Consider the following 288,358-nt stretch of genomic DNA (forward strand, 5'->3'; position numbering starts at 1 on the left):
CTTTAAAAAATCCAGTCTTTCATCAAGAACTGCATACCAATGGCTGGGAATTCTGGAAGTTATAATTTAGCCCATCTGGAACATAGTAAGCTGAAAGAGGCTGACATACAGAACAATAGCCAAGGTTTGAACAAGAATTCCTCTGAGTCCACCGTGCAAAAAGGACTTGGCGGCATAACAATATGTTACAAACTCTATCCTTGTCCAAGCAATTTAAATTATTTCCAGCAAAATTAACAGTCCTAAAGCCAGTTTGAAAAGGATCATAATCAACATATGTTTTAAAAAAATAAAAAATCTGGAGCTGAGGCTGGCCTGTATGATTGGTGACTTTGTTTAAAAAATGAATGGTTGAAAATCTACACAGCCCTGCATTTTTGCTTATTTCACATCCTGCTTTTCCAGGCAAAAAAAATATTCTGTACAGTAGGGAGTATGTCACAGTCCGCAATAGTAGTATCACAATTGTTTTTTCTTTGAATACAAGGATATAATAGCATCACCAAACATCACCAAACATGCCAGCCAAATGTTTTACATGTTATTAGTAAAGTTTGAAGGTCTTTGTAGGCTAGATCTAAAATATAAGAAATTTGAGTAATTATTTTTGTCCAGATGTCAAATATAAAAGGAGGCAGCATTTGATGGATTATGAATACCGAATCTGAAAAGATGAATTATTGTAATGTAATTTAGGATTGATGGTATGTCATTCTGCATATGTGTTTGGAGTGAAAAAATAAAAAAAAAATTTGCTAGAAAAAAAAAGTACTGTGATATTACTGCAGTGGGCTAATAAAACAGGAATAAACAGACAAACCCATGACAACTTTCATGCTTTCAAACAGATTTCCTTACTAGATTCCTCACTACCTGCAACTATGACAGAATTTCTAAGAGATGGAATATGTTCAGAGATACAGGGTGCGTTCTAAAAGTAATGCAATTGAATTTCCCGCGCTGTTCCTATTGGTCGGAGTGGGACTGAAACACTTGGAGTAGGGGGGCGGGGGCTGGCGCTAAGCTTTGCCGTGAAACCAGTCTCATTGTTCTCCAAGCTGTGGAAGCGGCAGGACATCAATTATTGTAAGTCTCTGCGCGCCAAACGTGTCATGAAAAAAATGGAATCAGAAATTTCAAGTGAACTTTTGCAACGTATAGAAATTGAACCTGATTATTTGGACAACGTCATCACTGGTGATGAAACCTGAGTTTTTGAATACGACCCAGAAACTCTGAGTGGCACATCGACCAGTCCCCCAAACCCCAAAAGGCAAGAATGAGCAAATCAAAAGTGAAAACAATGCTCATTGTCTTTTTTGACAGTAAAGGAGTGGTCCATAAGGAGTTTGTTCCTCAAGGACAGACAGTTAACACTGCCTACTATGTGGATGTGCTGGAAAGACTCTGAAAAAGGATCATCAGGACGAGAAAAGACATCTCCGCTACCTGGCAGCTCCATCACAACAACGCGCCTTGCTATAACGCGCTACAAGTCTGCGAGTTCCTGGTCAAACACGAGGTGCCAACGCTGCCCCACACTATAGTCCTGACGTTACCCCAGAAGACTTCTTTTTGTTCCCTCGGATTAAGGCAGCCCTGAAAGGAACCCATTTTTTGTCCATAGAAGAGATCCAATCAGCCGTGATGAAGACCTTGTGAGAGGTCCCCGAAGACACCTTCCAGGGCGCGTACTGGTCATGGCAGAGTCGCTGGAAGAAATGTATAGAGGCCCAAGGACAGTACTTTGAAGAATTTTAAGTGTTTGTGCTAATCTGTTCAATAAATTACTTTAAAAAAATGCATTACCTTGAAAACAGCTCACATTGAACTACTATATATCACTGTCATCAGCACAGGAAATGTTTTATGATGTTTTAGGTTTTTTTGTTATAAACCGTTTTATAACATTTGCCAAAGGGTGAGGGGCGGGGTTATGGTTCCCAGATCTTGGACACATTCTATAAGTCAACCCATTTGAAGTACCTTGGTTCAAAAATTGTTGCCCTGTAATGCATCGTTTCATCCATTTAGAGGTTATGGTGACCAGAGTTTTATTAGTACTGTATATAGATTGAGGACACCAATGTACATACAAGGATGGGATAGGAAGTATTTGGTTAAGCTCACTTGCGAAAATGATCTTCAACCTGAACTGATCACAAACTAAAAGTGAGTCAGTAGTGTGATGTGATTGTAATTGTCAGATAAAATTTAGATATGAATGGGAATATTTGCTTTCCCCCCTTTTTTTCTTTGTTAAAGGGTATCTATCATATAATTAGGGTTAAGATATATACATGAAATTGATATTAAAGATATATGGAGAAGATTGAAGCACCATGGCCTAAATGTATTAGATGTGATTAGAAAGCAGCCTAAAAAGTGTATTAAATTTTTAAATACATATAAGAAATTTGAGTAATTATTTTTGTCCAGAGGTCACATGTAAAAGGAGGCAGCATTTGATAGATTATGAATATCGAATCTAAAAAGATGAATTATTGCAATGTAATTTAGGATTGATGGTATGTCATTCTGCATATGTGTTTAGAGTGAAAAAAATAAATTCTTTGCTAGAAAAAAAAATAGTGTGATGTGACTGCCAAAAAGGCAAAAAATCAAAGAAAATATATCTTTTTTCCCAATGAGAAGGAATAATTTTATCCCATTTTGCACTGCTCATACCCCTCTCTAATACCATGTTTGCCCAAAAATAAGACTCTGTCTTATATTTTTGTGAACCCTGAAATAAGTGCTTGGCCTTATTGCCATGCACTCAAAAGCCCAATTGGGCTTATTTATCAGTGAATGTCTTATTTGGGGGAAAGAGGGTTCTATGTCCAATTCTGCATACTGTATTTCAAGAAAAGCTAAGATGCAAAAAAAAAAAAAGGAAATGGGGCTGCATCAGGGGATTATAAACATGTTTTGTAAAGTGTGGTTCTAAGACCCCCCTGTGGGTCCCCAAAGCTCTCCCAGAGGACCATGAAATCAAAATTATTTGCCAGCCTGTGTTGAGAAATACAGTATTAAAATCAAACAACTGAGAAGCAGTAGCAAATGTGTCAATTTTAATATAGAAATATTGATAAATATAAACCACATAAGCACAAACTCTTTTGTTTTTAAAAGTGGAAAGATGTCCTGAATTTAAAAAACAAACAAACACCATTGGTCTAGAAAATATGGCATAGATTGATAGCATTCTGCAAGTTATTTGAAGGTAGTGCAGTAAACCTCAACTTCCAACAGTTCATTTAGTGACAATTTGAAGTTATGCAGTGGTAGTATTCTACTGATTCAGGAGAATTCTAAGAGTGAAGCAGGAGGCCCTGCCCACCTGGCCAAATGTCATCACAGACACTCTGTGCATGTGCAGAAGGTTCTGGGCATGCACATATCTGAACTGGTAGCAAAGGTTAAGTGAATACCACTACTGAAGTTACAGCACCGAAAAAGTGACTTATGGCATTTTTTTTCAGTGATTTTTGTAGCAGCCCCATGATCATGTGATCAAAATTCAAATGCTTGGCAATTGGTTCATACTAATGACTCTTGCTATGTCCAAAGGCCATATTATCACTTTTTGCAAACTTCTGACAAGCAAAGTCAATTAGGAAGCTAGATACACTTAACAACCAGGTTACTAATTTATCAACTTCAGTGATTCATTTAGCAACTGTAGAAAGAAAGGTTGCTAAACTCAAATGTCTCAATAACATACATTTTGGGCTCCCTTTTGGTCATAAGTCGAGGACGAACTATACAGTACTTGAAAAATGTGTCTACCTGTTCTCTAACATAGGGTCCAGCACACAGAATAGTCACAGAAAGGGCAGATTTATTAAAGATAAAAGCATTCTGACATTAGCATGGGTAGATTAGCTCCCCTTTGCTGAGCAAAAAGGCGATATTTGTAAATTATAATTTAAATTGGATTTCTGCATTAAGCATTGTAAGAGATTAGACAAGCAAATCCTTCCACTATCTCTGTGGATTCCAGTTTGCTCTTTTTAATCCAAGCTTTTTCACTCTGGGACCCTTGGCTGGAAGGCAAGTTGTTATGGGAAATAATAGCCTTTAGAATGAGGGCTATAACTGGTCACTGTATCTTTAGTCTTGTTATATGACAGCAGCCTTTTAGGGCCTAATGAACTTCTGAAAAACTCCAGAGAGCAACACCATGGTTCGCAAGAATACGATAGAATAGAATTCTTTATTGGCTAAGTGTGATTGGACACACAAGGAATTTGTCTTTGGTGCATATGCTCTCAATGTACATAAATGAAAAAGATACATTTGTCAAGAATCATGAGGTACAAGAATCATAAGATCCCTTTTTCACATACAGTATTATCAAGGTTACAGGCAGTGTGGCAGACCAAGGGAATATGATTTGTCTGTAATCCTTCCTGGCTCAAATTTAACTAGCCAGAACAAGGCCCAGAAGCAAAGCTTAATGCCATACAAGCACAGCACATTAGTTGGTCACCTGAGGCTGCAAGAAAAGAAAATAGGTTTTCTCCCTCCCTTCTCAGATCCTGCTCTAACCCCAGTAATTAAAAAAAAGTGGAGATTAATTACCGCAAACTACTAGAAAGCAGGCAATACAAAACATAATGGTAACACTTTAAAACCTCTTATTTGCTTAACGTTCAGGCGGCTCGCAACAGAAAAATGAAAAACCTTTTGAGGGCACCAATTTGGCGGAGCAAAATAGTACAAGATTGGCCCCGAACAAAGCCGCAAATTAGTAGAAGGAAGCACCAGAAGTAATATAGTCTATTGCTTTCCCTTTAGGGTTTTTAAAGAAGCCTTCCAGTTGGCGAATTCCGCGGGCGAAACCGCCGTGGATCTCAAGCGAGATAAATCAGGCTTCATTCTCGGTCTTTTCCTTCATCGTTCTCAGATTTCAGAAAGAATGTTCAAACAATGCCCCGAAATTTTAAACGGACGTTCCAAATTCTGCTGCGCCAATCGCTGCGCGCTCTTCTTTACGGTGCCGGTTAAGCTCGCCTCAGTTTAATCGCTTGATAAGAGAGCACGAAAATCCCCCAATGTAAACCTCTCCGTCCCCCAAATCACCAATAAATACTAATGGGTTAACCCGAGTCTCATTTGCTTCAGTCAGCGGTAGGCAAAGTTGGCTCTCCTATGACATGTGGAACTTCAATTCCCAGAATCCCTGAGGTAGCAGAGTTGGCTCAGGAATTCTGGGAGTTGAAGTCCACTAATCATAGAAGAGCCAACTTCGCCTACCCGATTTTAACTCATCACTCCTGTCTTATTCTTAACAAATTAATAGGACGTCGATTAATTGTCGCAGTCTTCTTCTTCAGCTAATTAAAAGCAATTTCGTTTAAGCCTAAGAATAGTAGTTTTGGGGTTTAGATACTGTGGCAACCCAGATTTGCAGGGTCCCGACTTAGAAAGATGATTTAAATACCAAGAGATTTGGGTTTCTGCTCAAGCCCCTTGAAAGCGAATATGAGTTGCCAACATCGGTTTTCCAAAACTAAAAGGACACCCCCGCCCCCCCTAGCATCGAACGAACGGCGGCGGGGCAACGTCTGCTAATGATTAAGAGGAACGGTTACTGGGGGGGGGGGGAGACAGTGTGGAATGTACCATTGTGATCCACATGGAGGCTAGCCGTCTACCGAATACTTGAAAGTTGTCAAGTACGGCGACTTGAGATTTATTACAAACGGACTGCAGAAAGTCAAAAAGGTTCATCAAAACCCAAAGAAAATATCGACGCTTTTTTAAAAAATTAAGGGGAGATTTCTCACCCCCCCCCACATCTCGGGAAAGTAAGAAGGCTGGGGTCCTACCACATGAAATGAAAGAGGGGGGATATTTTATTGTTCTCGCACGGATTCGTAAAACATTGTATTTCTGGAAATTACTGAAGTTGTTGGCTCCTTTTCCCCCTTCCCTTCTTTAAGTGTTGGGATAGCATTAATGGCGCAATGCCTCCGGCTTTTCTAGTGGCCTTACCCCTGTTAACGGGGAATGGTACGCTCCAAATGGGAGGGGAGAGTTAAGCCCAGCCAGGGGGTTGGCGTTTGGTCAGTCGTAGGGTGGGAGGCGGCTGGGCTGGGGGTGGTTCTTCGGAGCTGGGAGGGAGGAGTCGAGCAGACTCGGGCTTGGGGGGTGACCATGGGTGGTTGAGGGGTGCCGAGTTCAGAGGCGGCCCATGCTGGCCGCCATGGCCGAGGATTACTGGGACTCGCAATAGCAGTAACCGCCGCCAAGGTAAGAGACGATTCTTTACCGGAGAGAGATTTGTGTTGGGAGGGGCGGGGGGAGGATAAGGGGGTCGTGGAATCCAGTAGGACCTTTGATCCCTTGTTCAAAATCTCTCCCCCTCCTCCGAGGGATCATTCCCCCAGGTTTAGGTTGGACCGCCCGTTTTTGATACGACAGATTTGATCGTGCAGGCGGTCCAGTTGACCTTTCTTTAATTCTTCACTGGCCTAAACACCCCCAAATCTCCTAAATAATGTGCTTTATTAATTCCTGAATTTTCGTTAAAAATATTTACTGTCTTTCTCTTTTTCATTAGGGAAAAGTAGGGGGTTAGGATGACTCTTAGGTCGATCTGTTTTTCAGCTGTTTCTTATTCCATATTTATCTCCCAGTCTATTTCTAAACTCTTCCTCGATAGAGCTCCATGAATCAGATCCTGCTCCTCTGGCCCAAAGGCAAGGCTGTTTTAAGCCCAGGAGGTTCAGAGTTTCTTCCTAAATCTTCCTTCTCCTAGTTTCATGTTCTTTCTAAAAAAGCCCTGGGATCCACCCCTTCAGTTAAGGTTTGAAATCTGGAGGATCCTGCATACGTTAGGGCTGGAATTAGGAAAAGTAGAGTTGAACTTAACATGGATCTTGAGTCTTCATCACTTTATGTCCCATCTGTATTATTAGAAACCCCACTCCCCTCTACTTCTCCCAATTAACTGCCAAGCCCTAAAGATTCTCCATTCCTATCCGGCCCTCCTTTTTGTTCAAGTTTTTCATTGTCTTTGGCCTTTTTAAGATTCAGCCCAGATATTTAATATTCATCCTGTGACTGGATGATTCAGGGTTAGATGTCCTTTTTTAAGAGGTGTTTGAACTTGCTGATTGAACCCTTCATTCCTTCTCGGTTTTTAGGGACATCTTGTTCTTCGCTTTATACTGGGATTGATTTCTCAAATTGCCTTTCCCCCCTCTTTCTCTAATCACGATAATGGGTACCTGTAAATTATTCTCTCTTGCAAGTGAGACATCTTTGCCCTTCTGATCTTAAAAGTAGTTATTCGTCCTAAATGGTTAAGTTGCATTTCATCAGTATCCTTATAGCTTGTAGCATTTCTTTTCACAAATGTTGGAGAGGTGGTTAGAATTGGATGTAGGTGTTTCCTAGAGAATTACTGAATCTCCCCCACCCCTCTCCTTTTTACACTTTATATACATGGAAAAGGATTGTGTGCTTTCTCCCCCTTCAAACCATGTGCAAAAATGTGTGTAGAAAGAATGTAATGGGGGCATGCTTTCTGGCTAGGAAATAAGAAAAGAAATTGAATTCCAAAGGCGGACAAACTGATGTGAGCTGATCTGTGTTCTGGAATTCCAGCTGTTCTTGGTCAGGCTGGAATCGAGTTCATTTTCTCACTTCCCACCTCCAAACCTGATGCTATCACCTGCTGCCTCAGTAGTCTGATGATGTAATGGGTTGGGGGGGGGCTTCCATCTCCTCTCTTCACGCAGCGCTGCATCTGCAACTAATAATGTGTGGATAAGTAAATGGTTCTTATGATGATGCTGGAAGGTTGGCATGGATCAGGGTTGTCCTGAGAGAAATTGCTTTGGGGCAGCTGCTGGCCAGATTACTCCTGGTGACATTTGGTGCAGAAGGCTGAAAAAGGGGAGTGGGCCTAGCTGGATCTTTCTAGGTTTAGTTCCCTGTAAGTAACCTAGAATTTATTAGAAGGCCAGATTTCCTTCTTGTCAACCTTTATTTATTTTGTTGGGCCTGACAACTTAGCTGCTGCCATGTCTTTCTTAGTTAGCTTGTCCTCATTTGGCTTCTGAACCTTTGACGAAAATGTTTTTTTTCTGTCTGGCGTGCTCATTAGGGCACTACAGAATTTGTGGGTATTTAGTTCTGTGTTGAGATGGCCTCCCCTTTCCAACTTATTTCTTTCCCTCCCAACTGAAGCATGAATGATTGGTTTTTGGCACTCAGTGGACTTGGCATTTGGGCATCAGGTCTCAGGAATCTGCAGAGAGAACTGCATTGACATTGTCACTGCTTTGTTTTCGGAAGACAAGGGACTTGGGAAGGCTTGGTTGTAATGAGACCTTTCTTTCCCTCTTTTTAATATTTTAGGACTTCTTAGACTCTCAGTGAGTAACTTTCTTTTTGTTTTAATGGCTTTTACTGGTCAGTGGGTTTTAGTTACCCTTGAATGTGGCTTGTTATTGAATAAACTGTAAACAGCATCAGAATGGAGCCATCAGTTATTTCTTGGAGTTGCAATACAGCACTCCAGATATTTTCAATAATATATCAATACAGCTTGTGTTTTGGAACCGGGAGAGCTGTAATTCAAAATGGTACCAGATTGCCAGTCTTTAACTGGTTTAGTTACCCATGCAAGGGAGATCCTAGCACTTGCAGACAAAAACACTGGCAGAAAGGATGTCCACAAGGTACAAGAGCTGTACTTGATGCAGGTAAATAAGCTAACTTGCAATGTTTTGAATGCATAAAATAAAAAACCCCCCACAAGAGAATAGAAAACATTATACTATTGCATCCAGACGTTCATTCACAGAATAAACTGGGGAGTGAGGCTTTATTGAGCCCAATGGGCCTTATTTCTCATTAAATCTGCATAGACTGTATTGATGGATCATCTTTCAGTGGAAGGTTGATTCTGGTCTCTCATGGCGATCTCCACTGTTCAATCCAGTGCTTGCAGTTTCTGTCTCTTACCATTCATTGGTTGTGATGGCATTTACCGTATGTCTTACCCCTTTCCGTACCTATGGGACAACTATTCCTGCATTCAGGTGAAGAACAGTTGATGGGATTCTGCCATTTTCCCATTGGCTGCCCAGTGGCTGGATTTTAAACAAGGTTTAAGCCTGTTTTATATCTACATATCATCCTCTATGCTAATAAAATTTAAAGACATTTTTTCTTCCCTCCCGGCTTAACTCCCATGTTCTTAACTGCTGAACAAAATCTTAACAGAGCCTATCACTGTTCCTTAATTGTCCTGCAAATATGACAGGCTGCAGTTGCTATACATCTGTATCGGGAATAAGTTGTCTTTGAATTGTTAAGATTTACTTAAGGTTAAATGTGCTTAGAAGTGCCCTTTGATCTATGTAGTGGGATTTAAGTATTAAAGCACACAAAGCATACGGATGTACCCCTTTGGACTACACCCAAGTTCATTTGCCTTGTTTTGCTTTTCTGTGGATTTGGTTCCACTTTCAGAAGTATCACATTTAAGATTTCTTAGCATTCCTGCCCCTTCAGTTTTTATTCATCCCTACCCACCATGTCTCCCCCATGAATAGAAAATATGATTTGGTTCTTCCTCCTCCTGCCTTGTGGAGTTAGATTTCAACAATGCCTGAGTAGCACTGAAAAAACGTGGAAGAGAAGGATGCATCTCTTCCTTTTTGCAGTTTGTTGGCCCTCATTTTGGGTAGAATAATAATTTAGGCTAAATAAGCAACTTTTTCTGTCTTTTTCCAATTTCCATAATATAAATACTGTACTTTATTGTCATTGTATGTATGTACACAGTATACCCATACAACGAAATTCACATGTCGCCTAAAGATCAGTCCCAACACACATAACAATCCCAAAAAACATGTCCCACCCACCAAAAATTCCCCACCCTGAACCATCCATACACAACAGACCAAATAATACTGTCCAACAACTCATTGATGGTGCTGATATGTATAGGGCTGAGCCTTTCTTTGCATAAAATTCTGCCAAAGATCAGAATTATGATCCCTTAAAACCAACAACAGGCCAAGCTTTTCCTCTGACAATAAAAAACTTTGTTATGAATACTAATTGCTTGTCTTTTTGCACAGCTCTTGATTGCTTGGGCCCCAAATGACAGCTCTGATAGATTTTTTTTTAAATCCTGTCAAAGCAAAGAACTTGGCACAGTACAAAGCACAACCTAGCTACAGCTCTGTAAAATCTTATAATTATCATTACAGGGGTAGCCATCTTCTCACCATCATAGATGATAGGTTGTGTTGATTTTAACCTTTGTGCTCCTCCCAGAGCCTCTGCTATGAAATGGGTGGTTCTATAAGCCATTTAAATAACAAAATAAAATAAATCTTCCTTATACGGGTCAAGCAGTGCCAGCATTACACCCTCCAGGCACCGTGGATTTCCGCATTAAGAGTGCAGTGCTGCCTTTCTGGTTTAAACACAAAAGGTGTTGTGAGGTGCATGTAACACAAACATGGCACCTGTTTGCAGCTCCTTAAAGCAGCTGCAGTTGCTGTTGGGGTTGCATGAACAACGTCTGTAGCTGTTTCAGAATCCTGGAAGAAGATGAGTTTCAAACAACTGCTAGAACCAGGCCCCAGATCCTCGAAAGAATAGCCCTAGCCCTATATTAGAAACACTGCATAACCTCACTCAAATCAAAGATTTTCTGAAGAGGAATTTTGGCAGCTGTCCATTGCCCTTTGGGAGTTGGCACGAGGCAGTAACGCAGTAAGTGCATCCATGAGCATTGTGAGCAACTATTTGTGTGTGCTACCGGTACATTGGCCAATACATATTGATTATATATGAGTTGGGAGCTGGATATATGCTGTATATCAGGGGTCCCCAACCTTTTTGGTTTTGTGGACCGTCAGTTGTTTTGGTGGTTTTGATAGCTGGGGGGGCCGGGATGGTTTTCTGTGCACAACCTAAATCCCGTGCATGTGCAAATGAAGCTTTGAGTATTTGCCCACTGCTTGCTTGCTTGCTTGCTTGCTTGCTTGCTTGCTTTATTTACTTACTTACTTACTTATTTATGTATTAGATTTGTATGCCGCCCCTCTCCGTAGACTCGGGGCGGCTCACATGAACAACAAAACAATGTACAACAAATCTAATAATTTAAAAAACACTAAAAAACCCATTATTAAAAGCAAACATACACACAACCATACCATGCATAAACTGTATAGGCCCGGAGGAGATGTCTCAATTACCCCATGCCTGACGGCAGAGATGGGTTTTAAGGAGTTTGCGAAAGGCAAGGATGGTGGGGGCAGTTCTAATCTCTGGGGGGAGCTGGTTCCAGAGGGTCGGGGCTGCCACAGAGAAGGCTCTGCCTAAACAACATTGTTTAGTCGACGGGACCCGGAGAAGGCCAACTCTGTGGGACCTAATCGGTTGCTGGGATTCGTGCGGCAGAAGGCGGTCCCGGAGATATTCTGGTCCGATGCCATGAAGGGCTTTATAGGTCATAACCAGTCTGCAGCCTGGGGTTTGGAAACTCCTGCTGTATGTGTATGCTTAGTGGAATAAATTAGAAGACTCTTTTACGTTAGTGCCACCAAAACAAAACACAAAAAAACCTGGACACAATTTGAGAATTTGGTAGAACTTGTGAAGGCCTGTGATTATCACTTGGCTATCTTGGTTCTGTCAGGTGGCCAGAACGGAGGTGGAAGGAGAGGACTTGGCTAGGCATTTATTTCAGCTTGCTTTTTGTCCCTTTCTTGCTCAGGCTGTGTGGGCAGAATTAAAACAATGCCCCATTATATTTACTGTTATTAAATATTGACTCAAAGAAGGTGGCTTTGCCAGTTTTCGCCAAACTATATATATTTGAAATGTACCCTAACTGGCCTGTAAAGAAATAGTTCTTTGGTGAAGGCGTACCATGGAGACTGATGTTTGGCCTATCTTAAGTAGCCATATTTCAATATACAGTATTCAGCTATAGCCTAATAGAAATAGTTAAGCCCAAACTGCTTATAGGCTGTGGCTAATAATATCTGGTTACTGAAGGTACAGAAAAGATTGATAAAATAGGTTTTCATTTGGACATGTTTATAAAAAGCCTTTTAAAAAGACATGAAGCAGTAGGTAATGGCTAAGCTTTTTTATGGTATTGCTTAACTGCTTTATTTACACCAGGGGTAGGCAAAGTTGGCTCTTCTATGATTTGTGGACTTCAACTCCCATAATTCCTGAGCCAATCATGCTAGCTGAAGAATTCTGGGAGTTGAAGTCCACATGTCATAGAAGTGCCAACTTTGCTTACCCCTGGTTTAGACCAACACATAAAGTGTTGACGTTGACTGGGTGCATGGTTGCACAAAGTCATAGTTTAATCATCATTAAACAACAGTGATTGAGTTCATACAATGCGTAAGTGGAAGTTGAACAAACTACTGTACATTATACCATAATGTTTCTAATAGGATTATGCTACAGTACATTGGCATGTTCTTCCTTTTTCTTCTTTTTAATGTAAATAATATTTAATAGTGGCAGTCACCTAATCTGTTGTTCAGATGATGGTCAAGAGCCCAAAGTATCTACCGTATTTTTTGGAGTGTAAGATGCACCATTTTCCATTCTAAAAGGGCAAACATCAGGGTGCATCTTATACACCAAATGTAGCCCTGACCAGCCTCTCAACTGGAGCTTTTGGAGGCTGAAAAAACAGCCTTTCAAATGCAGCTTTGCAAGGCTAAAAACAACCTCTCAAACAGAGCTTTGTAAAGCTGATAAAACAGCCTTTCAAATGCAGCTTTGCAAGGCTAATATACGTATTCCAAGCTGATTGCAAAAGACGCTAGCCAGGTGGATGTTGGTAGGCGGAGGTTTTTTTTTTCTTATTTTCCTCGCCAAAAACTAAGGTGCGTCTTATAGTCTGGTGCGTCTTATAGCCTGAAAAATATGGTATATACCGGTACTACTAGAATTCTTATGTTTTTAATATTTAATTGGATGAAGGCAAAACTTTTTCAACCAAACTACCTCAGGTGGGCTAATTTACACATCCATAATCCAGAACCCGCGGCTCCCATGAGATTGAAATGTAACAAAAGTTATAAAAACTTTTATGACATAAAAGTTATCATAAAACATTTTGAGATTTTGTATTACACCATAAAACATTTCCTCTGGTCAATTCCTAAGGTTTGACTGTGCTCTCTATATGGGCTACTTTCAAGGCAGATACATCTATGATTACAATGCCACCTTGAATTGTTAAGAACTTTTTCAGTACCATTAGAAGCTCTGCTATTGTTGAAGACACCGCGGATCTGGTTAAAAAATATCTCTGAAATGAGTGAGGGGAATGTTTCCTGATTGGTTCACATAGTAGGGCTGACAAGTATCAAAAACCACAGAGAGATCAGGTAGGGCAAGGATGAATGCACAAGTCCCATCCCACCCTCACTAGAGGTCATCCAACAGTGTGACCAGTACTTGCTCTATACCGTACCTGGATCTGAATCCCAACATTGCTATCAGAAATTCAAATAATTCATTTCTTCCAAAGTCTGCTGAAGTTGTTGCACAACTACAGTTTCAACCTCTTTACATTAGATGCTGGATGAAAATTGTCCAGAATAGGGAGCCCAGTGATGTCTTCTTGAGGAGGGGGCAAACCAAACTTCTCCTTAAGAGGTAATGGAACAATTCTCTCATTCAAAAAAGGTAACTTCTGCTAGAACCAACCCATGTGTAAATACCCTGGACCACTTTAGCTAGGAGGTGCATGGATCTAAAAAGCTGAACTCATCGTCCTAATGACCTTGTCCAGCTCTTCAGCCTCAAACTATTGCCAGATAACCAAGCAAGACTTTGATACAAGACTAGAGTCCAACTCCAAGTGAATCCAAGCAACTTTATCCAGCAAATGCTGAACAAATTCCTCTGCATGATCCTGTAAGAGGTTCTCTGAGCCCCCCACCCTAAAAGGGCTCATGTCTTCCGAAAATAGGTGCAGGAAGGGTGGAGAAATACTGATGTTACCTTTACTCAAACCTACGTTTAGTTGTATTCAGCTCTTGTGGATACCAGCGACACATTTCGACATCTCTTGTTTTATTTCCTTCAACTCCTTGATAAAACATGGGGATAATGGGATCCCTGAAGGGGAAGGAGGTTGCATGAGCACAATCAAATCCAAAGGCTCAGCCAGGCCCTTATAGAAACATAGAAGACTGACAGCAGAAAAAGACCCCATGGTCCATCTAGTCGGCCCTTATACTATTTCCTGTATTTTATCTTACAATGGATATATGTTTATCCCAGGCATGTTTAAATTCAGTTACTGTGGATTTACCAACTACGTCTGCTGGAAGTTTGTTCCAAGGATCTACTACTCTTTCAGTGAAATAATATTTTCTCACGTTGCTTTTGATCTTTCCCCCAACTAACTTCAGATTGTGTCCCCTTGTTCTTGTGTTCACTTTCCTATTAAAAACACTTCCCTCCTGAACCTTATTTAACCCTTTATTCCAAACAATGAACACGATTTTGATGGACTGTGTAGTAGATCAGCAAGAACAGCCTTTGCTCCCTCTAAAACCCATTAGCTGTTGGGAACAGACCAATCGATGGTTGGTCCACTTTCCCTGCAGTGGATAGTGGCATTAGAGGACCACAGGGAAATCTGAGTGTAATCTGACCATGACGAGAGAAACACCCAAGAGCTCTGCCCCCGCCCCCACTTCAGATCACATAGCCACTGTTCAAACGGGGAGACTTGATCCAGTGCGTGACCAGTCTCTCATGTCGGGTTCTGAATGATGTGGAATAGCCCCATAACCGTCATGGTTGTCATGAACTCCTGAGCTTCCACATGCTATGCTCCTGCAGAAGGAAGATTGAAATTCCCCCAAGACCTGAGGAACTCCACAGACAACCTAGGAATGGAGTCAAGGAGCTCAGGCAGGGAGGTTGCTGTACAGCAGGGAGGTTAGTTTAAGCAGCAATAGTCCCAACTGATCCCTTGAGCTCAACTTAATGAACAAGGTCCCTCCATCCATGTGTTGACGTGTTGGGGTGGGCCTCTGCTGATGGAAAAGTATAGGGGAGGGATTAAGAGTATTTTCAACAGCTTTGTCCTGCCCTGCAAAGAGCCTGGGAGATGTTTCATTCTGCAAGGACATGGAGGTGGTGGGGAACAGCATGCAACTCTGGTGATCTCTGGTGCAGGGACCATGAAAGCCATGAGATTCCCAGATGACAATTGCCACACTCCCATCCCTGCCGCAGAGTCTTGGTTGATGACACATTCCAAAAGCAACTGGAGATAATCTCCGAAAGGCTTCCTTTCCCCATCTGTCCAGATCCTGCCAGTTTGAACAAAACAAAAATTTGTTTTGTTCAAAGCAAGCTAAGTTTGTCTAGTCACAGGCAACCATTACCTTTCTCCAGGCAAGTGAGTAGATGGACAAAGGAGGAATAGCTCACTCCTTCTCTGCTAACCTTTGCTTCTCAATAACTCTTTTCTCAGTAAGAAAAGTGATTGTAGAAGAAAGTGGACAATCCACCAGTCCTTGGTGCCATCTATTTATCAATAATTTGCACATGTTTATATTGCACTCTTGTCTTTTCTGAGATGCTGACGGGAACATATGTGGCATTCCTCATGTTTATCTTTTGGGGGCTCAGAAACATTGATAATTGGTTTGAAGAAAAGACAGCTTCTTTTGGTTCCACATTGGCGATTTTCATGGATTTTATAAGCCCGTTTTAAACCATGTCTTGCTTAGGGGAAGCTAAAGATTAAATGAAATTGCTTTGACGGAAGCTCCCTGACATTTTTGCCTTAACTCCCTTTTTGATTTCTGGGCTGCATTCAGGAACCTAAGATGCATTTGCTTCAATTGTGGTTTCTTGAATGAAGTTCAGTTAGCCGAGTTCATACCCATAGTTCCCTCTAAGCTGAGCAGTGAGCAATCGCTCACTTAAAAATCATCATCAACTCAGAGTTTTCCAAACCTGCCCAGAAGCCGAGAGGGAAAGAGTGAGAGGGAAGGAGAGAGAGAGGAAGAGAGGAAGAGAGAGAAACAGATAGAAAAAAGAGAGGAAGGAAAAGAGAAAGAAAAAGAATGGGAGTAAGGAAGAGAGAAAGAAAATCAAAATCTAGTTTGAAACTAGCTCAACTATTTAAGTGGCATTTTGATATTGATAGAGTTGCCCTATTATGGGCTCACTGTTATAGACACACAGTACAGTATTTTATTTTGAAATTCTCTGAGGCAAAACAGGGTGGGTTTTTTGTTTGTTTGTTTGTTTGTTTGTTTGTTTGTTTGTTTGTTTGTTTGTTTGTTTATGTATGTATGTATGTATGTATGTATGTATGTATGTATGTATGTATGTATGTATTATTTCTGTGCCGCCCAGTCCGGAAGGGACTGCCGCTCAGACACTATACTTTTCCGCCCCCCCCCAAAAAAAAAATTAGAGGGAACACTGTTCCTACCCCATGCTGAACCATAAATCATAGTTTTAGAAAACAAAGGATAGAGTGAAGAAAAGGAAACCGGTGTTGGCTTAATGCTGTGTGTGAGTGTAGCCATAACTATGCTTAGTCCCTGAATTGTTACCCCTTGTTATTGTATATCAGGCTCCAATCTGAAATGTCCTGGTTCAGCTGCCTTGGCATTTACATTCTTTTGGAGCCTGGTACAGAGAGACAGTCCTCCCTTTCCGAGTCCACTTTAGTGATTGTTGAGAACAGATGTGATGAAGGGAAAACAGCAATTTGGATGAAACATCAAAGTCATATGGGGAATAGATAAGGGTAGATCCAAACAAATCCTTTGGCAGTCTTGGGACAACCCCTCCGCCTCCCCAAATCTTGCAAACATTTCTCTGAATTTGAATTTTCAGTAGTTGTTTCCCCTGTTGTTCATGGAAGAGATAGAAATCTGCATCTTTAAAAGTAAGGTGGTCCTAATTTAAATCCTTGGCATTATCTGTTTTAAATAACAATATACGGAATCTTGCTGACCTGTTGGATTCAATAGACTGGCCTTGATTGAGGGGGAAAGAAGCAATTGAATGTACCAGAAAAACTAAAGAAGTTGATTCCCACTTCTGCTAGTTCCTTTTGTCTGGGTTGATGAGAATTGATGGAGGAATTTTCCTGTTGGGATGGGAAGCTTTCTGGTCTTTTACCTTCATTAAGCCTATCCTTGTGGAGCTCAGGGTTGTGGTTTCTATCACTATTCCTTTCTAGGGGCATGCAATCCTGAGATAACTTCCAGTGCTGCCTTGGATGAGATTAACTTTATCAACAAGTTGTTTTAGGATCCAGCCGGGGCCCCTCAGGTAATACAGCCATGGCTCTTTGCAGTAATGTTTTTGTTGCATTGATACGAGTGCATAACTTGGGTAAGATTTGATTGGATCTATTACCAGGCACAGGGCAAGGTATGCATTAGCTCTGCTTGAATGTCTCTGCTGGTATATACATGTGTCTTGATAAGCCATAACACCATTTATTTATTATGTATTATTATTATTTAGTATATGGCATAGTTAGTTTCATTGCACCATTACAATGGTTTATCAAGGTGCAGCACATGAATTTTACTCATTGTATATTACTTTGCAAGCTTATCTAATGCTTGAAAATTGATAGGACTATCATCATCTGGATATCGTAGACTGCCTCTACTTTTATAAATGTGCCTAAAGCAACAGGCTTGGTCTGTAGTCCAGAAATGCTGTTGTTCAGTTTAATTGGATGAACAATTACAATTTATATTAATATTAATTGTTTCCTGATTGCTTATTTGACCCCTATGACAATCATTAAGTGTTGTACCTCATGATTCTTGAGAAATGTATCTTTTCTTTTATGTACACTGAGAGCATATGCACCAGTGACAAATTCCTTGTGTGTCCAATCACACCTGGCTAATAAAGAATTCTATTCTATTCAATCTGTTTATTGCTGTGGATTCTAGTTGCTTGAACTTCCTTCCATTTCCTCCAGATGGGACACCGTTTCTTGTGTACATTTCTAAGTAGGAGAAAGATTGGCTAGAATGTCTGTTCCTTTATGCTCAGTAAAAGGGAATACGAGATAGCCAATACCATTTTTCTTGATTAAGAAAATAAAAATTTGCAGCAGCAAAATCATGTTCTCATTTGAAAAATCTGAGTTCTGCCCGCTTCTTTGCTGTCAAAATGTTACTGACTCATCCTCCGTTGCCTTTGTGTGCCTCCTCCAAGTTAAAACAAAAAGTGAGCTCTTTAGCTGCTGAGAGATTGCCAGCCCCTGCATTAATTTTTTATTCACGTTAGCTACTGTTTGCTAAACTAAGTCTTGAACAATGCAACCATAGCTTGTTTGGCCAAGTCCTCCCTTCCTGTCCTTTTCTTTGCGAATACTTTTTCCCGGGTAACTGGGTGCAAATCCAAGACAGAAACATGTTAGGACACCCACAGATGCCCACCCCCATTTGCAACTGTAGTTTAGGATGCTGTACATTCATGACAATACACGGGGTTGTGTCACTCCCAATAACTCCCTTTTAGTAGCAAACTTCGGGCTGGCAATAACAGTGTTGGTCATGACCTTTAAAGCCCTACATGGCATTGGACCAGAGTACCTCCGGAACCGTCTGTTACCGCACGAATCCCAGCAACCGATAAGGTCCCACAGAGTTGGCCTTCTCCGGGTCCCGTCGACTAAACAATGTCATCTGGCGGGGCCCAGGGGAAGAGCCTTCTCTGTGGCGGCCCCGGCCCTCTGGAACCAACTCCCCCCGGAGATTAGAACAGCCCCCACCCTCCTTATCTTTACTCAAGACTCACTTATACCGCCAGGCATGGGGGAGGTGAGACACCTTTCCCCCAGGCTTTTTTATACTTTGTTTTATGTTTGGTATGAATGTGCTGTTTGGTTTTTTAAATAATGATAGGGTTTTTAATATAAGATTTATTCCACTACTATATTGTTTTTATTACTGTTGTGAGCCGCCCCGAGTCTTCGGAGAGGGGCGGCATACAAATCTAATAAATAATAATAATAGTAATAGTAATAATAATAATAATAATCCTCCGAAGTGAGCTATGAGTCCTTCCTAGCCCCCACCCCCAATTACCTTTCTTAGACTATATCTTGATGTGAAACAGGGAGAGAATGGTGCTTTTTTCGAAGCTCTGCATTGTCCAATGCAGTCTTCTCGCCAGACAGTCTGTTAACTGAGTCTAAAAAAACCCAAACAGCTCGTCTCTTCTTCGTTGTGGAAGAGAAACCTCTTTTAAATGATTCCTCTCTTAATTTCCAACGGTCTGGAAGGGAGAGGTAGACCGCAGTTTTGAGAAAAGCTCAAAGCTCAACAAATGATCAATATTGAAAAGGAGCTTAATTCTGGCTGAGATAGCAATTGTTACCTGCAAGAACCAAATATTTCAGGATGTATTAGATCAGTGGTCCCCAACCTTTTGGGCAACAGGGGCTTGTTCAGTGGAGATGGATTTTTTCCCTGGACCGGAGGTGGCATGGTTTCATGTGCCGCCTGCACCACACTTCACTTGTTTGCACAGCCTGGTTTCTGGCATGCCGTAAACCGGTGCCAGGCCACAAATTGGAGGGTGGGGGAGGGTGGGGATCCTTGTATTAGATCCCTGGGTGTTGTTTTTCCTTAAGCATAGGATCCATCTCAAATTCTGTAACGGGACTCCCAAATCTCTATTTGGATAAAGTGAAAGCTTAATAAGGGATTGCTCATTTTTTATTGTCTAGCTTTATTTGGGCTTGAGGTTAAAAAAAAAAATCCATCCCTTGAATGGAATCATTCACAGTGCTTGTTCCCTCTCATTAGCAATTAGCTGTTAGAGGTCCTGGGACCCAGATGTATGTCCTGCAGGGAGAATGCCAACAATTCCCTCAGTTGTCAGGTTTTTGGGGGTGGGGGGAAGTGTGTCTGTACTTGAAGTAGTGAGAGTGGATTTACTGACAAGCTTGTAGAAATAGAAGTATGATCTTTTGGAATGGAGATGAGCAGTGTGTAGCACCAGAGCCACATGCAACCATCAGATCTCTCTTTATTTGAAGCCCGTGGATTTTTTGTGTGTGTGCATCCAAAGATCATTGTGTGATTTTCCGCAGTTTATTAAGGGTAAGGGGAGATAAGAATATATACATATTGTAGTATAATCTCTAAAATAGGCTTGATATAATGGACACCCCTCCGATTTTTTAAAAAAAGGGGGGGGAAATTTTATCCCCATCCAAAGCATCTTAAAACCATTTTGTGTCATCGTCCAGCTCTTTGTTGGTCATCGCTGTCTATCCCCATCAATGTTAGACCTTCTCTCGTGCTGCTTCAGAAGGGGCCCTCCAGTAAAACTAGTTCTTGGTATGAAATAGCAAACTCCACCCTCCAAAGAGGATGCAGCCATTGTTTATACATTCTCTTAATCCAGGATGAAGTTTGGGGAGCTGAATGAAGTGTTACTAATGTTGATAATCTGATTCACCTCTTTGGTTTTTTAGTAAACCCAGCCCATCCATGTGTTGACGTGTTGGGGTGGGCCTCTGTTGATGGAAAAGTATAGGGGAGGGATTAAGAGTATTTTCAACAGTTTTGTCCTGCCCTGCAAAGAGCCTGGGAGATGTTTCATTCTGCAAGGACATGGAGGTGGTGGGCAACAGCATGCAACTCTGGAGGCCACCGATGAAGGGAGTTGGGTTTGAATTATGTATCCTAGATAGATTAGTACAGGGAGTCCTCGACTTAGCGACCACAATCGAGGCCAGGATTTCTGTTACTAAGTGAGACAGGTGGATCAGATGCCTCTTCCTCCCCCCCTCCAAATATGTCATTTTACTTTTCCCCAGCAAACGCCAGTCAAATCCAAACACTCCTCAACCCATACAGAATGCAGCCATTATAATCAGCTATCAGCCTCATCTTCCACTCTCTGGCCTAATTCCGTTTCGAAAGTTATCATTGCTTACATGTGGCAGCAGATTCTATAAATTTGTAATATATCGAATAATGATTTTCATTAGATGACTTCGGGTGGGTGAGCATTATAAAAAAGGTGGATCATGTATTATCTTACCCAAGTGGCCCATGTTAACCTCATCTTTTTTCTTAAGAAGCCCAACATTTCTGTTGTTAGGCGAGACATTTGTTAAATGAGTTTTGTCCCATTTTATGATCTTTCTGGGCACGGTTGTTAAGTCAATCGCTGCACTCGTTAATCAAGTGACATGGTTATTAAGTGAATCGGGTTCCCCCACTGACTTTGCTCGTCGGAAGGTCGCAATATGGGGATCACATAGACCCCGGGACATTGCAGCTGTTATAAATGTGAGCTGAATTTTGAATACATGATCACAGGGATGCTACAACAGGTATAGGTATAGCTATGTCACTTTTTCAGTAACATAACATCAAACGGTTGCTAAATGAACCATTGTAAGTGAAGGACTAGGACCTACTTTACAAATCGCCTGGCTTTCCCTTGGGTGTTTCCCTCCCGCCCCCACCCCACCCCCAGAAACCATTTTAATGGCTCTCTTGTTTTCTGCTTGCTTCCGCTATGGAGCTGGGAACTTATGCATGAGGGACCACCAAAAATGTTGCCTGGTTTCTTTTATTTTTTTCCCCTTTGTAAAACATTTCATTTGCATTTATATAATTCGGAGCGTTCAAGGGAGCAGTGAGTTGGGAGCTTAACTCGGTCTCAGTTGTCTTGCAATGGAAAAAAATACATTTCGTACTGCATCTGTGATGAGAACCTGATCCACACTTTCCAGTAGGTCTTAATCTGATTGTTAGTTTTCCGATTAGTTGGTACGATTTGCAGAGGTTTATTAGCTATGACTTACGACTTTAACCGTGGCTCCGCATGATTTGTGAGCCTAACCTCAGTGGAAACTATTGAGAAATGAGCCAACTCCAGTTCATAACTGCTCTGCAATAGGCTTCGATGTTTAAACATGCTAGTTTTAAAATAACAGTCTCTGGGCTAACATATCTTAGAGACCATCTTACAGACATTGGTCTTGTAATTTCTAAAATTTTCCAGGCTAATAAATTACTCAGGATTTCCTTTTTAGTGCCTCTAGTACGGGGGTATCAAACTCAATTTCATTGAGAGCCGCATCAGGGTTGTATTGACTTTTTTGGGGGGGGGGTGAGCGTGACTGGCTCAACATCTCAAATGTTGAGCTGCCCTATGGTGGCTCCGAATATTCTGCCAGCAAAATCTGGCTCCCGAGCTCCATTTTCAGCTGTGATGGCCTCCTGCAATCTTCTAGCAGAAAAAAATGGAGCTCAGGAGGACCACCCAGAGCCCTCTTGAACTTCATTTTTGTCTGTGACAGGCTCCTGCAACGCTCTGCCAGTGAAAAGAGAGCTTCGGGTTTTTTGCTGGCAGAGGCACCGCGGGCTGGTCCATGTCACACCAACACTCCGCAGTCTGCATTGGTTGCCGATCAGTTTCCGGTCACAATTCAAAGTGTTGGTTATGACCTATAAAGCCCTTCATGGCACCGGACCAGATTATCTCAGGGACCGTCTTCTGCCGCACGAATCCCAGCGACCAGTTAGGTCCCACAGAGTGGGTGTTCTCTGGGTCCCGTCAACCAAACAATGCCGCTTGGCGGGACCCAGGGGAAGAGCCTTCTCTGTGGCGGCCCCGGCCCTCTGGAACCAACTCCCCCCAGATATTAGAATTGCCCCCAACCTCCTTGCCTTTCGCAAGCTACTTAAAACCCACCTCTGCTGTGAGGCATGGGGGAATTAAGATTCCTTCTCCCCCTAGGCCTTTACAATTGTATGTATGGTATGTTTGTATGTATGTTTGGTTTTTTATATTAAGGGGTTTTTAATTCGCTTTTAGTATTGGATTATTATTGTATACTGTTTATGATTGCTGTTAGCCGCCCCGAGTTTTCGGAGAGGGGCGGCATTTAATCCAATAAAACTAAACTAAACTTTGCTGTTTCCAGGGCAGCCCCACGGGCTGGATTCGGCCCCTGGGCCTTGAGTTTGACACCCCTCCTCTCTAGATTGCTGGGTCCTTGGTGCTAGACTATGAAGACATGAAGTGTTTTCTTCCTGGGTTAGCATCTCTTGATTATTTTTCAGCACTCCCAGTCTTTCTAACCTTATCTTCTATCAAAAAGAACCTTTTTTCATCCGCCTGCTAGGAGTCAGAATAGAAGTTTAGCACATAACATCTATTCTATGCCTTATGAACTTGTTCCTTTCTTTGCATTTTACTTGTAAGTTATTTCTCTTGACTGAGAAGTGGGATAAGACAATCAGCATGTTTGTGAGTTATACGGCAGCGTTGTCTGGAAAAGATTTCCACTGATCAGCCCAAGTGTATCCGCTGTTTTAAATTGCGTCATATCTGGTCTTGCCCATACTCTGCGATTCATGTTTGCAGAGTCCTTTGTTGGGCCAAAGCCAAGTGCCATTTAATTGATTGGATTGCAAGGAGACCCATTGAAAATAATTCACTCCTGCTCTCCCCTACAGCCTTCCCTGAGTTGAGACAATCCTTGGCTGTTTGCCCTGGACTCAGCAGGCTTGCTTCCCCGCCACTTCATTGGGCAAATTATTCCCAGGGGTATTAATAGAATGATGAGTGTAGCCCCTTGCATACTCAATGGAGCTGGTGGCTTCTGGCTCTGAACCTCTTGGTGAGGTAGGGTCCCATTTCTGCCTTGAATCTGTCCCTTTAAGACACAGGGAGGGCACTGGCTGCTTGGAGAGCTGTGCTGAGTTGGGAAGACTTTTAAGAGTCGTCTTGCCTTGTCTGGCCAGCCCTGCTGTCAAACGCACGTCAGCATGTCTTTCCCCAGCTTTTATTTAGAGAGCTAACTTTGGGTGTTGTGGCTTTCCTGCTTAGAGGGCTATATCTTTCCTGTTTTGCTTATACTTGCCAACATTTGAGGAATAGACCACAGTGCCACGGTGGAGGAGACAGTATGATCAAATCCACCTAGGTCTGAATATAATGATTATAATTCACTAACGGGGAAGGTTAATTCCAGCTTGGGTGACCTCACCTATTGTTGAGAAAAGCTGAGATAGATAAAGCATTTATGACTCCAGCAAGCATTCCGAGCGAATTCCTGTCCTTTATTACAGATCTTTTTTTTTTCCCATTTGTTTTCTGGGAAGGGTTTGATTTTCTTGCCTTGGATCAAAGGGATTGGGAGGAAGATAACTGGTGTTCCCGAAGCTTGCATCAAATACAAAGTGCAGAGTGAGGCTTCGTATCAGATCTGTCCTCAGAGTTGCAGCCCATTCCTTGGGTGCAGATTGAAATAATGTGTTTTTCTGAGCGTTCACCATCCCCCCCGCCTAGGAGTTAAATTCTGAGATGGGCTTCTCTATACCTCCTTTACCTAGGAAGAAAATTTGACAATTGTACCTTTCTATCTGTGCTGCTGGCTTTGGAAGCTGTCGTCGCAGCTTGATCTGGAAGAAAGCTGCAGTGACAGCACCCCGAGACGCAATGCATGTTATAACAGAAACTTCTTTTTCCTGTCTGCGATTGGTTTTTTTTTCTCCCTCTGCAGGTTATTAACAGCTGAATGTATGCCAGTTCTAAAAACTATTGTCTGCTTTTTTTAATACTCCATTTAGAAGGATTTTTTTAAAAAAAAATTAAGTATTTATTCTGAATTTCAAGCAGGATTTTCTCTGTTTCAAATTTATTTTCTATCCCACTTTCACTTAAATAGCATAGTTGGAAAAGCTTGGGCCCTGCACATGTTTAATTGGCTGAAGCCACAGAGAGACAGAGAGACAGAGAGACAGAGAGACAAGAGAAATCTGGGCAGCTTCCAGCAAGTAAACACAATTTTTAAAAACAGCATTAAAAACATTCATTAAAAACCCTAATAAACATTCATTCACACATGGCCGGATCGAGGCATTATCTCATTCGATCAACAGCCCCGGGCCTACCGAAAGTACAGCTTTGCAGAAGGCCGGTAAGGTGGTGAGGATATGAATCTCTGGAGGCAGTTGGTTCCATAGAGCCAGAGCCGCCACAGGGAAGGCCCTTCACTGTAGTCCTGCCAGGCAACATTGTTTGGTTGACAGGACCCGGAGAAGGCCAACTCTGTGGGCTCTTATAAGTCACTGGGAGGTATGCGGCAGAAATCAGTCCTGAACATAATCTAGCCCTGAGCTATGCAGGGCTTTATAGGTGGTAACCAACACCTTGAATTGCATTCGGAGACCGATTGGAAGCCAGTGCAGCTTGCGGAGTATCGGTGTTATTTGGGTGTACCTAAGCAGACTCACAATATTTATTTATTTATTTATTTATTTATTTATTTATTTATTTATTTATTCTTACTTACTTACTTACTTACTTACTTACGTACGTACGTACGTACGTACGTACGTACATACAGACATACTATGCATAAAATTGTAAAGGCCTAGGGGGAAAGAGTATCTCAGTTCCCCCATGCCTGGCGGCAGAGGTGGGTTTTAAGAAGCTTACGAAAGGCAAGGAGGGTGGGGGCAATTCTAATCTCTGGGGGGAGTTGGTTCCAGAGGGCCGGGGCCGCCACAGAGAAGGCTCTTCCCCTGGGTCCCGCCAAGCGACATTGTTTAGTTGACGGGACCCGGAGAAGACCCACTCTGTGGGACCTAACTGGTTGCTGGGATTCGTGCAGCAGAAGGCGGTCCCTGAGATAATCTGGTCCTGTGCCATGAAGGGCTTTATAGGTCATAACCAACACTTTGAATTGTGACCGGAAACTGATCGGCAACCAATGCAGACTGCGGAGTGTTGGTGTAACATGGGCATATTTAGGAAAGCCCATGATTGCTCTCGAACACTTTTCAAAGGTAGCCCCATGTAGAGAGCGTTACAGTAGTCGAGCCTCGAGGTGATGAGGGCATGAGTGACTGTGAGCAGTGACTCCCGGTCCAAATAGGGCCGCAACTGATGCACCAGGTGAACCTGGGCAAATGCCCTCCTCGCCACAGCTGAGAGATGTTTCTCTAATGTGAGCTGTGGATTGAGGAGGACGCCCAAGTTGCTCACGAGGCTGCGTTCTGTACCAATTGAAGTCTCAGAACGCTTTTCAAGGGTAGCCTCATGTAGAGCACATTACAGTAGTCGAGTCGAGAGGTGATAAGGGCATGAGTGACCATGCGAAGAGCTTCCTGGTCCAGATAGGGCCGCAACTGGTGCACAAGGCAAACCTGTGCAAAGGTCCCCCTAGCCACAGCTGAGAGATGTTGATCGAGTCTCAGCTGTGGATCTAGGAGGACGCCCAGATTGCGAGCCCAATCTGAGGTTATTATCCCCCCCCGGACCAAAGACGGACAGTTAATATATATATATTAATATATTTATATAAACTATAGGATTGTGGGATTAAAAATTAGGTGCCATAGCTAAAACATTGCCAGACCTTTTTTTTCCTAGCTTCCATTGGCTCTTTCTCTCCTGCTTTGCTAGCCCCTTCAGTTTCTCCTCTTCAGCTCAAGGATGTGAGCAACTCAAAAGCTGGCAGGCGGAGAAACTTGAAAATGTCAACCTGATGGGTAGCAATTGTGGGGGTGGGGAAGGATGGGAAAGAAAACTCTATTCCTGGAATGATTAACCAAGGGATAGAAAATAAACACTGCTATCACAATGCCTTTAGGGGGGGGGGGAATCTCTTTACGGCCATACTTGGAATATAGCACTGAAATTAATGGCTGCCTTTTAAATGTGTGTTAAAGAATTGGAGGAAGAGTAAACACAGTAATGGTGGTGGTGGAGTAGATGGAAAACCGCTTTCCTTGGAGGAAAGGTCAAACCACAGGTAGACCTCAACTTACAACAGTCATTTTAGTGACTGTTCAAAGTTACAAGGGCACTGAAGCATGGGGTGACTTTTTTCCCCAGTTATGACCTTTGCACTTTCACAGGATCATGTGATCAAAATTCAATAACTTGGCAACCTGTTCACATTTATGACTGTTGGTCAGTATTGGGTTCCTTACTGGCAGTGTTCCCTCTAATTTTTTGGGGGGGTGGGCGGAAAAGTATAGTGTCTGAGCTGGGCGGCACAAAAATAAATAAACAAACAAACAAACAAGCAAACAAGCAAACAAACAAATAAAAAAAACCACCCTGTTTTGCCTCAGAGAATTTCAAAATAAAATACTGTACTGTGTGTCTATAACAGTGAGCTCATAATAGGGCAACTCTATCAATATCAAAATGCCACTTAAATAGTTGAGCTAGTTTCAAACTAGATTTTGATTTTCTTTCTCTCTTCCTTACTCCCATTCTTCTTCTTTCTCTTTTCCTTCCTCTCTTTCTTCTATCTGTTTCTTTCTCTTCCTCTCTTCCTCTCTCTCTCCTTCCCTCTCACTCTTTCCCTCTCGGCTTCTGGGCAGGTTTGGAAAACTCTGAGTTGATGATGATTTTTAAGTGAGCGATTGCTCACTGCTCAGCTTAGAGGGAACTATGCTTACCGGTACGATTCACACTGCACACCGGTAGTAAAAATGTCAATGCACGTGAAGCTCTGAGTAACCGGGGTGGTGGTGGTGGTGAGATTTTGCTTCTGAGTGCCTTCTGTCCCCTGTCCTAATGTTTCTCTCTTATTAGTATCATGTATATAGACATTGTTATATCTTTGTATACCACCAATAGGTACTTGACAAAATAAATAAACAAGCAAATAAATAAATAAAATTCCACATCATATATTAACTGCTCTTGGAACAACAAAGCCTCTGGCTGTTTTCCTCATGGACATAACCTTTTCTTCCACGTTTAACTGGTTTAAATTAAGTTTTCTAGCACATGTGTTAAATAGCTTACCAGTGCCAGGTTGTTTAGGAAAATTCTTGATGAATGATTATTTTAATCTTGTTACATTCGGGTAAATGTGCAATTACTTTGATCTTTTATTTAATCATCCTCTGACAGAGTTGCAAAGGGTTACAAATGTGCACATTTATGTACACTCTCTTTTTCTCTCACCCAGACCCAAAAGTCAATTGAGGATATGCTTCATTTATTTGAAGCCAGTTCACAAAAATGTGTATAGTCTAATAATTGAGCCCAAGGTACCGTTTAGTATTTGCAGGAGTAGATTAACACGGGCATCTCTTTAGAACTTGTTCACTTGAAGTAGGTATGCGTGTTTTAATTTAATTGATGATATGTACAGTAACTGGTTGACAGAGCTACAGTTTTGGCTTATTCATAGATCTTGCTTGCACAATACAGCAGCTTTTGCCTATTATTATTATTATTATTATTATTATTATTATTATTATTATTATTATTAATTAGATTTGTATGCCGCCCCTCTCCATAGACTCGGGGCAGCTCACAACAGTGATAAAAACAATACATGGTAACAAATCTAATAATTAAAATCTAAAATAACAGTTTTACATTAAAAAGTCTAAAAAAAAAAGGAAAAAAACCCCAATAGATAAAATACATACACACTGTCATATCATGCACAAAATTACATAGGCAAGGGGGGGATGTCTCAGTTCCCCCAAGCCTGACGACAGGCTTGTGGCCAAAGACACACAAAATTACATGCTTGTGGCCAAAGACACATAAAATTACATTTGCTTAGATACAAATGATACAAGTCATACAAATGATTCAAGGGATTTGACATATCTTCCATAGAACAAAATAGCACTTGATCTTGAGTAAGCATGACTTCAAGAATTCAGAGTTTCCTATAAAGGAAGAAGAATCTTTTTCAAGTCAACCTTGGCTTCCATTCACTTCATGGATATGTCTGGGTAATTTTCTTGGGGAAAAAAGTTTAATTCTCAGAATTTTGCTTTCCACTGAGATTAAGTTTAAGTTTTAAAACCTTTATTACAGTCAAAGACCATCAGTATAATAAAGACAGAACATCCAAGAACCGTTTCAGATTCATAGAATCAAAACATTTTAACATCTCTTTGATCCTAGTAGCAGATTCTTGGGTGATAAACGTTGTCCTTGTCTTACAGCAGTTCGTTGACCATCCATAGTTATAACCATCACCAAATTGGTCGTCAACCAAGTCAACAAAAACATGCTAGGTGTTGAGGTTCTTGGACATCTGGAGACAAATGACTTACAGGATTCATGAGTTTTGGCTGACCAACCAAAATTGACCCATTGTAACTATACAAAAGATATACTGTACATATCTCGCTATGATGAAGGCACATATTTGCGAGATTGAAATACATATTCTTCTCTGTGCCTCTTTATTCAGCTTCATGATGATACTTACAGTAGGTCTATTTCCCACATGAAAATAAAAACTGTAAAAGCTAAAGGTAATTCATAATTAATTTATTCTCTTAGCTGCTTGACCAAAAATAGGAATGTAGAAACCTGCAGCTCAGCCACATAATGCTAAAAATTTAGCATGTGGCTGAGCTGCAAGTTTTTACATTCCTACTTTTGGTCAAGCAGCTAAGAGAATAAATTAATTATGAATTACCTTTAGCTTCTACAGTTTTTATTTTTTCAGTTCCGGGAACTGTAGTCACAATCTTGTTAGTAAAAGAAGCCGTTGTTTAAAGTTGGCTTATTTGTTATATCAGGCAAATGTTTGTTTCAATGATAACTATTACCCCATATCTAATGATAGGAAGAAAGGAATACTGAATCCTTGTTAAGTGTTATCATAGTGATTTATTATGGAGCCCCTTAGGTTAGGAGCCCCTATAAATCCAAGGCTGCGCTTAAGCTTATAAAGGTTCATTTCAGGTGGAATTGAACTATGTGGAGCATCGATGATTTAAGACCAGAATAAAATTTAATTATTTAAGTCATCTCCAACCACATCTATCTTTTAGCACTGACAATGGTACCTATTTGGGTAATGAAAGATCTGCAAGAAAAACTCAGCATCATGGACCCCAGAATTTTACCCCAAGCCAAAAATATTCTCTTTTATCAGTCTTTTATCATTTCTGCCTGTGTCCCCTGACATAATTAATCTCATATTCACTTCTTGGCTAGAAAATTGCTTTCCACTATACAGGTAGTCAGTCCTTGATTTATGACCATTTGGGTAATAACTATTCAAAATTACAATGGTGCTGGACATAGTGACTTATAACCAGTGCTCACACTTGTAACCGTCACAGCATTCCCATGGTCATGTGATTGTCACTTGCAACCTTTCCAGCTGGCTTCCCAAGTGGGAAGCTGGCAGGGATTGTTGCCACTTGCCATCATGTGAGGATTCATTTAACAGTCGCACTGTTAATGATGAATTATTTTGTCCCAATTGTGGTCATAAGTTGAGGACTGTCTGTTTCTCAGCGGGAGCACAATGTGAGATCTGTATCTGGAAGGGTACTCTTATTTTTAGGACGATAAAACAAGAATCCTAGATCACCTTACTAAGTTTTTTGGATAGGTCTGGAAGTCTTAATGTAGACATTTCCCAATTTTTATAGGATAGGTTCAGTAATACAATCTATATTTGACAGAACTCAATCTTTATGTAACTGGTCAAAGCATGCCTGGTGAAAAGTATAGCTTATTTATTTTGGTAAAAATTACTTTTCCCAAACAAACAAATATACTGGTAATTTGCAATGTCACATTGAGTATCATGTTTGCCATAAAGAACCAAACTTTTCTGTATGGTGCTTTCATAATAATGCAATGTCTGTGATTCAGGATTTTTTTAAAAAATGTATGATTTAAATGCACTATGTACTATGTCGTCAGGCATGGGGGAATTGAAATTTCCCTTCCCCCTAGGCTTATAGAATTTATACATGGTATGCTTGTATGTATGAGTGGTTCTTTAAATTGGGGGTTTTTAAGATTATTTTTAATATTAGATTTGTTCACATTGTCTTTTTATATTCTTGTTAGCCGCCCCGAGTCTTCGGAGAGGGGCGGCATACAAATCTAATAAATAAATAAATATAAATATAAGTATAAGTATAAGTATAAGTATAAATATAAATATAAATATAAATATAAATATAAATATAAATATAAATATAAATATAAATATAAATGTGTGATGAAATCTTCTGCATCGGCTGCCAATTTTCTTCTGGGTACAATTCCAAGTGCTGCTTGTCACCTTGAAAGCCCTACCTAGAGTGGGACCAGTTATTTGAAGGGCAGTCTTTTCCCAGCCACATCTACTTGACTCGCCAGAGTAGGGAGGCAGGGAATGTTGCAGGCACCCTCTCCTAATGAGGTACATCTGGTGGGACCCAGAAAACTTGTCCCTGGTGGCTTCCTTCCTTTGGAACATCAACCCTGCAGAGATTAGACTAACCCCCCACTTTTTGGCAAGGCCCTGAAGACCGTTTTTTACCAATAGGCCTATCTGATTGACTGATTGTGCTGCCAGAAAGGTTGGGAGTGTTTATTATTTTTATTGTTTATATATTGCATACAAATGTAATAAATTGAATTAAATTAAATTAAATTGGGTTTGTAAAATGCCCAAAGTCACAGAGAATGAGTGGGCGGCCATATACGTTTTCATAAACAAATGAACCAACAGATAAATAAATTTGTATGGATATTAAAAAAAAAAAGGTTTTCATTCTCCGTACTGAAGGAGCGGGTCCAGCAGTCACATGGGTTGCTCATGTCCAATCCGGTGGAACTGAGCCTAGTGTTAAAAAAGCTTGCTGGATCCGCCCCTTCCCCAGAATTCGCTCAGTTCTCGCATCCTGCGGTAGTATTGTGATTAGCTCGTTCAACATTCTAACACCTTCCCTTCGATCTTTCCTTCAAAATTAGTAAGATATTATTATACTTATTTGGTTACTTGCCTAATTAGCGCCAGCCGTTTGCGGCTCGGCTTTTCTATCGGGAGAAGTAGCGGTTTCGTTTTCCCGCGGCTTTTTTTGCCGTTTACGATTCCCGCTGCCGCTTGTGGATTCTTTCAATCCTTCGGCCCGGAGGTCCTTGTGCAAGTATTTATATATTTATATATTTATAGTTCTATTGTTAAAGGGCTCGAGAAATACCTCCTGCGGTGCGAGACGCTTTTTCTAGTCTCCTGGACTTAGTCGATCGCTTCCCCTTTAAAATAACTGTTACGAAGCGATTTTTTCTGCGCGAAGGCCTTCGCGCCTTTTTAATTTAGGCCTCTCGTGTTGGCCTTCTGCCAGCCGCGTGTGCCTTAGTCCACCGCTCGGATCCTGGAGTGGGCTTTGAGACGCTCAGGCTTAATTCTCCACCGGCTAAGCCTCCAACCAGAGTGCCTTGGTTACTTTAGTTAAAGTTTAGGGAGGCTGGCCACGCTGTATTTGGGGACACGAACTCTGGGTTTGCCCAGATTGCCCTCAAGTCTCAGCAGCTCCGAGGCCTAGGAGCAGGATCCCTTCCTCTTGGGAAAGCCTTGAAATTCTTCTCCCTAATAATCCAGTTTATTTGGCTCAGCCTTGTCTTCTGTTAATTGTCAGACTATGGCTTCCTTTCCCAAGAGAGGCACCACTCAAGGTCCCAGAGAGGCCAGGCCTACAGGCGATGAGATTACCAGTATCCCCCAGGCCTCGACCTCCTCTTCTTCAGGGGCCCGCCCCTTGACCAAAGTCACCAGGGCTGAGAAGAGAAGGGACCAAGCCCTACAAAAAATCCATGATAAATCAGCAAAGCGATTGAAAGTACAGGCCCAAGTGCTCAGTAGCCATGACCCCCCAGAGGCTCCTAATCTGCCTTCTTCTGGGGTCACTGTGTTATCTCTGGATGAGCCAAACCTAGACAGACCCCAACCTAACCTATGGGGATTAGGTCCAGAGGAACCAGATATTATTGAAGATTCCCCCCAGCCAGGATCCTCTCAGGCTTTCAGGGATTCTTCTGCCATTCCTGCTGATATTTCTAGTTTACCTCCAGAATTCCAATCTATTTTTTCTGTGTTATCCAAGGCCATTGATGCCAAACTTTCTGCCATCAATGCGCCCTCCTTACCTCATCCACCTCCTCGTCCCTCCCGTCCCTTGGGTTCTCCCCCAACGGTTAGAGCTCCAATTCAGGACGAATCAGATTCCTCTCAGGATGAATATGAGGATATGGAAGAGGATGAGGATCCATTTCAGGGCCTCTCAGACGATGAGGAATCCCAAATAAAGGTTCCCTCTCCAGTTACTATTTTTCCCTCTCAATTGTTCAAATCTCTCCTCCTCAAAGCTAGAATTTCCACAGGATTAGCGGCCCAAGAGAAGCAGGCCACCACATCCACTGACCCTCCGGAGGAGAATTTACCCTACTTCACAGAGGAACAGGAGGATAACGAGGTAATCCCTATGCCTAAATTGTTTAAAGATGCCTTACTTAAGCAGTGGGATTTTCCAGCTTCTGGGCTTAATCCCTCTACCAAGGACAAAAAGTTGTATAAACTCTCTTCTTCCTATGAGGATCTCCTATCCTTTCCCAAACCGGATGAACCTGTCAAAATCCTTCACTCGGCGGCTGCCGTGCCAGGCGAAGCAGAGGAGGTCCTCCGTCCAGAGGACAAGCGGATTGAACAGATGCTCAAAAGAGGGTTCACCGCAGACTCCTGGGCTATTAAAAGTTCCGCAGCGGCTTCCTTTCTCTCCAGAGCCATGCTTCTGTGGCTTCGCCAACTTCAACAGCATATTCCTCCCGATGATTTAAGAGGTCAACAGGACTTCAACAAGGTATTTGCAGCTGCTCAGTACGTGGCTGATGCCACGTTACAGTCCACCAGATTCGCAGCCAAGTCTATTGCGGCCTCCACAACGGCCAGAAGACTCCTATGGCTTCGCCCCTGGCAAGCAGGAGTACGTCAGAAGTGGCAGTTATCTCTGGGACCATTGAAGCGCGATCTGCTTTTCGGAGATCTTCTGGATCCACTCCTCACGGAAACCACGGACAAGAAGAAAGTATTGGGTCCAACCACCAAAAAGGCCACCAAAACGCAGTCCTTTCGCCGCCCAGGGCGTCAACAAGATCAGGCGGCTACCTATCAGAGAAACCCAGGTCAGTATTCCCCCCGCTTTCGTTCCCAAGGAAGGAACTCCAGGGGCAGAGGTTTTCGCTACCAAAGAGGAGCGTCCTCTAACAGGGCTTCTAAAAAACCTAGATGGTAGTTCTTCCTCGATTCCCATAGGTGGCCGCCTAGCCTATTTCTCCTCTAGCTGGCGTCTCACTTCCAAGGATCCCTGGGTTATTGATACTGTTCAAAAGGGTCTTCTTTTAGAATTTACTTCTCCTCCCCCTAAACGTTTTATTTCCTGCCCTTCTCCCAGGTCCGCCTCAGATCGTAACCGTATGGAGGAGGCCATTTCCCACTTATTGTCCATCAGAGCCATTCAACCGGTTCCCCCCGGTCAGAAAGGCCGAGGTTTTTACTCCATCCTCTTTATGGTTCCTAAGTCCTCCGGAGGTTGGAGAGCTATATTGGATTTAAAGAAGCTGAACCTATTCATCAAATATAGAAAGTTTAAGATGCACTCCTTACCATCCATTTTAGCCGCCATCCACCCGGGGGATTTCATGGTTTCATTAGACCTCACTGAGGCATACCTCCATATTCCTATTGCCAAATGCCACAGAAAATTCTTGCGTTTCTCCTTCCAGGGCAGGCATTTCCAGTATAGGGCGATGCCATTTGGCCTTTCCTCGGCCCCTAGGGTCTTTACAAAGCTCTTGGGGTCGCTGGCGGTCTATATCCGGGCTTCGCCCATCCACATTTTATGTTACCTAGATGACATTTTGGTTCATGGGAACTCCCTAGAGAAAGTGAAAGTAGATCTTTCTGTCACCATGTCAGTTCTACAGGACCATGGTTTTTCCATCAACTTTGACAAAAGTCACCTCCAGCCTTCCACCTCCATTTTGCACCTGGGATCCATTATTAATTCAGAATCCTCCCAGGTCTTCCTCTCTCCTGAGAGAAAAAACAATATAGGGGAGTTGATTTCACGCATTTTACCTCAACCGTCAGTTTCCATAGTAACCCTGTCTTCCCTTTTGGGGAAGATGGTGTCATGCATAGGCATCATTCCCTGGGCTCGCCTTCACGCTAGGGAACTACAGTGGCTTCTATTACCCTTTCAGAGATCGGGGCACAGCAACTCAAGTCGTCGCATTGTCATCCCACCGATTGTTCGCAGATCTCTCAAGTGGTGGATGTCTCCGGCCATGGACAAAGGATCCCCTTTCAGGTGCCCGGAACAATTCGTCATCACCACAGATGCCAGTCTATCAGGATGGGGCGCCCATGCCCAGGGGATGATAGCCCAGGGCACGTGGTCCCCGGAGGAAGCCTCCAAGCCAATCAATTGGCTAGAGTTAAGAGCCGTATCCCTGGCTCTGAAACAATTCATTTCTCGCATCCCCAACCGGCACGTTCTCATTCTCACCGACAACATAGCCACAAAAAGCCACATCTGCAGACAGGGGGGCACGAGATCCAAGGCCCTCATGAGGGAGGCCCTCAAGTTAGGCCTTTGGGCAGAAAAACACCTTCAGTCGCTCCTAGCCGATCACATCTCGGGGAGCCTCAACGTCCAGGCGGATTGGCTCTCTCGAGCAACGATAGACCCAGGAGAGTGGAATCTCCATCAAGACCTGTTCCATCAAATCAGCCTCAAATTCGGCCTACCAGTACTGGACCTTTTTGCGACCGAAGCGAACGCCCAACTCCCTCGCTTTTTTTCCAGATTTCCATCCCCGGGAGCAGAAGCGATCAATGCTCTCAGGAGCCCCTGGCCTCCAGGACTCCTGTACGCATTTCCTCCAATCCCAATTCTCCCGGACGTGATTCACAAGGTCCTCAGCGAGAGGGCTCGAGTAATCCTAATCGCCCCTCATTGGCCCCGCCGGCCCTGGTTCGCGGATCTACAACAGCTGTCCGTCCAGGACCCCTGGCGACTCCCCGTTTCGGGGGATATGCTACGGCAGGGGGCCTCATTCCATCCAGACCCGGAGTGGTTCCACCTCACCGCCTGGCTGTTATCAGGAGAGACTTAGAACTGCGTGGACACGACCCCGACACAGTGGAGGTCATTTTAAAGGCCAGAAGAGGTTCGACCAATCGAATCTACGACCATACATGGCCAAGTTCCACCAGTGGTGTCTACTGGAAGGGTTTTCTCCCCTGTGCATCCCCATACACAGGATCATTTCCTTCCTTATGCAAGGTTTCCATCAAGGCCTTTCCACCAGCACCCTCCGGCGTCATCTGGCGGCCATTTCCTCTGTCCTAGCGGGGGCCCGCAGACAGCCTCTCCGTTCCTTTCCAGAAGTTCAGGAATTCCTCAAAGGTATAGCCAACCTCAGACCTTCCAAGGTCCACAGATATCCTTCCTGGGATCTGCCACGGGTTCTCCATTCCCTCACACAGGCACCCTACGAACCCCTAAAATCTGCGTCCCTAAGGTACCTATCTTTTAAGGTAGCATTCCTGGTGGCTATTACCTCTGCCCGACGCATTTCGGAGTTGGCAGCCCTTTCAATCAGGCAGGACCTCTGCCAATTTCATCAGGACAAGGTAGTCTTACGGCTGGACCCCACCTTCTTACCCAAGGTCAGTTCCATGTTCCACAGAACCCAAGATATTGCCTTACCTTCCTTCTGTCTCCAACGGGACCATCCTTTGGCTATTAGATGGCACACTCTGGATCTCATTAGAGCGCTTAGGATCTATATCCAACGCACAGGACCCTTTCGGAGGTCGGAAGCACTTTTCGTAGCCTATCATCCCAGAGTCATGGGTACCAAAGTGTCTTCAACAGTGATAGGCCGTTGGATCAGAGGGACTATCTCTAAGGCCTACGAGTCGGCTTCCCTCTCAGTTCCAAGGAACATCACAGCGCATTCCACCAGGAGCGCGGCCACTTCGGCCGCTTGGGCGACTCAAGCCCCGTTGGAGGAGGTCTGCAAAGCAGCCACTTGGGCCTCGCCAAATTCCTTCATCAGGCACTACAAGATTGATTCTTACGCCTCAGCGGACGCTTCCTTCGGCAGAAGGGTACTCCAATCCGTTATCTCTCACGATAGCAATTTAATCCCGCCCTAGGGACCAATCTATTGGGTATGTCCCATGTGACTGCTGGACCCGCTCCTTCAGTACGGAGAATAGGCGTTGATTGCTTACCTGAACGCCTCTTCTCGTACGGTGAGCGGGTACAGCAGTCACTTCCCGCCCTTGTTTGTGTCTTCTCTATCTTCTATCTTCTGTAACCTTCTTTCCTCTAACTATGAGAGTTGAACACTAAAGAGCTTCACATCTGAGCCTAGTCTACGGATTCGTGAATTCTGGGGAAGGGGCGGATCCAGCAAGCTTTTTTAACACTAGGCTCAGTTCCACCGGATTGGACATGAGCAACCCATGTGACTGCTGTACCCGCTCACCGTACGAGAAGAGGCGTTCAGGTAAGCAATCAACGCCTATTCTCTTCCCTTTCTGATGCATATATTCTATTGCATTGTATTACATTATTCTATTACATTGCAGGAGAAGTCAGCATTTATTTAAAGTCAGTGCTTGTTTAAAGAATTTCCATGTGGTTTTTGCTTCCTGCCGTGTATGAAAAGGTATATTTTGCTGTGTATGAAATATAAAAGAAGGCAGATGGCAGCTAGGGTGGTCAGCGGGGGGGGGCATGGGGTGGCACCCTGCTTTGTACTGTTTAATATGCACATACTGAAAAATAATGTCTCTATCTTCCATTTCAAAGGGATCTCTCTGAAACTAATGCACCCTTGGTACTGTCAGTTTCCAGTACAAACAAACCTCTTACCTTTTTGGCCCATCTTATATAAATGCATTTTTAAAACATTGTTAATTCAAGGAAGGAATTCCTTGAAGGAATTCAGTATAAACAATGTTTTAAAATACATTGCTCAAAAAAATAAACAGAACACAATATGACTCCAAGTAAATCAAACTTCTGTGAAATCAAACTGTCCACTTAGGAATCAACACTGTTTGACAATCAATTTCACATGCTGTTGTGTACATTTAATTGTGTACAGAACAAAGTGTTCAATGAGAATATTTCATTCAATCAGATCAGGATGTGTTATTTGAGTGTTCCCTTTATTTTTGTGAGCAGTATATATTACTTCAAGGGCTGAGTGTTCTGTAATGGAGAGTAGAATTTAACTCAATTTGTGATTATGCTTCCTTCATGTTAGGGAAACGCTGAGAATATCTCACAACATCTAATTTAAGGCAAAAGATGCAAGCTTGAATGTCACCTCTATGAAAATGAATCATAAAGCTGTCAGTTTTTTCCAGGAGCTTGTGAGTGCTGCAGGATGGCCTTCCTGATCAGCTGTAGCTCTAGAGGTTTGCCCTTATTTTAGATTCCTGACAGAGAAATAGAAGTTTGCAAAATTGAAGTACAGTACTGTATTTTAAAAAGCTTCCTTTCAAAACCAGGTTGCTTTCGGCTTATCAGATTTCTAAGGAAAGCTGCTCTGAAATGTTCCCCAAAAAGATAATTCCAGAATCTTCCTTTTCCATAGTGAGCTAGGGTTTCAGTGACAAAAGAGCTCTTTTTCTTAAGATTAAAGCAAGAGCTGCAACCTGGACACTTTATGAAGATTGTTAAAGGACCTTCTCAATTGTTACTGGTGTTTTTTGTGGCATTATTTAGAGCAGAACTATAAAGGGTTGCGATGATTTTTCAGCAGCCTTTTTAAACTCTGCATTTGCTAGTGTTAATACTGTATATTGGTTAGCCAAATTGAGGCTTGTTTAGCCGAAATCTCAATCCCAACTAGGGTTATTAAGTGAGATTACCTGTAATGAAAGCCACGTATACAGTTCATAAACCAGTGATGGCGAAACTTTGGCACGGGTGCCACAGATGACACGCAAAGCCATATCTGCTGGCCCACCAGAAGTTGGAAAACAGGCTGTTTCTGGCCTTCAGAGGGCCTTGAGGGGGACAGGGGAGGCAATCTTCACCCTCCCCAGGCATCGAATTATGGGTGTGGGCACTCGCACAGACACAATACTGTGTGCACACGTGCTTTTGGAACCAGAGGGAAAAAAGGTTCACACAATCTGAAGTTAGTTGGGGGAAAGATCAAAAGCAACATGAGAAAATATTATTTTACTGAAAGAGTAGTAGATCCTTGGAACAAACTTCCAGCAGACGTGGTTGGTAAATCCACAGTAACTGAATTTAAACATGCCTGGGATAAGCATAGATCCATCCTAAGATAAAATACAAAAAATAGTATAAGGGCAGACTAGATGGATCATGAGGTCTTTTTCTGCCGTCAGTCTTCTATGTTTCTATCATTGTCATAAGCAATTGTTCATTGTTTAGGACTGCCTTTTGTTGTAAGCATCACACAGACCTGTTGGGGATGCACCCTTCAGAATTGTTGGCTGGAATTCTAGGTCCCAATATATTTGAAGGGCACATGGCATGGGAGAACTATTCTTCACAAAGGATTGGGTGGGAATGCCTGTATTGTATATGCATGGTTCAGATATATTATCCAGCTATATAGCATAAATAAGGAACACCAATGTGTTCTTCTGATGCACTGGTGTTTGTTGGGAAAAATAGTAGGAAATAGTGTTAGTTATGAACGTTGCCCTGAGTTATTTACAAATAATAAAAGCGGGATTTAAAAAATACCAGTATACTCCATCATCGTGTTGTTTTGAACTACAGTAGTTCTTTCAATTGAGTGAAACATTAGCTTTTTTTGTAAATACATTGAAGTCTTCTGAGCTTGGTGTTTCTAAATGTGATGTTCTTTGAAATGAAACTGTTCTAATGAGGCCTTCTTAAATCCAGCTAACTAAAGTGCCCTATTGCAGATTATGGAATGAGATTGGGAAGCCTATAAGAGGCAAACTACTCAATGTTTACTCTTAAATTCCATAGATGGTCTAAAAATGTGACATATGTCTAATAGGTAATTGTGTGTTATTTATTCATATACTACAAAAACACTTATTTTTGTAATCTTTATCTGAGTGAACTGGTGCATCACGGGGCAGCCTTTTTTCAATCAAGGTACGTCAAATAACCTAATTTACAGAATATGTCCAAAATCTGGAATCCGCACGGAATGGAAACTTGGGCAAATTTTACAAAATGTTTTATGGCATAAACATTACTATAAACAATTTATGATCCAATAACAAATATCATAAAGTACTTCCTGCATTGATGTTTGACTGTGCTCTACAGTTCCACATGAGCTCTTTTCAAGGCTCTTCATGTATCCCAACTTCTCCAGTAAAGAAAGTACATTAGCACGTAGATTTATGTACCGCTTCACAGTCCTAAGCAGTTTACAGAGTCGACATATTGCCCCCAACAATCTGGGTCCTCATTTTATTGACCTCGCAAGAATGGATAGCTGAATCAACCTTGAGCTGGTGATAATCTAACTGCTGGCAGTGGGCAGAGTTAGCCTGCAATACTGCATTCTAACCACTGCACTATCTTCAGAAGTTCTCTTGTTGTGGAAGGCACTGAGGAAACTGGTGAGAAAATGAAAGAAGATCCAAGAGGTCATGTATTTTCTAATTATTTATATTACCATTCAGCATGTAGAGCTTTGAATCTCCACAACTAAAATTTTAAGTAGCCAATTCATCACTGCTGTGTTAGATTTCCTAATATATAGCAAAACAAAAGCTATTTTATTATGGAAAAGGAATTCATACTTGATGATGTTTTGTATTAATCCTTTACAAAGTACTAGTGACCTCCAAATGTTTGGGGATTACAGCTGCTGGGACCAATGGCACATTTTGATCGGTGTCGGTAATAAAGATATATCTGACTGTATGACAAATGGTCAGAATGCTCTCTTGCAAAACATACCAGGTTAAGGCAGGTGGTTATAAGAAGGGGATTCCCATTGACTTGAGGGTCAACATGCTTTGAGGAAAGGAGACTGGGCAATTCCTAAATGTGTGGCATTATTTCCAAATGACAGTGTGTTCATATCGGGCTTCTCCCTTCAATTACGCTATCCCATATATTCAAAGACCAGCACTATTTACAGAAGAACAGCAAAGTATTTGCAAAGACCCTTTGCCTCTGCTAATTGCAGAAGACCACTAGAAACTCCAGTGCTAAAATTCCTGCCACTTAATCTTTTGCAAACAGTTTTGCATACTGACTTGTAGACTTAGGTCGTAGTTATAAAATTAGGCTTCTGAAGCAGAGCTGATTTTGGGAGTGGTGGTGGTTTTTTTTAATAAATTGGAAACAGGAGAGACCTGAATAGTCTCCAGTTTATCCAGCGTCCCCCCCCCCCCCCCAAATTTATCCAGGATTTCCCCCCTACACACATTTCATTTTTCTGTCAAAAAACAAAGTGGCAATCAAACTTTTCAAGGAAATCTGTATTTGCAAAGAAACAAAACTCTCAGACTTGTTTATCTAATCAGCATTTCTAGGCAGGGGCTGCCTGCATGTCAAATATTGAATCAGGAAACCTGCTTAAAACCCCCTTTTTGTGGTGATGACTCAGAATGGCTGTCTCTAAGACAGACAGGTCTGGCCCTGGATAATTAATAATGAAGTCCTAGAAGATAATACAAAATGTACAAAAAAAGAGGAAGTTTGTTATTTATAATCATTAACTATATTAATATATTTATGTGCAGCCCAAGACAATTGCTCTTCACTTAGTGTGGCCCAGGCGAGCCAGAAGATTGGACAACCATGCTTTAAGCTGAAAGAAGAATTGCACAGTTCAGTCCTTTCCTAAAGCTTTTGCCTTGTCCTCAGTGCTTACCAACCAAAGCCTCTTTCACTATTCCCCCCAAATCCAAACTCTCACATTTGCTTTGGTCATCTTATTTCTGATTTAAAACACCAGAAAAACATGGGGTTTGTTATTTGTGGGCAAGTGGCATCTTCTGCAAATTTTCTGCACGCAGAAAATTGTTTGCAAAAGATCATGAGTGGTTGCAGGGGACATCAAAGGCTCCTTCATAAAAGTGAAACAAGTACATTTTTCCAAGTTTCTCTCACCATCAAAAATATGGCTCTGAAAATACCGTTTCTTGCATGTGGCTACTGCATGTTGCAGCTTCGAGAATGCTGCTGGAACTGACATCAGCATTCAGTTGTATACCCATATATAATGAAGTGTGTGTGTGTGTGTTTAATTAGGTCTTCCTACAGCCTAATTAGTTTTTCTAGCTGGGAAAAGTTTGATGGCAAACCTTTGTCTGATGAACCTGAATTCTATAGAGATTAATGTGAATAAGATCTGGCCAAATGAAGTTCAAGACACAGAATAAATAATATTTTTAAAAAAACAAGTTGACTACCATATGTTGCAACAGATTGACTTTTTAATCCCATAGAGAGTGACTGCATTGTACCATATAAACATGGGTAGGGGGGCATGCCATGTTGAACGCTCAATTGTGTAAATCATTGGTGGGGAATCTACAGTCTCCCAAATGTTAATGAGCTGTTTCCCCACAGTCCTCCCTGCTGGTCAGATGGTGGTTGGGACGGAGTTTTATTTTCTTCAGCTGTGACTTGATGGTGGGGAGTAGAAGGATTTATATTCCTTGCAGACAGCTGATCATTTGCATTCTTTTTAGAGAGTCTTTATGGCTACTTGGAGGTTTATCTGTGTCCAGAGTAATGCAAATAGGTGTGGAGCCTTCTTGACTACACTTGACTGCAGGATATTTTCTAACCTGTCTTCCTTCACTGTTGAAGACGAGCGCAGGCTTTTGGGTCTGTATCTCAAACTGAAGTGCAAATGGTTTCTGTAGATTGCAATTTTTTCTGAAAATACCTTCATACTCCCAACACTATTCGAAGGATGTTCATCCCTAATTGCATAGGTATATTGTTTATGGAGATCCTCAACTATCCAGGTCATGATTGTCCCAAAGCTGCTTTTTCAGGAGGCAACTAAACTTTCTTGTTTTTCTTTGAAGATGGTTTCATTTCTCATCAACGAAGCTTCTTCAGCTCTGCTTCTCTCTGTTTTTCTGAATGGATTTCCTCAACAACTCTCTAAAATAATGAAATGATCATCTTTATTTATAATCCCTGCATTCCCCATCATCCAGGCAGAGCTGAAGAAGCTTCAGCCTTCACAGAAAAACAAGAAAGTCCAGTTGCCTCCTCAAAAAACACCTTTGGGACGTTGATGGGAATGGTGAGTCAGCAACATTGATAGGCTGAGTCTGTCCCAATCTTGACCTTAGGATTCATTCATGCCACAGTTTAATAGTCATTCACTCTCCTCCAGCTAATTTTGGGAGTTATACTTTAATGAATGCATAGTTGTCTCTCTCTATATATATATATACACACACACAGTATTAGAACATTATTCTCAGTAAAATATCAACCCCAGAATTATTTAAGAACATAAGAAGAGCCATGCTGGATCAGGCCAAAGCCCATCGAGTCCAGCATTCTGTGTCATACAGTGGTTCACCAATTGTACATGGGGACCATGAGCAGAAAGAGAAGGCAACACCCTCCCTTTCCCCTGACCCACAACAAATTGTACTCAAGGGAATCCTGCCTGCCTCAAGCAACATAAGGCGGCACATGGACATCCGTTTCAATAACCATGATGCACTTGGCATCCATGAATCTGTCTAATCCTGCCTTGAAGCTATCAAGGCTGACAGCTATCATGACCTCTTTTGGAAGTGAATTCCATAAACCAATGACCCTCTGGGTGAAGAAATATTTCCCTTTATTTGTCTTCGCTTTCTTACCTATGAGCTTTAGGGAGTGCCCCCTCGTCTTAGTATTGTGTGATAGAGAAAATAAGTTTTCTCTATCCACCTTTTGAGAAGGTGAATACTTTGAGAAGGATTCAAAGAAGACACTTCAGCTAGTGACATCTAACATTGGCTGACTTCAAAATCTAAACAGAGTTAGCTCTCACTAGTGCTTTGATGATGAACCATCCAGAAATCTGAAGCTGACAAGATTTAAAAAAAACAACCAAACTGAAATAAGAAAATAATATCACTGTTGACAGCCAAGAACACTGCGTAGATGTAATCTCTCAAGAGTCAAGTTTGACTTAAGGGCATGTTTGCTCTTTTTTTTTTTGGTAAAGCGAAGATAGACCTATTGTGGGTTTATAGTATAGGCGTACAAAATCTTTAAAATATATTTAAAAGTAGGAAATCTTGATATAGTTAGAGGTACAATACTATATCATGTTCCATTGGTCATTATTATTATAAACCTTTATAAGTCATACCATTCTACTGTCCTATTTTTTTTTTAATTGGCAGAGTGGTGAGCATTAACAATGCTATAAGCAGCACATTGTCAGAGTTATGTGACCACATTCTGCTGCATATGTAAATGAATCTACATAGAGTTTTAAAAATAGACATGCTTGTAGATGTTGATGGAGAGTATACTGCAGCATGAGTGAAATAGGCCTGTATTGTACAAGTAGTCTTCAATTTTATGACCACAGTTGGGACCAGAATTTCTGTCATAAACCAGTGTGATTGTAAATGGAGTCAGCATGTGACAGACTCAATTTTACAACCATTTTTATCATGGCCCCTAAGAAAAATCACTGCGGTTGTTAAGTGAATTATGTGGCTATTAAGTGAACCCATGTTCCCTAACTGACTTTATGGATAGGAAGGTTGCAAATTGCAATCATGTGACTGCAAGATGCTGCAGTTGTGGTTGTAAATGTGAACTGATTGCCGAGTGATGGATTTGCAGTAATGAAAATTAGGACGATTCAATGATCGTAATGTCGAGTACTGGTCAGAAAGTACTTTTATAACGTTGAAACATCACTAAGCAAACCATTTTACAGTATGTTGAGGACTTTTTTTAATATAAAGTACAGTGATACCTCAAGATACGAACTTAATTGGTGCCGGGAGGAGGTTCGTAAGGTGAAAAGTTCGTAAGGTGAAACATTATTTCCCATAGGAATCAATGGAAAAGCAATTAATGCGTGAAAGCCCAAAACTGAGAAACCGGGAAGCCGGCCGCCACCACCAAAGGAGGCTTGAGCCTCCCTTTGCCCCACGCTGCTTCGCCCTGCCTGTTGTCCTGGGTGAAGTGCTGGGGGGAGGGAGTCAGGAAGGTCCTCCTGCTCCCCTCCCCAGCCAAAAACACAAAGACAGGCAGGGCGGAGCAGCGTGGAGCAAAGGGAGGCTGAAACCGCGGGCGACTTCAGCTTCCCATTGCTCCGCGGGAGCGGCAGACCACCTTTATATTTTTGGCTGGGGGGGGGGGGGAAGCAGGAGGCGCAGGATCGGGCTGGCGGTGGGCGCGCCGTGAGGTAGCAGGTCAGCATCCTGGGCGGCTGGGCGGAGGGCGAGGAGGCGCGGCCGAGCGGACCTGGCTCCGGCTAGACCTCCAGCGAGAATGGGGCTGGTAGTGGGCGCGGCGGCAGCGGTAGCGGCGAGGTTGCGTCCGATTCGGGGCTGGCGGCCCCCAACGCAATGGGGAACATCGGCGCGGGAGGCAGGAGAGGACCGGGCGACTGGAGCAGCAGCGCGGCTTCTTTTTGCCTGGGAGGGAAGGTGAAATGCCGGTGGCTCTAGCAGCTGCTACGAGCGGCATTTCACCTTCCCTCCCAGGCAAAAAGATGCCGGGGAGAGGGGCACGCCTTCCGCCTGGGAAGTCCGGCCCCATCATCCCAGAATGCCGGCAACTTTTTGCCTGGGAGAGAAAGTGAAATGCCGCTCGTAGCAGCTGCTATGAGCGGCATTTCACCTTCTCTCCCAGGCAAAAAGATGCCGGGGAGAGGGGCACGCCTTCCGCCTGGGAAATCCGGCCCCATCATCCCAGAATGCCGGCAACTTTTTGCCTGGGAGAGAAAGTGAAATGCCGCTCCTAGCAGCTGCTACGAGCGGCATTTCACCTTCTCTCCCAGGCAAAAAGATGCCGGGGAGAGGGGCACGCCTTCCGCCTGGGAAGTCCGGCCCCATCATCCCAGAATGCCGGCAACTTTTTGCCTGGGAGAGAAAGTGAAATGCCGCTCCTAGCAGCTGCTACGGCCCGCAGCCGAGACTGATCGTGGGCTCCTTCGCAACCTCGGAGAGCTTCCAGGGCATGAAAGCTCACGAAAACCAGGAAGCTCTCCGAGGTCGGGAAGGAGCCCACGGTCAGTCGGCTGCGGGCGGGAGGAAAGTGAATGCCACGGGGCTGGGCTCGGCTCCCCCCTCGGCTCCCCCCCTTACCCGTTTGAGCGGCCGGCGGTCTCCATTCAGGGAACAGAATGGAGCCTTCCGCGGCGAGGCTGGTAAGGGGGGGAGCCGAGGGGGAGCCGAGCCCAGCCCCGTGGCATTCCCTTTCCTCCCGCCAGCCCCTCAAGTTGGATGCAGCCTCGCTGGCCCGCTCGGCCGCGCCTCCTCGCCCGCCGCCCGCCCAGGATGCAGACCTGCTGCCTCGCCCCACGCCCGCCGATCCTGCGCCTCCTGCTTCCCCCCCCCCAGCCAAATATACAAAGGCTGTCAGCCGCCGCCCGCAGAGCAATGGGAAGCTGAAGCCGCCGGTGGTTTCAGACTCCCTTTGCTCCAGGCTGCTCTTCCCTGCCTATCAGACCGTCTCTGTGTTTTTCGCTGGGGGGGGGGAGAGCAGGAGGACCTTCCAGACTCCCTCCCCCAGCGCCGGACCTCCTGCCCTCTCTCCCAGACAAAACCCCAAAGTGGCCTCCCGAACCCGGAAAGAAGCCCCGCCGCCGGCTGTCACCTTTTAAAACACCCGGGCGGCTTTCCAGCAGCCTCCGAACGCTGAACCCGGAACTTCGGGTTTGGCGTTCGTAACACGAAAAAAGTTCGTAGGAAGAGGCAAATTTTTCCTGAACCCCGGGTTTGTATCACGAGTTGTTCGTAAGACGAGGGGTTCGTATCTTGAGGTGTATATACTTTCTCTGCCACTCACGTATGTGTTTATGTGAGGAACAAATACAAGAAGAGATGGTTATTATCATTGGGCCTTGTTGTCACTTTCAGATATAGTATGCTGAAGTACTCAATCATGGAGGGAGACAGCAAGATAAATGCTGTATTGATATGTTTTTAAAAGTGGTTTGAATTCTTCTCCACTTTTTGTTCTTCTATTATCTGGGCCCTGTGTTTATTATATACCCATGAGAACTAGAGTTACATATTAGATCAGACTTCAGTGCCAAAGCTAAAAACAAAGGCCAGGATTTGAGCCACAGTGGTGCAGTAATTAGAGTGCAGGCTACTTCTGCTGACTACTGGCTGCCTGCAATTTGGCAGTTCTAATCTCACCAGGCTCAAGTTTGACTCAGCCTTCCATCCTTCCGAGGTGGGTAAAATGAGGACCCAGATTGTTGTGGGCAATAGGCTGACTCTGTAAACGGCTTAGAGAGGGCTGTAAAAGCACTATGAAGCAGTATATAAATCTAAGTGTGGTTGCTATTGTTGGAGGCAGATATCCAGATACTTGCCCTTGTAATCACCTGGTTATTGTGACAAATTGTGATTTGATTAACCATGGTCTCCTGAATCATGCAAACAGATTTAGGGGAAAAAAATACATATGGTTTCAACAGTGTGTAAATCCAACTTCTCTCCCCCCCCCCCCCCCCCGAATCCATTTAGCACTTCGGAGATGTGTTCCTGTGGTCTACTTCCAGTATATGTTAAAGATTGTTGTGTTGCTAGGATTTTTTTTTTTTCAAGTGGTGGACACCATGGCTTGACATTAAGAGATATTATGCGTAGTTCCTAAATTAATGAAATTATATTGCATTGGAATAATTGAGACTGATACACGCTGTTGTCATTCCAGGGACGGGTAATGTGAATTCCCTCTATGAAGACCACTGTTGGTTTTCTGTCCCTCTTGATCTTTTGCTCTACGAGCTGAGCTTGCCAAAACATCAAAAATTGCAATTTTTACATTTATTCTCTCTCCTGGACCCCTCTAAAACCAAGGGTCAAGGACTGGATCTGCTTATCAGAGCCCTAGGCTGACCAGATTATTTTTTCTGATAAAAGAGGGAAGGAATGCTGGTCTCACCTGAGACAAAGACCTCTGGAACTTTCGGTTGCATCACTCTGCAATTTTGTTTTGGAAGAGCTTCAGGTAAACATGGTTAAAAAACCATGGATTAATGTGATGTACAAATCCCAACATAACTGTGACCCAGAGCCTGGGTGGCACAGCAGGTAGGGTGCTGTACTGTAGGCCACTGTAGATCTGTAGGTCAGCGGTTCAAATCTCACCACCGGCTCAAGGTTGACTCAGCCTTCCATCCTTCTGAGGTGGGTAACATGAGGACCCGGATTGTGGGGGCAATATGCTGGCTCTGTTAAAAAGTGCTATTGCTAACACGTTGTAAGCCACCCTGAGTCTAAGGAAAAGAGCGGCATAAAAATCGAATAAATAAAACAAATAATAAATAAAATAAATATACAGTGGTACCTCTACCTAAGAATGCCTCTATTTACAAACTTTTCTAGATAAGAACCATATGTTCAAGATTCTTTTGCCACTTCTCAAAAACCATTTTCCACTTTTAAACCTGAGCCTCTGAAACTGTAACCGGAAAAGGCAAGGAGAAGCCTTCGTGGGGCCTCTCTAGGAATCTCCTGGGAGGAAACAGGGCTGGAAAAGGTGGTGAGAAGCCTCCGTGGGGCCTCTCTAGGAAACTTTTGGGAGGAAAGAGGGCCTCTACCCTCCCTGTGGTTTCCCCAATCACACACGCTATTTGCTTTTACATTGATTCCTATGAGAAAAATTCCTTTTTCCCCCCAAACTTTCTACTTAAGAACCTGGCCACAGAACAAATTAAGTTCGTAAGTAGAGGTACCACTGTATTAGTTGTGACATTCATGGACCAGAAATGTTGAAGAGTAGACCCTTGTTGATATATAATTGTTAGACTACAAGAGGGCTGTAGTTTAACATAACTTGTTAATCGTTTTATTGACAAAGGATATAAAACAGTTATGAAGCCTTGCAAAAATCATATGGTGCTGGCAAAAACCTCTGTCTGAAATTTCAGAGAGCCGCTCTTCGTTCTGTAGGACAGGGGTTCCCAATTCCCGGACTGTTGGGAACCAGGATTATGCAAGGGGCGGGCAAATGCGCAAAGCTTTATTTGCGCATGTGTTGGGTTAGGTGGTACCCTCACAACCATCCCCTTCCCCATCCTACTGCCACCACTGCCAATCTGTGGACCCAAAAAAGTTGGGGACTGCTGCTGTAGACTAATGGTGGACAACCCAAAGGAGGACTGGAAATTTTGGACACCCCTCATTGGATAACATCACTGCTATATTTCCTGTATACATTTTCTGGTGGGGGTGCTGGTGGCAATAGCTCTACATCCTAAAATTATCCCAAGCTAATGAGGGATTCTTCTGCTCTTTCTTAACATGAAGTGACAAACTGAGGTGAAGGATGTCATCTTTACTTATAGCCTGTCTACTGTTTACTGTCTGTCTCATAATCCTGGGCTCCCAGGTTGTCGTATCTTTTTGACTCAAGGATGTCGGGCCATGTCAAGCCTGGTAGGAACATAGCTGAGGTAGGTAATTGGAAAAACATGGGTAGTAGAGGTCCCACGTTTTCCCACCCGGAGCTGGCTGGAGAAGATGCATTGCAGAAGTGGGGAGCACAAATTTATGAAATAGTGCTTTCTAACCAGAAGCTAGCATTAATTTCCAACTGTTATCATTCAGCAAAATCAAGCTGTCTTCCTCTGATCCTGAGCATTACCCTTAAAGATACGGATTTATCAGATATCCTGCCCTTCGTTCAGGAGCTCAAGGTTAGATGGTACAAAACCTTAATGTATCTAATGCTTAAGCCATTCAATATTGCAACTTGTATCCTTAATGTTCAAGCTGTCTTTTCAAATTCCACTCAAAATAGGAGTGCTATTTATACATACGGTAGTTTTTTGGATTGTGCTGAGTTTTGTTTATGCCAAAAATACATACTTAAAATTCAAAATATGCTTTATTTGCTCTATTGGATTTCTAATAACCATGCAGATCTAGAGTTGGAGCTGAAATATTAGAAATATACAGGGCTCAGGTTGTGGAAATTGTGTATCATGATGCATTGGTTGCCGATCAGTTTCCGGTCACAATTCAAAGTGTTGGTTATGACCTATAAAGCCCTTCATGGCACCGGACCAGATTATCTCAGTGACCGCCTTCTGCTGCACGAATCCCAGCGACCAGTTAGGTCCCACAGAGTGGGTCTTCTCCAGGTCCCGTCAATTAAACAATGTCGCTTGGCAGGACCCAGGGGAAGAGCCTTCTCTGTGGCGGCCCCGGCCCTCTGGAACCAACTCCCCCCAGAGATTAGAATTGCTCCCACCCTCCTTGCCTTTCGTAAGCTGCTTAAAACCCACCTCTGCCGCCAGGCATGGGGGAATTGAGATACTCTTTCCCCCTAGGCCTTTACAATTTTATGCATGGTATGTCTGTATGCATGTTTGGTTTTTATAATAATGGGTTTTTAACTTTTTTTAGTATTGGATTATTATTATATGCTGTTTTGTTATTGCTGTTAGCCGCCCCGAGTCTCCGGAGAGGGGCGGCATACAAATCCAATAAATAAATAAAATAAATAAATAAATGATCTGGTTTAGGTTAGGTTTAGGTTTATTGGATTTATATGCCGCCCCTCTCCGCAAACTCGGGGCGGCTCACAACAATAATAAAAAACAGTACAGTACACAATACCAAATCCAATGCCCACCCATCCAGTTCCAATTTAAATTAATAATCTCATAAAAAACAGTATATTTAAAAAACAGGCACACAGTCAATCAATCAACAAAACAACATGGGCAAGGGGGAGGTGTTTTAGTTCCCCCATGCCTGACGGCAAAGGTGGGTCTTAAGGAGTTTACGAAAGGCAGGGAGGGTGGGGGCAATCCTAATCTCAGGGGGGAGCTGGTTCCAGAGGGTCGGGGCCCCCACAGAGAAGGCTCTTCCCCTGGGTCCCGCCAGACGACATTGTTTAGTCGACGGGACCCGGAGAAGGCCAACTCTGTGGGACCTAACCGGTCGCTGGGATTCGTGCGGCAGGAGGCGGTCCCGAAGATATTCTGGTCCGGTGCCATGAAGGGCTTTATAGGTCATAACCAACACTTTGAATTGTGACCGGAAACTGATCGGCAGCCAATGCAGACTGCGGAGTGTTGGAGTGATATGGGCATACTTGGAGAAGCCCATAATTGCTCTTGCAGCTGCATTCTGCACGATCTGAAGTTTCCGAACACTTTTCAAAGGTAGCCCCATGTAGAGAGCGTTACAGTAGTCGAGCCTCGAGGTGATGAGGGCATGAGTGACTGTGAGCAATGACTCCCGGTCCAAATAGGGCCGCAACTGGCGCACCAGGCGAACCTGGGCAAACGCCCCCCTCGCCACAGCTGAAAGGTGTTTTTCTAATGTGAGTTGTGGATCGAGGAGGACGCCCAAGTTGCGGACCCTCTCTGAGGGGGTCAATAATTCCCCCCCCAGGGTAATGGACGGACAGATAGAATTGTCCTTGGGAGGCAAAACCCACAGCCACTCCGTCTTGTCTGGGTTGAATTTGAGTTTGTTGACACCCATCCAGGCCCCAACAGCCTCCAGGCACCGGCACATCACTTCCACTGCTTCGTTGATCTGAGATGTCTATTGAACTGAGTGACTGGAAATTGTGGTTTCAACACCTCCCTTTTATCATTCAGTGTATACAACTGAAAAATTTGCTTTACTGAATGTTTACCAATGACAGTGTCCTCTACCAATATAGACAGATAATGCACTGATAATCCCAAATAAAGAATTTTTTAAAAAGTAAAAATGTGCAAAAAGTTTGAATTCCCTTTTCACGCTTGCAGGGAATTCACACCTGAACTTAAATCAGAAGATGGTGAGCGTGAGCCGTTTTGAATTTGAAATGTTTTGCACACCCCTTGCCGCTACCGTTTTAACAGCCGACATAAATATGCAATCACGTTTATTTCCTTGCTGTGAGAAGCTTCCCCTGCTGATTGCTACTCAGTCAATGTACAAGTTTGGGCCAGGCTGGTCTGATGGCTACCTAGGCTGCAGTGGAGTATATAAATGAATCTGGTGGGAGGGTTTTCTTTTTTTGCTGTTGTCTGCCTGCGGTAATGAAACATGGGGAGGCATTTGAATAAATCATTAGCCACTGTACGTGGCTGATGGTCTGTGCTTGTCTGGATAGCTTGAAGCGTTTTGCAAAGTCTGCATGTAGGAAAGACAGTAAATACACAAGAGTATTAAGTGGGGGGGGGGGAGTCATTTGTTCTGTTTACAAGCAGATGTAGCATTTTGAATATGCAATAAGTGGCTAGTACCAGCAATGTCACGGCCACCTTGCAGCAAAAACGTGGCTTTTTGATGCTAGACTTGTCCAAGTTATATGTAGGCCCAGTTGTGAAGAGGGAAAAGCTTATTGCACTTTTGATAAATTATCTAACTGAATCTTCAGCAGATTCAGTCCCTGTGCTTGCTAGCTGGGCATCGGTGAATTGCATGGCTAGACCTGGCAGATTCCTTATTCTCTACCATTCTTTGTGCTTAAATTTCACAAATGCTCCAGAAGTAGATGAGAGCAAGAAAGCCTCCAAATTTAGTTTGTGGCCAAAGATAGCTTGTTCAGGCCTCAGATGACGTCATCCTTCTTTTCCCCAGGAATGTCACAGATGGGGAAAGGAGGCTTTCTGCAGGGACTCACACCCTTTCGGAATTACGTGCTTAGCATCAATTATGCTAATTGTGTTGTCAGCCACAAATCACCCAGGGCAGAACATTTTCCCAGATCCCAATTTTGATGATAGGTATGACATAAAAAGCCAGTCTGTTTTTTTTTTTTACTTTTTAAAGATTTATTTTCCCCTTCTCTTTGACGTGTGCAGAAAGTTACACCAAATGCATATTCCTCTTTCCCCTTCTCCTTGACGTGTGCAGAAAATTCACCAAAGGCATATTCCTCTTACGATGGCTCGGAATGGTGGAGTCTTAATCCTACTGCTGTTGAGAAAACGCCCTTCTCCTCCGAGTTGTTAATTTAGAAATTTGCTACATAAACTCTGCCTGTCCCATCTCCCCCCCCTGCCCCCCCGTCCCCCCAAGCTGCAGATTTGGCGTACCTCTTGGGTCTCATTTGTCTAGGCCAGTGTTTCTCAACCTTGGCCGTTTGAAGATGTGCGGACTTCAATTCCATCTGCTGTCCATTACCCTGGGAGGGGAACTACTGACCCCCTCAGAGAGGGTTCGCAGCTTGGGCGTCCTCCTCGATCCACAGCTGACATTGGAACATCATCTTTTGGCTGTGGCGAGGAGGGCGTTTGCCCAGGTTTGCCTGGTGCACCAGTTGCGGCCCTGTTTGGACAGGGAGTCATTGCTCACAGTCACTCATGCCCTCATCACCCCGAGGTTCGATTACTGCAACGCCCTCTACATGGGGCTACCTCTGAAAAGTGTTCGGAAACTTCAGATCGTGCAGAACGCAGCTGCGAGAGCCATCGTGGGGCTTCCAAGATTCGCCCACGTTTCTTCAACACTCCGTGGCTTGCATTGGCTACCGATCAGTTTCCAGTCACAATTCAAAGTGTTGGTCATGACCTTTAAAGCCCTACATGGCAATGGACCAGATTACCTCCGGAACCACCTGCTACCGCACGAATCCCAGCGACCGATAAGGTCCCACAGAGTTGGCCTTCTCCGGGTCCCGTCGACTAAACAATGTTGTTTGGCAGGCCCCAGGGGAAGAGCCTTCTCTGTGGCAGCCCCGGTCCTCTGGAACCAACTCCCCCCGGAGATTAGAACTGCCCCCACCCTCCCTGTCTTTCGTAAACTACTCAAGACTCATTTGAGATAGCTCTTCCCCCTAGGCCATTACAAGTTATGCATGGTATGTTTGTGTGTATGTTTGGTTTTATAATAGGGGTTTTTAGTTGTTTTTATTATTGGATTGTACATGTTGTGTTTGTTATTGTTGTGAGCCGCCCCGAGTCTGCGGAGAGGGGCGGCATACAAATCCAATAAATTATTATTATTATTATCTCCCAGAATTCCCCAGCCAGCATTGCTGGCTGGGGAATTCTGGGAGTTGAAGTCCACATATCTTCAAATGGCCAAGGTTGAGAAACACTGGTCTAGGCCCAGTTCCACACACAGAGAAGCTGGCTATACCACATTCCTCTTTGGTGCCTGAGGGCAACTGGCTAATTGGGTTGCAGGGCAGGTGACAAAGGACATAAGAGCTCTTTTTCTTTCCATGCTTCGCTTACCATCCCAGGTCTCCGCCTAGCTCTGCCCTCTGAGGAAGTTGCCTTTCCCTTTTTTTGTAGAGACAGCCCTGTGTGTCATCCCACTTGTGAATTGAGACTAGACCTTTGAGGCATGCCTTGTTTTTTCCCTTCATCACTGAATAATTAGCTCTGAGAGCAGAAGCTTGGAGGGGAAGGGATGGCCAATCTTTTGATGTGTCTGGCAGGTATCCCAGGAATTAGTTCTGTCCTCAGGCCATTGGCTGTTTTATCTGTTTAAGCGGTTCTGTTCTCTACGCTGTCCAGATGATGGTTCATAATGCCTTTATACCCTGATATCCATTGGGGTTATCCCATTTAGGTGGAAATATAAACAGTGTTGCTTATCATTTTTTCCTTCCCCCCTCCAAAGGAGAATTACGATAAGATTGCCGTCTGGCAAGCTTTACTTGAATGAATTATCTTACGGGGAAAGTATGTTTGTTCTTCAGTCCATTCTACCCCCCTGCCGTTTTGCGACTTCATCAGGGTGGATTTGATTTAAATCAAGTCGATTTAAATCATGCTTTAAATCTTTGGTAAAAAGGCCTTGATTGAATTAGCTCTGATTTGATTTGATTTAAATCATAATTTTTAAAGAGCAACGGTCATCTCTGTCCCGCAGCGGCTCCTCCTCTGACCCGCTGTTGACTTACCGACAGTCCCAGTATTGTAGAATATATAGCCTCAATGCTGCAAAACTGAGCTCCATTTCATGCTGAATAAATTCAATTATTAATGTGGCTTAAATAGAAAATCATCTTTAGATGGTTTTTCCCCCAAAAGCATTTTATTAAAATAAATTTAACTAAAAAAATCTGATTTAAATAAAAATATCTAGGTAGGCTTGTTTTGGCTTTCTCAGTTCTTTCCTGTTGGAGGTCAGACTAGTGGTTAAGAACAGATCCTTCACTGGATTCGGGTGAAAAGGGCAGCACAGTGGGAGATTTCTCAATTTCATTGGGTTTTGACTGACTTTTTAGAGATAGTAAAGGAGAGAATGTTTGGTGTGAAACTACAGTATTAGCTTAAAAAACAAACAAACACCTGGAAGAGGAACATTGTCTCACTTTTGTGGAAGCCAGTACTGTATAAGAAACATAGAAGACTGACGGCAGAAAAAGACCTCATGGTCCATCTAGTCTGCCCTTATACTATTTCCTGTATTTTATCTTACAATGGATATATGTTTATCCCAGGCATGTTTAAATTCAAGTAACTGTGGATTTACCAACCACATCTGCTGGAAGTTTGTTCCAAGGATCTACTACTCTTTCAGTGAAATAATATTTTCTCATGTTGCTTTTGATCTTTCCCCCAACTAATTTCAGATTGTGTCCCCTTGTTCTTGTGTTCACTTTCCTATTAAAAACACTTCCCTCCTGAACCTTATTTAACCCTTTAACATATTTAAATGTTTCGATCATGTCCCCGCTTTTCCTTCTGTCCTCCAGACTATACAGATTGAGTTCATGAAGTCTTTCCTGATGCGTTTTATGCTTAAGACCTTCCACCATTCTTGCGCCCCGTCTTTGGACCCCTTCAATTTTGTCAATATCTTTTTGTAGGTGAGGTCTCCAGAACTGAACATAGTATTCCAAATGTGGTCTCACCAGCGCTCTATAAGTTCAAGGAATCTTGCTGATCAGAGAAAGCACAGTACAGATAATCCTCAACTTATAAGATTTCTTTCAGCGACTGTTCAAAGTTACAACAGCACTGAAAAAAGTGACTTTCACACTTCACGACCGTTGCAGCATCCCCAGGGTCACGTGATCAAAAAATTGGATGCTTGGCAACAGGTTCACATTTATGAAAGTCGCTGGGTCATGTGATCGCTTTTTGTGACTTTTCTAACAAGTCCGATTCACTTAAACCAGGTTACTAACTTATAAACAACGACAGTGATTGAAGTAGCAACCATGGTGGGAAAGGTCGTAAAATGCGGCAAAATTCACTTCAAATTTCTTGCTTGGCAAAATCGATTTGGGGATTAATTGTGGTTGTAAGTTGAGGACAAAAGTAGGAAGTAGGGGCTGCCTGACTACGAAGAGTAAATTCTGCTGCTTCTGCCATCCGCTGGCTTGTTCAAGCAAGAGGGTCACCATAACATAGGGGGGAAAAGGGTGGTGGTGGTTGTGTTCCTGGGTTTTCAGATGTTGTTTTTTGGGTAGTAGGGAAAATACAACAAAATGACAAAGGCCACTTAGGCAATGCACTCTGTCCCCCACAGATGGTAAGTAACCGGATGCTTTCAGGAACCCCTTAAACATCATACAAGTTTAATAGAGTTCCCTCTCTTTCCCCCAAGGAGCAGTTATTGAGATACCAGCTTCTGTACTGGAGGTAATAGCTACTATCAGTTGTATTGTTTACGAAGCTACTAACCCCAGTGTCGATAGCTGTAACAATGGCGAATTTCATTGTGTCATTGTGTAGGAAGTTTGCTGCGCTCTGCCCTAGTTTCATTTAATAAACAGCATGCTCTTGGTTATGTGAGCGATTCCCCTGCCATTCATATCTGCACTGACCTTCAGTAATGCAGAAACAGAATTTATTTTGCTCTTGCATCTCCCTAAAAAAAATTAAAATCATATATTTATTTGCATCACCACATGGTAATGGCGCTGGGGAATTTATGGCAGTTGATGCTTCTCTGGTTTCTGTCGGTGATTGGCTGTCATGCTTTATTTTCCCAGAAGAACAAATGGCCGGAACAGCTGGTCAAAGCCTAGAAGGGGAAGGAGCAGGTAGACCTTGGGATGGAATGATGGAAAAAGGAGGAGTAAGGTGAAACTAGGGAAACCAAGGAATACAGGTTGTGGATTAGGAAATGGTGGTTGAGAGGTGAAAATGGAAGTTCTCCAGAGGGGTGAATAGAAAGAACAAATACAATGGTACCTCATGATACGAACCCCTCGTCTTACGAACAACCCGAGATACGAACCCGGGGTTCAGAAATTTTTTGCCTCTTCTTACGAACTTTTTCCTTCTTACGAACCTGCTGCCGCCGCCGCCGAGAAGCCCCGCTGCCCGGCTGTCGCTTTTTTAAACAGCCAGGGGGCTTCTCAGCGTCCTCCTGAACCCGAACGCCAAACCCGAATTTCCGGGTTCGGCATTCGGGAGGCCGCTGAGAAGTCCTGCCGCCCAGCTGTCACCTTTTAAAACAGCCTGGGGGCTTCTCGGCGGCCTCCCGAACACGGAAGTTCAGGTTTGGCGTTTGGGTTCAGGAGAACGCTGAGAAGCCCCCCGGCTGTTTCAAAAGGTGACAGCCGGGTGGCGGCGTTTTTTTGCGGTTTTTTTTCATTGCACGGATTAATTGATTTTACATTGTTTCCTATTGGAAACAATGTTTCGTCTTACAAACTTTTCGTCTTACTAACCTCCCCCTGGAACCAATTAGGTTCGTAAGACGAGGTATGACTGTACATGGAAGATGAAACATGAAAAGATACAGAGCAGTTTTGGCACCTTTGGTCAAGGTGGATGGAGCTGTTGGAACCATAGGTTGCTTTTTCTTTGAACTATTCAACCTGGGGATCAAGTCAAGTAAGAGATTTGATGTTGGTTTGAAATCTTCAGTCAAATCTTTGTCTGTAACCTTCTGGATGTTAGACAACGCTGTCTTGTACAGATGTACAGTATTCCATGTATCTAAAAATATTGTTTAAAAATCATATGTCGAGAACATACAAAAGTCTTAAGAGACTTTTGTATGTTATCGACATATGACTTTTAAAGAATATTTTGTTTAAATATTGAAGAGGTCTGTGAATTTTGGAGGAACTTTGATGAATCACTTTGGGTTTTTAAAAAAAATCATTTTAATTGACGGCATTCATTTGAAGTTTTTACCAGCCACTGTTTGTCCAAGAACCTGAGTCTAATGCTGCATTAGTTTTACTGCATCTGACAAATAAAATTGCTTGTTTAACAATCTGAATAACATCCTCATCCCATACCTTCAGCAGTGACTCCAGCCCCTTCCCCATCATGGATCGGATGAAGAAGATCAAGAGGCAGCTGTCCATGACTCTGCGGGGGAGCCGAACTGTAGAGAAAAACCTCAATGAACCCATTAATATAGAGGAAAACAACAGCAGCGATAACGGTGAGTTCCCTCCTTGATCTTCACTTCCTTGGAGGGAGAATTGCAGCAGTTTTTTCTCCCCTGATTTATTTACAATACCTTTCCTTGGCTGTTGTACCCTTAACAGAACATTATTCTAAAAAGCCCTCAAAGGAGAGCGGCTATAGCAGAAAAATCATAGGGTGTTTGGCAAAGCTTCTTTAATGATAAGCTTTTTATTAATTCACTTGAGGGTAGCACGCATTGCTGCCTGTCGAAACGTCTGATGTGAAACTTTTATGCACTGACAAATGGACCAAGAAGATTTTCTAGTGTAAACCTTATTAAATAGTTGGATTTATAGATTGACAAAATAGCCAGACAGAGAGGATTTATAGGGATGGGATTAGTCTTTTGGATAGTCAAACCTCCAGGTATTCGGAAATTAAGATAGCATCTGGGATTAGGAATGAACACTTCTGGACAACCAGGAGAAGGTACAAAATTGAAGGAATGTTTTCTGATCTCCTGGCCTTGTTCAAACTCTGAGCAGGGGCTCTTCTTATTCGCTGAAGCTTTTGGACTGTCTCTGGAGATAGGCTCCATCACCGCGTCCCAAAGTAGGCTGAGTAATGGTGTTGAAAGGAGTCAAGAATGCATTTTGGGGTGGGACATCCCCTACAGAATGTGATGGTTGGCTTTTGTCCTGAAAATATTTTTCAACAAGCACATTTCTAATGCTAAAGTTTAGACAGCTTGCATGCACATTCTCTTTCTTCCCCCCTTTCTCTCCCTCCCTCACCCCCCCTCTCTCATATGGAAGTGTCAAGACAGTTTATTAAGGCCAACGAGTTACAAGTCTGAGTAGAATTCCAAAATGCTTTTCAAAAAGGGCCAAAAAGAAAAAAAAAACCCCAGTATATTTGTCAGACTGATTTTAACTATTTTTTGGGGAAAGGGGGGGGGGGGGGATATTTTCAGTTTGAAGGATGGGAACTGAAATTTGGAGACATCTGGATGTAAACTATTCACATTCTCACCTTTAACTTCCTTACCAGAAAAACAACTCAGTGGCAATGTGGAAGCTGCTTTCAAACTAGCATTTGGAAATTTAAGCAGAGTTTATTGGTTCCCCCTCCCCCCCCCTGCGAGGCTTCCATTTCTACCATTGAACATCGCCCCCCTCTCCCAGTTCTAAAAATGGACAAATTCCTGAAGCCCTCTGGAAGATAAGGAGGCAGAATTGTGGCTCCTGACTTCTTGAACATTGCCAAACCCTGGCTTAAGTAGGGCTGTTCTGGGTTAAAACGACATTCTGTAGAATCAGCACAGTCAGCAGAATACTTTTCAGAGAGTTTTAGCAACTTTCTTTGCAAATGGTCAGATAATTCCCTGCAACCTGGAGGCCCTTTTACCCAGCTGTGAAACTAGTTTATCTAAAGAATTGAGTTGCCTAGGCTGCAGTAATGAGCAGCTTTAGAGGTGAAAAATGATGGTAATAAAAGTGAAGGGAAAGAGGATGCATCCTGTTTCTCTCTCTGTATGCCAGCATGAGAACCTATTTCCACCATCCTAAACTCATAAATAGCAGAAAATAAAGGATGTGTTGGATGGAGACAGAATAGCAGAGTATGACATAAGGTGTTTCTGTTGCACTAAAAAAAATAAAAATAACCAGAGGCCTACTCAAGGCTTATAGACACCTGGAAATTCATTGTGGACTACTCAGTCTATCTTGCCTTTGCTGGGTCAGGCCTACTGGTGTAATAGTGAGGACTGGAATATTGACATTTTCCTTTTAAGAATGCTGCTGAGATTCTGTAGAATTTGCTAAACTCATGAAAAGCTACACTAGAAAAGTCGAAACAGTGCAGCAAACCAACATTATTGTTATACTATAAATATTCCAATCTCAAATATATTTGAGGGGTGGGGGTGGGGTCTCCAGTTATTAAAGTGGTAGGGAGAAGGCTGTCTCACTCAGGTAAGTCCTGTCTGTCCGTTATATCCCTAATCCCCTGCCCCTTGGCTGAGGGCTGTCTTTTGAGTTTGATTTCTGTTCTACTTTGATTTGTGTTTTATTTTTCCTTCCTTCATATTTCTCTTTTTTTCCTCCTCTTTTTTTTTCCTTCCATTTTTTCTGTTTATATTGGCCTCCCTTCTTCTGTGGCGGCATCAATCCCTTCGCTTATGTGGTGGCCACCGTCTGTCTTCTGTGCTTTTGGCTCTTCGTTGTGGGCTGCTTGCTCGACCCCTCTTCTTTTCCTTCCCTGCCTTCCGTGTGTCCATCTTTTCCATATCACTCCCTTTGGGATGTTGCTTGGGGTTCCCCGTTGTTTCCCCTGGACTCTCCCTCCCCCTGTTTGTACTTCCACCGTTTTGTGGTGGGTGGAGATGATGATTCTTCTTCTGCTGCTGTTCCATTTTCTGGGATCCCACCGTCTCTTCCCCTCTGTTGCTGCTACTTCTGCTTCTCACTGGTGTTTCCCCTCCTACCGCTCCCCTTCTCTCCTTCTGCTGATGTTCTCTTCTTCACCGTCCCGACACCCCATTCCCCGGCCACCTGTGTCCCCCTCCATGTTTCCTGCATCCCCCATATCCTTCCCTCCCACCTGTCTGTCTGTGGGCTTTCCTCCCCCCCTCCCTCTCCTGCCCCCCAGGCCCCACAGTGAAGAGTGTGCATCCCAGCACCTCCCGCAGCGTTCACGCCTTCCTGCACCACTGCGCAGGCTCCTTCCGCAGGCCCCGCCTGGCCATCAGCCGCAGCCTGAGCTCTCACCTCAGCCGCACCACACGATTAGGTGACTATCGCACCTCCCACTGCCGCTGCCAGTAAGGGCTCCCCATTGTGGCTTGAGGCCACAAGTCAAGACAGTCTGACTTCAAGAGAGGCATTTCAGAGTCCTGGATAACTAATTTATGCACCTTATGAGCCTCTTATTTCAAGCTGAGGTTCATCATTTCCTTGAGTAAAGAGTCTGGGGGACCCAGCGTCTTGCATACTGCTCCAGGATGAGGTTGGTAAGGACGTTGCTGGGGCTCATTCGAAGAGAAATTAATTAACCATGGCCTTATCCAGTGCATCAGTCTGAATCTCTGCGTTTTATTTTATTTATTTATTTATTTATTCATTCATTCATTCATTCATTCATTCATTCATTCATTCATTCATTTAGTCCAATACATAATTTTATTTTTATTTATTTATTTTATTTATTAGATTTGTATGCCGCCCCTTTCTGTAGACTCGGGGCAGCTCACAACATAATAAAACAATTCATAACAAATCTAATAATTTACAATTTAAAGTAGTTAAGAAAACCCCATTTTTAAGCAGACATACCTACAAACATACCATACATAAATTATATAGGCCCGGGGGAGATATCTCAATTCCCCCATACCTGACGACAAAGGTGTGTTTTGAGGAGTTTACGAAAGGCAAGGAGGGTAGGGGCAGTTCTAATCTCTGGGGGGAGCTGGTTCCAGAGAGTCGGGGCCGCCACAGAGAAGGCTCTTCCCCTGGGACCCGCCAACCGACATTGTTTAGTTGACGGGACCCGGAGAAGGCTGACTCTGTGGGACCTAATCGGTCGCTGGGATTTGTGCAGCAGAAGGCGGTCTCGAAGATATTCTGGTCCGGTACACATAGTATAGTCTGGAGGACAGAAGGAAAAGGGGGGACATGATCGAAACATTTAAATATGTCAAAGGGTTAAATAAGGTCCAGGAGGGAAGTGTTTTTAATAGGAAAGTGAACACAAGAACAAGGGGGCACAATCTGAAGTTAGTTTGGGGAAAGATCAAAAGCAACATGAGAAAATATTATTTTACTGAAAGAGTAGTAGATCCTTGGAACAAACTTCCAGCAGACGTGGTAAATAAATCCACAGTAACTGAATTTAAACATGCCTGGGATAAACACATATCCATCCTAAGATAAAATTCAGAAAAGAGTATAAGGGCAGACTAGATGGACCATGAGGTCTTTTTCTGCCGTCAGTCTTCTAGGTTTCTATGAAGAGAATAGATATGTAGTAATATAAATAAAGAAAAGAATAGAAGAAAAGATATAAAAGTATAGGTGAACAAATTTGAAAGGAAGAAAAGATAAATGAGATAAGGAGAGACAATTGGACAGGGGATGGAAGGCACACTGGGGCACTTATGCACGCCCCTTTTTTTATTCTGGCTGGTCTCACTATGCTAATGCGTAGTATGATTTGTTGTCCCTAAAGCTAAAGGTGGATTCCCCCCCCCCCCCAAAGTAATTATGGTCCAAAATCCTGGCTTAGCATAATGTGTGACCCCAGCCATGATGTCACATTTACTTTTTATTACTTTTCCGGGGCTGTTCTAAATGCCCTCCACATGTCTAGTTTATGCCAGACACATCTTCTGTATAAGATGATTTTGAGCAGAAATTGATAAGCACAATCTTCTGTGAGAGACGAAAGATTGAGGTGCTTTAGGAATAAAGTGGGAAATCTTTTCATGAGACCATCCTGATGTTACTCTCTAGAGAGTGTTGAGCAGCTGGACCAGTGGCCTTACTCAATATGAAGTGATTTGCTGTCCTTTTAAATCAACCTTTCCCAAGCAGGTAACTTCCATCCAGAGGTATTGAGTTATAATTTAATTCAGTTTAATTTACTGGGACTTGAAACTTCCTGATTCCCAAAAATACACTTTTGCCTTATGGCATATAGCAATGGCTATGGAGGCTGGGAATTTGAGCAGTTAAAAGCATTAGATCAGAAAATACTGCTTTGGGTTCCTGAGAGTATCACTGACATGAATTCAACATATGGCTATTAAAAAAAAGATACTGAAGCAGATCTCAAGGTTCATGTTGTCTTTAAAAAGATGCACAGAATCAGAGAGCCAGTGTAATCCCATTCCCAGAGCACGTTTCTTAAATCTGGTGCTCTTTAGATGTGCTGGGCTAGAATTTCCAGTGCCTAATGCTGTCTGGGGAAGATGGGTGATTCTGTTATTTCTTGAGGGCATCATGTTGAGGAAGGCTGGCCCACACTGGTATATACTTTTGAGTGTTACATACTTAAATATGATACCGAACATTTAGAGAACTTTTTACGTGAGATTGTGGAACCAACATAATTATAAGTAACACAACTAATCAAACTATGTTAGCAGAAATGATTAATATATCAGGGGATAATTGGGCATATATTTATACTGGATGATTTTAATGTTTTTTATGCCCAGAATTGTTCTGAAATCTAAATTTAACGAACAAAGAAATTGGATGGAAGGAGATCAGAATATGTTATCCCGTTTTCTGATCTTAACTATACCCCCTGTAGCTGAGCAAGATACCAAAATTTTCAGAGTATAGGACGCACCAGAGTATAGGAAGCATCTTTGTTTTGGGAGAGGAAAACAAGGGAATCTGCCTCTGCCTCCCAGCAATTTTAAATGGCAAACAGTACATATGATATATACTGTTTGCTGTTTATTTCTGTGCGTGTGTGCCTGATCCATAGAAGAGCAAAGAATCTGAGAAATGTACATTATGGCAGTATATTAATGCCAGAAAGGTTTCTTAAATGTAGTCACCCAAACTCCTCCCAATTATTCAAATAGATCTGCTCTAAACATGACTAAGTCAGGATTTAACTCAGCTGCCTTATCTTAATACTAAACATGACACTGTTACATTTCAGATTATACTGGCACAGATGCTGTTAAAATTGATGTAAAATTGAAGTATACATTACCCTCTGCTATTTAAAAGAAGATACAATAGCACTGAGCCTCTTCAGATCAAGCATTTATTTTAAAAAGCTTCTTCATTTTGTTGTCTAAAACAACAATAAAGCAGTCTTTAAAAAATAAGTCTAATGATTTGAACATTCTACAGACATTTAAAGTTGTTGACTTACCTCCTTGCACCCAGTTTCAGCAGTCGGATTAGCACAAGAAAATAAAATTCTGCCTGTCCTTCAGCTTGCTTCCTTGCAGCTTTAATTTCATTTTCATTTTAGCACTTGCAGCTTCAATCAGCTGCTGGTCGGGAGGCGGATAATCATTTGCTTGCCCTAATCAGTAGTGTTGGGGGAACCGAACTTGCAAACTTTTTTAAAAGTTCGGGTTTGGCGTTCGCTCGAACACCGCGAAGCTCCGCCGGCAGGAGGAGAATGGGGAATCCCATCGTGGGATTCCCCACCTCCTTTTGCTTGTGACGCTGCAAGCAAAAGGAGGTGAGGAATCCCACGATGGGATTCCGGGGGCGGGGCTTTGACGTCACAGAGACTCCTTCCTGGCCAGCTGAAACGGGGAGGAAGGAATCTCTGTGATGTCCCCGGAATCCCATCATGGGATTCCCCACCTCCTTGTTTATTTTTATAGAAAAGGATGCCACAGTGGGGCTGCTGCTGTTCGGGTTCGGCGAACTTACCTGAATTTCATGGCAAAGTTTGGCGGAACTCGCCGAACCAGAACTTCATTGGGTTCGCCCAACATTACTAATCAGGCTTTGTTGTTTGCTTCAAGGAGGTAAATTGCTGGGAAGCAGAGGCCAAAGAGTGGGGGTGGCTGGGTGGGGCTATATTCGGTATATAAAACACACCCAAGTTTTCACCCTCTTTTGGGGAGTAAGAAGATGTGTCTTATACTCCGAAAAATATGGTAGCTGAGTGTAAGAGGATGTAGAACTTAAGATTCTGCTAATATAGAACAATTACATGGCAGAAAGTTGAACAAAGGCTCTTAAATGACATGGTAGCTTTTATATGCAGGGAACCTCTTCAGTCTAAAAAAGTGAAGTCCAGTCTATCATCTATAGCAGTGATTTTCAACCTTTTTTGAGCCGCGGCACATTTTTTACATTTACAAAACCATGGGGCACATTGAGTGAGGGGGGGGGGGGGCTAAAATATTGGACAAAAAAATTCTCTCTCTTCCTCCCTTTCACTCTATTTCTCTCTCCCTCTTTCTCTCCCTTCCTCTTTTTTTCTCTCTCCATCCCTCTTTCTTTCTCTCTTCCTTCTTTCCTCTTTTTTGCTCTCTTTCTCCCTCCCTCCCTCTCTCCCTCTATGTCTTTCTCCCACCTTCCCTCCCTCTCTTTCTCTCTCTCTCTCTCTTGCTTTCTTTCTCTCTCTCTTTCTTTCTCTCTCTTGCTTGCTTTCTCTCTTGTTTGCTTTCTCTTTCTCTCTCTTTCTCTCTCTCTCTCTCTCTTGTTTCTTTCTCTGAGCTTCGCGGCACACCTGACCATGTCTCGCAGCACACTGGTTGAAAAACACTGATCTATAGCCATGTAGCTTTACTTTTCTTTGGGGAGGTACCCCTAGTGGCAACATGTTTAAACTTTCTGGAGAGATGGAATTGAGATTACAAAAGTAATAATAAATAAATAAATAAAAATTCAGTGTTGGGTTGCTATATGTGGAACATTCATAAGATGGTTTCAAACTGAAAGAAGGGCATGTATTTAAAACATTTATGACTTTACATAAAACATTATGCTTAGGGGTGAATAGCAGCCACTTCCCAACTAGTGCCCACCAATTAATTGTAATGGGATTGCAGTTCTAGAGGTTTCAATAAGCATAGCCCATGGAATGATGAGAGTTCTAGTTTCAGCACATTGGGCTGATCCGTTGCTTCCTCCTACAGCCCAGCGTTGCAAATATTGGAGGGAATGGGGTGAGTCCTCTCTGCCCACCGTGTCTTCATCTGCATTTCTCCTTGGTGCAGAAATTGTTCATGAGGACCTCAAAATGGGTTCGGATGGTGAGAGTGATCAGGCATCAGGAACATCATCAGATGAGGTGCAGTCTCCAGTCCGAGTACGCATGCGGAACAACCCGGCGCGCAAGATTTCCACTGAGGTATGTGGAAAGGTATGATGATGGAGGGGCAGCTTAAGGTGAGAACAAAGAGTTCTCTGTCTCCCCACTATAATTGGCTATTTTTTTTATGGAGAGAAGTGAAAGGAATAAAGACGTCTTGCTTCTCAAGTTACATTCTCTTCTTTTACTCCCCAAAATTAACTTCAGAGGTTAGGGAACTCAAAATCTACTCCAAATAGCCTCAGATAAAGTAAGACAAGTGATAAATACAGTGGTACCTCATGATACGAACCCCTCGTCTTACGAACAACCCGAGATACGAACCTGGGGTTCAGAAAATTTTTGCCTCTTCTTACGAACTTTTTTCTTCTTACGAACCCGCCGCCGAGAAGCCCCGCCGCCCGGCTGTCGCTTTTTGAAACAGCCGGGGGGGGGGGCCTTCCCAGCGGCCTCCCGAACGCAGAACCCGGAAGTTTGGGTTTGGCGTTCGGGTTCGGGAGCCCCGCCACCCGGCTGTCACCTTTTAAAACAGCCGGGGGGGGGGGGCTTCCCAGCGGCCTCCCGAACCCGAACGCCAAACCCGAACTTCCGGGTTCGGTGTTCGGGAGGCCGCCGAGAAGCCGCCCGGCTGTTTTAAAAGGTGACAGCCGGGCGGCGGGGCTTCCCAGCTGCCTCCAGAACCCGAACTTTTGCCGAACTTTTGGCGGTTTTTTGCGGGGGGGGGGGGGTTTGTTGCACGGATTAATTGATTTTACATTGTTTCCTATGGGAAACAATGTTTCATCTTACGAACTTTTCGTCTTACAAACCTTCCCCTGGAACCAATTAGGTTCGTAAGACGAGGTATTACTGTACATGGATTTCGCACAGAATTCCTCACCCGGTTTGCATTGCATGCTAGACTAAATTAAACTGGGGTTGATTTGTTAGTGGCTTATTTACGTCTACTGTTTGTTAATGAGTTTAAAATATTGCAAGTCTAACCGTTCAGTAAAATTTGTGACTTCTTGGTATTCCCATATATGGGTTTGTGAGATTGCACAGGAAACTCCTACCAAGATTTCTAGATCACCCCCAAATGTTCTGAAGAATCCAAAAGTTATTGATGCTCTTCTCAGGACACACCTAGTCTCAGATTCTATACTGGTTAAAGGAGTGGTTGTATTAGACTAGTGCAGGAGAAACTGGAAACTCTGCTTTCTCCACTTCTAGCATGTGCATTTACTTTTACTATCTGTCAGTCCGTCCATCCATCCATCCATCCATCCATCCATCCATCCATCCATCCATCCATCCATCCATCCAGGCTTCTAATTTTGGGAGGCTTTAATAAAAAAAAGCTGACTAATTTCTCCTTGCTTCCCAGGATATTAACAAGCGCCTGTCACTCCCAGCTGACATCCGTCTGCCTGAAGGCTACCTGGAGAAACTGACCCTCAACAGTCCTCTCTTTGACAAGCCCTTGAGCAGGCGGTTACGCAGAGTCTCTCTGGTAAATAGGAATCGTCTGTCCCTCCTTCCTACTTCTCAGTGTTTTCCCCCCTTCACTGTTGCAGGACCAGTACTAAGTACTGCAGGTCAGCAAGTGCAGCTGTTGCTGACTCCCTAAGCACCCCTGGTCGAAAAGGGTAGATCCATTATACTTTGTTCCTTGGTCTTTTTTCATTTAGTCGGAGATTGGCTTTGGGAAGCTGGAGACATACGTGAAGTTGGACAAATTGGGAGAGGTGAGTGTTGTGAACTGGCCCTTTTCAGACCGGTCAAAGGTAAGGGCTGGGTTTTGGTTCACTTGACAAATGGTTTCTTTTAACATGCATTGGGTTGGCTCAGGGTGATTTACGCTTCCATCTTTTTATCTTCCTGCTTGGTCTTGAATCTTGCCAGTTTTTTAGTGGAGAACAGAATCGTACAGTGGGTTGGTATTTTTAACAAACCTTCCCGGCTTCAATCTTCTTCTGTTTTCTGTTTTTGGACATGGCTTCTAACTGCACTATTACTTTAACCATCCTCATATAGCACCTGAACAAATTGGCCTATATATTTTATTTGATCTTTTATTCTAATAGATTTTTTAAAAAACCCTACCTTCTTGGTAGCCACCTTTAGGATTGATTTGGGAGGGTCAAATGTAGTCAGAACCCTACTTGTTTCCCTTCCATTCCCTTCCCCCAAGAAAGAAGCACATTCACTTGGAATTTTATATTTCTAATATCCAGAGTTCAGATTTACCCCATTTCATCTTTGAGGGTTTGTTAAGTGGCTTATAATGACCCACGTCAGGGTTTTAAGGGATAAATAAGAAAAACATTACTTGTTTTGAAGTTATAAAGTCAGGAACAAAATATTCCCATCTATTCCTGGTTAGAGAGTCTCCCGTCCTGATAAAACTAAGACTGGTTAGAGGTATCTTTTTGCCAGTATATGCACTTAGTGTTCTGGCTTATTTCTAGTTGTCCAAAGAATCCTGAGAGGGGCTTGCAAACCCAAGTATGGAGTCACACATTTCCTGGAAATTGTACATAATCACTGTGGCTGTGAAGAGTATAAATATGATGTCTATTGTGGCCCGCCAAGTAGCTAGCAGAGCTGGTGGCAGACTCAGACAGTGAGGAGGTTGGGGAGGAACAAGGGCCAGTCCTGGAGTCTGGGGAAGGCTCCGATGAATGGTAGCAAAGACGTTTGGTGAACAGGAAAGACTTAATGAACTCAATCTGTATAGTCTGGAGGACAGAAGGAAAAGGGGGGACATGATCGAAACATTTAAATATGTTAAAGGGTTAAATAAGGTTCAGGAGGGAAGCATTTTAAATAGGAAAGTGAACACAAGAACAAAGGGCCACAATCTGAAGTTAGTTGGGGGAAAGATCAGAAGCAACATGAGAAAATATTATTCTCCGTACTGAAGGAGTGGGTCCAGCAGTCACATGGGTTGCTCCTGTCCAATCCGTTGGAACTGAGCCTAGTATTAAAAAAGACTGCTGGATCCGCCCCTTCCCCAGAATTCGCTCAGTTCGCATCCTCGGATGTGTGTGAATGCTCGTTCCTCTCGATAAAACACCTTCCCTTCGATCTCCCTTCAATAGCAAGTAAGATTTTTCCATTACTCAGCTTGCCGGCAGTTTTTTTCTCAGCCCTACAGGGCTTTGAGTCGGGGGAGAAGTTAGCGGCTCAGCCATTTGCGGTTTTTCCCTTCGTGCTGTAGCCGCGGCCGGTTTGTTAATTCCGGCCTTGGAGGTCCTGCCGTGAGCAAGCTTTATTTTTTTCAACTAATTAAGGGCTATTTACCTCCCGCGGTGTGGGACTTGTTTTGTCTCCCGGGCTTAGTCGCTCCTATTGCAAATAACGGAGCAGTTATTTTGGCGCCAAGGCTCTGACGCCCAGTAAGTTGCACTTTCGGTTCTGCCCTAAGGGGTCGGCCATTAGTGCCTACAGCCCGCCGCCTGACCCTGGAGTCGTCGCTTTGAGTTCCCTCGGGCCTATTCTCCACGGAAGTGGCCTCCAACCAGTGTGCCTTGGTTTTTCTTAAAGTTAAGTTAGTGAGGCCTGCCACGCTGCACTTAAGGACAAGAACTCTTGGTATCGCCCAGGATTGCCTCTTAAGGCGCAGCTGCTCCTGGGCCTAGGAGCAGGGTCACCTATCCTCTTGGGAATTCCACAAAATAATTCTTCTCTCCCCTATTTTTTGGCTCAAGCCTTGTCTTCTGTAATTGCTCAGACTATGGCTTCCCTTCCCAAGAGAGGCACTACCAAAGGTTCCAAAGAGGTTAGGCCTACTGGTAATCCTTCTGAGCTTCCCCAGGCCTCTTCCTCCTCTTCCTCAGGCTCTCAGTCTTTAGCCAAGCCCACTAGGGCTGAGAAGAGAAGGGACCTAGCCCTACAAAAAAATACATGATAAATCAGCCAAACGTTTTAAGGTGCAGGCCCAAGTGCATATCAACCCTACCCCCCCGGAGGCGTCTAACCTGCCTCCCTCTGGGGTACCTGTGCTATCCCTGGATGAGCCAAACCTAAATCCACCCCAACCTAACCTATGGGGTTTAGGTCCAGAGGAGCCAGATATTACCGAGGATTTCCCCCAGCCAGAACCTGTTCAGGGCCTCAGGGATCCTCAGGCTTTTCCGGCTGATATTTCTTCCTTGCCACCGGAGTTTCAGTCTATCTTGACTATTCTGACTAACACTATTGATGCTAGACTCTCATCTTTAAATGTACCTCCTCTGTCTCATCCTCCCCCTCGCTCCTCCCGTCCCGTGAGTTCTTCTCCTTCCTACAGAGCCCCAGTCATGGAGGCCTCTGACTCCTCTCAGGAAGAGGATGAGGACGTGGATGCAGAAGAGGATGATGACCCCTTTCAGCGTCTGTCGGAGGATGAGGAATCTCAGATTAAGATTCCAGCCCCAGCTGCTATTTTCCCTTCGCAGCTTTTCAAATCTCTCCTGCTAAAAGCTAGAGTATCTACGGGGCTAGCCGGGCAAGAGAAGCAAGCTACTCCTTCCACAGACCCCCCAGAGGAAAATCTTCCTTACTTCATGGAGGAACAGGAAGACAATGAGGTAATTCCTATGCCCAAGTTGTTTAAGGATGCCTTGCTTAAACAGTGGGACCACCCAACCATAGGCTTCACTCCCACTCCCAAGGACAAGAAGCTCTACAAGCTCTCCCCCTCCTATGAGGAACTCCTAACATGTCCCAGGCCAGATGAACCAGTGAAGACGCTCCACTCAACGGCTGCCATGCCTGGCGAGGCAGAGGAGGTCCTCCGGCCAGAGGACAAACGACTTGAACAAATGCTCAAAAGAAGTCTCCTTGCAGACTCATGGGCCATTAAGAGTGCTGCAGCGGCATCCTTCTTTTCCAGAGCTATGCTCTTATGGCTTCGTCAGCTCCAACCACACCTGCCTCCAGATGACTTACGGGGCCAACAGGATTTCAACAAAATTTTCGCAGCTGCCCAATATATAGCAGATGCTACTCTCCAATCTTCCAGATTTGCAGCCAGATCAGTAGCAGCCTCCACAACGGCCAGAAGGCTTCTATGGCTCCGCCCTTGGCAGGCGGGGGTAAGACAGAAATGGCAGTTAGCTATGGGTCCACTGAAACGTAACCTCCTCTTCGGAGATCTTCTGGACCCTCTCCTTACGGAAAACGCAGACAAGAAAAAGGTCTTGGGACCTACCACCAAGAAGGCCCCGAAACCGCAGTCCTTTCGGCGCACCGGGCGTCAGCAGGATCAAAGCTTCGCATTTCACAAGAGCCCAGGTCAGTATTCCCCTCGCTTTCGATCCCAAGCTAGAACCACCAGGGGCAGAGGGTCCCGCTATCAGAGAGGATCCTCTACTACCAGAACTTCCAAAAGAACCAGATGGTAAGTTTTCTCACCTGCCTATAGGCGGTCGCCTAGCCTGGTTCTCTTCCGCCTGGCACCGCTCTTGTAAGGACCCCTGGGTCATTGACACAGTGGAAAGGGGCCTAAGGTTAGAGTTTATTTCTTCTCCCCCTAACCGTTTTATTTCTTGTCCCTCTCCCAGTTCCTCTCCATCTCGTATTCGAATGGAGGAGGCTATTTCTCATTTGTTGACTATTAGAGCTATTCAACCGGTCCCCTCTCTCCAGAGAGGTTTAGGCTTCTATTCCATCCTCTTCATGGTCCCTAAGACTTCTGGAGGCTGGAGAGCCATCTTGGACCTAAAGAAATTAAACCGCTTCATTAAATATAGAAAATTCAAAATGCACTCCCTATCTTCCATTTTATCAGCTCTTCATCGAGGAGACTTTATGGTGTCTCTAGATCTCACTGAGGCCTACCTCCATATCCCCATTGCCAAGGTCCATAGGAGATTTCTGCGCTTTGCCTTTCAAGGCAGGCATTTTCAGTATAGGGCTATGCCTTTTGGGCTCTCCTCAGCTCCCAGGGTTTTCACTAAACTCTTGGGATCCTTGGCGGCTCATATCCGGGCCTCTCCCATTCATATTTTATGTTATTTAGATGACATTTTAATTCATGGTAATTCCAGAGCTGGTGTAGCTGCAGACCTCTCCTCTACCATGTCGGTTCTACAGAACCATGGTTTTTCCATAAACCTTAACAAGAGTCATCTTGATCCATCCACTTCCATCCTGCATCTGGGGACTATCATTAATTCCGAAATATCCCAGGTTTTTCTCTCCAATGAGAGAAAACGCAGCATTTTGGATCTCATTGCTCGCATCCTGCCCCAGCAATCGGCCTCCATTGTCACCCTATCCTCCCTTTTGGGTAAGATGGTGTCATGTATTGGTATTGTTCCCTGGGCCCGCCTTCACGCCAGGGAACTTCAATGGCTACTATTACCATTTCAGAGATCAGGCCACAGCAACTCGAACCGACGCATCACCATCCCACCGACGGTTCGCAGATCCCTCAAGTGGTGGACTTCTCCAGCCCTAGACAAGGGATCCCCCTTCCGGTGTCCCGACCAGTTTGTAGTCACCACAGATGCCAGCCTCTCGGGCTGGGGAGCCCACGCCCAAGGTCTTTTAGCTCAGGGCACATGGTCACCGGAGGAGGCTTCCAAGCCCATCAATTGGCTAGAATTAAGAGCCGTGTCTCTAGCTCTAAAGCAATTCCAACCTCACATATCCAACCAACATGTGCTGATTCTCACCGACAATATAGCCACCAAAAGCCATATTTGCAGACAGGGAGGCACAAGATCCAAGGCCCTCATGAGGGAGGCCCTGAAGTTGGGTCTTTGGGCAGAGAAAAATCTCCAATCGCTTCTAGCCGATCACATCTCGGGGAGCCTCAACGTCCAAGCGGACTGGCTCTCACGAGCCACCATAGATCCAGGCGAGTGGAATCTCCATCAGTCACTGTTCCACCAAATCTGCCTCAGGTTCGGCCATCCAGTGTTGGATCTATTCGCGACCAGAGACAATACCCAGCTTCCCCGCTTCATCTCCAGGTTCCCGTCTCCGGGAGCGGAGGCAGTCAATGCCCTCAGGAGTCCTTGGCCTCCAGGCCTACTGTATGCCTTCCCTCCAATTCCAATTCTGCCAGACGTGATCAACAAAATCCTCCTGGAGAAAGCACGTGTAATCCTGATTGCCCCTCACTGGCCTCGCAGGCCCTGGTTCGCGGACCTTCAACAACTGTCCGTCCAGGACCCCTGGCGACTCCCCGCTTCGGAGGATATGTTGCGGCAGGGGGCCTCCTTCCATCCGGATCCAGAGTGGTTCCACCTCACCGCCTGGCTGTTATCCGGAGGGACTTAGACCTGCGAGGGTATGACCCAGACACAGTGGAAATCATTCTGAAATCTAGAAGGGGGTCTACCAATCGGATCTACGACCATACTTGGTCCAAATTTCATCAGTGGTGCTCGCAGGAGGGCTTATCCCCCCTGTGTCTTCCCATACACAGGATAATCGCCTTCCTTATGAAAGGTTTCCACCAAGGTCTCTCTACCAGCACCATCCGCCGCCATCTGGCCGCTATCTCTTCCGTCTTGGCGGGGCCTCGCAGGCAGCCCCTACGCTCCCTTCCAGAAATCCAAGAATTTCTAAGAGGAGTGGCCAATCTCAGGCCTTCTAAAATCCACAGATATCCAACCTGGGACTTGCCACGGGTTCTCCACTCTCTTACTCAAGCACCTTACGAACCCCTGAACTCTGCGTCCCTCAGGTACCTATCCTTCAAGGTAGCATTCCTGGTGGCGATTACTTCCGCCCGACGCATATCTGAGTTGGCAGCCCTTTCTATCAGACAGGACCTCTGTCAGTTTCATCAGGATAAGGTGGTTCTGCGGCTGGACCCCACCTTTCTACCCAAGGTCAGTTCCATGTTCCACAGATCTCAGGATATCGTTTTACCTTCTTTCTGTCTCCAACGAGAGCATCCCCTGGCGATTAGATGGCACACTCTAGATCTCACTAGAGCGCTAAAGATTTATATCCAACGCACAAGATCCATCCGGAGATCTGAAGCACTCTTCATAGCCTACCATCCCAGATCCTTGGGATCCAGAGTGTCTTCCACAGTAATAGGTCGTTGGATCAGAGGGGCCATCTCAAAGGCCTACGAGACAGCTTCCCTCTCCATTCCAAGGAATATTACAGCGCATTCCACCAGAAGTGCTGCCACATCTGCCGCTTGGGCGACTCAGGCTCCGTTGGAAGAAGTCTGCAAAGCAGCCACTTGGGCCTCGCCAAATTCCTTTATAAAACACTACAAGATTGATTCGTACGCATCAGCAGACGCTGCCTTCGGAAGAAGAGTACTCCAATCCGTTATCTCTCACGATAGCAATGTACTCCAACCCTAGGGACCTATCTCTTGGGTATGTCCCATGTGACTGCTGGACCCACTCCTTCAGTATGGAGAATAGGCGTTGATTGCTTACCTGAACGCCTCTTCTCGTACGGTGAGTGGGTACAGCAGTCACTTCCCTCCCTTGTGTGGTCTTCTTTACCTTCTATTCTAATTTCTTATAACACATGAGAGTTGAACATTAAAGAGCTTCACTACTGAGCCTAGTCTACGGATTCGCGAATTCTGGGGAAGGGGCGGATCCAGCAGTCTTTTTTAATACTAGGCTCAGTTCCAACGGATTGGACAGGAGCAACCCATGTGACTGCTGTACCCACTCACCGTACGAGAAGAGGCGTTCAGGTAAGCAATCAACGCCTATTTTACTGAAAGAGTAGTAGATGCTTGGAACAAACTTCCAGCAGACGTGGTTGGTAAATCCACAGTAACTGAATTTAAACATGCCTGGGAAAAACATATATCCATCCTAAGATAAAACACAGGAAATAGTATAAGGGCAGACTAGATGGACCGTGAGGTCTTTTTCTGCTGTCAATCGTCTATGTTTCTTCTATGTTTCTATGAACAGTTGATACAGTAGGGATTGTTCTCATTGAAATGACAAGTTTTTCTGATCGGTACAACTTCAGAGATAGTTTTTTCTGCTTTAGGGAAGTTTAGGCCCATGAAGATAGAATTTATGAGGAGAAGGAACATCAGGGTTGGATGAGAAAAGGGAATGAGAGACAATGAAAGAAGATATACATTGAAATAATTCTCCGGTTGAAACTGTAGTTTTGTATCTTAAGCGTGGGTGAAAGGACTGAGGAATGAGCTGATGCTTACAGAAGATGACAGGATGTTTACTTACGTCAAAAATTATTTAAATCAAATTTGTAAACCGGCCATCTCACTGTCTTAAGAGACTGGCCAGTTTACAAGTACCACGTTGGGTGTTAACCTCTGCGTCTTTCTCCATCAGGGAACCTATGCCACTGTCTACAAAGGAAAGAGTAAACTCACGGACAACTTGGTGGCCTTGAAGGAGATCCGTCTTGAGCATGAAGAGGGCGCCCCTTGCACAGCCATCCGGGAAGGTATTAAACCTGCCGCCATTTCTTCAAGGGCTTTGAAAAAGAACTCTTGCATTTTTTTGTCTTTTAGCAGAAACGGGAAGGTATTATTTGAAAGAAAAGAATCCTGTAAACTGATATAGAACTGCACCACTTGTAAGCAGCCTTGAGAACTCCATGTAGCTCTAAAGTAATGGGAGGTTAGAAGAGTCTGTAGACCTTGAAAGCGAAGAAAAGCATAGCATCCATTTGAGCCAAACAGCCATGACTGTACATAGAGGAATCATTTACGAAACGTTTAGTTCTGCCTTTCCTAATCCCATATTCTTCCGATACGGTCCTGCTGGCGTGGAACCCTGAGCAATTTAGAGCGTGTCAAAGCAGGGAAGGCTGCCGTAGAGAGGCACTGGACTTGAATTTTTTTTTTTAAAAGAAATCATAGCAAGAAATGCAGTGGAATTCAGTCAAGGCCTGGATGAGTTAGATGTCTAGAGAGACAGATCTACAAGTGACGTTTTCATTTTTCCACCTCCGAACCACAAGGGCTGAATGAAAAATAATGAGCATTGTGACTTGCCAGCGGACGACAATGCAGGCAGTCCTCAACTTATGACCACAATCGAGCCCAAAATTTCTGATATTAAGTTAGATATTTATTAAGTGAGTTTTGTCCTATTTTGCAACCTTTCTTGCCACAGTTGTTAAGTGAATCACTAAAGTTGTTATGTTAGTAACCCAGTTGTTAAGTAAATCTGATGTTCCCACTGACTTGCCAGAAGATCACAAAAGTGGATTTATATGACTTTAGGACACAGCAACAGTCTTAAATATGAAACAATTGCCAAGCATCTGAATTTTGATTTGGATGGTGGGGCTGCTGCAAAGGTCACAACTATGAAAAATGGTTGTAAGTCCCTTTTTTCAGCCCCGTTGAATGGTCACTAACTGAACTATTGTAGGTCGAGGACTACCAGTACTGATAGTCCTCAACTTATAACAGTTCTGCACACACTGCACTGCACAGCACACCAGGACAACTAGACACAAGAACAGTTTTTCCCCGAACGCCATCACTCTACTAAATAAATAATTCCCTCAAAACTGTCAGACTTTTTACTAAATCTGCACTTCTATTTCTACTAGTTTTTCTCATCATTCCTATCATCCTTTTCCTCCCACTTAGGACTGTATGACTGTAATTTGTTGTTGTATCCTAAGATTTTTATTATTACTGATTGTTTCTTCATTGCTTATTTGATCCCTGTGACAATCATTAAGTGATGCATCACATGATTCTTGACAAATGTATCTTTTTCTTTTATGTACGCTGAGAGCATATGCAGCAAGACAAATTCCTTGTGTGTCTAATCACACTTGACCAATAAAATTCTATTCTATTCTATTCATTTAGTGACCTTTCGAAGTTATGTCACTGAAAAAAAGTAACTTATGATCAATTTTCACACTTGCGACCATTGCAGCATCGGATGTCTGACAACTGACTCACACTTATGACGGTTGCAACCTTCTGACAAGCAAAGTCAGTGGGAAAACTGGATTCACTTAAGCACCATGTTACTAATTTAAGAACTGCAGTGATTCACTTAACAAATATGGCAAGAAAAGATGTAAAATGGAACAGAAGTTTCTTAACAAATTTCTCACTTAGCAACATAAATGTTGGGCTCAGTTGTGATCATAAGTTGAGGACTACCTGTTCTAGAAGCTCTGGTGTGTCTGTTCTTTCATTTCATTGGGGGAAAGTTGCTGTTTGTGAAATAGAAGCCTGCAGTGTAGTATTTGCATTGCTGAATGTAGGTTACTCATGGTGATGAACTCATTGACATGCATATTGTGATGAAAAAAATTGTAAAGAAAGTGAATTGGGGAAATGCTGATTTGTATGATCAAAATAAAGCAGACCTGTGACAACCAACAAATTTTACAAAAAAGTCTATGAACTTTCATGAATAGGGACAATTGGCAGATTACCCAAAGGGAAATTTCAATCAGTCTTAGCATTACATGTGGTTCAGTTCATCGATGTTCTTCAGTACAGGAAGCCCTTGATTTATAACCATAATTGAAGCTAAAATTTCTGCTGCTAAGCAAGGCAGTTATTAAGTGAATTGCACCTCCTTTTACAATCTTTTTTGCCGCAGTTGTCTGTCAGCAGTTGCCCAAAGACAACACAGCAAAAGCTTGTTTACGCCTAGTGGACAGAATCTTGCCAGACCAAAGTAATAACTCACGAACCTTACCTCTTCCTCCCACCTTCATCCAGCTCGGGATTGTATAGTTTCTTAATTTGAGCTTCTTCTGGAACACTCTTCTGGGCTCACAGGAACCTTGAATATTTTTATTTTATGTTCAAATAATTCTGTCAAAGCGACGTATTTAGAAATGCATTGGAAGTGTTTGTGATGCAGATCTCATGTCTCCCATCCCTCTTTCTCTTACAGTTTCACTTCTAAAAGATTTGAAACATGCCAATATAGTGACCCTGCATGATATCATCCATACAGAGAAATCCCTGACTCTTGTCTTCGAGTATTTAGTGAGTATATGGAGGAGAGGAGGGAACACACTAAATTGGAACACAACTTTCTTTTATGTCTGAAAATCCAGTTTCTCACTAAGATCTAGAAAATTAAGAGTCGCCACCCTATTTGCCTTATATGCAAGCTGACACTGGTTTGAAAAACTATGTTCTATGTCCAGGCAGTAGAGACATCCTGCTAAATTGTAGTTTTCTGGGAGAATTCAAGTACTTTTGAGAGAATTCTCTGCTTGTTTTTGGAACATTCAATTCAGCAGCAAGTTTTGTAGCTTGGAAAGAACCTACCATAGTTCTCAACCGTTATGTTCCAAAAGCTTAATAAATGACACAATAACCTCTTCCTCCTAAGAAGGTAAAGTGTTTCATATATTTGACCTCTAAATAAAATTATTATTATTATTATTTATTAAATTTGTATGCCGCCCCTCTCCGTAGACTCGGGGCGGCTCACAACAATAGTGGCAAAACAATGTACAGTAATACAAATCTAATAATTTAAACTAAAAACCCATAAACAATATAGGCCTGGGGAAGTTATTTCAGTTTCCCCATGCCTGACGGCAGAGGTGGGTTTTAAGGAGTTTACGAAAGGCAAGGAGGGTGGGGGCAATTCTAATCTCAGGGGGGAGCTGGTTCCAGAGGGTCGGGGCCGCCACAGAGAAGGCTCTTCCCCTGGGTCCCCCAGACGACATTGTTTAGTCACCGGGACCCGGAGAAGGCCAACTCTGTGGGACCTAATCGGTCGCTGGGATTCGTGCGGCAGAAGGCGGTCCCGGAGATATTCTGGTCCGATGCCATGAAGGGCTTTATAGGTCATAACCAACACTTTGAATTGTGACCGGAAATTGATCGGCAACCAATGCACACTGTGGAGTGTTGGTGTAACATGGGCATACTTTGGAAAGCCCATGATTGCTCTCGCAGCTGCATTCTGCACGATCTGAAGTTTCCGAACACTTTTCAAAGGTAGCCCCACGTAGAGAACATTACAGTAGTCGAAAATATATATCACATATATACGTTCCAAAAGCTTAATAAATGACACAATAACCTCTTCCTCCTAAGAAGGTAAAGTGTTTCATATATTTGACCTCTAAATGAAATATATATCACAGATCTCTACAGTTGCTTTCTTGCTTCACATGGGAAGTTTCTGGGGCTGAATGATAAGTGGCTTGTAATGCCTTGGTCAATGCTTCTTGGTGGAGCTTTGAATAGAGAATTGGATCAGGGACTGGCTTCCGTCAGCTCCCATGCTTCATTTTCCTAATTTAAATGTCTGAATCTATAGGGGGATCACCATAGTGCCCAATTAGTCTCATTCTACTCATTGCACATGCCTTCATTAAGATGAATCAGCCTGGGAACCAGCTGGCATGGAATATCCGATGTAACCCTCCCTTTTACTTCAAGTTACTCAAGCCGGAATACTGTTGAGGCAGAGGTGGAGGCTTCGGGTACCACTGTTTCTCAGATTGCTATATTGGCCCATTATATCTTCTAGCTGTAAAGCTGGGTCTGCCAGTCTTATGTTTGCTCCCTCAGTATTAAGACCTTCTGATTTAATTGTTGAACAATATTATCTTGTTGAAACAATGAACGTATCAAAGATAAGATCCTGTCCTTTTCTTTCACAGGATAAAGACCTCAAACAGTATCTAGATGATTGTGGGAACGTAATAAATATGCACAATGTGAAGGTAAGAGTCAATTCATTGTATGGCTTATCCTTTCTTTCCAGCTATTGCTTTCAGCTTCTTCAATGATAGAAGGATAGCTTACAGTGCCAGCAAAGATTCAGATTACAGGAACTGTTGTAAATCAAGGATTACCTGTAGTTGCAGATTTCGTTGGGGGAAGCTGATGTGTTTCAACAGGCAGGACTGTGGATTTCTTGTTCTCCCTATAGGAAGAGGGGGGGGGGGAGGCAGAGAGGGAGGGAGGGAGAGAGAGAGACAGAGAGAGAGACCAACTTGAGCAACTTTCAATCTTAAAGTGGCCAAGGTTAGAGACCCCTGTTTTAGAGGACCTAGTGTTCACATCTCTGCAAAGGGACTCGCAAATAGCAATGATAGCAACAGTGATTTTATGGTAATTGTTCTGTCGGGCTGTCTGGTAGACTCCTCCCAAAAATTCACAGGTAGAAATTTCAGACACACACACGTTTGAAAATTCAAAACAATGTTCTTTATAAGGAAAATTCACTTAAACCAAGCCCTCTTTTGGCATAGCAAAGAGCACTCGTCTCCAACCAAACTGGTAATTTGTACAAGTCCCTTATCAGTTCTGTGATACTTAGCTTGCAGCTGTGAGGCAATTCACAGTCCTTCTTCTTTCAAAAAGTGAAACACACTTTGCTCTGGTTTAGTTTCAAAGCGGGGAAAAATCAGCACACAAAAAGTCAAAGTCAGTAAAGCAGTCATGAAACACAACGATCAGATAATCCTCCACAATGGCCAAACCCACAGGCTGCTATTTATAGCAACCTCACTAATTACCACAGCCCCACCCAACCACAGGTGGCCTCATTTTCTTTGATAATAATCTCTCAGTTGTTGCTGCCTATGCATCGCTCTCCGCATGTGTGGCTGTATCATTAACTCTTGTTCTGAATTCAAGGAGGAGCTAGATAATTGATCTCCTGCCCCACTCTCCTCCTCCCTGTCACTCATGTCTTCTTGGTCAGAGGAGCCTTCATCAGCAGATTCCACCGGGGCCCGTCCGGAAAACAGGCCTGCAGCATGTGGATGTCTCCCCCACATCCACAGTCCTTGGGGCAGGAGCTGGGCCAGAGCTAACCACAACAGTAATGCTCGTCAAAGACAGGCTTCATTGGATCACAACATCAGTCCCTTGAATTCTTGGCACATGCATTGGAGATATTTCATCATGTTCCAAATTATTCTGCGTGATTCCTTCATTTCTTTCCTCAGGTTTGAAATCAGGAGGGCTGCCAAATACTAGGTGTGGTGATAGGTCTTTTTCTGGCCATCAAGGCCACTGAACCATTTCCACCTGCTGAAAGAGCCTCAAGTGCTACTTTATACATAAGTTGTGGTTTCCTGGAAGAAGAGATCAGGAGGAGAAAAAAATACTAGACTTGAAATGGGGGAATAGAATAATCTTTTTTTTTTTTTAATTGGCCAAGCGTGATTGGACACACAAGGAATTTGTTTTGGTCATGTACTGTCAGTATACATAAAAGAAAAGACACATTCGTTAAGAATCATAAAGTACAACTCTTAATGATAGTCCGAGTACAAATAAGCAATAACAGTCAGCACATAGAATACTACAGGCTTTATTTGGAGTCATTCATTCATTCATTCATTTATTAAATTTGTATGTCGCCCCTCTCCGCAGACTTGGGGCGGCTCACAACAGCAACAGAAAACAATATATAATACAAATTCAATAATTAGAAAGCTAAAAACCCATAATTTAAAAAACATACACACAACATACCATACATAAACAGTATAGGCCTGGGGAAGATATTTCAGTTCCCCCATGCCTGACGGCAGAGGTGGGTTTTAAGGAGTTTGCGGAAGGCAAGGAGGGTGGGGGCAGTTCTAATCTCATCGGGGAGCTGGTTCCAGAGGGTCAGGGCCGCCACAGAGAAGGCTCTTCTCCTGGGACCCGCCAATTGTTTAGTTGATGGGACCCGGAGAAGGCCAACTCATGGGATTCCATCATGGAATGTCTCAAAGGCTGAAATGTTCTTCCCTGGATCTTCAGGAGGCCAGTCTACATATTTTGATCTACCCCCTCCCACCACCAGATCCTCTGGTTAAAATATTTGGAAAACTGTTTTCAAGATATTTTCTCCTTCAGCTTGATGTTGATTCCTAAAACATTGACTCCTTTACATTGGTGATGTTTCCATGGGATTGGAGAATTCGTGTTTATCTTTACCTAGATTATTTTTTAATGGGGTCTGTTTTAGCATCTGCTGAGTGAGACAGTGACTTAATGTCTGATCAGTCTGGGGATTGGAGGCAACCTAGAAAGACACAGCTTTTTCCTACTCATTCTGTACAGTATTAAAAATTTAACTGCAGCCTGTATTTCAAAGAACAGGAGATAAAGAACCGTGTCGGATTTCTCTTACACGTGCTAACACTAGCTCATCTCTAGGATGTCAGACATAGGTGAAGGGTCATTCTTGTGTATTCCTCTTGTGAGGTCATGGAGTCACTGCCTGGCTGCCTTTTTTAAAGCAATCATCACCATGATTTCAACAGGGAAAAACTTTATTATCATGCGCTCCTCCAACAGCAGTAACCAGCTAGATCAGCTGTCAGTGGCTTTATTTGTGCTGCGCTGCAAAGCTGATGTCTATTGCTTTTTTTTATCACCTTCCTGGAGTTCAAGGCCATTCATCTGGCTCTGCTTAGCTTCAGCCATCTTCTATCCCAGGGGTGTCCAATTCACATCCTCACAGTGTTGTCATGTGATGTATTGAGACTTTCCTCCCCACTTCACTGAACCGGGCATGGACGTGGCCAGCGTGTGATGCATCTGGCCTATTGGCCAGGAGTTTGATAACCCTGTTCTATACTATTATTACATGCTCCTGATGGAAAACTCCACAACCTACATGCGTAACTGACCTGAATGAAGTAGTAAGTGTAGGGAAGACCTCCAAATTATCATATCAATGGTTGTATCTGATATATCTTTTGGTGGGATACATCCAAAGTCTTCCACTGATGGCTGATTGCTTGATTGTCCAAATGATTTTAAGTAAGAATCACTACGAAGCTTGGGAAAACCTTTCTTCATGTCGCCAACTGAAAACTGAATTATTTCTTCTGATTCTCCACACAGGCAGTTGTTAGCCTGTGTGTTACATCAGGGCTTTTTATTCTGTCTTCTTCCTAATCTTGGAATTCTCATGTTGTTTGATATTTCCATTGGTAGGCTTGGAGATTACTCTCTCTGTATACAGAGACATCAAAGAATATTTGTTCCTGTCTTATGGAGTGAATGGGAGAAGCAATTATGGATAACCTCCTCCATTGTAGAAAAAAAGACGATCACACTAAGTCAAATGTTCCATATATATTATTAATGTATTACTGAAAAGTAAAAGATGAACTGTACCAGAATTTCCCATGCTCTTTCCATGATCCCATCTTGATTCTCTCTTTCTCTCTTCTTAATGGTATTAAAGGAACAGAGCTTCTAAGTCCCACATGTTCAGGGCCTAAAATATTTGTAGGTATATGTCCAGGCAATTACTATCCCCAAAAATATGTCATGGGATCCTATGTGATATGTGAGAAGAATTGAACATTTCCCAAGATAAGCTAACCTTTATTGTCACTTTTTCTGTGAACACACTGGCATACCTTTAAAAATGAAATTCTGATGCCTACTCTCAAAAGTTTGTGGGTGTGACTGTGTACAAGGGGTAAAATCGAGCAGGTTCTGACAGGTTCTGGAGAACCAGTAGCGGAAATTTTTAGTTGTTTGGAAAATGAACAAATACCACCTCTGGCTGGACTCAGAATGGGGTGGGAATGGAGATTTTGCAATATTCTTCCCCTGCCACACCCACCAAGCTCCGCCCACCAAGCCATCCTAGGCCTACCGAGCCACGCCCACATAACCAGTAGTAAAAAAAAAAATGGATTTCACCATTGGTGTGTACATATATACACCCCCCACCCCTTCAGACCATTTAGAATACATAGCAGAAAACAGAGTCTTGAGATTTAACAAGGTTGATACTATATGGTATGAAGTTATTACAGAATCTCATGGTTCTGCTTCGGATACTGCAAAGCCTCATCCCAGAAGGTAACAACAACAACAACAAAAATACACAGTCAGGGAGAGGATGTGTAGCATCTCAGACAATACTGCATATCCTGATAAAATATTGCTTATATGCCATGTCCTGGATAGAAGAGAATGAACTTCTATTAATCTTTTATGCCACTCTCTGCACAGCCTTCTTGTCCATGGTGCAAATTTTGGACTCAAGTGTAACTGCTGTTAGACATTCCTACATTACTAAATGTGATTTTGGAGATTGATATTCCCCAAGTGATCATAAGCAGTGATGCCAAGCAAAGATATATTTTAAAAATTCTTTAACTATATATAGGAAATCCCCAATTTAAGAATGCTTCAGTTTAAAGATGACCCATAGTTTAAGTACAGAGCCTATTGTAGCAAATTCAAGTTAAATACACAATTTTTGCAAGTTCATTAGACAATACTAATTACACAGTATTATGCAGAATTCAACTGAAGAGCAAATCTTCAGAACAGAACTGGGGACTACCTGTATTTTCCTTTTGTGCTATGTTGGTTATAGATGTAACAGATGGCACTGCTGTGTGATTTAAAAATACTGTATATTGTATTAGGAAAGTAAAGCAATATACAGATCAATTACTGTATATAAATGTCTGTATAAAAGATGTGCAGTATGAACTATTCTGTGAATGGTAGGAAATTGTATTTGCCTAGAAAAATTCACTTAGATGGCTTTGTTCTCTCTTCTAGTTGTTTCTGTTCCAGCTGCTACGTGGCCTAGCCTACTGTCACCGTCAGAAGGTGCTGCATCGAGACTTGAAGCCCCAGAATTTGCTTATTAATGAGAGAGGAGAGCTCAAACTGGCAGATTTTGGTGAGTAATTGTCAAATTCTTTTTTGATCTATATCCCAGCAACCTTTGGGTAATTGATTGCCTTGAGGGTAGGAGCGATATGAGGATTGTTGCGGTGAGCCGCCCCGAGTCTGCGGAGTGGAGCGGCATACAAATCTAATTAATAATAATAATAATAATAATAATAATAATTATTATTATTATTATTATTATTATTATAGCAGATTTTTTGTTCCCATCATACTCCAAAATTTGGCAATATATTACAAATTTTCACTGATACAGTTCTATCAGCTGTAACATAGTTTTAAAACAGGAGCAGGAAGAGGAGGAACCCACCAAATCTTATTTTCTGCTCTTTGGAAGGTTTTGCAAATAACATTTCTGTGTTTTACAGGATTAGCCCGGGCAAAATCTATCCCCACCAAGACCTACTCCAACGAGGTGGTAACACTTTGGTACCGACCGCCTGATATTCTGCTAGGCTCGACAGAATATTCCACCCAGATTGACATGTGGTACGGATGGTCTTTTTTAAAACAGTTCCCTAGGGTAGCTTATTCATTTGCCACACAATGGGGCTCTCAATCCAATGATATCCAAGTTCAAAAAAGTATTCCTACGTTTTAAAAACTGCACAAAACAATTTAAATAATTGTAAGTTTTCAAAAAATAGATTTTGTATTTCCCCCCCCCATCATCTTTGAAAAGGTTCAGGCTTTTTTTCTTCCTGGCCTGTATGGAGAACTGAGGCTCTGTGCCTTGTTTGTTAATAAAGACACACTCCAGACCACTTAAGAGTTCAGGAAGGAAATCGTTGTAGAACAGAAAAAGAGGATTGAAGCTAGAGTGAAGTGCTAAATGCTGATTTCCTAAAGCAGTTAACTTCAGTTTGTGTCTTCCCAATTCCAGTCAACTCTTCCTGCAATAGAGTACAAGTGGTCCTCACTCAGTGACTGCAAAATTATGATGAACAATAATAGTTGGCAGTTATGACTGGTCTTTATGTGGGTCACTGTGTCTTTGCGATCTGGGTGCTTCGTTGCTCAGGTTGCAGTGTCCCGCGGTCACATAAATTTGTGACCCTTTTTGCCAGCGGAGAAGCCAGTAAGTGGTTGCAAATGGCAGCCAATGTGTTAGCCTCGCCTAACAACTCGCAGCGAAGTGTCAGAATTTCTGTCTCTAAGCAGTGCATTCACATGATGTTGCTCTTTGTGACCACACTGCTTAGTAACAGAAATTCCCATCTCAGTTCCCATAGTTAGATGAGGGCTACCTCTAGTAGTTTTCAAACTGCAGTGTGGGGCTTTCAGGAAACATGACATCAGTTCTATAAAGCAGAGGCTCTTACTGGCAGACAAGTCAACTTATTCACCTGAATTGATATGGTAATATACAGTGGTACCTCTAGATACGAGCTGCTCCACATACGAGTATTCCAAGTTATGAGCGAGCGAGCGAAATTTCTGTTCGACACCCGAGCTCAAATTTGGGATACGAACCGAGCTTCCGCTAGGTGGCGCAAGAATGTCCTTGCTTCTGGTTATCTTGGTGCGAAAAACAAAGTCTAAAGGCATTCGTTCGAGATGCGAGTTGATCGACTTACGAGCTCGGGTCTGGAACGAATTAAACTCGTATGTCGAGGTACCACTGTATAGATGATAATATTTTGTCTCCTGAGTAGGAAAATAATTTGAGGCTCGCTGGTTCCGTCAACATGGTCTTTACTGGTGAGCAGTGCATACATGCCTAGAATGCCTCTCCTGCATTCCTCAAGGGACACGGATTGACTTTGTATAGATGAATTCAGTGCTCTGTTTAAAATCCTAAGTATATTTTGGGATATTTTCAAACTTCCGCATATTTTTTTCCCACGACTAAAGGATTTGCCGGTGGCATCACTGTTGCCCAGAGGATGCCCAATTGGGGATTCCTTTCATGTGAAGTTGCCTACCAAAATGATACCTATTAATCTACTCACAGTTGCCCACATTCATACTCCTGGGTCTTCAGGAGTGGAGTGTATGGTGGGAGCTCACCCATGAGACAACGGATCTCAAACATGAGACTGCCGATTTGTCAGCCTACTATTCTAACCTTGTGAGTCGTTAGAATATGGGTCATTAGAAACATTAATTGCTCCTTTATTTTAAGGAGAATGTACAAATAGATTTAACCCCACCCCATCCCATTTTGATGCATGATAAACTTCTTAAAACCCACCTCTGCCGTCAGGCATGGGGGAACTGAGATATTCTTTCCCCCTAGGCCTTTACAATTTACGCATGGTATGTCTGTATGTATGTTTGCTTTTTATAATAAGGGTTTTTTTTAGTTATTTTAGTATTGGATTGGATTGTTACATGCTGCTTTTATCATTGTTGTTAGCCGCCCCGAGTCTACGGAGAGGGGCGGCATACAAATCCAATAAGTAAATAAAATAAATAAATAAATAAATATTTTAAGGCAGATTTTTAAAAGATAAGTTTCAAATGTCAAAATCATTGGCTAAACAGCAAAATCCGGTCATAGAAATGTTTTCTCAGTTGACAGGTGATTTTATTCAATCGCCACCACAGAGATAAGATATAAATAGCTAGGCGCTGCAATTGATAGTGCAAAGTTACAGTCTCCTTCCTAGTTTCTTGGTGCTGATATTGAAATCTGCCTGCCTTTCTCCACAGGGGCGTGGGCTGCATTTTCTATGAGATGTCCACGGGGCGGCCACTCTTCCCAGGCTCCACAGTTGAGGAGCAGCTGCATTTCATTTTTCGGATATTGGGTAAATATCATCTGCCAAGGTTGCATTGCTGACAAATTAGTGAAGACATGGGAGGCGGAGGAACAGAAGACCATCAGACAGGTTGATCTATAATTTCATAATTGGATGTTATCAATTAAAACACACCGCAAGGTGGTCAAAGACAAAGTACATTTTAAAAACACCCCCAGATCAGCCTGTCTGTCACTTAAACAAAAAAAAATGTCTCTGACCTCACTTGGAATTTGAAAGACACAATTCAGAAGAAGAAAAGGAGCTTGGAATAAAAAAAAAAAAGGGGGGGGATCATAGAAACATAGAAGACTGACGGCAGAAAAAGACCTCATGGTCCATCTAGTCTGCCCTTATACTATTTTCTGTATTTTATCTTAGGATGGAAATATGTTTATCCCAGGCATGTTTAAATTCAGTTACTGTGGATTTATCTACCACATCTGCTGGAAGTTTGTTCCAAGGATCTACTACTCTTTCAGTAAAATAATATTTTCTCATGTTGCTTTTGATCTTTCCCCCAACTAACTTCAGATTGTGTCCCCTTGTTCTTGTGTTCACTTTCCTATTAAAAACACTTCCCTCCTGGACCTTATTTAACCCTTTAACATATTTAAATGTTTCGATCATGTCCCCCCTTTTCCTTCTGTCCTCCAGACTATACAGATTGAGTTCATTAAGTCTTTCCTGATACGTTTTATGCTTAAGACCTTCCACCATTCTTGTAGCCCGTCTTTGGACCCGTTCAATTTTGTCAATATCTTTTTGTAGGTGAGATCTCCAGAACTGAACACAGTATTCCAAATGTGGTCTCACCAGCGCTCTATATAAGGGGATCATAATCTCCCTCTTCCTGTTTGTTATACCTCTAGCTATGCAGCCAAGCATCCTACTTGCTTTCCCTACCGCCTGACTGCACTGTTCACCCATTTTGAGAAATCACTACCCCTAAATCCTTCTCTTCTGAAGTTTTTGCTAACACAGAACTGCCAATACAGTACTCAGATTGAGGATTCCTTTTCCCCATCCCTATCATCCCTATCAGCTGAAGTGAAAACTATCCAGGAGAAGGAAAATCCCATATTTTGGCCATGCTGCTGAAATGATCTTGTTTCTCATCTTTTTTCGAGTCTTCGGAGAGGGGCGGCATACAAATCTAATAAATTATTTTTGTTATTGTTATTATTATTATTAATTATTAGTGTGATATAAAAATTGGAACTCCCTTTTTTAAGAACTCTGCTGCTTCTTCCTGTTTCCAGGGACACCCAACGAAGAGACGTGGCCTGGAATCCTGTCCAATGAAGAATTCCGAGCGTATAACTATCCCAAATACCGTTCCGAGGCCCTGATCAACCACGCCCCAAGGTGAGTGGTCAGCCTGTAGTTCAGGTGTGGTAGCTTTTGATGGGGTGACAAGCTGCTGTGAAAGTCATCTCGTAACAAGAGAAGGAAAAAGATGCCTGCATCCTCAGAAGGGTTGGGAGAGGACATTCTGAGCGGACAAATTTCATGTAATCCCAAGTTTCATGTAGGCTTCTTTAAGAAGAAGAAGAAAAGAGACATATGGGCTCGTTGTGCAGCCATAGGTAGATTTTCTTGCTTTCTCCTTCTCTCAGTGTGGAAAGATAGCCCATGGGTCAGATCCTCCAAGGGCCTTATACTGAAGGTACTAAAGAGCCTCGGGGCTTGATTACTACAATGCTCTATACATGGGGCTACCTTTAAAGAACATTCAGAGACTGCAGTTAGTCCAAAACGCAGCTGCGCAAGCCAAGATATGCCCATATATCAACATCACTCCATGAGCTGCATTGGCTACCGATTGGTCTCCGAATGCAATTTAAAGTGTTGGTTATTACCTATAAAGCCCTACATGGCTTAAGACCAGATTATTTATGGGACTGTCTCCTGCTTCATGTATCCCAGCAGCCGCTCAGGTCCCACAGAGTTGGCCTTCTCCAGGTTTCGTCAGCCAAGCAATGTTGACTAGCGGGGCTGAGGGGAAGGGCCTTTTCTGTGGCAGCTCCGATTCTCTGGAATCAACTCCCCCCAGAGATTTGCACTGTCCCCGCCTTCCTCGTCTTTCAAAAGATTTTAAAAACACACATTTGCTGGTAGGACTGGGACCACTGAGCGTTGATATTCTGCTCCGGCTGATAGTATGTTTATGAGATTGGATAAATCTGGATGAATGGATTTTAATGTTTGGGGTTTTAGATCGGGGTTTTTTTTTTATGTCTGGGGTTTTATGATTTTTGTATCTTGTATCTGTTTTATTTTGTACACTGCCCTGAGTCCACCGGAGAAGGGCGGCCTAGAAATTTAAATAAATAAATAAAAATTTCCTGCTCAATTGCTCTTTTATTCAGCACAGATGCAGGCAAGGGGTTTGGCTGGAGGACCTTCTCTGTTGAAATCCGGGCAAGACGCAAATACATGGGTATATTGATGCCAGGATGCATCAATGAGCATTTATTTATTTTATTTTATTTTATTTATTTTATTTATTCAATTTTTTTTATGCCGCCCTTCTCCTTAGACTCAGGGCGGCTTACAACATGTTAGCAATAGCACTTTTAAACAGAGCCAGTGTATTGCCCCCACAATCTGGGTCCTCATTTTACCCACCTTGGAAGGATGGAAGGCTGAGTCAATCTTGAGCCGGGGATGAGATTTGGTTAAAATCTTTGTGCTTTATTGGGAAGAAAAGGGGATTAACAAGATCTTTCTTTGGGTCTTGGCTCCCAAGGGTGGAAGACACATTTGATGACCTTTTGGTGCAGTTCCAAATGAATACTTGACAGGGACATGAACTATTTTACATCTTCAGGTGTTGGATAGGCATTAGCAGCATCAGTGTCAGAGAATAACAATCCCAGGAAGCAAACCCACCGTTCTCCTTGGGAAATTAATGAATCTAACCTTTCTTTTCTCTCCTAATTGTACAGGTTGGACAATGATGGGGTTGACCTTTTAGGAAAGCTGCTGCAGGTAAGCAGTTGTGGGGTGGTTTTAAAAAAAATTATTATTATTATTATTATTATTATTATTATTATTATTATTATTATTATTATTATTATTTGAGATCTCTGACCTTTTCTTCTAGAAATCCTAAACTTGCTACATTCCATTCCATTCCATCCCTAAGTAGTGGAAAAATCTTCCCTGCCATGGCAAGGAACTGCCTGCGGGAGCTACATTGGCTGCCAATTTGCTTCCGGGTGCTATTCAAGGTGCTAGTTGTCACCTTTAAAGCCCTTCATGGCTTGGGACCAGGTTATCTGAGAGATCAACTCTTGCCAGTCACATCTACCTGACCCATCAGAGTGGGGAGGCATGGAATGCTGTGTGTCCCATCCCCGAGGGAGATACACTTAGTGGGACCTAGAACAGGGGCCTTCTCCGTGGTGGCTCCATCTCTCTGGAGCATCATTTCCCCAGAGATTAGAACAGCCCCCACTCTAATATTCTTCCGGAAGACACTGAAAACCTGGTTCTGCCAGTGGGCCCGGGGAACCCAGAGCGAGATGGAGTCCATTAAATGGCTTATGTGATCTGTTACTGCTAGCGGGAGGTGGGGATGGTTTTGTTATATTGTACTATATTAATTTATTTTATTCTTTTTGTTAGTTTCTATTGTTCTAAATGTGATTTTATATTCTGAAAGCAGCCTTGAAGTCTCCATGGGTGAATAGGTGGCAATATAAATTAAATTAAATTAAATTAAAAAATTAAATTAAAAAATTAAATTAAAAAATTCAATTCAATTCAATTCAATTCAATTCAATTTAATTAAAAATTCCCAGTATCCTTGTAACTGAAGATAGCTAAAATTCTTGGGCCTTCCCATCTTGTTTGGTCTACTTGTTAAGACTAAAAAATAGGAGACTGATTTCAAGTCCCTTAGCTGTGAAAACCAACTGGGTGACCTTGGGCCACTCTTGTCAGCTTTATTCACCTCACACGATTATTGTGGAGAAAATAGGAGGTAGAAAGTGTTTCAAATTATGTCCACCACCTTGATCTATTTGTAAAAATAATAAATGTGGGATATAGATCAAAATAACGTAGTTTGCCCATTCCTTGCATTTTGGGTCAGCACTTCAGTTTGTTCTGAGATTTCTCTTGTCATAAGCATTTGGGAGCCGAGGAGATAGAAGTATCTCAGTCATTGTGTTTTGATATTATGGGGGAACTTTTAATACTATTTCCTTTTTGGAGATTTGGGGCACAATTTAACCTGTGATTCCAACAACGTAGCAACTTTTTTTTGGGTGGGGGGAGGGAATGCTTTTGTATTAGGAGAAAAAAAGCTGGATGCTATTAGCGGCCTTCATCTAATCACTAGGATTGATCTCTTTTCTGTTCTCTTTTTCTCTCCCCAAATGCAGTTTGAGGGCAGGAAGCGGATCTCTGCAGATGAGGCCATGCGTCACCTGTTCTTCCACAGTCTGGGAGAGCGGGTCCTCAAACTTCCGGACAGTAGGTGCAAGCTGAAGAGGGAGGGAGAGCGGGAGGGAGGCCAAAGATGTCAAGTAGTGGTTGAGTGAATGAGAACAAGGTTAAGAGAAGGGCGTGTGATGAAAACAGGAAATGGATGATAAAAGGACCATGAATTCATTTTGCATGCTATGCTCAACTCTTGCAATTTCTCTCAATCCTCTCCATTAACTGTTTTTTTAACTTCTCACTTCCATTTGTTATGATGTAGTAGCGGGTTAACTGGAGAGGGTGTTTTAATTCAGTGGTTCTCAGCCTTTCTAATGCCCGTGACCCCTTAATACAGTTCCCCATGTTGTGGTGACCCCCAACCATAAGTCTAGCACCAATTCTCCCAACAGAGCTTTAAGCTGATTGGCAGGAAGGTCAGAGGGACACCCCACACTGTAAACGCCTGATTGGCCAGATTGTAAAAGTATATTCTAGAAGCTTTAGTTCCTAACACCATGGGAAATTTATCTTTTCCTATGGACTTAGGCGACCCCTGTGAAATGGTCATTTGACCCCCAAAGGGGTCCTAACTCCCAGGTTGAGAACCACTGTTTTAATTGATGGGCTAAGAGTTTAAGGGCACCCATGCTCTTTTTTCAGTTTTTATTACTCAGCTAATCCAGTGAGTTAGTGTAAGTAAAGGCTGGAGGGCAAATCTGATCAGTTACTTCAGCATGTGAGAGCTGTCTTCATAATTCCTATCAATTGGGAGTTCTCCTACCCCCCTCCCCATCTCCTCCTCCATCTTCATTTTCGTCTTTGTCCCCTACTACCCAAGACATGAAAAGCAGAGGAAAGAAGTAGATGAGTCCAGAAGTAACAAATCTATGAGATTGGAAATCTGGTAGCCAAAGTACCATCCTTCTAGAAGCCATGAGACAGAAGGACAGAAAGCACTTTTATTTCCATTTCTCTTCCCCCGCCCTGCCACTTGTCCTTCCTAGGCTTCTAAGTTGCAGGGAACTAACTGCAGAGTTACTTCTACTCCAGGGCCCTTCGCTTGGGGAAGGAAAGCAGGGAAAGGGGCTCTTTTGGCACCAAAAAGCCACTTTCCCTTTTCTGATTGTTTTTCCCATCATCTGTGATTTGGCAAAAGAGGTGGGAAAGTTTGGGGGTTTTGCCACGGAGGAGATCCCATGTTCTCCCTTCTATAAATTTCTCCCACCACAAAAATCAGTGACTAATGGCTGGTGTGGCATAGGTGACTTGCCCCTAACTTTATCTTGGTACACCCCCCCCCCTTTCTAGTTTACGTTGGAAGAAACTGGCAAACATCGCTTTAAAAACTAGATCAGGAAGATGAGTTTAGGCTGCCTTCTGGGTAGGTCTGCTGAGGTCAGCCCAACATTATCTGGACTAGCCTTCTATATCCATTTAAAAATAGATTTCCATCTGTGGTTAGATTGCGGGGAAGAATAGGACTTATTTGAAGTTTTTGTTCCCATAACCTAAATGCTGATAGTCTTGAATTTTAAATACAATGATACCTCGTCTTACAAACCTCTCGTCATACATACTTTTCAAGGTACAAACCCGGGGTTTAAGATTTTTTTGCCTCTTCTTCCAAACTATTTTCACCTTAGAAACCCAAGCCGCCGCCACTGGGATGCCCCGCCTCCGGACTTCTGTTGCCAGTGAAGCGCTCATTTTTGCGCTGCTGGGTTTCCTCTGAAGCTCCCCTCCATGGGAAACACCACCTCCGGACTTCCGTGTTTTTGCGATGCTGTAGGGGAATCCCAGCAGCGCAAAAATGGGTGCTTTGCTGGCAACGGAAGTCTGGAGGTGGGGTTTCCCAGCGAGGGGAGCCTCAGCGAAATTGCAGCATCACAAAAACATGGAAGTCCGGAGGTGGGGTTTCCCATGGAGGTCAGCCTCAGGGGAATTCCTGCAGTGCAAAACGGGCGCTTCGGCTGGCAAAAGGGGTGAGTTTTGGGCTTGCAGCATTAATCGCTTTTCCATTGATTCCTATGGGAAACATTGTTTCGTCTTACAAACTTTTTACCTTACAAACCTCGTCCCGGAACCAATTAAGTTTGTAAGATGAGGTGTCACTGTACTTGTTGAGAATTCATAGCATCAGATTAAATGAAACTTCACCTTCACATGTTTCACACAATCTATTGTGACAACATTTTTGTTGTCATACTTTCCTTTAATGTATTACTTTATATACCACTGCTCTAAGGGTTTCAAATGGGCCAATAACTCAGACCCGGGTAATATGCAATATTTATTTCATCGCATGCCATAATGGAACCACTACATTCATTAACTGATCGATAACTTTCGTTTTCCATACATCAAAGCTCAATGAAAAATGCATGTCTTGAATGTAAACAGATTGGTATAGTCGTTAAGGCATCAGGCTAGACACTAGGAGGCGATTAAACTCTCTTGCTGCTTTAGGCGCAAAAGCCAGTTGAGAGGACATAAGTCGGTCACTTTCTCTCAGCCCTAGTTAAAAGGCAATGGCAAACCACGTCTGAAAATTTGCTACAAAAATAGCAGGGCCTTGTCTAGAGTCTAGACAGTCTTTGAGGATCAATATGATTGATCAGAAGGAAACCAGTATCTACTACTTCCCTTAATGGGATAAAATTCATAAAAATGGATTCAAACATTTGCCAATATGTACTCTCTCTCTCTCTTTCTTTCTCTCCCCCCCCCCTCACAAAATAATGTTACTCTTTTATCAGTGGACATGCTAGCATGCTAGAATTGCAGATCTAGTAATTGGGGTTTATTTATTATTTATTTATTTATCAGATTTGTATGCCGCCCCTCTCCGCAGACTCGGGGCGGCTAACAGCAATAATAATACAATGTAAACAAATCTAATATTTAAGTTAATTTAAAAAACCCCAATTTAGAAACCAATCATACATACTGACATACCATGCATAAATTTTATAAGCCTAGGGGGAGGGAAAGTCTCAATTCTCCCATGCCTGACGACAGAGGTGGGTTTTAAGGAGCTTACAAAAGGCAAGGTGGGGGCAACTCTGATATCTGGGGGGAGTTGGTTCCAAAGGGTCGGGGCCGCCACAGAAAAGGCTCTTACCCTGGGTCCCGCCAAACGACACTGTTTAGTTGACGGGACCCGGAGAAGACCAACTCTGTGGGACCTAACTGGTCGCTGGGATTCGTGCGGCAGAAGGCGGTCCCGGAGATATTCTGGTCCGGTGCCATGAAGGGCTATCTCACTGGCTTTGTGTCTTTTCTTTTCTTCTCCTGTAGCAACATCAATATTTGCACTAAAGGAGATTCAGTTACAGAAAGAGACTGGGCTGAGATCTGCTTCCCTGCCTGAATCAGGTGAGAAGTGGTTGTCGAGCAATTCTGTCAACAACAATCCCTCCGCTTTTTCCTCAGCCCTCAGCTTTGAATAAAAGTCTCTTCCTCCCCCTGAGTGGATGGCCCACTTTTATTGGTAATGAAAGGGCACCTTGATATAGTCCCTTCCTATCTCCAAAAACTGCTTTCTTGGAGAAGTAGTCTTTTCCCCTCTCCCTGCTTAACCCTACATCTGTGTGTGTGGTTGTGCAGTAATTACTCTCACCCCCCTCCCATAAGTAGCAACCATGTTGGGTAGGGAAAGCAAGTAGGATGCTTGGCTGCATAGCTAGATGTATAACAAGCAGGAAGAGGGAGATTATGATCCCACTGTATAGAGCGCTGGTGAGGCCACATTTGAAATACTGTATTCAGTTCTGGAGACCTCACCTACAAAAAGATATTGACAAAATTGAACGGGTCCAAAGACGGGCTACAAGAATGGTGGAAGGTCTTAAGCATAAAACGTATCAGGAAAGACTTAATGAACTCAATCTGTATAGTCTGGAGGACAGAAGGAAAAGGGGGGACATGATCGAAACATTTAAATATATTAAAGGGTTAAATAAGGTTCAGGAGGGAAGTGTTTTTAATAGGAAAGTGAACACAAGAACAAGGGGACACAATCTGAAGTTAGTTGGGGGAAAGATCAAAGGCAACGAGAAAATATTTTACTGAAAGAGTAGTAGATCCTTGGAACAAACTTCCAGAAGACGTGGTAGATAAATCCACAGTAACTGAATTTAAACATGCCTGGGATAAACATATATCCATCCTAAGATAAAATACAGAAAATAGTATAAGGGCAGACTAGATGGACCATGAGGTCTTTTTCTGCCGTCAGACTTCTATGTTTCTATGTTTCTATGTTGCAGTTAGTGGGCACTGAACTATAGCCACCAGGCCAGATATCTGTGCCCCACTCACTTTCATTCACACCGTCCCCTCTCTCAGTCACCCTGACTAGCGTCCTCCTGGCACCTCTTGTTTCAAGTCTTCTTAGCTCATTGCATCCCCAATTCCAAAAGTGGAACAAAACGACGGAGCAAGTGGGGAAGGAACCAGGAGGCAAAAACCATGTGGCATTGGAACCTCATGATCTTGAGAGTGAGTTGCAATTGGATGGAAATGCCCTTGTTCAAAACCCAACTTCGTGATGCTTTCATTCAGGTGGTATTAGGCAAGCTGCACTTTGTAGCCCAAAGTTCTTCCAATCCATAAAATGTGGTTAAAAATACAGTGTTCCCTCGATTTTCGCGGGGGATGCGTTCCGAGACCGCCCGTGAAAGTCGAATTTCCGCAAAGTAGAGATGCGGAAGTAAATACACCATTTTTGGCTATGAACAGTATCACAAGCCTTCCCTTAACACTTGAAACCCCTAAATTACCATTTCCCATTCCCTTAGCAACCATTTAGATTATTACTCACCATGTTTATTTATTAAAGTTTATTAAAAAAAATATTTATTAAAGGCGGACGAAAGTTTGGCGATGATATATGATGTCATCAGGTGGGAAAAACTGTGGTACAGGGGAAAAAAACCGCAAAGAATTTTTAAATTAATATTTTTGAAAAACCGTGGTACAGTGGTACCTCGACATACGAGTTTAATTTGTGCCAGAGCCGACCTCGTATGTCGATCATCTCGTATCTCGAACAAATGCATTTAGATTTGGCTTTTTGCGCTGAGATAACTGGAAAAAAATGGAATTCTTGCGCCACCTAGTGGACGCTCGGCTCGTATAACGAATTTGAACTCGGGTGTCGAACAGAAATTTTGCTTGTGTCGCAGCTCGTAACTTGAATTACTCGCATGTGGAGCAGCTCGTATCTAGAGGTACTACTGTATAGACTTTTCGCGAAGTTTGAACCTGCGAAAATCGAGGGAACACTGTCGTCTAATGTGGCTGCTTCATCAGATTGCTGAGAGAATGTGAAAATTGCATCCATGTTACACAGAAAAATGTAGTTCCAGATCGCTCAAAGCATCATGACAAGGCTGAGTGTTACTTTGAGTCAGGGAGACGCTACCAGGATGAGGAGGAAACATTAGAAGGAAGCTGGGGGGATGTTAATGGCATCACATCTTCTAAAACAGCATTTTTCAAACTTGGCAACTTTTAAGATGTGTGTATTTCAACTCCCAGAATTTTTAAAATTAATCAAGTTTGAAAAATGCCGATCTAGAAGTTGGGGTAAGATGCAAACTGCATTCTATCCATAACACTTTTGCTGTTTCCCTACAGTGAATGGTCAGAATGGACGACCAAGCCTGCTGCTTTGAAGCCTACAGTTCTGGCTTGGCAAGGGTAGAAAGAAGCCAGGTTTCTCTCCCACCTCCACCCCACGGGCTGTCTCCACTGGTGGCTTCTTGGTATTGAACTGTGGCATGAGAACCTGTGCTGGGAATTTGCTGGGGCAAGGCTGGGGGCCCCTGGAACTGAGGAGAAAATGGCCGCTCCTGGCACCAACAAGACTCTGTGCTGCTGGGACGCACTCCCCCTCCCTCCCTCCCTCTCACACACATGGAGTTTCATTTTATTTTTTACGTTTTATTTTTTCAATGCAATATTATAAATATTATATTTACAAATATCTATACAGAGAGAGAGAGACACACACACACACACCCCACCCCCAACCCTAGCCTCTCCAGTACAGTATTAACTACGAGGGAGCCAATCCCCTCCCTATCTCATCCCAGTAGTGGGCCAGATGGAGGGAGGGAGAAAACTGGGGCCAGAGTAGTTCCATCCTTTGCACTCCATAATCTAAGAATTGATGGGATTGGGGAGGTTGTTAGTATTTAGGAGGTATGAGCGGACTCCCAGCTATAATCACTTTCTTTGGACGTGGTGGGGGCTCTGTTTTCTTGTGTATTTTGGAGTCCAGGGGAGGACCAGGCAACCAGGTGTCCTCTCAAAATTCTCCAAATTTTTGGAAAGATGGTCCTTCTTTTCCTATCTTCTTTCTTACTGGGACTTCCTTGCTGCAAGGGTGCCCTCTTTCCAAACCCCTTTTTTGCTCAGCTTTGGAGCTGCTTCCATTTCCTTCAGAAATGAAAGTGGAGTCTCCTTTTTGATCCCTCGGGTCTTGACTGGTGCCTCGCCTGGGCTTGTGCTTGGTTAGTGCTCTCAATTGTAGCTTACTCATCTGTTATGGCTCTTATATTACTTGCTTGGTACTCAGGGTTTGCATTTCTTCCATTGCCTTTCCAGACACAGTCCACTGATTTCTAGTCCAGACATAAGCATCAGATACTCTAGTACAGTGTTTCCCAACCTTGGCAACTTGAAGATATCTGGACTTCAACTCCCAGAATTCCCCAGCCAGCATTCGCTGGCTGGGGAATTCTGGGAGTTGAAGTCCAAATACCTTCAAGTTGCCAAGGTTGGGAAACACTGCTCTAGTAGGACTTGTGTAGGATGGTGGATCCAATTCCCAGTGGATTGTGCCTTGTTCTCTCTCACCCTTGTTCTTTGTTTTTTATGTACACTACAGTTCCTAGGTGATCATGATTTTGTAGCTTGTCTTAACATCTCTAATGTCCAAACAACTATGTTGGAATGGACCCATCGACATCTTTCTCCGATGCTGTGTTTATTTTGGTATGAAAACTGTGGCACTTTCCAGAAATTTTGGACAACACTGCCCCTCATCCTCAGTCAGCAGGATCAGCAGTTTAGGAACATGGGAGTAATTATCCAAAACACACGTAGGGCTATAAAATGCCAACCTTTATTTGGTCTTTGTGCAGATCATTTGCCTTGTCTCAGTGCTGCTTAGATTTTCACATCAGTCCTTACAATTTTCACCCCGTGGTTATCATTGTAGTTTCTTAGTCCTTAGTTATGCAGGTTACATAATTCCCATTAATTCTCATTCTGTTTTTGAATCCAAAGTAAACCAGAACAGTACAACTGTTCTGCAGTTAGACACTCCAATTACCTCTTCTACCATTGGGAATCCGAGATACTTAAGAGGCAATGGGCCCTTTCCACAGCTATGACTTCACTGGTTTCAAAGATTGATCAACTCCTGTCTGTGCTGCTTCGGGAGGAACTAGCCCCCTTTGCTTTAACCAACGTCCCTCCAAAACTCTCTGCTTTTTGGATTGACTCTTTGGTCTTGACTCAGATGACTCTGGTGCCCTTTCCTTCTGCTCTGTGTATTGCAGTCTTTAGAGATTCAGCTTCGTATGCCGGAGCCTTCAATATTTAGAGGGGGAAAAAAATCTCCTTGGGACCTGCCTGTGCATTTTCAGTGTTTGGGCTCCCTCTGCTTCCAATCCTCCTACAACTAGGAGAGCTGATTTACAGGAAGAGGGAAATGCCCAACGACAGTATCAACAGTTCCCCAGGCCAAGACTGTTCCTTTAAGCTCAGGGCACAGAAACTTGGGTGCATAGAACTGACAGGGGGGAGGTGGGGAGAAGATCCATCTCTTAGAGTTTGTACTCCAGGGTATTAGATAAGGTGGTACCAATTGTTGCTGTTTGATCACAGCCTATATATATGTATGCGTGCGTGCGTATGTCTGTGTATGTATATATATGTACATATGTAACCATTTTTATATGCAGCATGAAGCGCTTGTAAGGTTCCAAGATCTTCCCTTGATGAGAGCCATACGATGAACTGTTCTAGTTACTGTTACAACGCTCAGGCAACTTAAAAGGATTTCTGAAAATGCCTACAGAGGAGAGAGACGTAGCCCACCTTGTGCCCTGGGATGGCATTCAGATGCTGCTGTCCATGCAATAGGGACATCTGGGGGGAGAAAAAAAAATCTAGGCTACACTACACTAGACCCAGCATTAGCCTCTGTGCATAGGTTGAAAATAACCAGTGCTCAGCTCAGGGGATAAGAAGGTTGTGTTTACATAGGCATCCTAACAGGCAGGAAGGACCAGCCTCTTTCCTTCAACCTAGTGATCCACAGGTCCTTTTTAGCCCACTTAACCTGCTTGCATGTTCCTTCCCTTAGTTACTGCCTCCTGGGTTTTTGACTATGGCCTCCCAGGTCTTTTCTTTGATCTCCCCTTCCAACTGCACCTTAGAATCAGAAACCTGTAGTTGAAGGGATCATTTTCTTGTCCCTTCTGATCAGAGGTCTCGCCTTCCTCCCTGGGATATGTCTCTGATGCGCTCTGGACCTAGTGGTTCAAAAAGTTTTCTCTGCCTCAAAAGTGACCTATCCTTAGTAGAGTCTGAAATGAAGTCATACTTCCAGCAGGAACTCAACAATCATAACAATACGTATGTTTTGTTACTTCCATCCTTGCAAACATAATTTGTCAATACGATATGGCACTAGACTGTCAAAATCTTAATTGTAGAAGTACAGTGGGTGTATAGTTGAAGTTGCTCAATTTAAAATCCTGCGCTTAGAGAACATATGAGGAGTCATCAGAAAAAAAATTGGGGAGATCAGGAGACAGTTTAACTAAGGTTTACTCAATGCAGTGTTGAATCATAGGTAATACAAACTTTGGATCCAGGATCCCACTTGCGATCATAGTTTTGAGGGCTGATTTGCTGCATTCTTTATCCATTGTTAATCCGAACAGACCTCTTAACCCTAGTGAAGGACCACAAACTATAGCTGATTAAGTATTGAATCTATATGGGACTGGCAGCAACTCATATTACGCTGTGGTTTTGAATAAATTAACGGAGAAATATGGCCAAGATATACAGGGCTACCTTTGTGGAAGGGATCCAGAATCTAATCTGGATTAGTTCATGGAATTCCCATTTTCTATCTTTGCTGAAAGAGAAGAAATGAGATTCCAGGATATGGAAAAATAGCCAGGATGTGATACATGAGGTATTCTCCAAACACAAATGACTTTTCAGGAATTTGGGGAAGTGTGAGTTCAGAATAATGCTGAGAATTTGGGAGCAGTTTAGGTCGTAAACTGAGGAGTCACAATTCTCAGAAAAGGGGGCAGGAACAAATGCCACCCACGATGGCTAAACCAGTTTGCTTAGAGTATGGATGTATTCTTAATACAATCCATTGTGAGAGCTTTTATGTGAGAAGAAAACTGAAGGTGGCCTGTTGGATAATGAATGTACAGAGGATTTGGATGTTGCTTTTGAGGAGGGTGGAGAAGGGCAGAAAGAAGCTCACAATTTGTTTCTAGATTGGAGACAAGCAACCAACCTCTTCTTGCAGGAAACAGAAACCCAGGAATGGATAATCATTAACATTATGGACTGTCTCCATGGGCCTCCCCCACCTCAATCCTGCTTCCCTCCACATTAGTGGAGTAGATACCGAGTTTCAGCTCTCCTAGTATGGAAGAAGAAACTCTATTGTTGTACATAACTTGAATGGGGGGGACGGACTTTCTGTTTCAAAGATCAAAGCTTACCATTTATAGAAGAAAAAGTCCCTAAGGAACAAAATGAACAATCATTTCTCTTCCCCTCTCATGCTCTGTCCACCTTCTTTGGGGTTAATTAATGCACCATATCCAAATGTATGGAACTGATTAAAAGTCTCCAACAATTTTTGGTTTATGCGTTGTTATATTTAATCTTGATTTTGGATTAAGGATTAAATGATATTTTTGTTCAGTAGAAGAGGAAAACCTTTGACTGCCTTTTAGGTATTTTCTGCTGTTGCTATTTCCAGATGAACAGTTCATATCAGTAGGCACTGCAAAGCACCATCAGACTTCTCAGAGGCAAACTATGGAAATGACATGCTGACTCACAAACAAATTTACCATTGATGGTGCTCTGGGAAATCCTCCAAAGTCAGGATTTTGGAGTGCCAGCCAGTCAATGGAGAAAGACTTATCTTCCATGAAGAATACCATATTACCAGTGTACAGTGATCCCTCTATTATCGCGAGGGTTCCGTTCCAAGACCCCTCGCGATAATCGATTTTTCGCGATGTAGGGTTGCGGAAGTAAAAACACCATCTGCGCATGCGCGCCCTTTTTTTCTATGGCCGCGCATGCGTAGATGGTGGAGTTTGCGTTCCCCGCCGCCCACGCAAAGGGGAAACCCCGATTCGGCTCCTCGCTGCTGCTGCGCTACCGAGCAGATCAGTTGCTGGGCGGCCGAAGGAACCTTCCCTGGGCCTTCCCCCTCTTGCTGGCGGGCGGGCGAGCGGCGGGCATCAGCGAGGAGCCGGGGTTTCCCCTTTGCGTGGGCGGCCGGGAAGACCCAGGTTGGGGTTTCGGGGTGGGTGGGTGCTGGGAAGCCCCCCCAGGCCGGCTGCGACCTTTTAAAACAGCCGCGCCGCTTCCCAGCTGAGTCCTGAAGCCAAACACGGAAGTTCGCCTTTGGCGTTTGGCTTCAGGACTCAGCTGGGAAGCGGCGCGGCTGTTTTAAAAGGTCGCAGCCAGCCTGGGGGGCTTCCTAGCACCCCCCCCGAACCCGGGTTGGGGGTTCGGGGGGGTGCTGGGAAGCCCCCCAGGCCGGCTGCGACCTTTTAAAACAGCCGCGCCGCTTCCCAGCTGAGTCCCGAAGCCAAACCCGGAAGTGGTTTTTTTTTTAATTAATATTTTTTTAAAAATCGCAATATAGCGTTTCGTGAAGATCGAGATCGCGAAACTCGAGGGATCACTGTACCTCAATAGATCCACTGGAAAGAAGCCTGTACTATGGGAAAACATAATTTCTGTTCATCACATGCTATGATGGGACATCTGGGAAAATCAGTCATTTTGAAGTGAATGTAGTTTTCTGTGACCCAACATGGCTTAATGACGGATAGTCATGCAGCATGCCAACATTTTCGGGTTGATGTTTGGAATTTTGAGAAAACGGGTCTGCTGGATAAAAATGTTACTTTATTTTACAAAAAGAACTACCACAAATTTATCAGTCCCTTAAAAAGTAAGATGGATTTAGTGCTACCAACAAATGCAGTCATTCCTATATTCCCTGTTTATTTTGTCTTGCATTTGTGCAGGTGTTTTTATTTTCTGAAAAATGAGGCTAGTGGGTGCCAAGGAAGATACGGGTAGGCATGCTATAGCGTTTAGACTTATATACTGCTTCACAGTGCTTTACAGCCCTCTTTAAACGGTTTACAGAGAGTAAGCATATTTCCCCCAACAATCTGGGTCCTCATTTTACCAAACTTGGAAGGATGGAAGGCTGAGTCAACCTTGACTGAGATTTGATCTGTCAAACTGCTGGCAGCTGGTGATTAGCAGAAGCAGCTTGCAGTACTGCACTCTAACCAGTGCACCACCAAAGTTTGAGGGGATTACTGCTAAACTGCTTCTTCCAGGCCTCATTTGCTAATAGTTTAGGAAATGATTGCCATGTTTGGCCCACTGAAATAGAAATAACAATTTAGAAATTGCACTTAAGAGTTTGTAATAATGTTGGACGGGGCAGACTAGTAAAATTGTTTTCTCCGCCACAGAATTTGCTTTATTATTGCAATGATCCACACACAGTTAAATGCTATAAAAGTTGAAAGTATTCTTTGAAGTTTCATCCATAGTTCTAAACTTGGGATATTTTTAAGTGATGTGTACATTCAGGTTGTCCTGCAGGACTGTCTCACGTATGGGAAGGGTAGTTTGGAAAAATCAAAAGGAGCCAACTATTGTTGCATCACCTTTAACTGACAAAAGAAAAAGGCGTACAGCAGTGGTGGGTTGCTCCCAGTTGACTGGTTCCCAGTTGACTGGTTCAGTCTCCCTTAAGATTTCTATTTCTCTTAGGGGAAAAATAATATTCTGCCTTTTTAATATTCCCTAAAATATTTCACTCTTCTAGGAGAGGGATGGATGCTAACTTTCTACGTGGATTTTGCCAAGCCTTGGTTTGCCTTTCTCACAATTTTTTGAATAAAGTGGTCACTGGGCTACATTTCAGGAAGGTCTACTTCTGCCCATTCTATAGTATTGGGCATTCCAAAATCTATTAAATCTGGACTCTCAATAATTGACGCTATTCTACAGATTATGCTTTTATTCTAAGTCAAAATAGCTTTCTCAACACAAAATACCACGCTCGAATTAAGCTTATGCAAATTTGCATAGGAACTTAAAAACAATCGTGAGACCCTCTGGTTAGAAAGTGTGGCGTCAAATGCGTAAATGACTTAAAAAACGGAGTTTTTGGTAGCTTTCAAAACGCAATTTAAAGATATTTCGACTCGACTCTATATGCTATTTCGACTCTGCTTTCTCCCCGGTTTGTTCAAACGGACAAGCGCCAAAATTCATCCCGACGGGCGAAGTGGAGAGCTGCGTTAGCCTAGGAAGCATTTGAAAACTTTGCCCTTAGTAAAAATGGCGACCGCAAGCCTCGCGCACGGCATCTTTCCTGGTATTGGGTTACTTCAGTCGCAAGAATTCTGACGCCAGCGCGGGGGCGAAGGTCAGTAATGCCGGAAGCAGATCGATACATGAAACAAGCGTCCTCTTTTTTAAAAAATGATTTTGCTTTAGTTAAAAGAGAAAAAAAGAATCTCGTCGCCTCTCGTTTTTGCCCGGCGACAGAGTGTTCATCCAATTAAAAGCACGCCGCTCTGATCTGCCCCGCCCCACGCCCGTTCAATTTCCCGCGCCGCAGCACCCCACCAATCGGGCAGGGCGTATATAGCGCGGCCTTTGCGTCATGACGCCCTTCGGCCGTAGGGGGCCGCAATTTCAACATGGTGCCGGGTCCGCTCTCTTCCGTCTCGTTTGCCACACCTATCCGGCCGGTCGGAAGCGGGTGGGCGGGGCCATGAAGAAGGAGCCGAGAGAGGGAAATAAGGTGTCTCCCTTTCTCGTTTCCGGGCTGGCGGAGGAGCGGCGGCGGAGGTGGTGTGGGTGGAGATGGCGGAGAGGGGGCTGCCCGGGCTGGAGGCCCAGCTGCAGCAGGTAGAGGGAGAGGGGCCGGGCCAGGCAGGGAGGAAGAGACCTCTGGGAGCGGGAGAGAAGTGGTAAGTGCAAATGAGGGGGGGGGGGGGGGTTGCGCAGGGAGTGTCCCGGGTGGAGAGAGGTCGCTCGGGCTTTGGGGGGGGGGGTGTCTTTGGGGCGTGGTATCGAGCCTTGAGCGTACCCCGCTTCGTTCGCTCCCCACCGGGTTCACCTGCTGCCAGCCTCGGAACAAACCTTGATTCGGGGTTTGCGGACGCCCCCTCCTTGGGAGCCCCCCCTCCCCACGAGATAGGCACCGCTATCTTGGCTTGCTGCAGGTTATATATTCGGGTGGTCTTCGCGATGTACGCCTTTCACGCCCAAGGCTGTGGGAGTATATAGTGTAAAAGCGCTTTTTTTAAACTTTAACTGGGTTTATCACCATTGTGGTTTATGAAAAAAATGCAAAACTGCTGAATGTAATGGGATTTTTCTTTAAACTCCTCGAGGTTTCGGCTAATTAGCCTAGTAGCTTTATATGCACTTTCAATTTACAGCGCTGAGGCAAACAAGGAATGATGTTTTACTTTAGGATGAATTAGGTACCGTTTTTTCCTTGGCCCTTTTTGCGCGCTTTCCCCCCACCCCTCCCGCATCTCCTCAAAAATCACCTTATTTAGATTTGTTCCCTTTTCTTATATGTCTAATGCTTTCCCTATACTGCTCCTTGTTGGATTGGTTAAGGGAGGTGCTCAGCATGTCATATATTCTCAATTTACCGTAGGTGTAAGAAGGGTGGCTCTAAGTCAGTGTTTCCCAACCTTGGCAACTTGAAGATATTTGGACTTCAACTCCCAGAATTCCCCAGCCATCGAATGCTGGCTGGGGAATTCTGGGAGTTGAAGTCCAGATATTTCCAAGGTTGAGAAACACTGCTCTAAGTAACCTGAACTGTTGTGAACTGGATAACTTTTCTGAAGGCGTGTTTTCCTGAATTAGCCGAGTTTGGTTATTTATCTCCTTTTCTATTTGGTTCAATAGCATCATGAGGGGTAGGTACTTTTTAATTAGATCTTCTGAGTACTTTTGAAAATAGATTTCCTCTTCATAATCATCAAATGTTTGTCCCTTATTTTACCAGTCAAGGAAGAAATCTGAAACAGAATGAAAAACCAGCTTGTTCCTATAAAGGAGGCTAGTTTTTTTCTATACAGGAGGATTTGAATTTTTTTATGACCACTTCCTCTTTCTTCTCCTAGGAATCTTGTACTTTTTTACCGTTGTAACTAGCAGAATTTTAGTGCATGGCAGACCTGATTTTAAAAAAAACAAATATATATATATATATATATATATATATATGTTTGTTTGTTTGTTTGTTTATCATTTATATTGCCTCCTATTCACCCATGGTGATTCAAGGTGGCTTACAGCAGGGGTCCCCAACCACCGGGCCGCGGACCAGTACCGGGCCGCGGGGCATGTTGCACCGGTCCGTGGAGTCAGCAGCTGCCGGCCCTCATGCCGCCACCCCCTCCCTCCAGCGCTTCGCCTCCCGCCGGGCAAGAGGCCTCGGGAGGCAGGTTCTGCCGGCCACAGGACGATGGATGGGACAGAGGGGCGGGAAGGACCGAGAGGCTCAAGCCTCTTTTGGCTTCTGCCGCGGGGCACTTTTGCGTTTTTGGCTGGGGGGAGGCAGGAGGGCCAGCCTGACCCCCTCTCTCCAGCGCTTAGCTCCCGCTGGGCAAGAGGGCTTGGGAGGCAGGTTCTGCCGGCCACAGGACGATGGCGGGAAAGAGGGGCGGGGAGGACCAGCACCCCCATGCTTAATCCCGCCCCCAACCACGCCCCTTTCCACCCCCACTGGGCCATAGAAAAATTGTCTTGCTGAAACTGGTCCCTGGTGGAAAAAACGTTGGGGACCACTGGCTTACAGAATATAAAACCACATTTAAAAAAATAAAAATAATAACAAATAAATTAATATGGTGTAATATAAAATACCCCCCCCGCCCCCTGCTCTGGCGACAGCAGGTCACATGAGCAATTTAATGGGCTCCATCCCTCTCTGGGTTCCCCAGGCTTGTTGGCAGAACCAGGTCTTCAGTGCCTTCCGGAAGAGTATTAGAGTGTGGCCCATTCTAATCTCTGGGAGAATGATATTCCAGTGAGAGGAAGCCACCATGGAGAAGGCCCTTCTTCTGGGACCCACAAGGTGTATCTCCCTCAGGGATGAGCCCCGCAGCATTCCATGCCTTCCTGCTCTGATGGGTTGGATAGATGTGACCGGCAAAAGACGGTTCCTCGGATAACTTAGTCCCAAGCCATAAAGGGCTTTAAAGGTGACGACCAGCACCTTGAATTGTACCCGGAAGAAAATTTGCAACTCCCTCTGGAGAGGTGATAAATGTACACACCAGGGTCTACACAAAACTATGGGCTGCTGCATTTTGCATCAACTGCAGCTTTTGGATGCTCTTCAAGGGCAGCCCGATGTTGAGCGTGTTGCAATAGTCAAGATGGGAAGTGACTAGGGCATGAGTGACTGAGTAGGGATTGTTAGTCCAGGAAAAGGCGTAACTGGTGCACAACTCACAGTTGCGCAAAGGCCCCCTGGGCCACAACAGCCACCTGCCACCTAAATTATGCACAGGGTCTGTTTGGGGTACAGTAGTCCCTCGCTATACCACGCTTCACCTACTGCGGCTTCACTTCATCGCGGGTTTCTGAGGAAGCTGATCGGCAGATTTAAACAGCCCGCCGAACTCAATCGGCAGGTTTAAAAAAAAAATAAAAAATCTAAAATTGTAAATACTGTATTTAAATACTGTATCTAAAATAAATACTGTGTGGGAAGGGTTTATAAACACTTAAAACAATGAAAACTTACCAATTACAATATAAATACTTAAATAAGTACTATCAGTCAATAAATTCCCCATCGCGGATTTCACCTATCGCGGTCAGGTCTGGAACGTAACACCAGCGATAGGTGAGGGACTACTGTAGTTCCACCCCATCCAAGACAGATCTTCCTGATATTCTTTCTTGAGATGGCTAGATTCATTTTTGGCAGGACTATGATGCTAACAAGCCCTGCCATATAGGGCTTTGTAGGTGACTAGTAGCACCTCGAATTGGGTGTAGAAGGCTACTGGAATTCAGCACAAGGCCTGCCTGTTTCAGAGAATGAATTGTCATGGGCATGCTCTATGGCAGTGATTTTCAACCTTTTTTGAGCCGCGGCACATTTTTTACATTTACGAAACCCTGGGGCACATTGAGCGGGGTGGGGGGGGAGCTAAAAAAAGTTTGGAGAAAAAAATTCTCTCTCACTCACTTCCTTCCTCTTTCTTTCTCTCTCTCCATCCCTCTTTCTTTCTCTTCCTTCCTTCCTCTCTTTTTTGCTCTCTTTCTCTCCCCCCTTACCTCCCTCTGTCTTTTTCTCTCCTTTCCTCCCTCTCTCTCTCTTGCTCTCTCTCTCTCTCTTGCTCTCTCTCTTGTTCTCTCTCTTGCTTTCTTTCTCTTGTTCTGTTTCTCTCTCTCTTGTTCTGTTTCTCGCTCACTCGCTCTTTCTCTCTCTTGCTTTCTTTTTCTTTCTCTTTTTTCTCTCTCTCTTGCTTTCTCTCTCTCTCTGAGCTTCGTGGCACACCTGACCATGTCTCGCGGCACACTAGTGTGCCACGGCACACTGGTTGAAAAACACTGCTCTATGGCTCCTGTGTTCAATTATTTGCTTATGTGTCTTTTTGAGAATATTGCACCTTAATGGAAAAACCCTTGCTTTGCCTGCTGAGGTAAAGGTTATAATTGATATACCTACGTACTAACAATATAAAGTGAAGGCCTATGTTTCTAAACGAAGTTTGTTTCACTTGGGATCTCATTTTGGAGGCAAAACTTCATGCCAGTTCTGCTTTCTTTATCCTTTATTTTAAATAGTCAGATGACCTACTTGTAACTGTCCTTTAATAGTTCTTGTCTAAGAAAGTGACTTTGGTTTCACTCATCATCAGCTACCAGACTTCCTATTTTATGAAGCAAGTTGAGCTCACAATAGGGATTATTTCAATTGTTCTTTTATCCCGATGGATGGGCTTTAGAGAGATGTTGTTTGAGTCTTCTCTTACACACTGACTTGCTTGCTGCTATGTTTGGAATGAGACAAACAGGAAACAGCAGAATAGGAATCTCCTCTGTTGTGTTATTACAAAAGAAACTATCTTACACATTTATATCTTTTATAATGAGATTGCAGGCTCAGCCTATGTATATATTATACAACTTAGAAAGCACTCCCCCTAAATTCCATGAATCTTGCTTCTAGATAAATGTTTGTAGATTATAGCCTGCTGGAAAAAAAAACAATGCAGGAAGAAAAACAAAGGAGAGGTAATAAGTAACAAATGCATTTTTGAGAACGCTAGTTTGATGTTGTGGTTAAGGCACCAGGATAGAAACTTTATGCACAAAGCTGGGTAACTTTGAGCCAGTCATTCTCTCAACAGGCAATAGTAAGCCTTGACTGAAATCTTCCAAAGAACTGCAGGGAGTTGTCCATACAGTTGCCACGAGTCATCACTGACTTGAAAATGCGCACACACATGGCACTTTCAACATCAGCTTCAGCCTTAAGGCTTTTAGTTTTTAACCTTTGTGGTCATGTTGGGCCCCAGGGGAAGAGCCTTCTCTGTGGCGGCCCCGGCCCTCTGGAATCAACTCCCCCCGGAGATTAGAACTGCTCCCACCCTCCTTGTCTTCTGTAAACTACTTAAGACCTACCTATACCGCCAGGCATGGGGGATTTGAGACACCTTTCCCCCAGGCTTATTATAATTTATGTTTGGTATGTATGTGCTGTTTGGTTTTTAATTATGATAGGGTTTTTAGTTGTTTTTTTTTAAAATTAGATTTATGCCAGTATAATATTGTTTTTATCATTGTTGTGAGCCACCCCGAGTCTTCGGAGAGGGGCGGCATACAAATCTAATAAATTATTATTAATTAAAATTATTATGTACTCAATAATAATTAGTTATCCCCACTTTTTGTTTGTACAACTCAAGGGAACAAACATGCTTAATATTCCTTGTTTCCCCACATCACTCATCCTATGAGGAGGCTTAGGCTGAGAGAGGCATTGCACAAAAATCACCTACCTGGCTTTCATAGCCAAGGCAGGACTCAAACTTGTCACAAATTTCTAGATTTTAGCCATTAATGCCCATGTTTTCACCACCACTCCGCAGTCTGCATTGGCTACCGATCAGTTTCCGGTCACAATTCAAAGTGTTGGTTATGACCTATAAAGCCCTTCATGGCATCGGACCAGAATATCTCCGGGACCGCCTTCTGCCGCACGAATCCCAGTGACCGGTTAGGTCCCACAGAGTTGGCCTTCTCCGGGACCCGTTGACTAAACAATGTCATTTGGCGGGACCCAGGGGAAGAGCCTTCTCTGTGGCGGCCCCGGCCCTCTGGAACCAACTCCCCCCAGAGATCAGAATTGCCCCCACCCTCCTTGCCTTTCGTAAACTTCTCAAAACCCACCTCTGCCCTCAGGCATGGGGGAATTGAAATATCTTCCCCAGGCCTATATAATTTATGTATGGTGTGTTGTGTGCATGTTTTTTAAATTATGGGTTTTTAACTTTGTATTATTAGATTTGTATTGTACATTGCTTCTATCACTGCTGTGAGCCGCCCCGAGTCTATGGAGAGGGGCGGCATACAAATTTAATTAATAAATAAATAAATAAATAAATAAATAAATAAATAAATACATACATACATACATACATACATACATACATGCATACCAAACTGGGGTGCCTTAAGATACTATGGCCCTCTAGGTAGGGGTGAAATCCAGCAAGTTCTTACAGGCTCTGGAGAACTGGCAGCGGAAATTTTGAGTAGTCTGGAGAACAGATGATTACCATCTCTGTCTGGCCCAGAATGGAGAGGGAATGGAGATTTTGCAATATCCTTCCCCCAGGAAAGGGGAGGGAATGGGAATTTTGCAGTATCCCTCCCCTGCCATGCCCATCAAGCCACACAACGCCCACAGAACAAGTAGCAAAAAAAAAAAATTGTCTCCAGGTGTTTGCAGTATTCCTGGAATATTAGCAGCTGCTAGGAGCAATGCCTCTATACATGGTCATCTTTTGTTTCAATGCCTGTCCATACTAAATCAAGCTAGGTAGACCTTGACTTACAACTATACATCCAATATTGTATTTACTGCAGACAAATAGATTTGATACAAAAAGCTATTTACCAACCAGTTTTACACCATGCTTCCTTTTAAATTAAATCTACATTACTTGGTATGCCAATCAGTGTTCCCTCTAATTTTTTTGGGGGGTGGGCAGAAAAGAATAGTGTCTGAGCGGCAGTCCCTTCGGGACTGGGCGGCACAGAAATAATAATAAAATTTCCCTCTCAGCTTCTGGGCAGGTTTGGAAAACTCTGAGTTGATGATGATTTTTAAGTGAGCAATTGCTCACTGCTCAGCTTAGAGGGAACTATGATGCCAATAGGACTCTGTTAAGCTACTTGAAAAGAAGCAGATGGATTTGATAGATTTCTCTTTGCCTTTCAGTGTAGCCAATGGTAGCAGCTTACACTGAGATTGCCTATTTTTTTTACAGATGTTGGAGGTTGTTACTCTACTTTCCTGAGTCAAACCAAGGGAAAGTTCTTTTTGCAGCCTGCCTGACCTGATTTGTTCACGTTGTGGCATAGTGACACACTACAATATTAATTGTGTTGAGAATGGAATGCTTTTTCCTTTTAGTGGAGTACTCAACAGTTGGGAAAAATGAGGATTATGGTTTGCTGCTGAGCAGAAAATTCAAACTGACTTGTCTAAACATTTGACATTGGGAAGTAAAAAATAAGCAGATAACTAAGAAGGCCAGATTTTAGCCATTTATAAATGGAAGGTTCTCCAAGGATTCCCAAGTGTTTCATACACATTTGTCTGCGCTTCTATCTGTTGTGGCCAACTGAAGGGTTAGTAAACTATGGTACAAGGACAGTGACTGGTTTGGTAAATTCACAGCTAATAGTAAAAATTTGAATTAGGAATAACTGGCGGTACAAATTTCAGTTCGGAGGATTTGAGATTTAGAAACAACATGACTTTATATTACCCCCTGTTCACCCAATTAATTAAATCCTGATCCTAATTAAATATCATGGAAAAGAACTAGAGATGTCAGCAGCAACTATGTCATGTAAGATGTTACAGGGAATGGAACAAATTGTCATGTTGTGGGTCTAGGAATCCCTTGAAAAGTTTTTTGACTTTTGTAAATTTATGTCTGTTGTCTTAAGGATCAGAAACTTTGGGAAATATTTAGGATTCTTGGAGATTTGCCTATAAGGACTGCAAACAAAATTTTACTGTTCTTTAGCATAACCAGATGCATATAGATGTTTCAATCTGAGGCCTGGATTTCTTATAATCCTGTTTATGATTGGAAATGAAAGGAGAAGAATTGCTACCAGTAACAGCTCCATATTGTATATTAGATTGTGGTTTTGATTTGGATTTGAGCTATCTGCTTTTTTGCCTCAGGTATTTGCTCGAAAATCATTGGTACAAGCAGTGGAAAGCTTATGTGGAATCTGGAGATCAGAACTCAAATGCTTTCCCTGGACGGATCAACAATGCCGAACTCTTTGAAGGTATGGTTTCCTGCCTTATTTCTTTTATTTGAGGCTTCTTCTCTGCCTTTCATGTAAATTGCTTAATCAGGGGGATATGAATTATTTCTATTTTTCTTTTTCTTCCTCTAGAATGTTCCAGATTGCATACATTTGATCATTCTAATAAACCAATAAAATATGTTGTGTTAATGAAAAGTTATATTGGGTTTTCTCACTGCCCTTCAGCAGAGATTACCTAATATGGTTTGCTGAATAAGACACAAATGAGCGCTGGTGAGACCACATTTGGAATACTGTGTTCAGTTCTGGAGACCTCACCTACAAAAAGATATTGACAAAATTGAACGGGTCCAAAGACGGGCTACAAGAATGGTGGAAGGTCTTAAGCATAAAACGTATCAGGAAAGACTTCATGAACTCCATCTGTATAGTCTGGAGGACAGAAGGAAAAGGGGGGACATGATCGAAACATTTAAATATATTAAAGGGTTAAATAAGGTTCAGGAGGGAAGTGTTTTTAATAGGAAAGTGAACACAAGAACAAGGGGACACAATCTGAAGTTAGTTGGGGGAAAGATCAGAAGCAACATGAGAAAATATTATTTTACTGAAAGAGTAGTAGATCCTTGGAACAAATTTCCAGCAGACGTGGTTGGTAAATCCACAGTAACTGAATTTAAACATGCCTGGGATAAACATATATCCATTGTAAGATAAAATACAGGAAATAGTATAAGGGCAGACTAGATGGACCATGAGGTCTTTTTCTGCCGCCAGTCTTCTATGTTTCTATGTTTCTATATAGCATGCTAAAAACAGCATAAGGTAGATAAAATAATTAGCCCAATATGTGAATTTCAAAAATTATAGACCCAACTTCACATAGTTTATTTCCCAGGTCACTTACATTTTGAATCTGGCTTTCTGCACTATTTCAGCAGTAATTGCTATACCGTACTGGTTTTATGAGAAGGGGCCTTCTACAGAAGCTGAAAAACTATTTCCATGTTAAGCACTTACTAAGCAGTTACTAAGAAGCTTGGCTCCTTTTCATGAATGTCAAAATTGGTGGGGCCTCCTCAATTGCTCTTAAGCTATTGGCTTCTTTAAAGAGGGTGAGTCCTCCATGACTTCAGCCTGTCTTCTTTCTCCCTCCAGATTTGGAGTCGTATCGTTTGAAGGATAGGCTGGTAGAACATGAAGAGTACATTCTGTTGCCAGAGGAAGTGTGGGACAAGTTGGTGAGCTGGTATGGCATTGAACATGGCCAGCCAGCCATTGAACGAAAGGTGAGAAATTCGGAGTTGAAAACCACAGGTTTTCTTTGGAATTTGCATGCCCTGCAGCATTTTCCATTGCAATTATTAGAAAAGGTGGCCAGAGAATGAAAACTCAACTCCCTATGTAAGTGGAAGACTTGCTAGCGATAGAATTCAATACTTAACTTATATGCTACCTTTTAAAAAGTAATTTCCCCCCCAGCATTATCTAGCTCTTGCTATTGGTAAATTGTAGGGGTTGAGAAAATGGGGAATAGCTTATAATATGTAATGAAAATAAACATATGGGGGATTATCAATTCATAGATTTCATTCTTGCCGTGAATGCTCCTTTTACAGCCCATATAGTGATGGATATCCTGCTAGGTTCTGGCTAGTGTTAACAACTTTTGTTTCTTTTCACATATTTTCCCATTGAAGAAAATATGGATGGGGTTGGCTTTCCTCTTCTGAGTCTCTATTCAGAGAGGACTGAGCAATACGTATCTACCATTACTGATTCCCCCAATTTCTCTTAATGTTATTTTGTCCCTTGTTTGATTACTCATTTTGAGTCTTCCTTCCCAGGTGGTAGACCTTCCTAGCATGCAGAAGGTGGAGGTTTACTTAGTGGAGCTGTACCTCTGTCAGCACAATGATGTGGACAGCCACGTGGTCACGCAATTTAGCCGGATGGATACCATTGGTAAGGTCTCAGGAATTCTGAATTCAGCTGAGAGGGGAAAATGGAGGGGAAAACAAATGGGTGTTTGTCCCAAGAAGTCATCTTCTCCTTGTCCTCTTGTCTCCTGCCCCTTAGATACAGTGCTAAAAGAGGCCCGGAATCAGTTTTCCGTTCCAGCAGAAGATGAATCAAGACTCTGGGTGAAAAATGCTGATGGCTCCTATGAGAGGTTACGAAACTTGCAGATGACTGTGCTGGATGCCTGCCTAAGTTCAGGGCAGGTAACGCTGCTGTCACCAGGTTGAGGCTGGCTTGTATACAAAAAGAGGCAGAATTGGTATTGTGCCAAGATTTGTCTCTGGCATATTTATATGAATTGGTTTTCCACAGCCTGTTGCTCCTCAACTTGTGTTTGATTGTTACAATCAACGTTGAGCAGACTGGCTGAAGGTGGAGCCATCTGGAAGATAGCAGTTTGAACTGGATTTGAGATTATCAGTTCCAAAGACTGGATTTGAGATAATCAGACAGACAGAATCCCTGAACTTCAAGTTTAGACTACAGTGGAGTACAGTTATCTAAATAGAAAAGCTGATTTAAGATTTAGCAGCAGTTTTACTGGATAGAAACCACTCTTTACATCTCTTACTGAACTGGCCTACTTGGATCTGGATCCAATAATTATTTTTTGGAAAAAAACAAAAACAACTCCCCCTTCTCCCTTGAACACTAGGTTAATTTTAGTTAAGGAGGCCTATTGTATGATTAGGTCTCCTTCCTGAAATCTCTTTCGGAAGGTCTCAAGACACTTGTGCTGAAGGAGTATATTGGAAGACATGCAGAATGCTTTTCCCCCTTAGGATACTTTTATGACCTCTCAGACACGCATCTTAACACGGGAAAGAACTTCTGGGCACCTAGTTTGATTTTAAACCTTCTGTATTCCTTGAAATCACACATTCAAACATTCCTCCAAAACCGTTTCTGTCTCAGATCTCTGCTTGCTTTTAAGATTGAAAAAAATGTATGATCACAGTCCTATTTGGAAAGTGAGAGAGGGGAGCTCTTTGGCCACAATTAGGTGTTTATGAATGCTCCAGTACCATAAGAGAGTGTGTGTGCTCTTCTTAGAGATTATGATAAAATCCTCCTTTTATTGGAAACAGCTGTGTCTTGCATTATAATTTCTCCAGAGAAACTATTTACCAATGGCTTCAAAATGTTTGATTTCCATGGAAGTCAGCATGTCAAAATAGAAACACATAAGATAAACAAGATGGAAAAATAGATGGAATGAAATGTGTGTGTGTGTGTGTGTGTGTATCTAGGTTCACATAACAGGATTTTTTCTGGTTGCTTAATAGTAATCTTTTGGGGGTTCACATAAAGTATTAAGCAATAAATGATTTACTGTAAGTAGTCTGGGTTCCCACAAAATATTAAACAAAAACAGCAAAGCAAAATTAACCATACTTAGCATTTGTGGCATTCTCCTGTGAAATGTTTAGCTGACCTCGTTAAACTTTATGGGAGTTGCCTTGCAGTAGGAGAGAAAATGAAATAGGTTTGTATGTTTGACAAATCATAGGAATGCCTCTGCTGCCCTTGAGCTATGCGCTACTTTGATATGCAAAACAATGGCCTCAAAATAATGTTGCTTTGACTCTCTTGTTGGGCTTGCAAGTAATAGTGATAGGTGATAAGAGCAAGGAGATAGTGCTGTAAAAACAATAAAAAGATATAATTGCTTTCAGCTAGACAGTAGTATAGCACGTTTGCTTTCTGTGGGTTTTAAAAATGTCTTTGAGTAGCTTGAGCAACTCCAGAATAATATAGATGCTGTGCTTTTTATTAGCCAGTAATTTTGACTGAATAAATGATCATTCAGGTTGGAAGTCATGGAAATTGATAGAAGAGATTACATATAGTTCAGGGTTGAAATGAGGCCTCCTTGGTGCTCTCTTGAGTGTGGCTGTTTTCTTGCAGACATTTCATTACCAAACTAGGTCACATCATCAGTGCTGAAAATGCTAACTAGCTTTGTAATGAAACAACCAAACTCTGAGAAGCCCAAGGACAGCTTGGTCATGGACAGCTGCCCAGCCATATACTAGTTTATGTAGTCCATTTTTTGTTATTTTTATTGTGCCTCTCTTGACTTTTTCCTACTTGGCACCTGTTCCCTTTAGATTGTGATCATGGAAACCAGGAGTAAAGATGGTACTTGGCCCAGTTCCAAACCACATATCATGTGAGTATTTATAGTATTTATATTGCAATCTCCACAGTTTTGAGGTGTACCTGCATTGCCTGTCTAGGGTGGATTGTACTTTAAAAATTGGGTAGCATTCCAGTTCAGAGCTTGTCTTAGATTTGGGAAGTGTGGCTGTCTTCTGATCTCCAACAGGAACAAGTCTGGGTTTCACCTCATTTTCACAGTCTACCTACATTTTTCAGGAAGAATTCCATTGATGAGGAAGAGCGGTACCGGGGCCAGCCAGGGATTTGTGGCCTTACCAACCTGGGGAACACATGCTTCATGAACTCTGCTTTGCAAGTAAGAAATATGAGTGATGTTTTGGTGCCAAACTTTGGGTACTGCGATGACTTGCCACCAAGCAGAACGAAAATTTGGCTCACATTCTACTAGTATATTGGGTGCATTGCCAGTGTTGTTACATGTCTGCCCACATGTACTAATGGGTTTTGTATTTTGGCATTGTCTGCTTGAATGTCTATTTAGAGTAGCTGTTACATTGTAGGGGAATTATCCTATCTTGGCTGATTGTTTCTTAACACTCACCAATTCCTGCATGCTTCCCAGGGGGAAAAAAAGCTCACTCTTTTCAGAGAAGGGCTCTTATAGACACTGCTCAAAAAATAAAGGGAACACTTAAAAAACACAATATAAGTAAATCAAATGTCTGTGAAATCAAACTGTCCACTTAGGAAGCAACAATCTTGCTGTTGTGCAAATGGAATAGTTGTGCAAATTCAATGAGAATATTTCATTCATTCAGATCTAAGATGTGTTATTTGAGTGTTTATTTATTTATTTATTTATTCATTCATTCATTCATTCATTCATTCATTCATTCATTCATTCATTCATTTAATTTGTATGCCGCTCCTCTCCATAGACTCGGGGCGGCTCAACAGTAGTAGAAAAACAATGTACAATACAAATCTAATAATTAAAACTAAAAACCCATAATTTTAAAAACATGCACACAATATACCATACATTTTTTGAGTAGTATATTTATCCGTGTTACATGTTATGGCAAATGTCAGTCTTGTAAAAAGTACAATATTGACAATAGTTCTTGCTTGACTTGCAAACCATAAAATTGAGAATTCAATCATCTGGAAAGGTATGATGATATCACCAGCTACCTCTTAGTGATAAGCCTCTGATTGCATTTAATTGTCCAGCATCCCAGTCAAAAGAAAACAGTGAGGTATGATGTCTTTCCCACCCTTTACAGCAAGGAAGCTATAGGTTTTTCATGCCCACTGCAGAAACATTGGATCAACAAAACCAACTGTCTCAGCAAAGATCACTCGAAGTTCCTGCTTCTCTCCCACGCATGGATTTGGATGAGGAAATTACAACCCCATCCAGGATCTTTTGTACCACCAGCAGCATGCTTACCAGCAATGAAATCTACCTTCCCTACCAATTCAGAAGTGTGCTTTCCGCATTGCATAGTTTGGAGAACTGGTAGGGGCGGCAGCGCACTACTCTGCCTACCCACCTGGATATTGCCATTTTCTTTTTTTAACCCTCTGCACATGTGCAGAAGGTTAAAAAAAGAAAAGAAAATGGTGTAAAAAAAACAGAAAATGGTGACATCTGGGCGGGTGGGTGGAGCTGTATGCTGTCGCTGCTACCAGTTCTTTGAACCATGGGTGGCTGCCGCTACTGGTACACACAAACCGGTAGCACTTCACCCCGATGCTTACCATCCGTGGAACAATTTTGGATTTGCTAGATCAAGGAATTTTGATTACAGCATCTTTATAATGACTTGGAATGATTGATAAATTAAAGATTGCTCTCTTTTCTGTTTTCTGGAAAAAACCTGCCTACCAGATATTCATCTGGCTAGCATCCTTAGTCTGGCCAGCTTCAGCACATTATTTTATCCCCTGGCTAGGGTTTTTAAAAAAACCTTATTCAGAGAGAGTAACAATGAAAGAGCCTGCAAGCTGGTAAAAGTTGGGAACATTGTTAGCACCTGGTTAGGGCTGCAAATAACCATATTTGGAGCAAGTAAAGCAATGAAAAAAACCTGCAAAGGCTTAGGGCTTGGAAAACATTCTTTGCAGAGAGTATCAAGGTAAGAGCTGGGAAGATTGTTAGCACCTAGTTAGGGCTGGGGAAGAAAAAGCTACATTCAGGTTATTTATTTATTCGATTTTTATGCCGCCCTTCTCCTTAGACTCAGGGCGGCTTACAACATGTTAGCAATAGCACTTTTTAACAGAGCCAGCATATTGCCCCCACAATCTGGGCCCTCATTTTACCCACCTCAGAAGGATTATTAAGACGCACCTAAATTTTCAGCCTCTTTTACGGAGGAAAAAGCTATGTTTTATACTCCGAAAAATATGGCAGATTGTAATAATACAGTCAAACATTTATTTTACCAATGGGAAAAGGAACAGATATTTGGCTATTTGAAACAAAAAGAACCCCAATCCTGAATTACACCTACCTGTTCCTTAGTAATGAGAGTTTGTGTTACATTATAAGTCTGCATGAATGTCGCAGCTACATTTGTCCTTCGTGTACATTATTTTTGTTTGTATGAAAAATGGATACTGGCAAAGTTCTCCACTTCTGAATCAATATCAGTTTGCTTAACCTTACTTTTAATTTCATTTCACAAAGAAAAGATTCTGCGTCACGTTTCCCCCCCTAGAGCTGCATTCTGACAGATGAACTCAAAATGGGTGAGCAGTGTGGTCGGGCAGTAGGAAAGGCAAGTAGGATGCTTGGCTGCATAGCTAGAGGTATAACATGCAGGAAGAGGGAGATTGTGATCCCCTTATATAGAGCGCTGGTGAGACCACATTTGGAGTACTGTGTTCAGTTCTGGAGACCTCACCTACAAAAAGATATTGACAAAATTGAACGGGTCCAAAGACGGGCTACAAGAATGGTGGAAGGTCTGAAGTATAAAACGTATCAGGAAAGACTTAATGAACTCAATCTGTATAGTCTGGAAGACAGAAGGAAAAGGGGGGACATGATTGAAACATTTAAATATGTTAAAGGGTTAAATAGGGTTCAGGAGGGAAGTGTTTTTAACAGGAAAGTGAACACAAGAACAAGGGGACACAATCTGAAGTTAGTTGGGGGAAAGATCAAAGGCAACATGAGAAAGTATTATTTTACTGAAAGAGTAGTAGATCCTTGGAACAAACTTCCAGCAGACGTGGTTGGTAAATCCACAGTAACCGAATTTAAACATGCCTGGGATAAACATATATCCATTGTAAGATAAAATACAGGAAATAGTAAAAGGGCAGACTAGATGGACCATGGGGTCTTTTTCTGCCGTCAGTCTTCTATGTTTCTATGTTTCTAACTACCAGCTAACACTACATATGACACACTTTCATTCTTTCTTCCAGTGTCTCAGCAATGTGCCTCCTCTGACAGAATACTTCCTCAATAATAATTACCTGGACGAACTAAACTTCAGCAACCCTCTTGGCATGAAAGGCGAAATTGCTGAAGCCTATGCGGATCTCATTAAACAGAAGTGGTCTGGCCACCACCGCTCCATCGTGCCCCGAATGTTCAAGGTCAGTTGGGTTCTTGTCTTACTGTTTTTTAGTCTGTATTTAGCGCCTTGTTGGTCTCAGAGGGCCATGTTTTTGCCTCCCATTCAGACCAAAGTGGGCCACTTTGCCTCTCAGTTCCTTGGCTATCAGCAGCACGATTCCCAGGAGCTTCTCTCCTTCCTCCTTGATGGTCTACATGAGGACCTCAACCGTGTCAAGAAGAAAGAGTACATTGAATTAAAGGATGCAGCGGGGAGACCCGATGAGGTGAGCATGTACTATAGGAGAAATAGCGGAGACTCCAAATTGGATTGTAGCCAGCAGTGATAGGACATGTTGGTAATGACCTTTAAAGCCCTACACGGCATTGGGCCAGAATACATCTGGAACCGCCTTCTACTGCACGAATCCCAGCGGCCGATAAGGTCCCACAGAGTTGGCCTTCTCCGGGTCCCGTTGACCAAACAATATCGTTTGGCGGGCCCCAGGGGAAGAGCCTTCTCTGTGACGGCCCCGGCCCTCTGGAACCAACTCCCCCCAGAGACTAGAACGGCCCCCACCCTCCTTGTCTTTCGCAAATTACTTAAGACCCACCTTTGTCGCCAGGCATGGGGGAGTTGAGTTATCCTTTCTCCCTTTTCAAGTTATGCATGGTATGTTTGTGTGTATGTTTGGTTTTTTTATAATAAGGGTTTTTTAGTTGTTTTTATTAATTGGATTGTTCATGTTGTTTTACCACTGTTGTTAGCCGCCCCGAGTTTGCGGAGAGGGGCAGCATACAAATCCAATAAATAAAATAATAAATAAATAAATGTATGTTTGTAGAAGGAATAAACTTGGAAGCTTCTGACTGGAGATCTTATCCGTTGAATTTCCATTGTGATCTTTACATCAGAGGTGGGTTGTGGATCTTTTTGCTGCCGGTTCACTTAGGATCACACCGCGCGCGCGCGCACACACACACACACACACACACACACACACCAGCAATAAAAAAATAGCTTTTGTGCATGTGTAGGAGCACAATCCAAGATGGCGGCGCCCACGGACTGGTACCAACAGAACTGGCAGTTCTAAATAACCGTCTAGAACCAATAGGAACCCACTTTGGCTTTACATGTGTTCTTCTGGTCCATTTCAATTTTTATATCACTATATGGAAAAAACGGTACTTGAAGGAAGGTCTTTGAACAGTCACACCTACCTGTTACATCTAGCTGGGTGTGATGTGGGTTCATAAAGGAATATCAGTCTGATTGGGGCCCAAGTGGCGAGCCTTTTCCGCCATGGTACCTGCCCTTTGGCACATCATCAGACTGGCCCTGACCTTGTTGGCTTTCTGGAAAGGCTTCAAGACATGGCTTTGTCATCTGGCCTCATAGCTGGTAGTGGTGCTAGAAAAAAATTATGATGTTTTATGACAGATTATGGGGGTTTGGTGTGGTTTTTTTTTTAACGGTTTCTAATGACTCTTGTTACTGTATGGGTTTCTTTTTTCTGTGGGATGCTTAGCTTTATAAGCTGACCAGAGTCACAGAGATAAGGTGCAAGTGACTAAGCAAATCAGTCTTTTACTCCCAGTGCTGAGGAATTCATATTATTTCCCCAATTACAAAGTTCAGTGAACTGTAAAGGTTATTGGTTTAATATAAATTTAACGAGGGGAGGTTTTTCTTGAAACCTTAACATGCATATAGAAATAAAAAACAAATCTTTGTTCTCTTTGAGGAGGAGCAGGGCAGGGCAGTGATAAAAGGGGGACTTCCAAAGGCTGTATAGTAATCAGATAGAGATTTGGAAGTAAAAAAGAAAGGAAGCTGGATGTAATTTGATGAAGGCTTGGAGTCTACTGAAATGAGGCATAAATAAATGGACCGTAAGAACCACTCCCTTACTGCAGTGAACTGAGAATTAATTCCTTCCTTCCTTCCTTCCTTCCTTCCTTCCTTCCTTCCTTCCTTCCTTCCTTCCTTCCTTCCTTCCTTCCTTCCTTCCTTCCCTCCCTCCCTCCTTCCTTCCTTCCTTCCTCCCTCCCTCCCTCCCTTCCTTCCAAGATGTCCTTTCACTAGAGGTTGAGTGCTCTGGGAGTTGCAAAATATTCATTCCTGACCTCAGAACAGGCTCTCTGTGCTTGTTGCAAGAGTCTTAGATGTTGTACAACTTCAGGAAAACTCAGAATAGACTATTTCAAGATTGGCAGGACTGAAGCATTTTGGAAAAGTATAGTGTTGATGCATCAGCTATTCCTTTCTGTGAGATCCTTGCTCCGTCTATAATGCTTATACAGTCTCTGAGGTTTTCCATCACAAATGCTATGCATTAATTGGTGGTGATATCATAGACCTCCTCTATCTGTCCCCCTTTATCCCCTTGCAGTTTCCCCCCAGCAGCAGATGAAGACTAGCATAAATGATTACTTTAAAGATAAAGGTAGCAGGGGGAAATTAAAACGTCCTCTGGAGGTGGTTGAGATTTGTCTGTTAATTCTGAGATATTTGTTGCCAAACTTGATGGTAAAATTCTAAGGTAAACATTTCAGCTTGTAAGCATCTAGGAAGAGATAGGAAACTTGCCTTTGACCTCAAGGTGTGGTTAACATTGCTTGAGCTGATATATTTAGTAAGAGATTTGCAATTCAGAAAAAATGGGTTTGCATGGGAAGAGAGAGGCTGTAGCTTTTCAGACTATTCATTCTACCTCTTCCTGTTCAGGAAGTAGCAGAAGAAGCGTGGTGCAACCACAAACGTCGCAACAATTCCATCATTGTTGATATCTTCCATGGACTCTTCAAATCAACATTGGTTTGCCCTGAATGTAAAAAAATTTCAGTGACCTTTGACCCCTTCTGCTACCTCAGTGCTCCTCTGCCAATCAGCAAAGACCGAGTGATGGAGGTTTTCTTTGTATCCATGGATCCCTGTAAGAAACCTGAACAGGTACCAACAAGCTGTCTGGAAGATACCTTACTGTGGTAAAAAAAGTTGTGACATATCTTTGAGAATTCTGGTGGGGAAACGGCTCTAGAGCCTTTGTCATATATGTAGAAATTTTCACACTTGATACTAGAGGTAGGGGGAAAAGGTTCACATCTGAAATCCAGGAAAGAGATATTTGGAGAACAGTTGTCCAAATGGAACCAAAATATGACTGGTTCTATTTATAGCTTCAACTTATTTTTATGATTTGTACTGAAATGTAGAGAGTGCAAATAGTTTAAATCTGACTGTGGACTTTGCACTTAATTGAGACCTATAGGTTTATCCCCAGATCAGTTTCTATCCTGGAGATGGATTCAGCCTAGAGGGGAATTTGACATGGGTTTGAGGGTTTGGTTTTCAATTGACTTTCTTTTTTAAATTTTTATTTATTTATTTGTTTTTTTCAAATATAAGATACAAAAAAGAAAAAACATACATAAAGACACACACATACAACATTTGGGAAATGAAAGTTTCCCCACTTTTTATGTGTTTGATCAGAGAATTTTGCTTCTTTCACATAGTGTTAATTTTTCAATTCTTTTATTCGACGTGTTGCTTTGCGTAGATTTTTATTTATTTCTTTGTTGCTCTTTTCTTTAGCCACTCATAAAATTTTGCCCATATTTTATAGTAATCTGATTCTTCTTTTCCCTCTAATCTTTTAGATAACCTGTCCATCTCTGCACAGTCTAGTATCTTTTTAATTATTATATTTTCTTCCGGTAGTTTGTCTATTTTCCATTGTTGGGCATATACTATTCTGGCAGCTGTTAGTATATGTATAACTAGGTATCTTACCTCTTTTCAATTGACTTTCTTACTAGTCTGGACCTGGCCTCTTTTGTTGTTGTTCTTACAGCATAGGTTGATTGTCCCGAAAGCTGGGAATGTGGCAGACCTCTGTCATGCTTTATCAGAGCACACAGATGTGCCTGCTGATCGGGTAAGTTTGCCAGGAGGGTGAAAGGAGAGATGCCTCAATTGACTGTAGAAGCCGGTTCTGTGTCTTCCCTTTCTCACGGCTGTTCCTTTGCTTCCTCTCCAGATGATGGTGGCCGATGTGTTCAGTCACCGCTTCTACAAGATCTATCAGAGGGAAGAATCTCTCAGCTGTATCCTGGAGCGGGATGACATCTTCATGTGAGTTTGGGGAGGGGATAATAATGCAAGGCCGGGCAGTTGGTACCCTGATGCCCTTCCAGTGCAATAGGCTATAACTTTTATTATTCTACTCAGCACAGTTGATATACCTAAAAAGCCCAGATTGGAAACCCCCCCAAATAAAATAGCACTAGAACTTAGCACTTATATACCACTTCACAGTGCTTTTTACAGCCCTCTCTAAGCCGTTTATAAAGTCGGCATATTGCCCCCCAACAATCTGGGTCTTTATTTTACTCATCTCAGAAGGATGGAAGGCTGAGTCAACCTTGAGCTGGTGAGATTTGAACTGACAAACAGCTGGCAGCCTGTAGTACTGCATTCTAACAACTGTGCCACTGCTGCTCTTAAGAGACTCTTACCTTTAAATAAGGTAAATGAATGAGAGCTAGTAAATCATACAATTACAGAATTGGAAGGGATCTTGGGGGTCAGGTAGTCAATTTTCTTCTCACTATAGGATTCAGTGGAACATTTTTCAGTACAATGAGTCTGAATAATAAGATGGACCTGTAATTCTGTTGGAGTTTTCAGCAACCCAACCATCACAAAAGTAAATAATTCAACAGGATTCATTTATATAAGAAACTTCTTTATATACAATACCATACAGCAGAAGCCAGAACCAGGAGTCAAAATCCAAAAGTACAGAATCAATAATCACAGAAAGCTATATTCACAGAAGCAATGTAACACAGAGGCAACATTGCAAGGCAAAGCAACTCTTACATACAAATCAGTCAAGCTAAGCCACGCCCAGGCCCCGAGCTTTCTGAGTCACCAAACAGTCCCCATTGGCTGACCTGTTATCATATCTATTCCAATTCATGAACTCCCATACACTGACAAATTCAGACTAGCATTTTCCTATAGTGAGTAGCCTGTTTCACAGCAAACAGGTAGGTCAATCGTGATAGCAGAAGCAGCAATGAGCACAAGAGGTAAATATGTGTTTGCTCAATGGGTTGGCATGGGCGGAGCATGACATGCATCGAGTCCTGTTACTTTATCCCAGCAGTACGCAGAGAAGGAAGATCTTGGGATGGTGCTTAAGGTGGACACTCTTAGAGTTTAGGGGACATTTTCTCAGTGTCAGAAGCAAGTTGGAAATGTCATTATACTGGGAAAATTGGAAGCTGCCCACTTAAGGGTCTATCTGCTTTTTGACGCTCAAAGTTGCTTTTCTGAGCACCTTCCTTTCTTTAAGAAAATTTGATTGGGGCCACCATTGTAGTGTTACAAGTAGTCCTTGACTTATGGCCACAATTGAGCCCAGAATTTATGTTGAGAAATTTGTGGAGTGAGTTTTGCCCCATTTTGCAACTTTTCTCGCCCCAGTTGTTAAGTGAATCACTGCAGTTGTTAAACTAGTAAGACAGTTGTTAAATGAATCTGGCTTCCTCGTTGACTTTTCTCGTCAGAAGGTCTGAAAAGATGATCACATCACCCTGGAATACGGCAGCCATCATAAATCTGGACCAGTTTGTCAAGCATCTGAATGTAACTCACGTGACCATGGGGATGCTGCAATAGTCATAAATGTGGAAAGTGGTCATCAGTCACTTTTTTCCGGTGCTGTTGTAACTTTGAAGCGTCACTAAGTGAACTGTTGTAAGCTGAGGGCTACCCTTGTAGCCAACAAGTTGAGGCCTTTGTATTTGTCTTCCAATGGTAAATGTAACCGACAGTTTCCCTTGTACTGTTTAGTGGCTCATTGCCTCTCAGTTTGAGGGCATTAAGTGTTTCATTTTTACTGGGATTATAGAATGTTCTCTGTGTTGTGCATTTCTGGTGCTGCTTATTACCTTGGAATGGCATTTAAATGGAGGCTAGTTTGAGAAATGAAACATTATAAACAAGCAAGTGGTCTCCTCCCTGCTCCTCCTCCTACCATGTCTCTCCATCTCCCTCCAGATACGAGGTTTCTGTGTCCTGTCTGGAAGACCCGGCCTCAGCAGACGCGGTGGTCCTGCCAATCTACCTTCGGGAGCGTACCCAGGGCCGGGACTACGGCAACAGCTACTATGGAGTCATGCTTTTTGGCCACCCCCTTCTGGTATCTGTGCCTCGGGATCAGCTCTCCTCAGATGCCTTGTACCAGCTCCTGCTGCATCGGCTCTCGTGAGTGCTTTCAGTCTCTCAGATAGCTTAGCTCAGCTCCTTCACAGCTGAGGTACGAAGGGAGAGATGTAAGAGAATACTTCCCCAAAACTGCTTTCTCCAATTTGGATGCCTCCCCCTAAAAGTCTTGAATTCCTAGGGTTCCCCAGCCAATGGGGCCATTGCTGAGCAGTCTGGGAATTGAAATCCACATAGCAATAGTACTTAAACTTATATTTCAGTGGTTTACAGAGCCAGCCTATTGCCCCCAACAACCTGGGTCCTCATTTTACCAACCTGGGAAGGGGGGAAGGCCAAGTCAACTTTGAGCCTGTTGGGATTTGAACTGCCAAATTGCAGGCTGCTGGCAGTCAGCAGAAATAGGCTGTAGTACTGCACTCTTAACTACTGAGCTACCGCGGCTCTTGGTGGGATGGCTAGATTGGGAAAACAATGCTTCGTGGAAGAATAGAATAGAATTCTTTATTGGCCAAGTGTGACTGGACACACAAGGAATTTGTCTTTGGTGCATATACTTTCAGTGTACATGAAAGAAAAGATACATTTGTCAAGGATCATGAGGTACAACACTTAATGATTGTCATAGAGGTCAAATAAGCAATGAGAAAGTCTATACTCAGTGCTATTCCAGTAATTAAGAGTGAATCCACTTCTATTTTATACCATTACAACCGATGCTTTGATTTGGTTTAAAGGATCCAAGCTCTGATTTTGGCCCAAAAAGTATTTTTGTGACCCTAATTTGGAGCTGACTTCCTGATTTTAGTTATGGCAAGAAAATAAATAAATAAAACCCAACCCAAAACAAAGCAGAGAGGTGGCCAGGAAGATGGATTTTCTTAGCTAGCTATTGGGAAAAGGCAGTCCTGAGAGGAGAATTGGACTTTGTAGCTATGACAAGTGCAAGGACTGGCAGGTGCCCATATGGTGTATGGTTATGTGACATTTTTGCATAGTCCCAGTCCTGGAACTTCCTTTGCATAACCAAATGATAGTCTGCCATTTAATCTCAGCCGCCTTCCTTCTGGTCAAATAGAAAATTCCGGATAGCAGGTCAATTAAGCAGAGAGGGTAGTGTTTTGCTTCCCAGAAATGGTGGCTCTGACATATTTGGATGGGGTAGCATTTCCCTGTTTCATGAAGGGTATGCAATCTGGGAGTCTTTCTGGACTCAACAGCTGCTACCAGGAAGGCCCTTGCACAACTTCATCTGAGGCACCAGTTGTGTCCCTTCTTAGATCGGGAGGCCCTTCAAACAGACACTTGCACCCTTTGTGCCTCATGGCTTGATTACTGAAACTCCCACTTCACGGGTTGAAGACCACCCAGAAACTTCAACGGAGCCAGAATGCAGCAGTCTAGACAGTGTTGTGCATGCCTTGCTGTGCCGTACTTCTGCTTTATGAATTGCATTGGTTGCCAGTTTGCTTCCAGGTGTGATTCAAAGCCCTTTAAAGCCCCACAGGGCCTTGCTTCTTGTTTCCCATCATATCTGCCTGGCTGATTCAATCCAGCAAGGTGGTACGCTGCGGGTTTAATTAAATTATGTCCACCTGTCAGGATCCCCTAACTCTGCCTTCTCTCATAATGCCTTGCCCTCTGAAATAAGATTTCCCTGTCATTTGGATGGCCCTTTCCCTATTGGTGTTTTGGAGGGCCTTCAGAATTGGATTCTTTGATGAGAGTGGATGAAACTCCTTTAACTGATGTGGGTTTCTCCTTTTTATCTGATTGCTGTCTTTTATTACTGTCCTTATATCTATTATTATATTGATTTATTCCTTTTAATGTTATTCTTGGGTTGTTCTAAATAATAGAAATTGCTTAGCCTAAGATTCTGGAGATGGCTGAAAACAAACTCCACAGTCCTTAAGAGTAATTCTATAACAGAAGTCTGACTATATTGTAAGGGTTTTCTTTTTAGTGAATGAATTATTGACAGACATTTGACCTCATAATATCTCCCCCTATCTCCCGGAACCTGTCCATCCCTGATTCTACAACTGTTCCTTTTGTTGGGTTGTGGTCACTGGGGCAGGAGTGGTCTCCCTGTGTCAGGCAGAGGATGTGATCTGCTTTTCTCTTTGACAGCCGCTATGTGACATGGCCAGACTCTGAAGAAGAACAGAGTGAGGAGGAAGAGGAGGAGGAGGAGGAAGACGAAGACGAGGAAGAAGAGGATCTCTACAATAAAAGATCCAATGGGCTGAGTGAAGGTGAGGAAGACCGGTGAGATAACAAGAGTGTTGAATAGGAAGGGAGGGAAAAATTGTTGCACTGTTGTAAGCCGCTCTGAGTCCTCAAGGAGAACGGCGGCCTATACATTCAATAAATAAATACAGTAGTACCTTGTCTTAGCCTCATCTAACGAACATTTCACGATACAAACCCGGGTTTAAGATTTTTTTGCCTCTTCTTCCGAACTATTTTCACCTTACGAACCCAAGCCGCCAGTGGGATGCCCCGCCTCCGGACTTCCGTTGCCAGCCGAAGGCTCCCCTCGCTGGGCCCAGTGAGGGGAGCCTCAGGGAAATCGCAGCATCACAAAAACAGGGAAGTCCAGAGGTGGGGTTTCCCAGGGAGGGGAGGCTCAGGGGAATCCCAGCAGCGCAAAAACAGGCGCTTCGCTGGCAACGGAAGTCCAGAGGCGGAGATTCCCAGTGGCGTAAGGCAAAAGGGGTGAGTTTTGGGCTTGCACGCATTATTCGCTTTTACATTGATTCCTATGGGAAACATTGTTTCATCTTACGAACTTTTCACCTTACGAACCTCGTCACGGAACGAATTAAGTTCGTAAGACGAGGTACCACTGTAATAGATAAAATTAGACGTTCCTTCTAATTCACACCTGCTTTCTCTACCTGTAATTTGCAGGGGAGGATGAGGAGGAAGACGAAACCGCAGCGGAAGGCTTTGCCAATCAGGACCCGAGCTCAGGGACAGAGGAAACCCCTTCAGACACATCAGCGGGGGAGGAAGGCGCTAGTGGGGAGGAGAGGCGGAGCCCCAACACGTCTCCCCCGCAGCCTCCCAAGTCTCCCCGTGAGCCCTCTTCCAGTCCCAGTCCTCCCACAGCCAACCAGGCGAAGCGCAAATGCTGCCTGCCCCAGAAGCGGCCAAAATTGCTTTTTACACTCCGACCTGTCAGCTCTAATGGCACCAGTGACTGGTTGGCCGGCCAAGAGGAAGGCAATCCTGTCTCCTTCAACTGTAAGTCCCTTCGGTAGAATCACTTCCAGTTTGTGGTAACAAAATCTTCCGCTAAGGAAATATTGGGTGTTGGTAGAAGGGGTGGGGAATCTGAGGGTTGGTTGCCGAATTGGGAATGTTGAGGAAACATCATTGGCACGGTCTCAAAAGGGCGACTATCTGTAGCCCCCTCACAGAAGTGGGGGGGGGGAGGGGCTACAGCTGGCTCAAGAGTTCTGGGAGTTGAAGTCCACAGGTTGTAAAATGACCATAGTTCCCTACCCGTGCTTTACTTCATCTCACTTGTTCCCATTGCATCAGATCATAGCCGCCCCGAGTCTCCGGAGAGGGGCGGCATACAAATCCAATAAATAAATAAATCATTCAGACCCCTCCATTAATCTCAGTGGTCTCTTACTGGGAGGATGTATTGCAGTGATGGCGAACCTATGGCACGGGTACCACAGGTGGCACAGAGATCCATATCTGCCATTGCCCAAGCTCAGCTCCAACGGGCATGTGTTTGCCAGCCAGCTGAGTTTTGGCTCACACAGAGGCTCTGGGAGGGTGGTTTATGGCTTCCAGATAGCCTCTGAGGGATGGGGGAAGATGTTTTTACACTCCCCTGGCTCCAGGGAAGCCTTTAGAGCCCGGGGAGGGTGAAACACGAGCCTCCTGGGCCCACCAGAAGTTGGGAAACAGGCCATTTCCAGCCTCTAGATGGCCTCTGGGGGGCAGGGAAAGCTGTTTTTGCCCTCCCCAGGCATTGAATTATGGGTGGGGGTACTCATGCATGTGTGATAGCGCATGCCCATGGTCTTTTGGCACCCGAGAAAAAAAGGTCCGCCATCACTGACCTAGTGTCTCTTGGCCCTTTGGTCCTGGGATTTTATAGGTGAGCCCAAACATCCACAGAAACAGCTACTGTATGGTGCATTAAGGACTGGAAAGATGAATGCTATCTTGATTGCTCTCAGTATGCGCTGGGGGGGAAAGTCAAGGCAACAGAGCACTCATGCCTGGGCCTAGTCTGCTCGCTGAACCTATGTAGTATATAACATGCAGCATTCTTGGATTTCTGACTCAATTTCTCATCCTTTGCTTCAGCCCAACCGTATGTTGCTCTGGACTTCGATTCCGAAATGAAGAAGCGCTACTACAATGAGATCGAGGCCGAAGTAAGTGTGCAGCTTTCTACATTTCTGTTTTTCCTGTAGTAGTGTGCTCAAGTTCTGCCACCCAGACCACTGTGCTGAAATCTAGCTTCAAATGTAGACTCAATACAGATCTCACCGGGGAAGTCTTAGGCTAGTCACTCTTTTATCAGTCTTTAACAGAGTTGTGCGGATAGTAAAGCCACATCTAATGTATGACACCATGGACACTCAAAACTTTTTCTCAGATATAAATGTGAAAACGACCTCGCTCTTCCTTTCTGCCTTGGAGGAGAAGTTAGCCCCGGCTCACTTTATCATAGAAACATAGAAACATAGAAGACTGACGACATAAAAAGACCTCACGGTCCATCTAGTCTGCCCTTATACTATTTCCTGTATTTTATCTTACAATGGATATATGTTTATCCCAGGCATGTTTAAATTCAGTTACTGTGGATTTACCAACCATGTCTGCTGGAAGTTTGTTCCAAGGATCTACTACTCTTTTCAGTGAAATAATATTTTCTCACGTTGCTTTTGATCTTTCCTCCAACTAACTTCAGATGGTGTCCCCTTGTTCTTGTGTTCACTTTCCTATTAAAAACACTTCCCTCCTGGACCTTATTTAACCCTTTAACATATTTAAATGTTTCGATCATGTCCCCTCTTTCCCTTCTGTCCTTCAGACTATACAGATTGAGTTCCTTAAGTCTTTCCTGATACGTTTTATGCTTAAGACCTTCCACCATTCTTGTGGCCCGTCTTTGGACCCGTTCAATTTTGTCAATATCTTTTTGTAGGTGAGGTCTCCAGAACTGAACACAGTACTCCAAATGTGGTCTCACTAGCGTTCTATATAAGGGGATCACAATCTCCCTCTTCCTGCTTGTTATACCTCTAGCTATGCAGCCAAGCATCCTACTTGCTTTTCCTACTTGCTTATCCGTCATGTATGGATGTTCTTCCCTTTAGGGCTACGTCAAGCATGACTGTATGGGCTACACGCTGAAGAAGAACCCCGTTAAGCTGCAGGAGTGCATCGAGTTGTTCACTACCATGGAAACTCTGGAGGAGGAAAACCCCTGGTGAGAATTTGAAAACCTGCATTGAGATAGCAGGGAAGGGGTGTGAGGTGATTGGATGCTGACTCCGTGGTAGTCAACATTTCAAAATTCAGTAGGTAAAGGTAACAAAACAAGAATGCTGCATGAGGAAGTAGGAAGGAAGGGAAGGGAAGAAGGGAAGGGGGAGAGAAGGAGTAAAAAGGTAGATAGGGGAAGTAGATGGAGAGTGGGGAGTGTGAAGAAAAAGAAAAACTGATTAGCAACAGCAAGACTAGGTGTAAAATAGGTTGTTGAACTTTGATTGATTTGAAAATGTATATATACTGCTCAAAAATAAATACATAAAGGGAACACTCAAAAAAACACATCCCAGATCTGAATGAATGAAATATTCTCACTGAATACTTTGTTCTGTACAAAGTTGAATGTGCACAACAGCATGTGAAATTGACTGTCAGTCAGTGTTGTTTCCTAAGTGGACAGTTTGATTTCAGGGAAGTTTGATTTACTTTGAGTTATATTGTGTGTTGTTTAAGTGTTCCCTTTATTTTTTTGAGCAGTGTACTATTGATTTAAGGTAGATGTATTGATGCATATATGGAAATTGGAGGGAAAAAAAAACCTTTAAAAAAAAAGAATGCTGCATGAGCTAAATAAATCCATGTAGATCTTGTTTCATAATCCAAATTAAATAGAAAATCCAATAGATTTTGGAATATAAAATAAGCTTTCATCGGATTATCCCATGCTAAAACTCCTCTCTCAAGATTGGGAAGAGGGAAAGGAGGCGATTTTGTGGAATGCGAATTCTCTTGAAGGAAAAGGTGTCAGGCTTACGGGTTTGTCTTGTTACAGGTATTGTCCCACCTGCAAAAAACACCAACTTGCCACCAAGAAGCTGGATTTATGGTCACTACCGGAGATTCTGATTATTCACCTCAAGCGTTTCTCTTATACCAAATTCTCCCGGGAGAAACTTGACACCCTCGTGGAATTCCCTGTCCAGTAAGCTGGGGGATCTAGTCATTAATTTTTGTTACCAGGAGCAAAATGGGTGGGTGCTGTAGCTGCCTTCGGATAGCCCTACATGGCATCAGACCAGACTACTTATGGGACCGTTTTCTGCCTCATGTATCCCAGCGGCTGGTCAGGTCAGAAACATCTCGAACTGAAGATGTGGAAGGCTGCATCAGTGTAAAGTTATTGTGGCAGCTGGGAGCATACATTAATAGCAATTCCTTTGTGTACACCCATGACTTTTCTCCAAAGGGGTTACTGTCGGGGTATCCTTACTCAACCGTTAGGGGAAAACCCCCCCCCCCCCCAAAGTGGCTTTGTAATTTCTCTCTTACAGAGGCCTGGACTTCTCTGATTTCATCATCAAACCCCAGAAAGAAACTGACACTTCTCTGTACAAATACGACCTCATTGCTGTGTCCAACCACTACGGGGGCCTCCGGGATGGGCATTGTATGTATCCTGACACTAGAGGACATAGATTTTTTTTTTAAAAAGGGGGATAAATTTGGGGCTGCAAAGAAGAATAAATGAAGTATAATCCAATAAAAATACACTGCTCTTAGTAGCATCTGGAGGTCACAAGCTGCCTGCCACTTATCTGATGGATGAGGATTGTTTGTCCTTACTGTAGTCCTTACTGTAGTTGCAAAGTAATAGAAACATAGAAGATTGACGGCAGAAAAAGACCTCACGGTCCATCTAGTCTGCCCTTATACTATTTCTTGGATATATGTTTATCCCAGGCATGCTTAAATTCAGTTACTGTGGATTTACCGACCACGTCTGCTGGAAGTTTGTTCCAAGCATCTATTACTCTTTCAGTAAAATAATATTTTCTCACATTACTTCTAATCTTTCCCCCAACCAACCTCAGATTGTGCCCCCTTCTTCTTGTGTAGCTGAAAATTTGCTCTAATTGTTTTGTTGACAGGGGTACAGTTACTTAATTAACTTTAAGGAAAGAATCTTGTTTTTTCTTCCTGTTTTAGGAAGAAGAGTAAAATCATTCTTTTTTTTTAAGTTCCTGACCACTGACTGGATTAGTCCCTGCAGTTTTGGGGGGCAATATTTTCAGAAGTGCTGTGCCATTGCCTGCTTCCCAGGGCTAAGAGTGAATGGCCCAAGGTCACCCAGCTGGCTTTGTGCCTGAAGCAGGACTAGACACCATTTCTAGTCCGATGCCTCAACCACTAGATTGAATTGGCTGTCACTCTATCCAAGCCCAACATGATCAGAAAGCAAAAACAATGAGGAAAAAAGAGGAGAGCTTAGCCCAGGGGGGATATTCACTTGAACTGTAAAGAAACAGACGTAAAACACAACTCTGCTGAATTCCTTTGTGATAAGACCGCGTTTGTTTTTCTTACGGAATGATCTGACTCGTCGCTTGTACTCTCTAGACACCACTTTTGCCCGGAACAAGGACACTGGGACGTGGTTTTATTTTGATGACAGCAGCGTGTCTGAGGTTGCAAACAACGAGATTGAGGTAAGGCATTACATATTTGGATGGGTTTGTCGTTTCAGGACTTTGCTGGCGAATGCCTTGCTGCACAAATCAGAGCACTGTTCTCTGTACCTTTTTGCTAATAAGGATTGTTGGATCTTGTAACAGAACATATTGTTTGACTTGTATTTGTTTTTATAGGTAAATTTTGAATGGGACCTTGGAAACTGCATGTTTCAAAGCAGGCTGGGCTATTTTGGGGGGGGGGGTTTGAAATAAATTACCTATACTTGCTAAGAAATGGGACACATTCTGGTGTCTCTAAAGCTTTGATGGCGAGCCTGTGGGATGCGGAGCCATATCTGAGGGCATGTGAGATGTTGCCCTATGCCAGTTGACTTTTGGCCTTCCAGAGGGAGGGGAGAGGTCATTTTCACCTTCCCCAGGCTTCAGGAAAGCCCCCTGAAGCCTGTGGAGGGTGAAAAACGGACCCAACAGGACTACCAGAAGTTTGAAAATGAACTTCCGGTTGGGCCTTTGGGCCATTTTTCACCCCAGGCTTCAGGGGGCTTTCCTGAAGCTTGTGGAGGGTGAAAAATCATCCAATGGCTGTTTCTAAATTTCCAGTAAGCCTCCTGGGTCCGTCTTTTGGTATCCACAGGCTCCAGAGGCTTCAGTGAGCCCTGTGTGGGGGGGAGTGCAAGGCGGATTGTGCACACATGCGCAAAGGGCATTGAATTATGGGTGTGGGCATGTGGATGCACACTCACACGTGCGCACACTGTTTTGGCACCCAAGCAAAAAAAGGTTTGCCATCACTGTCCTCTACGGAGAATAGAAGTAGAATAGAATAGAATAGAATTTTATTGGCCAAGTGTGATTGGACACACAAGGAATTTGTCTTGGTGCATATCTAAATAATAATAATAATAATAATAATAATAATAATAATAATAATAATAATAATAATAATAATAATAATAATAATGAGTCATTTTGTATAACTACACGGGAGAAAAGAGGCTTATTTGCCCCGGATTGTTTCCTTAGTCTTGCCGTCAACTTAGGGCATTGTAAGCTGGAGGACTGCTATGTAAGAGGCGTGCTGCATTTGCAATGGGAGTAAAAGTGCAGAATGTGACTCTAGCTTTTTGAGAATGTCTTTTGTTGACTATTTAAACCCAGCTTTTGATGCCTTGGTATGCTTTAAGATAGTATTGCCCCCAGATTTTCCAGTTATCGTTCTTTTGGGCTGCAGATTTTAGAGGAGTCAGTTTCACTACATCCTAGTAGAGTGGTACTTCTACCTAAGAATGCCTCTACTTATGAACTTTTCTAGATAAGGACCGGGTGTTCAAGATTTTTTTGCCTCTTCTCAAGAACCATTTTCCACTTACAAACCCGAGCCTCCAAAACTGTAACTGGAAAAGGCAGGGAGTAGCCTCTGTGGGGCCTCTCTAGGAATCTCCTGGGAGGAAACTGGGCCTCCACCCTCCCTGTGATTTCCCCAATTGCATGCAATATTTGCTTTTACATTGATTCCTATGGGAAAAATTGCTTCTTCTTACAAACGTTTCTACTTAAGAACCTGGTCACAGAACGAATTAAGTTCGTAAGTAGAGGTACCACTGTATCAGATAAAAGAGCCATGGATTAAATTTTAAGACTGAAGTGGGACCTGCTCTGATGTTTCAGAATTTTCCTTCTTTCAATGGTGGCCAAGCTGAAATAAAACAATGAAAATGCAAAGCTTTACCTCCTCTGGTGGCTCTTATATTAAAGTAATGCAAAATTTTATAAATAAGACCAGGGTTTTTTTTGAACCTGTATTGTCTTTCCATGGCCAGTTTGATACCCTGGTTCCTCCCAAATAAGACATCCTCTGATAATAAGCCCAATTTGGCTTTTGAGTGCATGGCAGTAAGGCCAAGCACTTATTTCAGGGTTTTAAAAAAAAAGATAAGACAGGGTCTTATTTTTGGGAAAACATGAATTTCAGGCAATTTACGCACATGGGAAACCATTGTCAATTCAACGGTTCCCTTTTCTTTGACCTGGAAGCTGTGTTGCTCTTTGTCATTTATTAATTTATTAACGGGTTTTTTTTAATGTTTTTTAAAAAATATTTTTAAATTATTAGATTTGTCTTGTCTTGAATTGCTTTATTGTTGTTGTGATCCGCCCCGAGTCTACGGAGAGGGGCGGCATACAAATTAATAAATAAATAAGCAAACAAACTTTTCCCTGTTTTCTTCTTGCCAGTCCAAAGCTGCCTATGTCCTCTTCTATCAACGCCAGGACAAAGTCTGCCATCCAACTCCCCTTGCTGCATCCATGAGCACCAAGCCCGCTTGCGGGAATGAGGAGGACGGTGCTGCCTGCTGTGATTCTCGCCCTCAACCGCTAGCGAATCGGGACTTCATGGATGTGGACTGACCTTCACCTCGCTTCCCTTCTCCATTTGCGACAGGCGGAGAGCCACCTATGTTCCCTTCCTTGAACTGAAGGGGCAGCTGGATTTCAGGCCTTGGAATAAGGGCAGGGCAGGGATGTAGGAGACGACAGAGAGCCCCTTACCAGCACAAGCAGGCCTACCATCTTCCTGTGTCCCAAAGTGTGCAAGGTTCTTTGCTTAGCACATAGTTCCCCACTGTGGAGGGGGAAGATTGACTACCCTTTAAAGGCTTGTGCCTTACATCAACACAATAAGATGGCTGGGGGGAAGATAGGCTTCCTCAATTGTCTCCTCCATTCCCTTATTTTTTTTAACGTCTCAAAATTGAGATGCTTTTATTAGTGCTAGGTTTCCTATGTGGAAGGAAACTTGAATGCATCATTTTTTTATGCTGGCTGTGCACTCCCCTCACCCCCATCCCCAAATCTCCCGCAGTATTAGGCCACTCTCTAATCAGGGTATCTGCCCTTATTTTGCTGCTCGGGACTTCACGTCTTCACCTCCATTGCTGGTTCCTGTGCTTTGGAAGGAGTTTGCAGAAATACTAATTCCTGTGTAGTCTGTGGCTAATTCTTGCTATTGCCCTACGTGTGACTTTGAATAGGTCTTTCCTGTCATTTACCTTCCAAGTGCCTCCTTTTAACTTCCCAATTAAGCAATAATTCTAATATTGTCCTTCCTATCTTCCAGGATCTGGTAGAAATCTGAAACTTGCATGCATGTTTCTGAATCTGCATTATTCCTCATTTCCGAAGCATCCCTCCAGTTATTAAGGTGACTGAGCCACTGAGCCCTAAAATCCTACTTTTTACTCTTGCATCCAAACCTGTTTGGGAAGACAGCCATTTTCAGTCTGTACTGTGTTACGGTTCCCTTAAGCCTAAGGACTGTAGGAGAAACTTAACTACCAGCTCTTGAAGTTTCTTCTCAGTTGGCCCGATACCTACCAGGTGTATCCCCGTTCGAACAAAACTTTGGACTTCTTCCCCTTACTGAGTCTGCTGCCACTGCTGTTGTTACTTCTAGGCTCAGGGATTGCACTAGTTTGTAAATAGGTTTGTGTGCGCAATGCAGTGGATGGAATACAGCAGGAAGCAGTGTTGATCAAGCACAGGACACTCACTGTTGGCAGGAGCACATAGTGCATTTAATTACTTAAAGAGTTTGGAAGATTATTCCTTCACTTAACTCTTTGAGCTTTTATTTCTCTTGAAGTTATCTTGCAGAAGAAAATATTTTTGGCATGTGTACATAAAGTAACTTCTTTTAAAAGGCATACGGACTCTCTTTTCCCTTGGTATTACCTCTTACAGGATACACACTCAGTACATTTTTGCCTTGCTTTATTTCCCTTTAGCTTTGAACCAAGGTCTGTAGAGTTTTATCTTTTTTATATTTTGCTTCGGTCAGTACAAACCAAGAATAGCCACCTCTGATAGCTTCTCGGCTGACATCAGACAACTGTAGCTCCTAGGAGTTGCAATCTAGATCTCCTTTTTACTGGAGATACTCTGTAGTGCCCATAAGTTATTTCAGGGCTGTGTTAAAAGTATTTAAACTCGGGGTCTGTTTAGCACCTGTTATAATCTGTCCCTGAACAAATAACAATTGATCAGGAAGAGTTGTAGCTATCTTGGTTTATTACACAGTATACTGCAATACCACATACATTAAATTTCTACCTGAAGCCTCCAAATACATTTATCACATTTTTTCCCTCTTACTGAACACCAGGAAATAACAGCAGACACCATTCCATGCTTCAGCTCTTCAAAAGGTTTCTGAAACCATTTCCTAATCAGACTGTTGATCATTGATTTTCAGCGCTGTCAATACCTTTTGCCATTTAAATCACGTCTTTAGCACACCATGCACAATTGGTGGTCCTTGGCCACCAATTCATAGTGACGAACAGAGTGTCCCTGGGCCCTGCTGTCCCCTAGGACTGTACTCCAGAGTAGACAGAGCTTAATCTGGCCTGGACATCCCAGTCAACTGGAGGTCCTGTGATATCAGCTGTTCCTCAACATCCTGAAGTGCCCAGTGGTGAGAGACCAATTCCAAGGCTTCCCACTCAGCCTGAAAGGAAAAGAAAGGGTTTGTTGGTAATTTGCGAATCCATGCTGTAACTCTCAAGTACTATTACGTCCACCAACGCACTACCAGCTACAAGAATGGCAGAATCAAAGCTCAGGCTTTTAAATTAAATGACTTTCACTAAATTTAATTTTCACATAAAGAAAAAATGCACATCTGGGAAGAATTTTTTAAATAAATAAATAAATGCTGAGTGGGAAGTGCCCAATTGTCCAGAAAGGGGGGGGGGGGGAAGGAGGTTTAAACTGTTATTTGGGAGCATCTGTTTTTATAGCGTGAGTAACAACACCTGTTTGCAACCTACTTGAAAGGGTGTTTTGCGATAGCCATGTCTGGCTTGGAAGGCATTTTATGAAGATATTTGCTCATGCTTTCAAAATCCCGTCTGCCCAGGATTACCTGTTCCTGTTCTATATTAATCCAAAATAATTTCCTTTTTTTAAACTGTAATTTTGTTTTATATGAAATATGTTTGTTTTCCCGTCCATTTCCTGACAGAGCGTATTCTGATCTACAGGAAATTTTGACAATCATAATTAAACTGAAGTTCCAACAGTAAATTGAAAACCTAAGATCCTCTACGACGTTTATAGAAGCCTGGTCAATATAAATAATGGTGAGGGATCTTGGAAGTTGCAGTTTGGCAATAGCTGGTTCCCTGTACCTGTCTTATGCTGTGCAGTAGAATTATTCAGTAGAATAAAGAACCTTACTTTGAAGGCCTTGTTGGGATCTGGTGGAGCAGGAATATCTGGGCCCATGAACTGAACTTCGAGAAATAGCTGACTTGGCTCTGCGGTGAAGGAAAGGAAGTTAAGTGTGTATATCTGAGAATGAAAACCTATTTAGGCTAATTGGTAAGCAAATATTCTGCCAGAGACAGAATGGAAGCCAACATCAAGACACTCAGCAGACCACATTTTATTATGTAAGTTCTATACATTATAAAAGAGTTACGTTTATTAGAACAAGTTAAGTCGGAACATATGAAAACTATAATTGCCTGTGGTAGAGAGATTTGTGTTCCATGAATCTGAGACTAAAGAATATTAGAAAGGTTTCTCCCACTATAACAGACTGATACAAGCTATCCTTGAAAACATTTCCCTGTAATTATAAGGACAAAACTGATAAAGTGCACATTCATAACTAGATAAGATGTACTTATCAGGAAAGACTTGATGAACTCAATCTGTATAGTCTTGAGGACAGAAGGGAAAGGGGACATGATTGTAACAATTAAATATGTTAAGGGGTTAAATATGTGCAGGAGGGAAGTGTTTTTAATAGGAAAATGAACACAAGAACAAGGAGACACAATCTGAGGTTAGTTGAGGGAAAGATCAGAAGCAATGTGAGGAAATATTTTACTGAAAGAGTAGTAGATGCTTGGAACAAACTTCCAGCAGACGTTGTTGGTAAATCCACCGTAAATGAATTCAAACATGCCTGGGATAAATATATATCCACCCTAAGATAAAATACAGGAAATAGTACAAGGGCAGACTAGATGGACCATGAGATCTTTTTCTGCCGTTGCTCTTCTATGTTTCTACTCAAGAAAATTGGAGTGAAGATATTACTGAATGCTGGCTGGATATTTTCTTTCGGGAAAATCGGTCAAAATCTTGAAATATTGAATCTTGCTTGAAAAGTTAATTGAGACTAGACTGAAAGTTGAAATAAATAAACTTATTCAGTTTATATACTGTAGTGTACAGTACTCATAAGATGGTTTACTTAACCCAATTGCTAGATTCACATGACACACTGAACCATAAGATAATCGTGCAAACTAAATTCATAAATAACCCAGGCTGTGCTAAAATGTGGGCGACTAGTTTTTGATTAAATGCATCAAGGGAGCTTTTATTATTTATTTGTCAAACAAGTACAGTATTATAGTACATATTAACATAAGTAGAACGTAGTAATAGGACAATAAGACAGTAGGACAGGGACATTAGGCACAACAGTGCACTTATGCACGGCCCCTTTATACCACAAAGGAAGGTGGCAGATGCTGTTCTGCATATAGGACTTGTAGGAGGTACAGCATCCTAGTTCTGTAACCATTTACAAAGTTAGATTTGAAAGCCAGATCTGACAACGTGGTTAAGTTGGGAAAAAATTAAACTCCATTTAAGGCTACATTGTCCCCCTCTAGCACTCAACTCTACTGTTTTACGGAATGCTTTCTTCCTGTTTTCAACGCAGTCATGAAGTTGGGAGTAGCAAGTGTATCCTGGTCTCTAAGGTTAGCTTGCTCACTTGAAAGACTACTAAGCCCATACATGATCCCTTCCCTTGAACAATTTCTCACCATGGTCCTCTCTCAGAACGTGTTTGTACATTTTGCGGAGTCCAAAGACGTTGAGGAAATACCAGGAGGCCGAACTCACCCTGGGAAAAGGAAGAGTTTTCAGTAACTATCCTGAACAGCCTTCTTGCTCACCAGTCCACAGCTAATGTCCTCTTCCCATCCTGCCACCCAAAGGACTCTCTAGGCCCGGGGGCAGGTGTTAGCTTACCACGAGGGATCCATGGAAGGCAGGTTAATTCCACGCTGCAACATGGGCTTGAATCGCAGGGTCAAGGGGAAGGGAACCTTAGCTAGAAGGTTGGGAAGGGAAAGGGATTAGAGTTGCACCTCTCTCCAAATTCTACTCTCACCACTCAATCCCCAGCTCCCCCAACCTTTCCAAACTGCTGCTCCTTGTTGCTTTACATATAAGACCATCTCCAGATCAGAGGAAAATCACTAAGAACATAAGGAGAGCCATGCTGAATCAGGCCAAAGGCCATCACGTCCAGCATTCTGTGTCACAGTGGCACATGGGGATCTTGAGCAGAAAGATAAGGCAAGACCCTCCCTTTCCCTTGACCCCCAGCAGATGGTACTCAAGGGAATCCTGCCTGCCTCAACCAACAGAGGCGGCACATGGACATCTGTTTCAACAACCACCTATACACTTGGCATCCATGAATCTGTCTAATCCTGCCTTGAAGCTATCAAGGCTGACAGCTGTCACGACCTCTTCTGGAAGTGAATTCCATAAACCAATGACCCTCTGGGTGAAGAAATATTTCCCTTGATTTGTCCTCACTTTCTTTCTTATGAACTTTAGGGAGAGCCCCCTTGTCCTAGTATTGTGTGATAGAGAAAATAATTTTTCCCTATCCACCTTTTCTATCCCATGCATGATTTTATACACTTCGATCAAGTCACCCCTTAAACACCGTCTTTCAAGGCAACCTAGTTTCATATGGGAGATGCTCTATTCCCTTGATCATTCTTCTTGTCCTTTTTTGCATCTTTTCCATATCCTTGAGGTGCAGTGACCAGAACTGTTCACAGTACTCCAAGTGTGGTCTCACTAAAACTGCTGGACCATGTAGTCCAGTGATGGCAAACCTATGGCACACATGCAACAGGTGGCACGTGGAGCCATATCGGAGGGCACCCAAGGTATTTCCCTATGTCAGCTCCAGCGCGCCAGTTGGTTTTCAGCTTTGGGGAAGGCTGTTTCGCCCTCTGGAGGCTTCAGGAAAGCTTCACGAAGCCTTGAGTGCGAAAAAACAGTACAACAGACAAGCTAGAAGTCCGTTTTCCCAGACTTCCCGTTTGCCTGTTGGGCCATTTTCTCACCATCCCAGGCTTCAGTGAGGCCTGCACAGGGGTGGGAGTGTTGTACGTATACGCAGAGGGAAGTGTGGGTGGGTGTAGATACATGGGAAGGGAATGGGTGTGGCCATGTGCGTGTGTGCTAGCGCACTTACAGACTCCCTTTTGGCACGCAAACCAAAAAAGGCTCGACATCACTGATGTAGTCCTGGCTGCTTTTGTTTCCCAAGGCATTCGAAACCTGACCATTACATTTCTACAGTGGTCATGCTGCATTCTCCTTCCTGTATTATAAATTAACATGGGGCGGTTTAGGGCTAACCTAAAACTCAAGGTAGAAGCAAACAAAGTGAAACTCCTGGTTCGTGCTTCAGATGCGATAGGAGCAATTCCCAGGCTGTGCCTGTCAGTTGTGCTGAGCTAGCTCGCTGGCTGAATAGTCCTGGGATATGGGGTCTCGGGATATCTTGAGGGCATCAAGCAACCAATTACCTGCATTTCTACATTTGTAACGATATAAAACTAGCTCTAACTCACGGACCAGCTAAGCTAAGAACTGTAAACCATATTGTACATTAGCAAAGTTATTGGTGCAGTCGCCTTGCTCCCCTCATCACTTTCACTATTTTAGTTGAAATGGTGCTACGTCAATTGTCATTCTTCAAATATTGCAGGCTGCAATAATTTTGAGTCAATATTCACAAGCCTGAAGATCATTGGAGACACTGAATAACAGAAAATATCAAATAAATAGGGAACTAAACCCAAAATGATTCCCCCTCATTGATTCCCCTCCACTCACTAGCCACAAAGCCAGAGAAGGCCCAGTTGATCCAGCCTCCAATGAGAATCATGGGCAGAACATCGATAAGGTTGCCCTTCATCATCTCTGTCACCACTGTGGGATCTAAAGGAAAGGGAAAAGAATTGTTAAACCAGAGCCCTAACCATGCAGTGTAACATGTTTAACAGGATAGAAAAACTGCAGAATATTAGTCAACTTACACTGAGTCCTACTTTTAAAAGTTTTGATCTGTGGTGGTTGTATTTAGGTAATCCCTACTGCACTTAAATATTACAATACAGGAATGGCAGGGGCAAGTGTGAACCATAGCTCTCTTCTGCTTAGAAGCATCTGATCAAACACAAATGTATTTAATTAGCCTAATACACCAAAGTCTGTTAGTTGCAGAGTATTGGCTAGCATAGTTCCCTCTAAGCTGAGCAGTGAGCAATCGCTCACTTAAAAATCATCATCAACTCAGAGTTTTCCAAACCTGCCCAGAAGCCGAGAGGGAAAGAGTGAGAGGGAAGGAGAGAGAGAGGAAGAGAGAGAAACAAATCAAAATCTAGTTTGAAACTAGCTCAACTATTTAAGTGGCATTTTGATATTGATAGAGTTGCCCTATTATGAGCTCACTGTTATAGACACACAGTACAGTATTTTATTTTGAAATTCCCTGAGGCAAAACAAGGTGGGTTTTTTATTTGTTTGTTTGTTTGTTCATTCATTCATTCAATTATTTATTTATTTATTTTTTTTGTGCCGCCCAGTCCCAAAGGGACTGCCGCTCAGACACTATACTTTTCCGCCCACCCCCCCAAAAAATTAGAGGGAACACTGTTGGCTAGGTTTGCAGAGTTAAGCGTAAGTCCCTACACTGAAGCAGTGCTCACCAACTGGTGGTCCGCGGACCACTGGTGGTCCGCGAGAAAATTTTGATGGTCCGCAGAAAAATTATTTGCATTTTTATACTGCACTAAATCGGGATTCCTCAAACTACAGCCCCTGGGCTGGATACTTGCAATCAACACTTGTATTGCTGGAGAAAGTCTTCTCCTTCAGGGTTCTATTGGGCAGGCTAAAGGGGGCAGAAATTCCAACTTGGTGTCTGCTTCAGTTTCCTGGTGTGGGGGTTTGGGCCAGCAGCGGCACTTCCCTTTGCCCAAAATCCCACACCAGAAGGCTGAAGCAGACCGCAAGTTGAAATTTCTGCCCCCCTTCAACCCATACAAAAAGACCCCAAAGTCTGCAGCAGTGGTCCCCAAACTACGGCCCGCGGGCCGGATGCGGCCCAACGAGGTCTTTTAACCGGCCCGCGGCAGCTCACGAGATTTTACTGGTCGATAAAATAAGCTCCCGAATCTCCTGTTCACTCACCGCGGTCGGCTGCTGAGCGAGGAGAAGGTGGAGAGGCAAGGGGGCGGGGAGGAAAGCAGGCCTGCAATTGGCCCATTCCTTTGCCGCCTTTAGGGAGAGAAACTGTTGCTGCCCTATGGCAGAGCAGCAAGTTCCTCTCCGTAAAGGCGAGAAAGAAATTGTCCAATTGCAGGCCCGCTTTCCTCCCCACCCCCTTGCCTCTCCACCTCCTCCTCCACTCCTCCTCCGCGGCGAAATTCATGAAAAGGCGATTGGCAATTGAAAAACTGTCCACTGAAAGTCACAGCTAAGTGCACCATGGCTAAGTGTGTGTGTGTGGGGGGGAGGCGACTGCTTGAAAACCCCTGACCTCCATCGCCTCCCCCCCACGGCACAAGGCGAGCACACCTCGCCGCTGACACAGGCGGCGGGGACTGTCCTGTCTCCCTGTCCCCCCTGCGCAAAGCTATGCAGCCCCAGATCACTCGCTTCTCCAGCCAGCAAAGCCGACTGCCCGGCTTTGCTGGCTGATGCAGGAAAGCGTTGCATTTAAAAAGCACGCCACTTTCCCGGGCAGCCGGCTTTGCTGGCCGTAGAAGTGAGCAATCTGGGACTGCGGCGCCGTGGTGGCCTTCAAGCGCGGCCCTTCGCGGCGCCACACCACCTGTTCCTGCAGGAAGAAATCGGGCGCTTTACCGGGAGGCGGAGGCGGCCAGACGCTGGGTGCCGGGGAGGGCGAAGGAGTGGACGTGCCTCTCAGCTGCAGAGCCGAACGGGGGTGGAGGCAGGCGCTGGGGCCATGCAGGGCCGCTCATCCAGGGGGGCATGGACCGGCAAGCTGCCCTCCGCTCTCTCTCTTTCTCTCTCATGCACCACACCGGCAGCAGAGAGAGAAAGAGAGAGGTAGAGATCGTGCGCGTTACCGGGTGGTGGAGGTGGTGTGGGGCCAGACGCTGGGTGCCGGGGAAGCGGGGGGAGGGCGAAGGGGTGGACGTGGCTGCTGCTTCTCAGCTGCAGAGCCGAACGGGGGCGGAGATCAGCGGCGGAGTCCGGCGCTGGCGCCATGCGGGGCCGCTCATCCAGGGGGGCGTGGACCGGCATGCCGCCCTCCGCTCTCTCTTTCTCTCTCTGTTGCTGGCGTGGTGTATGAGAGAGAAAGAGAGAGCGGAGGGCGGCTTGCCGGTCCATGCCCCCCTGGATGAGCGGCCCCGCATGGTGCCAGTGCCGGACTCCGCCGCTGATCTCCGCCCCCGTTTGGCTCTGCAGCTGAGAAGCAGCAGCCACGTCCACCCCTTCGCCCTCCCCCCGCGTCCCGGCACCCAGCGTCTGGCCCCACACCGCCTCCACCACCCGGTAACGCGCACGATCTCTACCTCTCTCTTTCTCTCTCTGCTGCCGGTGTGGTGCATGAGAGAGAAAGAGAGAGAGAGAAAAAAGAAGGAAGAGAGAAAGAGAGAGAAAGGAAGAGGAGAGATAGAAAGGGGGAGAGAGAAAGAGGGAGAGATAGAGAGAAGAGAGAGAGAAAGAGAGAGATACAAAGAGAGAGATAGAAAGAGTGAGTGAGAGAAGGAGAGATAAGAGAGAGAAAGAAAGAGAGGGACAGAGAGAAAGAAAGAGGGACAGAGAGAAAGGGAGATAGAGAAAGAGAAAGAAAGGTAGAGAGAAAGAGGGAGAGATAGAAAGAGGGAGAGAAAGAAAGAGGGGGGAGAGAAAGAGGGAAAGATAGAGAGGGAGAGAGAAAGGAAGAAGAGAGAGAGAAAGGGAGAGAGAGAGAGAAAGGAGGAGACAGAGAGAGGGAGAGAGAAAGAGGGAGAGATACAAAGAGAGTGAGTGAGAGAAAGAGAGGAGAGAGAAAGAAAGAAAGAGAGAGAGAGAACTAGAAAGACAGAAGGACAGAGAGAAAGGGAGAGAGAGAGAAAGAGGAAGAATAAATATTAAATATTGTATTTGTTCCCATTTTGTTTTTTACTTTAAATAAGGTATGTGCAGTGTGCATAGGGATTTGTTCGCACGTTTTTTTAATAGTCCGGCCCTCCAACAGTCTGAGGGACAGTGAACTGGCCCCCTGTGTAAAAAGTTTGGGGACCCCTGCTCTGCAGCAACACAAAAATTCATTGCATGTATCCGGCCCAGGTACAATGATAAAAAATGCAAAAAAATTTTCTGCGGACCACCAAAATTTTATCATGGACCACCAATTGGGAAACGCTGCTACAGCATACTATTTTGTATTATTTTTTTGTGTTACCTATTGATGTGGTTCCCTCAAAAAAGGAAAGGGTAATGGGTGTGTCTATCTAATAGGACTTCAAATATATAATCCTATTGGTATGTTAAAGGAGACTGCAGTATGATTTCTGTATTAGGAATGGGTACTGGGAGCAAACTGGAAACAGCAATTTTCCTATTTACCTACTGGATTAAAAGCAAAGGGAAATCTGAACCAACTACTTGCTAGATTTCTCATTCTCTAAATCATGGCAAAATTAGTGTTGGAAGGATGGAAGGCTAATGGAGAATATACTCTCAAATGGATGCCCCTACAAATCCTGGAGTATAATACTTGTGAACTTTCTTTTATTTATTTATTTATTTATTATTTGGATTTGTATGCCGCCCCTCTCCGAAGACTCGGGGCGGCTCACAACAAGTGAAAAACAATCCAATACAATCCAATTAATTAAAATATTATAAATTTAAGAAAATCCCCTATACTAACATACACACATACAAGCATACCATATATAACTTCAACGTGCCCAGGGGGAGATGTTTAGTTTCCCCATGCCTGACGGCAAAGGTGGGTTTTGAGGAGTTTACGGAAGGCAGGAAGAGTAGGGGCAGTTCTGATCTCCGGGGGGAGTTGGTTCCAGAGGGCCGGTGCCGCCACAGAGAAGGCTCTCCCCCTGGGGCCCGCCAACCGGCATTGTTTAGTTGACGGGACCCGGAGGAGGCCCACTCTGTGGGACCGAATCGGTCGCTGGGATTCGTGCGGCAGAAGGCGGTCTCGGAGATATTCTAGTCCAGTGCCATGAAGGGCTTTAAAGGTCATAACCAACACTTTGAATTGTGACCGGAAACTGATCGGCAGCCAATGCAGACTGCGGAGTGATGGTGAAACATGGGCATACCTGGGTAAGCCAATGACTGCTCTTGCAGCTGCATTCTGCACGATCTGAAGTTTCCGAACACTTTTCAAAGGTAGCCCCATGTAGAGAGCATTACAGTAGTCGAACCTCGAGGTGATGAGGGCATGAGTGACTGTGAGTAATGAGTCCCGGTCCAGATAGGGCCGCAACTGGTGCACCAGGCGAACCTGGGCAAACGCCCCCCTCGCCACAGCTGAAAGGTGGTTCTCTAATGTGAGCTGTGGATCGAGGAGGACGCCCAAGTTGCGGACCCTCTCTGAGGGGGTCAATGATCCCCCCCCCAGGGTAATGGACGGACAGATGGGATTGTCCTTGGGAGGCAAAACCCACAGCCACTCCGTCTTATCCGGGTTGAGCTTGAGTCTGTTGACACCCATCCAGGCCCCAACAGCCTCCAGGCACTGGCACATCACTTCCACCGCTTCGTTGACTGGGCATGGGGTGGAGATGTAAGCTGGGTATCATCGGCATATTGATGATACCTCACCCCATGTCCTTGGATGATCTCACCCAGTGGTTTCATGTAGATGTTAAATAGCAAGGGGGAGAGGACCGACCCCTGGGGTACTCCACAAGGGAGAGACCTCGGAGTCGACCTCTGACCCCCCACTAACACCGACTGCGACCGGCCAGAGAGGTAGGAGGAGAACCACTGAAGCACAGTGCCTCCCACCCCCAACCCCTCCAACCGGTGCAGAAGGATACCATGGTCGATGGTATCGAAAGCCGCTGAGAGATCGAGGAGCACCAGGACAGAGGATAAACCCCTGTCCCGGGCCCGCCAGAGATCATCCATCAACGCGACCAAAGCGGTTTCCGTGCTGTAACCGGGCCTGTAGCCCGACTGCTGGGGACCTAGATAATCGGCTTCTTCCAAGGACCGCTGGAGCTGGAGTGCCACCACCTTCTCGACAACCTTCCCCATGAAGGGAAGGTTGGAGACTGGACGATAGTTGTTAAGTACTGCTGGGTCCAGGGAAGGCTTCTTGAGGAGGGGGCACACAAGCGCTTCTTTATAGAGTGATGGAAAAACTCCCCTCCCCAAGGAAGCGTTGGTAATCTCCTGGGCCCAGCTCCGTGTCACCTCCCTGCTGGCCGAGACCAACCAGGAGGGACACGGATCCAGTAAACAGGTGGCGGAACTCACAGCTCCAATGGCCTTCTTGACAGCCTTCTGCCACACACAGAAGCAACACAGAAATATTTTCCATTACAGAATCTACAAGAGATTCTTTAGACAACATTGTCCAAGACCACATATTTTAAAGTTGCCTATTTTGAAAAACAATGATATACATCAAAATCTTTAGAGTCACTATTGATGCCCAAAACTGAAACTCTATAGAAAACAATCTTTTCAACTAGGGCAGAAAATGGCAAAAAACTGGCTTGAGTCTCCTTCAGGTGCCACTGCTACCTCCTCTGCGTACAAACCAATCATCCTTGTTACCTGTCAGTGGATTTCGGGACTGCAGTTTGCGTTTAGTTTTGCGAAAGAAGCCATTCTCAGAATTATTGAAGTAATGCTTGCGCATAAGAAATCCCTGGAAAAAAACATAAAAAAGATGGCAAAGGTTAAAATGAAATTTGGGCTGTTCAGAAAAGAAAAATGCACACAGTTCATGTTGAATCTCCTTTTTGGGTGCTTACAGTATGTCTCTGGCATCCTATTTAAAATCTTTACCATACCTTACTGATAGGTAGAGGACTATTATAGGCTTGCCTTCAATTCATCTAGTCTCTTAAAGTTCAATCCTATCCATCGAGATGTAGAAAGCAAGCACACTACACAAGCACACAACAGATACAAACTCAATGAATCGCTCCAAACTTGACTGTAGAAAATATGACTTTAGCAACAGAGTGGTTAATGTCTGGAACTCACTACCTGACTCTGTGGTTTTAGAAATATAGAAGACTGACGGCAGAAAAACACCTCATGGTCCATCTAGTCTGCCCTTATACTATTTTCTGTATTTTATCTTAGGATGGATATACCGGTATGTTTATCCCAGGCATGTTTAAATTCAGTTACTGTGGATTTACCAACCACGTCTGCTGGAAGTTTGTTCCAAGGATCTACTACTCTTTCAGTAAAATAATATTTTCTCACGTTGCTTTTGATCTTTCCTCCAACTAACTTCAGATTGTGTACCCTTGTTCTTGTGTTCACTTTCCTATTAAAAACACTTCCCTCCTGGATCTTATTTAACCCTTTAACATATTTAAATGTTTTGATCATGTCCCCCCTTTTCCTTCTGTCCTCCAGACTATACAGATTGAGTTCATTAAGTCTTTCCTGATACGTTTTATGCTTAAGACCTTCCACCATTCTTGTAGCCAGTCTTTGGACCCGTTCAATTTTGTCAATATATTTTTGTAGGTGAGGTCTCCAGAACTGAACACAGTATTCCAAATGTGGTCTCACCAGCACTCTATATAGCGGGATCATAATATCCCTCTTCCTACTTGTTATACCTCTAGCTATACAGCCAAGCATCCTACTTGCTTTCCCTACTGCCTGACTGCACTGTTCACCCATTTTGAGACTGTCAGAAATCACTACCCCTAAATCCTTCTCTTCTGAAGTTTTTGTTAACACAGAACTGCCAATACAATATTCAGATTGAGGATTCCTTTTCCCCAAGTGCATTATTTTACATTTGGAAACATTAAACTGCAGTTTCCATTGCTTTGACCATTTATCTAGTAAAGCTAAATCATTTACCATATTACAGACACCTCCACTGTGCACTGTTGACCACACCCGATTCTTAAGACGTTGGTAAGGGGCGCTCATAAGTACACCAGCGGGTCTAATGTCCCTGTCCTAACGTTCCCTCTTATCAGTACCCATCTTATGTATATAAACTATGTTATATCTATGTATGTTACCAATACGTACTTGACAAATAAAACAAACAAACACTGATCAGCCAACTTTAATTCCAAACAAGCACATGTTCACATAGTCTGTAGTGCCATATTATGATGGATGTCATTTTGATTTGGGTGGATGGGGAGATGCATAGGCAAAAATCAAATACTAATATAGCTAGGCTGATTAAAATAACAGTATTAGCAGAGCCATTTACAAAACAAGAACCACCTTGAATAAAACCAGCAATAAGTCCACTAATTCTAGAATTCTGGAAGACAGTAACAAAAAAGAAGTTAAAATAAAGTTCAATGAAAAAGTCATCCAAAAAGTTTTGGTCCAGGAAGAGTTGTTATCCAAAAGAACCTGAGGTTAAGTATCACAAAACATCAGAGCAACAGCAAAACCCACTTTGGTTATATTTGTTAGTTCATTTTACATCCTTAGCAAAATTTCGGTTTTGATAGGAACAAGCACATGCAGCTTGAAATGCTGTGAGATATCTCCATGCCAAAAAGCTTCTGATGGGGAATCTGCCAAAATTTGTCTAAGGAAGAGGCTGACTTCATTCTCTCACCTGTTGAGTTAAGAACCGTCCATTTTCTCTCAAGAGGCGGCTGCGAGTCAGAATTTGCCTGACAGATAGAGCACTCAGTTCAGTTGTAGTACTAATAAAGTTTGTTAGCCTAAGAGATTATCTGATGTACAAATCCAGATATATTGTCAAACCACACTCTGTTCCCTCACACAATCCACACAATCACCCTCCCCAGGCTCCAAAGGCTTCCCTGAAGTCAGGGGGGGGGGTAATAACGCCCTCTCCCATCCCTCTGGAGGCTCTCTGGAAGCCGAAAACACGCTCCCAAGAGCCTCTGTGCGAGCCAAAAATCAGCTGGCCGGCACATACATGCACATTGGAGCTGAGCTAGGGCAATGGCTCGTGTGCCAGCAGATATGGCTCCGCGTGCCACCTGTGGCACCCGTGCTATACGTTCACCATTACTGGTATAGTGTGTGGGGATGTCTGGGGATTGTCAGCAGGAACGGTCGGTAGGCGGTCAGCGACCTCTATGTTTAGCCTGGTGGCAACTCACACTCTATTCCCTCACACAATCCACCTGTATAGTTGTTTAAGGCAGCATTTTAAAGGCACTGATGAAGTCGTCTATGAAATTTAGTCATAATTGGTCCCTTAGAATCCCATGCAATGTTATAGACATTGTAGGAGAAAAGCTTTGTTGGTATCAAAAAATGAGACATCCTTTTAATGAAACGTGGCAGTTTTAAAAGGTGCTACAAGACTCTTTGATTTTTTACAATATTATGGGAATAGTTGCATGATTACTGTGTCTTCCGCCTGTATATTTTTGCAACTGATAGTTGATATGGTTCAAATATAGTTAACATGACACTGGAAATAGGCAATTAATAAACAGGGTTGGTATACAAGTCTTCTTTGCCTCCAGGATTCCTCATGATCAGGAAAGTAATTCTACTCAAGAAGTATATTTTACAACAGGTTCGTATAGGTGTCATTATGAAATCAGCATCCTATGCCTTTATATGGGGTGTCATTGTAAGCCTCTTGGGGAATTGCAGAGTTGTATTATGGAGACATGGTATTGTAAGTGATTTTAAAAATACAATGGGATTGCCTTGGATCTTCACAATAGTATATGATATATAGGTGAAAATATCTATATGTTTCTGAAACTTTTCAAAAAGTTTCAAAATATATATCCCCAAATATTTAATCGGGAGTACAATACTTGTGTTTCTTTTTTTTAAAAAAGGAGAAGGGAAATGCAAATGATATTGAAATAAAAATATGTTCATAGTCTTCATTTTCTTTTATATTTAATGCACCAATTATAAATCATTAATACAAGCTTGTATTTTTTCTTACATCTGGAATGAGAACTATTTTTAAAAAAGAATGAGCATAATGTTCTTGATGTTTTTTGACCTTGATTGTAGCCTGCTGAAAATCTACTTTTCACAAAGAGATTACGAAGAAAAAGGTAATATGTTCTTTAGTGCTTCTGAGAAAGTTTGTGGAAGACAGTTTAAGAAAACAGGTTTATGGTGTTATCTTGAAGTTTACTATTTGCTTATTCTTAGCTGAGAACTATCAAAATGAAAAAGGCTATTGCTCCCTAATTATGGATTTTTTTAAAAAAAATGTCTTTTTTTCCTTTACCCCTTTTCAGGAAAGATGAAAAATATTCTTATTTCAGAAGGGGCAGGCTGTGAGTCTGCTCCATTGTTACATTTATTGCTGTTGGTGGGTATTTTGATTTTATATTATCACCAGATTTAAATTAAACTTGAGTTAGGCTTGGAGTACAGGTAGTCCTCAATTTACGACCATAACCTATGTTATTAAGCAAGACATTGAGTTTTGTCCCATTTACAACCTCTCTTGCCATAGTTAAATCAATCCCTGCTGTTGATAAGTTAGTAACCCAGTAGGTAAGTAAATCTGGTTTTCCCATTGACTTGGCTAGTCAAAAAGTTGCAAAAGGTGACCACATGACCTTGGAGCTCAGCAATGGTCATAAATATGAACCTGGTGCCAGACCCCTGGATTTTGATCACATGATCATGGGAATGCCACCAAGGTTGTAAACCAGGGGTCTTCAAGCTTGGCAACTTTAAGAGTGGTAGTCTTCAACTCCCAGAATTCTCCAGCTAGCATAGCATTGCATAGCTGGCTGGAGAATTCTGGGAGTTGAAGTCCACCACTCTTAAAGTTGCCAAGTTTGAAGACCTCTGTTTTAAACTGTGAAAAATGGTTGCAAGTCACTTTTTTAGTGCCTTGTAACTTTCAGGGTCAATGGCACACTGGCTGGGGAATTCTGGGACTTGGAGTCCACACGTCTGAAAGTTGCCCAGTTTGAAACAAAACAGAGCAAGAGAAAAGTAGCAAACCTGCCAAGAATTGGCATAGGATTCTTGGTGGAGTTGCTACTTATTTCTTGCCCGGTTGTTTTCAAACTGGGGAACTTTCACACGTGTGGACTTCAACTCCCAGAATTCCCCACTTAGCTTTGCTTGTGGACTCCAACTCCCAGAGTTCCTTAGGGAGTTGGAGTCCACAAAGTCTTTCGCCAAGGCTGGGGACCCACTGCTGTAAAGCCCTTCGGACCGTCGCCGCGTTCTTCGAAGCCCTCCCCGCGACTCACGTATCTTGCCGTTGCTCAGGCCAGGCCGGCCGGCGGTCGCCGCGCAGCAACTTCGCCACGCGCAGGCGCAGAATCCCCATAGCCAGCGCGATCCAGGCCACGGGCAGCAAAATCCAGAAGCGAATCGAAGGGTCCAGCCGCAGATCCGGCACCGCCATCGCGCGTGCGCCCGGAAGAACGCTCGCTGAATCAAAGAAAGAGCCTCCTTAGAATAATCGAGCCGAGCCGGACGGCAACGAGACGGAAGCGGCGGGAGCATCTACCAACCGGAAGCACCGTTTCCTTCCGGTGTCATGTTTATGTACCTTGCCGCCTTGGGGACCCGAATGAAAACTGGAGGGAGACTCGGGTAAAGGAGGAATGGCCGTCCGCATGTTGCTGTCAAAAGCCATAGCGATTATCTCCTCTGCCCGCCCTGAAAACATAGCAACCGGATAGTTCCCCTTAATTGGTGCCCCCTCTTCCTATTGCCAGCCTCTATTGGAAACTAAGCGCCGTCGCATCTGGAAGTTGAGCAGGTCGGGCGAGACTGCCCCATAAATAAAACGGGGGAATGAAACCACTTCTCCTCAGGCGCCGAGTCCAACCGCCTCCTGTCTTAGAGCAGGAAAAGAATAGCGTTGATTTAATTTTTCTGGGCGGCTTTGGGGCGGGACGGCAAAAGTTGCTCCCTTCCTTTCTGATGTACTTGGTTCAGTCCGAGGAGAGACTTCATCTCGCTTTTAAAGTCGTACAACCCCGAATGTAGAAAAGGGATGGGGCTCCCTGGTGCTGCTTCTCGTAGAGCCACCCGTCAGAGCTGCTTTGGCCTCTTTGCGTTTTCGATAAAGCACTAGGAATTCTGCCCTGTCCTTATTTGTACTTCTGGGTTTCATGGGCTGACCTGGTTTATGTGGGGTAAATGTTCAGATAATTATAAAAAAATTGCTGTAAGAGGAAATGATGGGGAGAAAAAAAGGGGTATTTTTTGCCTACATCTTTTTTGTAGGCAATACAAAATATCATTTGCAAAAGCAGGTGGGGTAGACTACCTTTTCAAAATCTGTTTTTTCTCCTCCTTTCCTAGTTATAGATTATTTTTTCAATTAATTTTATTATTTTCCACTTCAGGATCTATTTATTATTACTTTTTGTGGAAGTCTCATGGTGATGCTTAGTGAACAGCAGCTACAAGAGAAGGTGTTTCAGTATGAAGCATTTATCAGTGATGTTTTGCAGAGAGATCTCAAGTGAGTGATTTTAAAAAATACCTTCCAAGTCCTTTTAACTACCTCACTGCAGGTTAACCTGCCATATGTCATTCTTTCTACATCTCTCAGTCATTGATATGGATATTTCAGACATTGATATTTCCCTACAGGAAAGTGTTGGAGCAGCGAGATGAGATTTATGAAAAGATTGCCCAATATTTGCAACTCAAAAACATTATTGAACGTTTACAGGTAATACAATACTCTTTCTAGGTACTTTGGTACTTTGGAACTTTGGAAAGATTTATGAAATATATTGTTTATACTACTTTGCAGTCATGTGACCTAATACTCTGTTGTAGTAGACACCTAGGACATGAGAATTAAGAGCTGCTCTGCCCCAGATAAATTGGTTATTTTCTTTTAGGAAACAGGAAACCAGGAGTTGAAAACCCAAGTGGATCTAGGCTGCCATTTTTATGTCAATGCAGAAGTGTGAGTAGCTCACTGATCATGCATGCATTCAATGTCATATAACTTCCTAGTCTTTTCTGTTTTTTAATATGTTCTGCAGCTTTTGAGAAATTCAGTTAAAATATTATTTTATGCCTTTCATAAGAATCAGCTGGTAAAAGTTGAAAGGAGACAGAGGGCTATTTAGCCCAGTTCTCTTTTGCAAGAGAAGTGCCTTTGTGTATCTACTAGAAGTTTAGTTTGTTGTAGTGGCAGTCAGATCAATTGTGACAATTTATTCATTGATTATTTAATTGTCTTCAGGATTGAGAAGAAGGCTATACTTCTTCAATGACTGCCAATCATACAAATGCCAAAATCTGAAGGATTTAATGAAGAGGAATGATAATATTTTTGGAGTGAGTTAGATATACGAAGCACTTTAAAAAATTTAAGTGGTTATTAATGGTGATGATTATTCTTCATAAAACTAATTTGATATGCCTGTGTGTGTGTGAGTGATAGATTTGAAGGGTTTCAGCTAATAAAGTATCTGGTATAGGATAAACGAATTGCATGCTGTAGTAATATTTATCTGGACTGGCATCCTGTTTTTCACAGTGATTGACTATGAAGTCAGTGAAAAGAACAAAAACACTATACCTTTTTGTATTATCCTTCCTTGGCTGATATGATTTTATTTATGACCAAAAGGTCCAAAAGCAAGTTATAAATATAAATAATTTAGAATGAGATAAAACAATTTGATTAGAACGGAACCCCTTTATTAGAACAGCTGTCAACAGGACAAAGCAGTAACCGGCAGAGGTAAGCCTTTGTCAGGCTGCTATTTATATGGTAGCTGTTAAAACTGGTAGCCAATAGCAGGGCTGTAATTTTCCAGATGCTGAGCTGTCAACGAACAGCTAATAGGAAAATAACTCTTAGCTGCTAACCGGTTGGTTCATGTGTAGTCCTGGAGATACGCTGGGTGCCTGCACTGTCTCGTTGAACGCTGCGGCTCTATAGGCATGGTCAGGTCAGGAGCTTCTAGATCTGCAACTGGCAATGGGGGTGTTTTGTCAGGTATCTTGGACTCTGGAGCAAAATTTAAGGAGGCAGGTGAGTCAGGTACCGGGATTGTATAGTCCAGTGATGGCGAACCTTTTTTTTCTTGGCTGAGGAAAGAGTATGTGCGTGTGCTATCGTGCATGTGCGAGTGCCCACACCCATAATTCAGTGCCTGGGGAAGGGAGAAATAGAGGCCGGAAATGGCCTGTTTCCCAACTTCTGGTGGGCTCAGTAGGCTTGTGTTTTGCCCTCCTCAGGCTCCAACGGCTTCCCTGAAATCAGGGGAGGGTAATAACGCACTCTCCCATCCCTCCGGAGGCTCTAAGTAAGCCGAAAACACCCTCCCAAGAACCCCGGCGTGAGCCAAAAATCAGCTGGCCGGCACACACATGCACATTGGAAGTAGTAGCAGTAGTAGTAGTAGTAGTATTAGTAGTAGTAATAATAATAATAATAATAATAATAATAATAATAATAATAATAATAATTTATTAGAGTTGTATGCCGCCCGTCTCCGGAGGCTAAGCTAGGGCAATGGCTCACATGCCAGCAGATATGGCTTCGCGTGCCCCCTGTGGCACCAGTGCCATAGGTTCGCCATCCCTGCTATAGTCTGTGGGGACATTGGGGGATTGTCAGCAGGAGCGGATCGGTAGGTGGTCCACGACCTCTATGTTTGGCCTGGTGGCAGCAGGGACTGGTGTGGAAGCAATGGGTCATCCTCTAAGCTGGTCAACATGATGCCGCCATAGCCTCCCGTCCTCTAGGCCTATTCTCTATGAATAGGGGCCTGTTGCTGCAAGAACCCATGCTGGGAGTCACCGGAGCTTGCCACCATAATTTCTGGCATAGATTGAATCCCCCACAGAAAAGGTCCTGATCTTGCTTGTCAAATCTATTGGGGTGTCAGGCACATAATTAAGGTGCAGCCTATCCAATGTGGTTCTGAAGTGGGAGCCCATGAGTAATTCTGCTGGGCTGTGGTTGGAGACTGGGCTTGGAGTAGTGTGCTGGGCTATAAGATATTTATTTATGTTCTCTTGCCAGTTCCCTGGCCCTAATCTGGACAATGCCTCCTTGGCTGACCTCACAGCTCTTTCAGTCAAACCATTGCTAGAAGGGTGAAAAAAGGCAACCTACGCATGGCGGATGCCTAACCCAGCCAGAAATACCTGGAATGAGCCAGAGGTAAACTGAGGCCCATTCTCTGGGACTACAACGTCAGGGAGCCCGTGGGTAGTAAATAACCTACATAAGACCCTGCTGATAGCCTCAGAGGTAGTGGATGGCATGAGGACTAAGTCCACCCACTTGGAAAAAGCATCCATTACCACTAAAAATGTCTGCCCTTGCATTGGGTCCTGCCAGGTCAATGTGGATTCTTGATCCCGGACCCTGGGAATTTCCCATTCCCTAGAAGGTGCTTTGGGGAGGACTGGCCTGGACTGTTGGCATCTCTGACAAGACCCAAACATTCAGCGATGGTGGTGTCCATAGTTCCCTTTAAGCTGAGCAGTGAGCAATCGCTCACTTAAAAATCATCATCAACTCAGAGTTTTCCAAACCTGCCCAGAAGCCGAGAGGGAAGGAGTGAGAGGGAAGGAGAGAGAGAGGAAGAGAGGAAGAGAGAGAAACAGGAAAAAGAGAGGAAGGAAAAGAGAAAGAAAAAGAATGGGAGTAAGGAAGAGAGAAAGAAAATCAAAATCTAGTTTGAAACTAGCTCAACTATTTAAGTGGCATTTTGATATTGATAGAGTTGCCCTATTATGAGCTCACTGTTATAGACACACAGTACAGTATTTTATTTTGAAATTCTCTGAGGCAAAACAGGGTGGGTTTTTTGTTTGTTTGTTTGTTTATTTATTATTTCTGTGCCGCCCAGTCCCGAATGGACTGCCGCTCAGACACTATACTTTTCCGCCCACCCCCCAAAAAAATTAGAGGGAACACTGGTGGTGTCCAGCTTAGGTCACCAGACATAACTGTGGCCCAACGCCTTTATCCTGGCAACCTCTTGGTGTTCCTCATGTAGGCTGTGCAGTCCTGCAGTCCTTAAGGCTGGTGGGACCAGTACCCAGCTATCCCACAACAGACACCCCCTCAATACATACAGCTCATGTTGCCTCAGCTTGAATGGCCCAAAGGCCTATGAAAGCTGTTCCCTTAGCCACCCCCTACGTACCCAGTCGTGGACTTGAAAAATAATCCGATCTTTGGAGGAGTTGAAACCTATATCAGCTGAGGTCAAGGACGTGGTGATCTCAATCAACAAAACTGAGAAGGCAGGGACCGGGTCTTGGATTGATTGAGGAAGTGGGCATCTTCTGAGGCCATCCGTACTCCCGGGGTGATAAACCAACTGCTAATTATAAGCTGATAGAAAAACTGGCCAGCAAGACATACGAAGGGACAGAATTTGGGGTGTTTGTCTGTCACAGCCAAGATATCCAGAAGGGATTTGTTATCCATAATGAGTTGAAAAAAATGGTCATAAACATAATCATGGAATCGCTTTACAACAGTGATAGCAGCTAGGGCTTCCTCTTTTAACTGGCTGTAATTACGTTGGGTAGAGGAAAGTGTCCTAGGAAAAGAAGCAATAAGTGCCTCCAGCCCTTGGAAAATCTATGGCTAAGAACAGCCCCAATACCATAGGGAGAAGACCAGGGGGAGGTTATCATGGTACTGCACAAGGACAGCATCTGAGGTAAGCAGGTCTTTGACAGCTGCAAAAGCAGCAGATTGGGCCTTACCCCTCACCCAAGGAGCCTTGTTATCTAGCAACCTGTGGAGAGGTTCGGCTACAGATGCTTTATGAGGGAGAAATACACTATAAAAGTTTAAAAGGCCTAAGAAGGCCTGCAACTCTGCCTTGCATGTGGGAGTGGGGGCCTCCACCTTGAAGATTGTGGGGTGAATGCCTTGGGTATGAACCAAAATCCCCTAAAACTTTGCCTTAGGTAATCCAATCTTGCACTTTGATTATTTAAGTTTTAGGTCTGCCTGTTGCAGGCTAGTGAGTGCCAGCCGCAGGTGATCAAAGAGCTGAGTGCAAGAACTGTCTGATATCAGGATGTCTTCAAAGTAGGGGATGACACCTGGGATGCCATGCAGGAGGAGTTCCATGAGGCTCTGAAAAATACCGGGAGCCACATTTATGCCAAACTGGAGGCGATGGCATTTAAAAGTGCACCTATAGGTTACTATTGTTTGGGCAGCAATGGCTTAATCCACAGGGAGCTGCTGATAGGCCTGGGCCATATCCAATTTTGCAAAAATCATGCCAAAGGAATGGAGAAGATGATGTATCGCTGGCACAGGGTAGGGATGAACTTGTAAGGCATAGTTTACCGTGCACTTGAAATCACCACAGATGTGAACAGATCTGTCGGCTTTGATAGGAACCACAATGTGATTGTCATTAAAATGGAACCCCTTTGTTAGAATAGCTGTCAAAGGGACAAAGCAGTAACCAGCACAAGCAGGCCTCTGTCAGGCTGCTATTTATATGGTGGCTGTCAAAACTGGTAGCCAATAGCAGGGCTGTAATTTTCCCACTGGCTGAGCTGTCAATGGACAGCCAATAGGAAAATAGCTCTTAGCTGCTAGGTAGATTTTGAGTGGGGAGATGCAGCACATGTGATAATCTACTGCAACATTTTAACAAACAAAACCAATGGGGAAGCCAGATTCACTTAACAGCCATGCTAACCTATCAACTGCAGTGATTCATTTAACAACTGGCAAAGAAGGTAGTAAAATGGGGCAAAGCTCACTTAACAAATTTCTCAATACAAATTTTGAGCTCAGTTGTGGTCGTAAGTCAAGGGCTATCTGTACTCAGAATAGCTTGTCTTGGTTTGGATTTTAAAATAGGTCAGGTAACTTCCTGCCATTCTTAAAAATATTTTTTAAAATATTCACAATAGAATAGGTATCAGATTTTTATACGTGTAATAATTAATAACCACTGATAATTTCAGTCTTCACAGATTTATCTATTTCTTAAAACTATTTTTCTGTCTTGACTCCCACACCATTGGATGCCTCTATATTCTAGTATTATATAACCTGATTTATAATATAACAAGGAATGTATATATCTTCTCATGGTCCAATCTTATTTTCTTAATCTGAAACACTTCTCAAAAGGTTGAAATACATTTCATTAGGGGGAAAAAACAAAAAAATTAAATTCTGTTCTTTAAATGTAAGGAAAGAATAGCACAATAGGGTTCTCAAACATTTGAAAGTAATCTCTGCTAAGTTCTTGTAAATGGTTTCCTTTTTGGTTAGGGTATCATAGGACGGCTGTAAAGGTTGATATTTATTTAGAGAGCACCATTTATATACTGTATGCTGTAATTTGCAGGCTAATCCCCAAAGAAAACATCCAGCTCTTTTCTAAAGCCATAATTTTCTTGTTGTATTGCATGAGAAAGCTCTAAGTGAAGTGTGAAAAATGATTTAATCAAAGATTCTTGTTGGACTAATGGGTAAATCTGCTGAAGAGATTGCCTACAATTTCTCTGTATGATTTGGACTTTTAGTTCTTCATCCCCTCAATCAGGAAACATGCTCAGAATGATGAGTCATGCACTCAGGCTATTCTTAGAGGTAAAACATTCTGGAGAAAACTCTTTGGGCTGCACAATAAAATGTTTTTGGGTTCAGGATTTTTTAAAAATACAGTATTTATTGTATTTATATGCTGCCCATCTTGCTGTCTGAGGCCACTCTGCTAGTTTAGGAAGCATTGTTTTTAACAAATGGTATTAGAAATGAAAAGAAGATGGAACACTGAAAAAAAGGCAAAGTCAGAAGAGAGACAAGCAGTGAAAGTCTTGTCTCCTGACTCCTCCCACCCCATCTGTCAGAATATGTCTCTGAAAGGAGTTAACTCTTTTAACGAAATGTCCCTATAAATAAAAAAATATTAAAATTTCGTTGTGCAGGCTGAGCTGGGAAAATCTATTATCTTTATCTTAATCTTATCTTAATTTTATATTTATCCTATCCAAATAAAAAAGGCTTTATGTATGTATGTATGTTCTAGCATAACTCTGGAACGCCTCAAGAAATTTCAATCAAACTTACTATCTAGCGACAAATATTATGGGGGTGGCTTTTCAGAACAATGGCTGTGTTCTGTACACTGAGCCTAGCTCAGCGTTTTTCTGAAGAGGCGTAAGCCTCCCTCACAGAGTAGGCCTACAAAGCGAAGGGAGCCTGATTAGGCCAGTACAGAGGGCTTTGAATGCGCCACAGCCTAAGCGGATCGTCCATCCCCAGCTCACCACGGCGGCCCAATCTCACAGGGAGCAGTTTGTGTTCCCAGGATCATCCTTCGCCCCAACTCAGGCCTAGGCCTCCTCACACAGTAGGCCTACGAAGTGAAGGGAGCCTGATAAGGCCAGTACAAAGGCCTTTGATTGAGCACGCTACAGCCTAAGCTCATTGTCCACCCCTACCTCATAGCTTTGGCCCGCGTTCCCAGGATCGTCCTTGGCCCCAACTTGTCACGCGAAGGATGGGACCACCCCAATCGATGCAAAACAGTTATGGAGGCCAGAGAGGAGACCCAGCCCATTTCAGCAGGGATGGAGGAAGCGCAGCATGGGCCAGCTCGGGTTTATGTTCCAGGCCCAGGCCCAGTTTGAGGAAATGTAAAACGGGTGATGGTGGAGGCAGGGGGTGGCGCTTCTAAATCCCCATGTTGCCTACAGGTTACATAGCTGGGATTTGACCATTTACACTCTTTTATTTCTCTGGAAGTAAAATTGCTTTGATTTGATACTATAGCTATAATTCATTCCTTTTCCTGTCTAATACAAGATTGGGATAAATAAATACCTGGGCAACACTGGGTCATCAGCTAGTATGACATTAAAATGTTCCCAGCTTTTCCCTAAATGTTAGTGTTATAAAATCTACAAATTCATTATAAATGGATGATTATGATTTTTGGATATTTTATCCCCAGATGAACCCATTTTTAGTTAAGAACAAAAGGTGTGTTGAAAGATAATGTGCAGAACGAGAGCCAAATTTAGGCTGCTTTCCCACTAGCATTGCCCAGTATAAAGACAGGTGGCTTAGTGTGAAGTAACGCTTCTTTCTTTCCCCTTCCTAATAGCAGAGGGCCGAGGATAGTGTGAACACATATTAACTGTAAGCAGAAAGAGATTGCGTTTGCCAAACAAAAACACAATCATGAAGAAATTGGCATCGCGTATAAGAATGAAAGATATTTAACAACAACAAAGATAGTTGTTGATGAATAGGATAATCTCTCTTAAAAATTGATTAATTAGTATAAATTGTCTTTAAAACAAGTTAACTCTATTTCTGAACTTACAAGTAGTGCTCGATTTAATAGCAACAATTTGGACAGGAATTTCTATCAGAGCAGATGTTAAAGTCAGTTGTGGGTTTAAATTTATATTTACCTATTTTAGGTAAAAAATAAAGTACCATTTTAGTTAAGCAAATCCAGCTTCCCTAATTGACATTTTTGTCAAAAACCAGTTGGGAAGATCACAAATTGTGATCACATGACTGGAGGATGCTGTGACAGTCACGTGAAAGGACAAATTGTAAATCATTTTTTTCAAAGGCTATCGTAACTTTGAACCATCATTAAATGATTGTAAGCCAAAGATTACCTGTAATTGCTAACTTCAAATATAACCCATGCACATGAGCATGCTTTTCCTTCCACACGAAGAGGGAAAATGTAAAATAATGCACTTGGGGGAAAGGAATCCTCAATCTGAGTATTGTATTGGCAGTTCTGTGTTAGCAAATACTTCAAAGGAAAAGGATTTAGGGGTAGTGATTTCTGACAGTCTCAAAATGGGTGAACAGTGCAGTCAGGCGGTAGGGAAAGCAAGTAGGATGCTTGGCTGCATAGCTAGAGGTATAACAAGCAGGAAGAGGGAGATTATGATCCCGCTATATAGAATGCTGGTGAGACCACATTTGGAATACTGTGTTCAGTTCTGTAGACCTCACCTACAAAAAGATATTGACAAAATTGAACGGGTCCAAAGACGGGCTACAAGAATGGTGGAAGGTCTTAAGCATAAAGCGTATCAGGAAAGACTTAATGAACTCAATCTGTATAGTCTGGAGGACAGAAGGAAAAGGGGGGACATGATCGAAACATTTAAATATATTAAAGGGTTAAATAAGGTCCAGGAGGGAAGTGTTTTTAATAGGAAAGTGAACACAAGAACAAGGGGACACAATCTGAAGTTAGTTGGGGGAAAGATCAAAAGCAACATGAGAAAATATTATTTTACTGAAAGAGTACTAGATCCTTGGGACAAACTTCCAGCAGACGTGGTAGATAAATCCACAGTAACTGAATTTAAACATGCCTGGGATAAACATATATCCATCCTAGGATAAAATACAGAAAATAGTATAAGGGCAGACTAGATGGACCATGAGGTCTTTTTCTGCCGTCAGACTTCTATGTTTCTATGTTTCTATGAATATGGAGCTGCCCGGGGTAGGAGAGAGGAAAGAAAGAAAGAAGATGAAAACTGGATAAAGATAAGACAAGGGAAGAAGTAGCTGGGAAGAACAGAAAACAAATGAACCCTGTTAAAACATTATAAAAATCCTTCTATTCCTACCATCCAGTCAGAGCTGAAGCAGTTTGTTGGATGAGAAGTAATTAAGTCTTCAAAGAACAACAAGAAAGTCCAATTGCCTCTTGAAAAAGAACCTTTGGGATTATAAAAAGGACTAAATTCCCAGGCAGATTATTATTATTTTTTGGGGCTGTATTTATTTATTTTATTTTATTTTATTTTATTTTATTTGTCAAACAAGTATAGTATTATACTACATATTAACATAACATAACAAAAGTAGAACATAGTACAGTGTTCCCTCGATTTCCGCGGCGGATGCGTTCTGAGACCGCCCGCGAAAGTTGAATTTCCGCGAAGTAGAGATGTGGAAGAAAATACACCATTTTTGGCTATGGACAGTATCACAAGCCATCCCTTAACACTTTAAACCCCTAAATTGCCATTTCCCATTCCCTTAACAACCATTTACTCACCATTATTACTGGTACTCACCATTGAATAAGACACTTAGTGATCCTGATATTTATAAACATAATTATTTATTAACAATAATTATTTTTTTTGTTATTTATTTGCAAAAATTATTAGTTTGGCGATGACATATGACGTCATTGGGTGGGAAAAACTGTGGTATAGGAAAAAAAGCCGCAAAGTATTTTTTAATTACTATTTTTTGAAAAACCGTGGTATAGGCTATTCGCGAAGTTCGAACCTGCGAAAATCGAGGGAACACTGTAATAGAAAGGATAATAAGACAGGGACATTAGGCACATAAGTGCACTTATGCACGCCCTTTACAGGCCTCTTAGAAAAGGGGAGAGGTCAATTGTAGATAATGTAAGGTTTAAGATTTTTGGGTCGGGGGAAGCAACAACAGAGTCAGGTAATGAGTTCCAGGCGGTGACCACTCTATTGCTGGAATCATATTTTCTGCAGTCAAGTTTGGAGCGATTTACATTCAATTTGTATCTACAGTGATCCCCCGGGTATTGCGATCCCGATCATTGCAAAACGGCTATATGGCGATTTTTCAACCCGGAAGTCAAAACATCTGTGCATGCGCGCCCTTTTTTTCTATGGCCACGCATGCGTAGATGGTGCCGGGCAGATCAGCTGCTGGGTGGCTTCCCTGGGTCTTCCCCCTCTTGCTGGCGGGAGGGCGAGCGGCGAGTATCAGCGAGGAGTTTCCCCACCGCCCACGCAAACTCCTCGCTGCTGCCGCGCCCGCCGCTTGTCTTGTCCGCCCGCCGCTTGTCCGCCGCCTGCCTGCCCGCTCGCCCGCCCTTCGCCCGCCCACGCCGTTCGCTCGCGCCGCTTCCCAGCTGAGTCCTGAAGCCAATTGGCTTCAGGACTCAGCTGGGAAGCGGCGTGAGCGAGCGGCGCGAGCGAACGGCTTGTCCGCCGCCTGCCTGCCCGCGCACCCGCCGCTCGCCTGCCCTTCGCCCGCCCACGCCGTTCGCTCGCGCCGCTTCCCAGCTGAGTCCTGAAGCGAATTGGCTTCAGGACTCAGCTGGGATGCGGCGCGAGCGAACGGCGTGGGCGGGCAAAGGGCGGGCGAGCGGCAGCGAGGAGTTTGTGTGGGCGGTGGGGAAACCCCAATCTTCAGCTCCTCGCTGCTGCGGTGTTTTTACTTCCGTAGCGCTACTTCGCGAAAAACCGATCATTGCGAGGGGTCCTGGAACGGAACCCTCGCAATGATCGGGGGACCACTGTATTATGTGCTCTTGTGTTGTTATTGTTAAAGGTGAAGTAGTCACTGACAGCGAGTACATTATGATGTATGATTTTATGAACAACAGTTAAATCAGTTTGGAGACAACGTAGTTGTAAATTTTCTAGATTTAGTATTTGAAGTCTGGAGGAGTAGGGTAATTTGTTACGTGAGGAGGAGTGAAGGACTCTTCTTGTGAAGTATTTCTGGACTCCTTCGATTGTATTAATATCTGATATGCAGTGTGGATTCCGCACAGGTGAACTATATTCTAGAATAGGTCTGATGAATGTTTTGTATGCTCTGGTTAATAAATCAGTGTTTCTAGAGAAGAAGCTACGTAAGATTAGGTTTACAATTCTTAATGCTTTTTTGGCAATGCTGTTACAGTGGGCTCTAGCACCTAGGTCATTGGAAATGAGTACTCCAAGGTTTTTGACTGAGTGAGCGTCCGCTGTTAGTTCAGTTTTACCAACTATGTATTTAGTGTTCGGATTCTTTTTACCAATGTGTAGGACGGAGCATTTGTTGGTAGAGATTTGAAGTTGCTAGTTGTTAGACCATTCAGCTACATGGTCAAGGTCCTTTTGAAGGGTAGAAGTATTGTCAGTGGTATTAAATAGTTTAACATCATCAGCAAAGAGAACACAATTGCTTGTCATGTTGTCACAGAGATCATTTATGTAGAGTATAAAGAGAGTAGGTCCTAAATCACTGCCTTGTGGGACACCACTGTTAACTGGAGCAGGATTATTATTGCACTCTATTGTATGTTTGCCTATTTTCAGCTGATTTTTCTTTTATCATCTATGAATGTTGGTTGATGCATCCTTAAAAGTTATAGGTGATTTAATGGACAGCATGGTGCTCTCTCTCTATGTCATCCTACAGTGATACAAATGTAATATATTGGAAAGCTAACTTTACATGTACTGTGTATATATGTATGTATGTATGTATGTCTGTCTGTCTGTCTGTCTGTCTGTCTGTCTGTCTGTCTGTCTCTGGGTAGGGAAGTACAAAAGTTTATAGAAAACAGTGCACATAATCAACTCTTTTTTCCACTTCACTTTCCTGCACTTCTATTTTTTTACTTTCCGTTATACTGCTGTTACCTAAGTCAGTGTTTCCCAACCTTTTTTGAGCCGCGGCACATTATTCATATTTTCAAAATCCTGGGGAACATTGAGGGGGGGGGGGGGCTAAAGAAAAGTTTGGACAAAAAAAATCTGTCCCTTCCTCCCTTTCGCTCTATTTCTCCCTATTTCTCTCTCTTCCTTCCCTTCTTTCTCTCCACCCCTCTTTCTTTCTTCCTCTCTTTTTTGGTCTCTTTATCTCTCCCTCCTTCCCTTCCTCTATGTCTTTCTCTCTCCCTTGCTCTCTCTCTCTCTTGCTATCTCTTGCTCTCTCTCTCTCTTTCACTGTCTCTTGCTATATGTCTCATTCTTTCTGTCTCTCTGCCATTCTTGCTATCTCTCTTTCTTTCTATCTCTCTTTCTCTGTCTCTCTTTCTTTCTCTCTCTCTGCCTCTCTTGCTATGTCTTTCTCTCTTTCTGTCTCTCTTTCTCTGTCTCTCTTGCTAAGTCTCTCTCACTCTCTGCCTCTCTTGCTATGTCTCTCTCTGCCTCTTGCTATGTCTCTCTTTCTGTCTCTCTTTCTCTCTGTCTCTCTTGCTATGTCTCTCTTTCTTTCTCTCTCTCTCTGCCTCTCTTGCTATGTCTCTCTCTCTCTGCCTCTTGCTATGTCTCTCTTTCTCTCTCTCTCTTGCTATGTCTCTCTCTCTTTCTGTCTCTCTTTCTCTCTGTGTCTCTTTTGCTATGTCTCTCTTTCTTTCTCTCTCTCTCTGCCTCTCTTGCTATGTCTCTCTTTCTCTCTTTCTCTGTCTCTCTTGCTATGTCTCTCTTTCTTTCTTCCTTTCTTTCTTTCTTTCTTTCTTTCTTTCTCTCTCTCTCTCTCTCTCTCGGCTGACTGTGAGCGGGAGCCCTGACGGCAGCTGGACATGCTGCTGGACGCCGTATATGCCAGCCCCACAGCGCCAACATGTACGGCGTCCAGCAGCACGTCCAACTGCCACCGTCGGTGCCTCCACCCTGGAGCTCCCTCTTGTTGCCCCCATCTCCCCGCGACCGCCTGGGGCCGCTGCAGCCGGCACCCTCCTGCTCCCACCGCCAGTGCCCTCCCGCCGGGCCCCAAAGGACACTTGCCGCCGACGCCAGGGAACTCCAGCTGGGCGGGGCGCTGCCGGTGCCTCCGAGCTTCCACTCGCAGCTGTCCACCGGCTCCTGCCCGATGCCGCGGTTTCTGGCGCTCTCCTGCTGGGCCCCAAAGAAGGAAGGCAGGAAAAAGGAGAGCTTCATTCTTCGCGCCTCCTTTTTCCTGCCTTCCTTCTTTGGGGCCCAGCAGGAGAGCGCCAGAAACCGCGGCAATGGGCAGGAGCCGGGGGACAGCTGCGAGTGGGAGCTCCAGGTCGGAGGCACCGGCAGCGCCCCGCCCAGCTGGAGCTTTCCTAGGAGCTTCGCGGCACACCTGACCGTGTCTTGCGGCACACTAGTGTGCCGCGGCACACCGGTTGGGAAACGCTGACCTAAGTATTTCAAAACTGGAAAAAGAAACACTTGATGCACAGCAGGTGGCAGCATTTATCTGGCTTTGACTAATCCAAAAAATGCTAAATAGGAACAAATCTGGATAGTTTTGGATAGGAGACAACCAGGAAATCCTGGATCTGGAAGCTTGAAAGAAGTCCCAGATAAAGACAATGGCAAACTATTTTCATTTTGCTTCCAATAGAGCTAATATTCATGATCAACCGAGAGGTTGATCTCAACTGAAGAAAATCTTCACTATACATAGTACGCTTTGTTTACTCAATTTTTTTTCTTGGTTCATTAACTTCAGTATATACTATTTCACCCTGTATATTTTATGTTTTAAATCTTCCTAGTGTCTGCCGGTTTAATTTTCATGAAGAAAATAAGAAAGGTGGCACATTTTCTCTGAGATTTATTTGCAAAATTTTAAAATAATATAAATTGTGATTGGATTTACATAACATGCAACCATGGTTTCCTTAGTCTTTATTAAAGAAATAATAATTGGCTAGATCTATTCAGTTCAAAATGAAACAAACTCATGTAATTTAGCAGAACATGTGACCTGAGCTTTTATACTCAGCAAACAGAATCCCAGTTTCTATTTCTGTTATCTCTGTGGCTACATTAAATGCCAAGGGTACTCAGTTTCCTTTTCCTGTCTATAGGCCTGATACAGCCACTATATTTGTAGCTGTGGGTTATGGGTTCTTTGTGGAGCTGACTCTATCAGAAGCGCTAACCTTCATTGAGAAGAAGACGAAATTGCTTAATGAGTGAGTAGAAGAATTTATATTTTCTGTTCCCACCTCATTACTGAAAGATGCTTTGCCCTGTTGTTCCCTATTCAATAAAACCTAGGATTAGTATTCTTCTCTAGCTGTTCTTTAGTAGCATATTTTCTGGCTACTATAAGCAGAACAGGTTTCTTGAATGTATGTATGAGAGTAGAATATAGTATATAGCCAATTTTTAAAATAAATATTTGATTCTTTTAGAACATGTACATATTACTGACTTAACATGGTTAATAATCCCGCTGGCATAGAAAAATCTGCAGTTTGTATTGCTGTGCATGAGGCTAGGGAATCTGACAGACATTGGCCATCACAAAAATACATTCACAGGGTTTGGAAAGAATGTCATCTCATGTAAATTAATGTTAACTCAGTGCATTTTTATGGTATTGATATAAATTTCATGCAGCTATCTACATTAGTCATTGCTACAACTTTACAAAGTAGTACCATATAAAGTGGTAAGTTATAATTAGAAGCAAGATTGGCTCCTAAAATGATTTTCAGTGCAGTTTCTGAATCTGGAACTTATGGAGTATAATCTTGCTAATTGGACTACTGTATATCCTTAAATACTAGCCATTAGTGGGAATACTTTTTCTAAATTCCTGTTCAGATCATGCTTCCAGTCAGCGACTCACAATATAACTTACATTAATGCAGTTATCCACTGTATTTAAAAAGTGCCTTTCTATAAGGCAATTTCCAACCACAGATGATGGAAAATAGATCATTTGTGAAAGAGGAATGGTAACTGAATTGTAATGACAACCAAACTAAATTAAAATTAAACCACAATTAAAGTGACTTCTTCACAGTGTAGAATTGGAAATGGGCAGTGAACTGATATCAATAACTTTTGATACTTTTGAAAATGCAAGAGCCAATTCTGTGGAGGGGTGAACCTGAATTGTGGGCAACTATACTGTACATCATAGCTGGACGTGTCCTCTTTTTACTTCAATAGGCTCCAGCAAACTAAAATATAAAACTATGAAACATTGAACCAAGCAAGCATAGATGAAGTCTCTTATGCAGACACAAATATGTCCTCCTTTTCTTTTGTGCACCTTAATTCATGGGTTCATATAGGATTGCATTCTTATTCCTGTTCAGATAAATTTTCCAGCATGCACTATAAAAACAGGTTTTCCCTGTATGCCATATTCATCTATGGGTAGTCAAGAGCCATTATGGTTTACTAGGCCAACCCTTCTCCATAATCTCATGTGGATTTTTTTTCTTTTTTTAACAGGCTCAGTGAAACTCTTACTAAAGATTCTGCCAAAATAAAAGCCAATATCCGGATGGTTTTAGAGGTAATGGGATGTGGCCAGCAAAGTTTTTACTGTTGGAGCAGAAATGGGGGGATGTGACAGATGGCATTCATTCTTCTGGGAGGCAGAGCAAAAAACGATGGTGGGTTGGAACTAGACTTGAAGGAAAGAATAACTGCACAGAATTAGCAAGAACTGTACTTTCCTAGACAACTGTTCTATGACTGACTTCCCCAAACTGCAATGTTGGCAGATATGTTGGATGGCTATTTCTATCTTCCATAACTAGTATGATCATGTGCCATACAGGCTAAAGAGGTTAGGTGTTTTGGTCCCGCACAAGATCAAGAAAGTTCCTTTTATGGGACAAACAGGATATGTTTCTTTCCAATATAGTTTTGGATCGTGATTATGTTGTAAAAGAAAATAAAAGGAAACCTGACTCTCATCTTTCTTTTCTTTCTTAAGGGATTACGTGAACTGCAAGGTTTCAAAGATCTGTCTGAGGAGAACAGAAGCGATGTTTTCCTCTAGGTATTCATCTTCTATGATCCACAGGGAAGTAATTTTGGTTTTCTAGAAGAAAATGTGATTGAGGATTTTTTGCTGCAGTAGGAGCTCCATGTGTGAGGAGAAACTGGTGAATCAGAGATACTGACATGAAGTAGTGATGGGGAAGAAAAGCTCCACTTTTAGTGAGGGTGTTAGGCTATTTGAACTTCCTCCCATGTCTGATTCCAATTTTAATGTTTCATTTTGAAAATAATTGTATTAATAAAAGATTCTGGTTTTGTACTGGACTCTTGTCTCTTATCTTCCTTCCATTTTCAGTATCCATTTCATTCAGTTGTGCTTCAATTTATAAGAGTAACCTCTGCTTTTACTTGTGCAAAGTTGATATCCTTATTTTTTCCCCTTGTTTATTTTATGTTTATAAGTTTTATTCCTATCAATATTAATAAAATACAAAAGTAAAAATAAGATACATTTGTATAATTTATAGATAGATTTCATGAACTTTTTTGATATTCAATAGAACTAAACAATCTTGGTAATGGAATTATTTATTTTTAATAAAGAAATTTTAACATAGAAGAGAGGTCCTCCCTTTCAAAATGTAACTGCCATTAATCATACACCTCAGTTGTATTCTTTCAAGTTAACACCTTGGAGAACAAACTGCAGTTCAATGCTCTTATACAAATCAGTGATCCCACTGCATCTGGAATATTGTGAACACTTCTGGTTACCACATTTGATAAAGGATAAGTCCAGGCTGGAAGTACAATGCCTCCAAATACCTCTTGCAGAAGAATGGGGGATGGTGAATGAGGGGTATGTCTCCATCTTCATCTTGCAAATATTCCAAAGGTGTCTGACTGGCTACTGGGAGAAACAGAAGAGCTGATAAAATTGGCCTTGACCATATCCAGCAAAGCTTCTCTTATCTTAAAAGGAATTTTTCCTGTCCTGATTATAAAATACTGATTCCCATGTATAAATCAGAAATAGAGATACAGTGTTCCCTCGATTTTCGCGGGTTCAAACTTTGCGAAAAGTCTATACCATGTTTTTTCAAAAATATTAAAAAATATTTCGCAGGTTTTTTCCCTATACCACAGTTTTTCCCACCCGATGACGTCATGTGTCATTGCCAAACTTTCGTCTGCCTTTAATAAATATTTTTTTTCATAAACTTTAATAAATAAACATGGTGAGTAATAATCTAAATAGTTTCTAAGGGAATGGGAAATTGCAATTTAGGGGTTTAAAGTGTTAAGGGAAGGCTTGTGATACTGTTCAGAGCCAAAAATAATGTATTTACTTCCGCATGTCTACTTCACGGAAATTCGACTTTCGCGAAAAGCGAGGGAACACTGTAATCGGGAAGAAGTTATGAGTTAGGGCTGATTTACCTGCTTACTCTAGTGACTCAGCGTCCTTTCACATAACACTTCACCTGATTGAGGTAGCCCATTTTCTAGATGGACCATCCCCTTCTTTTTATCACAATTTTCATAGCCCAATTTGACTAACATTAAACCATGCATCAGTTGTTCAAATATGCTGGATTACACAATACATGTATTTGAAGCTACACTCAGAAAACAAAATTTAATACAGTAAAAATTATTGCCAAGTTTAATATGCAAATGCACCTGTTCAGTATTTAGCTGAGCTGCTGAAATGTAGTTTCTGAATAAACCCATGCATAGACTTGTAGCTTGCATGGTTGTTACTGGTAGTGAAAGGTAAGTAAGATGGAGAGCTATATGGATGCATGGTGGCTAAGGTGATAGATGTATGGGGAGGTATGTACTGTATTATTAAATTCAAGAGAGGCAGTAGGAAGGCACTGTGACCATTTGCGCTGCTCAACAAGCTAGATGTTAGCCCTTTGAAGTAGTCCGTGAAGCACAGCAATGAATATTAGATTTATTTTTTTTTAAAAAAAGATTTTATTAGATATATACATTAAAAACATATAACAAAAAAAAGAACGACATGGTGACAATATATACATATAAGAAAGAGGGGAAAAAAGGGAAAAGAAAAAGAAAAGAGAAGAAGAAAAAGGAATAAAGCATCTTGCTTTATACATAACATATTTGGTATCATTATTTAAGATTGCACTACCTAAAGGGGTAGTGTAATTGGCAATGCAGCTTATGTCTAATATACAAAGGAAAATCTTCCTTTTAATAATTGTTACATATTTAATACGTAAATACAACCTTATAATTTTCTTGTTATTATATCAATCATGTATCATTTTTACAATGGTATAATAGTGCTTTGATTTATTAATATTTGTTGATATTAGTTAAGCTTTTTTCTCTAAATTTGGGTTTAGGGTTCCTAATTTCCTTTCATTTTAAATTAACATACGGTATGAACTACAGGACAAGGACATGGAGGACTTCCACAAAAGTTGGGACAGATGGTATATCTGGATTGCAAAAAACAATTTAGAATATTAGTTTTTAAGGTTACATTAACAAATTCTTGCAAGTCTGAAACTATTTCTCTCCTTTACTTTTACTCACTGGAAAACCATTTGAAACATTTTCCACACCTCTCTTTTTCTGAGAACTGAGACACAATTTGCATGATGGATGTCATTATTCAAAGCTCCCTTAAAATCTGAAGCTAGCTCTAGTCTTCCCTTTACAGCAAGTTAGAAATCTCTTCATGACTCATCTGCAGGGACTCTTGAGATTCCTCTGGTTATTCAATGCTTATATGTAATTGTGGGATGAAGTTACCATGCTTAGGAATCCTGGGCAGGGGGCAATAATGCTACTGGTTGGAGCAGGCGTCCCCAAACTATTTACACGGGGGGCCAGTTCACTGTCCCTTGGACTGTTGGAGGGCCGGACTAAAAACTATGAACAAATCCCTATGCACACTGCACATGCCTTGTTTTAAAGTAAAAAACAAAATGGGAATGTACTATTTAGAGGGGGGAGAAAATCTGAAATTCATATATGTTTATGTTTTGTTTTTAATTTTCTTTTGTTAACATCTGATTGGCTATACAAGGTTTTCTTGGCTTATAGAAAAATGTATAAAGAACGAAGGAAGCACTTTGGCATAATGGCTAATAAGTTAGAAATATAATTGGTGTTGCACTTTTTGAAGGAACATTAAGGAGGGAATTTAATTAAAAGAAAATGAATGTAACTGGATGACAAAATTAGAAAAAAAACCCTTTTGCAACATTTTTGATGATTGATACTAGTTACTAACAAAATACAGCATTTTATTCATGGAAAATTAGATGGTACACTGTGTTGTTTGAATGTATGTCGAGAAAAATTAAAAAAAAAATACCCCCCCAAAAAACAGTCCTTCCTTCCTGTCCCTCTATTCATTTCATTCTTCCTTCCTTGTTCCCATTTCTCCTTCTTTCTTTCTTTCTTTCTTTCTTTCCTTCCTTCTTTCCTTCCCTCCTTCCTTCCTCTCCAATTCTCCTTCCCTCCCTCTCTTTCCCTTTTCTTTCTTTCTCTTTCTTTTCCCTGTGCTCTTGTCACTCACTGGCGGGCCGGATAAATGGCCTCAGTGGGCCGCCTGTGGCCCATGGGCCATAGTTTGGGGACCACTGGGTTGGAGAATCAGAATAAAGTCCAAAGTTTGTAAAAGTTGATTAGATGAAAGATTTTGCAAACACAAGTGCACCGAATAATAATTCCCAAGATGATGATTCTTTAAATGGCAATCCAGAGTCAAGAATGCTGAAATCTGTGATGATTTGTTTTAGGTTATGCAAAATGTCTCAATTTCAGCCATTTTGCATGCAAAATGCCTTTTCAGTGCAACCTACATGAAAACCATTTCTAATCATTTTGTAATATCCTTAGCTGGATAACCTTTTTAAACCATTACTTTTTCTTAAACATGATATAAAAAACCAATTATTGTGTGTCATGTTTTTTAGTTTGCTTTTGCAAGCAGATTTATGTCAACGTTTTAATGTTTTTATGTTAATTTTAACTCTTTTGGAAATTATTTTTATTTATTTATTTATTTTTATTTTCTCCATTTTTTTCATATACAAATGTATATGTATATACCTTCCAATATTACAAACAACATACAGTTACAGATTTTAACCATTGTTCAGAAATCCACATCTTATTCTACCACTCTGCTGCTCTTGTTTTTTCTTGCATTCCCCCCTCTCTCCATCTCCTACCTTACTCCTTCGCTCCTCCTCTACCTCTCTCCTTCTCATCCTCCCACTCTACTTCCTCTTCAACCCTCTAACCTTTCCAAGAATGTCTTCCATCCTAACTCACCTCGTAATTAGCAGACTATATATTCAAATTTAAAAACTACCAATGGCACCTCCAAAAATTCATATTGTTTATTAACAGTTACTCATAAAAGAAAAGAAAGAAAAGAAAAACTCATTGTTCTAGGTATATATCGCCAAAAGAAAAATTTTGGCATTTCCTCTGGCAATTCTATTGAATGTCTAACAAATACTGTATATATAAATAAAGCCAATGGGATTAAATTGCTAAAGTGAAAGCCTGCCTAGATCACTTAAGATTTAGGATGTTACTGAATTCAGTGACATAGCAACCTCCTTTAATTTCTATTGAAAAGTAGGATTTCCTGTTCCTAAGATTAGTATAAGATAGCGCACTGAAATGAACTCCAGCTAAAACAATTCAAATATTTTACCTTAATAATAGTGGCAAGCACCCCAAAATTTGTTTATAATCACTGTGCTGTACTGATGAGCTGCTTCTGTGATAGGTAGTCTCCTTATGACTGACTGCAGAAAAAATGAACTATGACCTTGCTGTTCCTCCTGATTCTGATGGGGAAAAAAATGCCCCCCTCATATTACGAAAAGATGCCTCCTAAGAGGCCAAAGGTCATCACCCCTCCTTCAATCCCATTCCCCGACCCTGAGAAACTTTCCTTTAGGGAAGGAATGGAGCTTTCTGAACGGATCCTATCCTTCTGGGGCCAGAGGTTACCATGGCAGCATCTTATTTTTCTCCCCCCTTCCCCCCCATCTTTGTCTCCGCTGTCATGGTGGCTTTCCGTCGCCATGGTAACCGCGGGGCAAGTAAGGATCAGGCGAAGGGGGCGAGAAGGTCGTGGGCTGGCTGCCACGAAGGCAAGATCTACCCCCTCCGCAAGGTGGACCGAGGGGGCGGCGGCGCGGAGGAGTGGACATCCCCCTCCCCCCAATCTCACTTCTGGGCCCTAACTTTCTCCAAACAAGTGTCCTCATGGCGCCTGGGAATGGTGGGAATGTTAATCCTAACACAGTTGAAGGAGTTCCGTCCCTCTCCGCAATTTTGCAAGAGCCCCGCGGCCTTCCTGGCGCAAAGGTTAAAGCCTAGGCGTCCCGGAATCTCTCCTGCCGCGCTTGACATCCAACAGGTCGAAAAGCCCGGGAGCACAAAGCAAGGATCCTCTCGCTCCCATCTTCAACCCAGGCAGTTCTGGACCCGCCCGGTCCAGAGCGATCAGCCCAGCCTGAGATTCTGTGCTCCGCGCTTTAGGAAAGGATCCCACCACAAGCGTGGTGGTTTCAATAGATCTCCCGCCTCGGCCTGAGCGAAGAGATCCAGAGACCCAGACGCCCTCCCTTTCTCCCAGGAGGGATCGGTCCCATGCTAGTCTTCCGCGGGGTTCGGACTCCGCCTGAAGCGCTTCTTCTACCCGCGGACCCTGTGCAAACCCCGGGCCGAGAGGAGACGGAACACAAGGCGTCCGCTCCGCCTTTCTCTCCATGTGACAGCCGCCGTCACCGCTGCATCCTTGGCACTGCAACCAGCGGCCTGCACGGCTCGTCGGAGGCAGGAAGAAGAGCGGATCCGCCCCCTCTCCCCCCCTCCCCGCACCTTCTCTCCTCCCTCCCCCCGCCATTCACCCTCCCCGGCACATCCCAGAGCACCCACGCCGAGCGGCGAGGCGGTCCGGCGACGTCAAGGTCTTTGCGGGGGACACTCGCCGCCTTCCTTCCCCACGCGCGCCAGAGAGCCCTCCCGACGGCCATCCATCCCAGCGGAGAGAACCCTGAACTTGAGACCGGCCGGCCGGCCGGCAGCCTCAAGTGGGACCACCAGCGGAGGTGGTGGGGAAGAGCAACAGGGCCAGCGGACGAACCGAGAAGCCAAGTGGGGAACTGAAGGGACCGAGAGGGGTCATTCTCGCCTGGGAAACAGCAAGCGGACTGGCAAGCTACCCACCTCCCCGGCGGCAGAGCTGGGCCCCCCTACCCAGCCCATGGAGCCGCCGGGATCTGGGTTGGGGGGCGCTGCCATGCTCACTGGTGAGTAGTAGAGGATGAAGGGAGAAGGAGACACCTCCAAGAGATCCAGAAGGTAACGATCTCCCCCCCCCCCCCCAGTTGCCAGCTGGTTTTGGGTCAGGCAGCCTGGGAAAAGATGGGCACAGCATTTTGGGCAAGTGACACCCACTCCCACTGCCAGGGCTGGGAAGTGACAGAAACAAGGCACACATTTCCCTGTTTGCTCTACCAAATCATTTTCAGATTATTGTGAACCCATCCTTTTTAAAACCTGGGAAAAGAGAGAGAGAAAGAGACAGGCTTGGTGTATAAACATGGTGGAACTGTGTGTGTTTATTTGCAGGTCCTCTTTGCTGGGCATTTGAGATGTGGACTCCTGGTAGACAAAGAGGAGATTTCTGTCACATATTTATTTCTTTTATTTTTTTATTTATTTGGATTTATATGCCACCCTATTCCCAAAGGACTCTGGGAGGCTTGCAGCCAAATAGACATGAAATGTAATATAAAACTCTATTAAAAACAGTATAAAACAATTTAAAACCCATAATTAACAACCAAACAGCTAAAAAAACAGACATGTCTTTCCTGGTTGGATATGCTTCATTACCTTAAACCATATGCTTCTTTACCTTAAAATAATTTTGTTTTCACTTGGAAAGGAGAGATGGAGCACCATATCTCTCCTGTTCATGGCACTTTCATCCCATTGATTTCCTACAAAAACATCTTGAACACACTAGCTATTTTTATTAGGATCTCCTGTTCAAGCACTCCCTGTTATGTGTTTGTTTGTTTGTATGTATGTGTATATATACACAAGCAAGACATGTTTGGATCAAGACATCCAACATAAAATAGAATAAAATAAAATCCCATGATGCATAGATTACCAAAATGCTCTTACCATCAAACCCATGTCAGTTAGATTCAAAAACAATTCTGGGTTTTTCTCACCTCTCTTCTAAGTATTTACTTGTGCCTCCATCTCTTCTGGTGAGGCCTGTAGTCTTTCCCAGCTTTCCCTATAGCCTTCACTACATTAAATGCTGGATTACAGCATTTGATGAGATATTTTTGAAATCCAGCCCTAAAATCCTTTCTTTAGGCCAAATCCAGATAGGCATTTTCAAGTGGAACAGAGGAAGCAGGAGGGAGAAGAATGAGTGGGTGCAAAAGCCTTTACTCTGTGTGACTCTTCTTTCAGACCTGTTATATACTTTTCCTCCAAAATCAGAAACAACAAACTGGGTATTTTGTGTGCTTGGCAAAATGAAAGAGGTGAACACAAGTTAATTCTTTTTTCTAATGGATGCCTAGAAGGTCTCTCATTATGACACTGCATAGAAATCACATGCATATACAGTATATGACAGAGAAAATAGACTATAGTTGCTCAGAAAGGAATTGGGTTTTATCTCTGTTGTGGTTCAGGATTTAGATTTGGGAAGCACCCAGGTAGATACAGCCTCCTGAAACTTCTTGGGGCTTATGTAGTGTGCATTTTGTTCCCTCTGAATACCCCCAACTCTTTAATGTACATTTGGGCTGAAGAATTTCTTTTCAGAACAGATCTCTGTGATTCCATTTTAGAAATTAATGATTGCTGCTTGAAGCATTAAGGTATGGTTGCATGAATTACAATGGTTTAAAATCAAGCTGATATATATTGCAAATGCCATTAAACAGCCACTTACATATTTCTGTTAAATATCTGTTGCTTACAATGTACCTGTGGCTATGTCCTATTCTCTGCATATAGTCTTCTATTTTCTTTCTTCCTCACAGTCTTGTTTCACAACACATTTCCCTTGGTTTTGTGTGAATGAGACAGAGGGTAGGACAGGAGCATTCAGATGTACTGTAGGATCAATTCATCCTTCATTTTACCTGATGGCTGAAATGGATAGTTATTAGCAATGTAATTTTTTAATATTAGCATAAATAACTGACAGAATAGAAGTGATTACAATACTAAAGACTACAGGAATTAGACAACTGCCTTTTTCTTGCTTGTTTATTCCTTCTAGACATCTATATAGGGTGTCATCACTTCCTTTAAATTCCTTTTTGAAACTTACTTGGCTTAAGCCCCCATTGCATAAACTGGCTCTAAATCATCTAACTTAATGATCTTTAAGCGTGAATCCTTAGCTCTTCTTCTCCCTTTTTTTTGAAAAATTAGAATTAACTCTGTTTTTTAAAAAATGTTGCATTCTATAGCAAGAATATATAACCAGCAGCACACAGGTTGTTTAGGTCCTTAATAGTCTTGGATATCCCAAGGACCTTCCCAAAACTTGCTATTAAATTAGAATAATTAATGTGAGAGAAAGGAGAAATTTTACTACAGGGAAATGAATTTTCCTTAATTAAACACATTTTAATTTAGTTTGCATTTATATAAAATGTGAAACAAAAGTGGCTTTTGATCTTGTTTACATCCATTTTCATCTGTTGTCAAGAGAGGTGGATTCTAATTTACCTTGCCGCCAGTTTGCTTCCTCCCATGCCTCATGGCTGCGTAGGCGCATGCGCAGTGCCAAAAACTCAGGTTCTGCACAGACATCAAAGCAAAAACGAGCATTTTTTTTTAAAAAAAAGAAGTCCGAAAAAAAGATGGCGGCGCATGTGCAGTGTCAAAACCTCAGCTTCTGTTCATGTGCAGAAGCAAAAACAAGCACAAAAAACAAACCCCCCATATCCCCCAAAAAGGTGGCAGCATTCACAGAGCGGCACCATCAAAACCAGCTCTGTGATGTCACCACTGGTTTACTACAGGTTCTATAGAACCAGTGCAAACCAGGAGGAACCCACCTCTAGTTCTCACCTACTTTTGGGGGCCTTGCCCATGACATGCTGCACAGAGGTTCAATATGGGCTTCAGCAACCCCATTGTAAAACATGGTGGACCTTGCTGTCATATTCCCTTTCTCCTTGGATGTATGAAGTCTTGTTCAGGTGACTATATGATATTTTAAGCCTTTCCAAAGGGAGGAGGAAAAAAAAGGAAAAAATGCCAAATGCTCTTCAGGAATGACCTGGATCTAAAGTAAAGGATGACTATGTGTTTGCGGTGTTGAATAGGACTGCTGGCTCTCCATGAATTAATTTTGCTTCAGGGCATTTGGAACAATTCCCATGGCTAATTTTGGGAGGAAGCCATGTTTGTTTGAGTATTACTCAGGTTCCAGACATTTTGTGAGGTAAAACTGTGTTTTCATTTATTTATTTATTAATTAATTAGATTTGTATGCCGCCCCTCTCCATAGACTCGGGGCGGCTAACAACAGTAAAAAGACAATATGAACAAATCTAATATTAAAAGTAATGTAAAAAACCCCAATTTAAGAAACCAATCATACATATAGACATACCATGCATAAATTTTATAAGCCATGCCTGATGACAGAGGTGGGTTTTAAGGAGCTTATGAAAGGCAAGGAGGGTGGGGGCAACTGATATCTGGGGGGAGTTGGTTCCAGAGGGTCGGGGCCGCCACAGAGAAGGCTCTTCTCCTGGATCCCACCAAACGACATTGTTTAGTTGACGGGACCCGGAGAAGGCCAACTCTGTGGGACCTAACCGGTCGCTGGGATTCGTGCGGCAGAAGATATTCTGGTCCAATGCCATGAAGGGCTTTATAGGTCATAACCAACACTTTGAATTGTTTTTAACCCATTCTCAGTTGTGTACATATATGCATGGGTAGTTGCACTGGCATCCTTCAGTCTCGAAAGACCATGGTATGGGTAGTATTGCAACGCCTATTATAATAGCTCTTTTGAGAGGTGGAATGGTGTCTGCTCTGTTGTTACATATTGTTCTGTTTTAATAGTTATGTCCCAGCACACGTAGCATTATTTTTAAAAATTGGGATAATCAAGATTAACTTTGTAGTCCTTGATGAAAGAAACTGATGAAAGGATGCCACATGCAGAGTAGAGTGGAATAGAATAGGATAGGATAGGATAGAATACAATAGGATAGAACAGAATAGAATAGAATAGAATAGAATTCTTTATTGGCCAAGTGTGATTGGACACACAAGGAATTGTCATTAGTGCATAAGTTCTCAAGATACATTTGTCAAGAATCATGAGGTATAACACTTAATGATTGCCATAGGGTACAAATAAACAATCAGGAAATAATGTTAATATAAATCGTAAGGAGAAAGTTAAAGTCATACAGGAAATGGGTGATAGGAATGATGAGAAGACTAATAATAATAATAATAATAATAATAATAATAATAATAATAATAATAATGCAGCCCTACTGAATAGTTTGACAGTGGTGAGGACATTATTTGTTTAGCAGAGTGATGGCGTTCGGGAAAGAATTACCATATTCCTATGTCTAATTGTCTTGGTGTACAATGCTCTATAGGATCATTTTGAGGGTAAGAGTAATTGATGATAGAGATCCCCCCCCTCGAGGATTATATCTGGCAAAATAATGATAATCAACGTTTTACATGAGATGCTTGTATAATTTCCAGTGATAAAGGAACAGCATCACACAAATAATCATTTACAGCTATAGAAGTTATATTTAAACCCTGCAAGGGAGTGACTTCATAGCCATAGCCAGTTCTCTTTGGTCTCACTTCTCATTATTTGAGTACTGTGTGTGCTATTGTATCAATAATCTCCAATCAGTGCTCCCAGAGTTACACATTATCCCCAAAACATATTCAAAAACTGCTGCTGAACTGTAGGTTTGAGGTGACATAAAAGGAGATTAATAAAAGCACAGGGAGTAACTGGGTAAATTCCATGCATTTAAAATTTAATTATTTGAAAAGAAATATCTTTTTGGCTCTGGTTCTACTTCTTTAACTTGGGCCATGCTCACTATTTGAGTACATTTCTCACTCAGTCTTGTGTAGCTCATAGACCAAAGAAAGAATCCATTCTGTTGTTTGAAAACTGATGAAACACCCTCCAGGAAGGCTGGGGACTGCAGTTCTTTTAAGTCTGTGGATCTTGGACAAAAGATTACTGTTATCTTCAGTTTCCCCTATAAAAATGTCTTTGAGGAAAGCCATGAAGCAATAGCTTGTTTAAACATTAGGCATCAGGATTCTCAAGCCGCCAAAAGAGTTGATGTTCATGGGTTTTGTGGAATGTTTTTTTCCATCCTAGGCTACTCTTCGCTTCCCAGCTCAATGGACTGGACACAGCCTTACAAAGCACATCTGGAAGTGTTCACCAAGCTGGTTTTAGCCAAATCAAAGTTTAAAAAAAACTTTATCTCTCCATCATGGTACATGTGTGAGTGTTTGGGGAGGCTAAAATAACAGGTTGCTTTGCAATGAACCCATCCCCGCCCCTATCTCCTTGCATGTAGAAGGCAAGTATGTCAAAGAATGATTCAGCTCAATCTTTTCCTTGATACTATTTTTTCTTGCTGTGAATGAAGTTCTCCATCACCCACATTTTCTAGTCAATCTCAACCGTAGCCCTTATGACTGGATTCTTCTAATTTGCAAATGTTATTTGTTACCTGTCAAGGGCTGTGTCCTTCAATGATCCGTATCTCTCAATTGGCTGTCCTTTTGCTCTTCCATCTTTCCTTTAGTCATGGATCCTTCAGTCACTCTCTGGCAGTTTCTTCTGCAATTGCTGGAACAGCAGAGCAACGGGCATTTGATCGCGTGGACATCCAATGATGGGGAGTTCAAGCTGGTGGATGCAGAAGAGGTTGCACGACTCTGGGGCCTGCGGAAGAACAAGACCAACATGAATTATGACAAGCTGAGCCGGGCCCTGCGTTACTACTATGACAAAGTGAGAGACCACTTTGTAAATTCAAGATGAATCTGCCAGTTCCTGCTTTGCTTTCCATTTCAGCCCAGCCTTAATTAAGGAGAGCACAGCGGAAACCTAAAAGAATATTTGGGTAGATGAACTTTTCTTACAGATCAATAGGGAAGAATGGTGCATAGGCTTTGTTTTGAGAATCTCTGCAAGAATGAAATGCTAGATCAGTGATGGCGAACCTGTGGCACAGGTGGCACACAGAGACATATCTTCTGGCACATGAGCCATTGCCCTTGCTCCATTCCAATGTGCATGTGTGTGCTGCCCAGCTGATTTTTGGCTCATACAGAGGCTCTGGGAGGGAATTTTTGGCTTCCAGAGAGCCTCTGGGAGGATTGGCAAGGGCGTTTTTACCCTTCCCCATCTCTAGGAAAGCCTTTGGAGCTTGGGAAAGGTGAAACACGAGCCTACTGGGGCCACCAGAAGTTGGGAAACATGCTGTTTCCGGCCCCCAGAGGGCCTCCAGAGGGCAAGGGAAGTTGTTTTCACTTTTCTCAAGCATTGAATTATGGGTGTGGGCACTTGCGCGTATGTGATAGCGCACACCCACGCTCTTTCGGCCTGCACGAAAAAAAGGTTCGCCATCACTGTGCTAGATGTATATATATCTTCTGAGACTCATACGTTTCTTTTCTTCTGCCCCTCTCCTTTTTTTTGGTGGGGGGTTTGATCGTGGTGGTCTTCTTATGCCTGCAAAGATAAGCTTGAAGTCATTTGAAATCTTTGAAAATTGTTTGGTAGTTCGGTACATTATTTGTAGGTAAACAAAGTAGATTGAGAAACATTTAGCAACTGAAATATACCTGTTTTGTTATATGTACTCCACTTTTCAGAGCAGTGACCTGATTTTTTCCCCCCTTGGAAGAAAGCCCATTGAGGTTTACATATATGAGACCAAAGCCCATTCTCTGTCATTCTGAATGCAGGAAATAAAATACAATAGAAACCAGAATTCAACTGAAGGTTAGGTAATGCTTCTGAATAGCAAGAACAGTGGAATTATATTAACACAGAAGGGTGGCGTTTTCTTGTATTTGTTCCAACGGATGGGATGCTAAATTAGGATTCCTGCATCAAACAGGAACAAATCCTGATGGCCTCAACAGCTCCTTCCAACTTTGTTAGGAATATATAAATGGAAATAAACATCTGCTGGCCCTCGGTTTTTGCTAATCTACCAGTAGCTCCAGTTGATATTGCCAGTCATTATCAAATGCTGGAAATTCAACAACAATTAATATGAGCTTCAAATTCCTTATGATGTCAGATTTTATAAAAAGAGAGATTGTTATCCCATGTATCTTCATTCTCTGCTTCTATAAATCTATGCTTACCTACTTTATTGAACAAGATCATCTCAAGGTTACCAAACAGTAATCCATCCGCACATTATTGTGTGAAGGCTTCAATGCTACTCTCCTTTAACAGATACACACATGTGCACTTTATCCATAATTGTCCCAAAAGCCGAATAAAACAGAATTATTTATTTATTAATTGGACTTGTATGCCGCCCCACTCTGTGGACTCAGGGCAGCTCACAACATATCAATAGAAAACACAATATATAAATACATTTAAATCCAATTAACATAAATAATTAGTTTAAAATACTGTATTCTAAAAAGTTAAACATTTAAAAATCATTCATTCAAGTGCACACTGCAACTATCTCAGGGACCGCCTTCTGCTGCACGAATCCCAGCAACCAGTTAGGTCCCACAGAGTGGGTCTTCTCCGGGTCCCGTCAACTAAACAATGTCGCTTGGTGGGACCCAGGGGAAGAGCCTTCTCTGTGGCGGCCCCAGCCCTCTGGAACCAACTCCCCCCAGAGATTAGAATTGCCCCCACCCTCCTTGCTTTTCATAGGCTTCTTAAAACCCACCTCTGCCGCCAGGCATGGGGGAAATGAGATACTCTTTCCCCCTAGGCCTTTACAATTTTATGCATGGTATGTCTGTATGTATGTTTGGTTTTATATTAAGGTTTTTTTTAACTGTTTTAATATTGGATTGTTATATGCTGTTTTTATTACTGTTGTTAGCCGCCCCGAGTCTGCGGAGAGGGGCGGCATACAAATCCAATAAATAAATAAATCCTACAGATTCAATGGCTGGGGTCTAGTAACCTCAAGCCTGGTGGCATAAATAGGTTTTCAGATTTTTACGAAAGGCAAGGAGGGTGGGGGCAGTACAAATCTCCAGGGGGAGCTGATTCCAGAGGGCCAGGGCCCCCACAGAAAAGGCTCTTTCCCTAGGACCCGGCAAGTGAAATTGTCTAGTTGATGGGACCTAGAGAAAGCTGACTCTGTGGGACCTAACCAGACGCTGGGATTCATGCGGCAGAAGGCGGTCCCGTAAATAATCTGGTCCCATGCCTTATAGGGCTTTACAGGTCATAACCAACACTTTGAATCAGGTCCAGAAACTAATTGGCAGCCAGTGCAGTCCGCAGAGTGCTGGAGAAACATGGGCATACCTTGCTCACGCGACTGCATTCTGCACAATTTGTAGTTTCCAAACACTTTTCAGAGGTAGCCCCATGTAGAGAGCATTGCAGTAGTTGAATCTCGAGGCGATAAGGGCATGAGTGACTGTGAGTAGAGACTCACAGGGCCGCAACTGGTGTACTAGGCGAACCTGGGCAAACGCTCCCCTCGCCACAGCCAAAAGGTGATGGTCTAAAGTCAGCTGTGGATTGAGGAGGATGCCCAAGTTGCGGACCCACACTGAGGGGGTCAGAAGTCCCCCCCCCAGGGTAATGGATGGATAGATGGAGCTGTCATTGAAACATAGAAACATAGAAGACTGACGGCAGAAAAAGACCTCATGGTCCATCTAGTCTGCCCTTATACTATTTCCTGTATTTTTATCTTAGGATGGATATATGTTTATCCCGGGCATGTTTAAATTCAGTTACTGTGAATTTACCAACCACGTCTGCTGGAAGTTTGTTCCAAGGATCTACTACTCTTTCAGTAAAATAATATTTTCTGATGTTGCTTTTGATTTCCCCCCCAACTAACTTCGGATGGTGTCCCCTTGTTCTTGTGCTCACTTTCCTGATAAAAATACTTCCCTCCTGAGCCTTATTTAACCCTTTGACATATTTAAATGTTTCGATCATGTCCCCCTTTTCCTGTCCTTGGGAGGCAGAACCCACAGCCACTCCTTCTTGTCAGGATTGAGCTTGAGCCTGTTAGCACCCATCCAGACCCTAACAGCCTCCAGACACCGGCACATCATTTTCACTGCATCACTAATTGGACAAATAGCTCATATTTTTTAAAGTCAGAAAGTATCAACTGCAATCCAGCTCATTTCAGAATACAGTGTTCCCTCGATTTCCGCGGGGGATGCGTTCCGAGACTGCCCGTGAAAGTCGAATTTCCGTGAAGTAGAGATGCGGAAGTAAATACACCATTTTTGGCTATGGACAGTATCACAAGCCTTCCCTTAACACTTTAAACCCCTGAATTACCATTTCCCATTCCCTTAACAGCCATTTACTCACCATTATTACTGGTACTCACCATTGAATAAGACACTTAGTGATCCTGATATTTATAAACATAATTATTTATTAACACTAATTTTTTTTTGTTATTTATTTGCAAAAATTATTAGCTTGGTGATGACATATGATGTCATTGGGTGGGAAAAACCGTGGTATAGGGAAAAAACCGCAAATATTAATATTTTTTGAAAAACCGTGGTATAGGCTATCCGCGAAATTTGAACCCACGGAAATCGAGGGAACACTGTACACTGGATTTTTAAATTCAAATATCTTTCCAGAAAAAGTTATCAATAGAACGTTGTCTTATGAAAAAACGTAGCTGGATTACTTTGTCTCTGCTGCAAGGCCATTGGAGTTGTGAGTTCCGCCACCTGTTTACTGGATCCGTGTCCCTCTTGGCTGGTTTCGGCCAGTCGAGGGGTGACACGGAGCTGGGTCCAGGAGATTGTCAACGCCTCCTTGGGGAGGGGGTCCTTTCCGCCACTTTATAAGGAGGCGGTTGTGCGCCACCTCCTCAAGAAGCCTTCCCTGGACCCAGCCGTGCTTAATAACTACCGTCCAGTCTCCAACCTTCCCTTCATGGGGAAGGTTGTCGAGAAGGTGGTGGCACTTCAACTCCAGCGGTCCTTGGATGAAGCCGATTATCTAGGTCCTCAGCAGTCTGGATTCAGGCCCGGCTACAGCACGGAAACTGCTTTGGTCACGTTGATGGATGATCTCTGGCGGGCCCGGGACAGGGGCTTGTCCTCTGTCCTGGTGCTCCTTGACCTCTCAGCGGCTTTCGATACCATCGACCATGGTATCCTTCTGCGCCGGCTGGAGGGGTTGGGAGTGGGAGGCACTGTTCTTCAGTGGTTCTCCTCCTACCTCTCCGGTCGGTCGCAGTCGGTGTTAGTGGGGGGTCAGAGGTCGACCCCGAGGTTTCTCCCTTGTGGGGTGCCTCAGGGGTCGGTCCTCTCCCCCCTGCTATTTAATATGTACATGAAACCGCTGGGTGAGATCATCCAAGGGCATGGGGTGAGGTATCATCAATATGCCGATGATACCCAGTTGTACATCTCCACCCCATGTCCATGTCCAGTCAACGAAGCAGTGGAAGTGATGTGCTGGTGCCTGGAGGCTGTTGGGGCCTGGATGGGTGTCAACAAACTCAAACTCAACCCAGACAAGACGGAGTGGCTGTGGGTTTTGCCTCCCAAGGACAATTCTATCTGTCCGTCCATTACCCTGGGGGGGGAATTATTGACCCGCTCAGAGAGGGTCCGCAACTTGGGCGTCCTCCTCGATCCACAGCTCACATTAGAAAAACACCTTTCAGCTGTGGCGAGGGGGGCGTTTGCCCAGGTTCGCCTGGTGCGCCAGTTGCGGCCCTATTTGGACCGGGAGTCATTGCTCACAGTCACTCATGCCCTCATCACCTCAAGGCTCGACTACTGTAACGCTCTCTACATGGGGCTACCTTTGAAAAGTGTTCGGAAACTTCAGATCGTGCAGAATGCAGCTGCGAGAGCAATTATGGGCTTCTCCAAGTATGCCCATATCACTCCAACACTCCGCAGTCTGCATTGGCTGCCGATCAGTTTCCGGTCACAATTCAAAGTGTTGGTTATGACCTATAAAGCCCTTCATGGCACCGGACCAGAATATCTTCGGGACCGCCTCCTGCCGCACGAATCCCAGCGACCGGTTAGATCCCACAGAGTTGGCCTTCTCCGGGTCCCGTCGACTAAACAATGTCGTCTGGCGGGACCCAGGGGAAGAGCCTTCTCTGTGGGGGCCCCGACCCTCTGGAACCAGCTCCCCCCTGAGATTAGGATTTCCCCCACCCTCCCTGCCTTTCGTAAACTCCTTAAGACCCACCTTTGCCGTCAGGCATGGGGGAACTAAAACACCTCCCCCTTGCCCATGTTGTTTTGTTGATTGATTGACTGTGTGCCTGTTTTTTATATATACTGTTTTTTTATGAGATTATTAATTTAAAATGGAACTGGATGGGTGGGCATTGGATTTGGTATTGTGTACTGTACTGTTTTTTATTATTGTTGTGAGCCGCCCCGAGTTTGCGGAGAGGGGCGGCATATAAATCCAATAAACCTAAACCTAAACCTAAACCTAATTCAGCCATCCTTTCTGTCCATTCCAGAATATCATCCGTAAAGTCAGTGGTCAGAAATTTGTCTACAAGTTTGTCTCTTACCCAGAACTTTCGAGCTTGGAAGGCATGAAGGATGAGGCAGGTACCAAAAAACCTGAGCAGGTCCCAGGTGAGGCCAAAGGGGGTGAAGGAGCATTTGGTACCTCCAAAGCGTTACGAGGAGGCGGAGGTGCCCCACGTAGCAGTCGAAATGAATACATGCGTTCCGGACTGTACTCCACTTTCACCATTCAGTCACTACAGAACCCTTCACCCGTTGGACGGCCCTCACGCCAGGAGACCGAGGTCTTGCCTGTGGTGCCTCCTCTTGCTGCTGCACCCGAGCAAATGGCCCCCTTTTCCATGGCCACAGTGGAGGACCTCCCACAACTACATATAAGCATTGAAGAACCAGAGGAGTCTCAAGAATCGCTGCAGGTGAGTCACGAAAAGAGATTTTTAAGGTGGTTTTGAATAAGGTCTCAGCAGATCGCTCCCTGCATGGATTTGCCTCTTCTTTCGTAGTGTTATTGCTGTTCGTTTGTTTCTTTACCCTCACTCTCTCCATATCAGTGATGGCGAACCTTTTTGTCTCTTGGGTGCCGAAAGAGCATGTGCGTGCACTATTGTGCATGCGCAGGTGCCCACACACATAATTCAATGCCTGGGGAGAGCGAAAACAACTTCCCCTGCCCTCCAGAGGCCCTCTGGTGGCCGGAAACTGTTCTGGATTCTGGTTAGAACTTTGGTTAAATTGGAAATAACGCTTACTGAATGCAGGATTTCATAAACAAAAACTCCATTTTTATTTCTGCTCTCCTCTGTATTCAAAATGCATTACAGGCATTCACATTCCTTCCTCTCTTATCTTTAGCAATTAGAGCACACAAACACATTCCTCCAAGCCTCCTCCCTTAGCTTAAGATTTATGTCTATGCAGCATAGTTCAAAGCACTAAGAACATCTGTGAAATAGCAAAGAATGAACTAACTTACTTCGGGCATGATGGATTTACAACATTGACAACTCCGCCCTTCTTCCCCGCTGGTGTAATTAACCCATTCCTCCCCTTAATATCTCTTCCCTAACACTTGTTCCCTGCGCCTTTGAACCCTTCTGAAATGAGGGTTTAATCAGCGATTATCTGTCTCTTCTTCACTGGAGTCTGGACTCATAGCAACATCCTGTGGCTGGCCTCCCACCTGTTCTGATACCTGTAACCCAGGACCTGCCACTAATTCATAAACACTATCTGTATCAAAGTCATCAAGCTCTTCACCATCCTCCAACTGACCAGAAGTATATACAACACAAATGGCTTGCTTCCCAACTTCTGGTGGGCCCAGTAGGCTCGTATTTCACCCTCTCCAGGCTCCAAATTCTTCCCTAGAGCCAGGGGAGAATAGAAACCCTCTCCCCCATCCCTCTGGAGGCTCTCTGGAAGTCAAAAACACCCTCCCAGAGCCTCTGTGCGAGCCAAAAATCAGCTAGCTGGCACAGACATGCCAGTTGGAGCTGAGATTGGCAAAGGCCTCATGTGCCAGCAGATATGGCTCCACATGCCACCTGTAGCACCCGTGCCATAGGTTCGCCATCACTGCTCTCTCTATATAGGCCGTCTTCAATTTATGACCTCGAGGCCCCCATATTTTCTGTTGCTAAGTGAGATGTGTGTTAAGTGAGCTGTGCCTCATTTTACAACCTTCCTCGCCACAGCTGTTCAGTGAATCACTGCAACGGTTTCAATCATTAACCCAGTCATGAAGTTAATCGCTTCCCTATTGACGTCGCTTGTCTGGAAGTTCGCCAAAGGTGATCACATGACCCTGGGACACTGCAGTCGTCATAAGTATGAGTCAGTTGCCAAGCGTTTTGAATTTTGATCATGTGGCCAGAGGGATGCTGCCATGGTCATAAGTGTGAAAAACGGTCATAATAAGTCACTTTTTTCAGTGCCGTTGTAACTTTGAACGGGCACTAAACAAACTCATGTAAGTCAAGGACTACCTGTATTGGATTAAAATACCCAAGGATATGGCAAAGCAATTAAAAGCCCCTGCTTTTTTCTTCATTCTTCTTCATTCTTCACCCTTCATTCTTTTGAAGAAAAATACTGATATTTTAGTCAGGGCAGAAAAAGGAATAAGGCTAGCAAAGAACAGCAGGAGAAGGAACCAGCCAGAGATGGGTTCCTGCCGGTTCGGACCAGTTCTATAGAACCTGTGATAACTTAGCAGCCTGGATCGCTAGAACCAGCAGCAGCTTAGGCCTGCCACACCCCTGAACCGGCACTCTCGGAAGTGCCATATGCGGCGCCATCTTGTTTTTTGCTTCTGTGCATGCGCAGAAGTCGGGTTTTTAGAATATAATATAATATAATTCTTTATTGGGCAAGTGTGATTGGACACACAAGGAATTTATCTTGGTGCATTTGCTCTCAGTGTACATAAAAGAAAATATAGATTTGTCAAGAATCATGTGGTACAACTGCAACTGCGCAATGTGAAGGAGCAAACCGGCAGTGAAGAAAAGAAGAACCTACCTCTGAAACCAGCTTCTGGAGACAGATAGCCATCTCCAGCAGGAAAGAAGGTTTTAGTAGGGTCAGCAGTGCTGACTGAACTATATAACGCACATGCTTGGCAGTCATGGGAACCTTGTGTGTAAAGGTACAGTGTTCCCTCAATTTTTGCGAGGGATGCGTTCCGAGACCGCCCGCAAAAGTTGAATTTCCGCGAAGTACAGATGCGGAAGTAAATACACTATTTTTGGCTATGAACAGTATCACAAGCCTTCCCTTAACACTTTAAACCCCTAAATTACAATTTCCCATTCCCTTAGCAACCATTTAGATTATTACTCACCATGTTTATTTATTAAAGTTTATTAAAAATAATATTTATTAAAGGCGGACAAAAGTTTGGCGATGACATATGACGTCATCGGGCGGGAAAAAACCTGCAAAGTATTTTTTAATTAATATTTTTGAAGAACCGTGGTATAGACTTTTCGCGAAGTTCGAACCCGCGAAAATCGAGAGAACACTGTAGTCCTCGGCTTACAACAGTTCATTTAGTGACTGTTTGAAGTTACTGTGTGGTCCGGGGCAGATTTCCCATTCTGCTGCTACCAGTGAGCTACGAGCGCAGCTTTGCTTCTGTGGGCGCGCGGGTGCGTCCCAGAGGGATTTTGCTTCTGTGCATGCGCAGGAAGCAAAATTTTGTAAGGAAACGTGCGTACACGTAAGATTTCAGTGATTAGCTTCCGTGTATGCGCAGATGCAAAAATTGACTAAAATCTCACTCTCACGCACGTCCCTTCATGAGATTTTGCTTCCCGCGCATGCAGCAGAAGCAAAATCTCGCTGGGACGCACCCGCGTGCCCGCAGAAACAAACCGTGCATGCAGCTCAATTTTCACTACCAATATGACGTCCTTATCCATACTGGTAGCAACCCGATACTGATGCTGTCACATGATTTACATTTGAATGTTTGACAACCGACTTTATTTATTTATTTATTTATTTATTTATTGATTGATTGATTGATTGGATTTATATGCCACCCCTCTCCGAAGACTCGGGGCGGCTAACAGCAATCATAAAAACAGTGTACAATAGTAATCCAATACTAAAAACGCCTTAATATAAAAACCATACAAACTTTATTTATTTATTTATTTATTTATTTATTCATTCATTCATTCATTCATTCATTCATTCATTCATTCATTCATTCATTCATTCATTCATTTATTTATTTATTCGATTTTTATGCCGCCCTTCTCCTTAGACTCAGGGGGGGTTAAAACATGTTAGCAATAGCACTTTTTTAACAGAGCCAGGCTATTGCTCCCACAATCCGGGTCCTCATTTTACTCACCTCGGAAGGATGAAAGGCTGAGTCAACCTTGAGCCGGTGATGAGATTTGAACTGCTGACCTTCAGATCTACAAGTCAGATCTACAAGTCAGCTTCAGTGGCCTGCAGTACAGCACTCTACCTGCTGCGCCACCCCGGCTCATTTAACTCACTTAACATTTATGGCAGTTGCAGTGTCCTATGATCACCTTTTGCAGCTTTCTGACAAGCAAAGTCATTGGGGAAGCCGGATTCACCTGGCAACCGGGGTACTAATTTAACACCTGCAGTAATTCAGCTAACAAATACGACAAGAAAAGTCATAAAGTGGTTAAGTTCACTGAACAAATTTCTCAGTTAGCTACATAAAATGTTAGGCTCAATTGTGGTTGTTAGTCAGGGACTACCTGTACACTGTTGGGGTTGGGGTTGCCATTTTGTTTCTGGGTTTTTTTCTTTATGCCTTTAATTATTTTACGTTTGTGGCAGCAGGACTAAGCCTGCAAGATGAAAGGTTGGCAGTCTCAGCTCTTCTCCCCTTCTGGGTCTACACACCCTCGCTCCACCTCCTGCTTTGGTATGCAGTTTGTTAATTCTTGCTGGGAATGCTTTCCCTAGCACAGAGGTCTTCAAACTTGGCAACTTTAAGACTTGTGGACTTCTACTCCCAGAATTCTCCAGCCACCTATGCTGACTGGAGAATTCTGGGAGTTGCCAAATTTGAAGACCTCTGCCCTAGCATCTTCTCCACTAATTCTGGCATGCAAGCAGGATACACTTTTCACATCTGTCACTTTCCAGCAATTTAAAATAAATAAAACAGAGAGATGAATAAATAAAATAAATTCTGTAGCACCATCATGTAGCACTACATATAGTCCATGTTGAATTGAAGTTTGTTTGATTATGGAAAATAGCCCATTCTTCCCTCTCCCCTTTTGGGGAGCTAGATCAGTTTCACAAGAGGCAAATAAAATAAAACCTCATTTAAAAACAAAGGGGAGAATGTAAAAATTATTTTTGGGTTTAAATAAGCAAAATATTCAAAGGCAAAGCAAATTTAAAAAACAACAACAGTTGCTGAATCTCAGCTAGCATTTTAAAAGGATCTTCTTTAAGAAAATAGAAAGGTTTGGCTAACTAGAGATTATGCTGGCCTGCTCCTATTTAGAACCAAATCTATTGTAAAGGAGTTTCAGTCTGTCAGAAGACAAAGTCACTGAGTTTGCATTAGACAATACATATCAGTAGTAATAAATTAGACTAAAAAAGCAGAGTTTCAAAATAGAAGTAATTGCCATGCAGTCTTTCTAGCTCAACTTGCCTACGATAAGTTTCCTATGATAATCTAATGACTGAAGCCAGAGTTCCCTTTCTCGCTTTGGGCCTTTTCCCAGCTTTATGTAGATTATAATCTTTCTTTCAGAGGTTCAGGGAGGCTCTGTACTGAGCTTGTTTTTCATTCTCTCAGAGAACTTTGTGTCGTTTTCAGAAGAATAGAAGTTGTTCTACCTGGAGTGGTTCTGGGAATGGCTTCTTTTGTGACATGCTAAAAGACTCAGAAACATAGGCATTCCTTCTCCAAGAAGCACTTTTTATTTTTGTGAATGCTGGATGATATCATAGCATTGTATTCAGGATGAGGTCCTCCCGGTTCGGACTGATTTGCCAGAACCAGTAGCGACCCTCTGGTGACGTCACGATGATGTCACGGACGTGGTTTGATCCATGCTGGTCCGTGGGCACTGCCATCATTTTTATTTTTTATTTTTTTATTTTTTTAAATATTTTGTATTGTTTTGCTCTACAGTACATCCATCCATCCATACTTATTTATTTATAATTTATTAATTAGATTTCTATGCCGCCCTTCTCGAGATGACTCAGGGCGGGTTACAACATTATAAATGCAACAATATATATAAAGAAATCTAAATTACTTTTAAAAGAATATTACTAAAAATATTTGAAATACCTTAGTTCTTAACAAAATGCACAGTTATACATTTCTACTTAATAGTACATGAACCAATATCTTAATTTGCACCTTTTATACCTTTATTCCCTGCCTGTTTTTCCCTTTAAATCATATCACTCCCCTCCCTCTGTCTTCCTCTCCTCCCTCTACCTTCTTTCTCCTTCTCTCCCACATTCCTCCTCTCCCCTTCTTCCCTTCCTTCTCTACTTACTCTTCTCCCTCTTAACCCTTTCCTGAGTGTATCTATTCACAATATATCCTATAGTTAACAGACAGGTAACTCTTGTCCCTAATCCTTTAATTATTGGTGCATCTCTTAAATGTATTTTCCCCCCAGTATCCATATCTATGCATAATCCTTATATTTTCCTAGGTATATTAACTACTAACTTAATGCTGCCTCTTCAACTGCCTAGTTTTGTCACCTGGATCTACCACCTTCAATTTTTTATTTTCCTCCAGTTAAATCACTATTATTTCCATATATATTCATTTCCTAACCAATCATAGAATTTTCTCCATACATTACAGTATTCAGAATCTTCCTTATCTTTAATTTTCATTGTCAATCTATTCATTTCCGCACAATCCAATATTTTTTTTAATTACTTCCTTTTCAGAAGGGGCTTTTGTTGCTATCCAGTTTTGCACAAATGCAATTCTAGCTGCTGTGATTGTATGAATAATTAAATATATATTTTCTTTACTGAATTTCCCTGGTAATATACCCAACAGGAATATCTCTGGTTTCAATTCTATAACGTTGTTTCACTAGGCTTTCTTTCTTTTAGAAATCTCTTTTAATCCTGTCTTTTGAAATATTTTGACAAGTTTAGCAGTGAGTGACCCTTGAAACTGTGAAACTTTTTACATTTTTGCTCCTTCCCTCTATTGATCACATGACATATTTCTATGCCAGTTCTTTTGGCTTTCATCCTTCATCCAAGGACAGTTCAAACACTCCATTATATTGAGCAAAATTGTCAAATGTTTCCAGGAAAAAAGCACCTTTTCTTATATAAAATGCCCCACAATTTGAAGCAGTATAATACAGTTTTTTTCCTACTTGACTTACAATTCTATTTTAGAAAAAGTATGCTTAAGCATGCACACATACACACTCCATAATGGTGATAGCATTGGAATGAATAGGCCCTAAATTTATGTCTTTCAGAAAGTCAATATTTAATCATCTTAAGAGGCAACGTTTTTCAAACTTTACTACTTTAAGATGCTGGCTGAGGAATCCTGGGAGTTGAAGTTCACACAGTTGCCAAGTTCAAAAAATATTGTTCTAAAGCTTAATACTTGATAGCTTAAATTGTAAAAAGAAAAAGTACAACTGAATATTAACATTTTTATTACTCAATGTCAGTGGCATAATTATGAGGAGAGTTTGACATCATGTCGCTTGTGGTTTCCCAGACCAATCTTAAAGCTCTGTAACACATTCCCCCAATAAGAAAGATGAGAGTTTTGTAATCTCTGAAGAGACTTGTAACAGCAAAATTATGGAAAATTCTCCAAGATTGCTTAAATTAGGATTTATATTTGGATTAGGAATAAGTGAGTGAGTGGATGTTCTTTAGATTTTTTTAGTAGAAACATTTAGTGGTAATGGCTACTTTTATTTGTGTTTTATTGTATGTGCAAATGAATAAATAAAGTGTCTGAAGGAAGGTCAGTTTAATTTGGGTGGAAGAACAGAGGAAAGGTTTTCATTTAAACTTTAAAATAGACAGATTATTGTTTGGAAGGAAAATAGAGCAAAAAGGGGGGGGGGGAGGAAATATGGCATCCTGGTGCTAATCTGCCTGCCCCCCTAGATGGACATAATGACCTGGATCCAGGAGGATTGGTGTCTTTCTTCTGAAGAGTACATTGGTAGTAGCTTTAAAGGAGGTTGTTGTGTGAACCCAATCCATGAGATACCCTCCTTGGATCCTGCAGTGTTTTGAGAATTATAACCCAGCCTTGGGTTTAGGACATTTAGCCTCCGCCAGTTGGATGAAGCTCTTTCCTCCGCAGCAGCTGATCGGCCGCTGCCTTCACTCCCTCGCCCAAAGGCCCCTAGCTCTTGGCCCCAGCCCTTTGGCCACAAAAATCCAAATTCAGCCACAGCCTTTTGGCCACATGGGACACTCCAATCAGAATGGTTGTTACAAAATGCTACTTTTGGAAGGAAAGAATGGGACAGTTTGCTCTTTCATACACAAACACACACATTGAATGTTAGAGAGGGAAGGGACCTCGGTGGCCCATTCTTGGTGAAGGCAGCGGCCGATCAGCTGCTGCGGAGGAAAGAGCGTCATCCAACTGGCGGAGGCAAAAAGTCCCATTCCCCCCAGCCTTCTGTCTTACCATCTTACAGAATTGCATTGAATGCATGGTGGAGATTCAACTGCACATCATAGAAAGTAAATTATCTGTACCTCTTTCAGGGAGAGTTCAAGCTTGGGCACGAGGCATAGGCAATGGTGTGCTACTAAATGTTTTAAGGACTGGCTCTGCCCACTCCATTACTGCTGCTATGCTATGTGTCTAATCATAGAACAGCTGATTGGCACGCTAGTCTCACCTCTGCTGTCAACCGGCTTGCAGTATTAAAAAATATTAATAATAATTGGTTCTTATGAGCCAGTGTGAGCTGACTCTAGCACATTACTGGGCATGCGGCTTCTGGTATTATTAACTATAGAATCTTCCTAGATTTCCCGTGGAGGTAGGGGACCAAGGGCATTGTTTTGCAGTGGTTCTGTTGCTAGCTCAGTGGGCAGTTCCAATCAGTGATAGGGAAGGAGATATCTGCCCGGTGGTCACTTCCTTGTGGGATGCTGGAGGAGTCAGTCTACTCCTCTTACTATTTAATATGTGTGTGAAACTGCTGGGGGAGGTCCTTCCATGATAAACTTATGATACCCAGATTTATAGTGCCTAGACCACATTGGAGATCCCGAATAAAATTTCTCCCACTGTTTGAAGGCTATTGGGATCTCGATGGAATGAAACAGGTGGAAATTGAGCCCTAGCAAGGCAAGTGAAGTAACGTAGCAATATGTACAGTAGTTGTACTATATTGTTCTCTGTCAGTCTCCAGAACTCACACCTATCACTGGATAGATTGTTGGCTTTTGTGGCCAGGAGGGTGATTGGTGAGCCAATTATGGCCCTTGTGCAGTGGAAAAACCTACCAGTGATTCATTCCCTTTTTACCACAAGGTTATAAACTTCTGCAATGTGTTTTACATGGAGCTACCTTTGAAAATCACTGAGAAAATACAGATGGTTCACAATGCAGTAGCCTTTTGCTGACTAGCATACAGTTGTTGCTATGATTCCATCTATCTGACATGTTATGAGTAAGTTGCTGCCGTGTTTCCCTGAAAATAAGACCCTGTCTTATATTTCTTTGAAACTTGAAATAAGGGCTTGGCCTTATTGCCATACACTCAAAAACCCGATTGGGCTTATGATTTGGGGATGTCTTATTTTGGGGGAATCACGGTAGTAGATTTCTTGGTGCCATTCAAAGTTCTACTTTGACTTATATAATACATCTCCGGGGCCACCTTTTCCTATCAAATGTAGAATCCCAGTGTAGTGAGGGAGGGGAGTTGATGCCAGAAAATGCTGTTTCTCAATCATGGCACCAGTGTTTAACATTCCCTCTCCCCACTTCTCTCTAGAAACTAGGCTGGCCACTTTGGTGACAATGCTTCGGAAGTAAATGAAGACCAATTTTTTTCAAGGTGGCTTTGGGGAATGTTTGCTTGACATCTATAGCTGAATATTATTTATGCTACATTTGTTGTTTTTATTTTGCTTTTATGATACTCTATGTGGTTATGGATTAATTCTGCTTCTTTATTTTGTACCTTTTTTGGATTTTGGTGTCTTGCTGTTAGCTGCATGAGTCTGGAAAGATTTGGCAACATGCAATTATTAATTGTTATGTATGAGTAATCTGCAGTTAGATTCACAGTCTAACTGGTAGAAACTTAATAATTCAGGTCCTAACTATGGACCTAAGAGTTATTAAGATAGTATCTAAGAATATATTATAAACAGTTCCAGGGAAGGTTATTTAGATCTGATAAATTCAATATTTCCAGATATGAAGGAAGTCCTTTAGATAGCATTTCAAGTGCTCCAGTCACAATTGGCATAACCACAGATTTCCTTTTCCGTAAGTCTTCAACGTCAAATTGCAAGTTGAAGTACAGTATTTCATAACTTTTTTCTAATTGTTTTTCCTTAATCCTAACATCATCCAGAATAGCAACATCAGTGAATCATACTTTTGCTTCTTTAATAATTGTTGTATCAAGCGGAACAGGGTGACTGTCTGTTTGGATTTTAAAGTTAAGTTCTTATTTTATCTCATTTTCCAAAACCTTCTCAACTTCATGGCCCTGGTAGTTTTTACTCCATTCATTTCAAATCCAAGCCTTTGGCAAAATTTCTAATCAATAATTCTGGCAACTTGGTCATGAGTTACCTTTTAGTGCTTGTAGTTAGTTTGTTAAAATTTCCTGCAGCCATTGATCAGATGGTCAATTGTTTCATCTTTTTTTTTAACCACACAGATGACATTTTCTGTTGTTTGTTGTTTGTTACATGTTGAAATTTTACCTTTATGCAGTTAGTTGTCAAAACTTGTGCATGAGCCACTAAAATAAAGCCTTTAGTTTCTCTAACACCCTGTTCTTATCCAACTATATATGGGTTTTTTAAATCAGCTTTTCCTTCTACATCCTTTAAGCATTGCCCATGCATTGACTTGTTCTTACAATTCTGTATTTTTATCGATGTTCAGCCTTCACTTTTATTGTTTTAAGAGCTTTCCTTGAATGACTATGTTCATTTAATTTCTTTGCTTTCTTAATTTAATCATTTAGGCCATGCTTTTCTTCCTCCATAATTTGTTTCTCCTATAGAAGTTCTCTGCCTCTTTAGCCCTTTGAAAATATAGTCAATAAATATCATTTTTGGGAGCAAAATATGGTGTCTTGTAATTAATTTTCCTGTCTTCCAATCCAAATTATCAAATTTCTTTGACTTGATTCTGTAATAAATTCTCAAATTTATAAATTTGAGAATTTATAAATTCTCAAAAAATTCTTAGAGGTCAGTAAGGGACGTGCATAAGTGCACCAGCTTGCTTTCTGTCCCCTGTCCTATTTTATCTCTCCTACGCATCTTATATACCTCTTATTCCTTACCTATATCTTTTCTTCTACTCCCTCACCATATATTATATTCCTATATATTTCCCTCAATCCTTCATATATTTCCCTCTAACCCTTCTACTATGAATATATCCTCTGTAACCTTTATCATGTTTTGGACATATAAGATACTAAGGTAAAACTCACATTGTGTTTTAGGTTGATGTGGTATGCTAGCAAAGGGGCTTCTAATTAAAATTGTAAATAGCCTACTAATAGGTTTATTTTCTTGCTGAGAATCCAAGTTTCTTTTTTTTAAAAAACAGGAGCTTTTTCTGAACCCAGTGCCCGCCAGTTGTATTGAAATTGCAATTTTCAAAATCCCCAGCCTCTATAGACAGCCACTATCCTGGCTTGGAATTTTAGGAACTTTATTTCTGGCACATATGAAGGACACCAGATTGGGAGAAATGTTTTTGTAGAGACAATATGTTTCCGAATGCCTCAGGAGAGGATGTTTCATGACTATGGATATGACCATGAGAGAGCAGTTTCATGACCGTCTTGAAATAATTGGAAAGTGTTTTGAAGGAAAGAGAACGTATGACCAGGGGTGGGCTGCTGGCCGGATGGAGGGGGGCAGCGAAAATGGAGCTCCACCCCATAGCACCCAATTTGCACTGAAAGATGTTGAAAGAAAATGCATAAGCCATGCCACAGTGTGGTAGTAAAAATTTTGGTAGCCCTTCACTGTGTATGACCAACCTTCAAGATATATTTTATGAAAGCTCAGTTTTAAGCAAAATAGAGCTAACAAATTAGTCCCATATCAATAGACCAAGTACTGATTTTTTTTTTTACAATAGGACTAGTTTATTAGCAGAGAACTCTGGAAGAAAATTGAGCTGTGCCTATGGGGTCTTTTAAATCTTTAAACATTTTAAAAACTGTTGGATTATTTATGATTTGTTGTTACATGTTGTGAGCCGCCCCGAGTCTTCGGAGAGGGGCGGCATACAAATCGAATAAATAATAATAATAATAATAACTACAGTACCAAATGAATCATTTGAGCAAAGTTCGGCTCTGGGGTTTATTTTTGGGATTTATCCTGTAAACCAAGGGTGGGCAATTAATTTTGCCATGGGGCCGCATGAGATATTGGGAGGGTTTTAGAGGGCCGGACTAATATAATTAACTCAGTTCTACCCAATACTGTAAAGACCCAGAACCTGGCTTGACCTAAACACCCAGACCCACTCTACAGACCCCTAAATGTTTGCTTTATGGCAACACGGTGCACCACAGTCACTGCACTGGAGTGTTTGTGTGGTTTCTGTGCTCGGACACTTTCGGTAGGAGGTCGGAATCCTCTCCCGTGCGAGGATGAAAGAGCTCACTGCGTCTGCCAGGACTCCTCCAGTTCCTGCTTTCCTCACGATTCATCAGGAAAGCAGGAACCAGAGGAGTTCCGTCAGATGTGGTGAGCTCTTTCATCCTCGCACTGGAGCGGACTCCGACCTCCATGGGCCAGTCACAGCGGGCGGGCCGGATGTGGTCCACGGGCCGCCCCTTGCCCAGGTCTGCTGTAAACAATAATTAACTGCTAAACCAAGTAAACTGGTTCTGCTTTGTTTAGGGGACTCTCTTTGATCTCCCAAATCTTCTCCTGGTAGCATCACTTTGATCACCTCCGTTTTCTCTCCCCATCCAGGTCATAGTGGAGCCCATTCCTTTGGAGACTCCTGTCCTTGATGAGAAGGTGCTAGTGAAAGTGGAGGAGAACCTGGACCTTGACGAAGAAGCTGCTGCTCTGATGGTTTTAATAAATGGCGGAGTGAAGGAAGAGATAGCTCCTCCTGAGAAGTCTTCTCCGGAGAAGGAATCTGTGGAGGCCGACCTGCAACAAGACGGAGAGAGGGTACTGAAGAAGGAAGCTCAGTTATCTCCCAGCCTGGTGTCTGCTTCTCCTGAGGGACAGCCCCAGAAGGGCAAGAAGCCTAAAGTCTTGGAGCTTCCTTCATTGCCAACTCAAGAGAAAGTGAATGCCGCTGTTAACAGCCTCCTGGCTCCAGGCGGGACAGGAAGCACCTTGACACCAACCACGGTTATTTCCTCCCATGCACTGGTGAGACCATATTCTTCAGCAGGTCTTCCCGGATTGTGATTTGTTCCCATGAGCTAGGGGTGCAACTAGTGATCCCTTTACAAAGTTAAAGGGATCTGGTTTTTGTTGTGGATGCTTCGAATTTGAACGGGATGCTTACTGTGGTTCCTGGAAGTGCCAGGCAGAAAAACGTGAAGACCTGTTTCTTGAGGTTGGGTGGAGATTAATCTTAGTGTTTAAGTCACAGAAAATAAATGTGAAGTAATGTAAGTCAGGAGGTAACAGAGAAGAAAAGAACATATAACTTGTTCTATTATATTCACGTTTGGGTGGGGGGATGCTTTCGAGCTAGCGCAGACTCCTGGCAACAGCCTGAACATGTCCTCCAGTATTCTTGGCAAGATTTCAGATGTGGATTTGCCTTTGACTTTCTCCTAGAGTTGAGAGAGAGCCCAAGGTCACCCAACTGGCTTTTTTGTCTAAGGCAGGATTAAAACTCACAGTCTCATGTTTTCTACCCCAATAACTACTGCACCAAACTCCTCCACCCATTCAATACACCTCTTCCTACTCTTCCTTCCTTACAGTCTATCTTTGCTTCCACCACATCCATGCCCTGATTTGTACATTGTCTTTGGTTTTTTAAACTTCTCTTTCTGAGAACTTCATCAGTTCCATATCACCCAAAATCTCAGATTTCCCTTTCCTCTTGACCCAGTCACTCTTTTTGGACACATCTTTCTTAATCCCATCTGACTATCAAAATGCCTCACCTTCCCCTACTGCAGTACTTCTCAATTATTTTCTATTACGCCCCCTCCCCGGAAGAAGTAAATCTTTCATGCCCCCCCCAACTCTCCACTAGAATGATTGTTTGCAATATTTGGCACGTTTTTGCTGAAAAAACTCAGGTTTTTTTCACAAACACAAGTGAAATGTGTTTAAGTGATGCCTTAATTTATTTTTGCTTCATGCTGTCTGCTGCCAACATTTTTAAACATGGTAAACATACCGATCTTTCCTTGTCTCCCACCATAGTCACAGTGAAGCCAAGCGCTACATTGTCATATTTTCCTCGTCTTAGCTTTGTCTCATTTTCTCCATCTCATTATCTCCATCTCTCTCCAGCTTTCTTTTCATCCCTGTTCAATATTTTTCCATGGTATCTTTTAAGGGTTATCTGTACTTCCTATTTCCTGCTCTGTGCTGTTGTTCAGTGCAAAAAACTCCTACTCCCCACAGCAAAACCCCGACATTCCCCAGGGTTACACGCCGCCCCTGGCATTGCTCCGTGCCCCCCTAGGGGGAGCCGTCCGACTATTTGAGATGCACTGCCCTACTGTAATGTTCTGTTCACAAGTCTATGGTTTCTTTTTCCTATCATCGCCACCATATATATAGCTGTCTGTCTACTACCCACTTCATGGCTAGTGCTTGATGTTTAATGTGCGATTTGGCTTGATTATTTAAATTACTTGACTACTTAGAGAGGCATGCCAAACTGAGGAAGATGTGTTTTTCTATTGAAATTGCAATGAGAATATTGGTCTCTTCTCAGAAATTAAAAGAGTGTTATTCCTATGGCAAATTTAAAAAAAAAAACATTACATGAATTCCATTTCCCATAATAAGAGAAAAAAATCACCATGGCAAGCTGGTGATTCAGTTTGCCATGGTAAACACTCAGTGAACATGTAGAAATAATACAAACAATAGAAATGAATACCGTTTCCTACCTTATCCTGTTACATGTTGAGAAAAGGGATGGATGGTTGGCTGTACCATTGATAGACAATACTGGGTGGGTGGAGAAAGGTAGCAGGGAACCTACCAATCATTGCCCTAAAATAGCCTCACATTAAACTGCAGGTAGGCTTTGAAGGAAACATGTCAACATACTTCCAATTCAAGAATGGTAGGAAAGCACATTAATATAGCCGATTCAGACTCTCTATGTGAGCATAACACCTCATTGTATTTCTTTGACACGGCCACTTAACGTTTGCATTCCTCATATATCCTTTCATCACTCATTCATTCCCAACCATACCTCTTTGTACACTTGCACACTTCTTATGTATCTTTTTTTTGCACTGCACTCAAAATACTATTATTATTTCTTCTGATATTTCCAACATTCATACAATAGAGCAGTGTTTCCCAACCTTGGCAACTTGAAGATATCTGGACTTCAACTCCCAGAATTCCCCAGCCAGCATTCGCTGGCTGGGGAATTCTGGGAGTTGAAGTCCAGATATCTTCAAGTTGCCAAGGTTGGGAAACACTGCAATAGAGTATACAAAATCATGCTTTTGTACATAGTCATGTTCACTTCTTTTGGTAAACTTTCATTTCTTGCAGCTGACCACATATTTCCCATTACTTTTCCAACAGGATGGGCATATCTTAAAATTGTCCATCTAATTTCCCATATTGATAAGATTTCACTAAATGTATGGATTTATCTCATGCTCTTTTTGCCCTTTATGTATGAATTGCATATGTTCATTCCTTGTTCCTATATCATAGACCATGTAACATAATTGCAAATTGTTCAGGTTTTCAGCCAGTAAATGGAATTATCTGCATACAAAAGGTTATGCATATTCCTCTCTGATTAGCACAGCTCTCACATTCACTTTCCCTATTTATTAACTGATTATATTTCTGACCCACTTTCCCTCCTAACCCCTGCCAGTGGCTCCAGGTACAACATCAGATATTCATGTGATTCAGGAATAATTCAATATATTTTACTTGTACGCCACCCCTGTTGCATTCCGCAACATTCCTTCATCGCCACATTCATGGAAAATATTCCACACTTGGCACTTGTTAATCTTACATTTCCCCCCTCAGTTAATACATTTGAATTAGACTTTCTCATGTTCATAAATTTATCAGGGATCTGCCCAACAGCAAAAACCTGAATCCTCATGTTTAATGTGCATTCCTCCTAAATTAGCAAAGAGTATGTTGACAAAATTGCACTCTTGGAACAGCATGTTGACAAAATTGCATTTGGCGCCAGCAAGTGGTGCTGTCCTTACAGCTTTAAAGGCATCAATTGATCCATTCTCTGGTTTTGTTTTTCCTTCTAGTAGCCAGCATTACGTTACCTGGAGGGAGGTGGCGGGAGCGGGGAAACTACAATCGCTTTCCTTAAGGTGTGCATTGGTTGGTTGCTTGAATTACTTTTCAAGTTCCGTAAGTGGGAACTTGCTGCTGTAGTGTGGATCATGTGTGAAGCGAATTCTGGACACATTTCTAAGGGTCTTCTAGAATAGCAAAACAACCGTAGCCCCTAGTCAAAAAAGAAAAAAGAATGCCAAGGAAACAGGTTGCATGTGAGTTCAGGCTGAATCCTAGGCATGTTGGAACAGTTTTCTCTGGGTTTATCTCGTGCAGCCTGTCAGTTGGACTGGTTTGTTTTTTTTAAAAAAACCAAGCTTTTAATTTATGCAATTATCTTTTATTCTCTCTGCATGTTATCCTCCATACATCTTTATTTCATCCCCATTTTTGCCACAATAATTCTCTGAACAATTTCTCTTTCCCAGCGTCTTTCAATTCATAACTCCACCAAGCATCTTTTATTTATTAGATTAGATTTAGATTAGATTTGTATGCCGCCCCTCTCCGAAGACTTGAAGAATCTTTTTTTTTCATACTTTCTCTTCTATACACTTTGTAATGCAAGTTTCTCTCTCTCTCTCTCTCTCTCTCTCTTCCAAGCAGTTTTTATGCCCTCTTTCCTCATGTACCCTTTCCATTTGTTCCATTGGGAGGCTAAGTTAATATTTTTCACACATTTATTTTTCTATTGCTTACTTTTCCCCAAGATCTACTCTTAATAATAGTCGCTATCTTAGTCTTTTATCAGGTTTTTTAAATTTATTCTTTTTCCATGGTAATTATAATACTGCATACGCCTTTTAAACAGATACTCACCATTTATCTTTCTTATTTATTCCTGGGTCGCCTAACAGCCCCATCACATTTTGTATTTTCATTTTATTTCCATCTATCCACACATCCACGTCCCTCTCAGAATAATTTCACCTATCTATCACATCCATTCAGAATGTTGCACAATTTCTCCCCAAACTCATCCCTGATTCTTTTTATCATTTATCGCAAGTAAATTCCGTCAGGTCAGTTTGGGGTGAACTGTCATAATACCCTATTTAGAGCTCAGTGGATTGGATTGGTGTAAAAAACTTACAAATTAGAACATTTTTAAAAAGGTGATTCCTACATGAATGCAAAAGTATTGCCCTCTGCCACTAATCAAGGCATTCACACAATACTTCTTAGTAAGATACTGTACTGCACCTGGGTCCTGGACCACCCATAATATTGTCTGCTGAAAGAAAAGTTTGGCAATAGTTTAACTAGTATACCACATGTGCAGCCAAAACCCATTTTTATCCCCAGAAATGTTCATGTTCTTCTCTGCAACCTTGGCAGCCAGCATACATGATAATTCTATACAGTGTGACATTCTGTTCTCCAAACCTGGGATAGAACCTGGAGGTGCTTTCCAAACTACAAGAAGCAAACCTGATTTGAATAGATTGCTTAAAATTTCTTTGAATAGTATTGTTGTTGTTGGTGGTGGTGTTATTTTATCATCATTATCATGAATATCCAAAAGCTAAACCCATACAGTAGGACAACTAGGGCTTTTAGGTTCAGCTCTGCTGCCTGTATACTAGTAATTCTTTTTTTTTTCACTTACTGGTCCAGACACAAGAGAAATCTGCAGAGATATTTTGGATATAAGAAAAGAATCTTCGATAGTCTAAGTGAAAATTTATAGTTTTAAAAAAAAATATATAGTTATTAAATTTTTCCATTTTTAAAAAAACAGTACATAATAATTTATAGTTTTATGGCGTGATACTTACTGGGGAAGTCCTTTCACTGATGCTTTAAAAATGGCCAACTTCATTTAGTATAGCTGACATTTGAAAGTTGATGTCTACTGATAATTGTGCATACCTTTACCTACTGAGGTGGAGATTGGAAAAATAGTTTGCCAAGTTCCAAAAATAGCTTGCAGCTGAGTAATAAGCCTAGGTTTTGCAAGTGGTTATGTCTGTCAAATAATAATGCATAATTTTTAAAAGGTATGTCTCTTCAATAATAATTTGATTTTATTTTCATACATAGAATAGAATAGAATTTTTATTGGCCAAGTGTGATTGGACACACAAGGAATTTGTCTTGGTGCATATGCTCTCAGCGTACATAAAATAAAATATACATTTGTCAAGAATCATGTTGTACAACACTTAATGATTGTCATAGGGGTCAAATAAGCAATGAAGAAGCAATATTAATAAAACTCTTAGGATATAAGCAACAAGTTACAGTCATACAGTCAACATGGGAGGAAATGGGTGAAAGGAATGATGAGAAAAACTAGTAGAATAGAAGTGCAGATTTAGTAGAAAGTCTGACAGTGTTGAAGGAATTATTTGTTTAGTAGAGTGATGGCGTTCGGAAAAAAACTGTTCTTGTGTCTAGTTGTCTTGGTGTGCAGTGCTCTGTAGCGACGTTTTGAGGGTAGGAGCTGAAACAATTTGTGTCCAGGATGTGAGGGGTCAGTAAATATTTAATCCCCCCCCCCTCTTTTTGACTCGTGCAGTATACAGGTCCTCAATGGAAGGCAGGTTGGCAGCAATTGTTTTTTCTGCAGTTCTGATTATCCTCTGAAGTCTGTGTCGATCCTGTTGGGTTGCAGCACCAAACCAGACTGTTATAGAGGTGCAGATGACAGACTCAATAATTCCTCTGTAGAACTGTATATACATATAACCATATTGAAGTAGAAAGCTTTATAAGATTGTCCCCAGCACTGATGCTTCTTTGTATAGAAAGAAGGAAAATGTCTCTTTAATACCTGTGGAAAAATCGGAATATTCACAAGGGAAGAGTGCCAATTCTCTCCTTCAAAATTTTTCCTTGACTTCTTCATGAGAACTAAACTTGGCCAATGCAATAAGCGGACAGTTTAAAGAATTGGAATGTTGCTATTTTTACCTTTAAAAAAAATAAATGTTTTATTCTGATCTTTTTTTGCAGACTCCAGTACTGCTCACCCCAAGTTCCTTGCCACCCACCATCCATTTCTGGAGTACCCTGAGCCCAATTGCACCACGGAGCCCAGCCAAGCTTTCCTTCCAGGTATGATTTGAAATCTACATCATCTGTGAGGGGAGAGAAAGGATGTCTGTGAGGGGAAGGTGAGAAACGTGAGATTGGGGTCACTAATAGTGGATGGATTTAAAGTCACAATTTCCTGAGAGAGTGGAAGAATAGTCAAGCTTAGCTCAAAAAAGGAACACCCCAAAGCTGTATGTGTTTGGGATGTTTGCAGGCCTCGTTAGCAAATGTGGAATGAAGAATTAGTTTGGATTGGGAATGAATGTGGCTAAGTTTTTTGTATAAGGCATATTTTACCAGATACCTATACCGTACATATATAAACATTTACATAAGCACTTCAGTAAAATAAAGTCATATTTCACTATAATCATCCATAGCTGATCTTTGTCAAGATGTGATATGTTCATAAGTTACTAACAATATCAGTTTTGCTAACCCGAGTCTTCAGAAAAGGGCGGCATACAAATCTAATAAATAATAATAATAACCAGTTGAGTAGTTGGAGCTCTTATCTTTCCAGTGCTGAATTATTCTTACAGCTATAAGTAAGACACAGGCAATCCACTTTTTTGGGTCCAGATTTCAGCTTCCATGCAATTGGAAGATAATTCGTGAAGATACAAACATCCTAAAATAAGTTTGATGGACCTCTCTGTATGTTATTTTAATTGAGTCAAGTGCGGACCTGATGTACAATACAAACTTGACAATCTGTTCAACAGTGAGGTTACACAATATTGTTTGTTTGTTTGTTTGTTTGTTTGTCTGTCTGTCTGTCTGTCTGTCTGTCTATCTATCTATCTATCTATCTATCTATCTATCTATCTATCTATCTATTTTTATATTTTTATATTTTTATATACTTATAAACTTATATACTTATATTTATTTATTTATTTATTTATTTATTTATTTATTTATTTATTTATTTATTTATTTATTTATTTATTTATTTATTTATTTATTTATTTATTTATTTATTTATTTTGTGTGCCACACTTCTCGGTAGACTCGGGGCGGCTCACAGCAGTAATAGAAAAACAATATACAATACAAATCTAATAATTAAAACTAAAACCCCATAATTTAAAAAACATGCACACAACATACCATACATAAACAATATAGGCCTGGGGAAGTTAGTTTCAGCCCCCCAATAGCTCTAACTTTGTTTTGAATTAATTTAATTTAATTTAATAAATTAATTCAGCACTATCCAGTTACAAATTACTCTGGGCATCTCACAATACTATAAAAATTTTAAAAACTATTTACAAAAAATAACCAGCAAGAGATAAAGTAGATAAAAGAAAAATGTAGGATGTCAAATCTAGCCAACAACAAAACTCAGAAGGGCTTCCAGTCATCCTAATTTCAAGTCTGAAAGAACCACCAGGTTTTCAAGGCTACTGCTTTTTCAAAATTATTTTTAAGAATGGCTTTTGTTGAAAAGCCAATGTTTGTGTATGTGGTCTGCATGTGTGGAGATTTGGAATAAGGAAAGGAGAAGATGGAGCATTTCAACACTCATGCTTCAAATCATGTCCTTTCAAAATTGTCTTTTTCATAGGCTGCACAATCATTAGGCAGATCCTAAGCTTTTCCCTCTTTCTCTCTTTTCAGTTTCCCAGTAATTCTAGCTCACAGGTCCACATCCCGTCACTCAGTGTGGATGGACTCTCCACTCCTGTAGTCCTTTCTCCTGGTCCCCAGAAGCCATAATCTTTCCTCTGCATCATCATAATCTCTACTCCTGCCAAAGAACTGGCTTGAGTCTCTTTTCAAGCACTTGGGCCTACTACAGCTAGACAGCTATGTGTCCCTACATTAACTGGAAGAACCCTTTGATGATTCAGGCCACGTCAGCTTGAAGAACGAGAATGGCATAGCAAGCAGATTCATCCATTAATCGTTGATCTGCCAGAATTTTTTTCTTTGAAACCAAATGGTGTTTTGCTGGTATCAAGCACTTGATGTGTCGCACTTGCTTCTTGTTGCAAAATTCAGGCAGCCCTCAAATTGTGAGGGCAACGAGAGTTATAAGCTTTATTTGGTCTCCTCTCCAAGAGGCTGCCCTTATTTGACACTGTTGTGGCAATATGGCTTTCTTTATCTGTCTCCTATGGTGGTAGTAACTTTTAATAACAGTTCATCTGATGGTCCAAGGTCAAGAAGGCTACCAATCTTCATCCACTTTGCAAGATAAATCAAGTATCTCACTTCATCTCTATCTTTTTTTGTTTCTGGCTAACTTTTAGCTTAGTTATTATTAGAGGAGTAAGTAGATCCTGCTAGCCAGGTTCATTTTAGGAGTATACAAAGAAACCAGTGCCAGTCCTATTTGTTTTTTTGTCTATATATGGACAAGACATCGATATGCAAGCCATTTATGTTTTCGCAGAATATACATAAGGAATTTTGGTCAGCTTTGATCTTGGATGGATAGGTATGGGAGTGCCATAGCAGCCCACATTGGTTGGAGGTGAACAAAGTAGAGAAGAGGAAGCACTGTTGATCATGTTTCTTCCAAGAATACTGATAAGTCATTATTGTATTTAATTTGGTTTCATGGGGGGACGACTATGTGTTTGCTGTGCAACACAGTAGAAATAAACTGTCAGCCATCTTCTATTTGACCAGCAAAAGCAACAGCATCAGTTGCATTTAGTTTAAACTCAATTAATTGTGATTTTTTTTTAAACTCACTGAAGTTGGAATGTTTCTGGTATTTTTGGGGGAGAAAAATTCTCCATCTGACACCAAGATTATAGCTGGGAGGGTTTTGATCATTTCCCCCCATTGGTCAAAAGTCACCGATTCGTCAACGTGGAGACCAGAATGAAGTCCGAATTACTGAATTCAAGCAGGATGGTTTCCTTAATTTATTTACTGGCGATCAGAAGTCATGACAGAAATGGCCACAGGGGAGGTCTTAACCCTCTCTATTTTTGACTGCTTTTTGGGGGAGTTTTTGTTTCTGTTCTCATAGAAGAAATATCAAGCATCAGCTATTATGGTGGAAAATGTTCATTACAGATTGATCCTGATCTCACATACCTCTCCAGTTTTCTTTCAACTCTTGAGTTATCCTGGAAACAGCAATGGCCAATCCACCATCTTACAATCTCTTCAATTCCTGGAGCCAAAAAAGCTTTTTTAAAAAATGGAAACAGTGGAAATGGTATATTTCTATAGTTCCACATTTTATTTCAAATGCATCATAAAGGGACTCTGCAAAAGGCTGTGTCTCTTTGTCAGTGGGTTTATTAGAACTCATATATTCAGATGACAAAAATTTCATCATTAGTTTATTGTGGGGGGGTTTTTGGAGGTTATCCATAGGTATTTGTTTAATGCTACAAAAGATATGCTATTTCAGAGGTATCAGCCAATTCTTAATCAGAGTTCCTGGCACCTTCTATTTTTTCACAGAGTATCTATATCTATATATCACAATTTTATCTATTATCAAGAGAGTTGTATTAAGAGAAAAGGAGATGGTTCAGATCTATATTTATCTTTTTGTCTGTCCATTTTGATAGCTATTTTTTAAACCACAGGATGGGAATGAGAGAAGATTCTTTTAAAGTGTAGTTGGAAAGCATTTGGCTCTCTAATTGTTTGTATGTACCTGTGTACAAATTTTGAAGTGAAAAGAAGATAAGGGCATAGTGTGGAGAAATGTGGTTTTGAAATGATTCCCGGTAGAATTTGCAATGGAACTTCAACGATGATGGACCAGGTTCTCTATGAGAGCAGTTTCCAACTGATGGTTGAAAATCTCAAGTCTTAGTCCAAACTATTAAGAAGATACTATAGACACTATCTTGCCTTGCCTGCAACGTCCTTGGAATCCTTGGTATCATTCCGGGAATACTAACAGTTACTGAGCAGTTCCTTAAAATATGGATAATGAAAGTGGGCTCTGTAAGAGCAAATCAACACATTAAAACCAATAAAAAGAACCAAAGCAAACATTTGATTAGAAAGTCAGGCCAGACTCCGAACTTGGGTATTAGAAAATCTATCATTGGAGAATGATATCACTAATATTAGTGATCACTGGGATTTAGATTAGAATGTCAGAAAATGTGTGGGTTAAAATCTCGCATATGAATCAGTCATGATGAAAATGGGCATCAGAGTAAGGGACCCAGCTAAGAAAGCAAAAGAGGAATGTGCCTGAATTTTTTGCAACTAACAGGCTTACCTCTTCACAATTTGTACTGTACTCTCAAGTGATTTTTCTATGCTCTAGAAGATGTCTCATTCAGTATGTAAAACTTTACTTAAATTACCTGGGAAATTGACTGCAAAGAAGTGAACTAGGAGCAGGATTTCACCATCTAGATGCCAACTTACCGGTACTTTTAACTCACTCCTTGCTCCAACTTTCTATGTGATTGCTGTAGAAGTGAGTTTAAAAGATATGCTACATTTATGCCCAATGGAGCGCTGTTGTAATTTTGAAGTGTTGGGATAGAATCCGATTTCATAGGGAATTAAGCAAGTCTACCTGAATTTATTCTGGCAAGAAAGTGATGAAACTAGTAAGAGATTCAAGGTTTAATCAATATTTTAGATACGGGATTTGGGAAGGCTTCAAAAACAAACGTTTATAACCAGAAAAATATGGTTTATTTTTAATCATCCTATTCTGTAGCATTAATAATAATGATGATTATATTTTTGTTGCACTTCCATATTGCCTCCTCCTGGGAGAAATCTAAGTGCTTTATAAGAGGTGGTTTACAGTTTTATTTAATAAATTAGGCACTTTGTGTAATCAGCAATCTGCAAAACAATCAGGTACAATTCATGGGTGTTACCATTCAAATCATGTGTAAATCATACGTGATTTGTGTATAAGTAAACTGTGCTTTAGAGTAAACCGTGAGCACAGCAAGCATGTGTGTGGATGTGGGTATGCACGTGGGTGTATGTACACACAACACACACATACATATACACACATGCTTGCTGTTCTCATATTTTCAGCAAACAGATGGAAAGGAAGACTATATTGTGTGGCTGAGCACAAAGCATTGAAGCTGATGTGTAAAAAAAAGAGTTATTTTGTGGCACATTTATGTAATGCCACTAGTACATCAGGATGCATCGTAATGAATCTGCAGTGTACTTTCATACAATAACCTTCAGTTTTATTTTAGCCTTCCTACGTGCAAGCCATGGGTAAACCATGAGTAGCCATCGGTAAAATTGCAAACATTGTTTCTTGTAAACTGTAAGTGAAATGTGGTTATATTTTGAGTACACCATATGCAAACAATGAATAAGTCATGTAAGCCATTATTGACCTCTGGTCAAGCCATGTGGAAGCCGATACAAATGTTTAAACCCTTTTGGGGTATGGTTGCTTTCTTAAGTCATTGGCTTTCCACATTAAACCTCTGTTTTTTGTCATGCAGGTGCCATTGGGCTTGCCCAGTTTTATTGAGAGCACCCAGCAAAGTAGCTTTACAAGTATCTCGTCTAGGACCAATGGCTACTTTGGCACTCTCCATCCTGAAGCTTGGTCTTCAGGGTTAATTGCTTTAAAGTCCCATTAGGGCTTAGGAGGGTGTGGCTCCCAGAGCCAAACAGTAGCATTGCGGTCCTAGGCTTCTTTCCTCACTTCAACTTGTGCAGCTTTAAGAAACTTTGTGCTAGAGTAAGACAATATTTTGTAGCCATATATTATTGCTGACACATACAACAAAGATATCCCTGCTATGGCGGCATGTTCAAGGGGCAATTGCAAAAGGACTATTAAAGAAGATTGCAAACATTTTACACAGAGAGAAAAGTACATAGGCATACAGGGAGATATATAATAAAGTTACCCTGTTTTCCCCAAAACAAGACATCCCCTAATAATAAATCCAATTGGGCTTTTAAATGCATGGCAATAAGACCAAGCTATTATTTCAGAGTTAAAAAATAAATAAATAAGACAAGATCTTATTTTTGGGGAAACACAGTATATATATATATTCAGAATAAAGACATATAGGTATATATTTATATTCCTTCCATAAATAATAATAATAATAATAAATTTATTGTCAAAACAACGAATTGTCATTGGCAATGAAATTTGTGTGACACCCAGAGACCAGTCCCACCATACATAAAATTAGAATAGGTAAATTTAAAAATAGAATAAAGAATAGAATAAAAAAATAGAATAAAATGTCCCACCCACTACAAATTCCCCACCCTAAACCACTCAACCATCTCCATGACAAACCGAGTAATATTGTCCAACATATAACACTTCAGGATTCATAGGGCTATGGATTCCTTTATCTTCAAAAAAGGGAAAACAGATAATTTAGATAATTTACTCTGAAAGTGCTTAATATCTTTCAAATAACAGTAATAAAAATAATTGTAAGTTGATAGTATTCTAACCACAAAAGTAAATTAAATGGGGATCTTTCACGATTTACATTTTTAAGTCCACTGAAATCCATGGATTTGCTTCCAAAAGTTTTAACTGAACTGGGTGAAGGCAGTAGATGTGAATCCTTTTGTGCCTTCCTCATGGTGAAAAGTACCTTAGTGGACTGCATATCTGCTTGGCAAAATGTTAAATGAGAGAGAAGCAGCAGTAGCTTTTAAATACTCCTCCAGTTTCAATCAGGAGATGTCCTTCTAAATCAGATGAGCATGAAAGTACATCTTCTCTCCATTCCAGTAAAATCTTAAAATGCACAATACATAGCATTCCTCACACTTCTCAAACAATTGAATTTGAGAGTGTGTTTCTTTGACAATATTTTTTACAGCCATGAAATAGTGCACTTTGTCCTCCTCTTACAAGATGACATTTAAAAGGAGGTGGCTTTTGATGTAGAAGAGAAAAAAGTTACCTGTGAGAAATTTGTATTTCCACATAATGGCTAAAAACTGCAAAAGTTCTGGTTGCCAGCTGACCAACTTTTTGAAATGAGTAAGTTTAATAGGAAAAATTGCCACTATTTTTATAGATATATAAAAGCCTAGCTCTGTTTAAAAAGTGCTATTGCTTAACATGTTGTAAGCTGCCCTGAGTCTAAGGAGAAGGGCGGCATAAAAATTGAATGAATGAATGAATGAATGATTGATTGATTGAATGAATGAATGATTGATTGATTAATTAAAATAAAATAAAATAAAAGGCAGGAATTCTTTGACAGTGCACAAAAGGCAGGAATGAGCAGGTGTCATTGTCAATAGGATGTTGAGCAGCCTTACTTGCCCTGAAATTGTTAACAGACATGTATTTGTTTAATACTGTTCATGATGACAGTCCTAAAAGACAGCCATCCAGCTTGCAAACTTAAGACCTTGGAGAAAAAGAAACTGGAAAATAAGGCAAGACTCAATCTCATATGTATGGCTACTCAATTTCAGAATACTGTAATCCCTTTGTTTAACATTGAAGTCTGACCTCTTCCATCAAAGATCCAGGTCTCTGCAATAAAACAATTAAGTGGATACAAAATTATGGATCAAATCATTTCACTTGACAAGTAAAAGTCCCTAGTCTCTATCAGGAATTGCAAAGCACCATAAAATCTTATTATTAATTGGAATGGAATGGAATACAATACAACACAACACAATACAATAGAATAACAGAATTGGAAGGGACCTTTGAGGTCTTCTAGTCCAGTGTTTCCCAACCTTGGCAACTTGAAGATATCTGGACTTCAACTCCCAGAATTCCCCAGCCAGCATTCCCCAGCTGGCATATCTTCAAGTTGCCAAGGTTGGGAAACACTGTTCTAGTCGAACCCCTTGCTTAGGCTGGAAACCCTATGGCACTTCAGACAAATGGTTATCCAACATCTCAAAATCTTCCAGTGTTGGAACATTCACAACTTCTGGAGGCAAGTTGTTCCCCTAATTAATTATTCTAACTGTCAGGAAATTTCTCCTTAGTTCTAAGTTGCTTCTCTCCTTGATTAGTTTCCACCCATTGTTTCTTATCCTACCCTCAGATGCTTTGGAGAATAGCTTGATTTCCCCTTCCTTGTGGCAAGCTCTGAGATATTGGAATCAGTGTTCCCTCTAATTTTTTTTTTGGGGTGGGCGGAAAAGTATAGTGTCTGAGCGGCAGTCCCTTTGGGACTGGGCGGCACAGAAATAATAAATAAATAAATAGATAAATACTGTGTGTCTATAACAGTGAGCTCATAATAGGGCAACTCTATCAATATCAAAATTCCACTTAAATAGTTGAGCTAGTTTCAAACTAGATTTTGATTTTCTTTCTCTCTTCCTTACTCCCATTCTTTCTCTTTCTCTTTTCCTTCCTCTCTTTTTTCTATCTGTTTCTCTCTCTTCTTCTTTCCTCTCTCTCTCCTTCCCTCTCACTCTTTCCCTCTCGGCTTCTGGGCAGGTTTGGAAAACTCTGAGTTGATGATGATTTTTAAGTGAGCGATTGCTCACTGCTCAGCTTAGAGGGAACTATGATTGGAATATTGTTATAATGACTCCCCTAGTCCTGTAGTAGCCCCTTGTGGACTAGGGCATCAAATTTAAGGTCAATAAACTTCCATCCCAAAGAGCTAATACCACAGTATCATTAATTTTAAAGACCCATTGAGGTTTGTATTTCCTCAGGAAATAATTTGGTGTATCATTTTTTTTTCTTGGAATGTACACTGGTTTGCGACTGTTGAGTACATTTTGCTCCCATTATAAAGTGGATTTTTCTGCAATGCCCAACTGGTACATCAGTTGTTTATTCTTTAATGAAATCAAAGTGGTGATGGTAGAGAATTGGACATGGTGGAGCATTGCTCTGTAGCAAGGGTACAATCCAAGAAAAAATATTATTTGCCAGTTCTGTGGCTTATATAAAGCACCATGACTTTATTTCATTCCAATTCACAGGCTGTCCACTTTTGGCTTGCATTTGGTCTTATATTTTCAAGAGGCTGCTTTTAGATGATTTTGAAAAGATGGGTTTAAGAAGATAGGATGATCTCCGACCCCCATAGGACTTGAAAGTTGGAGCCAACCTGCATTAATTTGGCCTGGCCATTCCTGACGAAAAGGGCTAAGAGCTTGATCTGTCATTCTGCAAGGCTTTGATGGGAATGTGTATCCACATCTTTTGGGATTTATGTTTGATCATAGAAATACAACTGTAGCCTCCAAATTTAATTGGGAGAATGTCAGGGGGGAATGATAATTCCATCCTAATTGCATCATCGAGAACATTTAATTTATAGCTAGAGAGTGTACCTAACACATACTAAAAACCGGGAGTGTCTTTTTTTGCCTTTCTCACTTGAACATGCTGAGTCTATGATATTCAGAATTTATTTCTTTCTCAGTAGCACTCTGAGTTGCTAAGAGTGTTGGTGTAGCAGGGATTGGTGAGATAATGTGAAAAGAACAGGGCAAAAATCCAGGGATTTAACATTTTTGGTTGAAGTAGATATTTTGCTGGGATTCTTTTCCCATGGAGGAAGTCCTACAAGATGGTCTGGGAAATTATTTCTTTTCCCTGTTTCTCTTCATTGTTGAACTGGTCTTGGTCCCTGAGCCAGAGGTGATAGGGATCTGTCCCTCTCTAGTTACCTCTGCACTGGGGTTTGGATCCTGTTTATTTTTATGATGAAACTCTTTGGGATCCTGCCCTGTAAATAAATTTATTTTTCAACAAAACTCATTCATTGCTGATTTCTTTTTATGTTTCTTTCCTGTTTCCTCTACTACACTCCAGTTCTATGTTCCCCTCTCCTGGTCCATGTGATTAATTAAATCTGTAGCATATTTACTTTTCTGAGGGAACAGCATCTGCCTGTTGAACCAAAATGCAAACAATGCTTTCCCTGGATTTCCTAGTGCATATGCTCCAACATAATGTAAAAAAAAATAACTCCATAATGGGTTGCTTTTGCCATTGTATAGAGAAAAATTCAGAAAGGACAGACCCTCAGATAACCACAATCTTACCTTACATTTTCATCGGACTGATAAATTTGTTTCCATACCACAAATTCCACTTCCACTTTAGCGGTGTATATAATGCTACATTCTGCTAGGGCAAGAAGGACAAAGTAAGTATTTTCTTTTGTCTCTCGCACTGAGGAGGGGTAAGCGTGCTCCAGTCAATGGTCAAGAAAGAAGGAGAAAATATAATTCTGGGAGAAGAGCTGTTGGGGTGCAAAACAGCCAGTGCAGCTCTAACTCACCAGATCACAAGAAGGCAGTTCCAATCATAGAAACATAGATGTTTGATGGCAGAAAAAGACCTCATGGTCCATCCACTCTGCCTTTATACTATTTCTTGTATTTTATTTTAGGATGGATATATGTTTACCCCAGGCATGTTTAAATTCAGTTCCTGTGGATTTACCAACCACGTCTGCTGGGAGTTTGTTCCAAGCATCTACTACTCTTTCAGTAAAATAATATTTTCTCACGTTACTTCCAATCTTTCCCTCAACTAACCTCAGATTGTGCCCCTCCCCTTATTCCAGATTGTGGTATAAGCTCTACGGTTGTGAAACTGGTGCTCTATGCAGAGCTTCCCTGATCTGCCTTCATGACACTACGCCTCTCTTGAGAAGGAAGGAATCCATTTTATCAGAAACTGGTTGGTATCCTCCAGTAAAGGGCTGCAAAAATTTTTACTACCACACTGAGTGTGGCTTATTTTGTGGGTGTGGCTTGCCGGCCACCTGACCAGGTGGGAGTGGCTTGACAAATATGTGACCGGGGAGTGGCTTAAAGGTCATGTGATTGGCTTAAAGGTGGCCAATTTGACGTCACTCACATCAAGAGTTTGGGTTGGGGTTAGGGTGCCTGGCCTCTCCTTGCCTCAAAGAGATACAATTTCCCAATCTATTTACTATTACTGAACATCCAAAATATACTATTTAATTCTATGTATATACAGTATGCCATATGTGTTCATACATATTACACACAGACACAAAAATATACCTTATCTACTATATAAACTGTGTGTGTACACACACACACATGCACACACACACAACTCTTCTAAAATTATACACATTCAACTTCATTTACTGTGATAGGAAAAACATACCCAGAGCCCAGAAGGGAAAAAAAAAATAGGAACAGGAAAATTGGTATGGATAAAAACACTTAGTATACAAAGGTGGAAGATAGTAAATGTGTTAATTAATTAAAATATATATTTACTCAATAGCAACCATTTAATATTAAGGTGATAGAACTATAATACACCATAAATGAGAATGTAACCATGCTAACCGATATGAATAACTGCATAAAATATTTTTTGAAAAGTATAGATATAAGTAAGAACTAGAAAGCCAAGAGAGAAAGGGAGCTTTCTCTCCTATTTTTAAATATGTTAATTTTTGTATGCTTTTGTATTTTCTTTTCTTTTTTCCTTCACTTGTTGTTATGCTGTTCTCTTTAAAAGTATACACATTCAACCTCATTTACTGTGATAGGAAAAACATACCCAGAGCCCAGAAGGGGAAAAAAGAAAAAAAAATCAAATTTTTTCTACTGGTTCTGCATACCTGACCGTACCTGTAGGAGCCCATCACTGGTATCCTCCCTTTTGCAACAGAATACATAGCTTAGGAGACCAGGCCACAGCAGGCCAATACAAGGTGTTTCTGCCATACCTGAAGCAGTGGGAAATTCAAAACCTTATTTTATGAAACTACTATGACCAAGGCCTATGGAGATTCGCAATCACGTAGGTCTCTGATGGTGAAACTATAGCACATGTGCCGGAAGTGGCACACAGAACAATCTCTCCAGGCATGTGAGCTATTGCCTGTTACTCTTCTGGATTCTGGTGTGCTGGCCAGCTGGTCTTGATGTGTGTGGGAGCACCGGAAACTGGAAGAGCAGGCACCTGGCAGGCATGCACCTCTCTTATTCAAGCACCCCCCTTATGAAACCAGGTTGCAACCCCTTGGTCTCTTCAGCCTTGAAAGACGGCGTTTAAGGGGTGACTTGATCGAAGTGTATAAAATCATGCATGGGATAGAAGAGTTGGATAGAGAAAAATTCTCTTCTCTATCACACAATACTAGGACAAGAGGGCACTCTCTAAAGCTCATAGGTAAGAAAGTGAGGACAAATAAAGGGAAACATTTCTTCACCCAGAGGGTCATTGGTTTATGGAATTCACTTCCAGAAGAGGTCGTGACAGCTGTCAGCCTTGATAGCTTCAAGGCAGGATTAGACAGATTCATGGATGCCAAGTGTAACGGTGATTATTGAAACGGATGTCCTTGTGTGTGGCCTCCCCTTCTGGCATGCGATAGCTCTCCCAGGTTTTGCTCTCCCCAGGCTTCAGAGGTTTTCTAGGAGCCTGGGGACGGTGAAAATGGTCTTCCCCACCCCATGAGAGACTCTCCAGAAGCTAGAAATGACCTGTTTCAAGTTGGGAAATGGGCCATTTCTGGTCTTCGGAGGGCCTCCGGCCGGATGGGAATACCATTTTCACTGCCCCAGGCTACTAGAAAGGTTCTGAAGCCTAGGGCTCTGAACATCCTGCACTGCCACCTAGGGGTCCTCCGTGTAGCCTAAGAAAGACAGTGAGGCTCTTCTGGAGGACAAGGCAATCGCCCTGGTCTTGCCTGACTCCACTGGACACAAGGGATCCTCCCCAGCCCTGCCTGAACCACTATGGGTGCCCCCAACACAAGTGACATCAAGCTAGCCAGGCTCACCCTGATCACACTTACCCAGCCCCTGATGTGGCCCTCAATGAAATCGAGTTTGATACCCCTGATGTAGACAATTCTTTTTAATCTGTTATAGATGATTGTTATATAATCAGGCAATTCATGCATACGTTCCAACTGTTACCCAGTTGTTTCCCATTAATAGGCAGTTTTAAGTCTGTACACTTCATACAGTCCCATTATTTTTATATCTGGCCTAGATCCATAGCCCTTTCAGTTGTATGGGCAAGCTGGGGCACTTGTACAATTCCTAGCATCCTTTACCACCGACCAGCATAGAGTTGAAAGTTCAACATCATAATCGCCTTCCAATATATGAATGTCTGTAAAGGAATGTGAGCCACATATTCCTAGCTTTCCAAAGGAATCTCAGAAGATAAGAAATGTTAGAGCACTGCCATCTTGGCTTTGTGCCTCATGTGATTATACTATTTGCATATAGAGTGGTACCCCAATACTCATGGTTAATTGGTTCGCGGAGCTGCAATGAGTAACAAAAACAATGAGTACCAAACCAATTTTTCCCGTAAGGAATAATGTAGTGAGCCACAAGGCAGCTGACACCGATAGGTTCTAGCTTGTGTGTTGAGTACCAAACAAACAACGAGTACTGGGACAAAATTGTCACATCCAATGCATTGACTACCAAATTGGATGAGTTTCAAAGCAGTTGAGTACCAATCAGTAGTGGGTTCTAAAACCCTTTACTACCAGTTTGTGTGCTCACGACGCTTTTGAGCGTGCGCTGAAGTGTCCTGGGCGGGTGAGTGGAGCTTCCCGCTGCCAGCGCTACCGGTTCTTAGAACGGGGCCAAACTGGGAGCAACCCACCGCTAGTACCAATGTACTATTGTAGAGCTGGTTCTATTTTCATTACTTTGTGGATTGTTTAGTACGTATGAGAAAGATCTATTTATGTAACACAAAGCTTGTTTGTCAAAGCACCAATAGATTTCCTTTAAGAAAAGTGAAGGAGGGGAGCATAGAAAGTTTTTGCACAGATCCTTCAGGTAGTCATTCTGAAATTTAGAAGCAATCACCATAAATACTCATAGAATGTCTTTTTATGTGTTATCTTTATATGCACTTCTAGATTCAAATGCTTTTTTCACACAATTTCCCTGACGTACAACATGACAGATTTAGCGCCTTCCTGGGAGTCTAAGCTTGTTTATCAGTCTGCCCTTTCCTCTATCTCTCTCCTGAACTTTAATTTCTTCTTTCTTGATTTAAGGAGTCCTGGGTCTCCACCTTCCTTCCCTGGCACAGCTTCTGTGTCTTTAAGCTCTCCAAATAACAGGCATTCAGCTGGTTGAACTTTGCCTGGGGAGACAGCCCTATGTAAAAGAAATTTAGCCTGTCACACTGCTGTTAAAAATATGGGGAGCCCTGCGAGGAGGTAATAGAAAAGTTGGCAGCTTTAAGCCTAATGAGTGGGTGAATCACTTGCTCCACCTTTTCATTCCCCCTGGCGCTTATTAGCTGTTCATTTTAAATGTACCTACTGTACCTGGTCTCTTTGTTCTTTAATTCATGCCAGTATAGTTCTAATCTACTGCAATGTGGGTGGATGCCAAATTTGGCTTTGGAGATCAAGGTCGCTATTCTCCTGGGCTTTGTCTTCCATCCAGATCCACTGTGCCACCTGGCCACCCTTGGCTGTGGCTGCTTTGCTTCAAGCCAAGATTTTTTTTTTAACAAAAGAGGAGAAGTTGATGTTTCTTATAGCTTTTGTGGCATTGGGGGTTGGAAACAGCTCTTCCATTAAAGGCTCTTCACTGAAACCTTACCACCACTAGACATTGGTTAGGAAACATTAGCAGAGCTGCAACTTTTTCTATCTCAGGCCTTCATTGGCACGATACAGGAGGGTGATAAAAACTCTGACCCAATTTATAGTGTTGTGGCAGAGTGGGGGAGTGTTGCAAAAACCACCAGAAATCGTTATATAACTGCTAATAATTTTATTAAGCCTTTGGCACATTGCAAATTCACAGAACACGAATCTATAGTTAAACTGAACGATGGTTTAGCGATTCATCAATGTACAGATTGGAACAACTCTCTGAACCATAGATCAAGTATCCTGGCTGGTTATGACTAAAACTGGTAAGTAAATTTTAGCCTGGTAGTGTGTTGAAGAAATCCAACTGGTATAATTGTTATATTAGTCCTCCTTTTTTGGCTAGAACCATTCTGGATCTTTTTAATCATGCTGTCCCTGGTTCTGTGGTTTACCAAGTCCCACAATGGTTAATTTCACCATGGTACTCTCTTCAGTAATAATAATAATAATAATAATAATAATAATAATAATAATAATAATAATAATTTATTAGATTTGTATGCCGCCCCTCTCCGAAGACTCGGGGCGGCTCACAACAACGATAAAAACAATATTATGCTGACACAAATCTAATATTAAAAAAAACTAAAAACCCTATCATAATTAAAAACCAAACAGCACATACATACCAAATATAAATTATAATAAGCCTGGGGGAAAGGTGTCTCAAATCCCCCATGCCTGGCAGTATAGGTGGGTCTTAAGTAGTTTACGAATGACAAGGAGGGTGGGAGCAGTTCTAATCACCGGGGGGAGTTGATTCCAGAGGGCCGGGGCCACCACAGAGAAGGCTTTTCCCCTGGGGCCCGCCAGATGACATTGTTTAGTCAACGGGACCCGGAGAAGGCCAACTCTGTGGGACCTGATCGGCCGCTGGGATTCGTGCGGTAGCAGGCGGTTCCGGAGGTACTCTGGTCCAATGCCATGTAGGGCTTTAAAGGTCATGACCAACACTTTGAATTGTGACCGGAAACTAACTTGCAGATCACTTGTATCCAGAACCTATAAACAGCTAGTGATGATCATCTATACCAGTGTTGGTGAACCTTTTTTCCCTCGGGTGTCGAAAGCGTGAGTACACACACTATTGCACCTGCATGAGTACCCACACCCATAATTCAATGCCTGGGGAGGGTGAAAATTGTCTCCCCACCCCACTGGAGGCCCTCTGGAGGCCAGGAACAGCCCATTTCCAAAGTTCTGGTGGCCCTGGTAGGCTGGTTTTTCACCCTCTCCCATTCCCCTGGAGGCCCTCCAGAAGCCAAAAATGCCCTCCCAGAGCCTCTATGCAAGCCAAAAATCAGCTGGCCAGCGTGCACATGCATGCTGGAGCTGAGCTAGGGCAATGGCTTGTGCACCAGCAGATATGGCTCTGTGTGGCACCTGTGCCATAGGTTCGCCATCACTGATCTATACCTTCCACCCAGTTAATATATTTGTGTGTGTGTGAATGTTGCTAGGGTTAGCTTTTTCCCCCCTATCACAGCTTTACTTAGGAACAAACAATATAATAGCAAAATGATGTTTGTGATTATACAAACTGTCATTTCTTCACCAGGAATCTTATATGCACAATTGGTTGCTCTAAGATGGGGGTTGTCAAACTGGATTTCTTTGAGGGGCAGATCAGCGTTGTAGTGCTCTGTGGGCCGGCCGGTGGGTAAGGGGGAGACAGGACGATACCTGTTGCAGCATTTTGCCCCCCTGCGCCCCATTTTGGCTGGCAGAGGCGATGTTTTGGCTGCCAGAGGCACTGCAGGCCCGATTTGTATTTCTAGGCAGGCCCTGCAGGCCCGATTTAAGTACCCTGTAGGCCAGATCTGGGCCTTGAGTTTTACACCCTTATTCTAAGGCTACTGAGCCATTTGCAAGCTACCAAAATTTGACTTCCCCTTAAGATAGAGAATTGGATGATTAGGTAAAATTACTTCCCCTCATCTTCTTGATCCTCAGGTTGCCATCTAGATCAGTGTTTCCCAACCTTGGCAACTTGAAGATATTTGGACTTCAACTCCCAGAATTCCCCAGCCAGCGAATGCTGGCTGGGGAATTCTGGGAGTTGAAGTCCAGATATCTTCTAGTTGCCAAGGTTGGGAAACACTGATCTAGATCACATTGATCTGTCAACATCAAATGATAAAAGTGGTAGAATTTCCATCCTATGCAATGCTGACTTGTACAGCAGTAGTATCCCTGACAACCAACATCTTCTTCTATACTTTTGCCTTGCAAAGTGACTTCCTTTCCGGCAATATTACAGAGCCCTTCTTATTATAAGCTATGTAAGCTATTTATACTTCTTGACTCCCAGACGTCCCGAAGGTTTCTGTACCTGTCACGTTTGTAGTCTCAACCAAATAACAAATTGCCATTACTTCAAAAAAAACAACAACCCCCAGACTGGCCACACTGACCATACAAATACACATGGAAGGATTTTGACCTTGTGCACTGTTGCGCCAGGTAAGCCAATCTTCAGAGGTTTCGATGAAGCACGCACAATAACAGGTGCAAATCTTTATAATGCAACACAGAAGGTCATTTGGAATATGCACTGTGCCTTTCCAGGCTTGCCTTCAAGGTTTGTGGGGTTCTAAAAGCAGAAGATTGTCCAAAAAAAGTGTTAATATTCAGGACTCAAAGTCCAGATTCATTTTAGAAACCGAGTACAGTGGTACCTCTATGCCTCTGCTTAAGAACTTTTCTAGATAAGAATCAGGTGTTCAAGATTTGTTTGCCTCTTCTTAAAGAACCATTTTCTATGGAAGAACCCAAGCCCAGAAACGTTCCCCAGGCAATTTGAGAGCGGCACAAAGGCCCAGCCAGTTTCCTTCCATTCCCCCTGGGCTTCTATCTCTGGTGCAATGTATGGGAGGCAGCCTCGCGCCGGGTATATGGGAGGCACATGCTTCTCCTCACTGCCTCAGAGTCCCTCTTTTTTTTTAAAGCCTTAAAATTTGGATTTTTTTTTTGATTCCCCTCACCCCACCTTCTTCCTTCGACTGTCCTCCTCCTCTTCTTCCTCCTCCTCCTCCCACCCAAATTCCGACCTTTTATTTCTTTCCTAATGGGTTTGCACGCATTATTTTCTTTTACATTGATTCCTATGGGAAAAATTACTTCTACTTAAGAACGTTTGTACTTAAGAACCTGGTCACGTAACAAATTAAGTTCTTAAGTAGAGGTACCACTGTACGTGCTTTTCCAAATTGTACCCTTCGGGAGTTGATGAAAATAATTATCTCTTATATCCACTGGATGGAGAAAAGCTGATTTAATTCCTTTCTTTATATTAGCAGCCAGCCAGTTTCTTCCAGATTGTCACAAGCAACAGTGTAAAAATGATGGACTTCCTCTGTTGGTTGTCTCCTACATGTAGAATGCGGTGATTAGACACAAAAACGTAAGCCGTAATGTGGTCGGTTAGTGGCTTAATTAAGGAAAGAAAGAAAACTAGATTTAAGGTACCGCCATGGAGTGGGGATGGTGAAGAATAAAAATGTGTGCATCTCCTTCAAGTCAGTTTTAACTCCTGGTGAATGTCCTTAGACTGCCTGGATTCTGGTAAAATAGTGCAGTGATGGTGAACCTTTTATTGCTTGGATGTCGAAAGGGTTGTGTGCATACAATAGCACATGCATGCATGCCCACACCCATAGTGCAATCCCCCCCATGCATGTGCACACAACCCCCCCGGTGCTGCCCCTCCATGCATGCTCACGGCTTCAGGAAAGCTTCCAGAGCCTGGGGAGGGTGAAAAACATACCTAACGGCCCAGCCGGAAGTTCATTTCTGAACTTCCGGTTGGACCATTGGGTCTGTTTTTCGCCATTCACAGGCTTAATGGGCTTCCTTGTAGCCTGGGGAAGGCAAAAATGACCTCTCACCCGTCCTTCGAAAGGCCAAAAATCAGCTGGCCAGAACACGTAAGCACACTGGAGCTGACATAGAGCAAAGCTTCGCGTGCCCTCAGATATGGCTCCGCGTGCCACCTGTGACATGCGTGCCATAGGTTCACCATTATGGCTCTAGTGTTTGCAGTTTTTTTGGCAAGATTGTTTTTTTAGAAATGATTTGCTCTGGAGAAAGAACAGCAAAGGTATCAACATCCCCCAATTAGTTTCTCAGTAAATCTCAGCAAAACCTTGTTGATAAAATAAGAAACCTGGTTCTTGCTGCTCTCTTGCCTCTTCCGGTAACAAGAGCTAACAATTGGGGCAGACACAACAGCTTGCACATTTTTGTGGTTTCCTAAACCCCTGAGAACTGGACTCTCAAAATTCAGTGAGAAATTGCTCTGGGGATTTCCTGCCAATTTTAATGAAAACAAAACAAAGCATTCGAAGCCTTCCGATTTGTAAAGTGAAATTACAGAGGAAAAGAAAGAAAGAACCCCTGAAAAATACCTCCCCCCTCCCCTGAAAAGTTCACTCTCCAATACTTATAAGGTAGAGTAATAACTGTTGAAAATAATGGCAAAAGGAAAAAAATCTGGGAACCACAGAACCCTTTCCTGTAAGTGGTGTCAAAGATTGACTTGAGTTGGACAAAAAACAATTTGCTGCTGAAAGCAAAACGGCTAAAAAGAAAAAGACACTAAAATAATAATATAGGGTCTCCTTTCTAGTTGAGAAGTAGACTGAATTAATAATGGACTGGCACATTTGCGACCATGGTATCCTTCTGTGCCGGCTGGAGGGGTTGCGAGTGGGAGGCACTGTTCTACAGTGGTTCTCCTCCTACCTCTGGGGTCAGTCGTAGTCAGTGTTAGTGGGGGGTCAGAGGTCAACCACTAGGTCTCTCCCTTGTGGGGTGCCACAGTGGTCGGTCCTCTTCCCCCATACTATTTAACATCTACATGAAACCACTGGGTGAGATCATCCAAGGGCATGGGGTGAGGTATCATCAATATGCTGATGATACCCAGTTATACATCTCCACCCCGTGTCCAGTCGGTGAAGCAGTGGAAGTGATGTGCTGGTGCCTGGAGGCTGTTAGGGTCTGGATGGATATCAACAGGCTCAAACTCAACCCTGACAAGATGGAGTGGCTGTGGGTTTTGCCTCCCAAGGACAAATCTATCTGTCCATCCATTCACCTGGGGGGGGGATCGATGACCCCCTCTGAGAGGGATCGCAACTTGGGCATCCTCCTTGATCCACAGCTAACATTAGAACACAATCTTTCGGCTGTGGTGAGGAAGGCATTTGCACATGTCCACCTAGAGCATCAGTTGCGACCCTATTTGGACAGGGAGTTATTACTCACAGTCACTCATGCCCTCATCACCCTGAGGTTCGACTACTGCAATGCTCTCTACATGGGGCTACCTTTGAAGAGTGTTCAGAAACTTCAGATCGTGCAGAATGCGACCACAAGAGCAATTGTGGGGCTTCCTAGATTTGCCCATGTCTCATCAACACTCCGCGGATTGAATTGGCTGCCGATTAGTTTCTGGTCACAATTCAAAGTGTTGGCAATGACCTATAAAGCCCTACATGGCATTGGACCAGAATACCTTTGGAACCGTCTTCTGCCGCACGAATCCCAGCGGCCGATAAGGTCCCACAGAGTTGGCCTTCTCCGGGTCCCGTCGACTAAACAATGTCGTCTAGCGGGCCCCAGGGGAAGAGTCTTTTCTGTGGCGGGCCCGGCCATCTGGAATCAACTCCCCCTGGAGATTAGAACCGCCCCCACCCTCTTTGCCTTTCGTAAGTTACTGAAGACCCACCTATGTCACCAGGCATGGGGTAACTGAGGCATCCCCAGACTAATATAGTTTATGTATGGTATGACTGAGTTGTATGGTTTTAATGCTATGGGTTTTTAGATGTTTTTAAGTATAGTAGTACCTCTAGATACGAGTTTAATTCGTTCCAGAACCGAGCTCGTATTTCGGATCAACTCGGATCTCGAACGAATGCCTTTAAACTTTGTTTTCCTTCCCCCGAGATAACCAGAAGCAAGGATTCTTGCGCTACCTAGTGGAAGCTCAGCTCGTATCCCGAATTTGAGCTTGGGTGTCGAACAGAAATTTCGCTCCTGTCGTGGCTTGTAACTTGGAATACTCGCATGTGGAGCAGCTCATATCTAGAGGTGTTGTGATTCCGTCTGAGGCCCCTCAGGGAACGGCTGATCCTCTGCCGGCTTCCTGCTCAGAGGGGGAGGATGAGGAACAGGAGGTTCAGGCAGACGGGGAGGAGGAATCTCAGGCTGAGGGAGAGGGAGGACAGCCAGAGTCCCCCGAGAGGGAGCTCTCCCCAGCAAGCAGCCTGGATTCCTTAGATGAAAATGCACAAGCAATAATCGATCTCCGGCAGAGAAGAGCAACACAACGAAGGGGACAATTAGCCAGGTACTTTCAGCATGAAAGAGGCAACAGCTGGGTTTGGGTGTGGTGCTCTCTGGAAAGGCTGAAAAGGCAGACCCACCCTTCCTGGCTTGTGGAGTATTATCTTTGGGAGTCCTGGGACCTGGCTGTGATCTTTGGCGTCTTGGAATTCTGGTTTGTGATTTTGAATACTGAAACCTTGGGGGGAAAAGGTGTGGGTCTTATTCTCTACAGTGGTGGGTGTGCCAGCAAGAAGTCTGCTGTATTGTCTGGCCGTCAGGACTCTGCTGTGAAGTCTCATAGCCTGCCTGTTGGGAAGAACAGGTTTTTCTCTGTGTTCATTTTTCAAACTATAAAGTGCTTTTGCTTTTACCAGCGTGTCTGGCTGCTTTTTCCAGTTGGTGTTGAAGTCTGGGGGCACCCAGACAGAACAAGAGGTACTACTGTATTGGATTTGTCACATTGTTTATCACTGTTCTGAATCACTCCGAGTCTTCGGAATGGGGAAGCATACAAATCTAATAAATTATTATTATTATTAATTATTATAATAGGATAATAGTTCTTCTTTGTGCCACAGTGCCAGCTTAGTTTGTCAGCCCCAGGACAGACTGCACAGGCTCAGGTTTGTTCTCCAAAAGAACAATTTTGGAAGATTGCAAATTAGCATCTGCACCCGAGGCCTCTGTCTCACCCTGCCCAATGGTGTCACTATCCTGGCCCTTTATCAATTTTTTCCTAATTGCTCATGCCTCTACGGCAGAGTTCCCCAGCCCTTCCAGCTTTGTGAACTGGTGGTTGGGAGAGGGAATGGTTTTGCATAAGTGGCGGGCAAGCACACAGTCATTTGCCCACTACAGTGTTCCCTCGATTTTCGTGCATTCAAACTTCGCGAAATGTCTATACCACGATTTTTCAAAAATATTAATTAAAAAATACTTTGTGGGTTTTTTCCCTATACCACCCGCCCGATGACATCATATGTCATTGCCAAACTTTCGTCTGCCTTTAATAAATACTTTTTAAAATAAACTTTAATAAATAAACATGGTGAGTAATAATCTAAATGGTTGCTAAGGGAATGGAAAATTGCAATTTAGGGGTTTAAAGTGTTAAGGGAAGGCTTGGGATAGTGTATTTACTTCCGCATCTCTACTTCGTGGAAATTCGACTTTTGCCGGCAGTCTCGGAACACATCCCCCGCGAAAATCGAGGGAACACTGTATTTGAATGGCTCAAGCCTGGTAATGGACCGCAACCCAGGAATTGGAGACTCCTGCCTTACAGTATGTGAAGTGATAAATATAATAATTAGGGGACTCTAGGCATGTGCACAGTGCCTTTATATTACCACTCAGTGAAACTAACTAACTTCCCTGCCTGGCAATGAAAGAATGGATTTTAGAAAGTGTAAGAGAGTTTTATTCAGACTCTTATTTTACTGTTTTTGACCCTTGAAACTGGATGCCTGTAATCTTGCTCAAAAGAAGCAGGCTTTTTTTTTTTTATCGCCGAAATATCCACTAGAGGGCAGCAGAGCAATCTTCTTGGAGGAAAGAAAAAGGCGCTTGATCCTGGGTGAGGCGGAGAGATTTGCATTGCCTGTTTTCAAAATGTATCTCTTTCCCCGACAAACACATCCATGCATTTTAAATTTTGTCCAACACAATTTTATTCCTTTTTTTGTTTTACCTGCCCCCCAGGGGCTACACTGTCCCAGGGGCCCTGTTATTTGCCTGATCCTCTCCTCCCTCGCTGGCTATAACTACACAGTGAGACCTTGGCTAAAAACCGTCCAAGTTCCTTGTGCCCTCGGTACATATAGTGCACAGGTGAGTACAAGGGGTAAAAGTGGGAGGCAAGAACCTGAACTGGGAAGGCCTGGGAGACCCAATCCTGACATCCTAAAAGCCACAGGGAGGAGAGGTTTCCCACCGATGTTCTGTGTTGAGGTATGGGTACCAGCACACCTCAAGTTCCTTCACGGCTGCTGCCATAGGTAAGTCTTGGAAGTGTCAATTTGGCCAGGAGGGGGCGGCAGCAAAGCAGTGTGCCCACCTATAGCAGAGGGAGGTGGGAAGGTTGGTGTGGGTGGAGCCAGTTGGGCCAGCGGAGCCATTGGGAGGGGAGGGTCTCCCTCTGCATCCCACAAGCTGATCAGGGGAGGGTAGACCTCATTGAGTGGGATAGCGGCTGCGTGTTGCATGTACTTTTTGAGTGAGTGGCGGCACCCTTTCTCCTTGAGCCGACGGGAGGCACAAAGGAGCAGGAGCACCGCACTCAGAGCTGCCAGTAAGGAGCCAGTAATAGCCGCCAAGGCTGCCCCTCCTGCCCAGCCTCCCATCAGCTCCACTGAGAGGGAGGCATCCTTGGTGGTGACATTGAGGCAAACATGCTGAGCGTGGGGCAAGAACCAAGCAGAGGGAAGGCCTGCGGAAGCTTCCATGGGGGCAGAGGAGGGTTTGGAAGTTCCTGGAGAAACAGGAGCGGTTGAGTGACCCATGAGAGGCAAGGAAGGACCCCTAGGGATGACCAAAGAGCCCAGAGATGGCACGGAAGGACCTGTGCTTGCTGTGGCCATTTCCGAAGCACTCGCAGAAGACAAAGGAGACTTTGTAGAAGCCGCTAAGGCAGAGGGGGCATTAGTGTAGCTGGCAGCAACTGAGGACTTGGCAACGGAAGACATGACGGTAAGGCAAATCTCATAACGGGTGGAAGGTTGCAAGTGTGTGAGGTTGTATTCCCGGATGCTCACGGGAACCCGTGAGGTGTAGGTAAAATGGGGGTTGTGGATGCGCATGGTAGCTGATGACCAGGGTGGAGAAGGTGGTGGATGGGCAGTAGCTGATCCATCTCTCTCATTTTTATGCCCCTCTATGTAAGACGTGGTCCACTCCAACACCACAAAATGTGACTGCACCTTTTTGGCAAAGACCAGCAGCCTGGCAGGAGTTACAGGTCTTTCTCCAATGACGTTGAGGGACAGACTGTGGCTAGTAGAGGCCAGTTCGTTCCGGGCTACACAAGTGTAGACTCCTGAATCTGCTGGGCTGGTTCTGCTAATCTCAAGGGTTCCACCAGCCCTAAGATGCATCTTCCCTGTTCCAGCAGCCAATTTTTTCCCAGAAGGTAAGATCCAATGGAATTGTGGTGGCGGCTCTGAGCTGGCCTGACAGTCCAGAATTACTGTAGAACCAGATGATGCCTCCAGGTGTTCTGGGAGATTGGGTGCAATTTGTGGCAAACAACCTCCCCCACTGGCATTTTTTAGGGCTTCTTGGAGCTCTTGACCCATGGCTTCTGAAGGTGAAGTGCAGAGAGTTGCTTGTGACTCAATCAACCGAACGTGCCCTGTGGTCCATGGTTTCCAGTTCTCCAAGCAGTCGCACCGCAACGGGTTCCCATTGAGACTGAGTTCGGTCAAAGCTGGCATGGCATCCCTCAAACCTAAGGGAAGAAAGCCCAGGGCTGTATTCCTGATTAGCAGAGTGCGAAGAACTGGCACCCCCCGGAAGGCAGCAGGGTGCAAGTAGGAGAGATGTGGGTTGTTGCACAGCTCAAGCTTGGCTAATTCTGGTAGATTTTCAAATGACCCTTTGTGGATGCCGGTAAGTTCCTCCATACCATTGAGGCTCAACTCTTCCAACTGCAGCATGTCCTTGAAGTCTCCTGGCTGGATTTCTGTGATGGGGTTTTTGTTGAGGTCCAGGAATTTCAAGAGTGGTAGGCCTCTTAGCGCCTTGGTGGGAACATATGAAAGGTGGTTATCATAAAAGGAGAGGCTCTCCAGGTAGTCCAGGCCTTGGAAAACATCAGCGGGGATTTCGGTTAGCTGCATCCCAGCTAAGACGAGGCTATGAAGCCTTTCCAAAGGCTGAAAACTCCCCCCCATTAACTGGGAGATGGGATTCTCTCCAATCATCAGGATCTCTAAGTTGTGGAGTGGGAGGAACCAACGGTGGTCAATGGCGTGGAGACGGTTGGCGTTGAGGTGCAGCCGGAGCAAGCTAGTTAAGCCTGCAAAAGCCAATGGCTCAATAGAGGAGATACAATTGTGGTTTATGTAGAGTTCCTCTAGTGAAGTAAGGTCACTTAAGCAGTGGTTGGAAAGCTCCTCCACCTGGTTCTCTTCCAAGTAAAGGGTGATGAGATGTGAAAGGTTAGCCAACCCAGCATCACTGATTCTAGAGAAGTGGTTTTGGGAGAGGTCCAGCTCAGTCAAGTTGGACAAGTGCTGGAGCTCCCTGCTGACCTTGGAGATCTTATTACTCTGTAGCAGAAGGACTTGGGTGTTTGAGGAGAGGTTGCCGGGTACCCGGGTGAGCAGCAGGTCATTGCAGTCCACTGTGCTGGCCTCATGATAAATGGATTGGGGAGTGAACCATGGGCGAGTCTCGCAGACACACTGTGGAGGGCAGGAGTGAGCGGCCAACGGTGATCCTTGTAGACACAACAACAGCAGAGCATACAAGGGGAGACAGGACATGGTGCTCTCCCCTCCTTTGAGCCTGCTTGACCACCGACTGGTTGTGGTGCAGCTTTGGATATAAAGGATGTCTTTAATCCATCAGACGAGCTCAGAATAGACTATGGGGTCTTGTCATCTCTGGAAGAGAAAAGAAAGGATGGACATGAAAGTATAAAGCCATTTAGGGTAAACAACTATTCCGAAAATTCATCAAAGCTGTTGAGATGCTAGTGAGCAGCCAGTTCGGGTCTGGAGGTCATGCAGTCTTTAAAAGTTCAAAAAGTTTTTCCAAACATTACCCACCCACTGTAATTAACAGAAAAATGAAAATGAATGAATGAGTGTCATATTAACTAGATTTAATTTTATTCATTTTATGTGTTAATTATATTGTAGCTGAACATCACTTTTTGTCATTTTTTTGATAATGTTTTGCAGTGCAGCCAGTGAAGGGCTGCCAAAATTTTTACTACCAAACTGTGGCGTGGCTTATGCATTTTCTTTCAACATCTTTCAGTGCAAATTGGGTGCACTGGGGTGGAGCTCCATTTTTATTACCCCACTGTGTGTGTGTGTCCCCCCCCCCCGGTCTGGGCCCACCCCTGAGTGCAGCCCTGGAAATGTCGCTTGTAGGCCACATGTGACCCACGTTTTGCAAAATGTGCACTTGATTCTACAGGTACTAATTTTTAGAGTCAGTTCCTATTCCCTGTTACTTTATAAAACAAAAGGTAGGTAACCTCAGTCAGAAATTTTAAGCAAAACTCTGTAAATAATCAAGCTCTAATTTATAGCCACTGTGATCCTTACATCTCTCCTAGTCCCTGTTTTTGTCTCATATATTGTTCACATCCATTTCCCAACTCTGCTCCGAGCTGACAAGTTCAGATTTGTTTTACTTCCTACATTTCAGGACAGATTTAAACCATAGAAGGCCTGTGGCCTTAGAGTGCTTGCATTACGTTTGCCACATAAAACTCCATTCACAACCCCAGCTCAGACTCCATTGCTGAACTCAGACTGTTGGCATTAAATCCAGATTACTAAATCTCATCTGCACTAAGGAAATTAAACGAAGGGTGGCCTTGTTAGTTCTGAAAATGTCATAGGAATTTTTAAAAGGCCAAACCTTGTCTAATGTAAATTTTATTAAGTGTTTTTTACATAGATAAAAGACAAATATATATAACAAAAAAGAAAAGATTGCAAAAAGCAATGCAATTAAAGAAGAGAAACTTAAAAGACAAAAGAACCAGAAAACATAAATGAAATGAAAAATAAAGGAAAAGTAAAAAATAAATTAAAAAAATAAAAATAAAAAATAAAACTCATTGTCCTCTCTCTTTTAATATAACAAAAACCCTTAGTTCAGTGTTTCCCAACCTTGGCAATTTGAAGATATTTGGACTTCAACTCCCAGAATTCCCTAGCTAGCGAATGCTGGCTGAGGAATTCTGGGAGTAAAAGTCCAGATATCTTCAAGTTGCCAGGGTTGGGAAACACTGCCCTGGTTGATCCTTTTTCAACTGTCAAGTCACAAACTCATTTCATTTTTTTGTCTATTTCACAATTCTGCCATCTTTGCTATCCACTTCTCCATTGTGGATGCTTCAGTATTTTTGCATCATTGTGCATATAATAATCTTACATCAATTATCATATATAAAAATTAAAAGGGCAAGCCTGAAGTTGCCAGACTTCCTTATGCAGTGAAAGTCATCCAGCCAATGTTTGGTGATTGTTTCTTTGCTTTAAGACACTCAGGAGAAACATAATTCCTTCAACGTGCTTTGCTACACTTATCTGGGAAAACCTACATCTGGTGCAATTTTTCTGGACTCATTAAAGGCAGCAGGATTTATTCTGACCATCTCTATACAGTACTTCAGGATTGGCCAACAGCCAGGTTTGCAATGGGTCTAAATAACAACGTACAGTGGTACCTCAAGATACGAACCCCTCGTCTTATGAACAACTCGTGATACGAACCCGGGGTTCAGAAAAATTTTGCCTCTTCTTACGAACTTTTTTCGAGTTACGAACCGGCGTTCGGAGACTGCTGGGAAGCCGCGCGGCTGTTTTAAAAGGTGACAGCCGGGCGGCGGGGCTTCCCAGAAGCCTCCCGAACGCCGGTTCGTAACTCGAACAAAGTTCGTAAGAAGAGGCAAAAATTTTCTGAACCCCGGGTTCGGTTCGGGAGGTTGCTGGGAAGCCCCCCAGCCCGGCTGTCACCTTTTAAAACAGCCGCGCCGCTTCCTAGCTGTCTCCCGAAGCCGAACGCGGAAGTTCGGCTTTGGCGTTCGGCTTCAGGAGACAGCTGGGAAGCGGCGCGGCTGTTTTAAAAGGTTGCAGCCGGCCTGGGGGGCTTCCCAGCACCTCCCCGAACCCCGAACCCGGGTTCGGGGGGGGTGCTGGGAAGCCACCCAGGCCGGCTGCGACCTTTTAAAACAGCTGTGCGGCTTCCCAGCAGTCGCCGAAAGCCGTTTTTTGCGGGGGTTTTTTGGTTGCACGGATTAATTGACTTTACATTGTTTCCTATGGGAAACAATGTTTCGTCTTACGAACCTTTCGTCATACGAACCTCCTCCTTGCACCAATTAAGTTCGTATCATGAGGTATTACTGTAGTACGTAATTAGGATTTTTTGGATAATGATAAGTGTGACTACTTACCAGAAACAGATAATGAGGCTGTTGGGGTCTGGATGGGTGTCAACAGACTCAAACTCAACCCTGATAAGACGGAGCGGCTGTGGGTTTTGCCTCCCAAGGACAATTCCATCTGTCCATCCATTACCCTGGGGGGGGGAATCACTAACCCCCTCAGCGAGGGTCCGCAACTTGGGCGTCCTCCTCGATCCACAGCTCACATTAGAGAAACATCTTTCAGCTGTGGCGAAGCCTGCGTTTGCCCAGGTTTGCCTGGTGCACCAGTTGCAGCCCTATCTGGACCGTGAGTCACTGCTCACAGTCACTCATGACCTCATCACCTCGAGGCTCGACTACTGTAATGCTCTCTACATGAGGCTACCTTTGAAAAGTGTTCGGAAACTTCAGATCGTGCAGAATGCAGCTACGAGAGCAATCATGGGCTTCCCCAAATATGCCCATGTCACACCAACACTCCGCAGTCTGCGTTAGTTGCTGATCAGTTTCTGGTCACAATTCAAAGTGTTGGTTAAAGCCCTTCATGGCACCGGACCAGATTATCTCTGGGACTGCCTTCTGCCGCACGAATCCCAGCGACCAGTTAGGTCCCACAGAGTTGGCCTTCTTTGGGTCCCGTCGACTAAACGATGTCATTTGGCGGGACCCAGGGGAAGAGCCTTCTCTGTGGCAGCCCCGGCCCGCTGGAACCAACTCCCATCAGAGATTAGAATTGCCCCCACCCTCCTTGCCTTTCGTAAGCTCCTTAAAACCCACCTCTGCCATCAGGCGTGGGGGAAGTGAGATATTCTTTTCCCCTAGGTCTCTACAATTTATGCATGGTATGTTTGTATGTATGTTTGGTTTTATAAATAAGGGTTTTTTAGTTGTTTTAGTATTGGATTGTTACATGCTGTTTTTATCACTGTTGTTAGCCGCCCCGAGTCCACTGAGAGGGGCGGCATACAAATCCAATAAATAAATAAATAAATAAAAATTAATAAATTAAAAGCACAGAGCTTGGGAAAGGCAGCTGCCAATATGAATAATCTAGAACACGGGTATCAAACTCAAGGACCATAGGCCGGATCTGCCCCATGGAATGCTTAAGTCCACCCCAGGGGGCCAGCCTGGAAATATCAAAGGACAGGCCTGTGATGTCTTTGCTGGCCAAAATGGGCCAGTCTGTTTTCAGCCTCCCTGGCCTCCTGCAGCACTCTGCTGGCCCAAAACGGACCATGTTTTTGACTCAGAGTTTAATGTGTACCACCATGGCATGATAGTTCACTCAAATATGATAGTAATTCACACTAAAACATACCATAGCACTCTTTGGTGTGTAAATCACTTTGTGTGACCATATATATTCGAAAGGCAGCCCTCAGGATGGGAGGTCCACCAAAAGAGAACCTGCTGAGCATTGGAAAATGGTCAAGACAGTGGAGAGCTAAAACAAGGGATCCACTGTAGCTGTTCTCAACCTCCTCCCTCGTGGCTGGTATTATCTGGAATAAACTAGTTAGGCAGCCAGACAAAACCTTTCCTGTATGGTGAAAAATGGCAATGAATGCTTCTTTGAGTTGATCTTTGTTAATGATGCTGGTATTACTCATGCAAGAGAAGGAACTGCATGTTTGTATATTTTGCACTAAAACTTAATTTTCCTTCTGTCTTGCTTTGCCCATAGAAACATAGAAACATAGAAGTCTGACGGCAGAAAAAGACCTCATGGTCCACCTAGTCTGCCTTTATACTATTTTCTGTATTCTATCTTAGGATGGATATATGTTTATCCCAGGCATGTTTAAATTCAGTTACTGTGGATTTATCTACCACGTCGGCTGGAAGTTTGTTCCAAGGATCCACTACTCTTTCAGTAAAATAATATTTTCTCATGTTGCTTTTGATCTTTCCCCCAACTAACTTCAGATTGTATCCCCTTGTTCTTGTGTTCACTTTCCTATTAAAAACACTTCCCTCCTGGACCTTATTTAACCCTTTAACATATTTAAATGTTTCGATCATGTCCCCCCTTTTCCTTCTGTCCTCCAGACTATACAAATTGAGTTCATTAAGTCTTTCCTGATATGTTTTATACTTAAGATTTTCCACCATCCCATCCAAACACCTAGTGATACGGACAACCATCTCAATTAATAAATACACAGAAAGGTAAGGAAGTGGTGAATTGTAGCACAACGTCTGATGACTACAAGGCAACATCTATACAGTTTTCCTTTTGACTCCTCAATGCAGCCTATACCTCTGGGATTTCCTACCGAAGTAGTAGCCAGATCTGACTCTGCCTAACATTTTTTTTTTGGGGGGGGGAGATCAGTCGAAATGGAGTAGTTGCTATTACAAGATATTATATCTGGAAGATGATAGATGATGTGATCCATCATCTTTTTGGATGATGTAATCCATCATCTTCTGCTTGAGCAGGAGGTTGGACAATGGATGATAGATTGATGGACAATGAATGAGCAGTGGATGATGTATTACAACAGTGATTTTCAACCTTTTTTTAGCTGCGGCACATTTTTTACATATACAAAATCATGGGGCACATTGAGCGAGGGGGGGGGAGAGTGGGGGGGCTAAAAAAAAGTTTGGCCAAAAAAATTATCTCTCTCTTCCTCCCTTTCACTCTATTTCTCTCCCTCTTTCTCTCCCTTCCTTCCTCTCTCTCTCCATCCCTTTCTTTCTTCCTTCCTTCCTCTCTCTCTCCATCCCTTTCTCTCTCTCTTCCTTCCTTCCTCTCTCTCTCCATCCCTTTCTTTCTCTCTTCCTTCCTTCCTCTCTCTCTCCATCCCTTTCTTTCTCCCTTCCTTCCTTCCTTCCTCTTTTTTGCTCTTTCTATCTCTCCCTCCTTCCCTGCCTTTCTTTCTCTCTCTCTCTCTTTTTCTCTCTCTCTCTCTCTTGCTTTTTTTCTCTTGCTGAGCTTCGCGGCACACCTGACCATGTCTTGCGGCACACTAGTGTGCCCCGGCACACTGGTTGAAAAACACTGTATTACAAGACCTCCAAGGTCCCTTCCAACTCTATTAGTCTTTCCTAAAAGCTCAGAAAATCAGGTTCTAGTTTATAGTTGGACAGCATTCTGTTTGGAAAACCTGTACATGCTTCCTTGAGTTTCCAGCAGGATAATGACAGAATATGCACAAAAGAAATAACCTACATTATGTGGTAACAAATTGAATATTGAATCAATTTTACTTTTCTCTCCAAGAATTTAATTTAATTTAATTGACTTGTATGCCACCCAATTCTGTAAGAATGTTGGTCTGCTCTCAGTCTGCCATAAATTTCCTAATGAAATAAATCCTACTATGTACATTGGACACATTTTAGGTAAGCAGGTACAGTGATACCTCGTCTTACGAACGCCTCTTCATACAAACTTTTCGTGATACAAACCTGGAGTTTAAGATTTGTTTGCCTTGTCTTAAGAACCATTTTCACCTTACAAACCCGAGCCCGGGTGCGTGCGCTCTCTTACTGCCACATGCACTCCCTTACTGCCGCAAGGATTTCCCTGCCTTGTGACTGCCACCGCTGGGATTTCCTATTTGCTTGCTGCCCCCGCTAGGGTTCCCCATCTCCTTTTGCTTGCACTGGCAGTTCCGGGGAATCCTGGCTGTCGGTGCTGCAAGGCTGAAGGCTGTTTTCATTGCGAGAGGATGGTCCCGGCCCCGGGGAAGGGTCGCTGTTTCTTCCGCGCCAGTTGATCCAAGCGCTGGCAGGGAAGAAACGGCGACCCTTCCACGGGACCGTCCTCTCGGTTAATTCAATCTGGTAAACCTTTGCGCTTCAGACGAGGCGGCAAAGGCGGGCTCAGATTAGAAGGGGAACTGTCAAAAATCCTGCTCGCTTTAGATTCGAAATAAGGAAATTAGCGTTTCATTTTTTCTAAAGGGGGGATTCCAGAGATGCAGGTCAGAGCTGGAAGCTTGTAGAAGAGGAATCTGGCATTGCCAAGGCGCCAAAAAAAAATCAAATCAAATTGTCGCCCTGAATGTTAATTCAAAAGCAACTCCAAAGGGAAAGGAGGTTGGAAAGCTGGAAAGCAATTTGGAGTTGCATTTTTATCCGTCTCGATCTTCACCAGCTCGGTTACATCTCTCGCCCTCCAACTGCACTGGGCTGTTATGCTGCTTATGGGAAGGCCAAAAAGTGTAAGTGTCTGAAATCTGCGGGGAGCTCCTGGATTTGGGATTAGCCCTCAAAACCGCCACCACCAGCCCCAGATAACCTCAGTGGTGGTGGCTACAGTAAAAGAAGACAAAAGCAAACCAATCACAGGGAATGAATAGGGCGCCCCCAGCTCGATCCATCTCGCAGAAGAAGGTGAAGATCTAGCTGGAGGTGCCCCATTCATTCCCCTGATCGGTTCACTTTTGTCTTCTTTTACCATAGCCACCACCGCTGAGGTTATCTGGGGCTGGCCTGATGGTGGTGGCTTTGAGGGCTAATCCCAAATCCAGGAGCTCCCCGCACATATCAGACACACTTTTGTCCAGCTCGGTCTTCACCTTCTTCTGGGAGATGTTCTTCTGGATTCGTTTGCTGAAACTCTCGTTGCCCACAGCTCGGTTACATCTCCCGCCCTCCTCCCGTAAGCAGCATAACTGCCCAGCGCTGGGTCCTGCAGTCCCAAGGGGACTGGCTGAGCCCGCAGCTGTCGCAGCGGTGGCCAACTAAATTGCTCCCAGCCCGGCCATCGGCTGCGGAAGGTTTGAGGGGACAGCAGGACTTCCACTGCGGCAGCTTCCCCCCTGCTGCGGGTCACCTCTTCAGGGTCAAAGCCATTCATGGCCCACCTGCTTAAGCTGCGGGCTTGCTACAGGGAGACTAACCCACTGAAATAAAGTAACTCAGCTGGGCGACGCTCCTGCTACTGACCCCCCCCCCAAACCTCCTTGCTTCAAGACACCTCCTCGTCTCCTTTTCTCAGGAGGGGGTTTGAGGAAGGCCACTTGGCTTCTTGCAAGTCCTTTGGGCTTTTTCAGCCCTCTCGCAACGCCAAAGGGCAAGGGCTACACCCTAATGGAGAAAAGACAGTCGGACACGCCCCAAATCCTGTAGATGAGAGAGGTACAAGATGCCCGCTCCTCTTGCTCCCAAGACTGACACTGAGGGGAGAACGAGAAACGCCACCCTCCCACCTCCTTTCTCTCTGTAAAAATGCAAAGCCCAGCCTTTTCCCTTGAAGCAGCCGCGGCTCCAGAATCTTGCCTCCCCAAAGTAACGGAAATCCTGTCTCCTTCCTTTAGTAAAGCTACAGGCAAGTTCGGCTCCTTTGGCTGCTTTACGACACTCTTTTCAACCTGCTGTAGACTTTTCAGTTGTTTCCAAATTGCAATAGCAACAACCTACCCCAGTGCTGTTTTTCTCTTTCACCTTTCCTCGGTCTTCCCCAGGGCTTCTCAGGAACAGTAGTTTTTCCGTCCCGCCTTCTATTAAAAAGGAGCAGCACTCTCCTGCCCACTACAAGGACACCCACCATGGGGAGAAAGTCCTGACCATGACGCCTGTCTTTGCAGCCAGCAGGAGAGAAAGTGAGGGAGCGAGAGAGATGAGCTGCGGGGTCCTTGTAGCCGGCGGGATGGGTGCCTTTGGCGAGGGGGGGGGGCGACCGACAAGGCAGGCGGGTGGGAAGGTGGCAGCTCTGGGTTCTCCTGTTCATCCAGAAGCCGCAGGTTCCGCCCTACCCTACACCCAGCTTTGGCCCCCTGCGGGCTTCTGTCAGGAGGAGGCGGCAGGCGATGGATGACCGGGGCTCCCACAGACACATTTTGGCAGCAAGATGGTCTCGCCCACTGCTTCCTTGGCTTGCCTCTGTCCCCACTCCGTTCGCCTCCACTTAGTCCGCCCGCCGCTTTTTAAAAAAAAAAGCGTTAGTGTTTAGGATTTTCCTAATGGGCTTGCACGCATTATTAGCTTTTTCAGTGATTCCTATGGGAAACATTGTTTCATCTTACGAACTTTTCATCTTACGAACCTCGTCCGGGAACCAAATAAGTTCGTAAGACAAGGTATTACTGTACTGTCTACTATCAACCTGTCATATATGCCTTTTAAATATGACGATACCGCTCCGAGTCCTTGGAGAAGGGCAGCATACAAATCTAATAAATAATAATAACAATAACAATAACAATAACAACAACAACAACAACAACAGTAGTAGTAGTTGTTATTATTACTATTACTATTACTATTACTATTATTATTATTATTATTATTATTATTATTATTATTATTATTATTCCGCCCCCTCCGAAGCCTCACAACAGCAAAGCACAGTACAAATCCAATGATTAAAATGGTTAAAACCCTTAATATAAAAACAGTCATACATCCCAGACAAACCATACATAAAATGGGACGGCCAGGGGGAATCAATTTCCCTATGCCTGGTAGCAGAGGTTGTTGTTGTTATTATTATTATTGTTGTTGTTATTATTATTATTATTAATTTACTGTTGTGAGCCGCCCCAAGTCTTTGGAGAGGGGCAGCATACAAATCTAATAAATAATAATAATAATAATAATAATAATTAACCCTCCATTTGCCTTCTTGTTCCCTACAAAACAACAGCTATCCTTTTTAAAGTTGTGAAGATGGTGAGGAGATGATGGGGTGAGACCACAGGCATTCACTAGAATGTACCCATCACCTTCATCTCCCTTCCATCTCTATTCAACTAAAGTGTTTGGTGGAAACATTCAGAGCTTCTTCCTTTTCCCCTCATCCAAAGCCAGATACTTGATAGGCAAAAGTTACCGGTATGTTGTTTTGGAGAGCAACAACCCTTTTTGGCAAAAGCTACTCTTCTTCAGATAATATATTCGCCTTTGCTGATGGACCATGGACTATGCCTCTCTCAGTGGGGCAGGTGCTTTGGTGGAGATTCAGAATAATTCTTTATGTGCATTTTCATAAACTGCTGTTCTTCTGATGCAGTTCAGCTCAGCCAAATGGGGGTTATCTTCTCCATCTCATTCTAAGATTAGCACTCTGAAAATTCATTTCACACCCTAATTTGAAAGCTTTAAATTCCATCTTTGTCCCCAGCAGTTATAGCCTAATTCTTACCATGTGCTGTTTCTTTGCAGGATTTTCCCGTCCCTTAGTTTAATGACTTATTGTGAGGGAAAGGATCACTGGGTGATCCCGAATATTTAAAAACCAGAGAGGTTTTAAAAGTGTGGAGGTTCTATACTACAGCTCTTTTTCATAGGTGACATTTTAATGCATTTTTGCTGCAAGTATGACAATGACAAAGTAGAACATGCAAAATATATACAGGTAGTTACTGCTAAAAACTGCTTTCATCCATTAAGGATTAAACGGAGATGATTTACTAATGCAGGGATCTCAAAGGCATGGAAGAAAGTACCTTGTCATCAATATACCCATCATACTTCTGCTTTAAATAAATCTGAGTGAGCTTCCATATTCTTATTATATATAGAAAGATGCTTTTTTCACCAAAAGGCAAATAAAATAGGTATGTTTTCATCTGTACACTGGTAAACAGATGCAGAAGAGAACAAGGATCTTGCATATTTAAAGACTATAAGGAAAACAGAATTTCAGCAGAATATGCTTTTTCTACTCTTGAGTGACAAGCATATCGAAGGGGGATTTTTGCATGAAAAGAGGGATTTGTTATTTTCCAAATTAACCGGCTCCCTACACCTCCTAGCATTGTTGTTGGTGGTATGAGAATAGGCTGAAATTGTCATAACAAAAGATGGAGCTGGCACATAAGCAGGAATCTTGCTAAAAGATCCCTTCAGGGAAGTAGCTAAGAAGGAAACAAGTTCTTAAGGAAATAAAGGAAAAACATCACCTAAAGCAGGCAAACAAAGCAGGGCCTTAGCCCACAAACCAAATCCTAGCTAATCAACAGAATAAAATGGTGATCCAGATATGGCAGCTTCCATCCCTCTGACAAGGGCTGCGGTGGCTCAGTGGCTAAGTAATGGGGTGACTCCCGTTACTTGACAATCACTAAGTGTTGTACCTCATGATTCTTGACAAATGTATCTTTTCTTTTATGTACACTGAGAGCATATGCCCCCACCCTCCTTGCCTTTCGTAAGCTCCTTAAAACCCACCTCTGTCGTCAGGCATGGGGGAATTGAGATATTCCCTTCCCCTTAGGCTTATAAAATTTATGCTTGGTATGTCTGTATGTATGAATGGTTTCTTAAATTAGGGTTTTTTAATTTAACTTAAACTTAAATATTAGATTTGTATATATTGTCTTATTATTGTTGTTAGCCGCCCCGAGTCTTCAGAGAGGGGCAGCATACAAATCTAATAAGTAAGTAAGCAAGCAAGCAAGCAAGCAAGCAAGCAAGCAAGCAAGCAAGCAAGCAAGCAAGCAAGCAAGCAAGCAAGCAAGCAAGCAAGCAAGCAAGCAAGCAAGCAAGCAAGCAAGCAAGCAAGCAAGCAAGCAAGCAAGCAAGCAAGCAAGCAAGCAAGCAAGCAAGCAAGCAAGCAAGCAAACAAACAAACAAACAAATATGCACCAAAGACAAATTTCTTCTATGTGCAATCCCACTGGGCCAATAATGAATTCTATTGTCCCAGCTTCTGCCAAGCTAGCAGTTCGAAAGCACGTTAAAAATGCAAGTCAAAAAATAGGGACCACCTTTGATGGAAAGGTATCAGCGCCTTTGGCGTTTAGTCATGCCAGCCACATGACCATGGAGACATCTTCGGACACGCTAGCTCTTTGGCTTTGAAACAGAGATGAACACCAACCCCTAGAGTTGGGAACGACTAGCACATATGTGCGAGGCAAACCTTCACCTTTAACCCTCTCACTAGTTAGTGTAGTTAGTGCCGAGAGAGAGAGAGAGAGAGAGAGAGAGAGAGAGAGAGAGAGAGAGAGAGAGAGAAAGAGAGAGAAGTGAAAGTTAGAATATTTTGGACACATGATGCAATACCTGGAAAAAATGCAGGGAAAGATTGAAGGCAGATGAGGTCCAGGCAGAAGAAGAACATCATGGCTTCAAAATCTAAGGGACTGGTTTGGACAAACTCTGCAGCACTTATTTGTGCAGCTATTGATTAAAAATAGGATTGCCAATATGCAATAACAAAAATGGCACAAAAATAAGATGTGTCTTGTGTGCTCTAGCTGCACCTATCTGGAAAACCCAAATCAAGCAAGGGGGTTACAAGATTCGTGTGCCTCAACAGGCTATGAATGACCATAAGATGAAATCTGGAAACTTGTGCAACAGTGGTTCCTTGGAATTGTAGTCTAGGGAGCCACAGATTTCTCATCTCAATTATCTCATCTCATCTCAATCTGTATCCCACCTGCAACTTCCTTCTTGGGCCATGGGACCCTGTCTTTAAAACTCCAGTTTTAATGCCAATCTCACTTTTCTTTCGACCCACCAACTAAGGCAAAGGTAGGAGACATAGCTGTCCCTCGCTTTTTGTGATTGCTCAGTTCATTCACTGTGATTTCTACTGAGCAGGATGTGACCAAATATCTTACAGTTTGTGAGGTTTGCCAGAGTGGAGGGAACTACCTAGAGCAAAGGTGTGTCAAACTCGATTTCACTGAGGGCTGCAATTAGAGTTGTGTTTGACCTTGATGGGTGTGGGGGTTGTTGTGTTTGGGCCTGGGCCAGCCGTTGCTCCCACAGATGGGAGGGACGCGGCACACACTGAATGTGAAAGCCTGGCTGACAGCCAGGAAGATGTGGCAGACAGCCAGGAAGAAGAGGCCACTGGTACGCAGGATTCAGCAGACAGCCCAGGGGATTTGACATACAGTCCCTCAGACAGTCTTTCGTCTCTGGATTCTTCTGCAGATCAATATATTGATCTGCGTAGCAGAAGAGCTATGCAGAGAAGGGATCGACTGAAGGAGTATTACAAGTCATCATAGTAGCACCTGGGGTGGGTGTGGTTCTTATACTGAGGGCTGGGTGTGGTTTCCTTAATGAGGGCTAAAGGGATAAAAGGGAATAGAGGCCCAAGGCAAACTGTGGCTGTTTATCTGTGCTATTTTCTGGTTCCTGCTCTGAAGTTTCTGTTCCGTGCCGTTGGAGTTTTCAACCCAGCTTTTTCACACAAGTGGGAGGTGAAAACTCTGGGACTTGCTGTTTGCTTCAAAGATTCAAAAGGACTCCTGAAACGTCTTTGCTCATTCCAGGTTGTCTTTGTTTGTTTTTTCCTGTGTTTTTGTATGTGGCTGAAGTAAGCCTTGCACTATCATTGTTTTTGGACACTAAGAACTGTTTTGAGTAACCCTTTTTTGTTTATTTAATACAAGTTTGCTGATTACCAGAGCACATGTGTGTTTGATTCCTTTTTCTTGGACTATTACGCATTGCCTGAGCCAGTCAGGCAGAACAGGCGTGGGCATGGCTAAGGTGGGTGTGGCCAGCTTGACATCACTCATGTCAGGGGCGCCAATGGCCCAAACACCCTGTCAGAGAAAATGGGCTCCTAAATTCTGTTTTCGGCTGGAACAGCTTCTCACAACCCTCTGTTTTTGGCCATGACAACCTCCTGCAGCCCTCTGCCAGTGAGTTTTTCCCCCCAGGTTTTCTCTGGCAGAGGCCCTATGGGCCAGACTTTTGCTGTTTCCAGGGTAGCCCTATGGGCCAGATTTAAACACCCCACAGGCCAGATCCGGCCCTTGAGTTTAACACTCTTGACCTACAAAAGAGGCCTACAATTCCCGCTGATCATGGAAGTGCCATTCCAAAGTCCCATAATTCTCAAGATGTCTCATAATTCTCAAAAGAAAAAAAAATAAGTGATGGACTTAAAGGGTTATGCTTGAAGCTGGAATTCTGGCTGGAAGTCCTTTTCATTTTGTCTTCCTGCCTTTTGTTATATGTAACAAAATTACCTTTTTACAATTGGGAGCAGCAAGTTGCATGTTAAGTGAAGTAGTTGCTAAGTAAACCTGTGACTATGCTTATGAATATACTTCAGCTCTCCTTTGTTTTGCATACCTGTGAAGGTCGTAAACACAAGGCCTGGTTGCAGAATTACTTTTTCATCACCGCTGCAAATGTTGCCAGATAATCCTGACTCATATTACTGCTGGTTCCTAATATGTTATAGTTTTAGTCTGTAATTTGTTTTAACTGGTCGTTTTCAAATGATCAGTTAGAACAGTGTGTCAAACTCATGGCCTGGGAGGTTGGATCTGGCCTGTGGGCTATTTAAATCTGGCTTGTGGGGCCACCCTGGAAACAGCAAAGGACTGGCCTGGGGTGCTTCTACCAGCAAAAATGGAGTTCGGTAGGGCCATGTATGGCTCTCTCGAGCTCTGTTTTCATTGGAAGAGGGTTGCAGGAAGCCTTCGCAGTCAAAAATGGAGCTCAGGAACCCCTTTTTACTGGCAGAGCGCTCTGGCCACCACAGGCGTCCCCGACATAAGTGACATTGACCTGGCCATGTCCACGCCGGCCCAAGGTCAAACACAATCCTGATGCAGCCCTAAATGAAATCGAGTTTGACAGCCCTGAGTTAGAATTTTATGGGGTGTTTATTGGTGCAAAGAAACAAAAACTGATATTATTTAATTAAACACTAATATTAATAACACAAGCCTTGCTTGGTACGGTTGTGGTTAGTTCTGGCCCAGCTCCTGCCCCAAAGAATGTGCAGGCCTGTTTTGCTCCCAATGGAATCTGTCGACGAAGCCTCCTTTGACCAAGGAAGCGTGAGTGACAGGAAAGAGGGGAGTTTGGCAGACAGCCCAGGATGAGATCAATCATCTGTATCATCCCTGGATTTTGAACAAGAATTAATGACACATCCATGCATGCGTGGAGTGATGCATAAGAGACAACAACTGAAGGATTATTACAAGAGAAAATGAGGCCACCTGTGATTGGGTGGGGCTGCTGTAATTAGTGCTACAGATAAAAGTGCAGCCTGGTGTTTTAGCCTCATGGCAGTTTATCTGATTCATTGTTTTGTCAAGATCGTTTTTTTTGTGCTGTTCAAGATTGTGTGTGGACTCTCTGGACTCTAGAATTGGACTCAATTTCCCAGTTATTGGGTGAGCAATTGGATTGCATTTAACTTGTGCCTTGTGTGTACCAGAAAATCCCTTTGACATTTAAAAAGGGATCTGTTTCTGTTTTTCTGTTTATAAAAACGTTTGGGTTTTCCTTTTATCGTGTGGTGTGTGTCTTCCTGGACTAATTACCCTGTAATTACGGGAGGTTGAAACATGCTGGCAGAACAGGTACCATGATCTCCAAGTGGCAATCAGAAGAATGAAGACCAAGCCAGTTTTGATGGGGCTTCTTTAGGATTAATAGCAAGGAAAACAGCTGATTTAGAGGCCTGAGCCTTTGCTCCTCTTTTTGGAGGTGTTACATGAGCCTGTTACATGCTTTTGAAAATCTGTGGTCTTCCAAAGAAAGATGTTGAAAATTGAAGGTGGCCCTATGAAAAGCACAGCTGATGGCCACAGCAGAGAATGAGTAGGCAGTGAGTAAAAAAATAGAAAGAGAGGATTAGAAGACCCTCCAATCCTCTGAAAGGGCTGTGGTCTCAAGGTGTGTTTTGAGTACTGGGAAATGAGGAAATCGTCATCTTCCTCAAACAGAAGTTGGCCTCTTTAAAAGGACACTAAGTTTGCATACTTTTAAAATCCCGTTTGGAAATTGCTTATTAACTATTTTCAGCAATTAGAAACTTTTGAACTGATACAGAAATACCCGGGGTAGGGTGGGGGTGGGGGTGTCTTCAGAGTTTAATGAAATAAAAATTTAACTTCAAACTTAATATCTTAATTTTTTAACCAAAAAAGGAGCAAGAGGTTGATTATGATTTTGATTTTGGAAAGCTAAACACAGACTAACAGTACAAATAAATTTAAAGTAAGATTTTGAAATTAATGATAATCCTTCCTATGGGGAAAGTTCTTTTGTTTTGAATTTTAAAAAATAACCTGATTAAATAAGAATTTAAAAATTGGACACTACAGTGAAATAAAGCTTTCAATTAAAAGAAAAGAACACATGAATGGCAGTTGTAGAGTGCAAAATATTCTAACACTGGGATTCTCGAAGGACATCTTTGGAGCCTGGAGTCAGAAAATATTAACAATGTCAACAATGACATTTGGGTAGGTTATTTAAAATATGTTATGGAAGAGAGACAAGTTTTATTTGAGAATACAGAGACTGAGTTGATAATAGAATTACAAATGAAAGGCTACAAGAATGACATCAAGAAAGATTTTATACTTGCTACACAAGAAATAGATTGATATTTTAATAATTGAAAGGGACATGCCAGCAATAGAGCAAGATTGAGTGACCTGGATAATTTTTCTACATTGGATTTACAAAACAGATTTATCAAAGTTTTGAAGAATTTCATGAGAAGGGATAAAGAAGAAATAATAAAAAAGAAAGCAAGTTCTCTGACATTATTTGGATGAACTAAAGATAAAGATTATTACAAGTAAAAGGAAAGGAATAACCCTTAATGAAATTTTGCTGACATCAGAACTGAGATAACAATGCTTTATGGGTTTTTTAAAAAAATAGATAAGATATAGAATATGGCCAGAAGAGCTCATTCAATGTAATTTAAGAGTAGACAAAAAGTTACTAAAATTCTTTATACTTCTAATAAAGATTGAGAGTCATTTTCTTACACATTTCTTTTCTTTTTGTTCACTATATTCTTTCTTTCTTTTTTTCTTTCTTTCTTTCTTTCTCTTTCTTTCTTTCTTTCTTTCTCTTTCTTTCTTTCTCTTTCTTTACTTTACATCTTTCTTATTTTTTCCCTTTGCACCTTGTATTCTTTCTTTATATATTTTTTTCTCTTTATTTCTGTGTGCATTATTTTTTAAAACTTTTGCAATTATCTTCAATAAAAATACCTAGGAAAAAAAAGAAAGAAAATCTACTTCTTAGTCCCGGCCATAAACTCCACGTCAGTTCTTTGAATATTAATAGTGATGCTGGTAAAAGGAGTGCCTGCTGCATAACTGGTGACCTAGATAAACCACTGCCTGGAATGGCTGGTGCCTGATCTCCTTTGTGGATTGTCTGAGTGTGACAGCGCACAGGACTTGCAATTGTTAAGAGAGATGAATGCTAAGGAACAGTTCAAGACCTAGTCTACCTAGTCTAGACTCAGCTGCAAAATTCCAGACCCTTTTATATGCCAGATTCCAAAATGGACTTGTGGGTTTAGAGATATTAATTCATACTGGTAGCAAAGGAGAACAAGTAACATTGTCAGTCTGCTTAAGGTTGTTTCCATACCCCAGTTCCTCAAAGCAAGTTTGAAGATAAACCATGGTTGTCAATCTATAAATAACAGAATTTTCCTCACCCTATTCCAGTGATAGCGAACCTTTTTTTCCTTGGTTGCTGAAAAAGCATGGGTGTGCACTATTGTGAATGCGCAAGTGCCCACACCCATAATTCAATGCCTCAGGAGGGCAAAAACAGCTTCAGCCACCCCCTGGAAGCTTGTGTTTTGCCCTCTCCAGCTCTTCCCTGGAGCCAGGAGAGGGTAAAAACCCCTGGAGGCTCTCTGGAAGCCAAAAACGCCCTCCCAGAGCCTCTGTGAGCCAAAAATGAGCGGACCAGCACACACATGTGTGTTGGAGCTAATCTAGGGCAACAGCTTGCGTTCCAGCAGATATGGCTTTGCGTGCCGCCTGCGGCACCTGTGCCATAGGTTCGCCATCACTGTCCTATTCCATAGAGAAATTCCTTTTCTGATTCTATCATAAATTAATCTGAACAGTTCCTGTGAGGGAGAGTTAGAAAATGATCAAGGAAGTCTCTCCCCTTGGAAAACCCCAAGGGTGTGTGTGTGTAAAGCAAATAGTAAAACAGATGACCCACAAATTTCACAGAACTGCAGTGTTTTAGGTAAAAACAACAACAACACATTTCACTGCAGTTTTAGGTGCACCACAGCTGAGCTGCAAATAATTTGGCTCAGCTGAATAAAAAGAGAAGTCTGGGAGCTGCTTTCAAAATGGGGTGGAATCCTTGAGGGATTCCTCAGTGCTGGGAAAGCAAGAAATCAATAGGAGGATTTCCCCCCGTCTTCATTAGCCTATTATGATGGACCCCTCACCCCACTCACCCCACTCAACCCTTCAACGCTCCAATACTAGTGACTCCAAATCTCAACTAGCAAATGCTCTGTCCTACACATTGGGAAAAAGAATCTGAACTCCAAATACGAACTGAATAATCAAATTATCACAGATAATCCCCACTCGGTTAAAGACATTGGTATACTAATAACAAAAGATTTAAGTGCCAAAGCCCACTGCAACAACATAGCCAAGAAGGCTTCAAGAGTTATAAACCTAATCCTATGTAGCTTCTGCTCTGGCAATCTCACACTACTTACCAGAGCTTACAAAACTTTTGCCAGACCCATCCTCGAATACAGCTCATCTGTTTGGAACCCATATCGCATCTCAGACATTAACACTCTTGAAAATGTCCAAAGATACTTCACCAGAAGAGCCCTTCACTCCTCCACTCGAAAGAGAATACCCTACGAGACTAGACTTTTAATCCTGGGCCTAGAAAGTTTAGAACTAAGACGCCTTAAACAAGATCTAAGTATTGCCCACAAGATCATATGCTGCAACGTCCTGCCTGTCGGCGACTGATTCAGCTTCAACCACAACAACACAAGAGCACACAACAGATTTAAACTTAATATTAACCGCTCCAAACTTGACTGTAAAAAATATGACTTCAGTAACTGAGTTGTCGAAGCGTGGAACTCATTACCGGATTCCATAGTGTCATCCCCAAACCCCCAACACTTTACCCTTAGATTATCTACGGTTGACCTATCCAGATTCCTAAGAGGTCAGTAAGGGGCGACTACAAGTGCACTAGAGTGCCTTCCGTCCCCTGTCCTATTGCTCTCCTATATCTCCTATACTTTTCCTCTATTCCTATATCTCTTCTTCTATTCTTTCATTGATATGTTCTATTACTATATCTTCTTTTCTATTATTTCTTAGATATATTTTACTATGAGTATGTATAATCTTCATCATGTATTTTACTATGTGTATATAGATATATACCCACTAAAACCCTCATTGTGTATTGGACAAAATAAATAAATAAATAAAAGACTGGACTGGTATTGGACTAGTGTGATGTAGGGTCTCCTGCACCAGCAGGGGGTTGGACTAGATGACCTGCAAGGCCCCTTCCAACTCTAATAATAAATAAATAAATAACACATACACACACACCCTCAATGGGGGAGAACCTCTGGGAACAAGAAGTTCTCTTGGATAATATGTTCATTTAATAAATCTATATGTCAAATCTTTGGCTTCGGCTTGGCTTGCTGGCTTGCCCCTGTGAAAAGGGGACTCCGGTTTGACTTAAAACATATTGCCCTTTTCCTTATTATTGGATGCGTGTGAAAATGGGTCTTTTAAACTTTGCAGCTTTAAAAAGCCTCAGACGCTTTCCCTCCATGAAGCTTGACCTTGCTCATCTTTGAAGTGTGATCGCTGACATATGATTTGACGCCTGACGGACTTGGCCCTCAAGCTGACAAAGATGGCACATTCTTGGCACAGCGTTATTTGGGTGATTTTGTTATTTTTATAGCTCATTCCAAAAACTAGGGCTGCGCGAACAATGGCATAATGTGATACGTGAGCCAGATCACCTGAGGAAGGGAGCAGAAACTGAGTCTCCTCAGCCCTACTTTGATGTGCAAATAATTGCACCCCCCTCCCCTAATAATGGCTGAAAGAAGGGGGACTCCTCCTTGCCTCTCCTCCCCGCCTCCACCCACCACAGCTGCTGAATTGGCACCAAGCCCGGAAGGTGCTGTGACTGAGCTGTGTGAGGTAGAGCGTGAGCTCATTTGTACAAGGGCTGAGAGCAGCAACCAAACATTGTGAAGGGGACGCTAAAAATAGAGATGTGTTAAGAGAAAGAGGGGAAGAGAGAGAGAGAGAGATGGAAGTGGAACTGCAGAGGGGAGGATAGGAACCCTGAAGAAGGCTGAGGGAATGAAGGTCAGCACCCAAGTTGTCAACCGATTCAGAAGAGACGTGACATTGAGCCTGGCCTGAGGTCTTCCTTGGATGCTTCCCTTGGTTTGACTATGGTGGCTAGGAGGAATACATTTGTACAGGATGGCTGGATCCTATCATCTATCTATCTATCTATCTATCTATCTATCTATCTATCTATCTATCTATCTATCATCTATCTATCTATCTATCTATCTATCTATCTATCTATCTATCTATCTATCTATCTACCTACCTACCTACCTACCTACCTACCTACCTACCTACCTATCTATCTAATCTATTGTATTGATATGCCGCTCACTCCAAAACGGACTCAAAGCAGATAACAGCAGACATAAATACAATAGCAATGAAAAAAAACCCAATTAAAATATAATAATAAAATCAACAATACAATAAAAAAACAGTAATGTTATAAAAATATTTGCAATCAATCCTAATTCCAGGCCTGCCGGAAAATCCAGGTCTTAATGGCTTTCTGGAAGTGGAGGGTGGAGATAGTGTGGATCTCTGGGGAAGTTGGGGTCAGAGCCGCCACAGAGAAGGCTATTCCGCAAGATCCCGCCAACTGACATTGTTTGGCGGACGGGACCTGGAGAAGGCCAACTCTGTGGGTTCTTAGTGGCCGCAGCGAGGTAAGAGGGAGGAGGCGGTCCTGTAAATAGTCTGGCCCTGAGCCATTTAGGGCTTTAAAGGTAAGACACAACCTATCCCTATCTATTTTTATTAACTAGTAAAAGCATTGGGGTTTTTTTACTTATTGATTTATGTTTATATCTCATCTTTCTTCTGGAGCCCAAGGTTACATATAAAAAAAAAATAATCCTTTTCCAATTTTCCTCCATAACAATTCTGTGAAGGAGGTTGGATTAAGCAATGATCTTATGTCACCCCAATGGCAACGGGCAGAAGGAAGAACCTAAATCTTTCCAATCCTAGTCCATAAACCAAGATCTTAACTGCCACACCAGCAGTCAATCCATTGAAATCTGGTCCAAGTAATGGAATGGGTGGGGGTGGGGCTACTGAAATAGTTATTGTCTTGAACAATAAGCGCTGTTCCATCTGACTCATTTGAGATACAACAGCATGCTTTGGAGGGCTCCCTCCCAGTTGGACAGAGTCTAGGGCCAATGCCCCCATTTTCTCCAACTAAAATTGTGCTCTATGGCCAGAAGAACTAACTTAATAAGGAATTCCTTAATGAGGAAGAACCAATCAGATGGAAGGGATTCATTTTTGGAGCCTGTAATGCAAAGCACCAAAAGCCCATAGGGTCCCTCACACCCTCACGTGGGTAAGAAGAACCACAGCTCATGTGCCATTTTCCAAACAGGGTTATTGTATTGTTTTTGGGGAACTCAAAACCATCAGCTGCAGTAAAAGATTTTCTAGCACTTCTCTTTGATCTTCAATGGTGGTTCGCTTCCTCACGTGCTGCATGGGATCGGACCAGAATATCTCCGGGACCGCCTTCTGCCGCACGAATCCCAGCGACCAGTCAGGTCCCACAGAGTTGGCCTTCTCCGGGTCCCGTCGACTAAACAATGTCATCTGGCGGGACCCAGGCGAAGAGCCTTCTCTGTGGTGGCCCCAACCCTCTGGAACCAGCTCCCCCCAGAGATTAGGATTGCCCCCACCCTCCTTGCCTTTCATAAACCTCTTAAAACCCACTTCTGCCGTCAGGCATGGGGAACTGAGACATCTTCCCGAGGCCTATATAGTTTATATATGGTATGTTATGTGCATGTTTTTTAAATTATGGGTTTTTAACTTTGGAATATTAGATTTGTATTGTATATTGTTTTCTATTGTTGCTGCGAGCCGCCCCGAGTCTGCGGAGAGGGGCGGCATACAAATTTAATAAATAATAATAATAATAATAATAATAATAATAATAATAATAATACCCCAGCTTTTGTGCATGCACAAAAGCAAAGAACAAGAGGGAGGTGCCTACGGCAGCACCAACAGAAGCCGTTTGGGGGCGTGTCCAGCGGACCATCGCTGCTGCTTTGCCGAGTGAGGGAAAATTCCCACTAATAGTTCTATAGAACTGATTCGAACCAGAAAGAATCCATTTCGGGATCGGGGTAGGTTCTAACTTATATCACTGCCACTTCACTTCATACTGGGCCTCATGGCAGCACCTCACGGGCGCACACACACGCTTCATGTGCATGAGCATATGCAGTGGTAAAAATTCCCCAAAAATCCCTCCGTTAGAAAAAGCTGAAAACAAAATGGCCACGCATGCGCAGTGCCAGAAACTCAGCTTGTGCACATGCGCAGAAGAAACAAAAAACCAGGAAAAAAATCACCCCCCCAAAAAATTAATTTGTTTTTTTTAAAAATGGCGTTGCCCACAGACCGACACCGACCGAATCATTTCCTTGACATCATCATGATATCACCCTAGTTCCCTCTAAGCTGAGCAGCGAGCAATCGCTCACTTAAAAATCATATTCAACTCAGAGTTTTCCAAACCTGCCCAGAAGCCGAGAGGGAAAGAATGAGAGGGAAGGAGAGAGAGAGGAAGAGAGGAAGAGAGAGAAACAGATAGAAAAAAGAGAGGAAGGAAAAGAGAAAGAAAAAGAATGGGAGTAAGGAAGAGAGAAAGAAAATCAAAATCTAGTTTGAAACTAGCTCAACTATTTAAGTGGCATTTTGATATTGATAGAGTTGCCCTAATATGAGCTCACTGTTATAGACACACAGTACAGTATTTTATTTTGAAATTCTCTGAGGCAAAACAGGGTGGGTTTTTTGTTTGTTTGTTTGTTTATTTATTTATTTATTATTTCTGTGCCGCCCAGTCCCGAAGGGACTGCCGCTCAGACACTATACTTTTCCGCCCCCCGCCCCCCCAAAATTAGAGGGAACACTGGATGTCACCAGCAGGTTGCTACCAGTTCGGGCGAATCGGTCTGACCCACCATTGCTCTGGATGCAATAAGTTAGGTCTAACAGTTTTTGCTTCAATGAATTAGTGACTTAGGCTAAAAATTAGCTATTGTAATTGTAATTAGCTAGGCCATTACAAATTATGCATGGTATGTCTGTATGTATGTTTGGTTTTATAATAAGGGTTTTTAGTTGTTTTATTATTGGATTGTCACATGCTGCTTTTATCATTGTTGTTAAGCCGCCCTGAGTCTACAGAGAGGGGCGGCATACAAATCCAATAAATTATTATTATTATTAATAGAAACATAGAAGACTGACGGCAGAAAAAGACCTCATGGTCCATCTAGTCTGCCCTTATACTATTTCCTGTATTTTATCTTACAATGGATTATCCCAGGCATGTTTAAATTCAGTTACTGTGGATTTACCAACCACGTCTGCTGGAAGTTTGTTCCAAGGATCTACTACTCTTTCAGTGAAATAATATTTTCTCATGTTGCTTTTGATCTTTCCCCCAATTATCTTCAGATTGTGTCCCCTTGTTCTTGTGTTCACTTTCCTATTAAAAACACTTCCCTCCTGAACCTTATTTAACCCTTTAACATATTTAAATGTTTCGATTTAATTTTTAATTTTATTATTATAATTAATTATAATTTTAATAATTATTCAGTAGTTGTAATGCTGGAGAGGAAACATGGATGGTTCTTTTCCCTTTTCTTTGCTACCTACCCACATTGACAATGTCATGTGACAACATATTTTCCCCGTGTGATATATCATAATCAATTATGGATCAATACCCCTAAGATCAATCCCCCCATCAATATAAGGGAGATAAAATGGCAGAGAAAAATGCCTCTATTCCCTCCTCAATTTCAGCCACATTACAGAATAAGGCAGTCTGAAATCTCTATTACATTTTTAAACAAAAACCTTTTTAGCCCACTTTCTTTCAGATTTGTTCTAAATAGGTTAAAGTCTGTTAGGAAGTTTCTTCAGCATTGGTAAGAATGGGTGGGAAGGTGGGTGGAAAAACCGGGGGGGGGGGGAATAACTGTAGAATATGATATTAACAGAAAGATAGAATCTCTTTTTAAAAAAATAGAATTCCAAATCTGTCCTAAAGCATTTTCCATTGAAGCATCACCGTGTAAGCATGTTTATGAGATTTGTTTGTTTGATTGATTGACTGATTGATCGATTTATATGCTGCCCAACTCCCGAAGAACTCTGATATTATGGGAAGCAACACTGAAAGAAAACACAACCCAAGTGTGAAAATGTAACCAACAACATATCTCCAGGTATAGGTCAACTTTCCCCTGCCTTCGTAATGACAGGGGCACTAACCCGAGTGAACGACATATGGCTATTCCACAATAAAAGCTTGATGTGCAAATACCAGAAGATCAGAGCAGAAGGAAAACTTTTCTTCCTAGCAAGCTCTTGTTTTACTAGTATGTTTCTGCTGTGGCTTCAAGTCCAGACTGTAGCCCTGCATGGGAAGGTCAGTAAACACAGATTTCCCCTAAGCAAGAAATTAAGCCAAGCCGCCTTCTGCCTCGCCTTTTGCTGTTCAGTAATTGCCTGTCATTACAAGAAACAATGGGGTCTGCAATGACCAGGGGGAGCAGATGGCTAAGCCGAGAGCATTCCTGCAAAAAAGGTTTGGCAGCTGCCACTTTTCATTTTCCTTGCCATGGCAGGCTGTACCTGCACCTTCACACCAGATAAAGCATCACCCGCTGCTTTTTCTCTTTGCCAGGTTACTGCTACAAACACTAAGACAGGTTGCTGCGTGCGTGTCATTTGGCCATAGGGCCCGAGGTAATGGTGGGCTGCTGATCTGTGGAAAAACATGCTGCAGTTGTGCAGAAAATGAAAAAATGGCCTACCTGAATTTGCATAACCTGAGGCCTGAGCAGGACAAGGGTCAAGGTTGATCAGTAGTGATGGGCGAACCGAACCCACACAATTCGGGTCCGTACCGAATTTTGCGGTGTTCGGTATGCCGAACACAAACACGAATTTTTTTCAAACTTCAGGCAAAGTTCGGGGTTGTGTTTGGGGTTCGGAGCTTTGACGTCACCGGCAGGTTGCTAAGGACGCCAAGGTGATCACTTCCTGGATTCCATGGAATCCAGGAAGTGATCACCTTGGCGTCCTTAGCAATCTGCCGGTGACATCAAAGCTCCGCCCCCGGAATCTCTTCGTGGGAGGGATTCCCTGTTTGGGTTTGAGTTCGGGTTTGGTTCGGGTTCGGCCGAATTTTGCGTAAAGTTCGGCCAAACTTGCTGAACCCAAACACCGTTGGGTTCGCCCATCACTATTGATCAGCTTCTTTTGCTAAAGGGGACTCTGGAGATCTCCATGCAGTGAAGGTGCCGTTTGGGTTTTGCACACCACACTACTGTTAAAGCCACAAGGAAATCACAATATTTCCCCAACCCACTGATAAAGTTTTACATAAGCAAGTCCATTTCAGCCATTATTTCTTAATCCCAATTTTTTGGAATAAGATATTGGCTGACTTTCTGAATATGTAGGACTTCCATATACAGTGGTACCTCTACTTACGAACTTAATTCGTTCCATGACCAGGTTCTTAAGTAGAAAAGTTTGTAAGAAGAAGCAATTTTTCCCATAGGAATCAATGTAAAAGCAAATAATGTGTGCGATTGGGGAAACCACAGGGAGGGTGGAGGCCCTGTTTCCTCCCAGGAAATTCCTTGAGAGGCCCCACGGAGGCTTCTCCCCATCTTTTCCAGCCCTGTTTCCTCCCAGGAGATTCCTAGAGAGGCCCCACAGAGGCTTCTCCCCACCTTTTCCGGCCCTGTTTCCTCCCAGGAGATTCCTAGAGAGGCCCCACTGAAGCTTCTCCCTGCCTTTTCCGGTTACAGTTTCGGAGGCTCGGGTTTGTAAATGGAAAATGGTTCTTGGAAAGAGATTCTTATCTCAGAAAAGCACGTAAGTAGGTCGAGGTACCACTGTATTTGGACTTCAAGTGCTTCCTGACAAAGCTTGCCACCCAAACAAATAAGTGATGATATATATCTGTTGATTGCATTATTGATATTTGGGCAAAAGAGATAGGCATCTTAGGATAGGTTGTTTGCTTTAAGTAGCAGCATTCACTGGGGAAAGGAATTGACAGAAAAGATGAAGTAGTGGGAATGGGTATGTATTTGGACAGAATCAGTTCCTGACAGCAACATGCAGCCTCTAATTGTTTGGATTAATTCTGGGGCCTCTTGCACAGGAATTGGCATTGGCTAGATTTGATAGGAGCTTATCCCAAGCTTGTCTCCTCAGATTTTCATGAGGAGTCCTGTTCTGGATGCGCCTGACAATGGAGATTAAGCAGGCGGTCACTCTAAACAAGACTTCTCCTCCAGTAGGCTGCCTCTTCAGAAATGTTCTAAATAACATTTGGAAATGTTTCTTTGGTATGTTTATTTCTATTTGGACGCAAAAAGGTGGCTGTTTTATTCTCTATGGACGGCCTTTTAGTTTTATTTACCTGGTATTATGTTGCTTTGAATACTTGTCGACTTGTTACTTATTGTACCTAAACAGCTGATATTTCAAATTCAATTCCAGTTCACTTAGCAAGAAAGTACCCTGGGATCTATTATAGTACCAAATTCTTAAGTCAGCTGGATACCTTTCCCCACTTGGTTGGACTTCTGTGGAGACAGATATATGCTGCTCAAAAAAAATAAAGGGAACACTTAAACAACACAATATAACTCCAAGTAAATCAAACTTCTGTGAAATCAAACTGTCCACTTAGGAAGCAACACTGATTGACAATCAATTTCACATGCTGTTGTGCACATTCAACTTTGTACAGAACAAGTATTCAATGAGAATATTTCATTCGTTCAGATCTAGAATGTTTTATTTGAGTGTTCCCTTTATTTTTTGAGCAGTATACAAGACTTCATGGCCTGAGGTTAGAGTGGGCCATCATCATGGATGGATATCATTGCTACACAGGAAGTTGCTTCAAGCTCTTACATGATTCTTGGTCCATAATCCCCTCCTATTCTCATACATTAGACTTGAAGATCACCTGTGTGAGGTTATGTTTTATTCTTAGCACTTGAATGAGATCACTTGCAGGGCTTTGCCCAAGAGACCTGTGAATAATCCCATTCAAGCCAGGAACCAGCAAGAAGTGGGTTACCCCTGCCCTCACCTTTCCACAAAGTATTATTTATTCTTTGTTAATTTTTGTTCAGTTTGGTGCTCAAGACTTAAGCATTTGAATTGGTTTCCGCCACAGAGAAGGGAAGAGCCTTCTCTGTGGAGGCCCCGGCCCTCTGGAACCAACTCCCCCCGGAGATTAAAACTGCTCCCACCCTCCCTGTCTTTCGTAAACTACTCAAGACTCATTTATACCGCCAGGCATGGGGGAGTTGAGATAGCTCTTCCCCCTAGGCCATTACAAGTTATGCATGGTATGTTTGTGTGTATGTTTGGTTTTATAATAGGGGTTTTTAGTTGTTTTTTATTATTGGATTGTACATGTTGTGTTTATTATTGTTGTTAGCCGCCCCGAGTCTACGGAGAGGGGCGGCATACAAATCCAATAAATTATCATTAAATTATTATTATTTCTACCCTGGAGCCTGAACAATGGTTTTGTCCAGTGGTTCTCAGCCTAGGATTCGCAGAGTCCTAGAGAATCATGATGTCCACAAAGGTTTGAAGAAGTGTTATGATTTAAATCTAACGTCATGGGGCTCTGTGGCCACAAAGACGTTTAAAGGGGGTCCATGGTGAAGAAGAGTTTGAGAATCCCCTGGTTTTGTCTATTGTGCTTATTTGCATACATGCCTTTGTGTGTGAAGTCTCTCTTCACTCAGAGAAGTAGATGAAAAGAGTTGCTGTTCTGTAGGAACGGAGGCTTGTGCCTCAGGGGTTTAGAAGAGCTATCCCTGTGATATTTCTCTCTGTTTAATAGCGCAGAACTATTCTCCTTTGTTTTGCTTAGACAATTGATGCTCAGAAGTCAGAATGATTAAAGTCCTTCTATTCCACCCAGAAAACTAAAAACAAAAAGAAGAAGTATAACAATCTCCTGGCTTCATAGAGTCAAGACTAATTATATATGAAGTGGAGAATAAACAGGGTATCTTCATATGGCTGTATCTTTCTTTCCCAAATCAGTAGGAATTCTGCAATTATGTTACCCAAGATTATCATCAGTCAGCATTGTATTTTTGGAGTATAAGACTCACCTTCCCCCCAACCGAAAAGAGGCAGAAAATTTGGGTGTGTCTTATACTCTGAATGTAGCTTTTTCGAAGCTTTTTATTTAACAAGGCGCTAATGATCTTTCTGGCTCATACTGGCTTGGAGGCTTTTTTCCCCATTGCTACTTGCTCCGAATAATGTTTTTTCAAGCCCTAACCAGGGGATAAAAGACCAGACTAAGGACGCTAGCCAGATGAGTCTTATATTCAGGTGTGTCTTATACTCTGAAAAATACGGTATGCAGTGTTCCCTTGATTTTCGCGGGTTCGAACTTCACGGAACGTCTATATCATGGTTAATTAATTAAAAAATACTTCGTGGTTTCCCCCCCTATACCACGGTTTTTCCCGCCCGGTGACGTCATATGTCAATGCCAAACTTTCATCTGCCTTTAAAAAACATTTTTTTAAATAAACTTTAATAAATAAACATGGTGAGTAATAATATAAATGGTTGCTAAGGGAATGGGAAATTGTAATTTAGGGGTTTAAAGTGTTAAGGGAAGGCTTGGGATACTGTTCATAGCCAAAAATAGTGTACAGTGGTCCCTCGATTTTCGCGATCTCAATCTTCGCGAAACGCTATACCGCGATTTTTCAAAAAATAATAAATTAAAAATAGGTCCGCGGTTTTCTCTCTTCCTTCCACTCTTCTCTCTCTCTCTTTCCTTCTCCCCCCCTCCACTTGCCCACGAGAAGAAAAAAAGCAACCTCTGCCGGGCAGCTCCCCTTGTGCCCTCGCTTTGTGCCTGCCTCTTGTCCCTCTCTTTTGGGGATTTTTTTTCTTTTCTTTTTTTGCCTTTGGTCTCCCATTACTGTAAACCTGCTGCTTGGCCGCCGCCGAGGAGAATGTGAGGCATGCGAGGTCCCTGCAGAGCAGAGGGGGTGGCTGAGGCGGTGGAGGCGTAGCGGCGGCAGCGGCAGGCGAGCTTGGAGCCTTGGTTCAAGGGGGTCAGACGCAGCCTCGGCGAGCCGAAGGTTTCCGCGGCTCTGACCCAGAGCAGGAAGGGCTGGTGGGGGCGGCGAATCCCCCTCCCCAGCCACCGGCTCCACCATCTGCGCATGCGCAGCCATGGGAAAAAAGGGCGCGCATGCGCAGATGGTGTTTCCACTATATCGCGAAAAATCAATTATCGCGAGAGGTCTTGGAATGTAACCCTCGCGATAATCGAGAGATCACTGTATTTAGTTCCGCATGTCTACTTCGCGGAAATTCAACTTTCGCGGGCGGTCTCAGAACGCATCCCCCGCAAAAATCGAGGGAACACTGTATATTTCATAAATCTCAATTCCAGATATGAATTGATGAATGAATGAAATAAATTAATTTTCAGTTTCAGATATAAAATTAACTTATGATATAGTGGAGCAAACACGGGGTCTTTTGAGTTAGCCAGCTTTTTTATTGCCCAAAATCTTCTTGGTTCTGCTTTAAATTGCAATAAAATTATTTCTTACTGTTTCTAAAACTGAAAGCTATTAGAACACAAAGGGAGCAGTTATGTTTGCAAGCCGGTGAGAATTTTTCCTCCCTAGCCTATAGCTGAACACACACAAAAAACCCCCTATCAGCCAGCCAGTGTGTGCTTGCCAATTAGTAACCAGTGTACCACGCTACTCTCGGAGTATCATATAAAAAAATAAGGCCATGGCTTTCTAGAAATGATAATGGGTTTCTGGGTTCAACATGGTGGCAAAGCAATCTTGTCTTATAAGCTATTTACATGGTCCTAATACCTAAACTGAATTTGGGGCCCTGTACCCAGACAAGACATCCAGCTGCTAAGCCCTATGTGGCTTAGGACCAGATTACCTATGGGATCGTCTTCTGCCTCATGTATCCCAGCAACCGGTCAGAGCCCACAGAATCGGCCTTCTTTGGGTCTTGTCAGCAAAGCAATATCATCTGGCAGGGACTAGGGGAAGGGCCTTCTCTGTGGCAACTCCAGCCATTTATTTATTTATTTATTTATTTATTTATTTATTTATTTATTTATTTATTTATTTATTTATCAGATTTGTATGCCGCCCCTCTCCGTAGACTCAGGGGGGCTAACAACAACAATAATACAATGTAAACAAATCTAATATTTAAGTTAATTAAAAAAAACCCCAATTTAAGAAACCAATCATACATACTGACATACCATACATAAATTTTATAAACCTAGGGGGAAGGGAAAGTCTCAATTCCCCCATGCCTGATGACAGAGGTGGGTTTTAAGGAGTTTCCGAAAGGCAAGGAGGGTAGGTGCAACTCTGATATCTGGGGGGAGTTGGTTCCAAAGGGTCGGAGCCGCCACAGGGAAGGCTCTTCCCCTGGGTCCCGCCAAACAACATTGGAACCAACTCCCTCCAGAGATTCATACCGCCCCTACCCTCCTGGCCTTTCACAAGGCCCTGAAGACCCATCTTTGCCAGCAAGCATGGGGGGCCGTGAGTGTTAAGAACTAACTCTGGCCGATGTCATGAATGGTTAATTTAATTGGATGAATGTGGATGATTTTTTTTTTAGGAAAAAGGGGTTTTAGAATTTTTTAAATATTAGATTTCTACACGCTTTGAATTTGTATTCTTTTCTGTCGTAAGGCACCCTGAATTGGTTGAGAAGGGTGGCATAGAAATCAAATAAGTAAGTGAGTGAGTCAGGGAGTGAATGAATGAATGAATGAATGAATGAATGAATGTCAACTCGGGACAACAGGAAATGAAAAGGAGGTCAAGCTAAGGATCCTCTTTATTGAACGCTAGATCGCTCTGTGCAAGACAACGCAACAAAATGTTTATATGTGTGCAACAGTGCTCACTGTTTAAAATCAATATTTATGGAGTAACAGAGAGTTTGGGATTGGAACCGGGATAAACTGGGACTTATGATAAGCACCCAACAACAGTGTTATAACATTACGTGTGTGTGTGTGTGTGTGTGTGTGTGTGTGTGTGTGAACCTCAACTTGTGCATCCATGTAGCCAGATGTCATAAAGCAGGGAATGCTAAACTTGGAGTCTCATTCTCTTCCTCTCCCTCCCTCTCTCCATCTCATTCACTTCATGCAACCCATTTATAGCTAAAGACTGAATAATTTACAAATGTGTATTTGCATTTATATAATCATACTTTTATAGACAAATCATTTTCCTTAAGTCTGAAAGCAAGTCTACATTTAACCCTGCTGTTCTGTTTAAAAAAAGTTAAATATCTTCTGTTCCCGGGTCACCCTGACCCAGACCGAAAACTCTTCATTTGCAGTGCTTATGTTTGGTCAATTTGAATACTTTTTTCACTTGGAAAGTAGTCTGAACATTTCTGCACACAATGATATGAAAATTGAACTGAAGAAATTAATCCTTATTGGTTTATTTTGCACATAAATATGCCTCCCCCCCGTTTTTGTGAATTATTTTTAGGTTTATTGATAATTATGCCTGCAAAATGCATTCTATTTTACTAAAGTTGGTGTGGGGTTGGTAGCTTGAACATTTCTGAACATAATGATATGAAAATTGAACTGGAAAAATTGATGCATATTGGTTTATTTTGTTGATGAAATGCACGCCCCCCATTTTTAAAAAATAGTCTTCACTTTATGGATAGTTTTGCTAGCAAAATACATTCTATTTTACTAAAGTTGGTGTGGGATTGGTAGCTTGAACATTTCTGAACATAATGATATGAAAATTGAACTGGAAAAATTGATGCATATTGGTTTATTTTGTTGATGAAATGCACGCCCCCCCATTTTTTAAAAATAGTCTTCACTTTATGGATAGTTTTGCTAGCAAAATACATTCTATTTTACTAAAGTTGGTGTGGGATTGGTAGCTTGAACATTTCTGAACATAATGATATGAAAATTGAACTGGAAAAATTGATACATATTGGTTTATTTTGCACATAAATGTATGCCTCCCCCCGTGTTCAATTATTTCAATTTATATAAAAATTATGCTGTTAATTTCAAACTTACATACTTTTTTTTAGTAAAATGGATTTGTTTCATAAAATTAGTTCTCTGGCTACAATGTGGTTGATTTTCAAAAGGATACTCCAAATATTTCTAGCCAAATATGTATAAAAAGTGACAATAATGGCACACAGCAAGGCCGAGGGGTGGGGTGGCCCTTTTGTGGCAAAAATAAACCAATAAGAACCATTTTTTCCAGTTCATTTATATTTTTCTTATATTCAGAAATGTTCAAGCTACCAATCCCACACCAACTTTAGTAAAATAGAATGCATTTTGCAAGCAAAACTATCCATAAATTGAAAAAAATTTCACAAAAACGGGGGGGGGGTGCATTATATCCGCAAAATAAACCAATAAGATTTACTTTTTTCATTTCAATTTTCATATCATTGTGTGCAGAAATGTTCAGACTACTTTCCAAGTGAAAAAAGCTTTCAAAAAGTCCAAAAATAAGCACTGCAAATGAAGAGTTTTCGGTCTGGGTCAGGGTGACCCGGGAACAGAAGATTTGTAACTTTTTTTGCCCAGCAAAAACTAAGCCCCCCACCCCCCAAAAAAAATTCTCATAGAGAGAACCCCTGAAATGATGAGCAGTCATGAAATTTCAAGTTTCAGATATGCAGGGAAATTTTTTTACAGGGACTCAAACTTGGCTTCGGGTCACATACGACCCGAACAGAACAGCAGGGTTAAGCCAATAGAATAGAATAGAATAGAATAGAATAAAATAGAACAGAACAGAACAGAATAGAGTAGAACAGAACAGAACAGAACAGAACAGAACAAAACAGAAGATGATAAATGTTAGATAGTCAGATGGACAGAATGGAAGAAATGTTGGTTTTCAAAGACTACATAATTCTAGCTTGGGTTAAATGAGGCTATCTCACATTTCCCACCCAAATGACTTTCAGAGGTGCTGGATAATTGCTTCCATTAATAAAGAAGAAGGTAATATATGAGTTCATGAGCCTGTACACTAATGCAGTCTAACTTTTGTCAGACTTCTTTGTGAGTTTGGGGAAAAAAAGGGTGTACAGCGCTGTTTTAAGCCAGTTCTTAGTTAATCATTTCTGAAGCATGCACAATCCTAAGAACTATGCTTGTAGTGTATAAATTCATGTTGAAACATAGCATAGTTTTTAAAATTAATCGTCCAGATGAGAGATTTTGTTGTTTTAGATGTTCTTGCTCTGATGTTAATGCAGAGAGAAGGTGATAGTTGCCATGGGAAATATCTAGGCTATGCAGTAAGAACTACTGCAGAGTTAACCTGGGAATGATTTTGGATTTGCAGTAGAAAAACAGACCCCACTTAAGTGGGGACTGTTCATCCACTTGGATGGGCTGATCTGTTTTGTTGTTTTTATGAAGCTATCCCTTGTTGTTACAGATTTAATTTCTTGATAAACAAAAGTAAAAGTCAATGACTTAGAAATACCCAGTAGCCTGGAATAAACACGGGTATTTAAAAAAAATCTAAACTCTAAAATCTAATTTAAATCTAAAATCTAATTTAAATCTAAATACTACAAATATAAGACCTTTTAAAACAACGCCATACACCCTGCAAGTTAATATTTTTAGGATGCCTGTGAAAAACTATTTATTGGTGTATTTCAAACAGCTTTTTAGGCATTGATTCAATCTGATTTTGCATCCAGCTGTTAGATAACTTCAGAATGTTCCGTTTCCCTGCCTTGGGTCTAAGGAAAATGTGCATTCCCTCCTTGGTTCACTGCAGCAAAGAATGAAATATAGAATATTTAAGCAGGAAAATGCATGTGGATTGAGACAGATATATATTCAGTGATGAAAATAGGAGAATAAGGGCTGCAAGCCATCTGGGTGTCTGCTGTCCTCTAAATTCCTGAGGCCGAAAGGGCCCCCATCTCTTTCCATCAATTCGGCATCTTTGAGTATCCATTATCCTGTGTTCTAAGGAAGCCTACATCTCTACAGCCAGCATCTCAGAGTTGCTTTGCTTCCCTTTTACAGTTTTTGCCTCCCATAGGCTACTTCAGCTATACAGATGAGTCGGTACCCTAAAGTGGCCCAATTAAAAGGACATCTCCCAGGCCAACTTCAGTTAAATTGCACACGCCCCACCATTAAATCCACAAGGGCCAAACACAAGGTGGGAGACAGAGTGTATTTCTCATTACATGCTGGAGAAAGACAGCTTTTTCCCAACCACCTTGTCCTGTCTTCAGGCACAACTAATTAACTGCACACCGTCTCTACATGCACAGCCCTCAGCCCTCTTTTCCGTCTTGGAGCAAATCTGCTGCAAGTTTCCATTAAAAAACCTCTTCCCCGTTAATAAAAAGCAGTTTTAATTCAGCAGCTTATCTATGAAGCTGGAATTTCACAGTCAAATTTAAAGGCAGCTTGTCGCTTTGAAAGGGGCAGGAAATGAAGAGTCTTGATCTCTCCTGGTTTATTTCTCATTCCAAACACATTTAGCCAAAGGAGAGGATGCAGTCAACTCTTTCAATACTACTACTAGACTGCTAAAATGCTAGGCTGCAGGCAAGAAAATGCTGATTGGTCTCTACATTTTAAAAAGAGCAGTTTAATTACCATTGGGTGCAATTAGGGTTTGAAATCTTAGCTTGCTTCAAATTCTTTGTTCACAGATGAAAATAGAGACAAGTCCTCTTCTCGTAACAGATGTCTGAGTCTACCTCTTCCCCTGATTATTCCATATTGTGATGATTGCAACCCACTGGCTGTTATTTCCATTTACTTGCCAGCCGCAACTCCGTCGCTGATTTAAAAACCCAATTGAGTTCATTCTTTTGCCAGCGGATACAATAAGCATGATTGCTTTATGCAAGGCTCTCCACAGCCCCATGTGTGGGTCTGTGTATGTTTGAAATCATTCAGAGATGCAACTTGAGGTAGGAGCCAAGCCCTGACAAATGACAGCTGTCATCCTCACTGGAACATTTTTAGAAGACATTCCTACAAAAGGCAATGTCAGAGACAGTGATTTATCAGGGAGAAGAACCAGAAAATGTAAGTTGTCCTGAATTCTCTATTTAGCCTTAAACATTGGACTTACATTTACTTCTTTTCTCCTTCTGCCTACTTTAACCTTATAACTTTTTCAAATAAAGCATCCATGATTTTAGTGGTGTTTTTACTGAATAAATCAGAAATGGTTGGCTTCATCCAGAACATTACATATGGATTTTGGTTAGCCAACCACAATAAATGGGTTTACACATTAGGCGCAGAGGTCTCCAAACTTGACAACTTTAAGACTTGTGGACTTCAACTCCCAGAATTCTCCAGCCAGCTATGCTGGCTGGAGAATTCTGGGAGTTGAAGTCCACAAGTCTTAAAGTTGCCCAGTTTGGGGACCCTTGCGAAAGCATAAATGAGGTGTACTGAGACTTACTGTAAGATTCTAACTCTGGAAAGTAGGAATTTACTTATGATACCGAAATTATTCTGGCACATTTTCAGCCAAAGGTAGAAGTTAAACCATCAAACAAACAAGCAAAAACTTACAAAATGCCAAGATTAAATAGTTCTAAGAGGTAGTTATAGAGCAATTAGCTGTGGAGAGAAAGCTGTTGTTATTGTTAGATTTTCCAGTGGTGGAATTCAGCAGGTTCTAACCAGTCCTGGAGAACCAGTAGCAGAAATTTTGAGTATTTGGGAGAACTGGAAAATACCTCCTCTGACTGGCCCCACCCCCATCTATTCTCTGCCTCCCAAATCCCAGCTGATTGGGAATAAATGGGGATTTTGCAGTAATCTTCCCCTGGAGTGGAGAGGGAATGGAGATTTTACAATATCTTTCCCCTGCCAAGCCTACCAAGCCATGCACATAGAACCGGTAGTACTTTTTAAAAAAATCTATAGCAATAGCATTTAGACTGACGTATATACAGTTTCATAGTGCTTTTACAGCACTAAGTGGTTTACAGAATCAGCATATTGTCCCCAATAATCCCACCACTGTTTTTATCCTGCCATTTTTAATATATATTCAAGGCAGCAAACAAACTTAATACTCCTTTCTCCTTCCTCTGTTTTCTCCATCACATCAACAGCAACCACTCAGGATTGGCCTGAGAGGGACTGGCCAAAAGCCATCCATCCAGTTTTCATGCCTAAGGAAGGCCTACAACTTCCCATCTCCTGTGAGATGGCTGACCCCATTTTCTATTATTTTCTAAGCCACCTGTTTATTTTTGCTTTTCTTGAAATAACTTCAAACTGGCTAATAAGGAGAAACTGAAGCATCCTTCCTAAATCTGGATCCCCCCCCCCCCAAAATAAATAAATAAATAAATAAATTGGACTAACAATTTAGTTCAATTTATTTTGGAGGCATTCCCAAGCATCTTAGAATTTTGCATCTTCCTCTGCAGAAATCTGTAATGTTAGCAATAATGTACATGCCTAGTGAAATGTCAACCTCCATTATCTGTATTTCCACCAATCCCTCTGAACTGCAAAAAGATCCCAGATGCTTTCTTAGAAAGTGAAAGCAAAGTAGTAGTAATAGTATGATTGTAGTATATTTGAAATTTCTCCCTCTACTCCAGAAAAAATGAAGATAAGCCGAGCTAATATGGCAACTACACAGAATAGCAGGCAAACATGAATGGTAAATACTTTTCAAAATCTATATTTTTTCAGTCTCTCTCTCTCTCTCTCTCCCCCTCCTCCTCCTCCCCCTCCCTCCTTCTTCCTCACACAGAAAACACACACACACCTTTTGTGAGGGCTATCTGTTACTGTACTGTTGTTTTGCCTTTGAATTATTGTTGATGCCTAGTGATAGCCTGGACAATCTGTTTTCCAAAGTGATTTGCCATTGCCTGCTGCCTAGGGCTGAGTGTGTGTAGATGGCCTAAGGTCACACAGCTGGTTTTGTGCCCTAGGAGAAACTAGAACTCATGGTTTCCTGGTTTCTATCCTGATGCCTTAACCACTATACAGTGTTCCCTCGATTTTCACGGGGGATACGTTCCGAGACAGCCCGCGAAAGTCGAATTTCCGCGAAGTAGAGATGCGGAAGTAAATACACCATTTTTGGCTATGGACAGTATCACAAACCTTCCCTTAACACTTTAAAACCCTAAATTACCATTTCCCATTCCCTTAACAATTTACTCACCATTATTACTGGTACTCACCATTGAATAAAACACTTAGTGATCCTGATATTTATAAACATAATTATTTATTAACAATAATTATTGGTTTGGCGATGATGTATGACATCATCGGGTGGGAAAAACCGTGGAATAGAAAAAAACCACGAAGTATTTTTAAATTAATTTTTTAAAAAAATCGTGGTATAGGCTATTTGCGAAGTTCGAACCTGCGAAAATTGAGGGAACACTGTATACCACATGGGCGCCTTCTCTTAGATTCTCATTCAAAGGCACAAGGCACCAAAACACTCCTCAGCATAAATGTGTAGGGAGAGGATCCTTAATTTGGGTAAAGAGAAATCATGGCAATTATGTCTGCTTTCTCTGTTGGAATTAATGCCTTGAAATCAGCCTGGTGATTTCTCAAAAGTTTAATTTTTCTGCAAAAGGGTTTAAAAAAAAACAAAAAAACCAAAACTCTTATTCATATTCAAATTTCTCTCAGCTGTGATTTTGATGGTTTATAAATGTGTGGTGGTTTTCAAATCGCCAACTAGTGTTGTAGCCGATGCAGCCCAACAGCATGTGGTCAATGCTCTTTTGCACCTGGTCAGAAAGGAAACTGTCCAAATAGCAAAGGAACAAAATATCAGCTTCTAATTGACAAGATGATTTTGGGGGGGGGGGGGGACTGAAAGAGAAGGAAGACCAACCTGAATGTAACTTGGATTGATTCCAAGAAGTCATTTAACACTTTGCCTCTTGTATCTGGGTAATCAAGTGCCTAGAAATAACAGCAGTCAGTAGGAACATAAGAAGCTTTGTGCAAAGATCAATGGCACAGTGGAAGACAGAGTTGCTGATCAATGGTGATAGACTGGGAGAGGTTAACATCAAGAGAGGAATATTTCAAGGAAACCTTCTATTACCACTACTGTTTGTCGTTGCATTGATTCCTCTGTCAACAGTACTGAACACATCAGGCATGGTATGAAACATCAAAAACATCTGCTAAGTTATCCAACCTTATTTACATGGAAGATATGACGCCATATAGAAAAACACCATCTGGAATAGAATCGCTGATCAACATTGTTATCCTTTCCCCCTAGGCTATTACTAGTTATGCATGGTATGTTTGTGTGTATGTTTGGGTTTTTTTATAATAAGGGTTTTTTAGTTGTTTTTATTAATTGGATTGTTCATGTTGTTTTACCACTGTTGTTAGCCGCCCCGAGTCTGCGGAGAGGGGCGCCATACAAATCCAATAAATAATAATAATAATAATTGTATATACAGCCAGATATTTCAGTGGAGTATGGACTGGACAATGCACCACCCTTACCATCAGGGGTGGGCTGCTGCCTAGAGGGGGGGGGAACGCAGTGGGGTAGCGAAAATGGAGCTCTATCCCAGAGCACCTAATTTGCACTGAAAGATATTGAAAGAAAATGCAGGGCGTCCTGCATAAGCCATGCCAACAGTGTGGTAGTAAAAATTTTGGTAGCCCTTCACTGCTTACCATCAATAGAAGAAAACTAGTAAACCAGTGAAAGACTCAAAGTGCCCTGTGGAAATAACATCAAGAGTCTTTGGTAAATGACTCCCGCTAAATTAGCCAAGATAGATGAAAATCAGCCTTCCATTTGTTGGAAATTTAAAAAAGAATATGGGACCTATTATCATTTATGGTGGGAATGCGAAAAGATTCAAATATACTGGGGAAAAATAGGAAATTGGCTTGACAAAATTTTGGGTATCAATGTAGAAAAAACCCTGGAATGTTTCTGTTAAGTCTGTATATAACCAATGTAAAATTCTGTAAAAGAAAGAATCTTACGTCAACATTTCAACAAAAGTCGGTCATATTTGGTGATTCATATTACAACTGCGGCTAGAATAGCCGATGCTCAAATGTGGAAAAACGAAGGAATTCCACAGGAAGAGCAGTTTTTGGAGAAAATTATACATTGTGCAGAAATGGTTAAATTAACATTAGAGTTAAGAAATAACGAAGAATCTTTCTTTTATAACATTTTATCGTTGGCTTGAAAAAACCCCAAAACAGTCATAACATTTTAAACTGTTAAACGGTAAAAAGAAAATTAAATTAAATTTAAAGGAGATTAAGATACAGTTAATTAAGACTATCATCTCTTTTCTGTTTACTTTTTGTCAATTTAATTATCATCAATAGTACTAATTAGTATTTATTGCTATTAAGTTACTTAAAATAGGCTATAGAGCAGTGTTTCCCAACCTTGGCGACTTGAAGATATCTGGACTTCAACTCCCAGAATTCCCCAGGCAGCGAATGCTGGCTGGGGAATTCTGGGAGTTGAAGTCCAGATATCTTCAAGTCGCCAAGGTTGGGAAACACTGCTATAGAGCAGTGTTTCCCAACCGGTGTGCCGCGGCACACTAGTGTGCCGCGAGACATGGCCAGGTGTGCCGCGAAGCTCCTAGGGAAGCTCCAGCTGGGCGGGGGGCTGCCGGTGCCTCCGACCTCCTGGCTCCTGCCCGATGCCGCGGTTTCTGGCGCTCTCCTGCTGGGCCCCAAAGAAGGAAGGCAGGAAGAAGGAGAGGTTCATTCTTCGCGTCTTTTTCCCGCCTTCCTTCTTTGGGGCCCAGCAGGAGAGCGCCAGAAACTGCGGCATCGGGCAGGAGCCGGGAGGTCGGAGGCACCGGCAGCGCCCCGCCCAGCTGGAGCTTCCCTGGCGTCGGCGGCAAGTGTCCTTTGGGGCCCGGCGGGAGGGCACTGGCGGTGGGAGCGGGGTGGGTGGGTGGCGGCTGCAGTGGTGCAGGCAATCGCGGGGAGATGGCGGTGGGAGCGGGGGAGGTGGCGGCTGCAGCAGCGCAGGCAGTCGCGGGGAGATGGTGGTGGGAGCGGGGGAGGTGGCTGCAGCGGTGCAGGCAGTCGTGGGGGGGGGCTGCAGCGGCCGCAGGCAGTCGCGGGGAGATGGCAGTCGTGGGGAGATGGCAGCAGCCGCAGGCAGTCGCGGGGAGAGCTCCAGGGTGGAGGGACTGACGGTGGCAGTTGGACGTGCTGCTGGACGCCGTACATGCTGGCGCTGCGGGCCTGGGATATACGCCGTCCAGCAGCACGTCCAGCTGCCGCCGTCAGGGCTCCCGCTTGCAGTCAGCTGAGAGAGAGAGAGAGAAAGAAAGATAGACATATAAGAGAGGCAGAGAGAGAGAGAGAGAGAGAGAGAGAAAGAGAGACATAGCAAGAGAGGCAGAAAAAGAGAGACAGAGAGAAAGAGAAAGAAAGAGAGAGAAAGAAAGAGAGATAGCAAGAGAGGCAAAGAGAAAGAAAAAGACATATAGCAAGAGACAGTGAAAGAGAGAGAGAGAGAGAGCAAGGAAGAGAGAAAAAAGCAAGAAAGAGATAGCAAGAGAGAGAGAGAGAGAGAGAGAGAGCAAGGGAGAGAGAAAGACATAGAGGAAGGGAAGGAGGGAGAGAGAAAGAGCAAAAAAGAGAGGAAGAAAGAAAGAAAGAGGGATGGAGAGAGAGAAAGAAGGGAAGGAAGGAAAAGAGAGAAAGAGGGAGAAATAGAGCGAAAGTGAGGAAGAGAGAGGGTTTTTTTGTCCAAACTTTTCTTTAGCCCACCCCCCCCGCCTTCAACGTTCCCCAGGATTTTGAAAATATGAATAATGTGCCGCGGCTCAAAAAAGGTTGGGAAACACTGCTATAGAGAATGCACATAGTTAATATTATTATACAGACTTGTAGCGCACTCGCCCGCTTCTCATTGTGAGTTTTAATTTTGTATGTTTATATTGTCTTTGTGTATTTGTTTATATATGTGAATAAAATTTATTTTTTTTAAAAAGAGTCTTGGTAAAGAAGAGCGTTACAGCATTAAGTACACTGAAGTGAAGAAGGAGGGTAGAAGTGAATACATCAAGAGAGTGAAGATCTTAAAGTCAAGCAGAAGAAATATTATCAAGGCAATTAAAGCCTGGGCAATTCCAGTCACTAGATAATTAGCTGGAATTGTGCACTGGATTCAAGCAGAACTAAAAGCCCTGGATGGTAGAAGGCCAGAAAAATAATGACAATGAATCATGCTCTCATCCACGTAGCAACACTGACAGAGTCTACTTACCAAGGAACTAAGTGGGTGTGAAACATTGCAAGTACACCAGACAGTCGAAGAAGACAAAAAAGGGCATTGTTAAAAATATCTGAAGGACAGTGAAGAGGATTACTGAAGCTACGGTAGTGCACCATGAAAGTTTAGTAGAAAGACCAAGCTGGCCTACAAGAAAAACTAACAAACAGTAGAAATAATAGAGATAGAAATAGAAATAAGACATGGCAATTCTACCAGACGTGGAATAGATGGCATAATTGGGTCAACCAAAAAAAAAAATACTTAAAATTCTAAATATTCATATTACAGTCAAATATATTATATATATTTGTTGTGGTTAGCTCTGCCCCAGCTCCTGCCCCAAGGACTGTGGATGTGGGGGAGACATCCACATGCCGCAGGCCTGTTTTGCTCCCGGTGGAATCTGATGACGAAGGCTCCTCTGACCAAGAAGACATGAGTGACAGGGAGGAGGAGAGTGGGGCAGACAGCTCAGAAGGAGATCAATTATCTCTCTCCTCCTTGGATTCAGAAGAGTTAATGATACAGCCATGCATGTGGAGAGCGATGCATAGGCAGCAACAACTGAGAGATTATTATCAAAGAAAATGAGGCCACCTGTGGTTGGGTGGGGCTGTGGTAATTAGTGAGGCTGCTATAAAGAGCAGCCTGTGGGTTTGGCCATTGTGGAGGATTATCTGATTGTTGTGTTTCGTGCCTGCTTTGCTGACTTCGACCTTGGTGTGTTGCTTTCCACCCGCTTTGAAACTAAACCAGAGCAAAGGGTGTTTTACTTTGTGAAAGAAGAAGGACTGTGAATTGTCTCATAGCTGCAAGCTAAGTATCTCAGAACTGATAAGGGACTTGTACCAATTACCAGTTTGTTTGGAGACAAGTGCTCTTTGCTATACTAAAAGAGGGCTTAGTTTAAGTGAGTTTTCATTATAAAGAACATTGTTTTGAATTTTCAAACGTGTGTGTTTCTGAAATTTGTATCTGGCTTTTCGGGAGGATTCTGCCAGAGAGCTCGACAGAACATATATGAAATATATATTATTATATTATTATTTAGCAATCTTGTTACTCTTTATTATTCCTTTTTTTAAAATATTGGACATAAGTGTAAAATTAACATGGCCAAGACTCTTATAAATGAATATAGAAAATAATAGTTAGAAAGCTGTAGTTGCAATGCCAACAAGTAGGTTGGCAAATTTGTGTTTGTTTTATTTTTGTCTTTAGTCTTTGTTCTGTATTTGTTTTGTCTTCTTTTTAATGTTAATAATTAATAAAGATATTTTTAAAAAAGAAAAAAAAAAGACATGGCAAGACAAAGCATTACATGGCCACTAAATCAGCAGGCAAGGCAGATAACAACAAGAGCACTGGCCAAGAGCAGGAAAGCTGAAGAATGACGTAGAGGGGCTAATTCTGGCTGCACAAGACCAAGCCTCGAGAACAAATGCATACAAAGCCAGAATTGAGAAGACTGCAACAGACAGCGAGTGCTATCTCTGCATAGAAGCTGAAGAAAGTGTACACCTCCTCGTTAGCTGCTGCAAGAAGATCACACACACTGTACTGAAAATGGCTCGACAATATGGCAACAAGGGTACATTGCAGTATCTGCAGGAAATGCCATTTGCTTGCAAACAAGAGCTGCTGGAACCACACATTAGACAAAGCATAGAAAGTGAAGACGATGGAAGTCCACTGGTACTTTAAAATGCAAACTTTGAAGCATCTACTGCACAGACTTAACAATCGACAATAAAAAAAATGAAGTCTTTGGTAGTGCCTGGAGACAGAAGAAGAGAAGAGAAAGTACTGGGGTGGGAGAGATCACAAAATACAAAGACCTGCAAGTAGAAGTAGTACAACCATGGCAAAATAAAGCAAAGATAGTATCTACAGTAATAGTGCCTTGGGGGCAATCCCAAACCCTCCATAGCCCCAGTTGAGCACGATCTATGTTGACAAAATCACCACCCGTCAATTGCAAAAGGCAGCACTATTCTTCAATGACTGATGTCATGCAATAATACCTTTAACACCATGTAAATGACACCTGCCTATCCCAGGCCCCTTGGAAGGTAGATAAAAATGGCTGACTGTGTGGCGAACCAAAGTACACTAGTATTAAACAGACTTCAACAACATATATATGTGACAAGGTACACCCACATTACTCCAACTCTCCATGAGCTGCATTAGCTGCCAGTGTGTCTCTGGATGCAATGCAAAGTTTTGGTTATTACCTTTAAAGCCCTACATGGCTTAGTTAGGACCAGTCTATTTATGGGACTGCCCTGCTACCTCATACTTCCCAGTGGCCAATAATGGCCCATAGAGTTGGCCTTCTCCGAATCCCATCCATCAAACAATGTTGGTTGACGGGACCACGGGGAAGGGGCCTTCTCGGTGGTGGTTCTGACCCTCTGGAACCAACTGCCTCTGGAAATCCGAACTATCCCTACCCCACCGGCCTTCCGGAAAGCTGTTAAGACTTGGCTTTTCTGGCGGGCCTGGAACCATGAATGACTGGGAACATGTATGCTTTTTAAGGACTATTACTGTATTATGTTTTTACTTTATTTTTTACTCTTGATATTGTAACTGTTTGGTATTTGTTTTTATTCTTGTTAGTGCCCAGAGTCCAATGGACTTGGGCGGCATATAAATCTTGCAAACAAACAAACAAACAAACAAACAAACAAACAAACAAACAAACAAACAGCTGTCTGCTTTGCTCACATTTCCTCATAAGGACCAAAAGAGCCTGCTGAGACAAAATAGTTTTCAGAGTCTTTTGAAATATAAGATGTAGCTCAGGGTCAAGATTAGTGATGGGCGAACCGAACCCGCACAATTCGGGTCCGTACCGAATTTTGTGGTGTTCAGTATGCCGAACACGAACACGAAATTTTTTTAAACATCGGGCAAAGTTCGGGGTTGCATTCGGCGCTCAGAGCTTTGACGTCAACGGCAGGTTGCTAAGGACGCCAAGGTGATCACTTCCTGGATTCTATGGAATCCAGGAAGTGATCACCTTGACGTCCTTAGCAACCTGCCGGAGATGTCAAAGCTCCGCCCCCAGAATCTCTTCATGGGAGGGATTCCCTAGCTCCTTCAAAGGGAGGTCTTCACGTAAAAATAAACAGTTATTTTTATGAAAAAGGATGCCGCAGCGGCGCTGCAAGCAAAGGGTGGTCCTTTCACGTAAAAACAAACATGTCCTTAGCAACCTGCCGGCATACGTGACGTCAAAGCTCTGCCCCCGGAATCTCTTGGTGGGATTCCCCGTTCAGGTTCGAGTTCGGTTCGGGTTTGGCCGAATTTTGCGTAAAGTTCGTCCGAACTTGCCGAACCCGAACACCGTTGGGTTCACCCATCACTAGTCAAGATAAATTAAAATTGCACTGTCCTGAAGTCATGTGATTACCATTTATAACCTTACCAGCTGACTTCAGACAAGCAAATTTAATGGGCGATGGTGGATTCCCTTAACAATTGCATTTGCTTAATAACTGGCCAGAAGGTCATAAAATGAGACCAACACACTTAACTTCTGTCCGGCTTAGCAACATAAATTTGGGGCTTCGTTACAGTCATACATTAAGGACTAACTGTAGTTGTCCTCATCCAGTGATTTCATGTAAGTAGTAAATAATATGGAGGACAGGAGGAACACAGGCCATTTCCATACTCCAAAGATCAGACAGTATAAGATAGCTCTGTCACTAAGCCACTGGGACGCTTAATTACAGTCCTCTCAGAATGAGCTGTCAAACCAGGTTGCCCCACCTGCCCCCCTACTACTTCAACAATAGAGAGACAATTTATTTTGCCTTGGCAGGTGAAATGTAATTGACTTCTTCAAGGATGCTAATTCCTTCATTCTCCTTTGTTTTTATCTTGATTTAGAAGACTGATGGTAAGTCAAGCCTCCTTTGATGCTTTTAACATCTTTTTTTAAACCCTGACTCACTTGGTAAGAAAATAATGGAAAGGAGAGAGAATTACCAAAATGATAGGCCAAGTTGGGATCCAGAGTTTCCTGTAACTTCTTATTAATGCTGGCCTCCCACAGCATACTTAACATACCCAGTTAAAAACTTAGCTGCATTCATACCACAACGGTTTTAACCTTGGTTAGCCTGCTTTGGTTAGTTTTTCAGTGTAGTGATATTATTCTATTATTTATTATGTATTTATTTATTGTTTTGCTATTTAGCATTGGGCACAACTAGATTGCAATAATCAAATTAAATGGGCTGGCCATACTGAGCCGTTGCAGGATGTTTCTTTTACTATGTATTAAAAATTCTTATTACTCCAGGCACAGCTATTTGGGCTGTGATTTTTAAACAGTACTGTACTCATGCTTTTGTTACGATATTAAAAAAAACTTAAACAATTGGACTAGAAAGCAATTATTATAATAAATAGAAATTGTACAGAACAGAAAGTGAGTACAGTAGAGTACATCTCGAGGTACTCTGCTATACTTAGTGCTGAATTAAAACAATAAATAAAAGCATGCCCTGCAGAATATTTTTTTTAGGAGTGAATAGTCACCAACAGTCCCAGAAAGATAGCTCAAAACGGCACCTTGAAAAACTTGACATCCTGTGTTAGATCAAGACAATTTCATCTGAAATCAATTTGGACAGTTATGGTTTTTTCCCCCAGCAATAAAACATGGCTTTCTTTTTTGTTTGTTGGTTTATTTTGGTACAGAAGCCCTTTGCTTCTCATGGTCTAATGAGTGGCAGAAGGGAGACCTCTCTGCTTCCCTGCCAATTTCAATTTTTAACCGTTCCTGCGAACAAGGATCCCTTGTTACTCAGAGCTGTGAAAACAGCCCACTTCTCTTTTACTTCCTCCCTTCTTTTATTTCCTAATGCCCTCTCTAGATCCCATCTGATTTATCCCCGGAATATTTAATTTCTTTCTCCACAGGCCAGGGCCGCACAGTGAAACCACGAGGATATTCGAAAGAAACCAGGGAAAGCAGCAAAGCTCTGAGGGAATTTGATGACGAATCAGTACAGTAGAGAATTATTGAATGATTATATTAATCCTTCAATGGAAGGACGCCCGCAGGAACCTATTACTGGGGGAGGATTCAAAGGGCTTTGCTAGCTTATCTTTCCCCTCCTATTTTTGCTAATTGGTATTATTCTGCTATTGCTATTGTTATTCTGCTGTTCTCAAAAGAGACAGGGCCAAGGCATTCTGCTTCTTTGAGGTACAGGAGCAAAATGGCACCTGCTTCTTCAGGCCTATCCAACAATCTTAACTAGCCACAAAGGTGTTAGTTTAGAACCAGAGACCAAGGTTCAAATTAGTTATGGACGTTCAGTGCACGACTTTGTGTTATTCACTTTCTCTTAGTCTGGTCTGCCTGATAGGGCTGTTGTTATGGGAAAAATTAGAGGAAGGAGGGTGGTGTTGGCTTGATTTCCTGGAGGAAAGGGAGGATGCCAATTAACAATTAAGAGATATAGAAATGAATAAACACAGGCTCCTGTGGATGTGTGAAAGACAAGAGCTGGACGGAGCAAAATACAATGGCAGGTAAGGTACAGGTTCCCTGATTTTAGGTATCCTTGTCTTAAATCACCTCACTTGGTTTGTCCCTGCATTAATTCTCAACAATGGGGTCAGAATCATTCCCAAAACCTCTTTCCCCTCCCTATGGATAAAAATGCCACCACAGTATGCTAAATAAATACCTACACTGCTCTCTCCTACAAGAAACAAAATTAACAGCCTAACAGCGAACAGGCTGCAGTTCCTCACCAAATTAGACCTTCCTTCCTTCCTAACAGGGAAGCAGCCGTCCGCTCTTTCTGCAACCAGCACCACAGCTTCCCTTCTGGTTGTGTTGGGTTTACAACTCCTTCATTCACGGGTGGCTGGAGATTCTGTGAGTTGTAGTACCGACACATCCAGCAAGCACCAGGCAGAGGAAGATGAGCAATAAAAGGAATGAAGATAATGAAAGCAGAAGAAATGAATGCAGATGCAAGGTCAAACTGACCAAGGCCTCCTAGACTCGGAATTCATTTCACTGACTCCTTCACCCTCTCCACCAGCTCCTCTTGTGAAATGTGGTCCTCCTCTTGGAGTTTTACCCAACTTTGGAATCTCAGTCCAGGCCACAAGTGGGTCTTCTCCCAAAAGAGTTTTAAGGAGGGTCAGGTTGCCTGAACAGCTTTCCTTCATAACCCCCCACTTTTAAAGGATGCTGATTTTGGGTGGGGTGGGGGGATGGCAGGAAGCGAGGGACCACACAGCCATGTCCTCCGTTGATGTAAATTATGCATTGCAGCAGAGTTAAGATACGGAGTTACTTAAGTATGCAATGGTTGTTGACACATCATTTGCCCTTCATTGCAATCTGGGATGGTTCAATTAACTCTAAAGCCCTTGACATTAAAGCAAGGAGAAATGGGGTTTTGCACGGACGATTAAACAGATGAGAAGCAACTAGATGACTTAAAATTCAAAAGAGGGTGGCTAGGCATTGCATGGCATTGGAGGGGGTGGGGTGGGGGGAAATGAAAGGTGGGGGCCCCAGTCACTAATGTCTCTCTCTGCTGCAAGGATTTCTTCTACCACTCTTCCCTCTAATTCGGCTGCCCTCCCTCTCTGACTCTCCTTCAGGAGCTCTCTGAGAGAGATCCCAGCCGGGCTTCCTTCAGTCCCCCCCAAAAAGAGAACTGCTTAACAATTACCGCTTAACAATTACCACAACCTTTCTTCCTTCTGTGCCCAGTGGAAGAACTGCTGGAGCTAGTTCAAATAAATTCAGGGGAAAACAGTTCATAATGAACAAGCAGCAACTCCAAGGCTATGTTGCTTGATGCCAGGTGAAGTGTTGGACCATGCAGGCGGCTTAGGAGCTCAGCAATTTCCCCTGCATATTGACTTGGGGCCAGGAAGTAAGAGTTGGGGATGGTGCACCAGTGAGAATGCAAGACACAGCAAGGGAAAGGTTAAAAAAGAAGCGCAGAAGAGCTAGAACGAGGATGCTGGGCTCCAAATTAGCGGGCTGAGAAATTAGGTCAGCAAGAGGACCAGAGCAAACCAGAAACTTTCCGCCTAGCTGCTTCCCCCTCCCACCTCCTGCATCCCGTCTCCCCCAGCAACTGCATCCTTCAAGCAGCGGCGTGTGGTACCCAGAGTCTCACTCACCCGCTTGCCTGTCACTGAGTCGGGCTGTTCTTCCTCTCTCTGGGGGTTGGTGCCCAACTCCGACTACCAGCTGTTAGGCTCTGAAGTCCCAGATCCAGGGAGGGAGGTTGTAGGGAGAGCGGCGTGGGGCCCGCCTACTTCGGGGAATGACAGGCAGCTCCCGATGGCCAATGGGGAGACGCGAGCCGCCCAGATGGAGAGCACCATTCGGTGAGGTGGGCAAAGGACGAGGGATGATGTCATGATATATGGAGGGGATGAGGGGAAGCGGTGACTTGGATCCCCCTCCCTTTTTTCGGGGAAGAGAGGACGCTGCAGTTACTTGCTGGATAGGAGGGGGCGGGGCTGAAAAAAATTGGGTACCGGGTCGCTCTCTTGATCTGTTGGATCTGTTGGGTTTTGGCAGGCTTCCTCAATTCTAGCATTCTACGGATGGGCTGGATTGCAAACCTCATTGTCTAAGAGGGCTAGGAGTTGAAAGATATCTATTTGGGAAAAGATTGGATTTGGAAACAGCAAAACATTAAAAAAAAGTGATCTAGCAAGGGCTGGATGCCTGCCTACTAAGAATAACAGAAGGGTTACCGATGTTAGAGATGGCTTAAAGGGTACAGAAGATGTTCTTTCTCTGAGAACAGTTTCAGAACAAAAAAGGATTAAAGAAGCTGTGTTGAGCTCAGTAAAACTTGCTTCTAACTTAATCTGCCTGAATGTGAGCTAGGAATCCCGAATGAAACTGGAGCCAGGGAGAGAGGTGGAAAACACCAAAGCAGGTCAAGTGCATAAAAGAGCAACAAAGATGATTAGGGGACTGGAGGCTAAAACATGAAGAATGGTTGCAGGAACTCGGTATATCTAGTTTAATGAAAAGAAGGACTAGGGGTGACATAATAGAAGTGTTCCAATATCTCAGAGGTTGCCACAAAGAAGAGGGAGTCAAACTATTCTCCAAAACAGTTGAGGGCAGGACAAGAAGCAATGGGTGGAAACTAATCAAGGAGAGAAGCAACTTGGAACTAAGGAGAAATTTCCTGACAGAACAATTAATCCATGGAACAACTTGCCTTCAGACACTGAATGCTCCAACACTGGAAGTTTTAAAGAATGTATTGGATAACCATTTGTCTGGATTGGTGTAGCGTTTCCTGCCTAGGCAGGGTTTAGACTCGAAGACCTCCAAGCTCCCTTCCAACTCTGTTATTCTATATTCAAAATCACCTAGGAAAGTTTGCCATGCAGTGGGGGACTGGATCTATTTTACCCCATCACATCAATGCATTCAACAAGCCCATCTTTCTTTTCCATGTATTGCAATCATTTATGATGAATTATTGGAAATATCTGAGTGCTAGCATATTATTATAAGAGTTCTGTGTAAGTGCTGGGAGAGATTTAGATCAGGGATTTGTCTACCAGCAACATTACCTGGGAAGAGAGCATAATCTATGCTAATGAAGATCTTCATTATGACATTGTTCAATTTTAGAAACTGTTCCTGTAACTCTGAGATGTACAGCAGTGATGGGGTTGGAGATGATTTCATACCAATGACATCAACATATTTTGAAGATGATTTTCTTTGTGCTTCTACCGGGGTTTGATATAAAGACTAGGCTTAAGGTTACTCAAGGAGCCAGGAGCCCAGCACCAATTTTATTTGCTCACACAGGAATTGAAGATACAAGTGGTTACTAATGCCAATGAAGTCCTTGCACAAACTGATCAAAAGCATGTGGCACAAAGCAAGGCTCCTCAAACATTTGGGGAAATTCGTTTCAAATTTTAATAGCATGTCATAATGCTCTCACAAAATGGCTGCCATGGAGGACCTATATCACAAAGCACCCATTTAGCAGCAGGTAAACCAATGAGGTCTCTCCTTGTTGCCTCCTCTAGTCAGATGCTCTCTGAAGTCCCCTCAGCTGTTGTCTTCTTCTTTTGAGCAGGAGGTCACATTTTCAAATGAAATGCCAAGATGATTTATTAATGCCAAGATGATGTCTCCAAATAAAACTGTTCTTTGAGAAGCTGCCTTGGAGTTCTGTTTGCGATGTGATCTTTCTTTCTTTTTCTTTCTTTCTTTCTTTCTTTCTTTCTTTCTTTCTTTCTTTCTTTCTTTCTTTCTTTCTTACTTACTTACTTACTTACTTACTTACTTACTTACTTACTTACTTATTAGATTTGTATGCCGCCCCTCTCCGTAGACTCGGGGCGGCTCACAACAACAATAGAAAACAGTTCATAACAAATCTAATAATTTTAACAATTAAAAGAGAAAACCTTAAAATCCCCGTTATTAAACATACATACCCACAGACATACCATACTTAAATTGTATAGGCCCGGGGGAGATGATTCAATTCTCCCATGCCTGATGGCAAAGGTGGGTTTTAAGGAGTTTACGAAAGGCAGGGAGGGTGGGGGCAGTTCTAATCTCCGGGGGGAGCTGGTTCCAGAGGGTTGGGGCCGCCACAGAGAAGGCTCTTCCCCTGGGGCCCGCCAAATGACATTGTTTAGTCAATGGGACCTGGAGAAGGCCAACTCTGTGGGACCTAATCGGTCGCTGGGATTCGTGCAGCAGAAGGCGGTCCTGGAGATATTACTTGGAATCCTGACACTAAGATGCTGTTGCTTACTTGTTTAAGTTTCTAAAACTGCTTCTGGTGCTCACATGAGACCCTGGTGCATTCTGTTGGACATAAATCTTTCTGCAGATGTTGGCATTTTGCTCCTTAGCATGCTGGCTTCCTTTTATTTTTATTTTTATTGTATTTAAGACAGTAAAAAAAAATCAAATGGACCAGAAACATATGATAGAATATAATGAGAGCAGTCTTAAAATAAGACCTGCTTTTTGTCGGGGGTTAAAGAGTGAGGGGCTCTACAGGTATAGTGTGTGGGTGTGACACATACAGTTTATATAGTAGATAATGTATATTTTTGTGTGCCTGTGTATAATATGTATGTAAATATACATAGAAATAGTATATTTTGGATGTTCAGTAATAGTAAATAGATAGGCAAATTGTATCTCTTTGAGTGAGGAGAGGCGAAGGACCCTAACCCTAGTCCAAACCCTTGATGTGAGTGATGTCAAGTTGGCCACCTTTAAGCTAGTCACATGACTCCCCGGTCACATGATCACCAAACCACTCCTACCTGGTCACATGGCCAGAAAGCCACACCCACAACGTAAGCCACACCCACAGTGTAATAGTAAAAAAAATTGCAACCCTTCACTGGTTATCTTGTATGAAGTTAGGAAATGAAATTATATACTGTTACTTAAGAATGCATGATGATGCTCTGATGTTTTTAACTTAGCATAATTTAGCATAATGTTTCATAATGAATGCCCCTGGAAGTTTCAGATAAAATCTTTTATATGCAAAGTCAGGTAATCTATGTTAAGCCAGCAGTCTATTGTAATGCCAAATTGCAAGATCAAATGAGTCGTTACAAAAAGTTCACTCAGGTGCTGTAACAGTAGTAAGATCCCTCCATCACAAACATGGAATCATGGTTTGGAGCAGAGATCTCCAAACTTGGAAACTTTAAGACTTTTGGACTTCAACTTAGCATAGCTGGCTGAAGAATTCTGAGAGTTGAGATCCAGACGTCTTCAAGTTGCCAGGTTTGGAGACCTCTGGTTTAAATGCTGGTAGAAAAAGGACACCTGAAGATAGAAAGTTTTGCTCTAAATCTTAGCTTCTGAAACATAGAAGATTGACAGCAGAAAAAGACCTCATGGTCCATCTAGTCTGCCCTTATACTACTTCCTGTATTTTATCGAAGGATGGATATATGTTTATCCCAGGCATGTTTAAATTTAGTAACTGTGGATTTACCCACCACGTCTGCTGGAAGTTTGTTCCAATCATCTACTACCCTTTCAGTAAAATAATATTTTCTTACGTCGTTTCTGATCTTTTCCCCCAACTAGCCTCAGATTGTGCCCCCTTGTTCTTGTGTTCACTTTCCTGTTAAAAACACTTCCCGCCTGAACCTTATTTAACCTTTAACATATTTAAATGTTTCGATCATGTCCCCCCTTTCCTTTCTGTCCTCCAGACTATACAGATTGAATTCATTAAGTCCTCATATAGATGGTCTATACAGCATCTTCCAATTAGATCCAGAGATTCTAGACCTAGATGTGGATGAGCAACAGTCCTTGCTATCTCATTACTGGCTAGGAATTATGAGATCTGGCGTCCATTAGACCATGAAGGTGCTGAGTTAGAAGGATATATTTTTATATTGTAAGAAAAAAAAGAAAAACTGTATTTATGGCCGATCATTTTCTGCAGGATTGTATTTTGCATTGCTTGCTAAGTTCTCTCCAGTTCCGTTTTTAGCGTCTTCCCTCTCCCTCCCATCCATCTCTTTTTATTCTTTCCAGCGTAAGGAATTAAAGCAATTATGTGATGAGGTTCAAGACTAGGTTCCTGAAATCGGAACAGAAAGGGGCACTTTTGATGTCCACATGTGTTTGTGATGGAAACTGAGAAAGGCAAAATCAAGTTTGGAAATGGGCCAGATTCAGACAAAAAATCCAATCAATTTTTATCATGGTCATAGATCATCACAAAGAGATGAGGTAGGAAGAAATATAACATGTTAAAAATTGTATATAGATGTAAATGTGAATGGTACAAAACACATAAAAAGGGAGAATGTAAAAGGAAGGATGGCAGAATGAGAAGGGCTGTGAAGGAGAAGATTCCAGAATGAACTACCTGCCTCCAAACATGGCTGACTCCTCCATTCTAAGCCCTTCTCCTTCCTCTTCCCGCCATGTTTTCCAGAGCAGGACTGCTCTTGAGGATTTGGGAGGAATAGCAGCAGCTGGGCTCCACAGGCATTCAGGTACCTATTCTGCTGCATCAGTGATGGGCTGCCAAAATTATTACTGCCACACCGTGGGCGTGGCTTATTTTGTGGGTATGGCTTGATGGTCATGTGACTGGGTAGGAGTGGCTTGCTGGCCATGTGACCAGGTGGGAATGGCATGATAATCATATGACTGGGGGGAGTGGCTTACTGACCAAGATAAGTTTTCAAATAGATGTTTGGACCCTTTTTCAGTTGATAAAGTCATACTATTTGAATAGCCACAAAAAGGACAAATGATAGACAGCATTATTTGTTGAGGAGCACAGTTACATTTTAAGGTTTTGTACTGAACCCACAAAGTTCATAATAATAATAATAATAATAATAATAATAATAATAATAATAATAATAATAATAATAATAATAATTATTATTATTATTATTATTATTATTATTATTATTATTTATTAGATTTGTATGCCGCCCTCTCTGAAGACTCGGGGCAGCTCACAACACAATAGCAATACAATATATAAAATATAATGTTAAAAAATTGAAAAAACTAATTTAAAAATACATTATAAAAACTTATCTACTACACAGTCAACTCAGTCCAACTAAATAAAAAACATAATAAACATATTAAGGTCAGCAAAAAAGGAGGGGGGAGATTAATCCCCCCGCGCCTGGCAGCAAAGGTGAGTCTTCAACATTTTATGATAACAGATTAGGCAAGTAGCTCAACTTTCTTTAATTGCTATAAAAGTTCAGTTCTAGATAATGATTAAAATGATTAAAGCATTTATGGGTAAAAACATACTATTTAATTATTTCCTATTTTAAAAGTAATTAAGGATCATACTAAGGTACTAGAGAAGGAAAGACAGTAAAAAAACTATCAAGTATTTAATAGTGCATAAACTTACTATGCTGTGTGTTTTGCTGCTCCTTATCCAATATTTTATGCATTTATGAATCTAAATAAAAACAACTATGATGATAGCTGACCTTAAAATAGCTCTGAGATTAAAACATTGCTTAAGGTCAATCGGACTGAATGCCTTGAAGTGACATCTTATGATAAACTGATAGTAGCTAGACTATTATAGAGATCACCACCACTGCAACAATCCAGACTTTCAATATTATCCAACAAACCAAGCCCGATAGCATTTTTCTCAATCCGTCCAGCTCCCCTTGATCATGCAATGCAGGCCTTATCTAGGTCCTAGCCTAGAATTATTAAATCATCACTTCAAGTCAGGGATCATCTGTTGATTTTTTCCTACTAAACCACATAGCAACAAAAAGAGTGTGTGTCTTTTCAGGCAACCTGGTCGTGTAATCTGCTCCTGAGTTTTATCATAAGTCTGGACTTTACACAAAAGTTTAGTGATGCCCTTTTCCTTTTGGTAACTCTGGTAACCCCACTGCCACACCGTGGGCGTGGCTTATTTTGTGGGTATGG

At 42.7% G+C, this 288,358-nt stretch overlaps 6 protein-coding genes across 22 annotated transcripts; 4 read left to right on the plus strand and 2 right to left on the minus strand.

Moving 5' to 3' along the window:
- Nucleotides 1-6,073: 6,073 nt before the first annotated feature.
- On the plus strand, nucleotides 6,074-101,784 carry CDK16 (cyclin dependent kinase 16). 13 transcript variants are annotated; one of them, XM_070741149.1, is made up of 17 exons: nucleotides 6,104-6,261; nucleotides 58,209-58,351; nucleotides 60,970-61,110; nucleotides 66,029-66,162; nucleotides 67,490-67,615; nucleotides 67,794-67,850; nucleotides 75,393-75,507; nucleotides 77,946-78,040; nucleotides 79,681-79,743; nucleotides 84,563-84,686; nucleotides 85,063-85,183; nucleotides 87,350-87,447; nucleotides 88,701-88,806; nucleotides 90,390-90,432; nucleotides 91,833-91,923; nucleotides 95,170-95,247; nucleotides 101,447-101,784. In XM_070741149.1, the coding sequence occupies exons 2-17, from the start codon at nucleotides 58,234-58,236 to the stop codon at nucleotides 101,476-101,478; spliced, it is 1,542 nt and encodes a 513-aa protein (XP_070597250.1). In that variant the 5' UTR covers nucleotides 6,104-6,261; nucleotides 58,209-58,233; the 3' UTR covers nucleotides 101,479-101,784. The 13 variants fall into 13 exon arrangements, with proteins under 13 accessions (XP_070597254.1, XP_070597244.1, XP_070597253.1 ...); XM_070741147.1 differs by having other exon boundaries at nucleotides 66,029-66,174; nucleotides 101,447-101,561; XM_070741146.1 differs by lacking the exon at nucleotides 101,447-101,784 and adding an exon at nucleotides 97,513-97,645 and having other exon boundaries at nucleotides 66,029-66,174.
- Nucleotides 101,785-104,871: 3,087 nt separating this feature from the next.
- USP11 (ubiquitin specific peptidase 11) lies at nucleotides 104,872-138,381 on the plus strand. The gene is made up of 21 exons (XM_070741157.1): nucleotides 104,872-105,176; nucleotides 112,679-112,788; nucleotides 113,929-114,059; nucleotides 114,618-114,735; nucleotides 114,850-114,995; nucleotides 116,904-116,965; nucleotides 117,172-117,271; nucleotides 120,358-120,531; nucleotides 120,619-120,777; nucleotides 123,222-123,446; nucleotides 124,351-124,434; nucleotides 124,537-124,631; nucleotides 126,567-126,773; nucleotides 128,865-128,989; nucleotides 129,648-129,983; nucleotides 131,070-131,140; nucleotides 132,092-132,204; nucleotides 133,039-133,188; nucleotides 133,538-133,653; nucleotides 134,604-134,692; nucleotides 136,913-138,381. The coding sequence occupies exons 1-21, from the start codon at nucleotides 105,070-105,072 to the stop codon at nucleotides 137,084-137,086; spliced, it is 2,892 nt and encodes a 963-aa protein (XP_070597258.1). The 5' UTR covers nucleotides 104,872-105,069; the 3' UTR covers nucleotides 137,087-138,381.
- Nucleotides 138,382-138,727: 346 nt separating this feature from the next.
- Nucleotides 138,728-154,434, minus strand: LOC139161690 (ER membrane protein complex subunit 3-like). The gene is made up of 8 exons (XM_070741158.1): nucleotides 154,180-154,434; nucleotides 151,572-151,629; nucleotides 149,567-149,660; nucleotides 143,630-143,734; nucleotides 141,734-141,815; nucleotides 141,526-141,605; nucleotides 139,916-139,995; nucleotides 138,728-139,184 (listed from the first exon to the last, which is right to left on the minus strand). The coding sequence occupies exons 1-8, from the start codon at nucleotides 154,335-154,337 to the stop codon at nucleotides 139,074-139,076; spliced, it is 768 nt and encodes a 255-aa protein (XP_070597259.1). The 5' UTR covers nucleotides 154,338-154,434; the 3' UTR covers nucleotides 138,728-139,073.
- On the plus strand, nucleotides 154,297-171,673 carry UXT (ubiquitously expressed prefoldin like chaperone). 3 transcript variants are annotated; one of them, XM_070741161.1, is made up of 7 exons: nucleotides 154,297-154,528; nucleotides 155,290-155,408; nucleotides 155,540-155,621; nucleotides 155,797-155,864; nucleotides 169,468-169,575; nucleotides 170,852-170,915; nucleotides 171,342-171,673. In XM_070741161.1, exons 2-7 carry the CDS (start codon nucleotides 155,323-155,325, stop codon nucleotides 171,405-171,407), a joined length of 474 nt encoding a protein of 157 aa, XP_070597262.1. In that variant the 5' UTR covers nucleotides 154,297-154,528; nucleotides 155,290-155,322; the 3' UTR covers nucleotides 171,408-171,673. The 3 variants fall into 3 exon arrangements, with proteins under 3 accessions (XP_070597262.1, XP_070597260.1, XP_070597261.1); XM_070741159.1 differs by having other exon boundaries at nucleotides 154,496-154,697; XM_070741160.1 differs by lacking the exon at nucleotides 154,297-154,528 and adding an exon at nucleotides 154,917-155,076.
- A 5,672-nt stretch (nucleotides 171,674-177,345) lies between these two features.
- ELK1 (ETS transcription factor ELK1) lies at nucleotides 177,346-218,974 on the plus strand. Of its 3 annotated transcripts, none has more exons than XM_070741165.1 (6): nucleotides 177,346-177,672; nucleotides 183,238-183,446; nucleotides 189,142-189,570; nucleotides 201,855-202,268; nucleotides 208,338-208,439; nucleotides 218,906-218,974. In XM_070741165.1, exons 1-6 carry the CDS (start codon nucleotides 177,627-177,629, stop codon nucleotides 218,915-218,917), a joined length of 1,212 nt encoding a protein of 403 aa, XP_070597266.1. In that variant the 5' UTR covers nucleotides 177,346-177,626; the 3' UTR covers nucleotides 218,918-218,974. The 3 variants fall into 3 exon arrangements, with proteins under 3 accessions (XP_070597266.1, XP_070597265.1, XP_070597263.1); XM_070741164.1 differs by lacking the exon at nucleotides 218,906-218,974 and adding an exon at nucleotides 210,045-218,087 and having other exon boundaries at nucleotides 177,346-177,724; XM_070741162.1 differs by lacking the exon at nucleotides 218,906-218,974 and adding an exon at nucleotides 210,045-218,087.
- Nucleotides 218,975-230,703: 11,729 nt separating this feature from the next.
- On the minus strand, nucleotides 230,704-282,144 carry LOC139158766 (leucine-rich repeat neuronal protein 1-like). The gene is made up of 2 exons (XM_070736102.1): nucleotides 282,055-282,144; nucleotides 230,704-233,910 (listed from the first exon to the last, which is right to left on the minus strand). Exon 2 carries the CDS (start codon nucleotides 233,788-233,790, stop codon nucleotides 231,286-231,288), a length of 2,505 nt encoding a protein of 834 aa, XP_070592203.1. The 5' UTR covers nucleotides 233,791-233,910; nucleotides 282,055-282,144; the 3' UTR covers nucleotides 230,704-231,285.
- Nucleotides 282,145-288,358: the final 6,214 nt, after the last annotated feature.

The sequence above is a fragment of the Erythrolamprus reginae genome, chromosome 2 (assembly GCF_031021105.1).
Source record: "Erythrolamprus reginae isolate rEryReg1 chromosome 2, rEryReg1.hap1, whole genome shotgun sequence".
NCBI classification, from domain to species: Eukaryota; Metazoa; Chordata; class Lepidosauria; order Squamata; family Dipsadidae; genus Erythrolamprus; species Erythrolamprus reginae.

Excerpts from the sequence above, each read along its gene's own strand:
- ELK1 (XM_070741162.1), top strand. The coding sequence starts at position 177,627 with ATGGAGCCGCCGGGATCTGGGTTGGGGGGCGCTGCCATGCTCACTG. Across the intron at positions 189,571-201,854 it reads AGTCTCAAGAATCGCTGCAG|GTCATAGTGGAGCCCATTCC; the intron begins GTGAGTCACGAA and ends CTCCCCATCCAG. Across the intron at positions 208,440-210,044 it reads CAGCCAAGCTTTCCTTCCAG|TTTCCCAGTAATTCTAGCTC; the intron begins GTATGATTTGAA and ends CTCTCTTTTCAG.
- CDK16 (XM_070741143.1), top strand. The coding sequence starts at position 58,234 with ATGGATCGGATGAAGAAGATCAAGAGGCAGCTGTCCATGACTCTGCGG. Across the intron at positions 58,352-60,969 it reads AAACAACAGCAGCGATAACG|GCCCCACAGTGAAGAGTGTG; the intron begins GTGAGTTCCCTC and ends CCTGCCCCCCAG. Across the intron at positions 88,807-90,389 it reads CTGATCAACCACGCCCCAAG|GTTGGACAATGATGGGGTTG; the intron begins GTGAGTGGTCAG and ends CTAATTGTACAG.
- UXT (XM_070741161.1), top strand. The coding sequence starts at position 155,323 with ATGGTGATGCTTAGTGAACAGCAGCTACAAGAGAAGGTGTTTCAGTAT. Across the intron at positions 169,576-170,851 it reads AAGACGAAATTGCTTAATGA|GCTCAGTGAAACTCTTACTA; the intron begins GTGAGTAGAAGA and ends TTTTTTTAACAG. Across the intron at positions 170,916-171,341 it reads ATATCCGGATGGTTTTAGAG|GGATTACGTGAACTGCAAGG; the intron begins GTAATGGGATGT and ends TTCTTTCTTAAG.
- USP11 (XM_070741157.1), top strand. The coding sequence starts at position 105,070 with ATGGCGGAGAGGGGGCTGCCCGGGCTGGAGGCCCAGCTGCAGCAGGTA. Across the intron at positions 124,435-124,536 it reads CAGATGTGCCTGCTGATCGG|ATGATGGTGGCCGATGTGTT; the intron begins GTAAGTTTGCCA and ends CTTCCTCTCCAG. Across the intron at positions 126,774-128,864 it reads CTCCTGCTGCATCGGCTCTC|CCGCTATGTGACATGGCCAG; the intron begins GTGAGTGCTTTC and ends TCTCTTTGACAG.
- LOC139161690 (XM_070741158.1), bottom strand. The coding sequence starts at position 154,337 with ATGGCGGTGCCGGATCTGCGGCTGGACCCTTCGATTCGCTTCTGGATT. Across the intron at positions 141,816-143,629 it reads CTTCTCTGGCTTTGTGGCTA|CTAAGGTTCCCTTCCCCTTG; the intron begins GTGAGTGGAGGG and ends CCAACCTTCTAG. Across the intron at positions 139,996-141,525 it reads CGTTCTGAGAGAGGACCATG|AGCCAAGTCAGCTATTTCTC; the intron begins GTGAGAAATTGT and ends CCTTCACCGCAG.
- LOC139158766 (XM_070736102.1), bottom strand. The coding sequence starts at position 233,790 with ATGTCCTGTCTCCCCTTGTATGCTCTGCTGTTGTTGTGTCTACAAGGA.